This window comes from Callorhinchus milii, unplaced genomic scaffold (genome assembly GCF_018977255.1).
Source record: "Callorhinchus milii isolate IMCB2004 unplaced genomic scaffold, IMCB_Cmil_1.0 Scaffold1, whole genome shotgun sequence".
In the NCBI taxonomy this organism is placed as follows: domain Eukaryota; kingdom Metazoa; phylum Chordata; class Chondrichthyes; order Chimaeriformes; family Callorhinchidae; genus Callorhinchus; species Callorhinchus milii.
In genome coordinates this window covers 48,656,738-48,945,095 of record NW_024704742.1, presented here as the reverse complement: position 1 = coordinate 48,945,095, position 288,358 = coordinate 48,656,738, and the positions used below count along the sequence as shown (strand labels likewise).

The 288,358-nt window shown below is 40.6% G+C and overlaps 2 protein-coding genes across 2 annotated transcripts; one reads left to right on the top strand and one right to left on the bottom strand.

The window, feature by feature from the left end:
* The first annotated feature begins 70,377 nt into the window (after window positions 1–70,377).
* On the top strand, window positions 70,378–74,435 carry LOC103175896 (paired like homeobox 2B). Its single transcript, XM_042340277.1, has 3 exons — window positions 70,378–70,618; window positions 71,542–71,729; window positions 73,998–74,435. The coding sequence occupies exons 1-3, from the start codon at window positions 70,378–70,380 to the stop codon at window positions 74,433–74,435; spliced, it is 867 nt and encodes a 288-aa protein (XP_042196211.1).
* Window positions 74,436–84,626: 10,191 nt separating this feature from the next.
* LOC103175895 (LIM and calponin homology domains-containing protein 1) lies at window positions 84,627–283,701 on the bottom strand. The gene is given in 34 exon segments (XM_042341561.1): window positions 84,627–88,657; window positions 89,203–89,305; window positions 89,710–89,818; window positions 92,017–92,103; window positions 94,676–94,838; window positions 95,444–95,562; window positions 97,978–98,234; window positions 99,013–99,192; window positions 101,654–101,746; window positions 104,399–104,512; window positions 110,245–110,273; window positions 111,618–111,692; window positions 115,339–115,403; window positions 115,406–115,467; window positions 116,955–117,130; window positions 118,165–118,288; window positions 119,525–119,764; window positions 120,287–120,698; window positions 122,161–122,318; window positions 124,725–124,851; window positions 128,287–128,322; window positions 131,681–132,013; window positions 135,258–135,644; window positions 137,421–137,684; window positions 138,871–139,194; window positions 143,127–143,423; window positions 144,551–144,803; window positions 146,746–146,941; window positions 149,261–149,371; window positions 155,582–155,612; window positions 168,660–168,766; window positions 180,957–181,026; window positions 196,747–196,817; window positions 283,528–283,701. Coding segments are annotated over 34 exon segments (5,295 nt in total). The 5' UTR covers window positions 283,624–283,701; the 3' UTR covers window positions 84,627–88,631.
* Between the last annotated feature and the right edge of the window lie 4,657 nt (window positions 283,702–288,358).

Sequence of the window (288,358 nt, the reverse complement as noted above, 5' to 3'; positions counted from 1 at the left end):
AATATTACTCTGCTCTAGTTTCTGCTGGTATTGGACACGCTCCACGATTTATTCGTATTGCAATCTCAAATATTTGTGACTTTACAATATACGAAATCTATTTCTCATTCGAATGCATGCAACAAGATCATCCCCATAAATAATAATTGTTCTGGATAAAGGATTGGGAGACTTCAATCTGTGTGTGCACAAGACATTGCTCATCGATTGCCACGTATTTCATCGGGGGTTCGTTTGGTCAGTCCTTATAATCGGTCAGTCCTTATAAAAATCGATTCCCCCCCACCCCCATTTTTTTTTCACAACAATGTGGGAAATTAATTGCAAGAAATTAATTATTAATAGCATTTAAACAACTTAATCGTCGCCCTCTAATGAGGGATATTCATTCTGAGCACCCGCAATGAAGAGCAAATGTCAAGCTCGCCGTAATACTTATTGCTTTATCAAAAATAATCTGCAAATAAATTAATCAAAACTTAAATATACCATGCGTGTAGATCATTTGTCAGTAATAGATGTATATTAAGATTTGCCGATATTATTTTCTGTCATTCATTGTAACAAAGTGAACATTTATTGCATATATATTAAAAATTATCCCCTAATCTACTGTTGCCAGAATTGACGTTATTGGAGAGTTCCTTGAGGTGAAGTCCCGTTGGAATAATTTTGTGCCGGCGATTCCCTTTGGAAAATGCTTCAAGAAGTGCTTTAAACAAGCGCTAAATTGAGCTGTTTGGCTAACACTCCATCATCATACCATAAACAGTTTGAGTACAACTTTGCTGTAAAACTACATTTGTTGTAAATGAGCCACACATTACATAAGTGCATCTGACAAATTGTTGGAAGAGTGAACAGTTCATCTTTGTTTGGTTGTAGGTTACATCGCGTTCAAAAGGAGCACAAACTCCTATTAATACATCGGAAATATTGGTTTCATAAACATGATCAGTCAAACACATAAAGGTGGCATTGTGTACAGTTGTTGACCTAAAATTGGTCTTAAAATAGACTGGGAAGTGGGTTTGTCTGAAGAAAAGCCGTTCTTTGTTTTCGGCTTCTGGGTAGATGAATGGAGAATGTCACACAGATGATTAGTTTGCACTATTAAATTGTCAGAAAAGGAAGGATTTCCCTAATAATAACGTTTTTATGAAGAAATATGAAGCAGTGGAACGGAAGGGACAAAGGTGGCTGGGGGGGAAAAAGAGGGGGGTGGGGGTGGGGGGTGGTAAAGGATGGGAGGGTGTGAGGTGTGAATGTGTGGGGAGATTGAGGTATAAAAAGTTATGAAGAACAATTACATTTCCAAAGAAGCTTCGAAAGCAAGGGAAGGAAAATTGAAGAGGACAGGGGAAGTATAAGCGAATTGAAGAGGCTGAAAGCACGGGGAAAATGTTCAAAACTAAAATGAAAAGAAACACATAAGACAAAGCCAATTGGAGGCAAATAAAATTGACAGAAATAGATACAGAAAAGGGAAAGTAGAGCGCTGGGGATGGGTTGTTGCTCTGACCAGAATACAGAACTTTGAGACGAGTCGCTTTGTGCTTATGGTTAAATACTTGCACAATCATCGGTGATTTGGGCAAAATATAAGTAAAATGTTGAATTGATGACCCGGATTAGCAAACCGTACACAATAGGATAACTGGATGGAGATTGATGGTGTCTGCAGAAGTGCATGACATTGTGTCAGACCTGAGGCAATTACTGTCTCCTAATGGATGGACTGACTGCCTCTGACCTCAGCGCACTGTGTAACATGCCACCCAGATGATCTAATCTGTAATTTTCTGTATTACACTACACCCCAGAATTATATAGACAGGCGACAATATCCTGTGCTAAAGCCAAGGCATTAGGTCATCATGACCAGACCAGGAAACACCATATCCTATTCATCGAAGTTATAGGTGCACTCACTGGTCATTCATGAATGACCATTTAGCGTCAGCAGGTGTACACGAACACATGGTGTTTTTTTTTTAATTGACAGTGTTATGTGTTACAGAAGAAATAAGACATGCTCAAAATCTGATAAACAATTCCAAACTTTATCATTTAAATTCTCATAGCCTCCCCCCCCCAAAAAAAAACGTCGTAATTTGATTTTTAAAACTTGAAAGCGAGTTGCCGTGATGATTACATATAACAGGTACATAGATATATGTTTATATCCTGTTATTAACATGGGTTCTGAGTTAATCCGGTACTGTACGTGGCATGGTATAGCTACAATGAGTCTTTCCAAACAGGTCGATGTGCAATGCATTGAAACATTGAATACATGAACAGTGTTAACAATGATGAGGTGAACAGTGATTTGAACCTTTTGAAATCATTATCAGTTCTTTATTTCCTTCTGCATGCATCTAAATGTTTTCCATTTATGTCAGGAGTTGTATTGTAAAACGGGATTATTCCCGCACCTCTCGCTTTGTAATATGTGCAAAAACACAGAAGAGCAGTTCTGCGCCTGTCATCCTTAAGACTAACCACAGCTTTTATCTCTTGTTAAGTTTTTACATCGCATGTTAACAAGATGGAGCAATCCGTTTTCGTGCCATTATCAAATCAGTGTTGACTCGGACACTCATCCCTTTTTGTGTTCATTGTGTGGCTGCCCTCAGTTGAAGATTTATGTATTTTTGATATTAAATTCCTCCATTCACTAAGACTGCTCTCTTGTTGACTTTTCTTGACCTTTTGCCCCTGTCCCTAAACTTTCCCATATTTAATACTGAATCATTTTTTTCAATGTCATGTGCTTTGTTGCCTTCCAGTTGACTGCTGTTCCCTTTGGCATGTGCTGTTTGTTCTGTTCTTGAACTTCACAGGGTCACCTAGTCAGTGCTGTGATGTCCCCTGTCCTCCTGTATGCTGAACCCTGCCTTCCCTCAGCGGTGCCATGTCTAACAAGCCACTTTTCCCCGACTACCAGCTTCCTAATTAGTTAAACAAACACCTCCACTAATGATACCCCAGGCCTCCTTGTCCTTTTGCGTTTTGTTTCCTTCAACTCCTGATGCATTTGCAGTCCTGCTGGTAGCTTGGCCTCTCTGACCTGAGACATTTCAGTTTTGCTCCTTGGAGCGGGCTCCCTTGTCCAACCCTCCCGGGCCAAAGGGCAGGACCATGGGAGCGATGCATGCCACCAGCTGCTGGAGGTGACACTGGTCACAAAGGACACGGGAAGGGGATAACTTTTGCTCATATAGACGATAAAGAATGTCTTCATTCATCTTCTGCGGGGCTTGGTGCGTGCCACAGCCTTTTGCAGCCTTGGCAGACAGAGTGAGGACACGCACAGGAAAAAAAAAGGGCTTTGCAGTATGGACTCTGGAGGGAACGCACTCACAAATGGCCTCGGAGTAGTCATCTGCTCAGTATCATCTGAATTTCCGGCAGATTCTAGCCTTGGAGTTGCCTGTTGTTTTGTTTCTTACTGGGGCTGTGCATTTGTGCCCTCGAGGTCTCTGTAAAAATTGATACTAATTGTCGGGGCTGCACACTGCTGGCTGCTAAACGCCCCAGGGCTATGTGGACCTGCTTGTCAATGCCTTAATTGACAAGGGCTTGTCTGTATTTAGGAGCAGCTGTTCCTGAACATTGGCACACCAGCACACTCTTAACACAGCATCACTCGCCCGAAGGAGTATGAGGGCAAAAGTGGTTAAAACCGAAGGAAGATTTATCGAAATTCCCTTTGGGTAATGTGACAGGAGACAGCCACCCAAATCTTCCCCTAGTAGCATTACATTCATCAACTTTTCAGTCTATCAGCATGTCTGGGAGCCAGATCCCCCCGTTAGTTGTAAGAGGTGGCAATTTAGAACAATTAGGCAGGTGTCAATATTTTGCAGCAATATATCAAAGCAAACAAGACAGGACATGGACGGTAACGATTCAGTATATGAGATGCATTGTCCGTTTGCTCAAACGCGTTGACTACACGGTGCACTCTGTCAGACATTGTTTGAGTGTTGCATGTTTAGTTTGGGTTTCCAAGTTCAAATCATCTGATTTTCATCCAGATACTTTTTCCCCCTAAAAACCACCGGAGCATGATTTTACAGCACCGCGCAGCCAAACAGAAACAATGAGTTGTTTTCTGACCACCTTTTTCCAAACACGTTCACTACAATTAGTTCTTAACTCTTTCAAAAAAAAACAAAAGTTATCACCAAGTTACGTTGTTGCTTTTAACCAATGCGAAAATGAAGATGGTTTTCATTCTGATTCGTGGGCTATTGGCAAAGAATTTGAAGCAATCTTATTTTGTTGTTGGCAAATGAAATGTGCATTATGCATACTGGGTTAATTCAGCCACATTAAGTATTTAATTCATTATTACTTTTGCCCACACTCTACAGTGCCTCCGAGCGTCCTGCATCGATGTATAAATCAATTTTGGTAATACCTGATAAATGATGCAATAATGCACACCTCTCACCCAATCTCTGTTTATCAAACAGAATATGGTCAATATAGAACTAACACACATAATTGCTGCGTTTTTAGCGGCGACCTTACCGCTGTGACCCTGATGTGCACCCTTTGAGGACAGAGGCAATAACCAGTTACCGGATATATAAAATTGGCTCTAACAATTAATTTAATCAATACTCTCTCATTACATTAATAAGTAAAATGAATCTGCATGCCGAGAATAAACGCAGTCGTGTAAATTTGTAAATTTGTCCATCTGCACAGACGTGGTTTATTTCGAATTCAGACTCGATGAGGATTATATGGATAACATCTGTGTGCACGTGCGGGTAGAGATAATAGGGTTCGGTATCTTCTTTTGAAATTTGGGATTTTAAACAAAAAAATCACTAACTTTTTACCCGTTTTCCACTTTTTTTTTTGCAGGGACAATGCCAACATTGATACACTCAGTTGGAGTTCCACTGCTGGGGAGCTTTGGTGCCGTTTTAGGCGCCTTTAGATTTCATCAATCAAACTGACTGCAATTTTCCATAAAAATGCTGAATTTGGGTCAGAATCTGGGCAAAGCAGATAAAGATCATTGAAGCTGTCTTGTGAGATGATAAATGGAGGCCCTTTCAGGCAAATAAAACAAGAGTTTTAGTTTGGTTTCACTTTCATTGATTACGGATATACTTGAGTCATATATACACACTCTTTTGTAGGATGAGCTTTCTCCCCAGTTCAAGCTCGATGAAGACATTAAAATGATCAATGCTGAAGTATCTCTCTCGCTTTCCCGAGTCTAGCCTTAGTAGTGGTAAATATACTACCCTGGCGAATACAATTAAAACTGATTCATGGAGGCACATTCTTCAGAAGCAGCGATTGCAACTGTTTTAACTTTAAAGAGCTCACGTGGAAATCGCAATAATTCATTTAAACGCAGTAAATGTTAATAAATTTCACATAAATAGTTCAAGTCATTCTGAGGACATTCGTTTAGAGCAAATCAATTGTGTGCTGTATTTGCTTAAATCTCCAAGAAAAGGGAACAAAGGGATGTCCAAACGTGATGAATTACAATAAAAGGGTTATCTTTTCCCAAGTTAGTAAGGATTACCACGGTGCCATAGATAATGACCCACTATAGCAACATGGTATCAATGAATGTAATTCGGGGTTCAGGTTTGTATTATTGTGTACTATAAAAGCAGTTAAGAAGAAAAATGCCCATCGCCACCAAAGCCGGTATTCAATAAATCACTTTGTGCGTCCAAATCCACTCAAAGTGTTTCCAAGTCTTTTAGGTGGTGGCGGCGGGTATTTACTTTTTCGAGGGTGTGTTTAACGAGATGGCCTTTATGTTGAATTATTTCTTTTGAAAACTGCATGTTCTGGGCTGGGGAATGAAATAAAGGGTAGGGGTTAGGGCCAAATGTGCGAAAAGGGAGAAGGTGGGAACGTACCAAAATCAGATCAGAGAATTAATAAGAGACAAAGTGGGGAACAAGTGTGCAATTAACGCGTGAAGCATACGAAGGAAAATAAATCTGCTCGATTTATAATGTTATAGTTATAACTCATAAGGTGCAGCTCGCACAGCGCAAGAGATGAGGGCGCGTAAGAGATGGAAAGTCATTTTAACGTGAAATGAACGTGAAAGACGGGACGAAATCAGTCGGGGATCAGTTGCAGCGGCACCGCGACTGCAAACCACAGCAGCAGCATAAAAGTGACGGAAAACCATGCATGTGCGTGGCGAATATTTGAAGAAAACGTGCCTTTCCGTGGGACGAAAAGCTGAAGCAAAAAATAAATAAAACGGCTTTAATTGTACGCCGATGCAACAATTGAGTGAGTGAGTGAGTGAGTGAAAGCGGAGAGCGTCGAGAGCAGAGCAGAGACAGTGTCAACTGGAGAAACACGAGCAAATGCAGAATGCACGGGGGGGGGGGGGACACAGGGGACGAAGAAGGGAAGGAGCATTGAATTTATTCAAGGTGGGGGGGGGAGAGAGGATCGCCCAGGCGCTGGGGAGAAAGGGAGACAGACAGACAGTGGTGAAGGTGCTTGACGCGGCCACCCTTTACTGTGGCAAATGCGCACGTTAAAGGAGGAGGGAGGGAGGCGAGGTGCTGTGTGCTGCAGGCGTGGGGTGGGGGGGGGGGGGGGGGAGCAGCCCTGGCCCGGCCACACAGTGCCACTCACTCCGGCGGGGGGTTTCAGCTCTCGCTGCCCGCCTCTGCTCACTTCTCAAAGCCTCTTTGACCAGCTCTGCGGGCTCCTCACCGGAGGAGTCTGGCAGAACATAAAAGAGCATTATGAAAATTATAATATTAGCCACAGAGCATGTCCATCTGAGCTGCTTGGCAGCTTTTATGCATTGACCGGCGTCTTCAGCTGTTTTTTTTTATTTGTAAATACCCATTTCGATTCACTGCCTTGAATGGAGCAACAGTACTTTCTTTATACCGAAACTTTTCTGCTTCGCAAGTTCCTTGATTTTTTTTTGGGGGGTGGGGGGGGGGGAGTGGGGGAGGTTTATAAGGCAGATTCAGTCTTTGTCACTGTAAAGCAGAGACACAGTTGTCATACTGCCAAACTATCATTGATGATAAATGATCCCTCGTCTGTTGTTGGGATTTTTTGTGTGAAAAGTACTAGATTTGAGCTATATAGAGGAAGAAAAAGAGACATTCAGTCAATGCACTAGACAAAAGGTGAGTATCTTTAGTGCTGCATTTGCGTTGGGAGCGGGAAGGGAACGCTATTGTCAAATTCAAAGTGGGGGGAAAACCTTATAATTCGCTCTTTAAAGCTTTGAACCGCTTTCATCATCAGTGAAATGCAAGTGAGTTATCTCCTCGACTTTTTCTTTGAAGTTTTACCGAGACGTTTCAACCAATACCTTTATGATCTCTCGCACAAAGCCAAGAACTTAGGTGAGGTTGAGAGTAGACTGCTAGAAACTACAGATGAGAGGGTATGTATTTACTAATTTCATATCACAATTCTCTCTGGATCCATTTTACTTATTAAATACTATATCAGCTCTTTGGCTATTTGGAGTGTTTAAACTCTTGGAGACTCCTGACTATTATTATAATACAGTATATCTGACTCTTTGCAATTGCATTTGAGTAAACTATTTTTTTTAACGAAATGCCCATAAATAATAAAGATGATTGACACTGAGCGGTAGGGGAAGGTGGACATAACGCTACATTTTCGGGGTCCGCAGTTTGTCTCAAAAACGGGAACGATTAGAAAAATAATGAGAGTGTAGTTGTTAATGAAAGAGCGTGTGCAGGCTATGATTTTCCTTGGCACATTAAAGGCAGATCCTCTGTGCAGGTGCACAGGGAAACCTGCTCACTCACACTGGGTTGTGTTTTAGAAGGGTGGAATAAGCAGGTGGTGTGCTAAAACAAAAGGTTTGTTTGGGTGATATTTCGAGCCATGAAGAATTCTTTAATTTGACAAGGAAAGTGAAAGCACTGGATGTTCCTGTGAAGTGACATTTCCTGTGGCGAAGCCTGCATTGGCTGCTAATAGATATCTAATTGATGGGTGAAGTTCCATTTCCGCGCTGTTTGCTTTATTGCTCCATTCTGTCTGGTGGAAAATATAACGTTAATCAGATCTTTAATTCCTCCAGGATTTGGTGTGAGCTTGCTGCACAGAAAACAATCGTTATTAAAAACGTTTAAATGGAGTATGTAGCTAGTCTCTTTTCTTTCTCCCCCCCCCCCCCCCCCTGCACCCCCACCCACCCATTCTCTCTCCTTCTCTCTCTCTCTCTCTCTCTCTTTCCCCTTTCACTTCATACTTGACCAAAGTCTTCGGAATAAAAGCAGCTTCTTCCGAGAAATCAAATCGCTTTTATTCGTGCAAGTTTTGGTTTCGCTCATTTTCAAGAGTAAATTGCTCAAATACAAATGTGTTCAGATTCGGGAGTTCGCCTGGACATAATCCCAGCACATTCGATTAGAATGAAGTAAAACCGCGTTGCCGTAAAGTTAAGGGCACGTTAACATTTTTCGAAGAACCATTAATGGCGAAAAGTAGATTAAAGTTAACATTCAGCGCATTACCGAGACATACAATATAACAGCTAGCATAAAGCCATCCCAAGTTCGATCGGCTATCAGACACTTTCACTGAGCATTAAAGGATGCCTGTGAGCATTCAGAGCTGAGGAGGACAATTGTCTGGTACTTTTGGATCTGGACTAATTCTTATTAAAGTTCTTAATAACCCTGTGCTGTCGCTGGTCTGGAGAGTTTCTGTCTGTATTAGGTTTCCTGTAACACAATAAAAAGCCTTTTGAAAAAAATAAAAAAACTGCAATGTTCTTTTTTTCTGAGAAACGCGGCCTCCAGTGAGTGCACTTTAAGCCAGAGGTTTGAATTACCTGTAAGTACTTTAGCATTGATGAGGGTTGTTGCAGGTCTACTCTAACCTTTAAGAAAATTATCAAAATGAATATGCCGGAGGGAAGGGGGGAAATGAAGTAATAATGAAAAGTCTATTTTATTATTTGTAATTCCTTAAGATCAAAATTCTAAAACAGTTAAATCTTGACTTTTATGTTGCGTTTTAATTTATTCATCAGTATTTGTTTTGTTTTAAGGGCCTTTTTAGTTGCTAGAAACGTCAAGCACTGAAACATTAATGTGTACAGGCATCCCCAGTTTACCACTCCTTGATGCGATTAAATGAGGCATGATTGTATGAAGGGGATCTGATCAAATGATTGATGAAGCCCAGGGCAAACCAGAGCCCTCGCTGGATAAAGCCTAATACAGCTCCTGATAATGGCTGCATACTACTGGGGCTGGACTGACTCAAAGCCTCTTTACTCAACTACATTGAGCGTAAACAGAGAAGGAAGGTGCTCAGTTGTTAGTTAATGATCTTTATGCATCGAGCCACCAGCCGTCTGCTACAAGAAAAGTAGTGGAGAGGAAGTAACTGGGGTGAAAGGGGAGGCTGAGACTAATACTGTCCCCTCCCCCAACTACACAAGTGCATGAGCTGTCCTCCAGCTGCCTGAGAGCACAGCATGAGCCCAAGGCACTTGTTACATACATAGTGAGCCTGGAATAAAAGGGCAAAGGGGGGAGAGGCGATGGAGACTCACTACACAACCAATCCACTACTGATCCCCACAAGCGCTCACTTTCAATTGCTCCAGATCCCCTCCACAAGGCCTTCCATTGAAAGCACCTTTCACATTGGAAGGATATCCCAAGGCGCTGGACAGTTAGGGATTTGGACCCAAGCAGGGGTTTGGGATCAGTCCACATCTCTGTGCATACCCCTTCAGTTAGCAAAGGGATAAATGGCCACTATATGTACAAGGATGTTGTGTGTCAGTCTTTTGCACTCTTGCCTCCGAGTCAGAAGATTGTGGGTTCAAGCCCCATGTCAGGACTTGGAATCATATTGTCTAAGATGACACTCCAATGTAGTGTTGGTGAGGTGAGTTTTGTCATCCTTTGGATGAGACATTAAACTGAGGTCCCATCTGTCTGATCAGGTGGACGTTAAACATCCCTTGGCCCTATTCAAAAAGACATCTCAGTGATGTGATAAGGCCTATATGAAATGCCAGGATTATTATTTGCATCATGACAGTCGCTGTTTCACAGACGCCGGATCTGTGCCCAATCCAGCTTCTGCTCTGCAGTGTAATTGATGTGAGTCACGGGCTACATCAGCACTGGCCTAACCGCCACTGGCAATTTGCACTAGTACCAGAAAACTGTTTACCCACCAAACTAACCCGATTAGCAAGGCCAAACAACAGCAATTTATATTTATATACCCACCTTTCAGATCATGATGATGTCTCAAACAACTGATTGGAAACCAGAGCTGAAGGGTTTTGGAGAGGGAAGCTGAGGGGTTAGGCATGGGGGAGGTGTCCAAAAGCACTGTCAAACAGATAAGTCTTAAGTGGGGTTTGAAAGTAGGGAGGGAGGGGACTTGGTGTAGGGACTCCGAGGAGGTCCAGAGAGTGCGGCCGAATGGCTGAACACTTGCCCATGAATAGTGGGGTGGAGTGGGTAGGGAACATGCAGCAGACTGAATAGATGGAGTAGCGAGAACAGTAGGGTTGCAGGAGGAGCTTGTGTGGAGAGGAGCTGGGGTAATCGCTGAGGACAGGATTAAATTAGTTGAGCCTGGAGATAATAAAGGTCTGGAGGAGGGTCTCGGGAGCGAGGGGCAAGAGGTAGTGGTGGGTGGTGTTGCAGAGGTGACGGAAGGCAGAGGAGTGTGAGCCAGAAGTAGGGTGGAAGGATAGTTTTGCTGTGGACTTTCTGAACCTGAATTTGGGAAAATTACAGCCAGATAGAGTTTTAAGAAAAATGGAGGCTCAGCATGTTGGACATATGTGATTTTTGTCGGTGGGCATGCATGTACTTATCAGCTTTTTCCTGTGCACTGATGAGCAGGGACCAATATGATTGTGTGTGTGGGGGGGTATATCAGTCAGTGATATAAATGAACTCTGAAGGTTTACACCAAACACTTAAAAACAATACTGGGTGTATATCAATACAAAGTGCTCAGTGTAAATATTCCAAGGGAAACCGTTCAAATCCAGTTTAAAATCTCACTGCTCATGTCTCTGGCTCCATCGCTAGTTTAATACTGGTGTGCTCTCTGGTGTGAAATGATAAATGGATTTTTGTCCTGGTACAAATGATGAGTGAATTGCCATCAGCACATTTTAGAACATGACGTGTTATGGAGGGAAATAATGTTATAACTTTTTTTCCCACCAAATGTGCTGTGAGCAGGGAGTTGTTCAATATAATCAACAAGGCAGCTTGAAGTGAAGTTGGTTGGACCTGGAGGAATAATCCTTGTACTGTATCATATCATCAAAAACCTCTTAAAACGCTTCACAGGATTTTACTGTGAAGTGTAGTGACTGTGTCATTTTGTAGGCAAATGCAGCAGCTAATTTAAATTAAAACAGTGCCTCACAAATAGTAATAAGTGAATAAACAATTTCATTTGGGGGAGTGTTGACCAGAACACCAGGGAAAACTCCCTTCTCTTTTCACACAGTGCCATGAGAGCTTTAACGTCCGTCTGACCAAGCAAACGAGACCTGGGTTTAACATTTCATCTGAAGGATAGTACCTCTGATGGGGGTGGGGGGCTAAATTGAATTGATCATGTCCTTATCCAACAGCTGCATGCACATTTACTTTTCATCAGGAGTCACTAGTTAGCAATCTGGCTAGCAGAACCCTAACTGATGATTCCCCTCCCTCCCCTTGGGCACCAGGGCCAGTTACAGCACCTCTACTTCTCCCTTGGATGAGATCAATGAATTCAACACATACAGAGAATAATATTTAGAATCTTCTTGGACTGTGCGGCTCAGTTTCAGAGTAGGTGGTAATAATAATAATCCTTACATTTGGTATAGCACCTATCATATTGGGAGAACATCTCAAAGTCATTCACAGAATACATTGTAAAGTGGAGTGACTGTGTTTCTTGTGGGTGAATGGTTAATGGTTTAATGGTTCCACCAAGGCTCCATTTTAGTTAGCTTAACTGTTCTTATCTCAGATAAGGATTTGCTTCTGGCTATTTAAAAATTGATATGAAAATAGTGTAAGGCTATCCAAAAATTTAGATAAAAAGGAGTGATTTTTTTAAAAAAATTGTACGTGCAAAACAATCTGCATATGTATGAGATGGCTTTGTATGTAAAAGAAAACACACGTTTTTTTAAAAAAAAATCTCTTTCTTCACCTTTTTACTCTCCAGAAGGTCAATCTGCCCTGCACTTTAAATGCAATTGTGTCAATGATAAACGCATGGACAAAGACACTGTCCACTGTAGCAAGAGCAAGGCATTTAGTGCTGAAAGTTAAAGGTTTGATTCTCAGTGTGTGATGATTTAGTTAATCTGTACCAGGCAGCAGTTTAACACAACAATTAACATTAACATCCATTTCCTCTATCTCCTCAGCATCCAGCTGCCTACAAATACATCGGTCACTATACTTCATAACAATATCCTGGGAAGTGCTTTGAGATTATTATTATTTATAAATAGGAGAAACTCAGTTTCTGCTGTTGATCTCTATCTGGTGACCTCTACTGGAGAGTGCACCTGTTTCGATATCAGTTGAGAACTCCAGTAGTTCCAGTTCCTGTAGTGGTTTTCATCATAGTCAAATAGCCCGCCGACAGTCACTACCTTGTGAGCAGAATGAAGACTGATATCTAAGGAAAGCTACAGAAGATATGCCAGCTTCCATGGAACTATACCCCAGCAAGAGAAAGTGCCTTGAAAATGGGAGCAATTGCATTTAAAAATAAATTGAGATGTTTTGGCTAACAGAATCCCTCAATTTCGCTGCAACTCTGGATGTAAAATAACCAAAACAAGGAAATCAAAAACAGATAACAGGAAGAATAAAATCCGCATAAATTGTAACAGAAATATGAGGGCAGAATATTTGTGTTAAACAACTATAGAAATAAACAAAATGCAAAATACTGCAGATGCTGGAAATCTGAAACAAAAACAGAAGTCACTGGGGACACTCAGCAGGTCAAACAGAATCTATGGAGAAAGGAAAGTGAGTCAAAAAATTATGAATGAGAAGTTCAGCAAGGGAAGAGGTGTCAAAGACAAAACAAACTATTCCCACCAAAGTCAAAGCAAACTGCATTGTCATTTTAGGTCTAGTATGATACAATATGTTCGGGTTCAATCAATGGTTCTATCACTAATTAATGCACCCAAACTTAGGTCTCATTCAATAGTATATCATTAGCTGTTTCCACTTCAAAATCTTAGTTGAGATCTTAGGTTGGTTTGCTTTGAAATTAATTCAATGTAGTAGAGCAAAACATAAAATATTGTCTTTATTAATATTAATTTGTATCATGAGATTTGGAGGTGTTTTCAAATTTTTCTTCAGTTTCTAGAAACAACTGCTCATGATTAATTGCTATGTTGTTCTAGCATGTTGTGTTCCATCTCAGACTGAGTTTCTATTAAAACAAGATTCTTTGAATCTTATTAACTGGAAAAATAAAAGGGGGTGAGAAATATAACATTTTCACTCTATCCTAACGGTGAGGGGAAAATATAAATCAGATAGACTTCCTTCTAATTCTGTGTGTTGGCAACATTTTGGGATCCTATGGCACTTAAGAAAGTCCTGTATTCACTTGGATTGAGGCATGATCCTAACAATAGCGGATGGAATCCGGGGTCTATTGATTTTAAAACCCGGTTTCACACGTTGCTGTTGAGAACAAAGTCAGAGGTCAGCCTCTGTCACATTCGATGTGATAAATATCTAAGTACTGCTAAATTGACCCACTGACTCTTTGATCACCAAAGATAATCAAATGAAAACCCAGAATATCAAATATTATCTCAAAGCTATTACGTCTGTTAAAATTGAATTGCACTGTTGTGCTTAAACTTAAAAAAAATCTTTCCATAGAATTTGCATAGGGACTAACATAAAATATATTTCATCACTGACTGACTGAATACTTTAGATGTAATGTTATTCCCCATTTAAAATTGGAACATGGTACAAAGTGAGTTTTATTTGGCAGAGTTAAATTCACATTTGCATGTTACACAAACATACACATTTGAAGGTCTTGAAAAGAAAAAGGAAAACAACCCAAAATTTAAGAAATATTCCCCAGTGTCATTCTCTGTAGAGTTTAACATGTAAAATACTCCCAATGAAGTGTTATATGGAAATGAATTAGATTTCAGCAAGATTTAAATGGTATATTACATTTCTGAGGGTACAGTATTAAAGTGAGTATATGGAGGCATAAAACAGCTCTGTAAGCAGCTACTAGCTACAATATTTAATTAGTCGCTATCTATTAGTTTAATAGACTATAACAGGAACCTTGTAAGACGTTCACAGAATTAAACAAAATCAGATTTTAGCTTTCTTGAAGAAAATGCATATTGACTTGTGTTCTCTTCTGCCTAAATTGGTTATCTCTTCTCTATAACTAACACAATACTAGTGCTGAGTTCAAAGATTTACAGCAGGAATTATATGGCAGACTGTTACCTCATTAAATTAGGGACAAAACTAGACAAAAGTATAGGAGCGGATAAGCCTCTGGTACGCTTGAAAATGAGATGGAGCTTTTAAGTAGTGAAATATTGTCATCTTCAATGTCGAAAAATGCATATAATAAATACCGCTGGTAATACCTTATACTTTTTTTAAAACCTTCCATTTTATTTCTATTTTTCAAAAATGAAGCAAATTGATCATTTATTTGTTTTACTAGAATTCCCCAGATTTTTTCCCCATTTTCTGTTGAAAGGGATATTTGCCGGTATTCATTTTCCTCCAGGCAGGATAACAGGAATGGTACACAGTGTCTCCATTTGTCTCAACAGTGTCTTTTTGTGGTGAGCTCACAGCCAGAGGTTGGTTCTGTAGGTAGCCTGTCCAAGTGTGTCCTCCCAGCCTTACATAAGATGCTCCACCTAGTGGTTTGACAGTTAACACATTTATCACAAGGGTAGCAGGCAGATTTGGGTGACAAATAACAGTTGGAAACAAAGTTATGAAAATGGGATAGAAGCAAATACAATAGTCAAACTGTGAGCGAGCCTCACTGCGATTTTCCACATTGTTTCATCATCAGAGATATTGAATATATTTCTTCACTATGAAACAAAGTTGAGACGAATTTTGAAGATCATTTTATCCCAAATCCTACAACAACAGCAGTGATTTGTACTTTTATTGTGTCTTTCACTTAGTGAGAATGTCTCAATGTGCTTTACAACGACTGAGTGTGAGCCTGAGCTTGGAGGGAGACAGGAGCATATGGCGAGATGGCTGAAGGCACAGTTAAAAATGAAGGTTTTTAGATGCATTTGAAAACTGAGAGAGAGGAGAAAAGCTTTTGTAAGGGATTTCCAGAGAGTGGGACAAAGTGGTTAAACATTTGCCCATCAATGGTGGATGTAGTTGGGTGGGGGTAGGGCATGAAGCAGGTGTGAGCTAGCGGGGTGTAGGCAGTGGCCAGAGGATTAGGTTTGCAGGAGAGCACCGAGATAAGGTGGGCAAATCCTAAAGGCATTTGAACGGAAAGATGATTACCTTAACGTTGATCTGCTAATCTGAGAGGGTATATGAAACTAGTGGAAGGGTGAGGAGAAGTCATGGACATGTGAAATCTAGTGCAAGAGAGAATGTGGTCAGTGGGGTTGTCTGATCTGCAGTTTGTGACAGGTGGATTTGGGGGCCTGGCAAGCGGGGTATTATTATTATATTATTATTAGAAAGTAGAAGTTTGGAGGTGACAAATGTGTTGATGAGGGTTTCAACTGCGCTGGGGATGAGTGAGTGGCGGAAGCGGACAATGTTGCGGATATGGAAGAAAGCAGACTTAGAAACAGGACAAAATGTTTAAAGGGGAACTGAGGAGAAAGCAAAACATAAGTTTCTGCACAGGCTCTGTGAGTTGGAATGAGAAATTGCAGAGCAGGATAGCCTGAGGTTTAACAGTGTTAAGTTGGAGAAAATGAAGGATAATCCAAGAATTTATATAATAATATAATAAGAATCCCTGTATTTGATACAGCGCTTTTCATATCTTCTAAATGTCTCAAAGTGCTTCACAGAATATACTGTAACGTGAAGTGTCTTTATCTTTGTGGGCGAAACACGGCAGCCAATTGCGCACAACAGTGTCCCACAAATAGCATTGGATTGAAGAGACCAATTTATTATTGAGTTTTCTTCTTGAGAGATTATTATTTGTCGTGTGGAGTAAGGAATCTTGCCCAAGGTTTTGCCCTGCCAGGAATCAAACCTAGGTTTCTCACTTGCTAGGTGAGTGCTCTAAACACTGAGTTGCAGGACTCCACAAGATATCCGACAGCAGTGGACGTGGAATCAAGGGTAGAGACAGAAAGGTAAGTCAAGGAAAACAAGGGTGGAAGCAGTGTGGTTTGCATCCACATACATACGGAAGTGGACCCCAGGTCTGTGAACTCTCTTCCTCTATCCCTCTACCTTGCCCCCTCCCTTCCCACTTTCAATTCCCACCTAAAAACCTTCCTTTTTGATCGTGCTTACGGTCACCTACTCCCCCCGCTCCCTGGCTCGTTGTCAGATTCTGCCAATGTGAAGCGTTGCAGGACGCTACCCTGCATGAAGGGCGCTATATAAATGCAAGTTGTTGTTGTTGTTGTTGTGGATTATGTCACCAAGCATGTAGAACATGTAGATGAGGAAAAGGATTTGGTCCTCTACTTTTTCTCATCGTTTTGTTTTAAGAATTTTAGAAAGCATATCGAGCTCAGACAAACTGAACAAAAGAAATGTATATCATTACATTTGCCAGATGCTCAGGTTAAGCCTGAGTCCCTATCATGACCCTTTAAAATATTTCCTACACATTGATAAGGTTGTGCTACTCACTAGTTTGTGAAGCTACAATAAAGCGAATCTATCAACTGCTTTTCTGGCACCAGATCCCACAGTGTAGATGATGCCAAATGCAGTAATAAATGGCTTACTTATTTAGTGACTTTATTGCTATTACATTTTTTTCTCTTCGTTCCGGTTCTGCTTGCTGGCAAATAGAATATATTTTACTCCAACAGAAGCTTGATGTCAATCTTTAAAGCATGTTACAGCGATAATGTTTATGAAGATAAGAGCAAAAGAAAGCATGTAGTGAGAAAAGCTTATTTGGACCGTCAAGTTCATTCTTTGCAAAGACCAGACCACATTCTGCCCCAGTATGGATTCAATCTCAGTTATTATTAAGGGAGAATTCCACAAAATATCTCTCTTTGTCAAATAGAAGCTTTAAGAGTCAGTGTTTCTGATACTGGCTCTTATTGAATAGCTGCAACTCCTAATGACTGCATCAATTGAACCATGAGTAAGTACTACAACCACTATTGCAATATGGATTAACCCTTTGTGCACTCAATGCTTTATGTCGACCTGAAACATGTATGTATTGCATTAACATATTAATATCTGTGATAGATTTATATTGCATATATAAAGAGCACAATTTTGCGAGTATTAAGAAAAGTCATAAAACAAACATTTGTGTATGTATCTGCACATCACCACCCCAACAGCAAAATGATTCCTGCTTCCAATATTCGGTCTTTTATTTAATTCAGGTCTCCCAATGTCCATTTCATATTTATGAAATGACATACCTGTGTTAAACTTTTGTGAACACCATGTTTTATTGCTGTGGTTGTGTTATGTTTAATTGGAATCACTCTTTTTTCTTTTCTTTGCATGCAAAGAAAATATATGCTTTGGCTCAAAGTGTAAAATATAGGATCCTTTCATTTGTGCTGTATATCCACTTAAACCAACCAAACACAAAAACCTTTCAAAATACTGTTTTAGGCTGCACGCTAATCTTTTGTTTCTTTGTAAGAATGTAGACCATTTTAACATTTGGCAGTCTTTCCTCTTCTAAAATGAAGATTTTATTGGAACAGAATTTGCAACTCGTTTCCAGAATTCATTAATTATTACAAAGTGTTTAAAACATAACGTTTACACAAAACACCATTTCTAACATAAATTCCAGAGGGATTAGTATAGCTTATCCAGACACATCATTTCTATGAATCTTTTCTTCTGTCTTGATAGAGGCCACTTTTTCTCTGGTCAGTTATTGTAAAAGAAAGCCCAGCTTCATGGATGTTTGCAGAAAAGCTGCCTGTGGTTCCATTCAAACACTTTGTTACCCAACAGGCAGACAGGCGGACCAGCCAGCTACCAGCAGGCAAATCTTGGCAGCCACACTTCAAAACTGCAGGAGCAATCAATAGATCCATAACTTTCAACCCTCCAGATATGGGGTCATGTTTCAATACTACCCCACAGCCATACATTGCATTTGTCTTGTCCCACATTCATGTGGTTGTGTCAGACCATGGGGCAACTATGTCTTACATACATACAATAGCATAATAAAAGCAATAATCTCGTTCCCTGCCCCTCTATTTATTTAAGTGCTATTACACAGTTTCCTGCAGTAGTGGGCTGCTGAGAAGGTTCAAAACATCTGACGAGTATTTGAACCCCCACTTGGAAAGGCCATGTAGCCTAGTGCAGGATTCTTCTCATTACTGTGTTAAGTGTAAGAAACAGTCATTGTTGATTGTGTTAGCATTATAATAAATAAAGAATACAATGATTTCACAATGGTATTTTCTTATACAGACATGTTTGTCTACAGTACAGCATATTAACTCCTGTATTACCTTATTTATGTATATTGTATAAACATATTATCTATGTTTGGTGCTGTTTTATATAATAAGAATATAATAAAATATATGATTTGTACTTCAACTTTCTACAAGGTTTAAATGCTCCTTTGTGAGGAAAAAAATAATTGTGACAGGTCAAATACTTCAGTGTTGTCCAAACCACGACTCTTTGGAATGCTTATATAGTCGATACATTTAACACTAGTACAAATATTTAAAAAGAACAGTGCAATATTTTGCAATCGCATGGTGCCCACTTATTGAATGTACACAAACATCCGCTTCCCAGAAAATAATTGTGAGTAATTCAATTTCAGATTCGATAATGGATACTCAAATAAATAAAAGAATTCCAGACAAATTTGTGCAAATGAAAAAAGATTTCCTGTGACATAATGGCATGGTGCAAGGCTGTTTGTAATGAGCTGTAATTTGTCTGAAACAGCATTTTAGAAGGTTTGATCCATCTACAAGAAGACCAGGGCCTGCTTTAAAACTAGAAGCAATGAGCCAGTCTGCCTTGTCTCTGAGGAAATTACACCACCAGCAGTCCAAATTTCTGACAACTTCCATAAATTATTTCGGATTTTCATATTTCAAATTTCATCTGCATTCATCAAGCGACTTTGACTGGGAAAAATGTCTAGGAGGAGCTATCCTAGCATTCAGTGCAGCAGCCTCGGGAGCCTGCCCTGGGAATAGATAATTGAATTTAGTTTTGATTAGATTATTCTTGCTGCAGTCTGCTGCCAATCTGAAGTATTGTGCCTTCTTCTCTACTTAACCTTCCTGCCCCGTGCCTGCTCCAGCCTGCTTGCAGCTCTCTGGATTGTAGAATATATTTGAACAATCAGAGTTGGGAGATATTATTTTGCTTTGCATCGTCCATCTCCATAAAAGCACACATCGTTCACTGCAAGTCTCCGAAGCAGTAAAATCGGCTCAGAAATCTGATTATTTCTTTTTTTTTAGTATGTAATATTGTTTACCATTTTCTAGAGAGAGAGAGAGCTGCAATTTAGTTGGAAAGTCTAAAATCATTATTAAATATCTTGGTAGTGCAGGCTGCCAAAGCCAGGATCTCTGTAATGGAAGCAATCATTAGCAGAGAAACGTCTACAGACGTACAAGAGAAGGCAAAACAGAGGTAAATAACATAATAGCACCCATTAATTAAATAATGCACTGTCTCTTAAAATTACCTTACCAATATTAATATTATAGTTCTACGGATAGGTACATCCCCAATTATTACAGTAGAAATTCAAATATACCCAGGCAAGAAAAAGGCATCTTTAATTTTTTTTTAATTTAACAATAGAAAACAAACAAAAGTATTGTTGTCTCCCACTTCAAGCTGAATGCACGGTGTTCCCTCGTGTGTATAATATATCCTTTCATTTATATATTTTGTGGCAACACTACAGGCTTTTTATTGTCATACTGACAAATAAAGCAGACTGTTAGAGTATTGTATTGCTTTTGAAGTACAGAACTCCAGTACACCTACGGTACCCTTCTTCTGTTAAGGATCTCGTTGCTAAAAACATATGAAACAAAAGGAAAGTAAACTTATCAACTCATATAGTCTTAAAGGTAATATCTTACAATTTTCCTTTAATTGCCTGTTTCCTCACTTCACAATACATGGTGTTCTGTGATACATGTCTGAGTTGAAGTCTGTTGGGTCTTTATTGTTTTCACTGTGATGAAAACGATTGAACTAGTGCCTGCAATATTCAATTTTGTTCAATAAAATATACTGAAATCTGATTTTTTGTTAGAATCTATCAGCCAATCTTATATAAGAAAAGTAATAAGATACAAATATCAACAGGAGCTCTGCAAAGGAAATATTTGCAGACAGTTTCCTCTGAAAACATATCAGGCATTTTAAGGTAATACAAATTATTTTGGTATCCTTTTAGAAGAAAATGCATGATAAATGCAATGAATGTGAGGTATTTCTTGGCAAGTTTCTTGAAAAAAAATCAATTTACCAATAATTGAAAGTGAATTTAGATGTCAAACAATGTTAGAAATATTAGTAAGAACATACCTGGGTATTTACAATGGCAGTAATGGGATGGCTACTTAGTATTTTTTCCTTCAGGTTATATCTAAGGTCATGTAGTAAACTAAGACAATGAACAGAATCACTCCCTGCCCAATATGACTAAACCAGATTAAAGCTGCAGTATCATTTTTCAATGGGCTTTCTGGCCAATTTTACAAATTCTACTCCGATCAAACAAGTAATTTTCTGATAGCCCCACTAGCCCAAGTCTAAAAGATCTCTGTCTGGATGAGATTGTATTGGAGAAAGACTTGAATGCCTATTTGATGAGGTCATTGCAGATTCAATGACAAAGTAAAACCTGAAATATTCAGTTTAGTTAAGTATTTGCTTTCACTCAGTGGGATAGCTATAGCGGTTGAGCATTGCACTCCCATGCAGAGGTCATGGGATTCAATCCCAGCCTTGACTCATAGTTGAACTCGACTGCACTCAATGGAAGTATTTATCCAATTCTTAAGTAAGTAAAGAAAGAACTTGCATTTTTACAGTGCCGTATCGCATTGAAATGCCTCAAGCGCTTCAAGGACAATTACTGTCATGTGTAGTGCCTACTTTTGAAGGCAAATGAGCCAACCATTGCGCTGGCAAAATCCAATAAGAAGCCAACCGTAAGGTGAATGACTTATTCTGGAGAGTTGCGGCCAGGACACCAGTATCAATTCCCTTTGTTTTAACTAATGTGCAGTGATCTTTAAAGTCCTCCAGAAAGGGCAGGCATGATCTTGATATACTGTCTCTTGGTATTGCACTGGATTGTTGGCCCAGTTTGTGAGCTCAAGACCTGACAAGGCTTGAACCCACAGCCTTCTAAACTAACTCTAACTAAGCCAAACTATGACCTGGACAACTAGATGGAGCATCTCATGATAGTAGTGGGCTTCTAGTTCTATACGTTGGATGGCTAAAACCTTGATAACAATACTGCCAGCACAAACAATCTCTCCATCCTCTCAGTGGGATAGCTTAAATGCCAGCTCCAAGTTAGCTGTGTGAAAAGTCTCCCAGAAGTGAAAGCCACCATATAAAATGTAAATTGTTGTTGTTATTGTAAAATGGGATAGATGACAGGCAAAAGTGGTGGCGGGGGAGAGGCAATCACAAAACATTTATCCTAATTCTGAAGAAAATGATTTCTTCCCAATGAAAAGGAAATTTACTTCAACAGTAATCCAGTCATTCAAGGAGTTCTGTTCATTTCCAGCCAGCAGATGTTGAGGAAATTCTTGAAGAAACCAATTTCAAGAAAGGAGCATCTGCGAAAACAACACAAAGAAATGTATGATACATGGAAGGGGGGAAATGACAGTGCAGACAGACAAAAATTGTTACAATGTGGAAATTACTGTACGCAAGCTTACCAAAAAGCTAGATCAATGCTATATGACACTGATAAAGGTAAACAGTCAAATATTTCCACTGATGGGAAGGCAGTAACAATAGAGTACACGTTCAAAATAATGACAAAATAATTAAAGATGAGGTTGGAAAAAAAAATCTTTACATATAGGATGGTTGGGAATGTAAAATTCTCTACTACAAACTGTTAGTGAGGTAGAGTCCACAAATTCTGTTGATAGGGAATTGGATAGACACTTGGAATAATGAGGAGCGAGCAGGAGAATGGGATTAGATTAGGTGGCTCATGAGGAGAAAAATACCAGTGCAGACTTGATGCCAAACAACTTGTTACTGTGCTGCACAATTCTATGGTTTTAGACTCTATGATGCACCGAGTTACTTACCACAGGAGAAGTCGATCTGAACACTGTCTGAGGAGTGGAATCTATACAGAGAGAGAAGCGTACATCTATCTGCAAAAACATCTTTCATCGTCTATCTGAAAATAAAATAAAACTTTCCAGGAAGAAACTGTTTCGATACATTGATTGATAATCTAGAGAACAACCTTCTACATAGGATGGTCTACAATTGGTCAGCCTGTGCTGTGGTTTCTTTGAAAAGTAAATCTTTAGGGTTGCACTCTTAGAACCATAGGAAATTATAGGACAGAAGGTCATTCGGCCCATTGTATCTTTGTTGGTTGGTCTAAAGAACAATCTTTTCAGTCTCATTTACCTGCCTTCTCCCATACCTCTGTAACTGATTCATTTTTAGATATCTATCCAGTTCCCTTTCGAAAGCCAATATGGATTATGCCTCAACCACCGCCCTGGTAGGGCATTCCCTATCCCAACAACTCTGTGCATTAAAAAAATCCCTGAGCTCCCCATTTGTTTGTTTGCTAAGTATCTTAAATTCTGTTTACACAGTTTGCACAAGCTATAGTGGAGTCAAAAATAATAATAATCCTAATAGAAAATCTCTACGTTTGAAATAGGCCTTTCACGTCAGGAGGAAGTCTCAAAGAGCTTCACATGGTACACGGTAGAGTGGAGTGAATGTGTATTTTGTAGGTGAAAACATGGCTTCACAATTGGATTTACTCACAGTGAATGGGAGATGCTAACAGGGAATACTGTAGTAACTGGCAGTATGTCAGAGAGTGGGATTGTTGTCTAAAATGTGTAGCTCTTCCAGAGGGCTGGCACCAATGTCCCCTTTCCATGCTGCACAATTCTGGGACTCATGTTGCCACAGCCAACTCATAAGATTCATGCTCTGAAGTTCTGAAAGTAGATCCCGCAATGCCATGAATTCACCATAACGCAATGCCAATTACTGGCAGATTTCCCTCTTACTTACTTTGACTTGCTATCTGTAAATCCCGTTGCGATCCATTGCCTTTTTGACTTATGTGTGTCATCTATTTACTAAATATTGAATTGAAAGAGATCAATAACTGCCAAAATTTTATACACTTTTGATAATTGACTCACACTTGTTTCCTGCATCATGAGTGTATTAGTTGGAGGTAATTTAAAATAAAGCCTCTGTGGCACTGATAGTTATCACTGGAGAACATCTTATCATCATACCATTAGCAGAACAACAGGGAGCAACCAATAATGGTATCATAATTTTCACAGGGGCTGGCACTAGACCAGTTTGTGGATAAAGCATGGTATTATTTTCATTGCATTGGGATGACAATCTAATGGGTTCAGCAATGCCTTTGATGCTCCTCCTGCATTTGAAGAAATATGAAGGGACATTTCTTGGCTCGTATTTAGATAGACATTTTTGTAACTAAGGTCTTTCGAACATGTAGAAGCACTATCATACAGACATAACCACATAAAAGTTCAAGATCTGACATGGATAAAATATATTATTAGGAACAGCAGTAACCTATGACAAATATATTTATTGGAAAAAAAATCACAACTCACTAGCCACTTATTCCTTTGTATAATTAGCTGCTTACTCTCATGTTCCTGACACTGGAGTTTAGTTTGTTGAGAAAAGAAGCATTCTGCTTTTTAAAAAAAAAAATGAAACTTAGTATTATCTGAAGCATACATCATTATCAGAGGTTATATCTCAGAACAGGGCACTGTTTTTATTTTACAAGTTGCAAGAAGCTTTTAGATGAAAAGGAAATATTAAATATGCAAAATTAAAATAATCTAAATGTCGCAAGATGAATGTTGTAATTGTCTATCTTGTTTCATAATAAATGTTGAACAAGGTTGAACTCTCTGCTCCATAAGATTGTTTACTGACCTAATCCTTCGTTATTTGCAAAACTCCCATTAATAACAATTAAAAATGTTGTCTAAAATAATCACAAGGGTATTTTTTCTTAGGCAAAATATTCTCGCATAGAGCTTTTTTGCGTTGCATTAGGAAGATAAATTCAACATTCTTCTCTCAAATGAAGATTCAATTTGGATATAAATCACACCATTCATTTCACTGTTTTTCTCTTTTTTCCACAATTGCACTCTTAAAAACTTTGATGTGAGTAGCTCAATGGACAGCAATGGTCCTTACCTTCCTCGAACGAAATTGTCTTCATATTAAATTATATGATGTCATTCATAATATATGTGGAGTCCTGTAGTGTAGTGGCTAGAGCATTCACCTCACAAGCGAGAGACTTGGATTCGATTCCCAGGCAGGGTGAATGTTGGGCAATTTTCCTTATTCCTCACGCCTCTGTTTACCAAGCAGTAAGTAGGAACCCGGTTGTTAGTTGATTGGCGGATCACTTTTCTGGAGTAATAATCCCTTAAAAAAAATAGAAAAAATAATAATAATTTGGTTACTCAATCCATGTTTGTGGGACACTGCTGTGCACAATTGGCTGCTGCATTTCGCCCACAAAATATATAATCAATACACTTTACAGTATATTCTGTGAAGCGCCTTGAGACGTCTCGAAGATGTGATAAGGTGCTATATCAAATGCAAGGATTATAATATATATAGTATATATATATATAAAGAATCATAGAAAGTTTACAGCACAAAAGGCCATTTGAACCATCGTGTTTGTGCTGGTGCTAGTTCCCCCAAATGGAATTATCTGCACCAATTCCTGCTGTTTCCCCTTACTCTTCAATATTTATTATTTGGATGCTAATTAAATTATTTTATTGTTAATATTAATGCTAACTAATATAATGTTAATGTTACTTTATGTACATACATCTAAGTTCTTGGTCTTACAATTGTCTTAAAATTTAAGATCGTACAAAATTGGAAAACTTTTAATTCAGCCTTAATCTGGAAGCGGAACATTGCTGGTTATCAAATTTAGACGGAATTTCAGAATTTTCTAAAATCCTGTACAATCTTACATTTTAAGACAATGGTCTTTTGACTAAGACCATGGGAAATGTCAGGCCTCAGAACATTTTAAAAATATTTTAAAAATTTAAGCAAAGCACATTTATTAAAGTTAAAACCTCTTTAAAATACATATTTATAAATCATGCATTTATATCCATCTAAATGACTCTGCCACATCTCTATCCATCCTTAAGTCTGTTTTTGATCAGCCAGGAGTCTGACACATGAACAAACCCATTCCCATTCATAAAAATATCCAAAACAGGCTACAAATTCTAGATATGTATGTAAAAAATGTCCCTGTGTCTAGAATGGGATATGTACTCTCACCTAATTTCAGTTTGGTTATGAACCCCAGAGTGTGCATTGAGGTCATGCTGGATCACTGTCTGGCAAGCTTCCTTCTGCTTAACCAGCTCAGACAACCCTAGCTACTAGGGCTTTTGTTTGCAGGGTTAAAGAGAGCCAAATGGGAGAATCCTTATCCTCAGTTACTGGACTCTTCCTCCAAGTACTACTGATGAGCCAGGCTGGCTGGTCTGTCATCGGCACTGCTCTGGAAGCAGCAGTATTAGCAGCTTATAATAATAAAAATAATAATGCTTGCATTTGATATTGCCCTTTTCATGTCTTTGAGACATCTCAAAACTGATGACAGCAGTCTGGCTCAGGAGCCAACTTCGAAGACCGCCACAGAGCATTGACTCAATTCTGACATTCCCTCGGCAAGCACGTCACCTTGGAGATAGCTCAACTCAAAGGGGACCCTGTTTATGCCCTTCCAAGGAAGATAGTTAAATTTAAGTCTTTAAATGAAAAACTCCCTTTTTAGGCTGACCCTATAGCTATTGTTATAATAAATCCCACCAAATAAATATTTCTTTATGCAAAAATGGTACAAAAGACAATGTCCTTTTCCAAAGCTTTATAAAACCAAGTATTATATTTTATTGCTTCTTCACTCCGTGCTTTTTCCATGGTAGTTCAAAAGCACTTACCATTTCAAAATGAAATAAACATGTATTGAGGAGTATAAGCTGTGAGGGACTCTGTATCCTGTATGATCAGGAATATGGAGTGTTTTGATACATAACGTGGAATCCATTTTCTCTTCATTTCTTTAATACATGAATGCAGAAAGTGGCTTCCTTGTGTTAAGTAAATAACAAAGCAGCTCCACACAGTGAAGTTTCTATTCCTGTCATAGTCTGGAGCTTTAAATTAATACTATACTGTAATGCAATATAACCACCGCTGGTAGATGTTTTAAAAAATCATATGCAGTTTAAAAATCCTAAAATTCCTGTGAGAGCATCATAAAAATTCTTATGCTACTCACAACACTTATAACTCACAACAGACTCATATTTAGCTGTAATTATGTGAGATTTACGGTAAACTCATACTGCACTAGAAATATCATGCCCTTATTCAAATGTGACTAACAATACTCAGCATGCATAAAAGCACATGAAATAGTCTTGGCTTATTTGAGTCAGGTCAACCCAACAGTAGTTGGCTTAATTGTGAATTTTATTTGTTATGAAATATCTATTATAGCTCGACTTAATTTAATGAGGAAAATGTGACCTATGTAATTATTGTAAAGGGTTTATTACCATCAAATAAACACACCATTGTAAGCGTATATGGTAACAATACTGCATACTGAACATCACTGACTAAAGATTTTAAGCATTCATGAATTGGCAAGCTAACCAAGGTATTAACTGGACAACGGAATTGAGCAAGACCCATGTGGGTCAGTTTCCAAATTGTGTGGCATCATGTATGTATCAAACATTAACATTTCTTAACTATTGTCTGTGTTGTAACACCCTGCTGGGGGGCTGGGAAATCACCCGGCCACTCACACACACACACACACCTCGGTACAATGGCTGCCCCTTTGGAGTTCTCCATGCTAAAGATTATCCCCATTGCAACAATTGGCATTCGAATGCAGATAAAACGGGATACAGTTTCAATTCAGATGCAAATTTTTAAAGAACATGTGAAAAGCTGATCTGTCTTGTTTATAGCAGGGTTGGGTTACTGATACCTGCAAAAGTTAAGGATTGACATTGAATTTGCAACATTACATAATTCTGTATGTTTGATAATGATAATAATCACAACTGATCCAATTATTAAATGGCAGAACGCCACCACAGCTTCATAAAACACGTGGTCTTACTATGGTCACAAGCAAATGTGCACAATATAAGTATAATCCAAGATGTACTGTTATTGAATGACCTTATATAGAATAAAGATATGTGTTCAATAATGAACTCTTATTCATCACCTAGTGGTTTAATAGAGTATCTCTGATTTCTGGTAGCTCTGGCAGAGTGTGTGTCTGATCCAAATTGATGTTTTTTATATCTCTGGATCTTATAATCCCCGCTGAAGGCTAAGTATCTGTCAATTAGGTCCCTCTGTGAGTGTTAATATGCAAATTCCTTTGTTTTAACTATAAACAGAGAAAGCAAGGAGAGCACTGAACAAAATAAACAACAATATTTGGCACACCCTTTTCAGTGGATCATGTAGAATTTCAATGCCAGGAAGTATCCTCTCTTTATTTAATGTCCTGAGGGAAATAAATAACCGCAGGTGAAACTTTCAAGAAGAAAGAATTCTGTGAGATTTCTCCCTGACCGTCAAAGACAATTGAATAAACCCAATCATATCAACCTAACATTACAATTTGCATTATTCAGCTCTGAACACTTCCAACCCACTGATGATATTCCAAAGGTTCTAAAAGGACGAGAATCACACTATTCCATAGAGTATTTGTCCATGTCAATATCTATTGCTATAACCCCTATATCCTTTCATAACCAAATTGTACCCACCTCTTTTCAAATGAGTTAATCAATACTACATTGAATATTTATGGGGGATCTCCACTCAGTGAGAAGTGATATAATGCAGTGTACCTAGACTTTCAAATATTTTTGATAAAGTACCATGAAAGAAATTCCTTTTCAAGCTGATATCAGTGCACATTAAAGGTCAGGGTGCAGATGTGGATTAGTAACTGGCAAAACGGAAGAAAAACAAAAATAATTATAAAGGGTGTCAGATCAAAATGGGAGGAGATAATGAGGGGGTATTTCAAGAAGCTTTTGCTAGGATGCCTCCTGCTCCTAATATCCATGATTAACACAGATTTCCACACCCAGGTACAGAAGATACACTTGCAGATACCACCAAGTTACAATAAATGTGGAGTTAGAGGCAGCTAAGGTCTCACAAAGATTGCTTGAGATGGCATTCAACTGGAATGATCAATGGCAAATAAAGTTCAAAGCAGACAAATTCCAAGGTATTGCATTCCAAGATATGAAGCTGATCCCCAGGTTACAGGCATGCACTATGGGAAACGATTATATAAGTTAGAACTCTTCTGTATTCAAAAGCGATATCTCGGAGAGCACTTTACAGCAGTGTATACAATGCAAGATACAATAGATAAAGTAAACCCAGAACCATATTTTCAGATAGGCCAAAGCAGTGGGACAGAGGGCACAGGTTCAAAGTTGTGAAGGGCAATTATTAATCCAACCAGATTATTTGTAATTAATTTCTTTATCTCCTTTAAAATGCTTTCATGTTAAACCTTATCAGGTCACATTTGAATATTTCATTCACATACACACTAAAGTAACATAACAATGATATTAGGCAGGAGTACATCCATCAAGCCTACCCACCCAACTTTCCGATAAGACACTCATATCTCATCATCTTTAACCTTAAATTATTTTAATCCGTAGGAAGATATCTAGTTTGTTTCTGAAAACCTTTATTGTCCCTTATTCAACTTTCTCTGACAATTTGTTCCACTTGCCTGGTACCTTTTTTACTAAAAAAAATCTTGCACACTTCTTATTCCCTTTTCTTATATTTATTTTTAAGCTGTGAGATGTTAAGAGATTCAACAAATTTCTCTCATATAAAATAATTACTTCCTCAAAATATTCCCATATTATTTTGGGATCTATATCTTCTCCCTTATTCAGTGATCAACCATAGTAACCCTTATTGAAAGTCCAACGCATGGCTCTTTAACATGTGGTTTAAGGTTTAAGGATTACATGAGCCATTTATCAAGTACAGCCTTGTATTTATGCTGCTGCTAAAATTATTATAATAATAATCCTTGCATTTGATATAGCGCCTTATTACGTCTTTGAGATGTCTTGAAGCGCTGTTATTACTATTATTACTGAGTATCTCAGCTATTTCCTCTCTTATTTTCTTGAGGATTCTAAGATACTGTCTGGATGTTGACAGGATGGAAGCCATACTCTTTGGCTCTCGTCAACGTCTAAAATCACATGGTTCTCACCTCCTCCACCTACCCGACCTACTCCTTAAACTCTCCTAGGCGCCTAGACAACCTAGGCCTCAGGTTCGACCCCCAATTATCCTTCCTCTCCCACATCTGGTCCCTCATCAGCACCGCTTTCTTCCACCTCCGACGCATCGCCCATCTCTGCCAATACCTCACTCCAAAAGCCTCTGAAACCCTGGTCCATACCTTTGTCACCTCTCGACTGGACTATTCAAATGACCTCCTCACCGGTCTCCCCTCCACTACTATCCATAAAATCCAGGTCATCCAAAACTCTGCCGCCCGCATTCTTACCTGCACCAAACTCCGCTCCCCGATTACCCCAGTCCTTGCCAGACTGCACCGGCTGCCTTTCCCAGAGAGGATCAACTTCACCCTTGTCTTCAAATCCCTCCACTCCTCTGCATCACCCTACCTCTCTGACCTCCTCTCTCCTCACAATAGTGCCCGTTGCCTTTGCTCCACCGGGTCAGGCATCCTCCTTGTCCCCCGAATCCTCCGCTCCACCATCGGCGGCCGTGCCTTCAGCCATTACTCCCTGAGGCTCTGGAACTCCTTTCCTCACTCCCTTCGCCTCGCCCCCTCTCTTCCTATTTTCAGATCTCAGTTGAAGACCTTTCTTTTCGACCGTGCCTTTGGTCACCTTCCTCCCCCTCCCCCTGGCTTGGCCCCAGGATCCGTTACTGTGAAGAGCTCTGAGATGCCGTCCGGCATGGAGGGCACTATATAAATCCACGTTGCTGTTGTTGTTGTTGAGGATGTTATTTTGTCATATATTGTAAACTTATCAAAAAAATGGAGCACTCAAAAAAACACTCAGGCCTAGTGGTCAGGTAATGCCCTTTCAACACTCTCAGACCTCCTGTTTCTATGGCCAATGCACCTCCAAAACGCAGATTATGACTCTGTAGAGGGTGCCCCTAGTGATTGTCCTCCCAAAGATGAAAGGTCAGTTATTGTCTAGAATTTGAAACAGAACAAATGGACACAAATACTGTTACAATATGCTATTATATGTAAACAATTTCCTTCATTATTTTTGTGCATATTTGAAAAACCAGACTTCTGCTTAATTAAAACAATGAAAGAAATATGCAATTCGTTGATAAACTGAGATTGTATATATGGTCATTTGTTGAAATATTGTCCTTTTCTTGTTTCACTTTTCCATGCCCTCTTTTTTCTTCTATGTCAGTCATCCAAAATCATTTTATACACAGATTGGAAACTTTTGCCTGCATGCCTTGTTATTGCACCTTCCAGTATTTGAAATGTTCTGCTACACATGAATCTTCGTCTTTCCTCCTTTCAATAATACTGTATATTCATGAAGGAAGTACATTATAACATATTCCCTCTTTTTTCACCAGTCAGAATGTATAAATTATCTTCTTCACAAAAATGTTTTATTTGCAAACATTTCCTACAAATCCATTCAAAATATACTTGTTAATATAATGTAAACAGGCATGTTGCACATACGGGTTTAAGCGGAGACATTGTTGCTTTATGATTGCATGATAATGCCTCAGTATGGTTTCAACACTCATTTGTATTTAAAGTTCTCACAGCTATATGAAAAAATGGTATTTTTATACTCCAAATTTTTTCCTTTTCTATTGAAGACTCCGACACACGCTGGGGAATAATTGCACAGTTGCTAGAGATTTACAATATCTCATACAAGCGTCCATTCTTCCTGTTCTTCCTCATCAGCCTTCACTCCTGCTCTGGTGTGACAACGACATGTAAACATTTGCTACAAACGTCTGCAAGGCTTTTCAATGGGGAAGCAAACACTAAACCTTGTGGTAGGCTGCACCACAAGGACCAAATCAGATCCTTTTGTAAGTTGATGAGCAAATTCCACAATGTCAACAGTACCTTTTCAGTAGAATGTGAGAGTCAACCTGGCTCATTTGATAGCAGGATAGCAACTTTGAGCTCATAGGCTCTGGTGCTGAGAGTGTGCTGGATTGTTGGAGACACGGACTTTGCCTGAGATGTTAAACCGAAGTCCCATCTACCTGTTCAGGTGAACACTGAAGATCCCATTTCACTATTCGAAAGCAAAATAGAGTTTCTCCTCGTGTCCTATTCAACAATACCCAAGATTAAAAAAAAATCTTTCATTTCATGAATGTGGGGCATTGGTTTATTTGTTCACCTAAAAATACACAGTCACTACGCTTTACAGAAAAACTCTGTGAAGCATGCTTTGACGCTACATGAAATGTAATGATTGCAGTTATATCTTACCTGACATTACCTCCAGAATTTCACCATGCTCACCATACTCTAATGGCAGCCAACCCATTACAATTGATCCTCTTCAGTTAAGGAACATCCTCAAAAATTAATCTCTTTTCACTTGATACGTCCTTTACGACAATAGAGAATGCAGGATATCTGTGCTGCCACTGACTAATGACATCCTCTGTCTCCGTGACCAGGGACCCCTCTTCCTCCTTGTCCTCTTGAACCTCTCCACTGCGTTCGACACAGTCAATCATGCCATCCTCCTCCACTGCCTCTTTTTCTTCATCCACCTTAGTGGGACTGCACTCTTCTGGTTTAAGCTTTATTTGATTGTTGTTCCCATTAGCTTTTCCTTCAAACAAATGAGAATCCTGAACTGTATGTACCTAACCCCACAAATAAGGCTAATAAAATCACCTGATTCAAAGCAATGAACTCTACAGATATGCGGCCAAACCTGCTTCTCACACAATCATGTCCTCATTACCGTTTCTGGGAAAGGGCATAGTCATCAATATAATAATGATTGGCCTTACTCTTGCCCTGAACTCAATTCCATTGATACTTGGGTAACTGCCATAGATCCCATGCCACACACAAGCTCACAGATTTCTCCCTTTTGGCAGCAAGGTTCACCTTGCCAGATCTGACAAAACCCAATACCTCCCCTCCCCCCTCACACCAAACAACTAGACGAAGGACCCGAAGAACTTCTACTAATCAACACAGATTTACATGTCTCCAATGCATTGATAAAACAGACAAGCGGGTCAGTCATCATGTAGACCTATCTGGCTTGCTTCCTTGGAGCTTTTTGAGGCCAACGGAGATTCTACTTTACTCCTGCCGCAAGGACCTCCAAAACAAACCAATAATAAGTTGATCATTTTCAATCCACGACTGTTTGTGGGACACTGCTGTGCCAATTGGCTGCCGCGTTTCGCCCGCAAATGTACAGTCAATTCACTTTACTGCATATTCTGTGAAGCGCTTTGAGACGTCGAGAAGATGTGAAAAGCGCTATATCAAATGCAATAATTATTATTATTATTTTATCCATAGTACTCATTTTATTGTTGAAAGAGTAAAAGGCTAAGTAGACACACGTAGACTCAGGCTGAGAGCGCTTCTGACCTCAAGTCCAGTACACAACCAATTGTCCAAGAGTTATGGGGGTTTTATTGTTTCTTCTGCTGCAAAAGATGTGAAGGTAGATCTTAATAAAAAAAAGTGTGTAGAATATGAATTAGGCAGATGTAGTTGTACTATCCTGTAGAGTTTTACAGAATCTGCCAAGGAATTATGTCTTATTTATACTACAAAGATATATGGCACATTAGCAGGTAAGAGTACCAAAAACATTTATAATTTTACATAAAACATATAGCTGCATGCACACAGATATAGCAAGTGTTAGTATAATTGATTCGGTTGAAGTTACTGGAGGTTAAATTCAAAGCTTAATATCGATAAATCTCTAGTTCAGCGATATTGGCTGTTTCTAACTCAATGTATTCATTGGAGGAAAACATTTTAATCACTGCAAACGCATCCACCCACTCCTGGCTTTGGCATTTCAGCAATTGCACTTTCAAAAATTCTTATATAATAATATAATATTAATCCTTGGATTTGATATAGTGCCTTATCACATCTTGGAGACATCTCAAACATATATTGATATATATATTTATATATCAAATATATATTTGAAAGAAGACGTGCCCCTTACCCACAGACTTCAGAGCAGTCTTATCTCAGCTACATGACAACCTTAACCCCAAAAGAATGGAAATATTTAAAGTGACGGAAGAATATGAAGACATTCTCAACCAGTATGAGATTGATACCAGCAAAACAAGAAAAGGGGATCATGAGAGAACACCAATGTCCTGAAACCTTAACATTGACCTGTTCTGTTGTTCAGTAGGACATGTGGTACCAACAACTTGGAAGTGTTTATATATTGTCTGGGGAAGAGGTTCCCTTTATTCCTTGCCGCTGGTCATCCAAATTATACAGGATGGGTAATAATAATAATAATCCGTGCATTTAATATAGTGCCTTATCACGTCTTCAAGACATCTCAAAGAGCTTCACAGAATATACTTTTTCATGTTTTGTGGGCGACACTGTAACACCTCAATTTGCTTGATATGGACAACCACATCCAGGTGTAAGAGAAATCTTGGACAGTGGTGCTTTAACAGTCAGGCACAATTTCTTTGCCAAAAATCCAGTTGAGCTCAAAAGAGCAAACTCAAACAAACTATGAATGCTAATGCGGCATCTTGACTAACAGGGATTGCTGCATTTAGCGCTGGATGATTACCCGATCAATGTGCAGCACAATAGTTGGGCATCTTTTGTCTAAAGCAGGTATGAACAAAAAAAAGGAAGCTGGCCAACAAGGAAAGTGCTATCGAATATCATGAGATAACTCGGACTGGAAAAATTCATTAGCGGTATACAGACTGCAATGGATCCCTTTGCAGAGAATTCCCGTGATGATAATCCCGACTCCATATCAAAAGGTTGTGTTATGCCTAAGGATACAAGTGACAACCTGATTAACTGTGATGAGAAAGGTTAGAAATGGTCTGAGGAGATTTATTTGGATGACAGCTGTATCTTGCAACTGCTATGGAAGTGGATCTATTGAAAGTTTTCAGCTTTCCATTGGCACCAGTGCCACTATCTGTAGCTCAGATTGATGGCTCCATGAAGAAAACAGACAATTCTAAGCTCATGGCAAAAATGAAAAATTATGAGTGAGTCACCTATATCTACTGTTGTTTGCATTGTAGATGCCATGTTCCCGATACATTTCTTGACGGATTTGCCAGTAACATTTGGTGGAGTTGCCAAAATAATTTTGTCCATACTGTGTGGTTTGGCAGGACAGATACTTAGTATGTGATACATTCAACAATATCAATATAGAACGTTGAAAGAAACAAACGGGGCTCCATAATTAATGAGCTGAAGGTTAATGGACGTAAACAAACACAACCTAAAGATTTTCATAGCACCCTATGTTCAGGAACTTTCAAGACATCATTATTTTTGTTTCTAGCTGATAAATGGAAAACTGCCATATAAACATCAATTCTTGGTGATCGGAAAGTGTACATAGGTTTTGACAAAGTATGTTACCATTTCTACATACAAGATGGTACTGTGATTTGAGAAGACATACCAGACCTTCACTGTGTACAAGAAGAGGTTGATACCAGGATAGGGTTCCACTTGTTCTAAGTTTCCAGGATCCTTGAGATACAAAATGTAGTTGTGCACTGTTATGATACTGATGTTTTGGTTGCACTGCTGTTCTACATGAACAAGCTACGTTCAAAGGTTCGAATGGAGTGCGACACGATGGGATCACACAAGAGGACTGCATAGACTGGTAAAACATTGTGGTCAGAATGTTTTACTGCGCTGCCAGTTTTATGAACCTTCAGTTTCAACCAGCTCTCATGTATGAACCTTTCCCTTTCATTCCCTTTCATTTAGAAATCTTGGATCGTCAGAAAATGTTGATCAGCTTACAGAAATGTTAGAGGAGTTTGTTTGTGCTCTGTATGGCAAGCCAAATTTAGAAAACTTGAGGAAATACGATATGCTATTTTCAGAGAAAAGTATGCTCCAACAAATCAGAATGAATCTCTGAAGAAGATGAAAGGTGCTGACTCTAGACTTCTGCCTCCAGCACATTCAGTTTTATTCAGAAAACCAAATGGTTGAACTATGATGTCTGTATGTGGAAGAAACCAGACTTACATTCCTGTTCAGCTTAATCCATGCCAGTATGGATGGACACACTAGATGGCAAATACATGATCAATTGGTTTGAAAGTGGACAAATCCTGCAGGATATCTGTGGTGCAATTTATGACAAATTATTTCCTGATGATTCTGATGATGAAAGCAAAAGAGTTTCTTCTTCTGATGAATCCAATTATGACATTGAATGAAGGTCCATTACCTTTAGGTTTAGCTCTTATATCTAACAATCAAGTAATATTATTACTGTTGGTAAATCAAGTAATATTATTACTGTTGGTAAATACAGTTGACTGTTTATGTTATTGATAATGTTAGTATATAATAAAAGTATGACTTACTGAATTTTTATGTTTTCCATGACCTTTAACCTGTGATGATGTCACTGTCATATGAATTGTAGCTCAGTTGCTTAATTATTAAAGAGCAGAGTATATCTGACAAAATCATAGCAGATTTATGAAGTTTGACCCTAAGTTAACAAAGTTATTGACATTTTCCTGACCCTACCCCATCTTTGTTTTGGTCAAAAAACATAGGAACTGGCAAAATTCCAAATCTGATATTGCTAAACTGTTAGAGGCTGGTACAACTAAGACTGCCTAATTTATATTCTACACGCTTTTTTGTATTAAAATCTACCTTCAAACCTTTTGGATCAGACTGAATAATACAATCTCTCGTAGCTCTCAATCTACAAACAAGCTACCTTGAATCTGTTCATTATTAAATGCCATCTGTGAAAGTCATGGACTTTGAATACCACATCAAGGTTGTCACATTATGAAATACAAACTGTCCCCTTTAATGTAATTATAATGTCTCGTATTGTGGTCAAAGTCACTCATGTAACACTACAGTAACAAAGCAAAGGTGATGGTAAAGTTTCCTCCAGTCTGCCTCAGATATTTTAGGGGTATCATTCATGCAAGAAAAGTATATTCAGAATAAATGTATCTTCTGAATTGCTGCAAGTATGGTACGTCTCATTCACTGACAAATAGCTCTCTTTTGGACCGAATTAAAGGCATTGCATTCTCAATTTCAATGTAAATTGCTCAGTTTAACATATCACAGATTTCTTACTCCATGTAATGCAATTTTTAGTGATTTTAATCAAAATGGATGATTTTGCACCAAGTAACTATATCAGCAGATTACTAAAAGCAAAGGCAAAAGACCATTTAGAGATGAGATAGGAATACAGTGGGAATATATTGGGATCATGTTGTATTTAATAGTTTGCTGCAGATGATACAATGGTACATATCATACGCTAATTGCTAAAAATAGCATTGTTTTCAATACATCCTCATAATGGGAAATCCATCAAAGGAAAATCTCATTATAAAACATAGTGAAAAGATTGTTACTTTTAGTGATCAGTGTAAGATAGATCTCGTCAAATTCAATAGCTTGCTTATAACTAGTATGCACACTACAGGTCATAGTATATATACAAAATTATAATACAAATTTACATTTGTATAGCACCTTTCACATCCCAAGGGGCTATATATTCAACAACAAAAACTTGCATTTATATAGCGCCTTTCACGCAGGGTAGCGTCACTCACTGGGAAAAGAAAAAAAAATTGTCTTGATAAATATTTGCGTTTAGAACTTTCTTATGAATTTACATATTCTGGACAGAACTTTCCTTTTTATGTATGAAGACCTTCCTTATTGACCGTGCCTTTGGTCACCTTCTCGCTCTCCTTGGCTCAGCGTCAAGCTCCGACACCTGTTAAGTGCACCGAAATGCTACCTGTGTGAAGGGTGCTATGTAAATGAAAGTTGTTGTTGTTGAGTTGGAGACAATTAAATACTGTACGTACTTGACTTGCAGAAGATCTGATTGCACATCTGAAAAATATTGTTGAGTTTTCTATGCCATTCACATTAGAATGGAATGAACAGCAGATCTGATGATCTCACAAATATAATCTCTAAAATACTGCAAGCTAAAGATACAAGAAAATTGTTGTTCCCTATGCAACAAAGATCATCCCTCTTGTCAACTCTATGAATGGAGGGGGCGTGTAAGGGATAAGCAAATCAAATAGGTAGAGAGGTGTGAGGGCATGAAGGGATTTGAAAATGAGTGAAAGCATCTTAAAATCGATCTGTTCAGTAATTGGGAGTCAGTGGAGCCAGGCAAGGGCTGGTGGGATGGGATACGGAGTTTTGTGCAGGTGAGAATCTGGACGGCGGTGTTACTGAATTAGTTGTATTTTGGTATGGTGGAGCTGGGGAGACCAGCGAGGAGGGCATTGGAATAGTCCAGCTGGGAAGTGACGTAGGAGTGGACGAGGGTTTCAGCTGCATTGGTTGTGAGGTATGGATGCAGGTAGGCAATGTGGCAGAGGTGGAAGAAAGGAAAGCTGAGGATCAAACCTGACATCTAAGCTGAGCGTGGGTTCAGTGCGTCTGAAGAAGAGACTGGGAAGGTTGAGGAGTTCAGACTCACAGGAGAGAAGAAACTGATGGGAGCCAAAGAGTATGGCTTCCGTCTTGCCGATATTCAGCTGCAGGAAATTTCCGCTGATCCAGGCCTTGATGTCCTTCAAACAAGCCGACAGGACATCAGCAGAATGGGAGTTGCAGTTGGTTGAGGAGAAGTAGATTTGGGTGTCATCCGCAAACATGTGGAAGTTGACCCCATATTCTGCGGATGACATCATTGAGAGGGAGCATGTTTATAAAAGTAGGGGGCCAAGGATGGAGCCTTGGGGTACCCCGCAGGTGACCGGGCGGGGGCAGGAGGAGAAACCATTTGCCGAGATGTATTATTGGCAGTTAGTCAAGTAGGACTTGAACCATGCGAGTGCGGTCCCACTAAGGTGGATGAGGGAAGAGAGGCGGTGGAGTAATATGGAGTGATCGACTGTGTCAAAGAGGAAGATATTTAGGTGCTATCTGGAGATGGGCAAGGAAGGGGCAAATCAGAAGGATGTCCACTTCACTCTAGCTCTTATTAAACTTGGTCTAATTTAGTCTGTAAATTCTAAAAATAGTTTCAATTGCAGTTACCCTAAACTTACCAGGGTTTTCTAGTCGAGGAATCCTTTAACATAACATAACATAACATAACATAACATAACATAACATAACATAACATAACATAACATAACATAACATAACATAACATAACATGTAGGAGCAGGAGTAGGCCACTCGGCCCTTCGAGCCTGCCCCGCCATTCAATCATGGCTGATCTTCTAATCTAACTCCAGCTAATAACCTAACCCTGCCTTATCCCCATATCCCTTAATCCCTTTTGCAATAAGAAATCTATCTATCTCAGTCTTGAATATGTTCAAGGACTGAGCGTCAACAACCCTTTGGGGTAGCGAGTGCCATACATTCACCACTCTTTTAGTGAAGAAGTTCTTCCTCAACTCAGTGCGAAAGGGCTGGCCTCTGATTTTAAGGTTGTGAGCCCTGGTTTTAGTTTCTCCAACCAGAGGAAACAACCTCCCACTATCTACTCTATCATGCCCTTTGATGATCTTATAGGTTTCTATAAGATCCCCTCTGATTCTTCTATATTCCAGAGAATATAGGCCCAAATTGGTTGCCTATCCTCGTAACTCATCCCCTTCATCCCTGGCACTAACCTAGTAAATCTACGCTGCATCCCCTCCAAGGCAAGTACATCCTTCCTTAAATAAGGAGACCAAAACTGCACACAGTATTCCAGGTGTGGTCTCACCAGGGCCCTATACAGTTGCAGCAAGACTTCCCTACTCTTATACTCTAATCCTTTCATACTGAATGCTAACATACCGTTCGCCTTCCTAATTGCTGCTGCACCTGCAGACTAACTTTCTGTGATTGGTGTACAAGGACACCCAAGTCCCTCTGGACGCCAACACATTCCAGTCTCTCCCCTTCTAAAAAATAACCCGCTCTACTGTTTTTGCTACCGAGGTGGATGACTTCGCACTTCCCTACATTATACTTCATCTGCCACCTACCTGCCCAATCACGTAACCTATCTATGTCGCGCTGCATTTTTTTAATGTCATCCTCTGTGTTGACACTTCCTCCTAGTTTTGTGTCATCTGCGAATTTAGATATATTAACTTCGATGTCCTCATCTAGATCGTTGATATAGATGGTAAATAGCTGAGGCCCAAGAACTGATCCTTGTGGCACTCCACTACTCACATTCCGCCAATCTGAAAAGGACCCGTTTATCCCTACGCTTTGTTTCTTACCCGTTAACCATTCCCCAATCCACGTTAATATGCTCCCCCCAATTTCACTTCCCTTTTGTAAAGCCATGTTAACTTGGCCTAATTATATTGTGCTCCTCTAAATACCGCACTACCACATCCTTCATCAATGATTCTAAAATTTTTCCTATCACTGATGTTAGACTAACTAGACTTTCTTCAGCCTTTAGGCTCTTACCACAATCAAAACCTTACACAAAATCTTGAACAGTTTATACATAACTTCCTACATCTGAAAGAGATGGCAACACATGTGAACAAGAAATTTTAGGAAAAAGATGTTCACATCTTTATTAGTTGCTCTGACAAGGATTAAACACTTTACCTCCTTCAGTTTGTAATTTTAGTCTTTTATTTCCTTCTGTGTATGAAACTAGTTTCTAACCCCGATTCACCGTTTTTGACATTACTTTGAAACACTATTTGTACTCTCTTAGGTGTCATAGGGTCAGGCATGTAATACGTATATGCTTACAATTCAGTATCATATCGTATATGTGTTCTCATTGTTGTTATACAGTTAGAAACTATTTATTTTTCATAGAACATTATAGAGTCAATGCTTAAAACCACCTGCTTTTTTTTTGACTGTGATTTGCTTCATCAGTCTTTCAATTGCACTTGTCCGAACAGCATTTTGACTTCTTTGTAATGGGAGCACAGCAGGGTCAGAGACAGGCTCTGTGCTTGGTATCCAAATGCACCAGTGTTACTGTGGCAGTTTGTTTTCAGTTATGATCACTGGCTGTTAAGGGGTCACCCATTATAGTAAGATCAAGGGCAACTCATATCCAAGAAAAGTTGTCATCCCGCTGGTGATGGTGAGCGGGGAGAGTGTCGACTGACCTTGTATCACTCCAGGAAATTTGAAATGAAAGTAACCTCATCTGACCTTGAACTGTGCATGCTGCAGGACACTACATCAAAAAGGATTTGCAACAAAATAATATGGAGCACGCTATCCTTTGTTATCCAAGCGAAAGGGGATTTATTAGCATTTAAAAAGGCATCTCTTTTGTTGATAAGAAGAGAAAAATTTAAAAAACTAAGACAATTTCACATGACACCATTTTTTTTACCTATCTATCTCCCTAATGTCTCTGCAGTACATGTACTCGCATTTGATGACAACAGCATATGGTGTTATTATGTTGCACAACGGATCTGCAGGATTCAGACTTGTTTTTGATGAGACAAACTTGCAGATTGTCTTGAGCTTTTAACAGGGAAAATGGACGAAGATAGATTTTAAATACCGTATCTTGTAACTGAAGCGTAAGTAGGCCAAAAAATATATAATTGTAAACTGTAGAGCCTAGAGGTTATTATTGTTTGAGCATGGCTTAATCTGTGGACAAGACATTATTGGTACACTACTGATAAACGATATTAGCACAGCAACGTGTGACACTAACACTATTTAGTTGCACTCAATCAAAGCAACAGATTTTAAAGGATACTATTAGCAGTGACGCATCATTTCTGGTTCATGTTGAGACTGAGGAGGCAGAAAAGAGGGAAATCCACTTTAAAGTCAACACCAGCAACATATTAAAACTATCCATGCTGCACTGACTGAGTCGTGCATCAATGATAACCCATTGTCACAGTGTGCACAGCAGCAGCAGTACACTGCTTCAGGCAATTTGTAAAATAAAGTTGAAGCGAAAATCTGTGGGTTTAGTGAGGCAAAAGTTTTGGGGTTTTTTTAACAAATAAAATAAATGTCGGATGAGATGCTGAAGTCACTACAGTAATGGATTATCATGGGACTGTGGGATGGAGTTCGAAAGGGTGGAGGCAGAGAGGCTGAAGGCCTGACCACTGATGGTGGAGCGGTCAGGTGGGGGACATAGAGCAGGCCGGAGTCTTCTGAGCAGAGGGAGCAGACAGGTCGATAAGGCATTACAGAGGTAGGAAGGAGCAAGGCCAGGAGGGCTTTGAAGGCGAGGACGAGAATTTTGAACGCTACCCTCTGGGGATGGGGAGCCAGTGGTGCCGGGCGAGGGTGGGGGTGATAAGGTCACGGAGCCTGGTGCAGGATGTCACGAGCTGCCGAGTTCTGAATGATCTGCAGCTTGTCGAGGGAAGAGTTGGGAAGGCGGACGTTGGCGTAGTCGAGCCTAGAAGTAACAAATATATAGCATCCACCCTACGTGAAGATCACAGATTTGAATTCTGTCTGTTTTTTACTGAATTGTTGATCTCAACCTGGGTCACATGCATTGCACTACAATTATCTTTAGCCTTCACCATCTCTGGGTTAGGGAGGAGGAAATCAGCCAGGGTTGGTTTTCACCTCTGATTACTATCCAGGATATCTATTGGAGGTAATGTATTTTGATGTTAGGTGAGGATAGCATCGGGCTTAGTAGTGGCTGAATATCCTGCAAGAACTCGCTGCCTACCTTACACACAAAGAATAGATACTTGGATGAGGTATCAGAAATCATCTCATATTCTTGGAACTTTACCTGGCAAAAGAATCAATTGAGAGGAGCATGTGAGGAAAATGGAGACAATGAAAATAATATAATATAATCCGTCCATTTGAAACACTGCCTTATCACATCATCCAAACATCTCAAAGTGCTTCGCGAGATATATTGTAAAGTGTATTTTGTGGGTGAACATAGCCAATTGCACAGCAGTGTCCCACAAACAGCCGCGGAGTGAGTGACCAAGTGGAGTCCTGTAGCTCAGTGGTTAGAGCACTCGCTTTGCAAGTGAGAGACCTGAGTTCAATTCCAGGCAGGTCAGGGCGAAACCTTGGGCAAGTTTCCTTACTCCACATGCCTAATAATAATCCTTCCAAAAACAAAAAACAATAATAAATTGGTCATTTTCAATCTACGACTGTTTGTGGGACATTGCTGTGCGCAATTGGCTGCCGCGTTCGCCCACAAATATACAGTCAATTCACTTTGCAGTATGTTCTGTGAAGCGCTTTGGGACGTCCTCCCGACGTGAAAAGCGCTATATCAAATGCAAGGATTATTATTATTATTATTTGCGAAAATGTTGGCCAGAATACCGGGATAAATTCCTTCCTTTTCGAATAATGCCATGAGATCTTTAATGTCAACCTGGATAAGCAGACAGTTTAATGTCTCATCCAAAAAAAAAGCAGCAGAAAATGAATATCTGCTTGCTGGTAAATTTGCCAACCTTGGCATTGTGAGCCAGTTGAATGTTTTCATTAAGGTGGATCTTTCCAAAAATATATAGATTTTCTGTTTAATCTTGACTTACTGTAACAAATGGTTCTAATATAAATGCAATAGATTCCTTGCTAAACAAATAGACTCAAGGACAACAAAATGGGGTAAACTTTGCAAGATTCTAAATGTGTTCCTTAAACAAGAAACAACACATTTCAGAATTCCACAAACCTTACTCCATAATCAACAACAACTTGCATTTACATAGCACCTTTCATGCAGTGTCTCGGAGCACTTGGAATACTCCAATGAGGAGATGCTATCAGTTAGTCCAAATACGATCTTTCTGAATACCAATTCCTTTGTAGAAGCTATTCAATTAATGTGACTCTTGAATAATAATTTGTCTTCAGAAGCCAATCTATTAGTGAGCCATCAGAGTAATATCTCATTTGTACAGCCATTCATATGCAACCCTCTGCACTTGTTAATCCATCAGTGAACTGACAGAGTAACATTCTACATGTTACTCAGGGGACATGTTCTACATGTTCCCCTAATGGGTAGGGTGATCCTAGCTGGATAAGCAGCGGGAAGCTTGCTAGACAGTATTATTCATAGCAAGCTATGTGGTTTTAACTGGTTAAACTCTGGAAGGACCTCTATGCACACTCTGGGGTCCCCAAGCCTTGTGCCCAATACTTTTTGAATTAGGTAACCAGGGTGAGTTTCTCTAGGGAGAGAGTGTGTATTTCACTGCAGGCATGGCAATTTCAAAGTGTAGGTGACATGCTTGGAAATCTCAGTCTAGTTTGGATGGGGATGGGTTTCCACATGTGTTAGACATCTGGCTGACTAAAAGCAAAATGGTTCTATATGTAGAGAAGGGAGTTTCTCCCAGTGTCCTGGCCAACAATCCCCCAAATAGAATTGGCCACTCACACCATGGCTGTTTGTGGGACATTGCTGTGAGCAATTGGCTGCTGCATTTCACCCACAAAATATGCAGTCAAACCACTTTACAGTATATCCTATGAAGCGCTTTGAGACGTCTCAGTGATGTAATAAGGCACGATATCTAAAGGATTATCATTATTATGATAATAATTAAAATCCAGTCCATTTATAGGGCTCCAGTAACACAGCTATGGTACATGCTGCTCCACTAATGAGTAAAACGTAATCTATCTATAAACTACTTTGGTAACGTTTCCCTAAACTAGCCAATCCACTGATCATATTGAGCAGCATTCCCTCCATACAGGCCAATTCATTTGCTAGCATTCTAAACAATATTAACAGTGCCCACCACTTCAGACTTTACTGTTCAGACAGAGAACTGAGAAATAATATTACTAACTGATGCCAAATAGTCCCAGATGCAACCAACGTAAAATAATAATAATAATGTTTGATTTTGATATAGCGCTTTTCATGTCTTCTAGACATCTCAAAGCATTTCGCACAATATACTGTAAAGTGAATTGACTGTGATTTAAAATGATTTGCACTTCAAATTTCAAAATGAATTTGTGTATATTTGGGTTCTAGAAATTACAAATATAATGTGTTTTAGCAGCTTCATTGCAATTTCCCATCTATGCTTCAAGACCAGTATGAGCCTTACTGACTTTGGCACACTGGTTGGATCTGCAACTAGTTATAAGAACCTCAGCGCTGCCATCTGTAAAAAATACAACAACAACAAAATTACATTTATAGAGCGCCTTTCACGTCAGGAGAACATCCCAAAATGCTGAACAGTCAGGTGTCGAGGCCCGAGCATGGGGGAGCGATGGTGTAGGGTTGAGGGAAGGAAGAGAGGTGGGAGGGAGACCAAAGGCACGGTCGAAGAGAAGGGTCTTGAGACCGGCCTTGAAGGAGGCAAGGGAGTGAGCGAGGCAAAGGGACCGTGGGATGGAGTTCCAGAGTATGGGAGCAGAGAGGCTGAAAGCCCGGCCACCGATTGTGGGGCTGGTCGGGCGAGAAACATGGAGCAGGCCGGAGTCCGATGAACAGAGGGAGTGGGCAGGTTGGTAGGGAGTCAGCAGGTCAGAGAGGTAGGAGGGTCAAGGCCATGGATGGCCTTGAAAGTGAGGACGAGGATCTTGAATTCGATCCCCTGAAGGATAGGGAGCCAGTGGAGTCAGGCGAGGGTGGGAGTGATGGAGTCACGGAGCCTGGTGCGTGAGAATACACAACTCCAGAGTTTTCGATGATCTGCAACTTATGAAGGGAAGAGTTGGAAGGCCGATGAGGAGGGAGTTCCCGTAATCAAGCCTTGAGGTGACAAATGCATGGGTGAGGGTTTCGGCAGCCTGAGGGGTGAGGCAGTGGTGGAGTCTGGCAATGTTGCGGAGGTGATGGTAGCAGTGCCAGTCATGGCGTGGATGTGGTGGAGGAAGGACAGTTCAGAGTCAGACAAGATACCCAGGTTCCTGACTGACTTAGTGAGGTTGTGTGTGCAGCCATGGAGGCTGATGCTGCCAGCACCTGAGGAGGGCCTCGGTCTTGCTGGCGTTGCGTTGAAGAAAGTTGTCCCTCGTCCAGGATTTGATGTTGGACAGGCAGTCGGTCAGGACGCCAGTAGACCTGGAGTTCAGGGTGCAAGCAGAGAGATAGAGTTGGGTGTCATCCGCATACGTGTAGAAATTTACGCCATGTCTGCGGATGACGTCACCCGGGAGCATGTGGAGGGTATACATGCCACCAGCCTAAGTCAGGTTGTGAAGCATCATTCAAGTGCTGTGCTTTGAGGCTGGAAACAAAAATCGTGGCCAGCAGCAGGAAACTAAGAAGGTGGCAGTGAAAATCTTGGAAAGTGTTTTGGTGTCCAAACCAAAGTCTGCAGAGGGGACTTCACATTAGTGGCTACTCTTTAGGATTTGGTGGAAATTTGCGATGCATTCAACACATTCGCTAACATATCAAATGTGTTAAAAAACATTACATTTTTCAACCACTAGTAACAATAATAATAATCCTTGCATTTATTATAGCGTCTTTCATGTACGTCGGGAGGAAATCTCAAAGTGCTTCACAGGATTTAATCAAACAAATAAATTTCACTTTTGTATAGCCTTTCACGTTGGGAGGACAACAACAAAAAAGTACATTTATGTAGGATCTGTTACGTCAGGTGGTTGTCCCAAAGTAATAATAATAATAATAATAATAATCCATGCATTTGATGTGGCACCTTATCACATCTTTGAGACATCCCAAAGCACTTCACCAAATACACTATAAAGTGAATTGACTGTATATTTTGTGGATGAAATGTGGCAGCCAATTGCACACAGCAGTGTCCCACAAACAATCATGGATTGAAGTGACCAATTTGTTTTTAAGGAATTATTACCCCTGGAAAAGCGATCCGCCAATTGACTAACAACCGGGTTCCTACGTACTGCTAGTTAAACAGAGGCGTGTAGAGTAAGGAAACTTGCCCAACATTTTGCCCTGCCGGGAATCGAGCCCAGATCTCTCGCTTGTGAGTCGAGTACTCTAACTACTGAGCTACAGGACTCCAAAGGTGCCTGACAAGTGAAAGTTTGTACCCAAGCTGGGGGTTGGATACAAGAGGGGTAGCCAAGAAGTTGTGCTCGAATCTGCTAATTAGTTTTGATCAGGTCACATCCAAAGTATTGTGGAGTCCTGTAGCTTAGTGGTTGGAGCACTCACCGAGCAGGTGAGAAGACCTGGGTTCGACTCACAGGCAAATACAGTGGGATTTTGTTATAATGTGAGGTTTGAGATTCATAAAATTCCAACACACATTATAGCGAGGTGCGACACCTTGCTTCACTGCACATTAAGTTTACCAACTTTCCAGTTTCTCAAAACTGGCTCTCGGGGTCAATTCACAGACTGTCGCTGGCCTGCCTAGAAAAACAGTACCACCAACCTATTGCTTCACTGCTTGTGGTTGATTGCTAGAAAGACATTCCAAATGAAAAAAATATATTATTTCAGAACCCATCCGCCGCCCATCCACCCTGCACCATGAGCTGGCTAAAGTGGGACGCAATATTAAAAAAACCTTGCATGTGAGAGCAGGAAGTAGTTGGGCAGCGTGTGCATGCTCCAGCCTCACCAGAACTATTCAAACCATGGGACACTCTATAGAAGATTGAAAATTGCAATGTCGGATGTTTGGTGTCCAGTCAATGCTTTTGACCAGACACTGTACAGATTCCCTTAAAACTGAACTTTCTAGTTCAAACCTTGCTGCACCTCTGCGTAGTCAGCTGTGGTCCCGTGTTCCCGCGCTAAAAATTGATAGCTTCCAGGTCATCAGATCAATGCCAGCAACACTTCCTGTTTGCTGACCTGCAGGCTGGCCATTTTTTCTTTTGATGTGGGAAGCTGAACTGGGTAAAATTTGCTGCTGACATCACTTCCTGCTGTACTGTGCATGTGTATAGTCGGAAGTAATGTATGTTGGTAATATAATGCCGGTCATATCGCGGATGTGGGGGAGAAAGGACAGTTCAGGGTCAAACAAGACACCCAGGTTCCTGACTGGCTTAGTGAGGTTGAGTGTGCAGCCGTGGAGGTTGATGCTGCCAGCGCCTGAGGTGCGGAGGCGCTGGCACGAGCCAATCGGGAGGGCCTCAGTCTTACTGACATTGAGTTGGAGAAAGTTGGCCCTCGTCCAGGACTTGATGTCGGACAGGCAGTCGGCCAGGACGCCAGTAATCCTGGAGTTCAGGATGGAAGCAGAGAGATGGAGTTGGGTGTCATCCACATACATGTGGAAATTTACCCCATGTCTGCGGATGATGTCATCAAGGGGGAGCCTGTAGAGGTTGAAGAGGAGGGGACCAAGGACAGAGCCCTGAGGAACACTGCACGAGACAGTGGATGCAGAAGGTCTATGGATGCAGTAAATAAATCTTAATGGTTTCAGTGGGATAAAAGTAAATATATTGCCTACAAACCAATCAATATTGCCTTTTCTAGTACAGAATGTGATTGTTCTTCCATTACTATCATCTACTCATCTCACTACCACAGTTCCCACTAGGTGGTAGCACTGTATCTAAATATGAAGCAGAAAACTGTGAGTATATGAGGCCTTCATAACCCACCAATATCAATTATTCTCTCCATTACAGTGGATAATCAAGGCTCCACTGAATTAGTATTAGCCTTCTGTTGTGTCATGCATTGCTGCTTCCATCCTCAAACAGCAGCAGACAACTAACAGATCAGCAAGGTAAGGAAAGCAATTTATTTAGACAAAAACGATTTTACTTATCAACCATAGTAACTACTGCTTCCTAATCCACTAAAGCACTAATCCAATCTTGGGGTTCATGTTGTTGACAAACCATTCAGGTGTCACTCTCAGCGGTTCTTGACACCACGTAAAGCCCATCATTGGATTACTGACTGGAAATTTATGTGCGTGAAAATTATATAAAGGTAGAAGAGAGAACCAAACCCTGTTACATTTCAATAATTTCCATTCTGCCATCTACAATTTCAATCCTTGATAAGACCACTTTTCTTTTATCTTCCAAAGATTCAGAGCATTTAACCAGAAGTTTAATGCCTTTGATCATTTGTCTGACCTCATGTGTAAATGTTTCTGAATGTATGCATTCAGCGCTATGAGACACTAGCCCATGTGAAAGGCACTATATAACTGCAAGTTGTTGTTGATGTTGTTGTATTTCCCTGCCTTTATCTTCAAATGTATGTATCAGAAAGCGTCAAGAAAAAAAAACAAATCTTTGTGAATTGGGACCGTCATCTGTATAATAAGGGTTAAAAGTTGGAGAATGAAGATAAACTGCTCAGCAGTTGGACGACACATGGGCCACTCAGATGGATGACGTCTGTAAGGCCCCAGACCCCCTCCCCAACCCTTGGGGAAATGGAGGGCCAGGTGCATCTTTTCCTAAATCAAATTAACCACAAGATGCCACATCCAATCCTGGTAAATTGATGTGAGAGCTTGTGCTGCCTATAGTGCATCTTACAGCAAAGGTCAGTGCTGGTGTGTGCTCAGACACAACACAGCAGCCTGCTGCATGGCAACACGTATAATGGAAGAAAGATATCTGGAAAAATCCAGCAATCAGTAAAAACAACCCTTGATATTGTAGAACTGCTGTTGTGCATTCAATAATGCATTGTTATTAGATTGTTGTTTGCCTCCACAAATAGTAAATACTATACAATTATATTAACAGGCAGAGAAAACGATGGAACACACAAAAAAAAATTCAAAAGAGATATCTTACTACAATTTTACTGAACACGTTCTGTGTTCTTGCTTCAATGTCTGATTACACATTCTTTGCCAATTTAAATGTAATCCCTGTAAAAGTTCAGCATTTCTTTCTCTGTTTTACCTCTTGGCATCACACAAAAAAAATTTAACTTACCTTTTATTTTCTGCTGCAAATAAAAGTCTCTTAAACTGATTTCCCCCTTCCTCTGATTGAGACTTCTAACTGTGATGGCTGTGATTTTAGCAATCTGCATTAAAATGAGAAATATCATTGTAGATTCAGCCTTACTTCCTTTCTGTGTTGGTTGCTTGACTGAGAATGTGTGAACCGCTTAGTAGATTTGACATCTGTGCTGTAAGTCACATTGGAGTACTTTGAAAGAAATTAATTTAAATCTTCAATCCAATGGAACTGATGGTGCAATGAGTGCTGAGGCAGTTCAGATCTGGATTTCTATTGATTCAAGAAGGTTTAAAAGGGGCACTTTGGCAAAAGAAGTCAAATTAATAACATTCATCAAGATGTTAATAAGCAAATAGAATCTACCTTTAACTACTAGGCAAGATTGCAATAACATGTCCCATTAATATATATATTTTTAAACAAATCATATTTTAAATTACTGTGAATCAAATTATTCCTCAATATTTTACCAGACTTAGTAAGGGGCAATATACTTTATTGTTTATTGTTTTTTAATATTTGAGTTATCCAACATTTTGAAACCAATATAATTTTCCATTGATAATAGCAATTTGAGCTTTTCTTTTGTAATTGTGATCAGTTAAATAAATATATAGCTTTCAGGTCTCCTGATTTAAGACCATTTTTTTGAAGCAAATAACTGTAATATGTTTATAACAACACAGTTAACAAACTTGAGACTTACTTAAGCACATATATTTCTTAAATTAATTATTTTATTATTAATTATTATGGAGAAATCAGGGTTACCAGTTAAGCAAAAATCCTAAATTGTAGTTTTGACTGTGATGATAGGTATATGCATCAACTCATCAACCAGTTTTGTCACCTACTACTGGAGTCCAATTGAATTTAGAGGAATTAAGGAAAGCACAGTTGTGAATTATGCTTTTTCAAGGCTGCTGCAAAACAGCAACTGGATGCAGGAACTACAGAATAGCAACGGTTCAGGGGCTTTGAATCAATTTCAATGTGTGCAAGCTATTGCTTGTGCCAGAGGATGTCCGTGCGGATTTAGATGCTCCTGAATTTAAGTAATTTCAATATTACTATGTAGACAACCTCACTGGGGAATGTGCTTGAGAAATTAATGAAACTAACCTGTCCAAAAAATTACAAAACGCTTACAATAATTGAAACCAATAATCAATGCTGTTTCAGAGTATCAAGGATTCTTTGGCATTCATATAGAACTTGCTTGATCTCAGTCCTACCTTTTAATTTATTTTTCATTAGAGTAAACATATTATTAGGAGTAATCTCAAGACATAAGAATATAGATTTCTAATACCCCTATACTGGGGGATTATGTTCACCCACAAAATTCAGTACATACACACACTATCTATAGTCACAACACAGGAGTCCTGTAGCTCAGTGGTTAGAGCACTCGCTTTGCAAGCGAGAGACCTGAGTTCAATTCCAGGCAGAGGGCGAAACCTTGGGCAAGTTTCCTTACTCCACACGCCTAATAATAATCCCTCCAAAAAACAAAAACAATAATAAATTGGTCATTTTCAATCTACGACTGTTTGTGGGACATTGCTGTGCGCAATTGGCTGCCGCGTTCGCCCACAAAAAAAATATACAGTCAATTCACTTTACAGTGTGTTCTGTGAAGCGCTTTGGGACGTCCTCCCGACGTGAAAAGCGCTATATCAAATGCAAGGATTATTATTATTATTATAACACTTTATAATATGTGCTGTGAAGCTCTTTGAGACATCCTCCCACATTAAAGGTGCTGTATTAAATGCAAGGATTATTATTATCATTAACAATTCCTTGGGGCATCCTCCCAACGTCTTGGGACATCTTCCTAATGTGCAAGGCGTGATACAAATGTAATTCTGTAATTTTGTATTGTATTATTATGGGGTAACACTCCAGTTATTACAACATGGTACACAACGGATCAAACTTTTCTTTCTAAACACATATGAAACTTGGTTTCAATGAAAAAGTGGGTTCTATTGACTCTTTGAAATGCATATAATACTAACCAGTAATCATCAATATACTGTACAATGGATGTTTGGCAGTGAGTTACAGAGCTGTTATCTAATCAAGATATTCAGATGATCTAACCTACAAGAGCAAAGCTCCAGTGGTTTTTAACTCCAGGATATCGCCATTGAAATAATTTGTTTGAACAGGGTTTCCCTGCTAGTTATCTTGTTGCAAGCCTGGAGCACAATGTGTTGACCTCAAAAAGACATGTGAAGATTGACCTAATTGCTTCAATGGCATGATCTGACTGAGTTTATTCTTCTGAGCCTCAACTGGTTCAAAACAACCTGCAGAGCTTGTTTTCAGCATTTAGTAGCCAATCTGAAGCCAATATGGGAGACAGTTTCAAAACACATAGTGGAACCCAGAGACGCTAGGAAACAGGTAAAGCATTTTCACTCAAAATATTAGAAAAGAAGGAAGGTATGGAACATTGAACATATAGTATTTTATTTTTTAAAAGTTTAAATAATCACACTATATGAGAAATAATGCTGACAATGAAATACCTTACTTTTGACACAGCGCATATAATGTCAAAATGCCTCAGTGAATTTAGAAGATTAAAACAAAGGATGATATTGCAACTAATAATAATCCTTGCATTGATATAGCGCCTTATCAACCTCATTGAGACGTCTCAAAGCGCTTCACAGAATGTACTATAAAGTGGATTGACGGTGTATTTTGTGGGCAAAATGCGGCAGCCAATTATACACACCAGTGTCCACAAACAGTTGTAAATTGAGTGACAAACTTTATTTATTCATTTTTGGAGGGGTTATTACTCTCAGAAAAGCAATCTATCAATCGACTAACAACCAGGTTCCTACTTACTAACAGAGGCTAATAAACTAATAGTGATATAAACAAATGAACTAAAATTTAAATGCACTTATTTCATTATATAGGGTTTTTGTATAGCTTTTATACCTGTAATAAAATGGCCTTTTTCAGTTTCCCAGTATATATACTGTATTTGTTTTAAAATACACCAGTCCAGGAAGCGTGGCATTCTCTGAAGCTGTTGGACAATAGATTGAACATCATCTGACCTTTCCTTCTTCCATAAATCAAATTGCAGCCTTAAAGTTACTCCGTGAAACCAGATATTTTACATGATGTCTGCTCTTTTGAAATTTACATTACATCCACTGCTTCATACCTTTATTGGAGCATGTCAGTATCTATTCAGTGATGTGAGCTAAGACCTCAAATTACCATCTACACGGAGCGTATGTAGAATATCGAAATGGAAGTTTAGTCCTTCAGTCTCTACTGGGCATTGGGACAGATGTATATTTTTGGTTGCAATACATTGAGTGGAGGGAGGAGAGTTTCCGTATTTAAGCTATATTGTAGTGGTTAGTGCGGTTGCCTCGCAAGCGAGAGTACCCGGGTTCGATTACCAGCAAGACAGGACGAAACATTAGGCAAGTTTCCTTACTCCACAGATACGCCTCAGTTTACCTAGTAGTAAGTACCAACTTGCTTGTTAGTCAATTGGCAGATCGCTTTCTGGGGGTAATAATCCCTCCAAAAATATAATAATTTGGTCACTCAATCCATGACTGTTTGTGGGATGCTGGCTGGCGCAATTGGCTACCCCTGTTCACCCACAAAAGTCACTCTGTAATTATTTACCCTTGGTTTGTCTTAAAATTTAAGATTTCACAGAATTTTAGAGCAATTTTAAATTCAGTCTAAATTTGTAAGGCAGTTTTTTGAAGATAAGCATGAGTGTGTTTCAGCCTGGCTCAGTTGGTAGCATTCTCCCCTCTGTGTCAGAAGGTTATCAAACACAGATAAGATAGTTTTCTTTTAGGAAATAACATTATTGGATACAGTACATAGGTAGTTCAGGACATAGGTGCATGCGACCGCCAGGAAGGTGGAAGGTGAACTAGATGGACTTTGGTCTTTTTTTGTCTAGCATTCTTTATGTTCTTATGTTGTCAGTTCAAGCCGCAACATTGGGATTTGGAATCAAATAGTCTAGCTGATACTCCAATACAGTGCTAGGAGTGAGCCGCATTGTTGGAGATGCTGTCCTTTGACGTGGATGAGTGCTTCACAGGATATACTGTAAACTGGAGTGACTTTGTGTTTTTTGTGGGTGAACGTGGCAGCCCGGTTGCATACAACCCACAACCGTCTGCCTCAGAGGCGATAGTGCTACCAACTGAGCCAGGCTGACACAGGATCATCCTTACCTTCAAGTGCCTCCATGGCCTAACACCATCATAATTCTGTGACCTCCTCTGATCCTACTTTCCTCTATTCCGCCAACTCGGGTCTGCTTCATCCCCGTGCCTGCTCTATCCACTACCAACAGGCAAGCTTTCAGCCACTTTGCCTCTAAACTCTTCAGATACCCTTTTGCCTTACTCCTTCTCTCTCGTTTTCAAATTGTCAAATACCTATCTTTTGGCTGTGTCTTCAGATATTTGCTCACCACCTTTTTGTTCCTCCCAACTCTGGCTCCTGCTCCATCTCTGTGAAGTGCTTTGAGAGGTAACAGTAACCACAGCTCAATAACATTCAATTTGACTTGGAAAATGGCACAAGCACACAGCCAAACTACAGTATACAACTTTAAATGAGCAAACCTCAGGGATATGAAAACTGAACTAAGTGACATGGACTGGGAGACATTACTCAAAGACAAATCAGTTGAGGATAAATGGATATCCTTAAGAATCATTACGTAGAGCCTGCAGGACAAGCACAAACCCAAGTGCAACTGAGATAAATTAAACAAAAAATACTCTAAAATGGATCAATAGGAAAATAAAAAAGGAAAAAAAATTAAAAGAAAAAAAATAAGATTTACAAAACTTCTTTGAAAAAAAAATCACTTTACAGTATATTCTGCGAAGCACTTTGAGACTTCTTGAAGACTTGATAAGGTGCTATATCAAATTCAAGGATTATTATTATTAAAAAGAAGGTTAACATTTAGCCCACTGCAAAACTGTGCAGAAGGAGGTAAAAAGAGATTAGGGTAATTTTGAGAAAACTGGAAAGGGATACACAGCAAATGCAAAGCATAAATCCAAAAATTCCATTCATTATTATAAGAGTAAGAGTGTAGTCAGGAAAGGATGTTAGAATACTGAATGACTCAAAAAAGCGAAGGTTGTGTTTACGAGGGACAGTACTAAAAACATACCACCTCAACATACAGCAAACACTTTTTATACTCCAGGATGTTGACAAAAAGGAGGCTCATGTTCTAGATAGTCTCAAGGCTAAAAACCAACAAATCCCTCAGGATGGATGTACTGGACCCCAGGGTACTTAGAGAGATAAGCAGAATATTTATGTAGCACTGGTATTATGAGGGAGTCAATCACCACTGCTGAGGTTTCAAAAGATTGGAAGCAAGTAACCGTTCAACGAATATTCAACATTCAAAGGTGACAGGTCCTTACCTGCCAACTGTTGACCCATTCCTACCAACCTGCCCGCTTCCTCCATTCAGCGGGCTCCGGCCTGCTCCATGTCTCCCGCCCGATCCGCTCTACCATCAGTGGCCGGGCTTTCAGCCTCTATGACCCCACACTCTGGAACTCCATCCCATGGTCCTTTCGCCTCGCTTCCTCCCTTGCCTCCTTCAAGGCCAGTCTCAAGATCCTTCTCTTTGATCGTGCCTTCGGTCGCGCTCCCACCTCTCTACCTTCCCTCACCCCTACACCACCCCTCCCCCATACTCAGGCCCTGACACCTGACTGTTCAGCGCTTTGGGACGTCCTCCCAACGTGAAAGGCGCTCTATAAATGTAATTTTGTTGTTGTTGTATTTGCCCGATCTCAATAATTGCAAAACTGATGGAGTCAACCCTTAAAAAGAAATGTAAATAATCAAATAAATCACATTGAGCATGGATCCAGAGGAGAGGTAGATCTCATCCGACCAACCTCATAGACTATTTTGAGTGAGTGATAGCCGAAATCAACTGTGGAAAGTCATATCGTATCAAGTATTGCATAGTGTATCGAGACTTCAAAAAGATTTGACAAAGTACCACATGAGAGACTACTTCAGAAATTAATGTCAATTGGTATCAAGGGCAAGACATGGACATAGAATCAGAATTGGCTAAAGGGAAAAAAGCAAAGGATCGTTGTTAAGGGAGCTCGATCAAATTAGGAGGAAGTATGAAACAGAGTGCCTCAGGGATCTGTTCTCAGATGCCTCCTGTTCCTTGAATATATTGATCGGAATTCACAGCCCTAGAGTTAGGTAGTTATATTTACAGATAACGCCAAGTTGGACTGGGAAGGGGGTTACTGGGGAATCAGATGGGGAAGTAAAGGTCTTACAAAGAGAGCTTGATTGGCTATGATCTGGGATGATAACTGACAAACGAAGTTCAGTGGAGATAAATGCGAGGTATTACATATAGGAAGTAGAAATAAGAAGCATATGTGTTCCATGAATGGGACAGACCTTGCCAAAAGGCAGCTGAAAAAGATTTAGAGGTGTTAGTTGACTCATCGCTCACTGTGTCAAACCAATGTGAGGCAGCAATAAACAAAGCAAACAGAATGGTAGACTATATTGCCAAATCAATTGAGTTCAGAACTGCAGAAGTTATATTCAAGCTACATAGTGCTCTGGTCGGGTTGTGACCATGGTACTGTGTACAGTTCTCATTTCCATAACATACGTGGGCTTCCTAGACTCTAGCGTCAGTGCATAGGAGAGTAATAAGGATGATCCTCAGTGTTAGAAAATGAGTTACGAGCAATGATTAGATAAACTGGGGGTTTTCAGTTTTGAGAGAAGACGCCTCAGGAGTGTACACAATTTTAAATGGGTTTGAAAAATTAAACCCAGTTCAATACTTTAGGATGCAACAAGACAGTAGGCCAATAGGACATAGGTTTAGAGTTGTAAAGAGCATTTCAGGACAGGCAGCAGAAAGTTTGTGTTTACTCAGCAGGTGATCAACAGTTGCCAGGTTGTACAGGTTGCAGGGAAAGGTGAATGAGGCCAGGATACTCTAGTGCCTTTGGATGCTTTCCAGAAGCTTGGACCTATCTTATTCCCATACCAAGGCCAAGAGGAATGGAAGTCAAGGAAGATTGAGCACATTAAGTGCAAAAAAATTATTATTATTATTTAATGTTTGTCATTTAAAAAGTGCAATAGAATTGTGAAACATAGTCACTTATCAATAAATCTATTTTCTTTCTTTTCATTTTTCTACGAGGATATCATGAATATGGTCCCTTTAGTTTACTTTCTGGGACATTTAATACCATGGGTGTTAAGCTAACCAAACTATAATTTCATAAAAATAAATACAAGAAAGCACAGGATGGCAAAAGGCTTTCAATTTACTGAGAAGAGTTCTTCTCACAGTCCAGACATTCTGTGTTTTCATGAACTTGCAATGTATTTAATCTCCTCAGGCTATTAAATAAGCACAGAAGGACAGTCAAGCAGGGACAGCTGTGGCGATATCTCACTTTACAGAAAAATATGTTAAGGTTAAACAAATATCATTGGACACTTGCAGCTTTTAACCCAAAATAAAAAAAAATCTTATAAAAGCTGTCAAGCCAGAGCCATACCTAGTGTGGCAGTTCCAAGATCCCTAAACCACAAATATATCTTCTGTGAAGACTAACCTCTGATATTTCTCCTTGATCACCAAAGTTAATTGAACAAAAACTCTGCTGTGCGCAATTGGCTGCCACGTTTCACCCTCAAATATACGATCAATTCACTTTACAGTATATTCTGTGAAGCGTTTTGATATGTCTTGAAGACCTGAAAAGCACTGTATCAAATGCAAGGATTATTATTATTATTATATCAATTAAACATCACAGTGTATATTATTCGACCAGTTGCTTCCTTCAGATGGCAATCCTATTATTCCAACACATTTTGTATCATGTTCTAGAGTATTTAAAATGTGTGAAAATTATCATCCTCATAACCTTTGATCCTATTCTTAACTGGATATTCATCCTGTGTTTTAAAGGAGTAAATCAACAAAGCAGTAGTTGTTTCGGTGAACATCTGTTCCACATATTCATTATTTTGTGGGGAAATATAATATATTTGCCTATAACAACTTATATTTATTTTATACCTTACAAATTAGGAGAATCATGTTTTCTCACCAACTGCATTTCAATTCTCCAATGAAAAAAGGTCAATTTTGTAAGTTTCACTTCATATGTTACCAAATACCTGAATATTATTGACCACCTGGATGTGAATAGTGGTTACCAAACAATGGAGTCTAACTTCTAATATTCCAAAAATAAATTCAGTCTGTTAATTGTAACTTTTGGTTTGCAATACAAGGTTTGTAAATATTGCAAATTAGATCTATAGAACTGTGAAGTTAGTTTTATAAATATCATTAATTCCACTGCCCTCACTTCAAACACCAATGTGGCTCCTGTAAATTATCAGCTTTGGCACATAAGGTATTGAGGTGAATGAGGTTGGAGTAGTGAGTATGCTCAGTGCAGTGGCTCAATAGGGGGCAAGTATACTTCCACAAAGGAAATGCAGTACACAGTGAATCAATGCTTCAAGGGATTAACTGGAATTTAGTTGAGGGTAAAGTCAATGCACACAAAAATTCCTAGTGCCTAATGACCAACCCTATTGATGGAGTACTGTGATCAGAGGCAGCTCCTCCGAAATATTGTACAGCCTATCCTAGGAAAGAGGGGTTAACAAAAAGGCTGAAGTCAGGAGTGAAGCACTTAAAGTAGTATACTTGAAGCATGTTTAAAGGTTTAAATTGCATATTACATTCGAAACATGGCATTCCCAAGGATTTCTATAGTTTTAATTTTACTTATTTTATTTTACATATTTATTTTACTTCATAACTGTTCGTGGGACAATGCTGTGCAGAAATTGCCTGTTGCGTTTGCTTGCAAAAGTATACATTCACTACACTTTGCAATAAATCCTATGGTGCTGTGAGACATTCTCCTGATTGGAAGGTGCTATGCCAATTGCAAGGATTATTATCATCATTTTTATTATGAACTGAGAGGTCCCAAGTGTTCAGTCCTGTATTCTGAAACGGGTCCATGAGGGTGCTGTTCGGGCCTGGAGGGAATGTTATGCTAAATTGGCAACAGATTAACAGCATTACAAGAGATTGGAAACTGCATTGAGGTTGGAAAAATTGGCAGAAGGTGTTGTTCAAAGGCCTTAATGATCCAATCTGCTGGGATAAAGTGGACTCCACACTGCATTGCCTTGCTAATGGTAAGGTAACAGTGTAGATGATATTAATGCTAAATTCTTAAAAACAAGTCTGGAGAAGGGTTGGGAATAGCAAATGTCCTATGGATTAATGCCAGGGACTGTCAACTCACCTAAGAGCTGCCCTTCTAAGCCTACTCAATAAAGTGTAATTGTGGACCCTATCCTGTTATGTCTGGCTGTTATTATATTTTGATGCTACCTTTGTTAGAGATGGTTTTCAAATGCTTACATGCACACTGACAATACTGCAATACTTGAAGCAGTGTGACTGGCTAATTGTTTAAATCTTGCAATTATCCTTGTTCTTTACTTGAACCTTCTGCATTGCTCAATGAAAGTATATCATTGAAATTGCATCATTCTACGATTTTATATTGCATTATAATCAAGGCTTTCGCAAAGATTATATCAACTTGTTTTATTTTAGAATCATACCTTCTCCATTTGTTTCTATTGAAACTTTAATTCAATCTTGATTTGGAAGCTCGGTTTGTTTTACAATGTGTTTAGATCTCACACTCTTTGGGGATTGGACTTGGATTATCCGGATGAATTTAATGTAAAACTCTCATACAGTTTACAGTTTACAGGAGATTTTCTTCACATCAGACTATGGTAGATATGAACCTTTTAGTCATGGAGATGCAATGACAATATGTCAATATGTCATGTACGTAAGTGACATAAGCAAAATAAAATAAGCAAAATAAGTTCATGCATATAAATCATGGTAATTATTACTTGGGTTGACACTTGCATGCCCACTGTACTCACTGTACATTACCAGATGTATCCAGTGGTGTTGAGCCAGGGATGAATAGTGAGACAATGTTCAGATATAATTTGTATGATTGAAGACCTGATAATAGTAATGATCCTTGCATTTGTTTTAGTGCCTTATCACATCTTTGAGACACCTCCAAGTGCTACACAGAATATACTATAACTTGATTGACTGTATATTTTGATAGAGCTCTAAGCCAATAGAAAACATAAATGTGGGGTGAAATGCAATAAGCAGTGTGTTAATTATAATGATGTTGATAATCCATACTGCATTTTCAATCTTATACATTTTAAATTCATCCCAGACCATGCATTATATATGTAAGCTGTTTGGCCCATTTTGTGAAAAAAGACTAGAAGGAAAGGTGAGGAGGTTAAGGGTAATGAAGAACTTGAGCACCTGATGCCACAGGAAGAGAAAGACAATAGGTAAATGATGGTTTATGATTCTGGAGCAATACAAATTTGCACTTTACAAAGAATGTTTCATTTCGAAGAATGTATCAAAGTACATTGCAAAGACTGAGTATGAGCTCAAGCTGAAAGGGAGATAGAGGGCAGGCAGAAGTTGGCTGAAGCCACAGTCAAAGAGATAGGCTTTCGGACATGTTTTGAAAGGAGAAAGGAAGGGTATGAAGTAGAGGAATTAGAGTTTGAGAGGGTGAGAGCAAAGTGGCTGAAAACTCACCCGCCAATGGTTGCGTGGAACAGGTGAGGAGGCATGAAGCAGCCCAGAGATGCTCGGCATGAAGCAGAAGGTGATGGAGATAATAATCCTTGCATTTGATATTGCACCTTATCGCATTGTTGACATGTCTCAAAGCATTTCACAGAATATATTGTAAAGTGGATAGATGTGTATTTTGTGGGCGAAATGCGGCAGCTAATTGCGCACAGCAATATCCCACAAACATTCATGGATTGAGTGACCAAATTTTTTATATTTTAAGGGATTAATTACTCCCGGAAAGTAGTCCGCCAAATGACTAACAACTGGCTTCCTACTTACTGCTAGATAAACAGACGAGTATGGGGTAAGGAAACTTGCCTAAGGTTTCGCTGTGATCGGGAATCAAACCGGGTCCTCTCGCTTGCGAGGTGAGCGCTCTCGTCACTACATTACGGGACTCCACAATGATGATGGAGCGGAAGGAGTTAAGTTAACAGTAGGAGAAGTTAAAGTCACAGGAAATTGCAGAGGTAGGGTATGGCCAAGGCATAGCCTTTGGTCTTGGAATCTTGTGTGGGAGAGGAGGCTAGCTGCAAAGTTTTTAAATGGTCTGCAGTTTAGGAATGAAACTGTGAAGGCGGTGAACAAGATATTGGAAATGTGGTCTGGAAGTGACATTGGTGAGGATGAGGGTGTGGGCTGTGTGGGGGTCGAGGTAATGGTGAAGTCAGATGATGCAGAAATAGAGGAAAAGTGGACTTGGGCAATTAGCTGAAACAAAGCACTGATGCTGTTCTTAGCAGGTTTACATATAAATAGAAAACAAAGTTCTTTACAGTCCCATGTGCACAGAATAAAATGGCTCCATTCGGTTAAATTTAATATGTTAATGGTAGTTGCGGTTGTAGAAGTGTTGAGCTGAGGGTTAGAGAGGTGACTCGAACATGTCACAGGCCTGGGGACATCACTGTGCACTCAAAATCACTTCTGCAATCTAAAGGGCAAAAGTTCGCCAACTGGAGTCCGAGAGCTAAAGTCGGTGTTTGTTCTATTGTGGCTATGGACTAAATTAGCTTCTGTGAATGGGAATCGTCTTTGTGATATTGCTGCTGTACAGCCTCCAATCCCATTCTTAGTGTTGAAATCATTCAATTAAGATTATTGGGCATCTTGTCACTGGTGAGAAATTATTTTCACCCATGTGAAGTTTGTTCACCCAGTCGGGTTCATTCTTACAACCTAATGATTTAATTATTTGGACTGTGTGTATTTTAGAACAAGGCAACTTTGAGACTCAACTTCTTGCTTAAAACCCCATCCCCGGGCGTCTCATTGTTGGCAAAGACACCTGTTTTCAGTGCAGAATCATCTTTGCCTCAATAAACTCACACATACTAATTGAGATACTGAGGCCAACCCAGTTTCTCATAATGTCAGCGATCGTTCTATTAGTATTAACAATAATAATTATTATTATTATTGTATTGCAAAAACGTTGATATTATTTTAACACCAGCAGGTTAGTAACAGCGATAATACTCTTTAGATTTTGTTAGCGATGGTTCTCAATTGGTAGATCTACTGCTGTAGTTCTTAGCTGTTCCATTGGTATTGCCCCATCGCCTATAAAACATATTCCTGAATTATATCCTGCAATACTTCAATCCCAGTTTCCACCGTTAACTGTAGCATGTGAGGGGGAGTGCAGCAATATCGCAAACGCAGCTCAGTAGGTCGGGGTTAAACGCGTGTAGCAGGGAATGCAAACCTCCGCGGGCTCTCCTTCAGCTTTATTTAGATATCAAATTAATGAATAAATAACGTTACGAACAGCTGGCAAAAATGCCACTGTAGAAACTCCAGCTCACAAACAGAATGTTTCTGTATTACTGCTTCATCCGGATGCTGCGTCTGTAATGCGGGTATGAAAATACATATATATTGTGCGGGTATTTACGTTTGTGAGTATACATAAAATATCAATGCAATCTAAACCTAAAACATTGTTAACAAAAATTGCGGAAATTAAGGCTGTATCGCCCAAAAATAATTGATATCTGCAATTCGTGTGACTTAACTCCAAATTGTGCACATTCTGGGACCTACATATATATATATATGTATATATATAATGATATACGTTTAGAATTATGTTTAGGCGCTCATACAAAAGGAATACTGCATGGTCGTAATGTGTTTACACGCCCATTTAATCCGCGCCGAAGATGTACAGTAAGAACCCAGAGCCTGAATTAAAAGTGACTATCATTTGCTCCTCCATCGTAGGCGGAACTCATTGTGCAATGTTGACACTAATCAGTTAATTCCACTGAACCTCTGGATAAACAATAGCTGGTTGTTGAGCAGTAATGGATGTGGCCGGGCTCTGTGCATGTCCTTTCTGTGTGTGCCTCCGTACAGCTCTATAGCAGCCAGGTTGCCCGAGGGGTTGTGCATGCAAAACTCAGGACAGAAGCTGGTTAATGAGCCTGACCCAGACTCCCCCAACAGCACTCCAATTGATGCTTAATAACGATTTGACAGGTGATGTGTATAATACTGATAATAATGTCAATTACTAATACAAAGGCAATTTGACAGCTTTAGTGCCGTAAAGAGCCCCCACGATCATATCTATCATTTCGTCTAGCTGTCCTTGTCCCCCATGTCCCTGTTTGGTATTTATTCTGAAACTCCCGAATCTTAGTTTTAAATCTTATATTATACATAATACCCTGTGTGTACATGCATACGTATGTTCACTGCGTTGAAAGTACTGCACTTATAAAATCAACAAAAATATAAAGAACATGAAGGAAAGACCTTCGCATTGTATAGAATTGTATCAGATCTCAAAGTGTTTCACAGTAAGTACATCAAATGTAGTGACTGTTGGCAATCTACTTGTATCAGCACAAAAACGCCTTAACTGATGCATTCAACAACTCAGGTGGGTGCACCGACCCACGTCAATAACCTGTGAGTAAATTCTACGTTTCGACTGAATCGCCCACATGTACACAATATGTCATGTGAAGCGCTTTGGGACGTCCCTCCGTCGTGAAAGGCACTATCCCAAATGCAAACATTATTATTATTATTGTTTAGATAACATTCCAGGCCTTTGTTTCACCCAAACCCTTCAAAAGAAAGGTGCAAACCGAGTCCTCAAAATAATGCATTAATTCATGTTTAACATCTCTTGCAAATGCTGACCAACAGTTCATTTTCGAGATAAGGACTACATTTTGAAAGGAGCATGTTGGAGGCGGTATTTATATTCAGTCTATTTAAACTTGCCAATGAGGGCCCGCATTTTGAATTAAAGATAATAATAATAGTAATAAAGATAATAAAGTGCAAATATATAACGGGTATATATAGTATGTTGATGCATATATATATGTGTGTGTGTGTGTGTGTGTGTGTGTGAGCATCTCTCTTTGTACAGCAGCCAGTGGTACAATTATTGTATATTGAACGTCAAACCAGAATAATTGAAAGATTGTTTTCTAATGTGGCATGTTTTCTGCCTTTGACGAGTGTGTGCCAGTACTCTACTTTGTCACAGTATATGTGCTTTAAATTGAAAGGCATGGACATTTGAACCTTAATGTCTTTATCTTATTGATAAAGGGATGTAACATCCACCTCGGATTCAATTCTAAAGCACTGAAAATCATGTAAGAGCACGACAATGCTAAAACGCTGTAAGAATAGATGAAATGTTGACAACGGATTCCGTTGAAAATTAAATTCCATCATATTTGTGCAGTTTCTTATGAATCAGATTCGTGTTTAGTACTGGGAGATTTAATGATCGCGGATTTTTATCTCTCCGTCTAAGGTCGATAGCAATTTTTTTCTGTTAATGTCTTCTAAAAGCTCAGTGTAATTTAGTAATTGATTCTAAGCACAGCGACTCTCCAATGCCAGGCCTACATTTCGGGTAATAACTTTGCTAATTTTATCCATCAGAATGAAATTACCATGCTAATTCCTGGGCAGCACTTGTCTCCTGGTCACAGGGGACTCTGATGCAAATGGTCCGATTAAACACAATCCCTTTGGTGCGGACAATGGGGAAAGGGGGGTAGTGGTGGGGGTGGGGAGGTGGGGGGGGGGAGAGAAAACTAAACCACAGATGTGACAAACATCCAGCAAATTCCTTTACAAAATAGCTACAATATTGCACAATACACAAGCAATCTGCAGGTGATGCTTTGCAAAACTGTTGTTAGTCTTCACCCCCCCCCCCCCCCCCCCCCATCAAAAAAAAGTGACGAGGGTAATGGTAATCGATGTTTCTTTATTTTAAATCAATTATTTCAAAAGCCACGACTTGGGAGAACCAGGTGCTTTGTTTTAATGTAATTTCATCCCTGACCAAAAAAAAAAGACTTGTGTGTCTGTGTGTGTGTGTGTGTGTCATGGGCTCTGATGAGACTTTTTTTTTCTCGAATTGTTATCGTTGAGAGTATCATAACCATAATGGGTGTGAGTGATGTGCACTTTCAGACCTGTGTGTGCTACTTTGGGCTCAGTAGGTCCAAAGCCTTGCTGTTGACGGTGAAATAAATGAAACCGATTAAAGAAGGTAACAGACTGACCCGAAGAAAGAGAGAGAGAGAGAGGGAGGAATGGCATGGGGAGCAGGCAGCGGGTGTAGCTGCCAGTGTGCGCCTTCTTCTTACAGGTTTAGGCACTTTTTTTTTGATATGGCAGCCGGCAAAAGGCCTCTCACTAATTGAATTTCGTTCTTCCTCTTTTGTCATGGGCAGATGTCACTTTACATCTGTGCCTCTCTTCAAACGCTCTGTTTCTTTAAGCTCAGCAGATGTTCCTGCTCTTATAGTTGCTACGAAGCTGGCAGAGAGCTTATGGACATTTATATATAGATATAGATATATATATGTGTGTGTGTGTGTATAACATGCCTATCCTATCAGTGGATTTCTTTCATCTGTCCTAACTTATGTATATGCAAACATACATTTATATTAACATAGTATATATCATAACCTTTGTAAAGAAAACCTGCATTTTTTGAAAGTCAATTTGTCTCGCATTATGTCGTGGCCTCAATTCCCTGCCCTTTATTTTTGTAAACAGGACGTGTTTGTTGCAATCAAATGTAAATATTGACTCATTTGTAAGCCATCCTGTGTGTGTTTGTTGTGGTTAACACGAGAAGTGGTTGAGTCTTGTTAAACCCAACACACATTTTCGAGAAAGTTTCTCAGTTTGTAGTGTTGGGAATTAAAAAAGATTCTCATCAACAATAACATCACCGCAACTGGGTATAAAATTATTATAAAACGGCGTATGCAGTTGCATTGACCTCCTTTCGCATTTTGCGACTTAAATTTTTTTGTGTGAGCTGTTTTAACCGAAGGGGATGAAACGATTTTCCTAATCATTCACTTCGGGCTTTGCAACCTTATAGCTGGTCCCAAGTTTTGTTGTGTGCCTGGAGTGAAACATCTCCTTAAAGTGAGACGCCTGTGCAAAGCTTTGACAAGACGCGCTCAGTCCACACATAACACGGATACAATGGCATTTTGTGAGAATTGTTTTGTTTCGCTGTCTTTCAACATTCCAACCTTTTTCCCCCCCCCCCACCAAAAAAAAAAGAGAAATCCCCTCTCTTGTCCTACGAATCACTCCCGCGATGGGAAGAAGGCTTTTCCCTTGTCACTCCCCCCCCCCCCCCCCCCCTCTTAAAGTTTTGTCACATGAGCCCTGAACCGTTCTCATTACCACACTTCCTCATTCAAAAAGTTCAAATGCATTTCCCCTTAAATCGTGAGTGCTGATTTACCAATGCAACAACACCCTCACCTCACGCTGGGACAGCTTTTTTTGTGTGTGTGTGTGTGCACTCGACGAGAGAATGAACGTGAAACGACTCGATTTTTAACCCTTTTTTATATATATCTAAAAAAAATGATATTTATTTTTTTGTAACCCAAAAAAAAGGGAGAGAGAGAGAAAAGAACAACGGTCTCAAACGACTTAAGCAGCGGCAAAGCCAGGACGTTTGCCGATTCACATCTGGCGAGCAATAGAAGCGACGGGTGTGAGCTCTGGTTGTGAGAGTACAGACAGTGCTCAGAGTCTGGCTCCGGCTCCTGTTGTTGCGCCTGTAATTGTATTGGTCCCGGTTTAGAGTGGGAAGCGGGTCGCTCCCGTCTGCAGCTCTCTATTAGATTATATCGGATGGGTGGGTGGGTGGGGGGGGTCGGTCTTCCCCTCTCCTCCCCAGACGCGTGGTGGATGGCTGCTGGAGCAGTTGGTCTATAGTTGCAGTAATTGAATTAGCCATTTGGTACAACTTTCCAGCCGGAGTAGGGTCGCCAGAAGCTCGCGTGGGGAGCTCAAGCTGAACAAAACACCAGCGGCCGCTGATTGTCAGCCGCACTCATTTATCTCACAACCCAATAAAACGCCGCCACAAAAGATTTTTTCTCTCTCTCTCTTTTCTCCCTTTGCTGCAAAAACCAACTCACGAATGCAAGAAAGCGACAACGCCTCCGATTGCGCAACAGAGCGATTCCAGATAGCGTTTGCTTTTCTGCTCTCTCTCTCTCTCTATCTCTCTATCTATCTCTCTCTCTCTCTCTCTCTGCCTGTTGTCTGATGTGTGTCAGGTTCTGAAACGGGGAGGGAGGGAGAGAGGGAGGGAGGGAGGGAGGGAGGGAGGGAGGGAAGGATGTGGACTTCTCGACGGATCAAATGTACAGCCGCACGATAGGATGTTCCTTGTCTCATCGACTTCGTGTGCTGAGCCGTTACGCACCAATTAAAGTCGATGATCGCGGCTCAGAATTAGCAGTTGTTCAACTTTGCTTTTATCAAATAAATCATGTTGTTGTTTTTTTGTTGTTGTTGTTTGGTGTTGGTTATTTTGCAGTCAGGAACCGTGCAATTCGGAAGCGACCGAATTGATGCTACTGGTAGATCTGAGTGAGAGGAGAGCGCCCAGAGGTGCAGGTGGCTGTGCAGAAACGGTGTTGAACACACAGTGTGTGATAAAGCAAAGCCAAATCGCCCTCTGGTTTCCCATTGCCTGGCTGAAGGCTGATAACGGTTTTACCTTTTAACTTTGAACCGGGGACAGACACCAATGCAGAGGTGTTGCACGGGAGAGATGACAAGCGTCAAATAATCACTATCTTTTGTTTCTCAAACGAGAACGAAAGCCCAAACTGACCAGGACCTAACTGTACCGGACCAGTCCATTCAACACGCGCGCCCACGATTGCCAGAGGCTCCTTTAATAAATCCGCGAGCATCCAGTGCTGAGTAACATTTCGTAAGGCTGAGTGAAATATTGCTGTTTGTGGCAGTATCGCTGTCAGCTTCTTTGCCTAAATGTTTAAATTACAGCGAACAGCGAGCGAGAAAAAAAGGGAGAAAAGTAAAAGCTGATTGTGTGATCGGTTTATGACATTAAGATTGCAGCGACTGAAGAAGAGCTGGAGTAAAGGGATTTGTCTTCTTGAACAAAATCGTTTCCACATTTGTTGTAGATGTTTATTATTGCTCTGTCGAAAAGGTGGGGTGGTGGTGGGGTGGGGGGGGGGGGAGAGAACTGCATTCATATTCATGAGAGCGCAAATAAATAAAGATAAATTCTTGCAATAATGCTCGGATTCACATTCGTCTCTGCAGCTCTTTAAGTTGGAGACTGAACAGAGATGGAAGACTGATGCCCCCCTCGCCTCTGTAGTCTGGCTGGAGACGGATGATGAGAAAGCAATTTAGTGCAATGTGCAATTTGTTTCCCAGCGTCACTGTAACTTTGTTTTCATTTCCCCAGTAAACAAAAAAAACACAATGTGTACAAAGCACAAAAGAAAGTCCTTCTTTATCAAACCCACAACTCAACACAGATTACATCGCCCATCATCAATAAAACTACAGCCCTCGACAACCTCTCTCTTTCACGATTCCTAGTCTTGCTGTTAAACTGTTCGAAAATGAGGCGCAACATCATAAATCAGATCGGAAGCTGCTCGGGCGTTATTCGTTGTATGTTTGTTTGCTTGTTGTGCAAACGATATTAATAAACGGATTGTAAAACCGTTGGCTTGTTATTTTTTTTCGCTTGAATCCTGCTTCTTTTTTTTTGTAGTCTTCTGTTGATTAAGGCGAACCATCTTAGGGTTAGGCGCTGCATCTTACAATCATAGCGTTTGTTGTCAGTCCATCTGTGGCGATGGTTTATTCGCACCAAATGTTAGTTTGTTTTGCAGCTGATTATCACGTTTAAAGACCGACTGAGAAGCGATGCATCGCAGATATCAAACGAGGCCGAGTTTATATTCCGCTCCGCATTGAGAATAACACGGTTCCATTTCGCTTGGTATTTAACGCGGGGAAGGCTTTTGTGGATGCAATTACACTAATTTTATAATGATTTAAAATCGCATCAACTGTTGCCTCGCATTAGCGCATTTCCCACCCCCCACCCCCCAAAAAAAACCACAAGAGACGCACACTGCAGAGGAGAGGTGAGAGCTGAGACGCGCAAGTCTGGAAGCACAAATAGGGTTAAATAAAGTAAAACTGAATTTCGTAATTTTTTTTAAAAAAGTGCGCTTTCCAGGGGAATCGCCGCTGTTTTAATTCGCTGGTGTTCCTGTTCACTGATTGCCCGTCATTTCAAAAATAAAACATGTTTCTCTCATTTTGTATTGTGATTGTGTGTTTTTTTCTAAAAAATGACATTCACAATAGTTAATAATAAGCTTTCGTCCAAAATAGACGGGATCCGAGTATTTGTGAAATGCATTATTTCAACCCAGTCGTTATTTGTGTCGGTCGTGTTTATTGAAGTGAAAATATTTCCGCAAACAACATCCCCTTCGGGATCCCGCAAAGCCTCACAGTGAGCAACATAAATAGGGCATCACTGTTTTGCATGTATTATTTACGAGATCGCAACATCTTTTTTTGGGGGGGTGGGGGGGTGGGGGGATAAAAAAAAATCATTACGGTTCCGAAGTGAAATCTTTTTATCCGACAATGTGCAATCCTCACGATTGCAAAACGCGTGCAATGGCTTTCCTGCGCAATTCTCAGACAGGTGTGTGTTCAGGGGGAGAGAGAGAGAGAGAGAGAGAGAGAGATAAAAAAAAAATCCTTGTTTTTCTTTCTATACTAACTCACGCTCTCTATTTTGCATCGAGAGCCCGCGTCCAGCGAATGTCCACCCGCGATAACATTTCACGCACAGCGGGGGGGAGACTTGTTGTGAAATTGAGCGTGTAACATTATTTAAAAAAAATAGGCGGACCGTGACACCGAGGGCTTCCTTCCCCAAAACACCAAATATCTCAATTTGTGCCTGGGCTCTGATCGCTTAAAAAAGCTTTAAAAGCGCAGAGAAATTGGATCAGGGAAAATCGTCACCCAACTTTCATTATTTAAAAGTAGTCTGATTGAATTAAGGGCAGGGGATATGGTTAGAGGGATGATGGAGGGGACTGTGTGCGTAATGGTGTGGTATTAAATTCTAATTAGAGATGCAGGAATCAATGATAGGGAGGTTGGGCCGCTCAGTCCCCCTGTGCCAGCCCAATAGACTGATGAGTTATTGTCATGTAAAAACGAAGGCAATAAGACCACCGCTTTGCTATTGTCCAAGTGGAAACAGCCAAGTTTATTATGAGGACTATATGCTCTAGAGACCTGAGGCAAGGCAGCTCATAGGAGGCATTTTGATAAAACTAAGCTCTCCTCTTAGAAACAAGCCCAGTTGTAAAGCAGGCTCTGTGCTGTGCACATCTACCCACAAAGGCACCTTCTCCCTTTCTCTTTCTCTCTTTCCTTTTGGCTTTTAGATACCCAGAGCTTTTTCAATGTATAAAATGGAATATTCTTACCTCAATTCTTCTGCCTACGAGTCGTGTATGGCTGGTATGGACACATCAAGCCTGGCTTCAGCCTATGCTGACTTCAGTTCTTGCAGCCAGGCGAGTGGATTCCAATATAATCCTATAAGGACCACATTCGGGGCCACCTCGGGATGTCCATCTCTAACTCCAGGATCCTGCAGCCTTGGAACTCTTAGGGACCATCAGAGCAGTCCATACGCAGCAGGTAAGGACCTCCAGCAATCCTTTCCAAAGAGTACCCCCTTCTCCCCGCAACAAACATGTATATAGGAAGGTTGATTGCATTTGAAAATTGAAATGTGTTTAGTATTTACCAAACGAAATTTGCTTACACAAATGAAAGAATTTATCACGTTAGAAGCGATTGCAGGCAATGGGTAATTCAGTTATAGGGTTACACTATACTAGTCACACCCGAACCGCCAACAAAATTATCTTAAGCTGCCAAAATGATAGGCATAATTTATTTACTTTGCGATGATACGTAAAGCTTAGAAAATCTGTCCTGGTGTAATTAAATAACCAAAGACTAAAGCTCATTACCAGAGTGTCTTTAAAACACAGTGTCTTGGACTTAATGCTGTGATCATTTTAAAGCTTTCTATGAACTTTTAGAAGGACTCCAAAGTTTGAAAGCCAATTTAGGAACAATTTGGCACAAAAATACATTGCCTTTTAGTAAATATAAAAATAAAATGCATCAATCGATTCAAATGCAACTAATTTTATTTATCTCGTGCTACGCATTTTCCTGCATTTTGGGGGTAAGCATTTCTAGATAAGAATATGATGCTAATATTTGATATTGCTTTTTAACAGGTTGATAACTTTTTAATCATTTATTCTTAATTTATTCATTATCCTAATTATAAAGCGAATTAATCTCACTGCAAGGTGTGCAATCTTACTGCAAATGTTTTCTCTGTAGCTGATGTGAATTCAACAACGTTAAGCACTGCGGTGGGGTATTGCTTTGTGAGCACCTGTTTTAAAAAGTACATTTCTCGATTTCCTTTCCACACGCAGGTGTCTTCTCGTTGCTCTGCATCAGCGTTGTAAAATGCGTTTTGTTATTTTTTTTTTAAGTTTAAGGGCTTCTCTTAATTCCCCTTCGCTCTCTGGTTTCAGTACCCTACAAACTGTTCACCGATCACGGCGGGTTGAATGAGAAGAGGAAGCAGAGGCGGATACGAACCACATTCACCAGCGCTCAGCTGAAGGAGCTGGAACGAGTGTTTGCAGAAACCCATTACCCTGACATCTACACACGGGAAGAACTAGCGCTAAAGATAGACCTCACGGAGGCCAGAGTGCAGGTACGGCCAAAATATGTCTTTAGGATATCCATTACCTTTAGCATTTCCTTCCAACTGAGCACACACCTGCAATGCGGATATAAGTTGATGCTGGACGCGGGTTAGGTGGGACCAGGAGTGCAGGTACATCACACCAACTACTGCACAGTCAATAAGGCGCTTTAGATTTTTTTCACACACAGCCACTGACTCGAGATATAGGCCTTGTTGCAATCGGAACATCTTGTATGTCTATCTATCTCTATTCTGGCATCTGCATTTACATTTAATAGTCTTCTCTCCCTTTATATACACTCCTGTAGCGCTGTACAGAGGAGGAAGCGCAACACAGACCCAATCTCGTTGTGGCAAAATTTTGAGATTGATTTTGAGATTGAAAGCAACATCTACATATTACACAGCCGCACAATATTGATGCAAATTTTCTTTTTAAAAAAAAACAACACACACATATGTCGTGATATACAAATGGACAGAAATATACGTCCACGTACAAAAATCGTTATTGCTATAAAAATCGATGAAGACAAAGATCCATTGAGGCCAACATTTTCTGACAGCACATACAGCGCTTGGGTTATTTACACCAGCAGCTCCCCCTCCCTCTCCCTCCCTCTCTCTCCCTCTCCCTCTCTCTCCCTCTCTCTCTCTCCCTCTCTCTCTCTCTCCCTCTCTCTCTCTCTCTCTCCCCGCACAGCAGACATAGCGCGGAGTACAGGTTCCGCAGCTGTAAATGGTTCAGGAAGAAAGACATGTGAACAAAAGCAACATTTACGCTGCAAAAGCCACGTATTTTATTTTCCCCTTTTTTTTCATATCTTCCAACTTCTCAGACGTGTGTCCTGTGTTGTGCTGTGTTGTGTTGTACTGTGCTGTGTTGTCCTGTGTTTTCCTGTCCTTGTGCTGTGTTGTCCTGTGCTGTGTTGTCCTGTCCTGTGCTGTGTTGACCTGTCCTGTGTTGACCTGTCCTGTGTTGACCTGTCCTGTGTTGTGTTGTCCTGTGTTGTGTTGTCCTGTGTTGTGTTGTCCTGTGTTGTGTTGTCCTGTGTTGTGCTGTCCTGTCCTGTGCTGTGCTGTCCTGTGCTGTGCTGTCCTGTGTTGACCTGTCCTGTGTTGACCTGTCCTGTGTTGTGCTGTCCTGTGTTGTCCTGTCCTGTGTTGTCCTGTCCTGTCCTGTGTTGTGCTGTCCTGTGTTGTCCTGTCCTGTCCTGTGCTGTCCTGTCCTGTGCTGTGCTGTGCTGTGAGCGGGCGGGTCAGTTTGAGAGCCAGGGCTGTGATTCCCGGGCAGCTCAGCCCCTCTCTCTCCCCTTTTCCTGCCTCCTTAACCCTTTCTGATCTTGTTCTGCTTCGCCCGAAGTCAGCCACCACCCCCCCCCCCCCGCAGCATATTCCGTGAAGCGCTCTGAGACGTCCCGACGACGCGATAAGGCGCTCTATCAAATGCAAAGATTTTTATATATTATGATTACTAACAAACCTGATCCACCAACACACGCACAGCGGTGCACCCCCCCCCCACCCCAATCCCCCCTCTCCCTCTCTCCCTCTCTCCCCCTCTCCCTCTCTCCCTCTCTCCCCCTCTCCCTCTCTCCCCCTCTCCCCCTCTCCCTCTCTCCCTCTCTCCTTTCCTTCCCCTCGTCTTACCGCTTTAACCCTTTCCCGTCTGGCCTTTTTTTCCCCCCCCCGACGGAAAAACCCACTGTCCGCCCCCAATGCACTTAAACTCTCCGCGCACCGCATCCGCGAGACGCGGGGGACCGCGAACCCGCAATAACTAAACAATAACAATAACAATAAATCATAATAAGAATAAGAAGAAGAATAATGCATAAACAAATAAATAGCAACGGGACGACGACCAGAAACAACGGCAGCGGCAGTGATGTTGTGCCTGTCTCACCCCCTCACCCCCACCCCCTCACCCCACCCACCCCCTCACCCCCACCCACCACCCCCTCACCCCACCCCCTCACCCTCACCCCCTCACCCCCCACCCACCACCCCCTCACCCTCACCCACCCCCTCACCCCCACCCACCACCTCACCCTCACCCACCCCCTCACCCCCAACCACCCCCTCACCCCCTCACCCTCACCCCCTCCCCCTCACCCCCACCCCCTCACCCCCACCCACCCACTCACCCCCACCCCCCACCCCCGTCACCCCCTCACCCTCACCTCACCCCCTCACCCCCCCTCACCCCCACCCACCCCCTCACCGTCACCCCCTCACCCTCACCTCACCCCCTCACCCCCCCCCCGCCCGCAGGTTTGGTTCCAGAACCGCCGCGCCAAGTTCCGCAAACAGGAGCGGGCGGCGGCGGCGGCTGCGGCGGCGGCCAAGAACAGCGGCTCGTCCAAGAAATCCGACTCGCGGACCGAGGACGAGGGCAAAGACGCCAAACCGGCCGACCCCGACAGCACGGGCCCCGGCGGCTGCCTGTCCTCCCAGGGCAACCTGCTGGGGGTGCCGGGCGGGGGGCCGGTGGGGGAGTCCGGCAAAGCGGCCGCGGCGGCGGCGGCGGCGGCTGCGGCGGCGGCGGCGGCGGCTGCGGCGGCGGGAGCGGCGAGCACCGGCTGGGCGACCGCCCCGGGCGGCGTGAGCGCGGTGCCCGACTCGTTAGGCGGTCCCTTCGCCAGTGTCCTGTCCTCCCTCCAGAGACCCGGAGCCACCAAAGCCACTTTAGTAAAAAGCACCATGTTCTGATCTGTGTGTCCCCCCCACCACCCCCCACCCCACACCCACACCCACACCCACACCCACACCGACCCCCACACCGACCCCCACCCCCACACCGACACCCACACCGACCCCCACACACACCCACCACACCCCCACCATCCCCCCACACCGACCCCACCCACCCACCGACCACACCCCCCCCCCACACCGACCCCCACACCGACCCCACCACCCCCACCCCACACCCACACCGACCCCCACCACACCCCCACACCCACCCACCACACCCCCCCCCCCACACCCACACCGACCCCCACCACACCCCCACCCCACACCCACACCGACCCCCACCCCACACCCCCCCACACCGACCCCCACCCACACCGACCCCACAACGCCCCCACCCAACCACCACCCACACCGCCCACACCGGGGAAAGCCTCAGCCCCCCCGCACACACCCCCGCACACCCACCCGCACACACCGCACCCACACAGCCCCACCCATACAACCCTCACCCTCACAGCCCTCACCCACACAGCCCTCACCCTCACAGCCCTCACCCTCACAGCCCTCACCCTAACCCATACCCTCACAGCCCTCACACCCCTCACAGCCCTCACAGCCCTCACCCACACAGCCCTCACCCTCACAGCCCTCACCCTCACAGCCCTCACCCACACAGCCCTCACCCACACAGCCCTCACCCTCACAGCCCTCACAGCCCTCACCCACACAGCCCTCACCCTCACAGCCCTCACCCACACAGCCCTCACCCACACAGCCCACACCCACACCCTCACAGCCCTCATCCACACCCTCACAGCCCACACCCTCACAGCCCACACCCTCATAGCCCACACCCACACCCTCACAGCCCACACCCACACCCTCACAGCCCTCACCCACACAGCCCTCACCCACACAGCCCACACCCACACCCTCACAGCCCACACCCTCACAGCCCACACCCTCATAGCCCACACCCACACCCTCACGGCCCACACCCACACCCTCACGGCCCACACCCACACCCTCACGGCGCATACCCACACCACAACCCACACCCTCACAGCCCTCACCCACACCCAAACTCTCATAGCCCTCACCCTCACAGCCCTCACCCACACCCTAAGCCACACACTCATTGCCCTCACCCACACAGCCCACACCCACACATCCCGCACCCTCACCCATACCCTCAGACCCACAGCCCTCACCCACACAGCCCTTACCCTCACCCACACCCACCCCTCCCTAAAAATGGTTGCAAACGTATAATTTAAAAAAATCCAAAAACATTACAAAAAAGCAAACAAAAAAAAACTTTTAGTGTGTCTTTCTACAACCGTGTTCTGTGCTTAAAATGTAAAGTGTTATTCTGAGTATAAATTTGTCCTCTATAGTTGACCCTTAAAACGTCCCCTTACCTGTCCCCTTGTAGTCGATATGGCGTGTCTTTATGGAGAGAGAGAGTGAGAAAGAAACACACACAACAGATCATTACCAAGTTCAGTTTTTTTTTGTTTAGGTAAAACTGGTTCATATATAACGGTATATATTTTTGTTAAATGCATGTTGTCTGATTTTTTTTTTCCTGTCCCGTTGGAAATTATTGTGAGCATAATCTCCATACGTTTATGTTCAGGAGTTCAGAAATTATTTATATGTGGTATAATGGATGCTTATATTTAAATAAGGCAAAAATATTTCTACATGTGCATATAGTTTTCCAAAAGTGTACCATTAACTTGATTGTTGATAATAAAATGCGAAGCAAAGGTTGGAAGATGGTTTCTGCTTTTATTTTGTTTCCTTTTTGTTGAATAAAATTAATGTTGTGATAGTTATATCTCTGAGTTTTAGCAAAAGGCAAGTGATGCTAATTCCACAGGGTAGACTATTGGAGAACGTCGATGTGATTTTTTATTTAAAAGCTTATTGTTTTGCCACTGACAGTAAATATTATTATAATAATAATAATACGTTAATAGCTGTTTCGCCGTTGTGTGCACAGGCCGAAACACATTTTTAAATGAATCGTCGGAAATATAGTATTTATAAACATATTGTGATTGTACTAGATTTCTCTCTTTTTTTAAAAAAAAAGTCATGTTTGATGGAAAATATGAGAGACGACGAAAGAAAAACTGTGAAATAAAAAAAAGGGGCAAAACAGATCTGGTCATTAATGTTACACTTTCCCGTTGTCTTGTCTGCGTGTTTGAAATTTAGGCACCAAAGCCACTGTAATAAAATAGACTTCATCCAATGTGAATGCGTCTCAGTACGGTATCCACACCAGCCTTGTGACTTACCTTTCTATCAAGTGCCAACATCTCTGGATAGCATTACCTCAGAGTACTTTTATTCTCGTTTCCAGTTCCACAATAACGTTTCCACAGTGGATTTTTGATGGGATGGGATCTCGCAATCAGATCTTACAGCCAATATGTTTTTTTTACACACACAATTCCTTTAACATTTAACGAATAATTTTAAACGACTGAGATTTTACCCCCTTTTTTTGGCAATGTGCACGAATATACAGTCAAATCGCAATACAGCATATTCTGCGAAGTGCTTTAAAACGTCCAAAAGACGCGATAAGGCGCTCTATCAAATGCAAAGATTATTATTTTCTTCCACACCATTACGACTAATCTGAGACTCTTCCTGGACTAGTAGTACAGACGGGTAAGTAGCAGAAACACTCGCCACAATTTACTCATGTTAGGACTTTGGAAGTAGAGCGATCAGCAAGTGCACCGAGAACCGTAATCGTTGGTTTCTCGGGATTTTTCGGGTCTTATCTGTACTTATTTATGCTGCAAAACAAAACTCCACAATGAATATTTTCCAGAATGCCTCTGTCATCTAATCATTTCACATTCCACAAATAATAAGCTTTCCATTTAGTGCCATTTACATGGGTGTAAATTGAATGTCCATTTGCCAATTAACCCTCAGCGCATAATTGCAACAGGTTTGGGTGGTTTATCAGTTGAATCTTTTCAAGGACAAGTCTCGGGAAGACACAGCAGATTTCCTTTGTCAAACATTTGATCAATGCACAGTGCAACATCTTCTGCTGCGCCGGTTGGGTACATTGCTCAGAAACAACACAATAAAAGGGGGAGATGGTTTATAATTCAGGCTGAGCTGCTGGAGGTGGTTATGCAGCAATATGGGGCTCCCTGGCCCATGTCTCAACTACATTTGGTCCGTGTGCAATGTTAGCAGCGCCTGAACAGGTGGTTTGACAGAGTGTGGTCGGATGCCAGAAGCCTTCAGCAGGCAGCAGGCAGCAGGCAACAGGCACCGGCACCGCACTGCCAGTCAGAATGCGGTGCGTCAATTTATACTTCAACAGTTTGCATTTAATCAAGTTACAACCGGTGCAGATTCTCGCAATAAATGGCAGGGAGGCAAGGCTTTATTTCCAGAATCCTGGGAGGAAAACCGGAGTGTGGGGAAGGGGTGGGTGGGGGGAATACGTGCTTCAGGGGGGCAACAGAATAAAAGAAGAAACTTGGGGTCACAGGCGCACAGCGTGCAAGTCACCTTTGCAGTCACTGCACTTGCAAGACTGGGAATTGTGGAATTCGCAACCTGCATTTAAGAGCGACTTCTTTCCCCAGTGTCTGTGCACCAGGAGGAGGTGAAACCGTCCTGGAGAGATGTGCATTTCATTCAGGGGCTCCCGAGAAACAGATTGAACCCGGCATTCTGGCAAGAAATAGCTCCAACATGATCCGGACTTCATTGACTCTCCGACCCGTGGTTACTTATCCAAATGACGAATTTCTGCTGCATAAATTCTTATTGACATTCCTCTTATTCGAAAGAAAATGAATTGCATGTAGCGCCTGATCTCGGATTCTGGCTGTAACCACTCTGGCTGCTGCAGATCAAACAAACGCAAACCACAATACCTTTGCTCGAAATTATTGCTGCCTTTTTGCACCTGTCTTGAGATCCTCCTCTTCATTTTTTTTTAAAAAAGAAAGAAATATTTGTCACACCTTAAAACGAATTGTGCTCCTCCATTTGAAATCCGATGGGAAATCTCCCACATTCAGTGGCCAGTGACCAGCCTGATGCAATAAGCAGTTAATCCATAAAATAACACCGACCTATGAGTACCACAATATGAAAGGCACCAACATAAACAATCCCTTTATGTCAGTGACAAATACAAACAAATTGTCATCTTCGGAAAGGTACCATTCCTCATACAATGATTTTGCGATTTTTTTCCCCCCCACTATCGGTATGTGAAATAGGCTTTTTGTCCCAATATCCTTTGGAGGCAGTGAAGTAAAATTATCCATAACTCTGCAGGTCCAAATAATCAAGTCCAATTCTCTATGCAAGTGCAAATAGAGAACTCCACTGAAAAAAAATGCTGCCCATTTCATGATGTTCCAACAACAACATTCACCAACAGAGTGTAGATGCCAATCTCTGATGCCTCAACAGATTCCCACCAGACAGACAGTGCCAGTCTCTGACCCCCACATGGATTCCAATCAGAGAATATCTTTTTTGGGGTTAGCCGGGTGTCTGACACATGAGGAAACCCATTACCATGTTTAAGGGTATCCAGGCCAAGCCAAGATTTCCATGCATCCCAACTACACATGGAAATCCCAGAGATAGATGGTTGGAATGGAATGTGCACTCTCTCCCTGGAGGGACACATCCTACTTATTCTGGAAAGTATTAGTGCAGGTTGGCAAGAGCCAAGGCTTGGGAACCCCAGAGTGTACGTTAGGGTAACTGCTGGAGTCTACAACAACAACAAAATTACAGTTGTCTAACCAGCAAAACCCCATAGCTTGCCATCGATATTGCTGTCTGTCAAGCTTTCCCACGGTTTGTTCAGCTAGGACCATCCAACCCATTAAGCCTTTGATTTGTAGGGTTAACAGGAGATGAGCAGGATGATTCCCTCAGTGACTGGTCTGCCCTTCCAGGTCTGGCCAATGAGCCAGGCCGGCTGTGCTGCCATCAGCCTTGCCCTGGAATACTACGGATCCACCTGGCTCAGGAGCTGGACTACCGACACCAGGACAGAGGGTTGGCTCGATTCCGACACTCCGTTGCCAGGCATGTCACCTTGGAGCCAGTTCAGCTCCAAGGAGACCCCACTTACCTCCCCCAACCCACCCCAGGGGGATATCAGTCTCTGAACCCTCCCATTGATCGCTATCAGACATTGCCCGACTCTGATCCCACCATTGATTCCTATCAAACTGCCTAGGAGCTAATTTATGATGTCTGAATGGATTCTCATCAAACAAATCGTGACAATTCCTCATGTCCGAATAGATTTCTATCAAACAGACTGGATGTCAACCCTCAAATTAGCCCAACTCTCTAACTCCAGTGTTTGTCGCCCTCTAGTGTTTGTGGACAACGTCGATGTTAAAGACACAGAATGTTCCTTTCAATCGTACCTCCTCTCCCTATTGCAGGGTGATCTGCCATTGGCAACATTATTTTATCAATAAATTACTTTTCGTGGCAGTTTCAGAATGAGAAATTTAGATATTCAAATTTTCATGACATAGAATGTTTCCTGCTTAATGAGTTTTAAATATTGAGACGGTTAGGTGTTACATATTAGCTCATAAAAAACTGGACAATTAAGGTTGCACATAAAATTCAGGACCTTAATATGGCACATTTTCTAGATATGTGTTAATAATAGTTGTTCATTTGCAATGTACCTCCGCCTCATTCCTACAGGCATTCTCATACACTGAGATGCACTTTGCTGGTTTAAGTTTGGAATATTGTTTTGTTGATTGTTTTTCTGGAAACAAAAAAATCACAGATTGGTCATTTCTATTAACCTATAAATTGATTTTAGCATCATATACAGATATATAGCTACAAGTGCATTCTGTCTACAAGCTCAAAATACACTAACATGCATGTATATTAAAAGCTGCAATTGGGTTTGAAGAAGGGTGGTTGAGATTAGGACACTGGATTTGTTTGAGAAATAGCTTGATATTGTAATGGGAAGATGGTAGGGTGGGTATTCAAGTATTTATTTATAACATACAGTAACACCAACTTGCGAATGTCACATTTTGAACCTCATTGTCTGCAGCAAACAAACCTTTTATTAAACAATAAATTGGCTAAGGCATTGCAGACTAACATAGAATAATGTAGCACCAGGTGCTATAACAAGGGAAACTTTACATTAAAATGCCTTGCAAATGATTCATAATTGTGTCTGTTAGTTGAAAATGTTGCCTTATTATGTCGGGAAAGCATAATTAGCATTCGTAAATTATTTTTGCAGGAGAATGATACGGCCTCAGCATTTCCTTGTATAATGTGTGTTATTAGGTTTGTCTTCATCCTGGCATTTTACATGCACTCAGCACAATGTCAGAAGGAATAGGTCCTGCTCCATTGTGCTTGGCCCATAATTGAATAAAAAATACATTACACGCGATAAGGAGGAAACTGATACCACTTAAAGCTCTGGTTAGAACAAGCAGCACAAGGAGGAGAAGAATATGTTGGAACTTTCATACAAGGTGGTAAAGTGGAAATGGAAATAAATTATAATTTTACTCCCAAATTTCAATAAGGTAAAACACTTGATTAAAAAATAATCCCAGAATCTCCTGTGAATTATTTTTGTCGTAACCTCAGTTATTCATCATGCCATTTCTTGATCCCTAGTACTCTGATAGTGGTGATTGACTCATAGGTTTCTAAATTCATGGTTGGAGCCTGCCAGCTCACAGAAAATAAATTGTCTTTTGGCTGCACTCTCTCGGTCTGACCTATACAGCATACATATAACATGTGTATTCTGTGAGTCAAGTCTCTGTCTATAATAATTCTTTCATTTGATATAGCACCTTATCATGTCGCTGAGCGCTATGTCTTAAAGCGCTATGATTTGGATTAGCATTTTCTAAATGTACTGTCGTTTCTTCTCATTTGACGAGGTCAGACTGTTACACTTGTATGTTTAACGTTGTTTACTCCAAGTAAGCATTTGCAAACCAATTCTGTGTTGCCTGTACAAAGGCCTGCTTTCATGCCTTTTACAGTTCTTTGCATATGAACATTCAAAGGAATGATCACTTTTAAGTAACTGGATATTGCATTTGCTTGAAACCGATTTGTGCCCTCAAGCACAACCCTGAACTTCCAGTTTCTTGCCACTTCAACTCTCCCTTCCACTCAGACTCTGACCTCTCCATCCATGATCTCCTTCGTTGTTCCAATGAGCCACAGCGCAAGCTCGAGGAACAGCACCTCATCTATCTGCAAGGGACCTTACAGCCCTCTGGCCTCAATATTGATTTCAATAATTTCAGACCATAACACCTCACCTTCCCCCTCCCCCTCTTCTGTAACCATTACCACATCAACTGGGTCCCTGACACACCTTTTCTCTCTCTGGTCTGCCTATTTTGTTGCAATTCCCCCCCTCCCCCGCCGCCTCTTTGTTTTGCATTATTAACATTTCTTTAACCCATCATCCCCGATCCTCTACCCCATTTTCTCCTTTGTCTTCCTTGTCCTGCCTCCCCCCTCACGTAAAAGCCTCTCCCTCCCAACATGCCCCAGTTCTGACGAATGGTCATGGACCTGAAACGTTACTCACTTTCCTTTCTTCATAGATGCTGCCTGACCTGCTGAGTGTTCCCAGCGACTTGTTTCAGAGTTCCAGCATCTGCAGTATTTTGCATTTTGTTTATATATGTAAAGTGAATTGACTGTATATTTGGTGTGCAAAACGCGGCAGCCAATTGCGCACAGAACTTTTGTGAATTTTTTTAATCTAGAATGATTACCAAACAAAATACGAGTAGCTTCAATGACACTCCTGCTGTCATAGGTCACCTGCGATGAAAGAGTAGCAGTTTACTTTGAGGTGCCCTCAGCTGAACCCTTTCAGCTGCCTTTCCAAAGAGCTGATCGCTAAGCCACAGTAATTTTTTAATTAGCTTTTTTTTGCTGATCCTTGGAATCTAAATAACTGCAACTGAACCAGGGAAAACAGCAAGCACAATGGGTTTTGTGAATAAATAACCAGTCAAATGAATGTCACTGCAACAATTGTGGTAATCTGGTCAAGTTCATTAGGCAGTATTTGACATACGGCTTCAAAGAAAGACATTGAGATCAAATTGTTTGTATTTTCAAAGGGAGCGCTGACTGGAAAGTGATATACAGTTACTGATGAAGATAACTAACTCACTTTTAGATGTAGAATACCATAGTTTCCTCTTTGACCAGTTAGACTCTATACAAAGTAAGAGAAGACTGTGCTTAATATAATAATCCTTCCATTTGATATAGCACCTTATCACGCCTTTGAGACGTCTCAAAGTGCTTTACAGAATATACTGTAAAGTGAATTGACTCTATATTTTGCGGGCAAAATGAGGCAGCCAATTGTGCTCAACGGTGTCCCACAAACAGCGGTAGATTGAAGTCAACAATTATTATTTGTTTTGAAAGAATGATTACTCCTGGAAAAGTGATCCGACAATTGATTAACAACTGGGTTCCTACTTACTGCTAGGTAAACGGAGGCACGTGGAGTAAGGAAACTTGCCCCAAATTTTGCCCTGCCGGGAATCAAACCCAGGTCTCTCGCTTACGAGGCAAGTGTTCTAACCACTGAACTATGGGACACCGAAATTTAATGTCATGTTACAGTCAAAATTTCAGTGAAAGATCATGATTGAAATCTATTATGTGAATCATTTTTTGAAAAAGAAATCTTGCTTTTTGGAAAAATGACACTTTATGCAATCAGAAGGTGAAGAGTATTTTTCTCTCAGGCAATCAGAGAAACTCTAGCCACTCTTGCATATCAAGCCTATAATGTTGCTAGCTCATCAAGTGGATCTATATACAGTATACTAATTCAATTCCCTGCTTGTTCTGTGTACTATAAGTCCCCAAATTCTACCTTATCTTAGCATGAAAGACAATTTTGATTTAAAAGTCCCACAGAATTGCATAAAATTCTTAAACTTAGTCTTAATTTGTAAGTTAGTTCTTTTTAGGAAGTACAATAATCTGTTTTACAAATTAATATTGAAAATGGTCATATTGCAGCCAAAATCTTTAATTAAAAAAAGGTTTCCTGATTCTTATCTTGTGCATGCATAGAATCTTTGTGATATTTTAATGCAAAAAGACCACCAACAAAATAACAGTAGTTTCCAATTAGTAATGACGCTCCTGTTAAAATTTTCTGAGTTCCATAATTTTTACTATGATTTCCATGACTTTTGACATTTTTATCGTATTATTATAATTTTATAGTTTACACTATTATTCATGGTGTTAGAATCATGGTCTAAGTCATATCTCAGCAGTCTTGGGCTGGTTCTTGTGTGAGCTGAAAAATGTCTCACTGGTGTAGGTGGAGATGCCCTGTGAGAGATTGTGGTGCTGGAGCCTGCAAGCAAAACAGCAAAGTCGCTTTTGGAACTAAAATAAGCCTTTTGTTCACTGATAGATCAAAATAAACATCACCAAATGAAAACAGCAGTCCTCAGCCCATCGTGTACACACACATGCCCATAACACACACACATGCGTACACACACACACAGACACACAAACACCATACTATATACACAAACATCATATGCATACACACAAACACCAAACACAAACATGAAACTCATACATACAACCATCACACGCATACACACACCACACTCACAATCACAAACCACACCAGAACACATACCAGAGGTACATCGGTAAATACAAATACCATACACAAGATACACACACACAGACCAGACCACATGTGCACACAGACACCGGTCACATGCACTCTCAAATGCACATCACACACAGATACACATGCACAAACATACCAGATGCATGCATGCACACACATCACCAATCACACACCACATCAAACACCATGTATGCACAAACACTGTCCGCACAGCATTAAGGTCAGGTCTCTTAAAGAGGCTACTGCCTTCAAGTACCTTATTAGTACTGCCAGGTACTAGCAGGCCACACATACTTTTTGACTGGACCCGCTCTTTGAGGGCCAGGAGTTCTCTGCCCTCACATGTGCTTCTGAGGTTTGTCCTGTTTTGCAGCACAATCAAAATCACCTCATGTAGAATATTCATGTGTAATAAAGTCACAAAGTCAATCAGTGGAAAACAAAAATCATTAAGCAACAGGTTAATTTTTAAACATTTTATTTATAAACAACATACATGTACTATAAAAGCTGTTGCATTATTTGAACACATTGTACTTTTTATTATTTCTAGAGGCAAATCACAATAAATACAGCATAATAAGTTGAACTGTAGCATATATCAGACAGTTTCAATCATTTATGTTTGAACACTAGCCCCAGTTACAATTATTCACCAGCTTAAGTCCATGTTTGGTCAAGCATGCTTTGGACAAACCTTGTTAACCAAGTACAGTTATGAGCTCTTTATGCAGACATTCATGTTGGTCAATGGTGGCAGAGAATCACTGCATGCTGCTGTTAAAATACTGCATCCAATCATGCAAACATGAATTTCGGAGTCTGGTGGCAATCTGGTACAAATACGGCATGAGCCTTTGACAAAGCTTAATGTTGACATTTGAGCCAAACATGGACTTACTACACTTACCAAATTCAGTGCAAGTCAACCAAACCTATAAGTGGAACATTTTTAAAACAAAATGTAACCTCTAAATAATACCTTTGCCTTGGCTATTTTTTATTTGTACTGAAGCAATCCTAATGTTTTTGGTTCAGATGCTATCGGGGGGGGGGGCCCACACTATCGGTTGATGAAAGGGATCAACTCTGCTTAGGGTAATAACATTACTGCGCTCTCCCAAAATACTTCTGCCTCTGCTTTCAAAACTCACCTCAAATTCTCTCTCATCGACTATGCCATCACCTGACTCATGCCTACCTTTCCCTTCTCCCGACATGCCCGGACTTCTATTCCGTCTCTGTAAAATGCTTCAAGGTGGTGCCTTATAAAAAAGCCACTATTTTAAGTGCAAGTTGTTGTTATTGTGCTAAGGCTAGTTCAGGTTTTGTTCTGTCTTTGACATGCACTCACGCTGCAATTCACGTTGCTACAGACCCTTATTTCTTTCTCTGATTCACACTCAACCACAAAATACAAATGTGCTGCTCCTATCATTCCCGATTCAGGAATGTGTTTCACAATGTCTTTTCCAGGGAAGCCTGCAGTACTGTCGGGTGGGAGTTTTAAGTATTGATATTTAAGTAATCTGTGTTGACTGCAAGTCAATACAGGTCAGGAAGTTACTTGTAATGTTACCACTTGTGCTTAGTGACTCTGGTCCAAAGTGTCTCCATTTAAAATATATATATTTTTAAAACAAACAAAAAAAACAGGTTTGTAAATGGGGCTATTGGAACACGTACAAAATGTGCTACTACATTTACGTTCATGACTTCCTCCACATCCGTAAGTTCTCAGGAGGGCGCGAGTACAAGAAAATGTAAAAAGTCCACTTTAAAAATCCCTTGTGCTAAAACTTGTATTTTACACAACGGATGTTTCTCTCTCTGCAGGAGCAACATCAGCTATTGCTGAAACCATGCAGAAAGGTCAAAAACTTCAGTCTACTGTTGGCTGACCACGTGCAGTAAGCCCTTTGGACCTCAGGATCCAGTCTGCTTCCTAGCACCGCTTGCACCCAGCTCACTCCAGAGCACATCCTTAGCAGACATGGCACCAATTATGTCTGATTCACATACATGCTCAATATTTCTGACCGTCTATGTGCAACAGCCTGCATTTTCTAAGGCACGGTTTTAATGTGAAAGAACCTAACATATAACATTCCAACAAACCGATCAGGCAATGGTTACAAATAAAAAAAAATACAGCAAACAGTTATCTTATGATTCCTCTGTTCGAGGCCTCAATTAGCATGCAAAACGTGGCTTTATCTATTTCAATAAATAAATGCCAACCTTTTTTAATATTTAAAAAATATTTTTTGCTCAACCAAGGAAAAGAGAGGGCTGCTTATTTGCTTGCTCTTTAACACTGTCGTTCAATTTTGGTGGGCCACATTTTTAATATTTATCCCACATTAAAGTCTAGGATCTAAGTGAACCAAAGTGTTATTGTATTGCGGCTGACTGAGGCAGATAGATACAATGCAGCTGGCTTATCAGGTGCTCGCAGTTCTCCACAGAATCATTTCCAAGTATCGGGTTCAGACCCATCTATTTGCTAAGCAAGGAATTATGGTATGTCTCGGTCTAGTTACTGTATAATTGTTTGATTGCTTTGGCGACTTTAATCACAAATCAAAGAGAGTGACATTTTAAAAGTCTGCGGTGCATATAATGATATTTTAGAACTAAAAATACATAAACAATAAAAAGCACAATTTCCAGCTGGTCCATCCACTTCAAGTAATGAGTCTTCAGTTCCACAGTCATTTGCTAAAGTCCTCGCTAGTCATACCGATTACTCCAGCAGTGATGTGGCAGCTCCTGAAATAATTTATACTAGCTGAACGCAATCCAATTATTCCCTGCTTAGAAAGGCTGAGTTTTTTTTAATAATTAAAAAAAACATGATTCTGATACTCTGTTAGGCAGAACGTTTTATAATAATAAAGGTGCAACAATCGCCAAAATAATTTTATTTTTGTTTTGGGGTAATTGCCATATCTTTAGGAATTCCTGTGTATTGGAAATAAGGGCTTAGCAATATAAAGGGGAAATGCAAAAATGCTAAATCAATGTTCATTGTGTTCTGATCAGTTCCAAGGTAGACTTCTCATGTTTTCAAATCTGTTACATTTACCACTCAAATAACAAGAGCTAATGAAGCATTTGGGGACACTGTTCAACTCAATCTTGGGGTGAAAAATCCCAAACTCCATAACACTGAATCTGTTATGAACCATGGCATCTTCACCTCCTGATTTTTTTCCTGTTTAAAATGGTGTTGGAATTTCATTGTTCCAATACTTTTCTTGGTTGATCTCTACTTACAGGCATACAGAGAAAAATATAAGGAAACAACAAACAAATAGGAAAAAAACATGGGGAACTGGCTGGGTTACAACACAGTCAGGCTCCATAATTTCCAGGAAAACCTAATTATGGGCTGGGAGAAAGTCAATTCCTTCCTCTTTCTGTTGCCTGAATGTAAGTGGTACCCTAGTATAATTTTACTACAAACCCACCAATCTCTATCTTGAAGTATATATTCCACTAAATGTTTTCTTTTTGCAATGAAAATAAACAAGAATTCGGAGTAATTAGCTAAACAATAGGTGAAAGATATCCAATACTGAAAATCTGAGATCCGATGTCTCTAACAGCGACAAATAAATATTTGAGCACAGGCTTGGATTATTCACTATATTCCTTCTAACACAGCGAGCGGGGTGCAATAAACCTCAGACTGACATACAAGTTCTCCCTAGAAGACAAAAGATTTAAGCTTTCCTTTTCATTTTTATTTAATCGTGTGATTTATGATACATTTATAAATTCTGTAGTTGCATTTTGTTATTAGCTACTATGAAAGAACAGCATAGTTATTGCCTCATTATCCTTTTTGTTTTCTGCATGCCAGACCTTGAGATGATATTCTTACATTATGAAGAAATATACCTGTGGTACTAAGTACTCTACAATATTGGAACAATTGTAAATCTATCAAATTTGAATGATTGCTGCATTCTCTCAATGTCACACAGATGGCTCAGGTTAGATCCAGGTAAAGGAGGTTATTTCTAACTCTAAAGGACAAATGTATTTTATTCACTTATTCGCATAATCGTTGCACCTTTACGTCTTACTTTTCTCATAATTGGAGAACGGCAATAAAATAAATTACATATCACACAATATTAATTAAATACTTGTTGAATCCAGTTAAAAGCTTTTTCAACAGCAAATATATATCAAAGTATGCTATTTTTGTTTCTATGCGCACAAAAGAATGGGGGTTTCACTAAACATGAAAATGATCCAAGGTATAGGCTGTCAAAGTAACACAGGTTATAACAAGTGGTGAAAATGCTGAGTGTTTCTCTTAATGAAAAAGCCAGTGAGTGATAGTTCCTATTCACGATTGTCAGTTAAGCAGTCAACACGAAGGGCAGCACTGAGCATCCGGTCCACTTGTGTCCCTTCCGGTTTCCAGTGACTGTTGTTAATACGCATTAGGGTCATAAAGTAGTGGGTTGTCCAGCAACTAAAAAACAAAGGTCATTTTAGTCGCCAATGTTAAAGTATATTTAATTATTTCGCTCCTTTATTACAACTTACAATGATACGCAACGTTAAATAATTTCCATTCTATAACTTCAGTTATTTGACATCAATCAACATGATTAACCCAATTGCTTCCTCAGAATGCGAGGATTGCAGTTTTGAAATTGTGACTCCAACTTGTCCCAGCTTGTGGATATTAAATGGCAGTAACTACACTTTTATTATTTATTTATTTATTTATTTAATTACTCGCACCTTCTGCCTTATTTTTAAAAAATCCACGAAAGTAACAATTAGCGGATGAGGGCTAACCAGTCAATATAATTCATTTGAATTTTCAGAAAGCAATGATAAAGTTGGCATGTAAGCCTTGCAAGAATAACTGAAACTTGTTACATTACTGGCAAACAGGATTAAGTATAACTTCAGGTTAACCTAGTTTTAGCATTTTGATTATAAGCTTCAAATTTTAAAGAATTTTAAAGGTTTTTAAAATACTTTGGAAAATACTTCAGTATCACTCACTTCGGGACCTGATGTAACACTCATGACAGTTCAGAAGACCATTGCGGATCCGTACATCTGTCCCAGTGGTTGCGTCTCCAAGTTGTCCTTGACAGATTCCACACTGCAATATGATAAACACAACTCTTTAGTTATCTTAAGTACTTCACAAGCACTGCCATAATCAGATGGTTAACTAAAATATATAATATAATCCTAATAATGCAATCCTTGGATTTTATATAGCACTTTATCACATTGTTGAGATGTCTCAAAGCACTTCACAGAATGTACTGTAAAGAGAGTGGGCAGGTGGGAGTTTATACACGTGCAAGTCCCTGGCAATTTTTTTTAATGTTTCCGTTTCAGTCCCATTCTGGTTAGGTACAAATTCCGGACACCAAAAGCTGGAGTTTACTGTATTGCCCTCACCCCCATTTACACTTGTTTCCAATCATCATTGCATTACACATCAGTGGTAACATTAACACATTAACACCATGAACCAAGGCTTGTAGATAGACTCACCTTGAAACACTGAATGTGGAAATAAAGACTAAGTGTTTCGATGATCATGGCTGCTCCTTTCCCAAGGGGAAGTCTACAAGTTGAACATAGCTTTTTACCACTGACCGACCTGTAGAAGAGCAGGGTACAAGGATTTAAACCTGTTCATTGTGGAGTGGACAATTGTACCAGGTATAACACAAGGAGTGAAACCAGCAAAGCCTCTCCTGGAATGAATTCATCATTTACAGATGGTTATAATAATAAAACTTCCAACATGGAGATGTCAGAACAGGAATCTCAAACAAATTTAGGTATGAATTGTAGCTCTCTCATCCATTACAGAATAAAATACATTGAAACATTCAATATAGCTATAATAATTTGCTCTCAGGGCACACATTATTTAATGATATGAAAGACTTCAGATTATCTCTCACTTTGACGCACTAACTTGGTTTGCCAAGTTATACTGTTTGCTGCTTAACTTTAATACTGTAATAACTTGTTAAATTAACCTCAAATTACTGTATATTATTCAAGATTTAATTCACTGCATATTTTTTATTGTACTTCTATAATACGTTTGTGAATGAAAGCAACTGCAAAATCATTTTGTAAAAAAGTTACAACTCCCACTGCAATAAGCATCAGTATTATGAGATTCTGTTATAAACTGTGAGAATTATTCCTGTTCTTTCATATCATATTATGCAAACCAGTAATTTTCCTGGTACTCAGGGGATAACATACCAAAGCCACCGCGTGACATGAACTGGCTTTATCTCCTACGTTCCAAGAGTTAGAAGTATTACTGTAGTATGACAAGTTTTCTTATTAAAGAATGATATTCAGTTTGAGTTTCAAAATACAATATTAAATATTCCACTGTATTTGTATACCCTTCAGATACATTCAGCTCATATAATCACACCTCCCACAGTGTACCTTCACATGTCTTTGTATGTGGCCATGTTTTTAATCTAGTCAATTTCATCTGATTTGCAAATTGTAAAAATAAAGGATTTTTAAATCAGAAGCTTGAAATGCATAAATCTACTGTGGCAGCTTAGTTTTGAAGAGGCTTTCTAATGTTTAGGCTTGACACAAACCTCATGAGAAAAAGACTCGGTTTTATATTGCATATTTCTTATGAGAAGGAAATCGCTGGGTCAGCTAAGTATCAAACCTATTCTCACTTCCTCAGTTCATATCCAGAGGTACAGCTCTGCATCAAACTGAACAGAGGTTATTACCTACTACATCTGTGAAAACTGTACAAAACACCAATATCTTGAATGAACTGAACCTCCTTGTTCAATTACTTGGAAATGCAGTAGAATCACAGATCTTCGTGCAGTGAGCCCAACTCCCAGTTTGTGCCACGTTATTTCAGTGTAACACTCTTGTGATTGTGTTTTTACCATTCTCTTTATTAAAGATGAGTTGGAATTTTACAAAATTGAGCAAAATATCAAAATTAAATGGGTCACAAAAATATTGTTATGTACCCTGTCTTTTAAGTTTATTTAGTAATAGCATTGTGCTGATCTTATATCTTTATTTTCAGACAGTCAGACGTCTCACACACTTGGAAACTCATCACCATTCTTAAACGTATCCAAAACAAAACTACAGCAAGTTCTCCATGCAGTCAGTCAAATGTCTCACACACTCAGAAACTCATCAGCAGTGACTCAGAAGTGACTTCAGCAAAACTGCCTGTGCACAGCATGTGAGCGTGTAACATGCAGCAAGTGAATCTCAAGAACCTAATGACCATATTTGGGCACTTAAGTTTGTGGTCCCAAAATATTGATTATTACAGAGTCACCCTGTACTTAATGTTCAAAGGTCTCACAGACCTTTAGTTTGTGGATATTGCACTCCATAAGCATTTCAGTGTCTGCTGTATATTGGTTGTGCTATTTTGTAGTTATGATATCCCTGTAGGTAAATCTATGCCTATTATAGCTCTTAATCCAATTCAGAATATTGAGATGTTGGTGTACATCTCATTTAAGAATCTAGCATTTCCGATATTGCTTTAACAGGTTGCCACTTTTTGTTTACGAACATACGAACAGGTGGCGACCATTTAGCCTGTTCACCACTTTATTAGGTCAGGGTAGATCTTTAATCCCATTTTCCTACCTTTTCTCCAGATGCCTTAATACACTTACGTCTCAAGTGTCTAATGTGATCTAATATATTTTATCAATATTTCTGTGCTGGGGAAACATTTTGACTGAAGAACCAGGGTGTGGAGAGACTGCAACATTGCAAAGACTGTTTAGATGCTTCAGTGATCCATTCTATGATGCCCACCTGCTAGGTGACTGGAGCTGCAGAGAAGAGGTTGAGTGTGGAAGTGGCACAGATTGACCTGACTGTAAATTTTCATGAGATCCAGACCTAGTAAAAAAACAAGATTCAGCAAATATTGATGGTGATACTTTCCCAGTGCACTTCAATTTAATTTTATTCAGAAACCAAGGTGAAGCACTATGGATACCATCATGTTTAAAAAGGGTAGGAAAGAAGATGAGATGGATCAAGAAGAAGTGGTTAGGTGCCATCAAGGTTCTTTTTAAAAGCCTGTAGACTGTAGAGGGAGGAAAACCCGAGGGAGCAGAGCTTCATGGTTTTGAGATCCTGGGAACAAATGAGTTAAGAGTAGGAGAAAATGCGTTGAGGCTTGATCCCAACAAGAAAAATAAACAGGATGCAATATTTGAAACATAGGCTGATGAGACAAAGGTTCAGTTATTCACAAGATTGTTTGGGATGAAGAAGGCCCTTCAGCCCATCTGATCTCATCCCCCCAGAATACCATCACAGCATCAGGCTGTTTTTAAATAAATTAAGGTGAAATTCAGTTGATTGAAAATTTGAAGGAATTTGCGAACCTATTAAGTTTCTAGAGATGTTCTTCAATGTTATCAAATTCTCTGTCCAGCACATTTAATGAGTAGACAAATGCCCAGACCTCCTTTTAACAACAATAACTTTATACATTGCCCTTCATACAGAGTAATATCTTAGATCTACAAAGACGCTGAGCAAGGGAGAGGGGGGAGGGCAGGTAGCCATAGGCTTGGTTGAAAGGGTAGGTTTTAAGACTTGACTTAAAGACAGATAGAGAGTGGGTGAGACTGAAGGGTAGAGTGGGGGTGGGTGGGTGGGGGGAGTTACAGTTGTTAAGTGCATAGAAGGGTCGCCCGTACAGCAAGCCTGAGGTTCCCATGGTTGGGGGGTGGGGGGTTATGGGGATGGGAGGATGACAAGCAGAAGAATGGGTACGAAAAGATCAGAGAGAGGTGAAAGGGCTTGAAGCCTTTGGGGATTGTATAAGATTGAAAGGAGAATGCCATGATGAATGTGAATTGTATCAGTACAATTTATATAGTGTGTTTCAAGTTGGGTGAAAGTTTGAAAGTGCTTCACACTGCTGTTGGGTGCTCAAGCTGGGGGTGGGGGGGGGAGCTGAAGACTGTGGGGAGTAAAAAGTCGATTGAAAGAGGTAAGTCTTGAAGGAATCAAAACTTGCAGTACATCAAACAGCCTAATAAAGGAGGAGGTATGTTTGTTTTAAAATACATCCCCACAACTCCTGGTAAAGTATAGCACTTACATATACATATAAATACAAATTAATATTTATATAGTGCCTTGCATATCGGGGGGAATGTCCCAAGGTACTGGGAAGTCTAAGGTTTCCAACCAAAAACTGGGAGTGGGGCAAAGGAGGGACAGATGTCTGAAAGTGCAGTCAAACAACAACAAGATTACATTTGTATAGCGCCTTTCACGTCAAAGAGAAAGATCTTGAGGCTGACCTTGAAGGAGGCAAGGGAAAGGATGAGTCAAAGAAACTCCGGGGTGGAGTTCAAGAGTGTGCGCCAGATAAACTGAGAGCCTGACTGCCAATGGTGGGGTGGGTGAGGCGGGCGGATGGACATGAAGCAGGCCAGTAGCTGGTGAATGGAAGGAGCGACTGGGTGTGTAGGTTTCGAGGAGGTCACAAAGGTAAGGTTGTGCAAGATCATGGACGGCTTCAAAAATTAAGGTGAGGAACTTGAACTCAATCCACTGGGAGATGGGGAGCCAATGGAGCCAGGCAAGGATAGGGATGATAGGCTCATGGAGCCTAGTGCAAAAGCTGAGCAGGTCAGAGCACAAATGTGGGATTTAAAGGGTAGGTGAGAGTCCAATAAGGCACAGAGGTTTCACACAGGGAGCTGGATGTGGTTCCAATTAGTTTGATGCTGTCAGTGCCTATAGTGGGAAGGTGCTGACAGGAGCCAAGCAGAAGAGCCTCCGTCTTGCCAACATTCAACTAGAGAAAGTTGGAGCTCATCCAGGACTTGATGTCTGACAGGCAATCAGTCAGGACAGCAGTGATGCAGCAGACAATCAAAAACATTATTCAAACATTATTCACAGATAATGGATCAAATGTTGGCTCATTAGGATACTAGCCTATCATCCCAACTGATTGCTGATGAAATGAAGCATTTCTAATTATCTTGGGTTGTGTAGGTCTAGATGGTTTTCATGTGATTTACTAGGCACTTTGAACTCCTTATGCACCAGTGGTGAAGATATATGATGAGCATGGTATTCACTAACTCTACGGTTGATGTGAATACCTTAGAAACAGTTAATCTCGTATTTAATGTTACACATCTATTTGTTTAAAGTATCGCTGCTGCAGATTCTAGTATTTAACATCATTACATTGATCATTACGATGATCTGGGACATGTAACGTTAAAGGACATGTGTTAAATCTATTTAAAAAAAAACATGGAAATCCAAGACGTGAGATACAAGCCCCAAATTTGGCATGATCTGATTCTCTGACAGACTAATATGTGACTTGTGTAGTTCCAAGTATAAGCTGCATTTTAGGAATAATCACTCCGAACAGTTTTTCATTCAAGATTTTGAACTAGTCTGGCTCAATTACAGTATAACTACTGACCGCTTTGTGTTGCCTGTATTAGACTGATGAGTCCAGCTTCTGTCCAGAGACATGGTCTTCTGTTCATCCTGGACTCCGTGTGATTTCATTCTCTGAAGCTCAAGCGATGGTGGAAGCTCTTGTGTGTTCCAAATTCTGTCTGAATTTACCGGGGAGCCTGCGGCTGAAATGGTTACAGAGTGTATTTCAAGTAATGGTAACGCAAGTGCACTTACCAAACTACTACAGAGCCACACATAAAGGTTTCCAGAATGGTGCAGTTTACATCAGTGTTGATCAATAGAAATCGCTGACTAGCCATGAGGGCACACGGCAATACTATTTTAGCCACATGCACTACTTTTAATAGAAAATACCTTACATACACTCACACAATATAGGTAAGTATACTTCACATGTATGTTTACTTGTATGTTTACTTAACAAGCATCTACTTAACAAACATCTACCACCATTCAGTGTGAAACTTATCAGGTACAGCACATCTTAGTACAGCTTCTTTATTTTTCTTTTGTGAGACATGCCAGACATGCCCCTGCCCTCTAGCCAGTTGGATGCTGCTTGCCCTTATCCATGTCATTTTATGTATTGGTTGGTTTTCCTACTCAATGCCACTTTCTTTTCTTGTAAAAAAGAGGATAGAAAACTGGACATCAATGTAATAATACTTTCTTCCACAATTTATACCCAAATGCAATGGTGTCTACCTTTAGTAGCAATTGAATATTTCTTTCTTTCACGTTTTGCCTTGCGCACAGATAGGCTTACCCTGAGCTGTGGGTTGCTGGTGGACTGTGGTGGATGTTTGCCAGTCTGCGTGTTTCAGTCTTTCACTAACAACTTCTGTCTCCATTTGATTGGTGTGGGCCACAGTCTGCAAATTTAACCTGATGGGAGAGAATTCAAAACAATCATTGAAAATAGCTTTGCATTTCCAACACTGGTCAATCCTTCACAATGCCTTTTACTTGACTGGTGTCCCGACAATGCTTCAGTGCAACACACCAGGTTGTGGAGTGCCAGCTCAAATCTTTATCACTGACATATCTCATACAGAGAGATCGGAATCTCAGCTGACTTGAGAGTGGCAGGTTAAGGGAAACATTGCTAAAGGCACAGGACTGAGTATCACTAGAGAAGTTCGGATGGAGGAGGCTCTTCAGCCTGTTTAGGTGGATGTGGAAGACCCGATGACACTATTTGAAAAGTGAAGGGAGTTTCTCCCGGTATCAGGGCCAGCAATCATCCAGACAAAATCACTCATTTACTTCATGGCTGTTTGTGAGACATTGCTGTGTGCAAAATAGCTGCTGTGTTCACCTACAAATACAGTCTACAAATACACTATTTACAATAAATCTCATGAACCACTTTGAGACATGCTTCTGATGTGAAAGGCTCTATATCAAATGCAAAGTTTATTATTGTAATTATCTCTGCCATTTGCATATACTGTTTCTGAGGGTACATTAACCTACAAATATACAGTCTCTACACCGTACAGTATAATCACATGAAGACATTCCAACAATGTGATAAGGTGCTGTATAAAATGCAAGGACCATTATTCAGATATGTACTGTGCTAGCACTGCTGAGGCTTCAATAGGTAGTTGTGTTGTTCTAAGCATGTTTGCCCAGGAGAGGGCTCACTCTACTGTTCCTTGCGTAGAAGCCTTTCAATATGCTTTAGTATTCCCAAGCTGTTTATAGCTTCTACTAAAACCCTGGCAAATTTTAAGACAAGGAAAGACCACTGAAATGTGCCCATTTCTTTTAATATTTTTATTGACTACATGCAGGAATGGCATTTTAGTCAATATGTTGTGAGGAAGATATGTTATCAATGTATTCGGGCCTCAATCTTCAGCACTGAACAATTCTATATCCAGACGCTCTTGGATTATAAAACACTTTCAAATTTTAAATGTAAAACAGTAAAATAATTTTGAAATAAGGTGGTAATATTGATAATATGGTAATTGGTAATAAATATGGTCATATTTGATTCAAGATATACTATGTGGAACTTAGCTAACGTTCAACATACTGTATGCATGTTGGCAATCCGAATACAAAGAAATGTTTTGTCTGTTAATGGAAGAAATTTTTTTTAAGAGCAAATAAGTTGTTTAAGCCTTAAACTGTAAGGGAAAAATGATGGGTGATATTTCAAAAATGTTGTATCTGTTTCCCAAGTCAACCCTAGTTAATTTACAGATCTGCTCATTGAGGCTTTGACTAATGTTTTTAGGATCTCTAAACATTGGAACTGCATCTAATTTGGGGAATCCAAATGTTAACAGAGTTAGGCATGAGCTTGGAAATTATAGGCTGAAGGTTAAGATCTCTAGTGTGGAAAATGCTGGAGAACACAATATAGAATGCTACAGTTGCTCTGTTCTTCAGTTGAGATGTTACACGGAGGCCTTGTCTACTTCTTCAGGTGGATATTAAAGATCCCATGGCATTATTCAAAAAGAGACTAGAGTTTCCTGGCTAACAATCCCTAAATAAAATTGTTCATGGCTGTTTGTGAGACATTGCTGTGTGCAAATTGGTTGCCGCATGCTCCCACAAAACAGTCACTACACTTTATAGTATATCGTATGAAGGGCTTTAGGACATCCTCCCGATGTGAAAGGCACCATACCAAATGTAAGGATTATTATTTTTATCACTCCATCTAAACAAATCAAATTTACAACAATCTTTACAAGATTGGTTTGGATTAAGAATGCCCTTCGTCCAGTCTGATTTTATCATTCCTGAATACACAACCTCCTGTCTCCCATCACAGCATCAAGCTATTTTTTAATGAGTCCAGTGTCTTGGCTTCAACCACCCTTCCTGGAAATTTGTTCCAGATGTTAATTACCCTTTGGGTAATGAACATTCCTGGCTCCTGTCTGTCCTGAATTGCCCTTTGGAACTCTAGATTCGTGTCCTCTCCTTCTACTGTCTTGTTGCAAAATAAAGTATTGTTAGTTTTAATATCAGTAAACAAATCTTTTTTGGAAGCGGTGGTCTGGATGGGTCTAAATACTCCTTGAGTCTGGCAATAACTTTAATAATCTACAGGAATAACATTAACCTGATAAGGCGTTAATAAGGAATAATAAATTAAATAAGGAATAACATGATAATAAGGAATAATGTGATAAAGCGCTGTTTCAAATGCAAGGATTATTATTATTAATTTATTAAAAACTGATATCAATGGTAACAGAAGCAAGGATCAACGATCATATTAGATTTACAGGCTGGAAAGTAATTGTAATGGTTACTTTACTAATTTCCTACCTTTGCTCTTCATTTGTCAGCTGATTGACCTCCTGCCAGTTTGAATTCTCTGACTTGTTCTTTGCGGTGTCATCCCAATGATCCTTTTGTACATTTTCATCTTTCTTAGAGCTCAGTTTTTCCACTTGCTCTGATGTCAACCTTTGCTGTTCTCCTGCCTGGCCCCCTTTCTCTTGCGCTGCTTGTCTGTTCCTCTCTTCCTCTGCCAGTCTTTGGCACTCTTCCTTTGGCTGCCAATTCTCTGCTTCCACCATCTGCTAATAGTTAACAGTTGAAAGATTAAAACAACATTGTTCTTTTTCTGGCTAAAATGTTAGCACAGTGGCACACCAGGCTGCTAACTGAACTTTGTACTTTGTCTTGTTTATGAATCATCATACATTTAAGAGAGTTTTTTTGTAAATATGCAGTTTTTTGTTGATATATGAACAAATAGTCTTTTCAAGTCTAAATTATAGTCAAGTGGGGATGTTTTTTCAAGTTATAAGGATGCATTTTTTTAACAATTACTTCCACTGATTGTTTTTATGCACAGCTTACACAAAGCAGGAAGCATAAAATCATTATAACATAGAAGATGTAATTCAGTAAGAATAGATAGTGACAGATTAGTTAATCACCCGATTGAAACTCTCCTGGCCAGAGTCGCAAAAAACGAAAATCAATAAAAATAAGGGAAAAAAAAGAAAATGGAAGATAAGGAAAGAAGTGCAGATCAACAAAAATGGGAGATACCAGATGGTATCCTCAGCAGGTCAATGCTGGAAAATAAATATTCAACAAAAATATCCTAGCCAATTTACAAAAAAAAACACTCAGCTCAACAAATTGAAAGGAGACACTGTAATTTGTAATTACAATTACAAATTTGTAATTTGTAATTATCACTTACCTGGAGCGTTGTGCTGCCACATGATGAGAGCTTATTTATTCCAGCAATAATTAAGAAACAATGCAAACATTATCCTTATTGCACGGTCTAAATGATCAGAATAAAGGTAAGTGCTACAAGTCACCAAACTCCCAGCCTCTCACCTTCTGATTCTGCAAAGCCAGCTGTTTGTGCTTCCTGTCTGCTGCAGTCTCCTCAATGGGCGCAGGATTTCTGTTTTCCTCAGTTATTGGTGGTGAGATCCACTCTGTGGGGATCTGGTTTGAGAATCCAGTTGATCGTGAAGTTATTGGTGCCACAGTTTCCTGAATGATTTTAAGTTCCTGGAAGAAGTGGATTTCCAGATAATTTACAGCCATTTCTAGATAACTGCTCATTTCATGTCTTGCCAATGACCTGAGCGTTTATGGAATGATTTTGCGAATTGTTTGTATAGATCAGGTCAGCTCACATTGATGGATTATAAACTGACTTTTATATCCATCATTGTGGAAGGAGGCATTCAGCAAAAGTCATTTGCTACAGAAACTGCTTCAAGGCCATTTGCATTTTTATTATTATATAATCTACTAATTAATGTCACAAAATATTATAATTCGTGATTAAAACTTAATTGTTTTAGTTTTTCTTTGGGTTCGTTGGGTTTGGGGACAGAGTCATTATTTCAACATCAAGAATGCCCAGGGCTGGCATTGCCTTGGTCACTGTCTACTTCAGTCTCAATCTCAGAGAAGCCATCTTCTTCACCATATCAATGACAAGTTTTCACATTCGTATGACCCATGAGCAGAGATTAGAGACAGTAGGCCGATTTTCATCAGAACAGAGAAGTTTGAGGGAAGACCTGTTAGAAGTGTACAAAGATTTACAAAGATTGTACAGCATAGAAACAGGCCATTCGGCCAAACCAGTCCGAGATGGTGTTCTTACGCCCATTGCTTAATGTCCTTCAAATTCTCCCTCATCTGAATACCTAGCTTCCTCTTAAATGCATCTGCATCAACCACCACTTCGTGCAGTGAGTTTCACATTCTCACTACCCTCTGCATGAAAAGTTATTCTTTAAAATATGAGGGGTTCTAATAGAATTGATGGGAAAACATTAGTTCTACTCGTCAGCAAGTCAATAACGATAGTGCATCAATTCAAGATAAATAACAAAGGAATAAAAGGAGAGATTAAGAGGATTGTTTTTTACACACACAAAGTTGTTAGGATGTGGAATCGTCGATCAGGTGTCAAGGCCAGAACCCAGAAGGGAAGTACATAGATATATATAAATATATATATAATAGATATATATAAGAAGTCTTTTGCAGGGTTTTAGGGAAAAGGCAAGTAAAATGGACTGAATTGATATCTCTGTCAAAGAGCCAGCACAGACATGATGGGCTGTCTTCTCTGCTATAAATTTCCATGGTTCTATTCCTAACATTTGTAACTACAGACCAAATGCAATTAATTATAGTTCTTGTGAATTCACACTTACTCAGAGCAATGTTAAACATGCCCCAAACCATTTTACACATTACAACGGATTGAAAGAGTATATTTTCATCTCAGTCAAAGCCAGGTCTCAGAGGATAACAAACAGCAATGCTAACCCATTGCACCACCCACTCTCCAGTAACATTTATAATAATATTGTAATCTGTATTCTTGTGAGTATTTGTTTACTGTAATCGTGTGATTTATAGAGTATAAATTCAAGAGAGTAGGTTTATTTACAAGGTTCACATACTCTATCCAGGATTAGAGGTAACTAGCTCCAGCGTTAATAATAATTTACGGCTGTGTAATGTTGTATGTAGAACACTGCAGTAAAGGTATTAAGACTGAGGTTTCCCCATCGGAAATTCAATCCTAGATTAAAAGTAGCCCAACACCTCCAGGAGACGAGATAGAATTAGTTAAATCTGCCGAGTGTCTGCTCTGAATCATGAGATTTTTCTGGAGTGCTTTACAAGGTGGTGATAGACTCAAGTAGTCTTTCTGGTGTTAGCGGACAGAGAAACGTGAATCCATGAGTTCCTCAAACTCGCCCCTGGCACTTTGTACTCTTTATAATACACACAGCTTTCCATGTGTTTGACTTGCTGTGCTGCAGTGGTCTCACTGGAGTCTGAGTTTATCATTGGTTCCATTAATTAGTTAATGTATTATACCAGGATGTTTCACTGGAGGACAATGTTCTTGATCTTCTCATATAGCTGATGGGGTTATTTTTAGGAGCACGTGTAACTTTCCTCAACAGACACTATAAAGAGTTCAACTTTGTAAATTGGATAGAAGGTTCATTTGCAAAGCAGTACTCATGTTCTACCACTAGGTGTCAGTGTCACATTCAATTACTGCACAACATATCACAAGATCACAGAGTTGGTCTGGATGGAGAAGCCTCTTCAGCTCATCTGATCTTATCCCTTCATAACACCCACCCTGCCATACACGTGCAAATGACTTATTTTTTAAAGATATCTAACTTATTCTCTCCTGAAAGTTAATATAGATTGTATCTTGACCACCACAACAGTCTGCGTAAAAACAAATTTCCTAATGCTGCCCAGATTGCTCCTTTGCCATCTTAAATTGCCGCCCTCTATTTATTGACTCACTGACCACTGGAAATAATTTCTCCCTATCTACTCTATCAAAACCCCTAATCCAACCCTGAAAGCGTTTAACTGCCTTATTTTCACTAACTCACTTAGTCTCAGAAGAAAATGATTTTAAAATTGACCACGGAACATCATGCCACAGTTTAACATCTGACCTCTTGCTTACCTCTTCGTGGTACCTACGTTCTTCCTCCTCCACTTCCTTCTGTGCCTTCTCCCACTCTTGGCGGAGCTTCTCCTGCTCCCTCCTGTACCTTTCCTGCAGCAGAGTAAGACACTGCATTTCATTACCAGTCACTCAATCGAGCTGAGAGGCACAAATACAGATGTAGTACCTGCCATCCAAACCTTAGTCCTTTTTGTTGCAAATTGCCCTTAAGGGGCCATTATTTAAGGTGAACCTTGACAGGGGGAAGAGAAACATTATGGTGACACCTGATTTTGGACTCACCCGATATCCTCACTTACACTCATCATCAGAGGTCTGTAGATAATGACTGGACAGAGAGAGGAACCCTGATTGATTTTCCTACCCCCAACAAGGGCACAGAGGCCAAATTATACCCCAACTCTTGCCCCGCCTGAGATAACAATATTAATCCTTGCATTTCATATAGCGCCTTATCACGTCTTTGTGATGTCTCAAATTGCTTCACAGGATACACGATAAAGTGTAGTGACTGTGTGTTTAGATCCACTAACTTAGCAGACGAAGCTTGCAATCGACAATCATCTGGTTTGTATGGCATAATTCTGCACCAGGCTAATATATTTACTAACTCGACCGTCAGGGCTGCAAGTATTAATGGATATTCCTCACCTGCATTGTGTAATGTAATCATTCTTTAGGCTACATGCTCTGAGTGTTAACAGTTAACAAAAGGCATGTGTTTATATAAGTTAAAAAACAGTGAATGGGAATATATTGATTTCATGATACTTCAGTTTAAACACAGCTTTGTAATTAGCAAATGTGCAAGTGGCTGCTAAATGTTGATATTGTGCATCTTTTTGGCCTTCCAGGGAAATATTTTTTCCCTTCTTGTTTTTGCTTCTAGGCAAATTATAAGTAAATGAAAGGTAAAATGTTAGTTTGAGATACAATAATAATAATCCTTGTATTTGATATGTATCATGTTTTTGAGATTGATATCAATTGAGCCGTAGGTGGAACACTAGCAGACATACAATTTTCTTACTTTTTCCTCTCCTATTTTCTCTGCTCCCCTCCTCCTCTCCAGGTAAGCAGTCAGAGAAATGTGCCACTCTGTCTAATCAATTCAATTCTCACTGGTGATCATCCAAGTGACTGCCATTCCAGCAATGTGTGGGACTTACACAGATCAATCCCTTATAAAATATGTTTTATGGGTTATGTTGTTTGACTGCTTCCCAAACATGACACACGACATGTTAAAGATTATTTAACTTATATCAAATTGGCACAGAACTATTTCCTTTGTACGGCTGAATAAAATACCACCTCCCTCTACTGCTTCCTCAGCTCAGCTCCCTCCTCCCAGCTCAGGCTCCCAGTCATCTCTGTAAAAGGCACTATATAAATGTAAATTGTTGTTATCTCACTTGCAGAGCATTTGGTAGCATCTCCCCCTGTCCTATAGTACTAAATTACTGGGAAAGACCTCAGGCAATCATTTAAATGGAATGGTCACAAGCACAGAATGGAATGCATGCTCTTTCGTGCTAGGCTGTCTGACGGATACTATTAAGCAATTATATTGATAAACAGAAGACTTTTGTATAAAAACAATGAAACAAAGATAAGCAAATATCACTGCCAAACAATCACATGGATGAGCAAAGTTGTGTTAAATAAAAATATGTTGCAATCATGCACAGACACAGTTGAGTCATTTTAATTTCCATCACCTTACACAGCAAGTGACAAGCATCATTTATGTATGTTTTTATGCTGAAACAGCATTAGCAGCCTTGTCGCTTTTCAAGCGACTTGAAATTCAATACAAGCACCCTCCTCTCTATTGACAAATGCAGTTGATCAATGCAGTACTCAGCAAATTCCTGTTGTCTTGATGCTTTATATTTGGTAGCGATAGCAGCAGAAAGATGAAGCTATTAATAAACTGGTCTTACTAGAGGAGTCAAACATTTAAATAAAATTCACTGAAGTTCTAATATGAAATTACTTCTTTACTTTTGAATTGTCTTCCTCTTTCTATCCGTCTCCTCACACTGCTTGGTCAGGAGGACAGTTCAGTACAAGCCCATAATAAGTCTGTGAGTGTTGTCATTGTAACCACTTCACCAACCAGTAAGAACACTTGCTCAAATGCCGTCCATCTGTGTTTCTCTTGCTTTCACTTCTCTGGCCTGGCCAAAAGAAGTGAAAGCTGCCGAGTAGGAGCTCCAATGTGGATAACAATCACTAGCAGCATTCAGCCTGAGCTCTCCTAGTCAGACACGCTAGCAATAAAGGTCTCCCTCAGGAGTTTGTTCTTGAATATATTTGATCTTAAGTCAGTGAAGAAAGTTAAAGCTCATTCATTGATAAGGACTAGGCTGACATGATTAATAAATGTGAGCAGCATGAATTTCAACTTAAGCAAATGCATGAAACTTTGTATACAAATTCCAAGAATACATGTTATGGGTTACAGTAATTTTCCCTCCAATTTAGCAATCCTATTAGCCTTTTTAATTTCATTTATTCACAGGTCTTATCTGCCTGTCAGAATACTGACTCGCTGCCTCAGTTTGATGCTTGTTTGAGGGTTGGTTGATGGGAAACAAATCTGGGGAGAAAGTTTCCTATTGGATTAGTGTGAAGAGCTGAATTGTGGGTGTAGTTTCTCCTATGCAAGCTTACATGCCAAGCAGCAGCAGATGAAGCACTTTACAGCGAGGGTCAATGCAAGCAACGTTAATGTACCTGGAGCAAGCGTTCCTGCTCTTTCTGCCATCGTTCCTGGCGTTTGCGTTCTTCTTCTGGATCCCAAGACCAGCGTTCAAAGCACTTGGGGATATTTAAGGGAGCGACTGGGATCTAACAGTCCACATCAGGAAAAAGGTTATTGTCATCATTTATGAATTCTCTTAAATGTATGCTTCTACTAAGCATGAGCAACACTGACAGCTTCTCAAGTAAGCAGGGAAAGAGAGCTAAACAAAAGGAATTCTCCTCTGATAACCAACAGGTTCTTCAGCAAGCATTAACAATTATTTTTCAATGGAACTAATGACTTTAAGGGTAATCACTCAGTCATTCAATTGCTAGCTCTAATTTAAATTCTCACTCAATAACATTTATTAGATAATAATAATCCTTGCATTTGATATATGAATTTGGAAACGTCAAGAATGGCATCCATAACGGTGATTTTTTTGTACTGTTTGAGCACTTTTTCTCTATTCTGGGATATACACACTGGCCCAGGCATTTGGAGTGTTGCCTACTCTCCATTTTAGCCGACAAGAACAGCCCACCGTTGTAAGAAAAGCCTTGATGCTACAATGGGCAGATAGTAGAATTGGTATTCTGAAAAGGTGACATCGAATGGCAAGGAACTCTTCTCTTCTTCTCTGAACCTCTCTTGCGAGGATTTTCACTGTCGGCCAGTGAGTGAGCCTTCATCTCTTCCCGCCACCTCTCGCTGAACAGCATACCAGCGATTGGTTTCCTGGCTTTTGATGAGTAATGAGCAGATTGCCACTTCCTTCTACTCCATGAAGTGTGCTGGAACATTGTGCAACCACTGAAACCCCAATTAAAGTTGCACACTTCCACTGATCTGGTGTTGCAAAAGTGCTTTTAGGAAAATTGGAAAACAGGAATAGGAGGAGGCCATTCAGCCCATCAAGCCTCTTCCGTAAGTTGTTTTTAAAAAGAAACTTACATTATAGATACTGCAAATACCACAATTGCTAAATTGAAAACTTGTGAGATCTGTTTGAGAAATAGTATGCTTTACTTGCTGGCTTTTTTCAGTCTTTGCTAATTTGTGATTCTCAATTTGTTGGTTTCCGAATCTTGCAATCCAATATTTGGACTGCAACAGCACAGCCCCTGTAAAGTACTCTGAAATGTTATTCTGCATGATATGAACTATATAAATGAAAGTTGCTGTTGTTGTTGTATTTAACCAGAAGGTACAATTAATGCAATAAAACTACTTTGTGAATACCGCTCCTTAGATTCCCATTATGCCATTCAACTGAATACAGAAGCCACACATTGGGATTTGGGTGCACAGGATATATTTAGACTTTCTGTCTTTCTCTTCCCCCCACCATCTGAACATGCCAGTCAATGCACAAATATCAGTTCCAGGAAATAGTTTGAAAACAAGTCACAGCATTTCTGAGAAATATATTAAACAAATGATGGGTGAAGCCAAAATAAGCATTTAAGATTTTGTTGATTTCAATAATCAGTCCCTGATACCCACATGGACTAGTATAACAGGCCACTCCATCAATTTAAGACACTATGGCTACATAATTGTTAAGTTCAATTTCATTTGTAAACAATTAGAATTTATACCAAATGGCAGCAAAATAATTGTATTTCAGAAACAATTCCCATTGAGTTTATGTGTATATATACTTAGATGTAACGTATATAGGAGCTTGTGTAGATACTGTATGTATATGTCATGATAGTACATAGGCTGACGTTTATGTATCATATGTATAGGTGTATCCTGGCTGTGTCTTTTTGCTCCCATTTCATGGCAGACTGATGTACTAACCAGTCAAACTGCAGGATGTGTCTTTGTTCTTCAGGCTATTAACTGAGGGACTGACACATTTCATGAAGGTACAACCTAAATAATTCAGATGGTGTCACTGGAATGCAGCATTGGAAGCATCTGCTCGACAGTCCAATGTAAACCTATCGTCTCCATAATCAATAAAATACGTGATCACCCAAATAAATCAATGGCATGTATTTTGTAGCTGAATTGAATGCACACTTAAACTAACAAAGACCAATTACCTTGAATACAATGCGTCTCTTATCAAAAATATATTTAGCCCAAGAAAATAACAAATACATTCGGGTATTGCAATTTTTCACAAGAGAATAGAATAAATTAAAAAGCTTTTTGTTTTAGCTTTTTGAATATGAAATACAGCACCACTGGGACTGAACATCTGTAATCAAGAGTTGTATATTAAATGCAATTTTTAATTAATTTCTACTAATCCTTATTCAATTAGATTTTATTAATTGGGGAATACTTTCGTGGAGATAATTTTATTTGGATGGAGGGCGGAGGTGGTGGTTCAGTTTCTATTTAACAGAAACGTGAGATGAAACCATACAAATGGGAATCTCTCACATGCCGCTTGCCTTGACCACAGATTTCTATTTATCAGTTTCTCCAACTCTTGAAGTTTGTCAATGCATCATTACTTCTCCAAAGAGATTTTACTAAAGGATATGTTTCAGTTCAATATTTTAAGATACACCTTGATGTGCAGTCAACCTAGAATTATCTGGGGTCAGAGGCCGTGTCAGGATCAGTTACAAACAACATAAACTATTTTATGTGGCTTTCGTCTTGCTGAGCCAAGTAGGTTTTGTCCAGGAGAGTACTGTTTAATCAACTGCTGCAAATTCAAATTAAATCAACAGAAGATATAAGGTTTTTTAAAGGGTAACTCACATTTTTTATATTAAAATTCAGGTATATCATATACAAATTGAATTTTCTTGGCACCCTCTCAAGTCTTGTGACAGAGTGGTTATGAGCCTTTTGTAATTAATCGCCGAACTATGTGTTTGATAAAAATGATACCCAAAAGAAAGTTTGATATCTACACTAGAACTGATAAACCTCCCTTCTGGCTTTGAAAACAATGCATTTATGCACTAATCAAATTTTAAAACAAGGTTTAACAAACATTGACGTTTCAGCTTGGCTCAGCCAGTAGCATTTTTGTCTCTGAATCAAGATGGTTGTGGCTTTGAACTGCACACCAGGCCTTGATTTTATAACCCAGTACTGAACGAATTGCTGCATTGTTAGAAATAGGACTATTTTAGAGAGCAACGAGTTCTCCCAGTATCACTAGCAAATGTTCATTTCTCTATTATCCAATTCAAAAAAAGTGTGTAAAGGTAGTCATTCATTGTTTGTGGGAATTTACTAGTGCAGATTAGCTAGCACGTTTGCCTACATTTACCAGCTATTGAAATGCATCATTCAAAGTGTTTCAGACATTGCAGTGATAAAGTGCAATATCAAATGAACATTCTAATCACTATTGTAATGACGGTCTGATTATCTCAGTCTTGCAGGAGAGGAGGGATCCTATCAGCTGCCCAAGAAGGTGATTGAAAGATCAGCAGTAGGAGTGTAGTGGAGACAGGAGAGACCTTGGTTTGGTGACACTTTTGTTCAGCTCCCAACTTCCACAATCTTTGTGCTTGCTCCCGTTCCCATTATTCTAATGTCCCTCTGAAGGCTTTCATTGTTGGAGAGGTTCTGAGTTCACTGGAGGTAGTCATGAGCTTGATAATGTACAAGTGTTGCCTTGCCTCTTACTGATCACTTAATCACGTGGAAGGTGTGAGAAGTGCAGACATGACAGTTCCAGTACGGCATGTGCTGAACTGGACGTACAGTAATTGAGAGTGTAGATAGATAGCATATACTGCAAGTGAATATGTGCCTCTAGAGGCAGATGGCGCTACATCATCAATGCACTGAGCCATCCAGCACACAGTGCCTCTCAGGACAAGATCCTGATCTGAGCCTACTTTGTCAAAGACACTTAAAAGAACAAACAACAACAACAAACAACAAAAAAATTGCATTTGTAAAGCGCCTTTCACGTCGGGAGGATGTCCTAAGGCACTGGACAGACAGAGTTACGGACCCGAGCTGAGGGTCAGGGTGGGGGAGGGTGGAGGGCAGGGGGGTAAGCAGGGAGATCGAAAGTACGGGCGAAGAGGAGGGTCTTGAGGTGGGTCTTGAAGGTGGCGAGGGAGGGGGTGAGACGGATGGACTGCGGAATGAGTTCCAGAGAGTGGGTGCAGAGTGGTGGAAGGCCCGCCTGCCGATAGTGGGGCGAACAAGGCGGGGTACGTGAAGCAGGCCGGAGACCGCTGAGTGGAGGGAGCCAACAGGATGGTAGGGGGTTAAGAGGTCGGAGAGATAGGGGGGAGCAAGGCCATGGAGGGCTTTGAAGGTGAGGACCAAGATCTCGAACTGTATCCTCTGTGTGATGGGAAGTCAGTGGAGTTGGGCGAGGATGGGCGTGATAGGGTCTCGGAGCCTGGTGCAGGAGAGGGCACGGGCTGCAGAGTTTTGGATGATCTGCAGCCTGTGGAGGGAGGAGTTGGGGAGGCCGACAAGCAGTGAGTCGGCACAGTTGAGCCTCGATGTAATGAGGGTGTGTATGAGGGTATCGGCGCCCTGCGGTGTGAGACTGTCAGAGCCGGGCGACGTTGTGGAGGTGGGGGAAGGCAGACTGGGACATGGTGCAGATGTGGGGGAGAAAGGATGTTGAGGGTCAAACAAGACCCCAAGGTTCCGGACTGGCTCAGTGAGGTGGAGTGTGCAACCATGGATGGTGATACTCTCAGCGTCTGAGGTGTGGAGGCGCTGACCGGAGCCAATCAGGAGAGCCTCGGTCTTGTTGACATTCCACTGAAGAAAGATAATTCTCATCCAGGACTTGATGTCTAACAGACATTCTGTCAGCACAGCAGTGGTCCTGGAGTCATTGGAGTCAGTGTTTTTTAAAGGGGTGGGAACAGTACCAGAGGACAGGGAGAGGTTAACGATGTCAGTGAGTAGAGCGGCAAGGAGGTGAAGCTGGGAGGTAAGGAGAGGGGTAGGGATGGGGTCCAGGGAGCAGGTGGTGGGTTTCATATGGGTTATGGTGGTGATGAGAGAGGAGGGGGAGACATGTTCAAAGATGTGGAGGAAGGGGTGGGTAGGGGCTGGGATGGGAGGAGAAGATGGGGAGGGTGTAGTAGATGGAAGGGCAGAGAAGGCTTGAGCAGATTCCCTCAACTTTGGATTTGAGGAAGTCCAGCATCGCCTCGCAGTTGGCATTTGAGGTGAGGATGAGTGAGACGTGAGAGGGTGGGCGGAGGAGCTGGTTCATGATGGAGAAGAGGAGCCCAGGGTTGTCCTTAGCCTCCAAGATTGTCTTGGAGTAGAACAAAGATTAAGCGGAGATGATGGCAGAGCGGTAGGATTTGACAAGGTCCAGCTAAATCTGCCGATGGACAGTCGGGTTTGATTTAAGCCAGGTGCGCTCAGCGGAATACGCCTGGGCTTTAAGGGAGCGGAGGTGGCTGGTGTACCAAGGTAATTTGCGTGAGTAGGAGACGGTTCGGGAAGAGAGGGGAGCGAGAGAATCGAGAGTGGAGGAGAGGGAGCTGTGAAGAAGGGTGACCGAGGAGGATAGGTCATTGCGGGAGGACGCCCAGAGGCTCTGTGGTTCCACAGAGGCAGAAGAAAGGTAAGTCTCAGTGGGCATCAATTTGAACCTCTCATGCAGCACTAGCTTGCTTTAACCACAAATTCTTTATCATCACTCAATTCACAATCTTCAAAACCCTTCTCGTCAAAGTTGTTTTTAAACGTGGAACAAATTGGTAAAAAGATTTGTTAATCGGTGACCACAGAAGTGCCAGTCACACGACAACATTGGATCAAGTATACCCTTGAACACATTGCTGGTATTAGATTCACAAATTGTGCCTCATTAAAGACAATTTCATATCTAACATACAACAAAATGTTCTTTACTTACATTTAAATTTTCTTTGGCCTCCATTTCAGCTGAAAGTTAAAGAAAAGATTTATCACAACAGATTAACATTCAGGGGAACGAGTTTGTACCTGCCCATAAAAGACACCCATGCAATTGGTCTTGGCACGTTGAGGAGATTTTAGACAACGTAATTGTTTTGTGAATGTTACCATTCTGCTATGTCCCATGTCCAGCTACTCTGGCCAAACACATGCAATGACTACAAAGAGCCAGCAGATGTCACTCTGATGCCAGGTCACATATGACAGACTTACACCGTGTCCCTTCCTTGACATATCGTGTAACTTGCATCATGTGAATCGCTTGCCGCTGACAGACAGCGTCATGCTAAGTGCATTATGGAACACAAATGAGGTTGGTGAGAGACGAATGAGATCTGATTATTCAGTCGCACTTACTGCCATCAGCCATGGACCAAATGAAAACGTTGGCGTCATTGATGGGCAGGCAGAAATCTAGGCTTCCTTCATACATTAGCAACAAAAGGACACAAAGGACTAATTAATTATACACCACCCGCCACCAACAGAATGATTTCCAGGGATGGCCGCTGAGGAGCAAGTGATGGAAAAGAAAGCGAGGCGCAGAGCTGAAGTCTACTATCGGCTGTTTGTGATAACCAGCAGGTTCTATATTAAGCCACTTTAAAAACACAGCTCTGGATCTTAGAACATTTGTGGGATGACAACATCCTGTTCTAATTCTTATTTAGCCGCCTGCTAATTATTTTTGCCACCTGAAATAGGAAAACAAGCAAGTTAGTAGGGTGAACATATCTGCGTCCCAAGTTTGGAGAGTTTGCATTGTGCATAGTTGCCAACCTCACCAAGTTACATACTGTGCTTTGTGGGCTGCCAAATGGCATTGGAAACAAAAGCAAATTACATGATGTGAGACAGAAGTGAGACATCTGATAATCACAAAACATGATGTACACATTATCCTTTAAACTAACCAACAAACACAAGAACTGGAAAGCTTAGCAATGGGTAGACAGTATTGACACCTATCCTGTACCTCATGGGAGAAGGTCTGATTTCTGCCGTTATCTGGAGCCCAGAAGATTTTAACGTACGAAAATGGGAAAAGCCTATTGAATGCAATGAAGCATATCCCTTAATATAGTTAGTAATAATGCTAGGAACCATATGGTGCTTAATAGAATGGAGGTAACAATTGTTATGATCCTATTGGCTTGGTGTACATTGGCAACTATGCAGTAGATGATGATTCAGGCAAGTCCAGGAAAGCAGGGAATGAAGGTGACTCGTGTGATCATTAGTGTATCCCAAAGCATTCCCAGGAACAAGGAAGCAAACCAAAAGGAGGAAACTGCAGAGCATTTATTTTACCTGACTGTGAGAAAAACTCTGAGCGTCGCCAGGAGTTCCGAACTGTAAGCGGAACACTGGCAGGGTTAGGTGGCTCTATGGTAGGTAACAGAGCAAAATAAAAGAGGAACAAAAATCATAAAAGAATGTCTTTCAACAAAATGCTACTATTTGTTTCTGGGAACTTAAGATATGAGAACATATCTGAACTTTGCACGCCCATTTCAAAGGTTCGTATTTGTATTGCATATGTGACAATCTAAGATTTGGAGTAAAAACAGTTATTATGGATCTAGGATTGTAGCATACACAATTTGGGTCCACAATTTCAGCTACAGTTTGAAGTTTCATAGAGATAACGGGTTCTAATTTGCGGCTTAGGTTAATCATGCGTAAACTCAGTGAGGGAACTCCACATCTCTTTAATTAATAATAATAATCCTTGCATTTGATATAGCGCCTTATCACATCTTCAAGACATCTCAAAGCGCTTCACGGAATATACTGTAAAGTGAATTGACTGTATAATTTATGGTTGAAACTATGGAGCCAATTGGACACAGCAGTGTTCCACCAACAGTCATAGATTGAGTGACCAAATAATATTTTTTTTAAAAATTATTTATTTGTAGGGATTATTACCCCTGGAAAAGCGATCCGCCAATCAACTAACAACCGAATTTCTGCTTACTGCTAGGTAAGCAGAAGTGTGTGGAGTTAGGAAACTTGCCCAACCTTTCGCCCTGCCCGGGCATCTCTCTCGTTGGCGAGGCGAGGGCTCTAACCACTGAGCTACAGGTCTCCATATTAACAGTTAATGCAAAGAATTCAGGTGATTCTATAATTCTTTTCATTAGTTGTTAGTCACATAATTAGGGAGACCTGTATGTGTTTGCACATGGGTAATTGAATCGACAAATGTTCCCCCATGGGTTGTTAGCCCAGACTACAAATTAGACTCCATTATTAAATACCTAAATCCAGTGCAAAACTTTACCCAATTCAGCCTCTTATTTGGTGTTCAATATTTAATAAATACATTGTAAATCACACCACTGACTAAGGATTCTTATATTGGGATGTAAAATAATGCCCGAAGCACGGTTTACACATCACATTTCACTTAATATAATGCACAGTTACCTTGAAATTGGAGATGAACCAAGGAGGGTGCAAAGCTAGGCTAGTCATGCAGGAGGTGTGGAGGGAGCAGCCTTAATGGGCAGAACGGCCTTTTATTGTTCCAGGTTTTCAGAAGTAATTTCTTATGCATCCACCTTGTTCAATCTTCTAGTAGGTTGGATTTGTAACTATCCTGCTCTTACTATAATAATTGCAGGAAGATCCGTTACTGCTCGTCTGCAGTGAGTTGGCTGTTCTAAACCACGCCACTGAGAAGACTGCTACAATTTGTTAGAGTTTAGAATAGAAATAAACTAGAATCCCCACTCTGCTTCACAATCCATTATTCCTCATGGAAACTATATTGAATGTGGACAGATTTGTGCTTAACACCACAGTTAAGCACAAATCTCCCATGGTCTGATAACCTGATGAAACTCACTTTCTTGGGTCACACTTAGAGACTGGACAATTGGGGAGATATAAGAGCCTTACAGTATTCATGGAACCTTAGCTTGTATCAATCATAATAATAATAATCCTTGCATTTTGATATAACGCTTTTCACGTCTTCTCGACGTCTCAAAGCGCTTCACAGAATATGCTGTAAAGTGAATTGACGGTATATTTGTGGGCAAAACGCGGCAGCCAATTGCGCACAGCAGTGTCCCACAAACAGTCATGGATTGAAAATGACCAATTTACTATTGTTTTTGCTTTGGAGGGATTATTATTAGGCGTGCGGAGTAAGGAAATTTGCCCAAGGTTTCGCCCTGCCTAGAATTGAACCCAGGTGTCTCGCTTGCAAGGCGAGTACTCTAACCACTGAGCTATAGGACAAATGAAGATGGGGGGGAAAAGGTAAAAAATAATCAGCATCATATCTATTCACTCTGGTGAACTGAAATTCTAAGTACCATTCAGTCGGTTACAATACAATTAACGTGTCATGAAAAATAGCACAAGTAACATAAATCTCATTATTTGAAATATTTTTAAATTGCTATTAATAGAATAAACCAGGCATTTGATGTATTAAAATGCCTCAAAGCACTTCAGAGTTTTCTATAAAGTGTAATGACTGTGCTTTTGCAGACAGTTGCGGCAGCCAACTTGCACACAGTAATGTCACACAAACAGATAATGGATCTTTAAGCGTAATCAGTGAAGCTTAGAAAATCCATGCACTTAAAGCAATTCAAAGTTTGTTACATTCATTTAATTAAGTGCTCTGAGACGCTAATCTGTGTGGTGGAGTGTGCTATATAAGTGCAAGTTGTTATTGTCACACAAATGCCCTGAAGTGAATTACATTTTTAATCTGGAAGACTGTTGGCTAAAATATCATTGATAACTACAATTTTCCCACTGTTATCTCTCTGGAACCATAATTATAGTTATCATTGATAACTATAAAGAAACGTGATCTATAACATGAGATTTCAGAAGAAAAATACTCGTCTCTTGTCTCTCTATGGAGAGACAGTTCAAGGACTGATGGTTATCAGCTATATAGTTTGTAATGTGTAGACTATCTAAAGAAAATCTCCAATTCCTAGCTAAAGCTGTGAACAGGTCATTATCTGAAAAAGGGTATTTTTAAATCTTCCTTAAATATACTGTAGTTGAGACAATTAGATGTTGTAAAAATTGTCCTTCATTCTACAATTGTGATACTTGTCACGTAAGTAACACAGGATTGATCTTCTGCATATTTAAAATAACACTTTCCTGTGATTTAATTTAAGTGCACTGAATTAAGGATGTAATTGTCCTTATCCCTGAATTATAATGTGAATGCTAACAGCTTTCAATTCACGCATGAAGCACATAAAAATGGTGTTTGTCACTGAAATAAGGACTGTTTAATGGTGTAAATCCCTGTGAATTGTGAAAACAAATGTTGCAGCAAAATTGCTTACCTTTTTATGAAATTACTTTCAGCAAAAAATATATAAAATCCACATTGATAAAATATACCTATCATCCAGTGGGAACAGAGGGATAATGAGAAGGGGTGGAAACCCCTCGCCCAACCTTGTATAACCACACCATACAAACTAATTAGGCCAAACAGCCTATTTCTGTGCTGTAACTTTCTAGATAATCATTTCCCAATCATTCCTGTATAATTCATGAGCACTTCAAGTGTGGGGCACCTGTGACAATTTCATTTCCCAAACTGAATTCTATGACTGTTCAAATACCACAAACCTCAGCAAACGCTATCGACCAAGGATCCAGGGATCATATATTGCTTAGATTTTTATGTTTGCAACTGTTATTTTTAAGTGAGTAATACATATAATAAGTGGCAGAGAACTTTCATTCAACCGGGTTGGCCAATGATTCAAAGGTCAGGCCTTTCTATTGAATGTGCCAGCCTCCCAGATGAAGGAGTATTGTCACCTTTCAGTCAGGTTACTGGACACATTGGAGTAAGGATGCCTGCAACAGTGCATGGATGAGCGTAGAATGTTTTTAAAATCAAAGCAATATTTTTGAACAAAGTACACTGCATCCATAGGAACACACCGTTAATTTTTTATCCCTTGGATGGAATGAAGACTGTAGTAATTATCTCAACAACTTCTCTTCTCTGTGCTTCATTGTGCCTCACCTTGAAGTTCAGCAACATCTGCAGGCTGATGGTTCTTGTCGTCCAGTTCACTGTCAGGATTTTTTATTCTCTGAGCTGAGTCCAGCGCATCACCTGCTTTATCTTGTTGAAGTATCCCTGGTTCAACATCTGTTTTGTTTAAAACACAATGAATAACCTCGAGCTGTCTTATAAGCTTCATCAGATAAGGTTGGCTTTCTGCTCATAAAAAATGCATTGCTCTGCAACGAGTTAGTCTGGAGAAACAAAACTGGAATTTGGAAAACCCCAACAAAAATCTGCAAGTTTTCCCTTATTTAAGAAAATATCTTATTGCAACACAACCAGAAATTTTAATAAACAGCTTTTGAAATCAGGGACTTCATCTGAATAATCTAAGTCTGGCTGGATAATCTAAGCCTCTTCAGCCTTAAAAAAACGTGACCGAGGAAACCTTTTAGGGGTAATAATAATCCTTGCATTTGATATAGCTCCTTATCATGTCTTCGAGATGTCTCAAAGCTCATCACAGAATATACTATAAAGTGAATTGACTGTATATTTTGTGGGCGAAACGTGGCGAGTCATGCAGTGAAGTGACCAATTATTATTATTTTTTTTGAAGGAATTATTACCCTCAGAAAAGCGATCCGCCAATCAACTAAAAATCCGGTTCCTACTTACTGCTAGGTCATGTGGAGTCAGGAAACTTGTCCAACATATCGCCCTGCTGGGAATCGAACCCCAGTCTCTCGCTTGCAAGGCGAGTGCTCCAACCACTAAGCTAAGACACCATCTTAATAATAATAATCCTTGCATTTGATATAGCGCTTTTCACGTCGGGAGGACGTCCCAAAGCGCTTCACAGAACACACTGTAAAGTGAATTGACTGTATATTTGTGGGCGAACGCGGCAGCCAATTGCGCACAGCAATGTCCCACAAACAGTCATGGATTGAAAATGACCAATTTATTATTGTTTTTGGTTTTGGAGGGATTATTATTAGGCGTGTGGAGTAAGAAAATTTGCCCAAGGTTTCGCTCTGCCTAGAATTGAACTCAGGTCTCTCGCTTGCAAAGCGAGTGCTCTAACCACTGAGCTACAGGACTCCACGAGGGTTCATCTTATGTATCCTGTACATCTTGTGTACAGGGTACATAAGATGATAAATGGGATAATGAAAGTACACCCAAAAGAATATTTTTAGCTTTCCCAGGGCAGCAGCATAATGGGGTACATGTTAAATATCACGAGGCAATCGCAATACAGACACTAGAAAGTGTTTCAGAGGGTGATTAACTGCTGGAGGTGGGTTTTCAGGAAGGATGGTAAAGACCAAATCACTTAGGAAACAGCTTGAATCTGTAATGGGAAAAAGATAAAAATGGGTAATAATAATACTTGCATTTGATTTAACTCCTTATCACGTCTTCAAGACGTCTTAAAGCGCATCACAGAATATACTGTAAAGTGATATGACTGTATATTTTGTGAGCGAAATGTGACAGCCAATTGTGCACAGCAGTGTCCCACAAACAGTCATTATTATAACAGGGTATTCTGGAAGGATGAAATAAAATGGGGCAAAGGGACTTCCTCGTCCAATCCTCTATTGTGATTGTGAATCTGTATTTACCTCTTGTACATGCCACTTCTGTGCACTCTCCCTGGGCTCTTCCCCTTCATGATTTAAGGAGACACTTTTATCAGTGACCCCTTCAGTCACAATTGCATTCTTTGGATCCAAATTGCTTGAAAACACATCATGTGGAGTTGATGTTTCTGAATAACATCGATGGTCTTCCTTACAATCTGCCATGAAGTAAAATTGTTTAAACCTAAATGAGTTTGTCTTTCAGAACAACCAAGTCTTTCCAATGCCTTTATCTTTCATTTGTCAGTTTCATAGATCCAGGCTCCATTTAGGTCCTTGCCTTAACTGACAGTTCCTTCCTTGGGAAGACATTTCAATCCATGAAATCTCAGTAAAACATCCTTGTATTTGATAAGAGTCTTTCATATCTGTAGGAGTCTTAAAGCGCTTTGTAGTGACTGTGTATTTTGTAGGTCAACACAGCAGCATAACAATGTGCCACAAACAGCGATGAAGTAAAATGACCAATTTTATCTGCAGGATTGTTGGGCAGAAAATTCCCTTTAAATAATCAGTAGTTTGGTTCGGATACTCTTAAGTATAATGATAGGTTTCCTCGTGTGTCAGACACTGGGCTGATCAAAAAGAAAAATCGAGATCATTGGCAAATAGGAATGGATTTTTTTGGTCAGACGGCTGTCTGACATCTGCGGGAACCAATCACCATGCTTAAGAGTATCCAACTCAGACTGACAGCTTCACATATGTATGCAACTTAAGCATGAAAATGTCTCTGTGTCTGGGATGGAATGCACACTCTTTTCCTGCAGGGATGATCCACCCCCATCCCCCACTCATAGTGTAAAATACTAGATGCAGGTTGGCGAGTTAGACAACCAAGACCACCACAGAAGAGTGACAGCTCATCTCCAAGGAAACCCTACTTACGTCCCTTCCAAGGCGAATAATCACTAGTTTGTCATGATGACCAACATTACGCAAGCACATATGCATGTCGGTAACACAATCAGATGCACATTTATAGAAACCCCAAACAAAATTGTTTCTCTAGTACTTTCAAACAAATTCCAAGATCTAATTTAAAATACAAACATGTGAAAAATGTCTTATAGAAGCAAAGCAATTTGTTCTGAAAACAGTTAATTGAAGAAAGTCCAAACTTGTACAATATCACATCAGGGCACGCTGACTTAGAAGCTTCTTTACGATTGTTTGAAAATAAGCCTCATACCTTCTTGTGCTGCGTCCACTGCAATCTGTCTTTCAATCTCATTACAGGACAAGTTCGAGTCAGATTTCTCCTCTGTGCTTATCTTTTGCGTGATGGCAATACTGACTGACGTCTCAGTGCCCTCCTAGAGGAAAGCAGCCACAGATTAGTGGTGAGAAATTCCAACATAACTCAAAACATCTCCACCACAATGAAAGTACATAATGTGCACACACAAGGAGTGATCAGTTACAGAATAAAGTTACCGTGAAGATCAAATGTGTTTTCATTAGAAAAAACACACAGGGAGTGTGAGGGGGTGACCTGATAAAGATCTTTAAAATGCTGTGATGCGAGTAGGATATTTGGCTTACACAGTGAGAGTAGAATGAAATGCTATGTTTGAAATTAAAAAGTTATATTGTAGCTAGGACTAGAGATAAGGAAATAAATTCCCCACAGAGTAGCAGATACAAGAGAATTCGCTATTGCATCAAATAACTCTCAAAAAATTTGGATGAAGAATTAAGAACATCATGTGCTATATAAAAAAGTTTCAGCCTGAACATAATGGGGTGAAAGTTACAGCCTGTGGTGTTCATTTATCCACATACTCCATCACGTTGTCCAAGCCCAAACCATCACTTAGTGATCCGCAGCATTGAAGTGCCAGTTAATGGAAATGAAGTTTAACTCAACAAAAAACAATCCTAGTTAAAATGGTAAGCTTTGCATTTCGCACTTTGTATTAGATATAGCACCTAGACAGGGCATCTCAAAACACTTCACAAAGTTTCTGTGAAATGCAGTGAATGTGTATTTCTAGGCCTAATAATTCTAATAGCTGTGCTCTCTCTCTCTCTTCCTCAGCAGGATTAATTAATCCCAATTTTTCGCACCGAGAAGCTATCGTGCATGAAGGGTGCTATATAAAGCCAAGTTGTTGTAATAATCTTTGCAACTGAAACAGTGCCTTTCACATCAGGAGGATGTCTCGAAGCATTACTGTACGTTACTTTACTGTAAAGTAATGCTCCTTAAACAACATGCACAAACACATTGTGAGACTGACATCATTTGGCAGCTACCCGCTGTCAACGGATGTTGTTTACAGTAAATAAATGATGACAGCTTTCCAATTGAGTTTGAAGGGTTTGAAGCTTTGGACCAGAAATGTGCCATTGGTTCATGAATGTAGTCATGACCCCAAACTGTTACAAACAGCTGAATTCACATCACAGTATTTATCCTTTTCTTAAACCTGGCAACATAAAGGATCCTTGATTAGAAGATCAGCAAGGCCAGATCTTAAGAGTGGTGCCAAAGGGACTAAGGCAAAGCATTCTGACAGGAGCCGCTTGTTATTAAATTCCAGCATTACCTTCTCTGTAGCTTTATTCTCCTTGTTGTTGACTGAAAGACAATTCACAAGTTCAGGTCTGGCCGCAAGCTTGCCATCATCAGTCTGTGATATTAATGGGTGGCAGTCCACTTGTGTTACACCTTCAAACATCTGTGATTTGGTAAGGGATAGAGCAGAAACCACAGATGTGCATTCTTTCCCTTCAACTCTGGTAAATGTCGGGCTGGTTTCTCCATTCATCTTAATTTTTCCGTCTACCTACAAAGAAAAAGAATTAAGATTAGATCGTCAGTTCCCCTCACCCCAGATCTGTGAAACAACACTCTGAAGTTTTTGCAAGGTCATCAAATCAGAAACGAGTATCCTACAAATTGCAAATTTGAAATCTGTACCTTATTGAATGTAACCTCAAGAAAATATACAATTCTCGTAAAAATGTGAATTACAAAACATGATATGTTAAAACCAAATGTAAATAAAATAACACTTATTCAGGGCCAAATATGAATGACTCTTAAGTAGCTTTTTCAGCAAAAGAGGCAATCATTTCATTCACTTAGTTATCTGATAGGTTCATTGCTTCCGCAAGTGCCTTTTGCTACATGGTCCTCTGAGGTGGAGACAGCCAAGCTATTATACAATATTTAAGTTTTTATTTCCTCTTCGTAAATTTAAAATAGTTGGGGCTTTGGGTACACAGTCGGGCCTGGGTGCTAATCCAGCCCAGACCATGAGATAAAGCCTGATGACTGTAAAGTTACATGGGTATTTTTTTCCTACCTTAAATGATTTCAACACCGTCTGTGAATCTTTTGGTTGTGAATAAGGCTTGGGAGTTAACATAGGCACTGCCTTTGAGGCAACAGTTCTGGTCGGAGATGTTAACCCTGTGGAAAAATTCAGCTGCGATTGGCTGGGGGGAATGATCATTGCTTCGACTGTGGCAGTATATTTTTGGGCCGGCAGAGACTGTTGCCGTAAGTACTTGAGTACATTAGTATCTTTTGTTGGTGAGGATGAAGAGTCCGAATCTACAGACTGGCTTCTCTCCAGGCATTTTGGCAACTGCAAGCTTTCCAGAACAGCTTCGCTGATGATAAATCTCTGAGAGTATCGTTTCAGAATGGCTTGAGCTTCTTCAGGGTTTCTTGCTTTCTTGTACTCCTCTTGAAGCTCATTCTCTCTGCGTTCTCTATACAGTCAAAACAAAGTGATAGAGTTGACTGGTCATTCACTTCATGGCTGTTTGTAGGACAATACTCATCACAAATTGACCAGTGTTCGCCTACAACATACAGCAAAACTTGCATAAGTCTGATCTGTATAAATCATATAATTGGCTAAATCGTACATCTGCCCAAGTCCTATTCAAGAGTTTATATTCTATGCAGGTTTGACATAACTCATGCTTTGCAGAAGTCATATTAAATGTATGGTCACAACTGATATGACTTATGTGAGGTTTACTGTACACAGTTACTACGCTCAACTAGTAAATACCTGGAAGCACTTTGAGATGTTTTCCCCATGTGAAAGACACTTTAGAAAATGTAAGGATTATTATTATAAATGACAGCACAAAAGAGAAACATTTTAAATCTCCTCTCCTCCACACAGTTTTAAAATTGCACGAGATGCATCTAATAAAAAAGCAGGTCGTATTTGGCAAACAACTTCATGAAGAAGTCTCTCACTGCCTTCCCCTTGGTGGACAGTTCTACCAAGAGAACAGTGATCTTGCAGTGCAATGCAAAGTACAGTGTGCATCTTACCGTTTGCATTGGGGTTGTTAAATTGAGTGGAGTGGCACATCACCTTTATAAAACACTACGTACAATATAATGCAAAATATATTTCTAAAGCCTTTCAAGTCAGGAGGACGTCTCAAAGCACTTTACACAGCTGGATAATTAGGTTTGCAGATCACATAATAATTTAGATCAGCTTCATACCTAGAAACTTCTCATACAATGTTTTGGATTCATGGAAATTACAGCACAGAAGAAGCAATTCGGCCCATCAAGTTATGCTAGTGCCAGCTTCTCCTCCAGACTTATATACTCTAATCCCAACTCCCCCATCTTTCCCCGTTACCTTTTTATCTTGTCTAAAAATCAACTATTTTAAAACAATCACACAAATTGCTTAACTACTAAATATAACTATATTCCCTCGGTTTTCCTTTTACACATTACATATTGTAGGTGAAAAAACTTGGTATGTGATGTGCCAATTATCACAATGACTCCTTTCCCAGTTCAGCTCCTATCCCAGTGCTAACAACCACGGGCAGCACACCTCCCCTTGACCTCATTAAAATGGCCATTCTCGGCAGCTGTTAAGCCGCAGCGCCTTTGAATCTTTGTCACAGTGCATTTAGCACTTGTCATTTCAGACTGCACCATCTTAAATCAACTTTAAAGGTGAATCAAGACCATCTCAGAGCAAGGTTTTTGAAGACCGGTGACCACGGTTACATATATGGACACATAATATGTCCAGAGGTGCTGAGTCTGTAATCCTCACAAGATTTATATTGTGGTTTGCCCATTCAAGCTCTTTCCAACCCCAATACAACTGACTGCTGATCACCACCACCTAGCGAGGCCCACTGATAAAACATGTTTAGAATATGAAAATGACAAAGAACATACTTTTCCTCTACAATTTCCTTGTATGTTTTGATGCTCTTCCGTCTGTCAGATAAATTTTGCTCTCCACTCATTATTTTTTCCACAAATTCCCGCTCTTCCTTTCGTTTGATAAGATCCTGGGAGGCACTCCTTCTCCGACTCTTCCAGCGAGCTAGGTCCTAGGTAAAATAAACATTTTTGGATTTTAGAATAATCCTTACATTCTATCCAGTACCTTTCACATTGGGAGACATCTCAAAGCGCTTCATGGGACAAATGGTAAAGTGCATTGACTGTATTTTGTTGGCAAAATAAATAAAAGCAGAGAATACTTTCTTCACACAATGGCTGGCACCATGAAACCTAGCTTTCTTCTCCTCTGGTGCACATCTTAAATATTTTCAGTTACACTGAAATTGGAAAGTTCACTGTTCAGTAATGCAGACAAGGCTTACATTTGTACCTTGTTTTAGCACATGCTATTGCCTCACAGCTTATCCTGTTGTCAGTAATCTTAGAAGGGGATAATTTATTCTATGCAGAGGCTGGATGGGGAGGGAGGCAGTCAAGAGAAGCTGACAAAGCTCCTTTAGTTTGTCTTTTATTTTTACCACAAATCCACCTTACTGCTTGCTCCAGAATCTCATAAATGGGCTCCCAGAGCTCTGCAAAAACGCTTGCTTCTGCACAAAAATTTCAATGACATATAACAATAATAATTTTTGCATTTGAATGTAGTGCCTTTAATGCTGTTGAGACATCTCAAAGCACTTCACAGGATGTACTGTAAAGTGCACTGACTATTTTGTGAGCAAAACATGGCAGCCAGTTGTGCACAGCAATTTCCCGTAAGCAGCCATGGAGTGAGTGACAAATTTTATTGGGGGTGGGTGGGGGAATTATTAGCCAGGACACCAGGAGAGACTCCCTTCTCTTTTCGAATAGTGTCATGGGTTCTTTAACATCAACCTGAACAGGCAGACGAGACCTCAGTTTAACATCTCATTCGAAGTGCTAACAAGTACTGGGGATGGAAGGGAGCATAAAGGGGTTTATGTGTTCCAGAGAAACATTATCACTAAGCATAGCAGTTGTGCCAATTTAGTTGAAAATCTGGCCTGCAGTGGATAAGTGAAGCAATTCATACCCATGTTTTTACTCAATAACGGGCATATATATCTCAGGTTTCTGAATATGAAGTAAATGGCAAATTGACCCATCAGGCTGACATTTTAACAAGAATAAGGAACTGTATTATTCTACATTAAACCACCAATTGATTTATGTAAGAATGGGGACATAATATCTCAAAAGGAGCTGGTAAAGAAGAATGGAGGTTTATGGAGAAGAGCGAATGTCAGAGAATGGGGGAAAGTTGTGAGAAAGTACAGCGAGAGGCTAGCTGAATAATAATAGTAATCCTTGCATTTGATATAGCGCTTTTCACGTCTTCTGGATGTTTCAAAGCGCTTCACAGAATATATTGTACAGTGAATTGACTGTGTACTTGTGGGCGAAACACGGCAAATTGAAGTCCCACAAACAGTTGTGGATTGAAGTGACCAAATTATTTTTTTTGTTTTTTTTAGGGATTACTATTCACAGAAAAGCGATTCGCCAATCGACTATCAACTGGGTTCCTACTTACTGCTAAGTAAACGGAGGCGTGTAGAATAAGGAAACTTGCCAAACATTTCGCCCTGCCGGGAAAAGAACCCAGATCTCTTGCTTGCGAGGCGAGTGCTCTAACCACTGAGCTACAGAACTCCAGTAAGTAAGAAACCAAGAACATGAATAAATAGATCGATCTTACAGAAGGAAAATTTACTGATAAAATCAAAACCCGATTTGTTGTCTTTTCTGCACACAAATTAGAATTTTGCTGTAACAAATAAAAATATTGATTTTTTTCAACAAACATGGAATAAATGAGAACATCTCATTTCCATCCAGTTTTTTTGCGTGCAAGAATAACAACAAATTGCATTTTTGTGGCGCCTTTCATGTAGGGAGGACTTCCCAAGAAGCTGGACATTTGAGGGTTTGCACCCGAGCTCGGGTTCACTTTCAGCCACCACATCCCAAAGCTTTGGAACTCTCTTCCCCAATTCCTCCGTCTTGCCCCTTCCTTCCAATCTTTTAGATCCTAACTGAAGACCTTCTTCTTCAACCGTGTTTACGGTCATCTCATTCCCCATGGCTTGGCGTCAGCCTCCACTACTGTTAAGCGCTCCAAGTCGCTGCCCTGCTCTATAAATGCAAGTTGTTGTTGTAGGATTCAAGAGGAGTGGAGGGCAAGGTTTTTGGTGGGGGTGAAGATGACTGAAGTCACGGTCAAAGAGGAAGGTCTTGATACGGACCTTGAAGGAGGCAAGGAAAAGGGTGAGGGGGAGGCACTCCAGGAAGGAGTTCTAGAAGATCGTGGCAGAAAGGCTGAAGATCTGATCTCCGATGGTGGAGAAAACAGTTGGGGGACGTGAAGCATGCTGTGCGGAAAGAGCAGCTAGGTGGGTTGGTAAGGTTTTAGCAGTAGTGTAGTGAAGTACTGAATTGTCAGGGGGGATTCTCTTTGTTTCAGGCCTTACATCTTGCCATTTGTCCTGTTCCTCACGCAACCGATTGTGAATGTTGCGTATTTCCTCATGTCGGGCTTTGCTGTGCGGCTCCACCAGAGTGTCATCTTCAGGCCTCATGTCGTTCATGCTGACACTTCTGCAAGGTAGGAGAAAAACATACTGAATCTCTCAAAATCTTTCTCTTTCACCCAGAGATGGTGTAATTTCAGGAATACGTGTCCCCACTATGGGAGTGCAAGTGCAGTGAAAGACTCCTCAGCTCTTCCTATGAAGACAATTTGTATCTCACCAGGAGGACACATTCTGAGCATCATACTGACAAACAACTACAACTTTCGGTCGTAAGATAGATGTGATTCATTTGGAATTGACCAAGCTTCTGGCAAGTTTTACAACAATGTGATAGATACAACTTGTTTCAATGTAAATTTGTGACACTAAACTGCTTTCTTAAGAATAAAAAGTCAGTCTTTCAGGAAGTTCCTATGTCAATGAACGTGTATAGTTAAGATCTGAAGTCTTGAAAAATAGAAAATGTACTTTCACAAACCACTGTGGAAAAGAAACATAACTCTCCATTATCCTGCTTAGGTTATATCAGACACTAGTTTGATTATGTGAGTTTTTTTTTAAGATTTAGTCAAATCTCCTCAACCAGCGCTGAGTGCATTCATTACAATTGCAGTAATCAAAAGGAAAAATCAAATATCCTAGTTCAAGGATTGAATGCCATATTATTGAATCAATCTGATTTTATTTTCACAAACTTTCTTACAACAGTGGTGTGGAGTAACAATGTCCCAAACGTCAAGGAGAAAGATTATTGAGGGGGAAATGTTCCAGATTGCGAGATAATGGCCAATGGGATCCCATTCAGAACTAGAATATCTTGAAGACGGGATATTTCTGTGAGGGAGTTACATCTGAAACAAACGGAGAGCCAGCAACAAAAGTGGTACAAATTTATGCCTGATTTGCTTTCACTGATGTTTTCAGTTAAAAACAGATGGGTTAGTGCTCAAAGCATTCCTGCTTATTATTTGTTCTGATTTACGATCTGAAAGGGACATGAAAAGTTAAAACTTCAAAAAGTGCAAGCTAGTATGGTCTCCATATTTTCTGAAGGGTTTAAAAAAATACAGTGAGAATGAAACACGCACATCATTTCAAACGCGTGTCATCTGAATAAAGTGCCACAAGCCATGCAGTTTAATTAACAAAATTATGGTTAAAGACAAATGTAAATCAATCAGCCCTGTATGACTTGAGCTTCTCATCACAACACCCTACAGGCTAATATAATGTTTAATGGATCATCAAATCAGCCAAGTCCATCTCCACTCCCAAGCTAAAATATGACCACTGTCACACAACATATGGGGTGAATAAAAAACTTATATGCAGGAAGATGTTATGGAAGTATCTGCCTTTGTCTGTGCTCACAGGAACATGATGCACATAAACCAAGTGATAAGGGATTATGAATGAATGGACAATTTGTCTCCTCATTCTTGTGTGAAAACAACAGAAAATCTAACAGTGCTCATGCTGTTCCATTTCCATTGAGAGTTGGTGCAGCCTTGATTCATGACATTTGTTCTCTTTGAGCAGCAGGCACCTTACGAAACAAATTAGAATAAGAGCCAGTGTAATTTACAGTGACATGCATTCAGCCCATAGAAATTGCACCTGTAGGAGGCAATTCAGTCCACTGACTTTATAGGAGCTATCAAGTCTAACCCCCAATTCCCTCCCCATGGTACTTCATGTTTCCTCTGTCCAAGACTCCAATCTACTTTAAAAACCATGTGCATTAATTTTCTCAACTGGTTTTATTTGAGACACTTTGTCAAATGCCTTTGAAAATGTACATTCTTTTATTCACACATCATTGCATTCCCCAATTCAGATACAATGTGAGTCCTCAAAACTAGGTCAATAAAATACATGCTGTACTTTACGAGGCCATGTGAGGAAGGATGAAATATTCAGAACCAATTTCTGAGTATAATGAGAATTCCATCAACATTGAGGTGCTAGAAGCTGAGTGATTTTATATCAACCTACAGGTCCTATTTACTCACATATTTATAATTGCTCCAGGATGTCAAATGATGCTTCATGGAAAATGTTTTTATTACGAATCTAGCTGCAGCTGCAGATTGAGATTTAAATAATTGATTAAATTAAATAATTCCTTCAGCCCCACTTAAACCTCCCTTACAACTTCACAATCAAAGTGCATTGTTTGCTCTTCTGCATTTGACTGTTATAATTGGAGTAAAGTTTCTAAATGGTAAAATGGTGAAATATATGAGAATTAGTAGTACGAGAGTTTGCATACATTTCACACTCTCCATCTCTTGAAACTTCACAGCTGCTCCCAGGAGAAGTTCCAGAATGCTACATATGGTGAGTATTACCCTTATAATAATCCTTGCATTTGATATAGTGCCTTATCGTGTCTTCAAGACTTCGCAACGCGCTTCACAAAATATACTGTAAAGTGAAAAGGAGGGAAGGTGACCAAAGGCATAGTCGAAGAGAAAAGTCTTCAGGTGTGATTTGAAGACAGGCAAAGAGTGGACAAGATTGAGGGACTAAGGCAAGGAGTTCAAGAGATGTGGGAAACATCAATTTAATATGAACTCAGATGTCAATTTTAACACAGTAAAAGTGTAAACTTATCATTGAGTTTTGAGTGCTTGATTGTAGTAAGTTAAAACAGGCAATTTTCTGCATCATTTCAGAACTCTGCAGAATAAAATTCTAAAGCACTGTTTTAAGGGGGTTCTTTGTGAGTTATCATCCAGGATATTGCCAGAAGCAAAAGGTGATAATTACAACATGACATTTTTCATTGTTCACCCCATAGCATGCAAAATAAAACCTGAACCTCCCCCACCAAACCACCATACACCAGAGAGAGTGGCAGAGAAATCAGCTGAGTCACTTATCCTCACAGTTGTGGCCGATACCGCCCTTTGCTTTGTGAAAAGAAGCTTAGGAAAGCTTAGGAAAAAGCTTTTTTCTTCAGTGCAGGTATTGGTGCGTATGCAAACATACAACAAGAAGCTCAATTCGTTGGCATAGAAAGGGTTAAAGAGCACAAATCTGCACCAAGAAAATATGATTAGTTTCAAGTTCAGGTAGTTCTTAGCTTGTTTTTCTTATGGAGTAATTTGTGATATCAAACCAAAAGCCAGATGCGTCAATTTAATTTACTAGTGTAAAAACGTGTAAACCACAGAAGCATTTATGTGTGTAACAGCTATTTCTTTCAAATTATTAACTAAGTATCCTGCTTATTAATGCAAACAGCACAGTGTCGTACTGCATTCAACTTTCTGATATACAGTGTGTTGTTTAATCAGGATCATTTGCTCATTTGCTTCCTATAAAATGTGTTGTTGTTGCAGGTAGCTGTACATAGGTGCACTAGTAAAGCACGCAGGCCCAGACAAACACGCTTATTGCTGATGTTTAGTAAACAGTTATGAAAATGGATTAAGCGCATGCAATAATCCCATTAGTTTTCAACAGCAGCCCTTAAACTCAAGATGCCACTTACCCTGCATCATCAGAAAGGGCAGCTGTAGGACTGTATCTATGGGACCAAATATAAAGAACATACAAAAAAATGTCAAAACACATGAAAGATCAAAAATGCATAACATTGAGACTAAACATAAAACACCTCGACAGTAATACCAAAATTGTATGCCTGTGTAACAGGTGTTTTAGCAGAATCTTGACTCAGTGACCAGTGAAAAAGAATTTCAACAGGGCTGAGAATCGCACCACAGGATGAAAAGTTTGACATTCAATGTGCCAATTAATACCAATACTTAACACATTGGCAGAACTTCGGTTCCTCTCAATAGTCCAGTCAATGGATGGAGAACATTCCCCTTCCCCCAATAGCATGAAGATGGTTGGGCCTGAAGCCTCTTGACATGGTCATTGAGCTTTCCTCTGGCGCCATTCAATCTGCCACTCTGCCAGTGACACTTCAATGTCAGGATGCACAAACCGATTTAATTGAACTTTTATGACTGGGACATCGACAGGAAATTCTGCTGATATGATAATTATCACTTGTGATAATGTTGCACTTTGCACCCCACCTTCCCCCCCACCATATATTTTTCATCAGGTGACTTCTAAGCTGTGCATGGAGAATTCTGAGCCTCATCTCCAGAGCCTGATTTCAAAGACACATTGGCAACGGTCAAGGAACAGAGTGCAAAGGTTCATGGCATGAGAAAACACAGTAATCTGAAAGTGGAGCAAATACATTAAACAGACCTCAACTCACATCAATCTTTCCACTCTATTGATGTAGTTTACTATTTACTACAGTTCAGCCTCCCAGCATCTTCCAGTTTTGCATAACAACACTTGGATATTTCGAGTACCAGAGGAGTTTATTCTGTATTTAGTCCAATATGCATTTGCACATTATATCTGATTGCTATTATGTATTGATATTTTATTCTTACAACATAACAATTCTACTGTGATATCGTTAAAGACATAAAAAAGTTACAAAGTCATTTTATTGACCGGTGCAGATTGGAACTATGTATTAACATATTGGGATGCAATGAAGGAAATCAGAAGTATATCACAGTGGCTTGCGGGAATTCAGCTCCAAAATGGCTTTGGCCCATGGTTCCCACAGATTGGCATGTTGTGCATAACATCTGGTTATTGGAACAAAAATCCTAATTGCTTCATTAAGGAATCCAGTTTGAAAATCACCACATTTTAGATCCTCCATCCTTTACACTCTAACACACATGCTTTATTAAAAAATCGGATACAAAGTTAGAAGTTGTGAGTTATTAGGTAAAAGGTTTTTGCTGAGTTGAACAAATGTGTCAATTCAATTTCAATCTAAATAGAGCAGTAAAACAATTGATTTTCTTACAAGTTAAGCACCTTAAAACGGCCTCCTAAGGTGGAAGGCGCTATGTAAATGTATATAAATATAAGTTGGAGTTATATTCAGCATCGTTATGAAGACTGAAACTGTGGTTTGGGAGTTTATTCGAGATACAATACAAAATATTTTTCCAAGTTACTTCAACCCTATTGTCCTGTTGTTCTGTTACACAGACAAAATGAGGAATGGTTTAAACTCCAATGATGAAAGCTCTCATCACCAGATGCTGCAAATGTCAAAATCCACTTCAATGATTCGACAATAAACAAAGACAACAGCCAAATGTTAATGAAAAACATTGAGCCCTGAATCTGATGCATGCAATAACATTTCACTTCTTAGTATTAAAATTATTTTGGTAGGAAAAGTTTGGAATGACAACAAAATAATAACCAGTAAACTAGGTGAAGTGAAATGTATTCATAGTTGACGCTTGAAATTGTTTCTTTCAAAATTCAGTCAGCATTCGGCTCGGTCTTTTGTTGACAAATGGCAAGTTTTGGCCATCAGATCTGCTTACTTCCTGTGAACACTCGCAGCAAGTTTTCAGATCCAATTTCTACCAGATAACATCAGGGAGATTAGTAGGTCTCAATTTATTCCTATCAATCATCAGACGGACAATGTGATTTGGAACGCATGAAAAAAAACATTTCCATGCATCATTTTATTTAACTCTTTAGTAATCAAGTGTAAATTGGTAAGATCCTTGAGCACCTGAGTATTTATTATCACTCACACTGTAGTAGAAACTTTAATCTTTCCAATGGTGATTTCCAATTGAGTGAAATATTGATTTGAACGTCTTCAAAACATCGGGTGAAAATTTGAAGAATTGCCAAATGGTATGCTATTCTAAAAATGTGCCACCACTGCTCAAAGCCGCTAGGATTTTCCAATTATAAAGTCACACCATCAAGGTCATTATAGTTATAAACTCACAAGAAATAGGACAACAACAATAACTTGCATTTATATTGCACCCTTCACTAGGATACCTCAGAGTGCTTCACAACGATAGGTTCAATCACCTATCAAGGAAGACGGAGAAGTGTTTGTCGAAGAAGTAGGCCTTCAGAAGGAAGTAAAGACAGACAGAGAGGGAGAGATATGAAGAGGAGGAGAGAGGGAGCTACAGAGCACCAATGTTGGTAAACTTACCAGCAAACAAAGTGCCCTTGGTGTACTAAATTGGCTCTGATAATCGTTCAGAATTAATCATGTTTTAGGAAACACCTGAGTGTCACTGTAAACAAATCTGTGCCAAAGAAGATACATTGACTAAGGTCCAACTGGTAAAAAGCACTTATTTTACTTCACAATTTTACTTGTTCACACACTCCTAGGTTCTACAAAGCACTTTGAGATGTTCGTCCTAAATAAAAGATGCATTTAAGTGCAAGTTATTTTAGATGGGAAACAATACACAAACTGAACAAATGTCAATAAATCATCGTATGCAAAATATAACATCTTGTGATGTCAGGTGAGTATCTCCCTCTCTTAGTTCCTTCTGTTTTTTTTGTTTCAGTTGCAATTTATCACTGTGATTTAAGTTAGAGGCAGGCTAGAAGAGACATGTAGCATCATGAGCAGGACAATGGACTGTGAGCAGTACTCGCTCAGTATGTGAGGATTGCACTATTGTTAGGCCCTGGAATAACCCACGCAAGGAATTATTCCATGACAAACATTTTATCTGCACTGGGTCAAGGAGATTTCCAAGGTGAAAATAAAACTCACACTATAGGACATTATAAATCGCTAAATTAAAAAGCATTTCACTGTTAAAAGCAGAAGCCTAGAAGCAGGCAAAACAGAGTTCATGTATCAGTCTAGTATTTCTGTGGGAGTTTCTATATCGGCATTGTGGTTGTTAACATGGCACACAGATAAGACAAAGATCGAACACATGCTGAAGAGCTTATTTATTTCAGAACAAGCATTTCCACACTTTTGATTAGTAAGTTTATAAACACTGCCGACACCATGACAAATATAGAAACAAAGAGCTCACGTCCACGGTGCTTCATCCTTGGAGCTCCTCACATTCTTTGTGTCCTTTTCGTATTCTTTAAGAGGCTCATTCTTTGACTCCCCTTTTTGTGAGCTGGGAACTGGGAGGAACTGCTGAAAGGCAGGACCTTTTGCCTTGCAGGTGGCTCCTATCCGGCGTGTCATCATGTCATCCTTCTCCAAATCTGGGATCTTCCCTTCGTCTTCCTCTCCCTCACTAGAACTATAAATGCTTTCGTTCAGATTGACAGTCTGGACGGTCAGGACTGGTGAGGGAGGGTTTCGAAAATACTCAGCTGTGCACATTTCTGTAAAGGTTTCCTCGGGTTTACTGCTATTGGAAGGAGAGGTGCATTGATGAAGAATTGAGCAGAAAACCAGAGACAAACACATTGCAATGCTTAAATACCAAACTCACTTCACTCTGCCCTCGCGTAATGCAATCTATTGAACAAAAGTGAGTTTTATGCAAGCACAGCCTCAACATTCAGCAAATTGTGACTTTTGGAGGTGAAATGTAACTTGGATCTTAGATTAATTCACTGGTTAAAAAGGTTAATGGAGACCTGTGTTCAGATTGCAGGATAAAATTGGAGTTAGATCTCACACTGTTGATTGAACATTGCAACTTTTAAGAATGCATTTTCTGTGACAATTATCACAAGGAACAGGTTATGAAAAATTACAAATTTCACCCCATATCCTTTTGAATCTTATAAATGGAGAAGTCCTCTACCATCCCCCCACCCACACACATTTACAGTAACAATCTTTCCCATGGGCCATTACTAATATTTTCTTATCTTCCAAGAGGATGATGACTATAGGAGTAAGATGCACATGTCTGCAGAGTTTGGGTTACATAGTCTCTGTTGGGTTAAGCAACATACAGTAGTAACAATGTGCTACTTGATCAGAACGGTCAAAAGCCTTCACATTTACTACTGGATATTAGTTATCCCAAATTCATTCCTAACAAAAAAATGTTGAAAGCTCAACCTTGAATTCCTCCACCTCCCATAACGTGATATTCACTGACAGAACACACAACTACTCCATTTTACAATACATCCTGTGAAACGCTTGGGACGTCCTCCTGATGTAAAAGGCGCTATACAAAATCTGAGGATTATTATTATTAATCAATCTCAATTCCTGGGCAGTTTGAAGAAGCCTGGCTGACAGCAGAACAAGACGACACAGATTTAGGGTTGGAAACGGCAATTTCACGACAGATACCAGAAAGTATTTATTTAGCCAGAGGATAACACCTAGAATCTAATGGGTTCCACCTTTATTTCTAGTAACTCGGAAGATGTTGCTCCTTCCAACCTATGTTCCCTGCTAAGGCCATGTCCGTTCCCTCTGCTCAGCAGGCTCCGGCCTACTCCATGTTCCTCATCCGGCCCACCCCACCATCAGCAATCGGGCTTTCAGCCTTCCTGCTTCTACCCTTTGGACTTCCATCCCACAGTTCCTGCACCTCTCTCCCTCCCTTCCCTCCTTCAAGGCACGTCTCAAGACCCTCCTCTTCGCCCGTGCCTTCAGCCACCCTCCTACCCCTGCTCTCCCTGCCCTCCACCCCTCCTGACCCCAACCCCCAGCTCGGATCCAAATCCCTGACCGTCCAGAACCCTGGGACATCCCCCCGACGAGAAAGACGCTATATAAATGTAAGTTGTTGTTGTTGTTAGTGAAGGACTATTGGCTTAACTGGAGGAGGTATTGGTCTGAAAGGCGTATCGGTGTAACTCAGTCTGAGCTAGAGTAGTATTGTGTGAATAAGCCTCCTTTCCTAGCTCCCAGTTTTTCAGCTCCTTAGACTTGTGTAGAATGGACTCTCAACATTTGCCTGATTTACGCTGTGCACGCTTGAGCTCCTCAAGGTCCCAGTGAATCACGCTGCAGCCCATTACCAAGACCACCTTCAGAAGGTGTGTTTGACAGCACATTTCTTTGCACAGCTACAGCTCAACAACAACTTGCATTTATAAAGCACCCTTGACGCTGGGTAGCATCCCAGTGGGGGCTTAACAGTGGCGGAGTCTGACCCTGAGCCAGAGGAAGAGGGAGGCGATCATAAGCACGATCATAAAGGAAGGTCTTCAGGCGGAATCAAATGCATCCGGTTCAAATCAATGAAAATCATTGTGTAATAACCTCTTTAATAAAGTAACGAATCTTAACTCCTATTTATCATCACTTTGCACTTGCACAAAACTTTCCTCAGCCCCTGGCAACGTGAGCAGGAGTGAGGAAATATAAATCAGGCTTTCCTGCCCTTTATCGTTTTATTGCTGAAGGCAGCGTTACTCCACTTCAGCTGTAGTACTTTCGGATGCACAAAGACAGCAGAACAAGAGGACCCAGATTTAGGGTTGGAAACGGCAATTTCAGGACGGATACCAGAAAGTATTTATTTAGCCAGAGGATAAATAACACCTAGAATGTATTACCGTAAGCAGTGATTGAGGCCAGGACACTGGACTCATTAAAATAAAACAGCTTGATGCTGTGGTAGAAGGACAGGAGGTTGCGTTTTCAAGAAGTATGAAATAAGATGGATCGAATAGCCTTCTTTATCTGACCTCTCTTGCAATTTTGGAATCACAGTTATCAGCCTAGCTCAGTTGGTAGCACTTTAGTCAGAGATTGTGCGTTCAAGCCCCAGATCAGATCTTTGAGCTCACAGTGCTGCGCTGGGCTGCATTGTTGAATTTCCCACAACAACACATTTTCTGAAACCAGAGATCATATACCAGGAAAACATTTAATAATAATAATCCTTGCATGTAATATAGCACCTTATCATATTGTTGAGACATCTAAAAAAGCACTTCACCGAATATACTGTAAAGTGGATTGACTCTGTATTTTGTGGGTGAAACGCAGCAGCCAATTGCGCACAGCAATGTCCCACAAACAACTGTGGAGTGAGTGACCAAATTATTTTGGGGGAGGAAATTATTACCCCCGGAAAGCGATCCACCAATTGACTAACAACTGGGTTCCTACTTACTGCTAGGTAAACAGGCGTGTGGAGTAAGGAAACTCAGGTTTCGCCCTATCTGGGAATTGAACCCAGGTCCTCTCGTTTGCAAAGTGAGCATGCTAACCACTACGCTACAGGATTCCACAAGTCTTTCCGGGAATCTACCTTTAAAGTAGAAATGCATTCCCTGTCATAAATTTGGAAAAACTGGGGCATAAATAAATTGTTAGCAAAAGCAGTCTTACTTGCATAAATTCAGCAGTGAATGGGGTTAATATCTTATAACTGGAGTCTCCGGCAGCCTATTCTGGTGCAACGGACATCTAAAGCTAAATCAGCAGAGCATTGTCTAGACTGTTGCACAGCATATTTTCATGTCTGCATTATTATTAAAAACACACACTCCTGAATATCTGTACATCATATGAGGCTGAGGTCAGTTTAGAAAAGAGAATTCAGTGAGCTAGGATTAATTTGATTGCTATCATCATGCTTTAACAGGAATCTGCCAATGTAAGCAAACACCATGCAATTGTATAAATTGAATCCCACCCTTAATCCAGATTAGCACAGTGGTATTCTGTACCTGAGATCATTGTACGAAGCCAAACAGATCTCCCTCTCAGCAATGTCTTGAGATTGATCTCCCCTCTCACTATCGTGTGAGGTCTGGACTACTGCCGAGACTACTGAAGGTAAGAGATGACAGGTGTAGGCCTTGATAGCACAGCTACCTGCCTTGTCCTCTGGCTCATTGTCTGAGCCAGCCTTGGCGATGCTCAGCTTCTCCCACCGTTTCTGATCTATCTCAGTCACTGGGCCGAAATGCACAAAGCGCTGGCAGCTGCCCGAAGCACGTTTATTGGCTCTCGCCTTACGACCGGCAAGATCATCTTGAGTCGCTTTCTCTACTTCAATTTTGGGCAATGGCTCCACTTCACAATTATGTCTAAGTGACTTGGGAGCTTCCTCACTAGAAAAAGCAGTGGGAGAATGAAGGAAAATGGAGCAGTTAGAGAATGATAAACAGTGAGGTCTCTATTCCACCAGGCAGATAAAGAGGAAAGTGAATCTCATTTTAATAAGGCAGTAGTCTGCATCTGAACTAAATCCTTTCTAAGCAAACAACATGCAGGTTTGTTGGGAAGAAATATAGCTTTCCACGCTGTATCTATTCTTTCAAGCACATGGGCAAATACAATTCACCTTCTGGCTGCCTGTTGACCTCACAGAGCATGTTTTATTGAAAGAAAAATCGAACGATGGGCGTATTGCAATAACTCTGCGGTAACTAAATTTGTTGAGTTCTTTCACTTGGCAGAATTGTTTTGTGCAGAGAATCCTGTCTACGGTGAAGTCAGGAGCTAGAATTGAGGCGAAATCTCAAAATCTCTATACTAGCCTAGAAACAGTTTTAAGGAACAGAGCAGATTAAACCCCATTATTTTATGAAGAAAATGTACCAACATTACAAGGTGGGTTTCCCTTGTGTTGCTCAGATCACTATTTAGAGGATTTTAAATCCCACTGACCTAATGGTGCTGAAAAAGGTTTTGTCCGAACTGTGAAAATGCCAGAAAAAGATGTCTCGTGACGTAATCATTATTTCCAGCAGGGAAACCCCTGAAGATCACGTCCACCTTACTCTGAGGAGATCTTGGGCTGGAGCCAAGGTTTTGTCAGCACGACGAAGAGGGAACACCCAGAGGAAAACAGAGTTTACGTCGCAAAGCAAATTTCCTTGCTGTTATACGCTTCGAGTGCTTTTCAACTGCTACTACTAACATTGGAGACTTGCTATCAATGGCACACGGTTCTAACCTTTTTCACATCTTTTTGGCTTCCTGTTCTTTTCTGTAAGGATCTGAACCGGTAGGTTACCCCCAATAGAAAATCACACATGTGGGTTCAGTCTGAGGCTGGACTGGGCAGGAGTACAAACCTTACTGCAGACCAACTGAGTGCGTTTCACAGATGTACATGGTGGGTAACATATCTTGCAACCCCTGACTGTTATTGATGGACGTCTGAGCCAAAATGGCTGCTCTCAACCCGAAAGAGAGGTAGGGAAGGATCAACATGCAGCATATCATATGGCTTTTTTTATGGAGATCCCAGGCTTCAACCCTAGCCCTAACCCACAACTGTAAACAGATTTGATCGAATGTCACATTTTTTCATCAGATCCTAAAGCCTGACTGTGGAACCAAGCATACCCTCCTGATTTTAGCACATAAATGTGTCAGTCCAAAGCCATTTTTCCAAACAAACATTTTTGAGGCCAATTTGCCTGCCTGACATTTTTTTTATATGAATCCTGGATCGAGCATGTGATCAGTGCCTTACCCATCGAGTTAACCCAGCTGCGTTCAAACACTGAACTCCGTGATCAGAAGCATACATGATGCAGAGAAATCTGCACAAACGCCGCACGAACATTCCCCAGGGAGGAGGGTGAGGAAAGTAGGACAGACCTAGGACAGTTAGCCCAAGCTCTTCACAGCAAGTACTGTGTATTAAGGACTTAACTCATAGAAGTTACATCCTGCCAGAAACACCTGCAGCAAAAGGAACTTATATTTCTTTAACTTTGATCTTATCATAAAATAGTTTTTATGATTTAAGGAAATCTGTATTCTGTACATATCTATTGCTTAATAGACAAAATAGTTAAAAACTGGCAAATATTAAAACAACTGTTCTTCCTGCAGCTCGCCTAGAAACAATGGAAGTGGAGGGAGGTAGTAACCTTGTGTCAGTGGAAACCTTAAGCCTCTCCCATATTTCCATATCAGCCTGTGTGACAGTAGTAGGAATGAAGGTCTGAGGTTCATGGCGACTTGTAAGTCCACCCAGGGTTTTCCTCCTGGCCAAGTCATCTCGCTGCACATCTGGGACTTTTGCTTTCGTTGGCTCTTCTTCTTCAGACTCGCTCCGTCGCTGGGACTTGAGGAACGTCTTCCCTTTCTGTGGCGCAACTGCCTTGCTCTCTGTGGCCTGAATGTGATTTGGGCTGAACGATTGCACGCAGATGAAAGGAGGAAGAAAAAAAGCACAGAATATCAGGTGAAAAGAAAAATGTAAGAGGTGACAACTTGCAGCCAGCGCAGGTTTGCAATGGATTAGTAGTGTAGAGCAGGAAAGAAAAGAGAGGTATGAGAAAAGAAACTACAAGTCTGCAAGTGCATTTTTTTAGAAACAGAGACAGACAAGACCAGAAATAAAGAAACAAATATGTTGAAGTAAAGCAAAGTATAGCAGTAATAAATTTCAAGTCATTAACATAATTTTTTTTTTCTCCGATCAGGGGCATTAGCCTGAAATCTAAATGCTTATTAAACCAAAATCCTGGACAGTAGACAGACCACAAATCTCATTTGTTTACTTATTCGGTCACCTATTCACACAAAGCAAAAGGAATGATTTTTAAATGCAAACAGCAAATAAAAGCAAAACCTGTGCAAAAAAGTTATACCCTTAAGGGGATTGATATTTCAATGCGCTTGACTTTCCTTTCCTGCCTGTGATGGGCTTTACCTAATATCAAATATGGAACTATTCCCTTTGTGTCACAGTACCAATAAAGGACAATCTGATTGAATCTTTAGATCTATTATTTTGTGTATTTTGGAAGTGAATTTTTTCAACTAAAGCCCTCAATGGTCTTTCACCTACAAAGCCCTTAATGGCCTCGCCCACCCTATCTCCTAACCCTCATTCCGCCTCGCCCCCTCCTTAGCCTCCTTCAAGTCTCGCCTCAAAACCCTCCTCTTTTATCATGCCATTGGCCACCCCCCTTCCCCTCCCCTCCCTTCTCCCCCCTGACCCCAGCTCAGGTCTGAAATGCTTTACACTGTCCAGCGCCTTGGGAAGTCCTCCCGACATGAAAGGCTCTTTACAAATGTAATCTTGTTGTTGAATGAAGTAGAAAGAACATTCCTTTGTTCATGTATTAATTACATTTTTACACTGAACAGCTGAAATTTATTTGAGAAAAAGGGAAAACGCAAAAATGCAAAAAAAGGCTACTTATCAAGTCTTTCATTATCAGGATGAAGAGATCGGATAAGCTTGACGGAAGCAGATAACACTAAAAATGTAATAAGTAGGAGGGATGCTTAGAAAGTGGCAGCTATAGAAATGAGAAAGGCAATTACAGCAAAGGAATGAAATTGATTGGGATGTAATGTGATGCACACCTTGGCCTTTTCCGATGTCTAGCTTGAGAGTTGCTGGCAGCTTTTTGTGAGGACTTTTTAATGTTCTCCCATCGCTCCTTATCCTTCTTCGTGCAAGGTCCTGGTAGGAACTGATTGGTGACCACTTTGGGTTTGAACTGACTCAGTTGTGTCCTCCGCAAGGCAAGGTCATCTTTCTCCAGATCTGGCATTTTTTGCTCCTCTTCCTCTCCCTCTTCCTCCGACTCCAGATCGACGCTTTGAGTGTTTGTCAAAAAAGCGTTCTCCCTGCGGAGAATGATATCTGGCGTGGTTTGGCCACTGTTTTCCTCGAATGGATTTGGGCTGCCATACAGAGGCCATCATTATCCCAGAGAAGCAGAAAACCATTCTCAACAATGTAATAGCGAGGTACGTGCTGTTAGTTGAAAGCCTCCACAGCAGTGTCTTACATTCACACACACTGTGTCTGCGTCTTTCAGTACCACAAATCCATCCACACTGGGCACTTCCTGATCGTTCGGATTTCCTACCCTATTCTTCCGCTCGCTCCCTCCATTTAGCTAACTCAGGCTTGCTGCACATCCCCCACCCGCTGTGTGGCCCCCTCCCTCTTCGTGCCACCATTCATGGCCAAACCTTCAGCTTCTATGCCCCTAACCCCTGGGCCTCCCTCCCTCCCTCTACCATTCTGTCTTGCCCCTTCACATTCTGTCTTAACGCCCTACCTCTTTGAACATGCGTCCCTCTCTCTTTTGCTGGGTGTCCAACACTATCTCTTTAAGGTGCTCTACTGTATGTGAAGGGCACTACATAAATGCAAGTTGTTGTTGCACAGTCGGACTCCGTGCTACCGTATATGGTTCGTGTATAGCAAACTGTACTGTGAACCTGCAGTATAGCGGATTCCTGTGGCTGCTGCCGACTGCAGTGCGGGTCAGTGACATCAGCAGTGACCTCAACAGTGACCTACCAACACCGAAGTGCTGACTGCGGCCAATTTTATAACATGGGTTCTGACTTTATGGACCCAAACCTCTGTTTATAGTGTCTTCAGTACAGTGGATGGATTTCTCCTCATCCCAGTTTCCACATAGCGTCTTTGGCAATTTCATCTCTACTTTCATGCATACAGCTCTTTATTGACACTCAGTTCCCAGACGTCTGTTCCATCACTTCTTATGCAGCTCAGTGACTGCAAATGATCGTGCTTTGTACAATAGCAGCATGCAAATCATCAGCAATGAGTCAACAAGAAGGTTGGTTATTTCCCTCTAACAGTGAAATTGCCTACAAAATACACGATTGATACACTTCACAGTATAACTATTAAAGTTTCTATCGCAATATCTTTATTCAAGTTGATGATAGAATTGTGAAACCTTGTACCCAGGAATGTATCCTAACTCCACTGAAATGGCAATCTATCTCAGGTTCGGGTTGAAACCATAGAGTGGTAGAAATTTGTGGCACAGAGGAAGGCTATTTGTCCCATCGTGTCTGTCCCAGCTCCCACAAAATCAAACAATTCAGCACTTTGTTTAAGGTATTTTTCTAGTTGCCTCTTGAAAGCCAAGAATTTTGCCTCAGCTACTGCTCCCACCAGGGCAATTCATATCCCTAATTACTCAGCATAAAAAAAATTCTAGTAACCTCTCCTTGGGTGAATAAACTCTTTAATAATGGGGACAAATTCACCTGAGTATAGATTTATTCTATTTATGTAGCATTTGAGAGCGTTCAGAATTTGACAAATTTTTGAATTCAGTCGAAACTTTGAAGTCGTTTTTCCGCAGTTCTTAAAAGAACTTGCAGAAAACCCCATTCAAAAAATAATAATCCTTGTATTTGATAATAATCCTTGCATTTGATACTAATAATCCTTGCATTTGATAGAGTGCCTTATCAGGTCATTGAGATGTTGCAAAGCACTTCACAGAATATACTGTAAAGTGAATCGATTATATGTTTTGGGGCAAAATGTGGCAGCCAATTATGCACAGCAGTGTCCCACAAACAGTCATGGATTGAATGACCAATTTATTATTAGTATTATTGTTTTTAAGGAATTGCTACCCCAAGACAGCAATCCGCCAATTGACTAACAACCAGGTTCTTACCTACTGCTGGGTAAACAGAGGAGTGCGGAGTAAGAAAACTTGCCTAAGGTTTCGCCCTGCCCAGGAATCTAACTCTCACTTGCTCGGCAAGTGCTCTAACCCATGCCTTACAGAACTCCAATTAATGTTGTATTTAAGAATTTGCCAAATTCTAAACAGTCTGAAATGCTACAAGTAGAGTAACTGGTGATCTACTTGGAATTTCTTCCTAGAGCTTTGCTGTTGTGGTCTATGATTTTATCTGAACTCCACACTATGATATTTGCTGATAATCTCTGCAGGGTTACTTGCAGTGAAATATAGCCCAATATCACTGCACAATAAATTACAGAATCCAGATGTTGCTGACTCTTGTATATTGCCACACAGTGGCTTTCTCCTGTTCCTATTTTCCTACGTTCCAGCTCATCACATCCTGAGCTTCAGTCCCACAGTTTATTATTTCAAGATCACCTCAAGGGAGATTCGGATGAAGAAGACCCTTCCATCCACCTGATCTGATTCTGCCAGAACTCCCAACCTACCGTCCCCCCATCACAGCATCAAACTATTTTTAAATGATTCTAAGTGTCCTGGCCACAACACCCTTCCTGGCAACCTGTTCCAGTTGTTAATTACCTCCTGGGTAAAGAAAACAATTCCTCATGTCTAGCCTTGAAATTGCCCTTTGCAACTCTAAACTTGTGGAGTCCTGTAGCTCAGTGGTTAGAGCACTCGCTTTGCAAGTGAGAGACCTGAGTTCAATTCCAGGCAGAGCGAAACCTTGGGCAAGTTTCCTTACTCCACACACCTAATAATAATCCCTCCAAAACAAAAAACAATAATAAATTGGTCATATTCAATTTACGACTGTTTGTGGGACATTGCTGTGCGCAATTGGCTGCCGCGTTCGCCCACAAATATACAGTCAATTCACTTTACAGTGTGTTCTGTGAAGCGCTTTGGGACGTCCTCCCAACGTGAAAAGCGCTATATCAAATGCAAGGATTATTATTATTATTATTATTGTATCCTCTTGTTCTATTGTCTCTGTATATCCTAAAGTATTGTTCTGAGTTTACTTTTTTAATCCCAATTAAAATTGTATACCCCTCTGTAAGGTCGAATCTGAGACATCTTCTCTCAAGACTGAAGAGCCTTTGCTTATCTGATCGTTGCTCATAGCTCAATCATCCAAAATTCTCCATATGTTACTTGAATGTATACATGTTACTCAACGTATGGTATTATCTAACATAAGATACACTCCAACTTCTATATTGTCTAATACAAATGTGTTATCCAATGTAGCACATTGCAATCTATATGTTTATCCATCGATGTGATACACTTTGCCTGTGTTATCCAACATGTTAACACACATACCAACAAGTGAGGCTACATTTAACCTGTATTCTTCTCAGTTATTATCCTATAAATGATGTGTAAAAGTGTGTCATGCAGAAATATTTATTGTCTGATGACAAGGATATAATACGACATCGAGAATAAGAAGAACTCTCAGCACCTCCATCAACCTATCAAACAGTACTGTGCAGCCAACTGAGGTGTACAACTTAGCTCTGATACTCAGATAGGTTCACTGTTGTGCATTTGCAACACGATATTTGAGTGGTTATCTGACAGTCACAAATAAAATTCATGCAAAAATCGTTGCTTGATGTACATATAGTAGCATGGGTAAAAGATACAAAGCTGTTGATTCAAAATGAGCACCAGCCAGCACACACTGTTATCCTGCAGCACCCAGCGGATTACACAATTTATTCCTATTATACCAGGTCTATATAACTCAAATGTAAATATTACTCAATAGCCTGCTGTTCATTTTTATTTGAAGCTGTGAAGTACTTTGAAACGTCCTCCTGACGTGGAAATTATATATTGTATATATTGTACTGAAAAATAAATTAACTTTATTCCAATTTAAATCACAACAAGGCTCGTTTGTGTAACGCTGGGATGCAGTGAAGGTTAGGTGAAGGTTTTACCTAATGACAAGCTACTGGAGTTGAGATTAATATCTGGTTTTTTGCAATCAATTTCTGGCGACCATGGTATAATAAAAGAAAAGCACCACCACACAACTTGTGCACTACCACAGGAGCCCATGCCTCTCCTTTCACTTCTATGAGAAGCACACACCGTGCTGCTGACCTGGTGTAACGCTTAGAAGCGGGCATGACTGTGATGCCAGCTTTCTGCATTCTTTTCAGTTTTGCCTCTTCATCATCTTTCTCCTCCCCTTTTGTGTCTCCTTTGGGGGCCTCGTGCTCTGAACACTCAGCCACACAAACGAGCAGTTGTTTGCCACAAGCACCGGAGTTCTCACCGCCTGACACTTTGAGCTTCTCAGTTGCCTCGGTGTCTTCAACCCCTCGAACGCTGGACAACGCAGGAAGTGTCTCTGCAAATTCCTCATCACTGCACTCTTCTTCTATAGGCTCAGGATGACTACGGCCAATGAGTTTTACAATGTTGCATTAAGGTCAGGAAATGTTAGACATCTTACGCAAACACCCAGTTTACATAATATCCAGTGGTATCTAAACCGCAAACGTTCACAAAAGGATTCGTAAATAGTGAATCCCGCACATACACAAACGTGTGTCACGCCTGCCTCCTGGAACCCAGCTCAGATGCCAATCTCTTGCCAGACACTAGGGACCTTCAGTCTGCTTTCACTGAAGTCGGAACTGAGAGCATAGTCTGAGCTGACTTCAAGAGAGTTGGGCTGAGACAGGTCTGTGAACCCACAGGATACTACAAATCCATTTGCAAATCTCGCAAGTTAGACACATGTTGTAAACCACTTGTATCCTCGTTTTGGATCGTTTTGGATGGGGAAAGGAGCAATCTGGCCAGTACATTGGAAGGTTACAGCTTGTTACTAATAGCAGCAGGCCGTACGTTGCAGTGGCTTCCAGCTGGCTTCAAGGTGTTGCACACAACTGAAGGTCAACTCACTGTGGCAACTGTAAAAAATGAGTACTGTTGAGAAGACCATAGCTAGCTCGTGTCTTGCCTGCCTTGTTACCCAGCACACAGCAGACATTAAGGAATTCCACGCTTAAGAGCTGGGGGTTCCTGAACATAAGCAAACTGCCCGAATCAACACACTTCACTCAATAGGATGTACATTTCACCCTATGGAAAGACACCTTGTTTTTGCAACAGCTATTTCATGAAGTTGCCTTGGTTTCTTTTTGCTAACCAATACTATCGATGTGAAGAGTGCATCCCCTTCAGCAGAATTCACCAAACCACCCCCCCACCTGGGATAAATCACTTTCAGTGACTAAAGAGGAAGCTTTTCATTCTTTAATTAATAAAAAAAGCTGGCTTGTTCAGTGGGCACCAGAGGGTTCTGCTGGGATCGGTTGATGATCCACAACTTAACCAAAGCACCTGCTGACCACAGGTCCTACTTCATAACCATGTCAAATTATTGGCACGTATAACGGATTTATGTTGTAACAAAAGCGCTCAGCAAGGCTATGGAGTAGCTCCTGTGAAATGGGCACGCTGCCTGAATCACAGAGCGTTTCAATCTGTAACACGACACTGGGAAGTCCCGTTACCTGAAGGGCCGCTCTCCTCCCACAGGTGAGGTTGCATTGCTCCAGCTCTTCCGATAATGATCTCCTCGCTCCGCCCGCTTTTTCCGAAGAGGCGCTGGCATGTAAGCGGTCTGGTTACTCTTGTTGGGCAGGTACTGGTTGAAAGGCAGGTTGGCCTTGGGCTCATGGTAGGATGCCCGTCTCAACGACATGTCGTCACGTTTCACATCCGGCGCTTTCTGTGGCACATCGGACTCCGAGTCACTGCCGCGACCTTCCGGAGGAAGAGCAGGAGAAAAATAATCTGCTGTGGAGTCGTGACACAATTCAGTGATGACTATAAGGAAATGGACACCAACAAGGTCAAAACTGCATTATTTCTGAACACGTTCCGTTCTTTGTTTTAGGAACAAGGTTGAAATATGTTTTAAACCGCCTCACCACTAACTACTAATAATGATAATATCTAAGTAAAGTTACAAAGCCCTGACGTCACCATCCTGGATTCCTGCTCAGCAGGGATCATTTTCGAGTTTTGAAAGCAGCCTTTCTGAGGTTATTCAGGGGCTACACGTCTAACTCAATCTGAGATAGCACCTCTGGATAGCCATGAATTGAATGACTAATTGTTATCTGGGGAACTGGTGGTTAGAACACTGGCAGAAACTTCTCTTTGCGAATAAGTGCCATAAGATCTTTATCGTTCACCTGAATAGGCAGACAGGACCTCGGTTTAAGGGTTCAAAGTAACGTACCTCTAATATCACAAGACATCCCCTGTACTGCATTAGAGATCAGCCAAGACTATGAGTCCCAACTTGGGACCTGAACCCACAACCTTTTGACTCACAGGCAAAAGTGCTACAATCTGAGGCTAAATCACATTGGAGACCTTGCTGACATCTTTAGCCGTAAATATAACAGAACAGAATGTGATTGGGAATGCTGCAACTTTGACCCCACAGATGCATTCGGTGCATAGCATAATATAATTTGGTGCATAGCATAATAACTACAGACACAGCATTATATAAATTGTTTGGCGTCGTATATCTCGAGTCCCAGTACACTGTACAAGAATGAATAATCTCCCTATAGCTTGGTAATGCCTCTCCGTCCATGAGAAAGGAGCATTGTTCAACATGTAAGCAGTGTTATATAAGTAGGTTTTGTTATTCTTCAAATTGCTTGCTCTTACGACTTCTCACATTCTTTCAATCCTTTCACACCGGGCACTGGAACTTGTTTTCTTTGTTAATTTTCTTCAGCAGCTGAAAACAAACCCTCCCACGGCCAGACCTGCTCTCTCGCTCTCTCTTTCAATCACTCACCACTCGCTCAAGAATTACTATCTGAGAGCGACGGCTGCAATATGCTTCATTTCCCAAATTCAATCATGTCAAGTGCTTACTTTCTTCCTTTACACTGGGCAAAATTTGTAATTGTATCTCTGTTTGAACCTTCATCTTTCACAACTCATTGACCTTTCCAGTGGCGACTGCTGTCTGCTTTTTAGCTTCATCACTTTTAATTCACTTACACTATGTTGCAAAGCACAATTCACATGATAGCAGAGTATGATCATTGTAAAGTGCTGAAACTTTTATTCTAATCTTAGTTTTATGTTTCAAAACACACACACATCAATTTTCCAGTATCACGCTTAATAATATTTGCCTACAAAATACACAGCTCCTGTACTTTACAGTACATCCTGCAAAGTGCTTTGAGAAGTCATTCCGGCGTGAAATATATGAAATGATTGATAATTTGATGATTATCATCAAAGTGAATTGACTGTATATTTGTGGACGAAACATGGCAGCCAATTGCTCACAGCAGTGTGCCTCAAACAATCGTGGATTGAAATGACCAATTTATTATTGTGTTTTTTCTTGAAGGATTATTATCAGGCGTGTGGAGTAAGGAAATTTGCCCAAGGTTTCAGCCTGCCGGGAATCAAACCCAGGTCTCTTGTTTGCAAGGCAAGTGCTCTAACCACTGAGTTACAGGACTCCACGACGTGAATAGATTACACCTGCACGTTTATCGTACAAGGTAGAAAAACTGTCTACATTGAGCTATAATTACACATAGTTCAACGCATTTCTACCAGCTATCAAAGGAGAAGTGGAGCTGGTAAATTATTACAGATTAATTTTTCTGTGGCGAACGTCGGTGCATCAACATTAACTTTAATCCTTGTCACCACCTACCGTCACTACTTCCCTTCAGTATCACCTCTGGGGATGGTGTCTGTTGTGACCGCGAGCCAAAGGAATCCAGACTATCAAAGGAATCGTCCCTGGCGTGACGGGGTGGTGACAGAGAGTCGCTGCGCTCAGAGTCCCAACAGTCGATGTAACCGCTGTCACGAATGCTTCGCTTTGGGCTGTCTGTGTCCTCGGTCTCCTGGCGACATGTGAATTAACAGAGAGCAAAGTTAAAGGCGATTCCTCACGGCAACCAGCAAGAGAAAAAAACAGAAATCGGCAATTCTGGCACTGGTTTTCATTTGCATAGTGTAATCCAGAGATGTGAATGAAAGGTCCACAGTAACTGTGTGGTTTGAGAAGCTGAATATTTTCAGTCTTCCGTGGGCTGCTGACAAAATAACCTCTTGTTCTCAAACCAGGCGTTTTCAAGAAAAAAAGTAACTGTCAACTTTTGTGTGATGTTCATTTGCACCTAGCAAGGCTCTGACCATTGTCAGAATGAATGACAACTTGTGAATGATAGGAACAAGTCTGCCCTCCGCTTCCAGCCACCTTCGAATGAAATTGCTGGATTAAAGAGAAACAGCATTCAGAGGCAATCAGCAACAAAAATATGCAAAAGCTTTTCCTGATCCCTAAAAAAAATCATTCCAGTGCATTGCAGCTTGCCAGCTATTGGCTTTGAAGGATATGAACGCACTTGTATCTGACCCACATGGCTGGCGCACAGAGAACAATGGCTGCCTTTGACAGCCCATGATTATAAATTCTTTCCAGTGCAAGGAGCACACACTAAACATTGAAACTCTAGCCCAGGAAAGGTCAGTGGGAGCCATCCTGTGTTATTTTCACCCCAATGGTATAATAAATCTTTTGTCTCAATTTAAGGCTACTTTAACATTAACTACAAAGGTAAAGTCCAATTCACGCCATATATTTTCAAAAGGAAATGCCAGCTTTACCTTACAAAAATGCCCTACGGCATCAGTTTAATGTGACATGTGTCAATCTAATTTGGGGCAACTGACGGGAATAGTTATGTGATACATCTCACCACCTAACTGTGTAAATGGTATCAAGCAGATATCTCCAAAACACTGTGCTCGTAAATAAACTGAGGGGTGGTTGAAATCTGTGGTCAAACCATGTGATTTGAAGGTGTACTTTGTTTTTACATTTCATGCCCTATAATCGTTCGACTTTAAGAAGTGTCTTTTTTTAAAATCACATTTGTTGTGAAACTGCACAACACCTGAAAGATTTTCGACACGCTCAGTCAGTACCCCCTTCCTGAGAACATGAACAGAGAGGATGCCATTCAGTCAATGGGGTCCAACAAGAGCTCAAATGGGAAAACAACAGCGTAACTAATAATAATAATGATCTTTGCATTTGATAGAGCACCTTATCACATCTTCAGGATGTCTCAAAGCATTTCACAGGATATACTGTAAAGTGAGGTGACTGGTTGTATTGTGTGGGTGAATGCAGCAGCCAATTTGTACGCAGCAACGTCCCACAAACAGCCATGGAACGAGTGACCATTTTTATGTGGGCGATTGATGTCCAGAACACCAGATAAACATGCTCTCTTTTCCAAAAGTGCCCTGCGATTTCTACTACCGTCAACTGAAGAAGGCAGTCAGGACTTTGGTTTAACGTCTCATCCCAAAGACGTCACCTCTAATAATGCAGCACACCCACTGCACTGGAGCGTCATCATAGACCATATAGGTTCCAATTCCCAAGACATGGGGTTTGACCTCACAACCTTCTGACTCAGAGGCGAGAGTGCTAGCAACTGAGCTAGGCTGAAAGACAAATAGCACAATCGCTGAATACAGCACTTGAGGATAAAAAGGGCCTCCTACACATCTCTCCCATCTGACCGATTTGAGAGAACTCTGCTCTGAGCCATTTTTGGTTCGGATGACTTGACGTGACATCCATAAAGCTCCCTGCACAAGATGGATTTTACTTCCCAGGATACTTTTTCCATTGCTCATGTGATTTACACAGTAGTTTTTCTATTCAAGTGTTTTTTCAACCTCACTATGTCCTAATGATGCCCACCAGCTTTCAGTGGTTGTTTTCGATGCGTCCATATGGAAACAGAGTAGTCTCACTCTTCCACTAAGCTGCAGCCAACTTACTGTCAGTAAAATAGTCTAAGAGCTGAAGTATCAAAAATGTGTCAGCAGCAAAATGTTTATCATCCTTTTTTTAAAAAAAGTGTTACATTATACTGGACATCTTTCATTTTCCTTTGCTGTTTATTTGATTAGTGTGACAAAAGTGTCCAATGTTTTATCTCGACCGTATCCACTTCACATCAAACATATTGCTGGAAAGTTGAAGTTAAATACAGTGTCGCATATTATTTTTGAAATGGAACGTAAAGCATCATGTACCAAAGATGGCAATGCTTGCAATGACCATGCTTGAGTCAATTTCTATATGCAGTTTGTCACAATAAAGGATTGTGTATGCAATAAATTAAATAGAACTTCATTACCTTGTGGATCAGAGACAGCAATCCCTCAAATTCCTTCAGGTTGAGTGTTGGCCCGCTGTAAGATGGGCAGCTGTTTGCTGCTTTTCCCAACCAGTAAATAGTGATCAAAACCTTAGGGAAAGAAACCAGTTTAGAGATTTAAAAAGCAGCTGGCAGCAAAGGAGATGCCATGGTTCCCTTAATCTCAATTGTCGGTGTATCAGCAAAATCAGATTACCTGGTGCACTAATGGCTCAGTTTGAATGAAGAAGTCCACTGCCTAGAGCAAAGCTAAATGATTTGGACTCCAAAGGTCACAGGGCTGATATCTTGTGTGAATTTAGTTAACAGATCTCAGTGAGGCAGAAGTGCTGCAATTGACTTCAGTGTCCCTGAATAGGAAAGGAAGAAGCCGTATGTCTGGTGAGAGTAGGAATGGGATTGACGGTCTTTGTTTTCCGCACTGACAGTCTGCCTGGAATGGCCACTTAGGTGAGTTACTGGAGGAAGGTCAGTGGATGTGGAGCCGTACGCTAGCATCAGTCTTTCGAGAAGAGGAAAGAATATTGGAGGTGAAATTTAAAAAATAATATTCATGGTCAAAGAATGTGAGTTAATGCAATGAGTTACAACATAAGTGATGTTAATGGTCCCACTTAATGTTATGCTTATCACCATCAACTATAAAGTGCGCAGTAACTCAGTGATTAGGATGAAGGCTGGATATGTTCACTGTCGTATCATGTTGCCAAAATTTTCTTCCTCCAAAGGTTATAACTGCACTGGATTTTCAAGAAGGAAAAAAGCAAGAGAGAATTTATTAATTTATCTTCTGCAGGAGGTTACTGTTAGAGGGATTTGCAGCATTTATTATTATTTACATTTTCTAATCATTGCCAACAATCATTTTAATTGGCATGTTGTTGTCTGTCATTATTGTTGTTGATTGGAAAGATAGTTTTCTGATGACAATTTGAGAATATTAAATTTGAGGAGATTGCGCTATTTCTAAAAGGGCAGAGAGCAAGGTAGGACAACGACGGGGAAATCTTTTTTCACAATTCGACAGCTTTTAGCCATTTTAGAAACTATGCAAATTAAACAGAAGTCACCGTTAGTGCTTCACGTGTCTTTTGAAAATATCATAAACTGGACCCCGAATATCTGTGAAGTCATTCTGCACTTTTCTAAACTTATCACTAGTTCACATTCAACTCAACTTTTTCTGATACCTGCCAGTAATCATGTCTAGATACAATCCACAAAATAAAGAACTGGAACCTTCACAATAAGGATAGTATTTTACACTTGCAATAAATTAAGCTACTTGATAATGAAATCAATTATTGTTGGTTCTTCTTCTATCTATCCTGGCTTTCATTTCATCATCCTCGAAACTACATCCACTCAGTGCCCGATAGAACAAAGCTTCCTTCAATACACTCCCACATTTAATACTAGGCACAGATTTCTGCAATATTACTGTTTGAGGGCTGGAATATGATGGATAATAAGATAATCCACAGCTCTTTATCCACAGGATATACTCAAAAGTGCACTGAGTGTGTGTTTTATGGGTCAATGCAGAAACCAATTTGCACAGTGCAATGTCCCACAAACAGCTATGGAACAAATTACCAATTTTATTTTGGAGATTGTTGGCTAGGATACTGGGAGAAATTCTCTTCTGTTTTTAAATAGTTCCATCAGCTAACATCCACCTGAAAGGGCACATGGGTCTTTGGTTTAATGTCTCAACCAAAAAATGACACCTTCAACAACGCAAGAGGCCCCCAGCACTGCACTGAAATGTCAGCTTATGAGTTTCAAGTCCCGATGTGGCTGACACACAAAAGAGTAGAAACTTTTTTTTTTAAATGAGAAGAAGGTTTTTTTAAAAAAAGCATATAATAGTAATGCTTGCATTTGATATAATGCCTTTCACATCAGGAGGACATCTCAAAGTGCTTCATAGTATTTATTGAAGTGTAATGATTGTGTAATTTGTAGGCAAATCCAGGGGTGAATTCTGCACACAGCAATGTCCTAAAATATTAAATTGAGAATCAAAAATTGTTCAGCTAATGGCTGCTCCATGTTTATAAAAATTCTTAACCTCTTAAAAATTAAAAAGGCTTGAATTTGATACAACATTTTTGAACAGTCTCAAAGCATTTCACATGATGAATTACTCTGAAAGTCTGTTCTGTGCCCATTATGTCCAGCAACATATCTACATCAGCAACATCCTACAAAGAGCAATGAGATGGATGGCCAACTAATCTAATTATTGAACAATTTCACTAAGCGAAAAATATTGGCCAGGCACTTGGAACATTTCCTGTACTTCTGCCAAATTGTGAAAGCACAGCTCATGTTTACTGGCATCTGAATCCAAAGATAAAATATTTTCTTTTTATTTATTTCTATCCATTATTTTCAGTCTGTGTAACATGCAAGATATGACATGTAACCTATGACAGGCAGGACAACATTTGAGCACAAGTTCACTTTATAAAATGCTAAATTGTAATAATAAATAATCCGTACATTTCATATGATATCTTATCATGTCATCGAGATGTCTCAAAACACTTCACAGGATTTTAGTAACTATTTGAAGGCAAATGTGCCAGCCAATTTTATCCCCAGCAGTGTCCCACGAACAGCCATGGAGTGAGTGACCAATTTTATGCACCTAATCCAACAGCTAAAACTAAGCGACCCTTAATGTCAACTGGAAGGTATGTGAGCCAGCAAACAATAACAACAAGATTATATTTGTATAGCACCTTTCACGTCGGGAGGACATCCCAAGGCACTGGACAGTGTAGAGCATTTCAGACCCGAGCTGGGGGGGTAAGGGAAGGGAGGGGAAGGGTGGTGGCCAATGGCATGATCGAAGAGGAGGGTCTGGAGGCAGGGCGTGAAGGAGGCTAAGGAGGGGGCGAGGCAGAGTGATTGGGGGATGGAATTCCAGAGGTTGGGGGCGGAGTGGCTGAAGGCTCTCCCGCCAACGGTGGGGCGGGTGGGTCGGGGGACTTGGAGCAGGCCGGAGCTGGCTGAGCGAAGGGAGCGGGCCAATTGGTAGAGGGTTAGGAGGTCACAGAGGTAAGGTGGGGTGAGGCTATGGAGGGCTTTGTAGGTGAGGACCAGGATCTTGAACTGGATCCTTTGAAGGATAGGGAGCGACGGGCAAGAATGGGTGACTGAATATAACTAACAGCCAGTGGTATTATTCAATGAACAAAATTGGTTGTTCACTTCACAGTAGTTTGTGGAACATCGTTATTTGCAAATTGGTCATTGCTTTCGCCTGCAATACAGTCAATGCATGTCACAGTGAATCTTGTGAAAAGTTTTGAGATGTCCTCTTGATGGGAAAGGTGCTTTTTTCAAACTCAAGGTCATTTTCACTTGCAATAATAAGTTCAGTGGAAGCCGCTTAAGATGGACACATCGGGGCCGGTCGTTTTCTCCATTTTACCTGGGTTAACCTGCATCCGGCTAAAGTGGCTTCCATTGTACATGGACAGAAAATGCTGCTAAAACGTGTCCTTAAAATCCATCGACAGCAACGACTGGGAATGAATCACCATTCCCCTCCTTGCCCGATGTCAAGAAAATAATTTGGCCACAGCTGCTGAAGTTTCATTACTGGAACTTTCTTTTAGTTAACAAAGAAATATCCCTTGGAATGAACATCAAGACACAACCTATGAAATTACATATCCTACCATGCAATTTAGAAGATTTTAGCAATTATCTGCTAGGAATGGCAACTGTCCTTTCAGAGTGTGCTTCACAGAGCTGCACAAGCAGCTGTTACATGAATGCAACCACTTTTACCAATGAGACTAATGCTGCGCAATCAACTGGGCTCAGCGCTTCATTTCAAACCCTAGGATCCATACTGGGTTTTAGGTCGAGGATATGAATATGAACTCAGAATTATTAAAAACAATCCAAGTTTTGTGATTTCATGGGTTGGTTGGTAATTATATAAGAAGGGCTCTTGTAATTCATTTTGTCCAATTTTTTTTACACATATGGTTAGGCCAACTCTCAAATACACTGTGCTTGTGTGCAACCGATTGGCTTGATCCCTGTGTTGGTTCCTGTGCTAAAAGAAAAATGGATGATGTCCAGGTCAGCTCTGAAGTCACTTCCCATTTCCTGCACGGACACAAAGCAGGAAATGGCATCAGCAACGACCTGGAATTTGACCATTTTAATGTGAAAGCTAAGCAGTGCCCGGGAAGCGAGGGGTCGGCTGATATACAGTGAATGGAGTCGACGGTGGAACTGCACTATAACTGAAATTTAAATTTTCAAGACTGAGGTGGATAGATTTTTGTTAGGGACATGGCGTAAAGGCGGGTATTTGGAGTTGAGGTACAGATCAGCCATGATCTAATAGAATGGCAGAACAGGCTCGAGGGGCTGAATAGCCTACTCCTGCTCCTATGTTGCTCACTGGCAATGCCATTTTCGTGCCAGGAACCAGATCTGCGTAAAAAGCACAAGCTGCAAAGACAGCAAAAAATGAACGTTGAGCATTGGGGTAAAGTGAGTGAGAGGATTGCGCTCAAAACCCCCCAAATAATCCCATATATCCCCCCATGTGAAAAAAAACACAATTCAACAAAAAAATCTGAAATTCCAAGTATCTCAAATCCAATGGGACCAGGAGAGAGAAAAATATGAACTGAAACATGCAAACGGTATGTCTATTTGAATTATGACTGAGGAATGTGTTTTGAGGACAAAGTCTAAATTACTCTACTATAAAAAAGACAAAAAATAACTTGGCAAAATACAGCAGTGTCAGACACACCTGAGCACAGCTTTCTGCTTTCATAAGATCCCGCAGAGAACGCAAGGGAAATAAATGAGCTATTGGACAGCTGATAACACTTTTAAAGTAATGTATCTAAACAATAATTGTAGGAGGCAGCTAAGAACACGTTTCCCTAGAATTATTTCTTGGAATGGACTACAAGGAACAATTTATGAAAGTACATTTCCTGCCATGCGGTTCAGAGGGCTTCAGAAATTATCTGCTAGCAATGGCAAATGTCCATTTTGGGTTTGCTTCACAGAGCTGCACAAGAAGCTGTTACATGAATGCAACCAATGAGCCAACGCTATGCAAACAACTGGGATCAGCACTTCATTTCAAACCCCAAGATCCATACTAGGACCAGAGGCTCTCGCTGCTGGGTTTTAGATTACAGATATGAATATGAACTCAGAATTATGAATTCGATTTCAAGATCCTTATATTTGTTTTCAAATCCATTCATGCTCTGGCACCTCCCTACCCTGCATGAGAGGCGCTATATAAATGCAAGTTGTTGAGGCAGACTGGAAAAAGTTCTGGGATAATGCTAATGTCCCAAACAAACACCTGATTGCCAATCCCACGAAAGAACTTCCAGGCTTCAACCCAACCTGGAAACAATGATCCACATAGAACCATTTCAGAACATTGCGTGGCATGTGCTGTCATTTCTTACACCTCTGGAAGGTGAGAGACAATGCACAATGTTATGTGGACACCAGTCACAAACTATGGATCACACTGTAAATCAGAGCTCTCTTCGATCATTTGCCGGCAACATTTCAGGTTTACATCAAGCAACTTCCAAAGCTACCCACTGGCTCACCAATCTCGACTTGGCTGTTTGAATGTTGCTGATCACCTTTCTTGCCACATGAAAGTTCTATGAATGGCACAAAATAACCTTTCTTCCTGCTGTTTTTCCATTAGGTTACCATAATTTTGTGAGCAATGGAAGGCCTCCCTAAGCACTTTTTGTGAGAATTCCACAATTCACTTTTGCTGCTCATTTTAATTATTTATGCCACTTTCTTCTTCAAGTGTGTGTGTTAGACCTCCTTTGTGCTGTAATGAGACTGCCGTTGCTGTCGTCCAATAACGCTGCTTGATATTGCCTGTGTTTTCTGATGATCTATTATGGTTTCAGCCGATACATAATGATTGTTAATCATTCATCATAAACATTAACAAACAACTATAACTTTCACTGCCATTTGTGTCAAAATACTTGCCAATAAGAAATCAAAATGAAATAAAACCAGTCACAAACTCTACAATGCATATTATATAATAAACCTCGGAATGACATAAAAGCTGCAATCATATCCAGGCTCTGATTGTTTTCTATATCTTTTCATGACATAGATTTGTGGCGCAAAACCATAAGCACTTGTTATTATCACGTTGATAATGAAACATTTTATCTCATGAATATCCCTAGAACTATAATAACTGTGAACAACACACAAAAGCAATGAAAAATTATTAAATACACTTACATTTTTCAGCTTCCTGTTGTATTCAGTTACCCTGAGAGAATTAAAAAGAAGCAAAATCATTATTTAACACATGAAAAGGTCTTAACATTGCAAGTGTTAGAGACAATCTTGTAAGAGACAATCAGTCACACAAATGGCTTATTCAAGAATGAAAGTATTTCAGACAGATTCTATACACATTGTAATTTTAGAGAGAAGCAGAGACCTTAAGATATTAAAAGTTAGGAATCAAGGCTTTTATTTTACAATAAACATGAATAACTAGAGAATTTTGACAATTATTACAAGTTCAGTTGGACTAGGGCAGAACAATGAAATTTGAGTCTGCTGTGAGCAACTAGTAGAGACTTTAGGACAGAAGACAACACGCACATTTAATGACTTTGAGAAGCCAGGAACAAGAGGGAACAGAGTAAATTTAGCAAAGTGCGAATTTTGGTGTGAGAATTTGGATTTTCATTCTGGTTAGTATGGAAGAACAGCTGATGCCTGAGCTTTGCTATGCCTCCACGTTTACAATCCAGGAAAGAATGACAGGAAACAACTTCATGAAGACAAGACAGACAAGAGTGAGCAGAACAATGGCAGTTAAAATTTAATTCAGTAAAGTGTGAGGGTATATATTTTGGGAAAAAGAATAAGGAGAGCAAGTACATGTTAAATATGTTTTCAAAAGGAGCAGAAGAATAGAAACATAGGGTTGAACATACAACAACAACTTGCACTTATATAGTGCCCTCCATGGAGGGTAGTGTTTCAGAGCCCGAGTCTCAGAGCGCTTAACAGTGGTGGAGTCTGACTTCGAGCCGGGGGGGGTGGGAGGTGACCGTAAGCATGGTCGAAAAGTAAGATCTTTATATTATTCCTGACTTACTGGAATTTTCTTACAGTGAATAAAAGTTGTAGTAAAAGTGTATTGAGAAATTAATTGATTTCAGCATTTCTACTTTAACAGGGCAGTTAAACTTATGGATATTAAGAAGCATCTTTGATAACCATCTTTTAATCAGCTTTTGTAAATGCAATTATTGTTTTACGATGTTAGAACTTCAGAAACGTGAAATATTTGAAATAACTATGAACCACAGATAGATTGTGCACATTTAACAATTGTGGGAATGAGAATTCAAGAAGACAGGTCAATACATTTCAGGCTCCAGTAATCTTTTTTATTGATTGTAGAGATGGGCTGAAAGACCGCTTATTATTATGAGCTGGTAGTAAATATACCGACGGATCAATGTTATGTTGAAACTAAAGGCTAAACTAAAGACTGAATTATTAGTTCTAATAGTACAACCTGCAGAAAATGTTAAAACCTCTGTGTCTGGGGAGGCAAAAGACCCATTCTTCCTTTTCATTGTTTTCATGCAATAAGCATCATCACATTCAGAAAATCATAGTATTTCTATAACACAGAAGGAGGAATTCAGTTCATCATGTCCATACTGATTCTACCTCCCTCCAAGTGCTCTCCATTCCTAATCCCATTCCCCTTGTTTACCTCCATTCTGTGATTGCCTAATAATAATCCCTCCAAAACCCAAAACAATAATAAATTGGTCATTTTCAATCTACGACTGTTTGTGGGACATTGCTGTGCGCAATTGGCTGCCGCGTTCGCCCACAAATATACAGTCAATTCACTTTACAGTGTGTTCTGTGAAGCGCTTTGGGACGTCCTCCCGATGTGAAAAGCGCTATATCAAATGCAAGGATTATTATTATTATTATTATTATTGCAAGCAGATCAAGGCCCGCTCTGCTAGACAATGGCAAATGCTCCAAGACAATGGGTAAACATTATTATTTCTACTGTGTAATTGGAGAATGAGACTTTTTGCATATCCTGTAATAGGTTTTTGATTGTAGCGTGGTTCATAAAACAAGCTTGGTTTGTGCTTCATTGACAATACTATTGATGAAGGTGACCCGGACATAACACTGTGCCTCATATATGAGGTTTGTTAAGTATCGTCACATACCTTGTGGCAGGACCAATGAATCACTTAAAGTGTCTCTATGCAGTATACCAAAAGGGTTATTACAGGATGTTTTTTTTATAATTGTCTTCTTCTCCTCTATATCCTTTCATAATGGAACACTTCAATGCCACACTGAATCGATCTGTGCTTCAAGAATGGCAAAACAAGGTAACATTGCACATATAGTTAGTGGGAATGGTTATTAAAATTAGATATTCTACAACATGGACAATGCAATTCCCATTGAGTGAACATATACAATGTAATTTATCAGTAGTGTCTAACACTGCACGCAGTGCTGCGTGAAGTAACAAACATCAAGAATTTGCTGATATAGACCATTGAAGAACATCTCACAGCTTTTTTGTTAACAAGGACAAGGTGGGCACTTAAGCTAAAACGGGGGTAAATTAGGGAGGTCACTGAAAGTACAGTCAAAGAGGTAAGTCTGCAGGCAAGGTTTGAAAGCAGAGTGGGAAGGGGAAAGGGGGGATTTCAGAAAAATGTTGAAGAGGGAGGGGTCAAAATGACTGAAGTCTCGCCTGCAGATGGTGGGTCAAGGGCATGAAGCCAGAGTCAGCAAGGCAACGAGACTGGCCAAGGTGGGTGGGGAGGGAGGGGGGTGGTCTCATGAGAAATAGGTCTTAGAAGAGGAGGCTGAACATCTTAATGGTGACCTGCTAAGGGATGGGGCCAGATGAAGGTGGGAGTCATGGACTCGTGGAGCTTGATGGGGGAGATGATATGTGCTGCGGAGTTCTGTATGGTCTGGAGTTTGTGAAGAATAGAGCTCAAAAGGCTAGTGAGTAGGACTTCGGAAAAGATACATTTGGAGATGGCAAAGGCGTGGATGAAGGTTTCAGAAGTGTGAGGGGTGAGTTAATAACAGCAGTGGCCGAATTTGCAGAGAGAGAAGAAAGCAGACTTTGTCATAGCGTGGATGAAAAATTTAAAGGAAATATGAGGGTCAAAGAAAACGGCAGGTTCTGCATAGTCTCCATGACTTGGATTGAGCAAATAGGGCGATCAATGAAGTCAGCGCCTGAGATGAAGAAATGCTGACAGAAGACAGTTTTGAGGTGGAGAAAATGACAGCTCATGCAGGACGTGATCTCTGACAAGAGGACTGTAAGAACAGCAGGGGTCCTGCAGTCGAGAGTAGACAAGGTAAGGTTAAAGAGCAATGAGGTTGCCTTGGGTGGTTTGCATACATGTGGCATGGGCCTGAGGATGATGGTACCAAGGATAATGTAAATGATGAAAAGAGAGAATTGAAGATAAAGCCTTGGGGTTTACCATGTGTGACCGTGCATGGAAGGAGAAACCATTAGATGAGACAAAGTGAAGATGCTGGGACAGTTAGGAGTAAAACCAAGAAAGTACAGAGCCTCAGAGATGAATCAGGGAGGAGGAACAATAGAGAAGGATGGAGTGGTCAATGGTGTCAAAGGCAGCAGAGAAGAATTGAGGAGGCCAAGGAGGCCCAGGGTTGCAAACAGAGAGAATGTGGTTGCTGACTTTAACCAGGGCTATGTCAGTACTGCAAATGGGTCAGATACAGAAATACAGAGACATTCTGATACATCTCGCCCCCATCCATTGGAATGCCACTTGGATGTCAATCTAAACTGATCTCTTACCAGGTGCAAGAAGCCTTTCTCAAGATCGATATCAGAACAAAATCCCAATGGGTTGGGATGATACGGACCCTGCAGTACATCCCATATTTGAAAATCCTTTACAGAAATCATTGCACACTAGACCCCTAATGTGTGAAATCAGATATCACATTCAATACAGTGTCAACATCAAATTCTACAGAGCAAACCGAAGAGCAACATGAACCATCGCATATGATGCTGTGCACCATGTGAAGAACACACAGTAATGTGACTACAGTATTAAAAAATAGATGTCAGTATGTGGGAACATTGTCATTCACTTCTCACACGGCAATTCTGAAGGGACTGTGCTGCTGCCAGATTATAATTTGTAAATAGGAAGCACTCTATGGGCCCAGATGAAGGAGAATGAAGAGGAGAAGAACGAGTTCTCAGTGGGTCTTAAACTCAATTGTGAAAGAAGCCAAACCAGCCACAAAGTCAGGGTGTTGCTACTGAGTGAAGTGCTGTTATGACAGCTGCCATTATGTAAATACCTTACAGCAAATATTTTTGTTAGAGTCAAAGGGTCACCTCGCAGAACTGAACAACAGCTTCTGTTCTGGTGCTCTGAGATTGTTCAGGCCATAGTCACACCAAGAATAGGAAGCTTTCTACTGTTTCTACATTTTTTTTTATTCTTTTCAGTCATTATTACATCCGTTATTTGGGGAATGACATGTTTATTGATTTTATCCAGAGACTTGTGCGGAACGAGATTCATTTGTTTCTAGTTTCCACAAACTAGAAGCAGGGTGTGCTTCCTAGAATGTTTCAAAACAAAGTCTTCTAACATCCACAAAATGTGCCCTTCTCACTGCAAGAACCTCTGTGTCCTTGTGAGATCATAAATTATGATGAATAATAATAAATAATGATGATAATAATTGCATTTCTCATAGTGCTTTTCACTCTATGTATGACTGAAAATGCTATACAAGATTAACTGGAAAGTATACTGACTGTGTTTGTAGATGAATGTGGCAGGCAATTTGTACACAGCAATGTCCTGCAAACAGCCACAAACTGAATGACCAACTTTATTTGGGGGATTGGTCGCCAGGAGAAACTCCCTTCTCCTTTTGAACAGTGCCATGGGATCCTTACCATCCATGCAAGTTGGCAGATGGCACCTCGATTTTAATATCTCATCTGAAGGACAGCACCTCCAAAAATAAAGGGTCCTCCAACACTACATTGAAATGTCAGCTTAGATTGTGAGTTCAAAGTCCCAAATGGAGGCTTGAACATGTAATCTTCTGACTCTGAAGCAAGAGTGCTACCAATTGAGGTAGGATGACACCATTGCAATTTTACAAATCAAACTGCTCTTGAAAACATCTCCTCAAGACAGTATAAAGAGCAGGCTTCCAGTGCAATTCACATTGGCACAACACAGATTCATACTGCACTGTTCGTAGAGAATGACAACAACAAATATAGGGCATTTCACGTTGGGAGGACACCCCTAGAGTTGAACAATCAAGGGTTGTCACCCGAGCTGGGGATTGGAAACAAGAAGTGTGAATACCAAGAGGGGAGGGGAAGGGGTGGGAAGATGACCAAGAGATGGTCCTTGAAGGAGAGGGCAAGGCGAATGGATTCAGAGATTCTCCAGAGTGGGAGCAAAGAGACTAAAAGCACGACCACTGATTATGGAATGGGCAGGGGACATAAAGCAAGCCGGTTGCGGAGGTGGGGAAAAGCTGAATGGGTCAAGGCATGGATATGTGGTTTAAAACACAACTGAGAATCAAACAAGACCCTGAGGTTCCAGATGGGCTTAGTAAGGTGGAGTGTACATCCATGTGTCATGCTGCTGTCAATGCCAGAGTTAAAAAGGCACAGACAGGATCCAAGGAGACCCTCTGTTTTATCAACATTCAATTGGAGAAAATTAGCTCTCATCCACCAAAATAGCAGCGTTTCACTGCAAACCTTGCAGTATAAATTCAGTACAACATTTTAAAATCAAATTGAGCATTGATTGATTCACTGTAAACTCCCTTTGCTGGCTCCTCTTGATTCAATCTGAATCCACTCTGTGCTGTTGGCATGAAGTGCTTATCTCTCACTAGACTATGGGACGTCCTCCCGACGTGAAAGGCGCTATACAAATGTAATCTTCTTGTTGTTGTTGTAGACTGACCAAAAGAAGAGACTAATGAGATGCTGACATTCTGTGTGGTTACATTCCAGATCATTTATGTAACTGTTCCACTACTTATGCTCTTGTTTTGATCTCTAACAAAACTACAGTGCCTTAAAACACTGAGTGATTTCTAGTATCTCAGACTCAGCTTTCCTAAAGCAATTTGTAGGAAGTTTTAAAGTTCCTGTCAGACGTTTCTCTGCCCTGGGTAGCTTGCCATAGCAGCTGAGTTGAGTAATTGAACACGGAATGGATTGCAGACTCAGACCCCTGCCCACTACTTCACTGCTCATTATGTTACCCCTCCATCACAGTGCCCCATTCTGCTGACTCTGTCAGCAACTCTTTTCACACAAGTTATTTCCTGGACATCAACTCCAACTTCGATTGCAATCCCTCCATCTTTTCAATCATTGTTTCAGTGATTAGCACTGAAGACATTATTGGGTCGAAGTCTAGTTTGCGGAAGGTTTTGTGTGTGACAGGATGAAGGAGATTAACTAACATGACTTGTAATGACAAAGTGTGCTGTTGCTTTACTGATGCTCGTAAAGCTCCATTTCACTTTCCATCTCCCAGCTATTCGCCCAACAGACTTACCAGCACTCACTTATTTAAACAAGTATACTAGAAAGACAGAAAGCAAATATTAAAATCAATGATAATTCTTTGAAATGGTTCAATACTTATCCAGGGGGCTGAGGGTGACCATTTTATAGTCTCCAATCCAGCACTTCAAAATCCCAGTTCAGTCTGCACTTGGGAGCAATTTGAAACCATTCCAGCAATTGTAAGCAATTTATTTTAATAGCCTTGATCTTTTGAAGGATATGGTTCCAAAACCATTCAAATAGAAACTCGATCAAGCTGTGCCTCTCACAGAGTAAAATGGTGGTAAAGGTACAAGCTCAAGGCCTGACTGAAATCTCTGCCTCTGACCACGACTGTGCTTCACACCACCTCCAATGTCAACAAAGAGCGAGCAGCAACAGAAGCAAAGAAAGACACGAGGACATTGAGGTCAAGACCATGATATTAACAACCTGGATTCACTAAGTGTAAATCCTGCTGGTAAACGGGGAGTGCTGTCTCAACCCCCAGGAATTCCGTGTCTACTTCCGGGCAGAGTTCCAAAGGGACAGCCTGATGAACTTTCGTTTAGGTTCAGGACTCACTACTTGCGGTGGCTCAGAGTAGCTATTAGTGAATCCAATTAGTGAATAACATGGGCCCCAAATTTAACCTAATCTTAGTATTGTAAGATCCTTTTGTCTTAAAATTTCAGGTGTCGACTGACAAGCAAATTTTTAAATCCAGTCTTAATTTGAATGACGATTTTTCCATTGTTCTTAAGAAGAACCAGCTTCCAAATTAAGACACAATTCTCCACTACTTTAAATTTTAAGACAGTATGGTCTTGCAAACTAAAACTCGGTGGAAGTTCGGGCCTTACATTATGAAACCTCATGGTTCTGATTCTTCACTCATGCTCCAGTGAACACAATTCAGCTCTGCCTCTGAACATGAACCAGTTAAAGGTGCGATGCCAATAATTGAAAGAAAAGAAAACTGAAAAGGAATGTACTTCTACACGCTTTGCAATTCAATCACCAGATGTGTGCCTGAAGTCAATTTGAATGTGTCTCTGCACGTTCACACCAATAGGCCAGAAACATTGGGGAGAAAATGGCCGTTCAAAGACTGATGTATAACTACTGCAGCCATTTCCTCATTGCGAACACATTGTAAAGGATGTGCGATGTTAATTTAAATGTAATGCATCCCACTTTGAACATCGGGAATCAAAGTTCTATCAGTTATAGTCATGCATCTAAACTGTGTATATATGGGCTATGAATAGCAAAGTTAACAGGGGAAATTAATCTTCATTTAGATTTGAGGAAGCGTTCCATTGGATTCAAAGCCAATTGACTGAATCCAACAAAAGCAACAATAAAAACTTGGCAAGAACATTATCAGAGAGGAAACAAAATGTAGTTTTACTGGTGACTGAGCAGACTCACAAAGTGTGAAGGGCAAGGTTATAGGGGTTGAGCACTATTTCAAGAAACCTGAGAGCGGATCTATCGGAGATCTTGAATCTTTAAAATTTAGAAAGATTTGGGGAAGATAAATAGTTACATAGAATTACATAGAATATACAGCACAGAAACAAGCCTTTCGGCCCAACTGGTGTATGCCAGTGTTTATGTTCCACATGAACCTCCTCCTCCCCTTCCTCAACTAACCTATCAGCATAACCTTCTATTCCTTTCTCCCTCGTGTTTTTATTTAGCTTCCCCTTAAATGCATGTATGCTATTCGCTTCAACTACTCCTTATAGTAGTTGTTCCACATTCCCACCACTCTCTGTGTAAAGAAGTTTCTTCTGACTTCCCTGTTTGATTTATTGGTGACTATTTTATATTGATGGCCACTGGTTTTGGTCTCCCCCACAAGTGTAAACATCTTCTCTATGTCTACCCTATCAAAACCTTTCATAATTTTAAAGACTTCTACTAGGTCACCCCTCACCTTTCTCTTTTCAAGAGAAAAGAGTCCAAGCATGTCAGCTTTTCCTGATAGGTATAACCTCGCAGTTCCGGTGAAAATGATTCCTACTGGTTAGAGGATTGATAAGAAGCATAAACTTGGGACTATCACGAAAGTGTTAAAAGTGGAACTATTACGTTTCTTTCACACATAAGGTTACAAGTTTAGCTACAATTACACAGGCACTGCACTTGACCAAAAATTCTGAAATGCTTTGACATGTTTCGATGGGATAAGGCATTATATCAAGTGCAATTTTTTTTATAGTAAGTTATTATTGAAGCTATGTCTATAACAGTATTACAAAGAATATGTATTGGAACAGAAACAATGTAAAAAAGAAGTACTGGGAAAGAGCAGAGAATTGGGATTGGGTGCGTAGCTTCAGTGGAGTAGCTAATCCCTCAAATAAAATTGGTCATGCACTTCATGCCTGTTTGTGGGACATTGAGGTGCACAAATTAGCTGCCGTGTTCACCTACAAAATACAGTCATTGCACTACGGTATATCCTCTGAAATGCTTTGAGACATTCTCCTGAGGTGAAAGGCGCTATATCAAATGTAAAGATTATTATCAGAATGGCCTCCTTCTGTGCTGTAATTCATAGAATTCTGTGACTTCATTGTAAATAGTGGAGCTGCAGCGTAGTTTGATTTAAATTAAAAGAGAAGGACGTGGCAAATGTGAAACATATACATGTAGATACATATGGCCTCAACTTCATGAGAATGTGGAATCTGATGGGCTGATTGCTGCAGAAGGGGACAGGAAAACAAGGAGGTCATTCAGCCATTTTGCTTGGCCACTGCTTTGGTCCGTGCACAGGACCTACTCAGATCACTTTCGTCTCCTTGTCTTGGCGTTGAGCCCCTGTTGAATCATGAATCTGTTCATTTATCTTTTGAACTCTTTAACCAAGTCCGCATTCATTAGATTTGACAGCGGCTTATTTCATAAGTGAACAACACTAAATGTCAAGCAATTGCTTCTTAGATTACGCCTGGCGCAGGCCGCCCTCGGCTTGAGGCAATGTCTTCCCTAGCTAATGCAAAACAAACGTCTCCACATCCACCCTACGGACTCACTTCACATTAAAAGCATAGATCATGTTTCTGCTCACTTCTCTTTCCCAATGATAACAGGCTCTCAGCCTCTCTTCACAGCTCATTCATTTAAGACCTGACACTATTCTTTTTACCTTTCCTTGAACCCGCGAGAAATGGGCCCAAAGCCCTCTCACACATATGGCTCTTGAAACTGAGTGAAGTCCAAGTGCAGAGTCACCAACAGAGTGTTGATGGCACCCTAATGTAGATTTGCCTTCGCAACTGTTGCCCTATAATTTCACTGCTTGGTCAATCAAAACACCCCAGCTTTTCCTAATGCACTTATACTTCTTTTTTCTGTCAGGTGCAATATTGCATTGTTAAAAAAAAGGGAGATCATTATAAATATATTCCAAATGAAAGTACGGTAGAATGCTATTATCTGCACGTCCGTTTATTCACACAGTCGGATGCGGGCTTGTGCGATACGGGAAAAAAAAGTGCAAAGTTGTGTGGCAGGTTGCCCTGGCTATGTGATCTTAGCAACTTTGTACATATGCTCCAACAGGACCTTTTTGGCCAACAACAAAGATAAATCTTTATATTGTATATTGTTTAGGGTTACAGATAAAGATAATGTAAAGATTGAGAAAGAGAGATAGAAAGAAGGGAGAGGAAGAGAAACGTACTCACAGAGAGAGAGACAGAGTCAAAGAGAAAAGATGTGACTTAAAGGAAAAACAGAGGGCAGGAGTCAGATGAAGAGAGGCAAGTGGAGAGAGAGAGAAGACATTGCAGAGTGATACTATAATTAAAATATAATTCCCCTAATTAGAAAATACGATAATTAGAAGAATTTTTTACGTAGCACTATAGGCGATTTGCATTTTGTGTGATGTCCAATTATCCACACTGACCTCTTATCTGCACTGGGGCTGGTTCTAATCAATGCAGATGCTCATCTCTCTACTGTATGCACTCATCATTCAGTAATTGGTAGCCGCCTCAGAGCAGAGGCTGAATGGAAACTGCTTCACTCACTGGCAGTATAGCTCGGTGGGGCAAATATCTCAAGTTATACTTAGTATTTTATTTGAAGGATTATTGGCTAGGACACCAAGAAGAAATTGCCATCTGCATTTAAAATCTAATCCAGAGTTCAGCACCTTCGACAGCGCAGTGCTCCTACCATGTTCCACTGGAGTGTCAACTTTTTACGTTGTTCATGCTATATTTTGTATTGTTCAGACTATTTATGCTGCATGCTTGGACATAGGATACACATTTGAAGTCTATTCCATTTTGGTAGCCCTTTAGGCCACCAAAGTTAGTGTTTGAAAAATAATTTGAGTGAGTTCCTTCTCGTCTTTCCCTCTGCAAGTGGAGTATCGAGGCGAGGAATGCTTTTGCATGGTTCAGGAGCAATGCCACAGCCATTTCCCCCATGGACGCGTTTTGAAAGTGGGTTAAAATAAAAAAAAGAATTTGGATACTCGAGACAGGCCAATTAGCTGATACTTAAAGAAATCAATCACTATTCAGTCAATACTGCACAGCAGAGAAATATTAGCCAGCATGGTGGTCCTGGCAGATGTATGACTAACATAACTAACTCGGATTTGGCAGTGCTTCAGGATGGACTTAGTTTGGTCTCTGGCCTCTCCTTCATGATTCAGCACAACAATGTTCTGCACCAATTAGAATTAGAGGGAAGAAAATACTGTAATTCAAATTGGTTGTTCTACAAGTAAACAGTGGTGAACATGTCCAATGATTTATAATAATAATCCTTGCACTTGAGCTCGTAGCTTAGCACATCTCAAAGCACTTCAATTGTGAAGTGTGGTTACTTGGTATGTTTTACTGGGAAGTGTAATAATTGTCTATTTGTAGACCAACTCAGCAGGCTATTTGCGCATAGCAATGGCTCACAGACAGCCATGAAGTGAATGACCAATTTCATCTGCGAAGTTGGCCAAGACACCGTGAGAAACTCATTTTTTCAAATAGGGCTATGGCATCTCTAACATCCAACTGAACAGACAGATGGGACCTTGGTTTAACATCTCATCCAAAGGACTGTTTGCATCTCTGACAATGCAGAATTTCCCACCCAGCACTGTACTGGAGTGCCAGCCTAGACTGTGAGCTCAAAGTCCCTAATTGGGGTTTGCTCTCAAGCAAAGCTGGGGAATGATTCAAATTATTTTCACCAAGATGATTGTCTGACAAACTGCAGAGTGACCATATTCTTATCAGAATTCATGTTTTGCAGAGGGTTTAGTCATATTATGGCAAGATGAGAACAAGACTGCATTAGTTCACCAGTGAAACTTTAATCATACATTCAAGTCAAGCCACTTCATCTGTATAGGTTGTGCTGCATTCCTGATTTAGTCACGCCTGTTTGGAAGTGCATGATAAGATTGCCATGAAATTGGCAGATAATTCTGTCTTGTTATTTACACACAGTCACTTTGATATGTATGCTCAAATATGAAGGATAAAATATGTTTATTCTAAAAATTTGATGAAAGATACTCTGTATATGTTAAACTTGCCAAAACAATTTTGCATTCCTGCCTCAGCTGATACAGTGAGAACAACTGAAACAACTGGATGTCTTTCAGATGTTCTCGCCAGCAAATCTGAAAGACATCCAGTTGTTTCAGCTGGAGACATGATATACTTTGTAATCAAAATGGCCCAGTAGGCTGGGTGTACAGTCAGTTCCCATTGATAAAGATAATGAGTCAGAAGGTTGTCAGTTCAAGTCCCACATCTGGACTAGGAATCATATAGTCCAAGCTGACACTTCAATCCAGTGTTGGGATGTCTTGCATTGTCAGAGATGTGTCCTTCAAATGACACATTAAACCAAGGTTCGTTCTGCCTGTTCAGGTGGATGTTAAAGATCCCCTAGCACTAATCAGAAAGTGAAGAGAGTTTGTCACAGTGTCCTGACCAACAATCCTCCAGATGGAATTGGTCATTCACTTCACGACTGCTTGTGGGACATTGCTGTCGCAATCGCCCTACCATCGGTGGTCGGACCTTCAGCCTCTCAGCCCCCAGGCTCTGGAACTCTATCCCCCAGTGCCTTCGCCGCCTCCTCCCTCTCCTCCTTCAAGGCCGGTCTCAAAACCTTTCTCTTTGACCGTGCCTTCAGCTCCCCTCTCAACTCTCTTCCCCCTCCTCGCTCCCTCCCTTCCCTCCCCTCACCCTGACCATTTCCCCCCTCCTCGCTCCCTCCCTTCCCTCCCCTCACCCTGACCATTTCCCCCTGCTCGGGTCCTGACCCAACTGTGCAGCGCCTTGGGACGTCCTCCTGACGTGAAAGGCGCTTTATAAATGGAATCTTGTTGTTGTTGTTGTTGTTGCTGTGCGCAATTGGGTTGACTGTAAAGTGTAGTGACTGTGTATTTTGTAGGTGAAGGAAGGCTCACTGGCTAGACTTTAACTACAAATTAGGACATGGAATAATCAATAAAATGTTCCACTATAAGTGGATCGTGCTGTATTTAATTACTAAAAGATACAAATTTCAAATATGAAATCATTTATTGAGCATTTATCCAAGGGAATTCGATAATTGCTGCAGTGCAACCAAGGCTTTCACAATTCAGTAGAAGCAATCATTCACTTCATTCATTAATTAACTTGTTTCTTTCTTACTTACTTGATTGAAGACTTGTTGGTTGTATCTTGAAGGTCACCCGGGTCAAACAGCTGTGATCCCTTTAGTCCAAGTTCTTCGCAACCCCTCAAAAACAAGGCAATGTTGTCCTGTCAGAGGCAAAAGCAAAAGTCTGTGTTACCATAGATTGTACCCAAACCGGTAACTTTGCTCAACTAGGCTGTGCCGATATTGTTATCCATATGAGTTCCCACACATCCTAATACTTTGCTTTACCCCTCTATTTTCTTCTTCCTCATGTACACTGTGATCCCTTCATGTGAATGTCCTGTCACATCCATACAGTGTGACAAACCACAAAAGTGCTTTCAAAATAATTGAGTTGCAATTCAGACTCGGAATAAAGATGGAACTTTTACTGTCTCACAAAAACAGCCCTTTTTCCCCATGGCCGTGCAGTGTAAATACCTCAGCAGCTTTAGGAAATAAAACCCTGCACAGGTTCACATCCTGCACAAGTCAAAGGACAAGAGACAAGCAACATTCCTTTATACTGCAAGGCACCATGATCTTATCAAGGTTAGAAATGAGTACAATAAAAACAATACTGTATTGCAAATGGACCAATTGATATAAATTCTGCTTTCCAAACTGCTTATTCCAAAATTTTGCTTCCTAACCACAAGCAAAATAGTTGAAAAGGTTGGTCGTGGAATTTATTAGATTAGCTTTGAATTGAGGGGAAAATACAAGTCCAGCTGGCACGTGAGCCATTTACACCTATTGAAACTACAAAGAATTGGCATAATGTACTTTCTGCGGAACACTGAAATATTTGTGGGTAAAGTGTATGGGGCAGTGAAATGTGCCACATCAACATGTTTGTGTAAAGCAGACAGCCCCACAAGAAGCTTGGTGTAAAAGTGATGGCTCATGTATAAACAGCTGCCCAAATCCTAAAAGGAGGTTTGTACGTATTTACTCCTACCTCCCTACCTCTGACCTGCTTCCACCTCACTCCACTACTATCCTCTTTGCTCAGCTGCCTCTAGTCTTCTACAAGTCCATTATCCCTCCACTCCACCACGAGCAGTTGTGTTTTCAACCACTGCACCCCAAGACAAGACTTCGGAACTCTGTCTCAATTCTTCTGCCCCTTGTCTATCTTCTAATCGCCCACGGTCACCTCCCTCTCTCCCTGGCTCAGCATCAAACTCTGTCACTGTTTGATCTGTTTGATCTCCTGTCAAACGCTAGGAGATGCTTCCTGCGCAAAAGGCGCTATATAAATGTAAATTGTTGTTGTTGTGCTCCTCAATAGTTCAGCAGCATTTTACAGTAGGATATTTTTGTGGGAACTATATATTTCATCAGTGAAAACAGATTATGTTATGCATATATTGTAAATATATTATTATTATATAAATATGTCCAGAGAGAAAGATTTATACGTTACTCAGTAATTGCACTACTGGCACCAAACAAATGACATATTGGTATGATTCACAACTGAACCTTTTTATATAAGAACTGTAGGACACACAGTGGCACCCAGTGCAATATGTCTAAACATGCATAGTAAGGAATGAGTTGCTGAACAAATGCAGTAAGATGCGTGGCATGGCCTTGGCTCCTAACGTTCTGCACCTTTCTCGTTGTAGTGCAAAATCTAGGTATCTTTAATGAACAGATCTATTAGTTCAGACTTTAAATAAGAACAGTGAAAGTATCTTGACTTCGATCGCCAGCTTTAATGCTGGGGTGGGAGGATAGGTCCCATATGCAACTGACTGAAGAGCACATGAGAAGTCAATGGCAGCTAACCAATAGCGATACTTAGCAAAGCACATGGTCTTTTAGTTATATAATTTACAACATTTTCAGCATGCTTAGTTCTGTATAGTCCAATAAAACAAAGTTGTCAGTGCTTTGTTGTGTAAATGATGTCCTGATACGAAAGGCACAATACAAAATGTAAGGATTATTTTTTCTTTAAAAATTATTTTCCCCCACTCTCTGCAACTTCTTCCCAAAGTCTCTCCGACTCCCTCCCTCCCTCACCTCTTTCAAAGTTCGTCCCAAGACTGATCTCTCTGACAGCGCTTTTAGTCATCTTTGCCCTCCCCACCCCCTGTGAACACCAAGCCAGGATTGTTAAGTGCCATGGGACATCCTCCTGATGTTTGATGTGAAAGACACTATATAAATGTAAATTTGTATTGTATTGCATTGTGTAATTGTGATAACACATCGGTGAGACTGTGATTTAATATTCAGAAATCATACGTATTGAATCCTGCATATTCCTCGACACCAACTCAAGTGTGAGCCTGTTCAGTTAGTAGCACTCATGCCTCTGAGTCAGAGGCTTGTGGATTCATATCATGTACAAATCCTCACTATATCACTTGCATTCCAAGGTTACATGTGAAGTTTTGTAAAATCCAGTTTTAACATTTAATCCCATTTAAACCTTTCTTGCAGCACCTGCTTCCTTATTAATTTTGCTAGACTTGGCCTTATGGACCAGTTACATCTATAGTAGTGTCACAAACATAATTCAGGTTAAGAGGAGCAGTGGGAGCCCACATTGAACGGATGAGATAGGCCCTTACTGCTTGTTTTTCCACAACTAGCCACTGAATCCTCAAATCCTTCAGTGAGTCAGTCAGTCATTCACCTACAAAATACACAGTCGCTACATTTCATGATAAATCTTGTGAAGCTCTTTGGGACATCCTCCAGAAATGTAAAATATATGAAATGTAAAATAAAATATATATTTATATCTGACCAAAACATTATTATTATTACACATGGACGGTGAGTGATCAATCTTCTAAATTTCCGTTCATTGTCACTAACTAGATCTCAAAGGAACAATATGCAAAAGCATATTAATTTTAATCTAGAGCAGACTTGTGTTGACCTCGCCATAACCTCCAGCTTGAAAATTCCATCAGGTTTTGGCACCCAAGGATTTACAATGGCCCCATTCATGCATCGCTGCACAGGACTTGGTGTGAAACAGAATAACACAACTGTACTAACTCCAAGTACTGCTGCCCTCAGTAAAAATTGGTTGATTCACCCTTTACACCAATTAGTCAGATGTCTGTACTCAATCTTTGTCTCGATCACAGCAAAGATCGATGGACAAAAATCCAATCTATCTCTGAATCTCAATTACCCAATATATTATTTATTTGTCAAAATGTTGTTCTCTCAAATTAAAATAAAAAAAAATCTCTCCTGCCTAAAATAGAAACACCCTATTTCTGATAATTCTGATATCAAACAATTATATATTTAAAATAGAGTAAAACTTGCATAAGTCTTATCTTGCTAAATTGTGTAATCGCCAAGTCGCACACTCGCCCGAGTCCCGTTCAGTTTCCTGTCAAAAGCACTTAGTTTTCTTTAAAATGGATTTTATACTACTTATACAGTTTGCCTGCACTTGGACTTCACGTAATCATATTAAATGTTATGGTCCCGACTGATAAAAAGTTTGTGAGTTTTACTGTATATAATCTTTTCAAATATATTTTCACAAAAAAAAGTGAGATTGCAAGAAAGCATGTGCTTGAATTTTGCTTTTGTTTTACACATTGATATATTGTATCTCAAAGTGTTTTGCAGGAGTTTCATCCAAAACTAATAACTGCTTTTCGTAGGCAAACGTAGCATTGATTTTGTGCAGAGCCATGAAATTAATCACCAATTAGTATAACGGCTTGTAATATACAGATTATACAGAAATATAAAGCTGTTTCTGAGGATTTTACAATGACTTTGCCAGTGGTTCAGTGTATCATGGACCTTTCAGGTAAGTTCATTCTTGAACAACCAAAAACTCCAGCCATCTCTGATATGGAGCTGCCACATTGTCTGCTAAACCAACTAAGATCTAATGCAAAGTGAACACATGCACCATATTATATTCTAAAAATGGTATTGCATTTTGCAAATCAGTGACACAATGATACATGAAGCACCAGTGAAAAAAGCTTTGCCCAAAATGTTTCTGTGATAATCCTTATAATAAGAAACAAAAGCGGCATGAGATAAAATTGAGAAGAATTGCTACAAATCTTTGTGTTGTTGATTATTACAAAGTCAAATTATAGTATATGCATGTACAAAACTGCAGAGAGCTTCATTCCTACATTTTTTGAATACATTTCAACACAACTGGTAATTCTCCAATATTCGTAATTTGGTGCTGTTATCAAAGGGTTAATCCCTATTCGTGTTTAAATCCGTGCCCGGATGTGACTATGGCCAACAGAACAATGTTAACTGCACATTCTTTCAAACTTTCTGTGGTCTGAGGTAAACCACATTCATTGTATATTGATCCCCATCACATAAACACACTACAGCAGAGGGAATCTAATAAGGGATGAAGTGAAAACAAATAAAAAGCAGTTTACTCCATACAAAGCGTACAGAGAAAGTTCTCAACTGAATCATTCCTGCCGGTTGTAATTTTTGTTCCAACTAGGACATTTATTATCAGTGTTTTTGAAAAGCTACTCAGTTTTACAGGCCTTCATATCATCTTTTTGTGTTATATTCATATTTGTACATTGCTGGGAATGCATCAACTAGTGAAATCGGTTTGCTTGAGAACTCTGTTATGTGACTGCTCTAGCCAAGGCAGTTGAAGAGAGATGGATGAGGGGCTAATTTCCTCATCTCTGCTTCACTGGAGGCTCTGATGACCCGCTAACCTCCAGCACTGCAAAGGAGTGTAAACCTAGACTATATGAATTCAAAGTCCAATCTTGATTTCACAACCTTCCACAATCTTCTGATTTAGATACGAGAGTGCTACCAACTAAAATTGTATGGCATTTTTAATCCCAGATTGGCAATTTAGAAAGAAACAATGGAGGGACAGATTTGGCCAAGATTATAGAGTAAGAGCCTTGAGGCAGGCTCCTCGATGACAGCACTGCTTTTTTTCCCCAAGTATTTTTAATGGCTTTAGTGAACAGATTAATTAACCACAAGCGGATTGACCAGTGAGTGGGTAAATAATCCATGTTAAAGCCCCTCATTCTTAGAATTTGAAAAGCAGCTACAAGTGAGTTTTGCTTACAAATGGATGTGACGAACGATTCTGGGATCCTAGATTGTACTGTGAGGCACTAAAGCACTTTCACTAGTTATTTGGCATTAACCTCATACATTAAATAGTCCAGTTCAAGTGGGCTAAAGTGCAGCAACAAGTGCAGTTTGCAAATTATACCCAAAGCATCGACTCCAAAAGGGCTATTTATTCAGAGTTACAAGGAGAGTGGAGTGGCATCATGTCATATTATGGAGAGTGTACCATACAAACCTCCTTCCATTATGCAGTCGATATAAACAGATGTAAAGATAGCATGAAAGTAAAGTGCTGAAATAAGGAACAACACTATGTTTTGTTTCCCTTTAACCTCTTTACATCCTTTTGTGTGGTTATTCAGGTGCAAATTCTTCCTCTTGGACTACATGGTTTCTCATCAGCCAACAAAAATGTCTCTGGCCGGTCGTTTGGTCAATCGCTCTGTTTGCAGATTCCATTTACTGTGGAATGTCTGTAACAGCGCCAGAGGCTAGTACCTTCCCCGCCCAGCTCTGATTTCCTTAAACATTACCCATTGATAAATAAAAAAAAGTTCAACACTCGGTACTCTCTTTGTTTTCTGCTTACACCCTGTTGTAACTGAATTGTTCTGGCGCAATCTTTCATCCTCTGCTTAAACAAAAACAAATGACCTCACCCAACACAAACAACTCGCTTTTGTTGCAAGCAACACAAAGGACAGCAGATGAAGGGAATCAGACGCAATGTTTTCTTACAGGGCTAAGGGGTTAGATTTTTACTATACAGCAATTATTGAATCCGACACATGAAGCCTGTGCGTCCAGTAACCAGCAGTCAATGGCTATATTGTGTGCATTGCAGTTAGGTGGAGCACAATGATTTCAGGCAAAGCCGTGCAAGCTTCCAATGTCTGGCCGAGGCTGCAGCTAAAGGGTGGCTCCCAGACATAGGGAGGAAAATAGCTTTGCTGCCAAGAAATGTCATCTGTGTGAATGGTTTGACCCTTGTTCCCTCCTGCCCCCACCCCCCACCCCCGAGAAAACCCCCCACAACGTTTCTTTTTGTTTGTTATCAGGTATTGATCCTCTTTACATCATAACCAAACACCGTTTTTTGAACATCAAAACTTTTCAGATTTCAGTTCTCAGTGAAATGATATCTCAAAAACAAAAACTTGCGGAATAAAAATACTTGAAGACTATTGGTCTCTGAAAGCATTCAGCAATTTACTTAAAGTAAATTTACTTAAAGTTGTAATTAAATATGGGTTGGAATATAATGTGGGTTTTCTAGCAGGGTTCCTCATTAAGCGATCCGAGTAGCTCAGTGATTAGAGCACTCGCTTTGCAAGTGAGAGACCGGAGTTCAATTCCAGGCAGGGCGAAACCTTGGGCAAGTTTCCTTACTCCACACGCCTAATAATAATCCCTCCAAAACAAAAAACAATAATAAATTGGTCATTTTCAATCTACGACTGTTTGTGGGACATTGCTGTGCACAATTGGCTGTCGCCTTCGCGCACAAATATACAGTCAATTCACTTTACAGTGTGTTCTGTGAAGCGCTTTGGGACGTCCTCCCGACGTGAAAAGCGCTTTATCAAATGCAAGGATTATTATTATTATTATTATACAAATGGTATTTCCTTTGTTAACTGTCAGTAGATCATGGTAACCCCACAAACTCTGCTCCAGAAATAAATAGTGGAATAAATGTCATTCCTCTAAAAGTCAACTAGATTTTCAACAGTATTTCTTACTTAAATAATCCCATTAGAAAGCCAGTATTTTCAGAACTCTACAATATTAATATGTCATCTGCTTGATGTCCTATAAATCACAGCAAGGTTTAACAGCAAATCTAAACTGTGCAGCCAGTTTTGCACAACAAAGCAGTGTATAACAACAACAATTTATAAGGTCCTCTTCGAGCGGGTAGCATCTTGGAGCGCTCAGTGTTTAAATCACAAAGACCATACAGTATAATAAACACGACGGGGAGGGAAAACCCATGGTATTTCAGCACAGGTGAAGGGCATGACATTGATCACACTGTGATGATCAGAGACTGTGATCAGAACTTAACAGCCTTCCATGTCAGAATGTTGTAACTGCACACTGCAGCCACCTGGGTATAGGAGCTTGGCAATGGCAGCAAACACTGGTGGTAACTAATTTATTACTCCAAGATGTTAACATCAGATAAACAATAAACACAAAAAAACTGTTGGGAGGATCTTGTCCCACAAAAGAAATATTTTTTTAAAAATAAAGTGATCCCTAGGGCTGAGTCACAGAGTCTGATCTATCACACGAGCCTCCCTTGTGATCCTGCACTCTTGTAGCGATCTCCCCAAGTTTCACGTTTTCTCCACCTTTTGGCTGTGTTTAAATTTCTAATTCGCATCACAGCTGGGAGTAATGCTGATTTGGAAACTAAGGATTTGCGGAAAAATGAACCAGGACAGACCGCAAAACTATTGAAAAGAACAGCAGGATTTAATATAAAAATTAAATCAAAATAACCCTGAAGAACTGTAAAACCAAATCCTTGCATTTGATATACAACCTTCCATGTCCGGTCTCAAAGTGACTGTAAATTTGTACAGGTAAACATGATATCAATTTGCACACAGCTACGGAATGTTGGTTAAGACACCGGAAGAAACTTCCTTCTAGTTTTGAATAGTACCATGGGATCTTTAATGTCCACCTGAACAGGCAGACAGAATCTTGGTTTAACGTTTCATCTGAAGGTCGAGATAATGTTCTCGGTTAACATAACGATATTATTGACTATTATGAAGGAAACATTTGTTTTTTTGGGGGGGTGGGGGGTGGAGGGGGGGTGGAGATGAAAAGAGAGCACAAGTGTGATTTTCAGATAACTTCCCCCATCAGAGATGAAGTGTGTAACACAATCCAACCCATTTAAGAAGCAGTACAAATTGTGCAGGAAGTTTGCACGTGTGGACGTCAGGTGAGACCAGGCTAGGGTTGGCTGTTATGTTGGCACTCACTGTGAAAGCTCACACATAAAGATGAGTGAAGCTTGACTCTGTATCCCTGCAAGAAGGTTTTAAAATAAAATATAGAAGTCATTTGGTTCAGCTTCTGCCAAAACATATCATATCGAGGAAGAGATTCAAATAGTTGTAACTTGCCACAAGGTGTAAAAGAAACATAAAAAAATCCAATGGATTTGTAACCTAAGGTTACCCTTGCATTTCAAATAAATTTTACTGAATGGCTTTATTCATCATTAATCCAATAGTGATTTCACGCTTTAAAATATAAAATGCTTCCTGAATAATTCCCATAATTACAATCAGAATACATCAGGAGGCTCTCAAAGCAATTCACACAATATACTGTAAAGCAGTGGTGGCCTGCAGGCCGGATGTGGCCCCCGGAGCCATCAAAGTGGCTCTCCCAAATCTTCGCACTTGTATAGGTAAGTCCATGTTCAATGAATTGTGTTTCCAGTTTTTTCTTCAATGAGCACTTCTTAATGAATGGCATGAATCAAGAAATATTCAATCCTGTAAAATGTAGTGACTGTTGTCGAATGCAGCAGCTAATTTGTGCACCGCAATGTCCTACAAATAGCGTGAAATGGCAACATGAAGTGAATGACCAATTTTATCTGGAAGATTATTGGCCAGGACACTGGGGAAAAATACCCTTCTCTTTTTGAATAGGGCCAAAGGATCTTTAACATCCAGTTGAATAGACAGATGGGATCTTGATTTAACATCTTGGTTTAACACACTGCACTAGTGCCTCAGTCTACACTGGAAGCTCAAACTACTGATGTTTGGCTTGAATCCATAGCTTTATAGTACTACTACTACTACTAATAATAATACTTGCATTTGATACAGCAACTTATCACATTGTTTAGATGTTTCAAAGCACTTCACAGGATATACTTAAGTGAATTGACTGTGTATTTTGTGGACGAAACACACAAAATACCCAGAGGCTGACTCAAAGGCAAAAATGCTACCCACTGAGCCAAGCTGAAGACTATTCCATAATTCTGCATGATCTTAAAAGTTAAGACAATGGTTTAGAGGCTAAAACCATGCACAATTTTGGATCTCGGGAGAGTTGTGAAGACAAAGAAACAAAGCAAGGAAGAAGATGGAGAAATAAATGGCATTTAGTCAAACAGTGCAGTCATGTTTAAAGTCCTAAGGTTGGCCACCGACTTCCTAGTATTATAGTCTGCTCAGGTTTATTGCCACACAATTTCTGAATAATCAAGATTGGTTCCTACTGCTTCAGTGAAAGATACTGATACAACATTGTTAAGTGAACTTCCTCAGATAATAAAACAAGTTACTGAAAGGGTGTGCTGAGCAGGAAATATTAGTCTGAAAGCCTCCATTCAAAGGAGCAAAATTGTTATGCAAGGCGGAAGTGACAGCCCTGTTAACACTGGTTTTAGCAAGTACTGAATGAGTTGTGGCCGAAACATGAACCTATTGTTCTCTTTTAGTTGCTGAATGAACTGCTATGAATTTCCAATATTTATTCTAGTGTTACTTTACAAGGCAGTTCATCATATCTATAGACTGACAAATGTGCAATGGAGCAGAAGGATCGGGCAACGAACAGAAGGATGCACAAAGGGGGTGAGTAGAGAGTGGGTGTTGAGACATAGGGAGCTGCTACAGTGATTTGTAGGTGAGAGTGAGGATCTTGAAATCAATCTGTTTTGCAATGGAGCCTGGCAAGGACTGGGGTGATGAGGTTTCAAAGTTTGGTACAGGTGTGGATATAACAACAACTTGAATTTATATACCGGCTTTCACGTCAGAAGGAAGTCCCAAGGCTGGCTAGTGAAAGGTTTGCCTCTGTGCTGTAGGCTGGAGTCAGGAGGGGTAGAGGGCATGGGTGGTGGGGGGTGGGGAATGACCGAAGATATGGTCCAAGGGGAAGATCTTGATATAGATCTTGAAGGAGTCAAGGGAGGGGGCAAGGTTGATGGAGTTCCAGATGGTGAGTGCAGAAAGGTTTTTGCAAAACCTTTTAACTCACAGTCTTTCCTTGTATGTAGCCAACTTCCGAACATCAATTCATTGTGCACAAATCTCGCCGAAAATCACAGAATCCAATATTTGCAAAACAGAAATAATCCATTGTGCAAATATTGCATTTTTGACTGAATTGCAATATTATTCCACAAATACAGCCTTTCTGCAAAACTTCATAACGAAGTAATATTGTCTTGTCTCTCACAGAGGCATGCATCAGCAACAATAAACAAGATGCAAGTGGAATCAATCAATCCCATTGAGAGAACAGGTTGAATTTATGTCTTTGCAAAACTATAAGTACTGATTTATTTTCAGGTGTTGTTTGGGATTCCCAGGTGATGGAAAACAGGGACAGCCTGTATAAATGAAGGCATCACTCATGTATTTTATGGCTGGAGAAATTGCAAGGATTTTATTTTCTCTCGCTCTTCACAACATACGATCTCCGAGAATTCAATCATCATTTATACTGCCAAAGAATGAAACACTGAATTATTTATCATTTGACTTTGAGTAGAAGACATAACCTAAGACAATGTTGCCCCCTCAAATAGCATAAAGCAACATGTGTGTTTAGATTGCACAGACTCTGAGCACAAACCCAGAGACAAGACCTTGAGTTGCACCCTCCCACTTTCCTCTTCCTCTTCCCTTTCCAGTTTAATGAACACAGGACAACTTTATGACCTCTGGCTAGTGGTTGGCTGCCAGTATTGGAGTGAAGCTGTGAGAACTATGAATCAAGCCTTCAGCTTCTCAAGTTCTTGTCACACTGGCCATGTTGATCGGGGCAATTTGAAAAACAAAGGCCCGTGTCTGAACACAATAACCAGTCAAAAGAAGCTGCTGTTTCTCACAGTTCTGGTACAAAACATGCAGCTCAAGACGAACCAAGAATAAGGATAATATCCTGTTTTTACAATACCACAGCCGTAAAAGGAGGGAAACAAAGTGCCAGTGTTAAAGAACAAACCTATAATTTTTAAAGCACCTTATCACATCAAAACGTTTCAAAGCACTACACAAGTGTTTACCATTAAGTATGGTGGCTGTTTTCCTTATAGTAGTCCTTGCATTTAATATAGGGCTTTTCACAATGGGAGAATGTCTCAAAGAGCTTCACAGCATATACTGTATTATAAAATGTAGTTATTGTGTATTTTGTAGACAAATGTGACAGACAATTTGCATACAGCAATGTCTGACAAACAGCCATCAGGTGGATGACTAATATTATTTGTGGGATTGCTGGCCAGGGCTTCAGAAAAAGTCATGTTTTTAATGGATTATTCTTTTTAAAAAAAACTTAGAGACTTCACCCCCTGATTTCTTTGTTGCACTGAAATCCAAAAATGTTGGTGAAATCCATTTCCCTTGTATTATGAGCTGTCTTGCTGTAAAACTCGAGCTGTCTCTCTCATACGCACACATAAATAAAGCATGACCACATTTCACTGCTCCAATAAAAGCTTCAACTGTTTTGATGGGAAATGCAGGGATAGTTTGCCCTTGGAAGAGGATTCTGGAGAAACATCTCACTGCTACTAGCAAATTGCTTGGAGTGAGTTATGAGAGGCTTGAGAAAAATATGTATTAATCTTTTAAAAACAGCATAAAAAATGATCTTAATAGTTTTTTAAACTGCTCAACGTGGGTAAAGGCTGCACAGATCAATCCTTTTGGGTGAATGTCCTCTGAACCCATGGTTGGCTTCCAGCATGGATCAGCTGACTTCTTGTGCAGTAAAAAAATGGTCAACATCTGTATCATTAGGTCACCACCGACATCAATTCTTTCCCACCTGTGACAGTGATCTATTGACCTGGAAGTAGGCTATTTTAGCACAAAAAGTCGGCCAAATGGGACCATGGTGCAACAGTTATAATCAAATCTGCTCCATAATTAAGTATGTTATAAACAGGCCTGCCTGCACTGTATATAGCTGGGATATGAATCACAAACAACAGATTGAAAGCGTAACCTGGAAGCAGGATTTGGGTTACCTTGAATAGCCTCGCAGTCAAATATTTCACCAAAGCTCTCCAGACTAACACAAAAAGGATCATTTTGGTAAAGTACCATAGACCACAGACGTCCATAAAGCCATATCCTAGCCTTGAGGAGAGAAAAGGCTAAGGAAATGAAAAAGAAATGAGAAATGGTGCCATTAACTTAAATCTAAAGAACTAAAACTTACTAGTCCTGCAATGGGAGTTGGTAGTCGATTGATCTTTTTCACAGCTCCAGGTTTGATGGCATTCAACAATCTGCAAGAAAAAGGCAAGGCACATTTGTAAATAATAATCAAGAGTACAAATTAATCTCAGCTCAGGGTCAATGCAAAGCCACAGGGTTAAATAATCTGGTCATCAAATTCTGCTTGTTTTGATGTCCTGGACAATTTATGGTCAACCTTTATTGAAGGTTTGAAACAGCAACCAATTCCCAAAAGTTTCACCTTCTTTAAGAAGAAAAACTACAGGGTTAACATTTCATTAATATAGACATCGATATACTAGTTGAAAACAGACCAACCGCTATTGCATGCATTTTTGGGGTCAGCTGGGTATTTGGCACATTCGGAAACCCAAGAGTTCCACATATGTATGCCACCTGCACATGGAAATAACTCTGCGTTTAGAATGGAATGCACATTCACTCCCCAGAAGAACACATCCTTCTTTCCAGAGATTATCAGACACATGTTGTTAAGAGCCAAGGCTCAGGGAACCCAAAGTGTACGTTGGGGAACTGCTGTAGTTTGACTGCCCAAAACCAGATAGGTTGCCATTGAAAGCACCGTTCTATAAGCTTCCAGCTGCTCATACAGCTAGGATCACTCTGTTAAGGCTTTGGCTTGCAGTGTTAACAGGAACTAAGTGAGAAACATCACTGCCCTCAGTCACTTACAGGCAGACAGGACCTCAGTTTAATATCCATCTGAAGGCTTGCACCTCCGACAATGCAGTATGCCCCCAGCACTGCACTGGAGTGCCGGGTTAGACTATACAAGTTCCATGTCCCAACATGGTGCTTGAACTCCAAACCCTCTAACTAACTCAAAAACCTACCAACAACAACAACAACATCAAAATTACATTTATAGAGTGCCTTTCACGTTGGGAGGATGTCTCAAAGTGCTGAACAGTCAGGTATCGGGGCCCGAGCATGGGGGAGGGGTGGGGTAGGAGTGAGGGAAGGCAGAGAGGTGGGAGGGAGACCAAAAGCATGGTCAAAGAGAAGGTCTTGAGACCGGCCTTGAAGGAGGCGAGGGAGGAAGCAAGGCGAAGGGACCGTGGGATGGAGTTCCAGAGTGTGGGGGCAGAGAGGCTGAAAGCTAGGCCACCGATGGTAGGGCGGGTCGGACGGGAGACATGGAGCAAGCAAGAGCCCAATGAACGGAGGGAGCGGGCAGGTTGGTAGGCAGTCAGCATGTCAGAGAGGTAGGAGGGGGCAAGGCCATGGATGGCCTTAAAGGTGAGGACGAGGATACCAACTAAGCCAGGCTGTTATACATTACAAATGGTGGCTAGCACTAATTAATGGACCTAAAAGAATATGGAAGTGGGAACGTTATTTAGCCCACTCCTTCGACAAGCCATGCAAAACCTAGGCTATCATCCATTCTATTCCCCCGGTAGATTTCTGCATAAATGAAAGAGGAGAATAATTCATGGTAACAATTCATGCATTTGATTTAATGCCTTATCATATCAAAACATCTCAAAGTGCTTTGCAGGATATACTGTAAAAGTGGATTGACCGTGTATCTTGTGGGCAAAACGCGGCAGCCAGTTTGCACGCAGCAATATTCCATAAACAGGAAAGGAGTGAGTGATTTAATTTATTATTTGGGTGATTGTTGGCCAGGAAATGAGGAGAAACTACCATCTCTTTTCAGATAGTGCCATGGGATCTTTAAACAGAGTCACCGTCTACCTATTCAAGTGGGCGGTAAACATCTCATCCAAAGGATGGCATCTCTGACAATGCAGTACACCCCAGCATTGCATTGAAGTGTCATCTGAGACCATGTGATTCCAAGTCCAAACAAAGGGCTTCAACCCACAACCTTCTGACTCAGCAGCATCAGTGAGATTATTTCCCAGTCTTCACTTTTTCACCATTCAACCCTGGCCTTAACCCTCCATAAACATTCCCAATCCCCAGAAGTATTTTGGTTCAGTTGGCAGCACTCTCAGTCAGAAAGTTGTAGGATCAAAGGCTCAGTCGGGTCTTTGAACTCACAGTCTGCTCCAATGCAATGCGGGAGAGGGGGTGCGCTGCATTGTTGGATGTGCCGTTCTTCAGATGAGATGATATATATATATATAAACAAAAGAATCTCCCAGATTGTGTTGATCATTCACTCTATGGCTGTTTATGGGATGTTGTGGGTTGTGTGTCATGCTCACCTACAAAATACACTTTAAATTGAATATTTATTATTATATAAACCTAGAACCTCCAACACTATTTTCAGGAAGCTACTTATTCCATTTTTTTCCGAAGGAGTTAATCAATGAAGCATCAACTACAATGGTTCGAAATCTGGTCCACATTACTCTGAGGACAAAAACATCTATTAATCTCAAAGCCCACTTGAGACTTTAAATTGAATAACCTTCTGTCCAGTTTGGCTCAAACAATCTAAGTCAAATAGCCTGCTTTATATCCACATCATTTATTCCTCTGATCCACTTAACAATCCCCCTTCACAATCTTTCCAATGAAAACAAGTTCAAATGTGTGTTTCTCCCCCTAAGTCTATGTTCTTGGAAATCTAGTTGCTATTGTCTGCAACTTTCTTTACCATCCATTTGTGAAGTCACTGTGCATATATAATAATAATAATAATAATCCTTGCATTTGATACAGCGCCTTATTACATCTTTGAGACATCTCAAAGTGCTTCATAGAATATACTGTAAAGTGAATTGGCTATATTTTTGGGGGTGCGAAACGTGGCTGCCAATTGCACAGCAGTGTCTCACAAAGAGTCATGGATTGAGTGACCAAATATTTTGTTTATATATATATATATGTAATATATATGCAGAAAGCTGGCCAGCTACTATTGTGACATTTGGATGGTTTGTCAGCAAAATGCCCAGACCACTACAGTATTACTCTATTGCTACTCCCTTACTCGGCATCTGACTCCTTCATTGCAAAATGCAGCAAAACGTTATGCTATGCAAAGGGCTTTCTATAAATATAAATTATTGTCATATTATTATGATGGGATTTCAAGGGCGATGACAAGTATAACAATGGAATTTGAATTTTCATGTAACAAAACATCAGGGTCCAAGAACCCAACAGCATTATAAGAAAACCTGAGTGATAACAGGGTGGTCCTGTAAGTGCAATTTATGGTTATTGCTTCTATTGAGGCACATTGTAGCCCCTTCTAGGTGGATGAACACCTCCTCTAGGTGGTCTCAGTACTGGTGCAAAGTCGATTGTTGAGCAACCTGACCTTGAGTTGTGAGCTGGGTCAGTGAAATCATTGGCTAATACTGTACACTTCATCAGACTGCAGCTTTCAAGCTGATTTATCCCCATTTAAAGCAATCACTTTCTTGTCGTGCCATGTTCTGATTTAGAGAGCACTCCACAGCCTTGTGACACAAGGGCCCCACTTTAAAAATAAACTTCAAGACTAACTTAGAGTTATATAAACCTGCATTAAGTTGAAGCAGCCTTCATATTGCCCTTGCAGACTAAAAGCTCCACTTTAAACCTCTAATTTAAAGCATACTTTTTCCACCTCTGTCTACTTTTGCTCCATTGCTGACAGTAGTACTTCAATGCATTTAATCGGGTTTTATGGTTCCCAGATTAAGAGCTTTTTTAGATTTATTCACTCTTGGTGACATAATGATGATAAAGGCATTCAAATTTACCCTCTTAATTTAGTGCCCCATTATATGAATTTTACAGCAGGTCAAATTTTACAATTTTACAACAGGTCAAACTCACTGTAACTGAATATATGTTATAGAATTAGCAACCAATTGTTAGCTTACTTGAAAATTTAATATTCACAATACTAGTCAATACACAAAGTAACTTCTTGTTTGTAAATCAAATTGTGGCTTTTGATTTGAAATTTACTGAAAAGCAACGTCTAAAAAAATTAGGACTGAATCTAATCCTGAATGACTACAAAGAGAATTTTGTACCCACTGTTTTCATTTCCAATCTTTTGTTGAAGCATTTGAGTTTATTCTTAGTTGACAAATGCCACACGTGCAACAACGCAGCAAGGTCTATTCTGCAGTGTTTCAGAACTGTGTCATGCGATGTGTGGTCCAGCAGATAGAGGCCCAGGCCCCTTAGTACAGCTTGAAGCCTCATAGAAAGTGGTGGATTTAAATCCTAATCTGCGCTGGTCACAGCCAGACTGTGGTTTGGGGCTACAATTGGCCTCAGTGCTCCTCAGTTGGGGAGCAAGGAAAAATCAGATGATATATATCTGAGAGACCCTACTAGAAGGCACGTGTGTGGACATTGGATTAGAATGGGCTCAGCTTTGTTAAACAGTTTCACAGTTAAACAGTCTTCCAATGCACACTGCCAAACTCACACATAAATAATGGTCACTTGGGAGAGATATTGGACAAACCCACACCTCAGCAGAAAAAAGGTCAAACGTATTCAGGGCAGAAAGAGGAGGATTGAAAATTGAAAGAGAAACATGGGTGGAAAATGAACAGGATGTTGCGTTGGTTTAACTGCCACGGACATCTGTTATGCTAAATATTCACCATTAAAGATATTTATTGAACATCATACTTTTCAAATACATTCTTGGCTCAGAAGCTGTTGCTTTAACAAAAGCTGCCAAATGACACATGCCCTTTGTTTAAAGCTTGAAAGTCAAGGCTGTCAATCTCTCATGCTCCTTTTAGCAACATAGGTTCATTTGTTCCTCCATCTCACAACTAAGAAATTGTGTTAAGCCACCCTTCTGACAAGGTTAGCATTTGGTTTGAAAACAAAAGGTGCTAAAGACATTTTCAGAATTCCACTTTGCGGTAATTCCATGTAATGGGGAGTTTTGGAATCGTAAACAATTCAACGCAGTCCCTGTTTCTTGTGTAAAGATAAAACACAGTAACCTATTGAAGGAGTAGAGCTATCTATCACTGGTAGATTACAGAATACCAATAACCTTGCCCCTTTTCCAAGAATTGTGATTTTGTCCGTGCAAATTAAAAAGTTGTTACTGGTGTTTTTCATCTGGTTCTAATAAAGTGCCACAATTCTCTGGGTGTGCACTGATTATATTTCTACAAAATTCAGGATATAAAAAGAATTTACATACATGCAAAATACTTCAGTTAAATTCAGTAAAATTCCCAAAGAACAGTGACAGCTATCATAGAACAATTGCAGCCCCTATTATAGCATCGTCCTTCAAAATTCCAAATTATGATATCTTAAATGCAACACTTCTATTCCTTGCATTTGATACAGCACCTTATCATGTCGTCGAGACGTCTCAAAACACTTCACAGGGTATACTGTAAAGTGCAGTTACTGTGTATTTTGTGAGTGAAACGCGGCAGCCAATTGTGCACAGCAACGTCCCACAAACAGTTGTGGAGTGTGCGACCAATTTTATTTGGGGGATTTGTTGGCCAGGACAAAGAATACCATTATCCCTGCCCTTTCTAGAGGAATTGTGATTTTCTCTTTGCAAATTAAAAAGGGTTTCACTCTGGTATTTTATTATGACAACATTTAGTTATCATAATAAAATATATTCTTACTTAGTTTTAAATACTGATCAGTAACTTGAAACACACTATGTTTATTTATACCATTGTGTCATTTTGGAGTCCTGTAGCTCAGTGGTTAGAGCACTCGCTTTGCAAGTGAGAGACCTGAGTTCAATTCCAGACAGGGCGAAACCTTGGGCAAGTATACCCTGTGAAGCGCTTTCAGACATGTAGAAGACATAAAAAGTGCTATATCAAATGCAAGGATTATTTATCTGTATTCTTAGTTCAGCTCTACTGCTTTTTTTAAAATTTCAGAATAAATTAGAAATGAATCATAAATCATATGAATCATAAAATGTCAGTAATATATATTATATACTTTGAATATCTGGAAAGCATAATGGGTGAGGACAGGTTTAAAGTAATCTCTGTGATCTTGATCCTGATTAAGAATCAATTCAGGACATCAATCAGTGAAACATAAATTAAAATATTGTAACTGCCTGTCCTCTGCACTGAATCCTATATCTAAACAATATTGAGTAGATGGGATTTCCAGAAACCACTATATTTGTTTTAATTTAATCTTGCATTGAAATACTTGAAAACATGTGGGTCACTGAAATCTGTACTAATAATTGCCCATTCATATTCATTGTTCACTTCCTTCAAAATATCACATCTAGCCGAATAAAGTAGTCTGGAGTACAATGGCATAAACTTCCCAACATTTTGCAATCTGTTCCTGTGTTAACATTAACGTAATCCCACAGACTCAAGGAAAATTTACAGGCCATTTGGTATCAGTCCACAGCACTCTCACTTCTGAGTCAGAAAGTTTGGGTTCAAGCTTCACATTGGGACTTTCCACTCATATAGTCTAGTGTAGGCTGACATTCCAATTGCAATGCCGGCGGGTCTGTACTGTATTTTCAGAAGTGACATTTTTGAGATAAGATATTAATCTGAGTTCCGGTCTGCATGTTCATGTGGACGTTAAAAATCCCATGGCACTACCCAAAAAAGAGAAGGGAGTTTCTCCCAATATCCAAGCCGACAAGCCCCGAGATAAAATTCATCATTCACTTTTGTGAGTAGCTGTTTGTAAGACACTGCAGTGTGTAAAAAGGTTGTTGCATTCACCTACAAATATATAGTCACTTCACAGTAAATTGTGTGAAACACTTTAAAGCATATAAAAACAAAACAACGGAGCTGAGACAATGACCATTTTCCGGGAATAATAATTTTTGAAAAAAATAAATAAATTGGTCACTCATTCCACGACTATTATGTGACACTGCTGTGCGCAATTGGCTGCCGCTTTTTGCCCACAAAATATATATAAATAATCCTTGCATTTAATTCACACTTTGCAGTATATTCTGGAAAGTGCTTTGGGACGTCTTGAATTTAATCAAAGAGTTACATTTTTAAGAGAGTTTTGAACAACAACAACAAGATTTCATTTATAGAGCGCCTTTCACGTCGGGAGGACTTCCCAAGGCGCTGGACAGTTGAAGAGGGAGAATGGCACAAAAGGTATACATCCTCTAAAAAGAGGGTATAAATTGTGTCAGGTTTTATAGAACTCTAATAATATAACACCACAGATCACGATGAATATTTCTAATAACGTGAGTAGCCTAGAATCCATCATCTGACAAGGTGCTGTCAAACCATAACTAGTAGCACTCCATCTTCTCCAATCCCAGATCCATTACTACCATTTCTGTTTGTTTCGATTTAACACGTAAGCAGCTAAAGTTAAGCTTCACTAATCTAATTGCTCTTTACTGTTTAGTCTCACTTGCTAAATACATCTTGCAGCTTGAGATATCTATTGAAATTATTTAAATGCTTATTAGACATCCTGTTGGCTCAAAAATGTGAGTTAGATAAGGAGAGTGAAGGACAGTGGTTACTCAGACCAGCCAAAATGTATCTATTAATTATGTCTCCATTCCACAATTCCCATAAAGAATGGCTTGAACCTCAAAGCCAAATATTTGGCATTCATGCCTTGGGAGCATTGAACGTTAGCTCTGTGTTATTTAACAATCAGTAAAAGAACAAACAAAATCAAACAAAATGCAAAATACTGCAAACGCTGGAAATCTGAAACAAAAACAGAAGTCGCTGGGAACACTCAGCAGGTCAGGCAGCAGCTATGGAGAAAGGAAAGTGAATCAACGTTTGGGGTCCACGACCCTTCGTCAGAACTGGGGCATGTTGGGAGGGAGAGGCTTTTAAGGGCTAACAGAGCGGGGGGGAGGCAGGACAAGGAAGACAAAGGAGAAAATGGGGTAGAGGATGGCGGATGATGGGTTAAAGAGGTGTTAATGATGCAAAACAAAAGGGGAGAAAATTGCAACAAAATAAGCAGACCAGAGAGAGAAGAGACCAGGGACCAGATGATGTGGTAATGGTCATAGAAGAGGGGGGGTGGGGGGGAAGGTGAGCTGTTATGGTCTGAAATTACTGAAATCAATATTGAGGCCAGAGGGCTGTAAGATCCCTACAACAACACCAACATGGATTTATATAGCGCCCTCCACGCCGGACGGCATCTCAGAGAGCTTTACAGTAACGGATCCCGGGGCTGACTGAGCCAGGGGGAGGGGTGGGAAGGTGACCAAAGGCGCGGTCGAAGAGAAAGGTCTTCAGCAGGGACCTGAAAATAGGAAGAGAGGGAGCGAGGCGAAGGGAGTGAGGAAAGGAATTACAGAGCCTCGGGGCATAGTGGCTGAAGGCACGGCTGCCGAGAGTGGAGCGGAGGACTCGGGGGACAAGGAGGAGGCCAGATCCGGAGGAACGAAGGCAACGGGTACTGTTTTGAGGAGAGAGGTCAGAGAGGTAGGGGGATGCAGAGGAGTGGAGGGATTTGAATACAAGGGTGAAGATCTTGAAGTTGATCCTCTCTGGGATAGGCAGCCAGTGCAGTCTGGCAAGGACTGGGGTGATCAGGGAGCGGAGTTTGGTTCTGGTGAGAATGCGGGCGGCAGAGTTTTGAATGATCTGGATTTTATGAATGGTAGTGGAAGGGAGACCAGCGAGGAGGACATTAGAATAGTCCAACTGAGAGGTGACAAAGGCGTGGACTAGGATCCATTCGAATGACAGTTTATAGTTAAGGGAGTGATAAGCTGTTATCTTAATCACGAACATATTCTACAATTTCCAAGGTGCATTTCTAAAGCCCTTCAAAAATCAGATACAAGTAACAAAGGCATAGATGTACAATATGGCTCATGTTAACATAACATGTAGGAGCAGGAATAGGCCATTCGGCCCTTCGAACCTGCCCCACCATTCAATCATGGATGATCTTCTAATCTAACTCCAGCTAATAACCTGAACCTGCCTTATCCCCATATGCCTTAATCCCTTTTGCAATAAGAAATCTATCTATCTCAGTCTTGAATATGTTCAAGGACTGAGCATCAACAGCCCTTTGGTGTAGTGAGTTCCATACATTCACCACCCTTTGAGTGAAGAAGTTCTACCTCAATTCAGTGCGAAAGGGCTGGCCTCTGATTTTAAGGTTGTGAGCCCTGGTTTTAGTTTCTCCAACCAGGGGAAACAACCTCCCACTATCTACTCTATCATGCCCTTTGATGATCTTATAGGTTTCTATAAGATCCCCTCTAATTCTTCTATATTCTAGAGAATATAGGCCCAAATTGGTCAGCCTATCCTCGTAACTCAACCCCTTCATCCCTGGTACTAACCAATAAATCTACGCTGCACCCCCTCCAAGGCAACTACATCCTTCCTTAAATAAGGAGACCAAAACTGCACACAGTATTCCAGGTGTGGTCTCACCAGGGCCCTATACAGTTGCAGCAAGACTTCCCTACTCTTATACTCTAATCCTTTCATAATGAATGCTAACATACCGTTCGCCTTCCTAATTGCTGCTGCACCTGCAGACTAACTTTCTGTGATTGGTGTACAAGGACACCCAAGTCCCTCTGGACGCTAACACATTCCAATCTCTCCCCTTCTAAAAAATAACCCGCTCTACTGTTTTTGCTACCGAGGTGGATGACTTTGCACTTCCCTACATTATACTTCATCTGCCACTTACCTGCCCAATCACCTAACCTATCTATGTCTCGTTGCATTTTTTTAATGTCATCCTCTGTGTTGACACTTCCTCCTAGTTTTGTGTCATCCGCGAATTTAGATATATTAACTTCGATGTCCTCATCTAGATCGTTGATATAGATGGTAAATAGCTGAGGCCCAAGGACTGATCCTTGTGGCACTCCACTAGTCACATCCCGCCAATCTGAAAAGGACCCGTTTATCCCTACTCTTTGTTTCCTACCCGTTAACCATTCCCCAATCCACGTTAATATGCTCCCCCCAATTCCATGGGCCCTATCTTTTGGACTAACCTTTTATGCGGCACCTTATCGAATGCCTTCTGGAAGTCCAAATAGACCACATCCACTGATTCACCCTTATCTAGTTTACTGGAAATATCCTCAAAAAACTCTATGAGATTTGTCAAACATGACTTCCCTTTTGTAAAGCCATGTTGACTTGGCCTAATTATATTGTGCTCCTCTAAATACCGCACTACCACATCCTTAATCAATGATTCTAAAATTTTTCCTATCACTGATGTGAGACTAACTGGCCTATAGTTCCCCATCTTTTCCTTTCCACCTTTTTTAAATAGTGGTGTGATATTTGCGATCTTCCAATCCATGGGGACTGTTCCAGAATCCAAGGAATTTTGGAAGATCAGACACAAGGCCTCCACTATCTCATAAGCTCCCTCTTTTAAAACCCTGGGATGCAAGCCATACGGACCAGGGGATTTGTCACTTTTTAGTGCTAACAGGTTCCCTAGCACCAATTCTCTACCAATAAAAATGTCCCTAAGTTGCTCCCTGTCCTTATCCCTTGGTGCATCTCTATTGTTGGCAGACTTGTTATGTCTTCTAGGGTGAAGACAGATGCAAAGCACCCATTTAGGCACTCTGCATTGTCCTTATCCCCCATTACAACTTCTCCCGTCTCTGACTGAAGTGGACCTACATTTACCCTCACTGGCCTATTCCCCTTAATATATCTGTAAAAACTTTTACAATCAGACTTAATGTTCCTAGCTAGCTTACCCTCATAATCCTTTTTCTCACTCTTAATGAGTCTTTTAGTTTTTTTTGCTGGTTTCTAAAACTTACCCAATCTTCAGATTTGCTGCTTTTCTTGGCAGTTTTATAAGTTTTTTAATTTGATGCTTTCCCTAACTGCTCTAGTTAGCCACGGATGAATTGCTTTCCCTGTGGTACTCTTATTCCGCAAGGGAATATGCGACCGCTGAGAATTTTGCACTACATCCTTAAATATTTGCCACTGTTGGTCTACATTTTTATCTTTTAAACGTATTCTCCAGTCTATTTTACCTAAATCTTTCCTCATACCTACAAAATTAGCCCTATTTAAATTCAGAATACTTGCCTCGTATTTAACTATATCCCTCTCTAACTTAATGCAGAATTCAATCATATTGTGATCACTCTGCCCCAGAGGAGTCTTACTACCTACACTGCCAACTACCCCTGTTTCGTTACACAAAACAAGGTCTAGGATGGCCTGTACCCTTGTTGGTTCCTCGGCATGCTGCTCTAGAAAGTTCTCTCTCATACACTCAATCGACTCTTCTTCTAACTTACTTTTGCCGATTTGGTTTTCCCAATCTATGTGGAGATTGAAATCACCCACTATTATCGCTTTTTATCGCTTTCCTACATGCTCCACTGATTTCTTGATTTTTTTGATGTTTCCATGTTGACGTTTGCTCCTCCTGGAAACCATCTATCCTAATTCCAATTTCTGCTCTGTCCCCTTCCTCTGCACGTGCCTGCCTAATTCTCTTTTAACTCTCCGAGACTACTCCACGTGAAGGGCGCTGTATAAATGCAAACTGCTGTTGTTTTAAATACCCTCCAAACATTTCTGCTCTAAGAGCCACTCCTAGCAAATCTTCACACCTTGACAAATCTGTGAAGAAGCTCTCATAAATACACAATCTCTTGTCACAATCTTGAATTCATACCGTGTTGTCCTTGGATCCCCTATCAGCAGAAAGAACGAGTGATTAATTATTTCAAATGCTTTCATTATCATAAACACCTCCATCATATCACCCTTTTAAATTCTGCTCCAACAAAGAAATTCTAACCTGTCTATGAGGAAAGGCTGAGAGATTAGCACTCTGTCCTTTGGAGCAAATAATGTTAAGGGGTGATATGATGGAGGTTTTTAAAATGATGAAATTGAATCTAACCTTGTAACCTTTCCAGGTCATTGTTATGATGGATATGATAAATATCAGTTCTGTAAAAACACACTTTTCAACATCATACAATACACAAAGAAAACAACAACCTGCATTTATAGAGCGCCCCTCAAGCAATGTAGCGTCGCAGAGCGCTTGACAGTGGTGGAACACGACGCTGAGCCTGGGGGAGGTGGAGATGACCATACGTACGGTCGAATAGGAAGGTCTTCAGGTACAACCTGAAGGTGGGGAAGGAGTGGCAAGGCAGAGGGATAGAGGAAGAGTGTTCCAGAGTTTCGGGGTGTAGTGCCTGAAAGACAATGCATATTGGGGTTGAAGTTTATTGTAGGGTTCTCTTAGAGCAACTTAAGACTGATTTACAGGGATCTGATAGTTACTGTCATAGCCAAATCGTGTGTCTGTGCTCTGACCCGGCAGGAGTAGGTTATGGGATTTCTGTGGGTTGGTTGTGATTCAATGACTGATCACCAGCTGGATTCCCGATTAGAAACTTGTTCTTGCTGAATAACAACAACTTGCATTTATATATTGGTCCTTCATTTTTTATTGGTCAGTTGGGTGTCTGACACATGCGGATACTCATCACCATGCTTAAGAGTATCCGAACTAAACTGAGATATCCATGCATCTCACCTACACATGGAAATCCCAGAGATAGATTGTTGGAATGGAATGCGCACTCTCTCCCTGGAGGGATGCATCCTAGTCACCTAAGTATTAGGCGCAGGTTGGCAAGAGCCAAGGTTTGGGGATCCCAGAGTGTGTGTTGGGGTAACTGCTGGAGTTTAACCAGCTAAAACCAGCACCTTTCACGTCAGAAGGAAGTATCAGCCGGCATCTGCCTTCCGTGTGGTGGGAAGACCTTTACGGGACAGCTTGTGACGTGCTAGCCACCTTGATGCTCTTGAAGTCCCAGTCCAATGCCGTGTACCAGGCTTACTCAGCACCAGCTGCTTAATCCAGGTCCTCAAATGAGGGGCCTTAGCAAATAGACTGTGAAGCCAATTCCACCTCCAGGGTGCTTAACAACAGGTCAGTGTAGGCCGGAGCCCTCCCTCCCTGTAGCCACTTCACGTGTTTGCCACAAATCCACCTCACCGCCTGATCCTGGACTTTGCAGATGGGTCAGAGGAAGCCTCTCCACTGCATCCCCAGAAGCTCAGATCCATAATGGAGGACTGTTTTCACAGAGGGAGCAGGGATGTACAGTGAGCCTGTGTTAGTGAAGTGGGCGTGCAGTGGAGTACAAGCAGATCACAGCAATAGGACAGTATTCAGTCTTATTGCAGAAATGCACAATTCAGTGGTCCACATGCTTTCCCGGACCAAACTCCATATCCCCATCTCATCAGTTCTGGTCAGGCTCCACTGGCTCCCCATCACCGATTAGATCAACTTCAAGATCCTCACACTCATGTTCAAATCCCTTCATTCTCAGGTATCTCCCTACTTCTCCGACCTCCTCACTCCCCAATCCACCACCTAACACCGCCGTTCGACTGGTACCGGCCTCCTGCTCGTTCCTCGCACCCTCCGACCCATCATCGGAGGTTGGGCTTTTCAGCCACTACACCCCAAAATTCTGGAACACTCTCCCTCAATCCCTCCGCCTTGTCCCCTCTCTCCCCTTTTTCAAGTCCTGCTTTAAAATCTTCCTTTTTGACCATGCTTACAGCCACCTCCCCACTCCCCACCCTGGCTCACAGTCAGGCTCCGCCACGGTTAAGTGCTCTGAGATGCTACCCTGCGTGGAGGGTGCTATATAAGTGCAAGTTGTTGTTGCATTGGAATGTAAACTAGATGGAATAATACGTGAAGGTGAGGACGCTGAAGCTTATCCTCCCCAGGCCTCCCATCAAAGACAAGTATTGTGCAACAGTTGGGGGTTGGGGGGGTGGTCAGGCTTTTTTTGTTGACATTATTTGACAATATAATATCTGGTACAACAAAAAAACAACAAAACACAAAACAAAACATAAATCTGCTGTTACATTCTTTTTTCCTGTATCGCGATACAAACATTTAATTCTTACACCTTACATTCCTCGCGGGACGCTCTTCTACACGGCGAGCACCCCTGATGTCAGCCTCCATGGGGTTGGGACACTGGCGCGTTGGGTTTAGCACTGCTGCCAGCGTAGGAGCAGCCGCGGTTTTGTTCAGGCCCCATCTGTAGCGATCTTCAGCATGTCCCTAAACACATAGTCCCTGATGGTGGAGTGTGCGAGCCTGCAGCAGGCCCTCTCTGACATGGTGCTGTACTGGTACAACAACCGGTTTCGGGGGACGACAAGGGCCACCTTCACCGAACTGATCATCCTCCAGGCGCACTCGATGCCAGTCTCGCCGTGTGTCCCCGGGAAGAGGCCGTACGCCACTGAGTGCCGTGAACAGCAGTCCACAGGAACAAACCGCGAGGGCAGCCATTCCATCTGTTTTCAGACAGCTTTTGCATGCTTACACTCCAGGTGATCCTTCATCTCCTCACCTCCACAGCCGTCCCGAGGGCAGAGGGGTGGAGGTCAGGTGGTCACACCTGTAGCAGGTGAAGAACTAGTGACTAGCCTTGACAGTGATTTTCAATGATGGCATTGAATCTCTCAGGCTTCACTCCACATTTACAGCCATTAGCCAATAATGTTTCTGCTAATGATTTGCTAGTAGCCGATTGCGACGCCTGTTGTCGAGAGCTCACTGGGTCTACCCTGCAGCAGCTAGGACAAGTGCCAGATCTAAAGAACAAGAACCAACTGTTCTGTACCGGGCTTTTCTGACTGAATCAAATACATAGGAATCACTGGCTTTAAATAAATAGCTCTCGATAGCCGGACATGCCTGGGCATGTACTGGTGCTGGCTCCCACACTGGTGCTATTTACTTTAATCCTATTGCCCTGCTTTTTTGCTGTAACCTTTAACACCATTTTCATGAAGTATTTATCCAATTCTCTTTTAATTGCTGTTATGGACAGGGCTTGAACAGCCAATTGTTCTATAACATTCCCTGCTCTTAACAATCTTCTAAGTAAAAAATGTAGATTCATATCTCTCAATTTTTCTGTTGATAAACCTAAATTTATAGCATTTGCTACTGGCTGGATCAGTTGAAATAGTGGAAATCAGTCTCTTTATTCAACCTGTCAAAATCATTCATGATTTTGAAAACTTCCATTAGTTTCCCCTCTTAACCTTCTGCGCTCCAGCAAAACAAGACCCTTTATAACATATCGTCCTTTATAACAATCCCTATAATGAGCCTTGCATTTAATAATCATCTTTCACATGAGGAGGATGTTTCAAAGCACTTCACAGGATTTACCATAAAGTGCAGTGACTGTATTTTGTAGGTGAATACGACAGCCAATTTATGCACAGCCTTGTCCAACAAACAGCCATGAAGTGAATGACCATTTTTATCTAAGGGATTGTTGGCCAGGGTGCTGGGAGATACAACCTTCTCTTTTCTATTAGTGCCGTAAGCTTTACCATCCAGCTGAGTAGGCAGATAAGACTTCTGTTTAATGTTTCATCCAAAGGACCGCACCCTCCAATAATGTGCAACATTTCCAGTTACTGCATTAGAGTGTCAGCCTAGACTATGAGTTCATGGTCCTGGCCCAGGATCAATGTTACTACCCATCTACTGTCACCTTTCCATGGCTCTGAGAACCTTTCTCTAATGGATTTTCCAAAAGAGGACTTGCAGCCTAACTAACAGAATGATTATTCCAGGAGGTGCATGAGCACCTTTCCTGTTCAACAGATGTGAATGCAATTGTTAAAGTGAAGGTCCCATCCCAAGAGACGACAGTTTGCAAACAGTCTCGATATTGAGGAATAATCTTTATGTGATTTTATGATTCAGTCTATTTTTTAAAATTATTTAAGGTAAAACACAGTTCTCTTCCTTGAAGGTGAAAAAAATGCAGGACTTACTCGCAAAGTACGATTCCACTCTCCAAACCTGCTCGGAAATCCTTATCTCCAAAGCTCCTGCCTGTGACTTGCTGCAAATGTATTGGGGAGGAGAGGGGCGGGGGGAGGGGGAGGGGAGTGAGAAAAAAAAAGAGAAAATATTTTAGAAATGTATTTTGAAATATAAAATATTCAGAAATGTAAAAGGGTATGGAGCAAGTAACAAAAAATAATAATAATCCTTACATTTGGAATTGCGTCTCAAAGTGCTTCACCAAACTTATTGTTAAGTGTAATAACTGGGTGTTTTTTGTAAGGAAACGTGGTGGTTAATTTGTGTACCCCAATGTTCCACAAACTGCCATGAAGTGAGTGACCAATTTTATTTGAGGGATTGTTGGCCAACACACTGGGAGGAACTCCCTTCTCTTTTTGAAGAATGCCATAGTATCTTTAACATCCACCTGAATAAGCAGGTAGGACCTCAGTTTAATATTGCACCTGATTGCACCTCCAACAGTGCATTGCACTCTCAGCACTGCAGTGGAGTATCAGCCTAGCCTTTGGGTTCAAAGCGCTGTGAGGAGTCCCCCCTAAAGCTCTATATCAAATGCAAAGATTATTATGATTTTTTTTAAAAATTGGATTATTCTAATGCCTTGTAAAACACAAAGGCTCCACCAAGATTCATTTAAAAAATATTTTGTATTATCAGTATTTACTTTTTCTTGGTTCCTGATGCACCCTCCTTCCCCCAAAAAGTAGCACACAATTCCTTGAACGATATCCCTTCCAATGAACAATTAGTGTCAGCCTGGTGCAGCGGTAGCACTCTCGCTTCTGCGTCAGAAGTTTGTGGGTTCAAGCCCCACATCGGAACTTGGAATCACATAATCTAAGGTGACACTCCAATACACTGCCGGGGGGTGTTGCATTGTTGGAGATGTCGTGCTTCAGACGAGACAGTAAACCAAGGTCGCACCTGCCTGTTCAGGTGGATGTTAAAGATCTAATGGCACTATTCGAAAAGAGAAGGGAGTTTCTCCCCATGTCCTGACCAACAAACCCCAAATAAAATTGGGCACCCACTTCGTAGCTGTTTGTGGGACATTGCTATGTGCAACATGTTATGCCCACAAAGTACACAGTGCACTTTAAAATATATCCTGTGAAGCGCTTTGAGACGTCTTCATGATGTGATAAGGCACTATATCAAATGCAAGGATTATTATTATTGATGGCAGTCGTAGACGAGTGACTGACAGGTGTGGGCGATATGAGAATTTCTATGTGATTATTCCTGGACACATGTGTAACCACAGATGGGAGTCATGGAGAAGACCTCCATCAGCGTGTTCATAACACATTGTGTCAGAGCCTCCATCAGAGCACGCAACATTCTGTATGTTAATCCAACAGCCCAATATCAAAGAAATCCATCTGTATTTCAAAGATTAATAATACAACAATCCTTGCATTTGATACAGTTTCTATCACGTCAAAGCATCTTAAAAGTAATTGCGAAAAGTCTGCATTTTATAGCTTAAACAATACACTTTAACAGAATATCACACAGTACCTTAATGCATGTTAATCATTTGCAGCTCGCACAGAAATTTGAAAATATAACGAGTCACAATTATGCCATTGCAGCTCTTTATGTGAGGCTTTTCGGTGCAGTTCAGAAAAGACACGACAATGAATGGGTCAGAGCACCTCTCTAAGTGACAATACACAAACACAAAAAAAATAGTAGAACAAGGCAAGCTTGTACAAACAGTATATTAGACCAGTAGGCAAACCTGTCTGTGTTATGAATGGAAGGAGAGAAGAAGCTGAGACTCAGAGATGCGGGATGCGGAATAACTGGGTCACCATCCGCTTATTCAGAATATCATAGTTTCTCATTGGACCTGCCATCTGGTCAATAGACGGAGGTTATTCCATTCACGGTCTATTGTCAATCTCTGCTGGAATGAGGACTGCATGAAAAAGAAATTCCCACTCTTCAAATGGTCCAATATCATTGGTTTAAAGTTTAATTGATACTGCAGCACTGAGGGAGTTCATGATTCAAGGTATTTTCCATACAAGACCAAGCACTAAAGGGGGAGAACATTGTTTTTAATAAAGTATATAAAACCCTTGCTTTTCCTTATTCTTATGAATGATATTTGCTGATATTTTTTAAATGCTAAAAGGAGTCTGCAATTGTTAAGACAAAGGAACTTTAACCCAGTTAGTCCTGTCCACCTCTCAATCTGCCTTCATGCCAGGTGCTGCCTGAGACATTGATTGCAAGCACACAGGAATGGCCTTAGCTCTTGTCCTCTCACCCAAGGCACATAAAAACATGAATTGTTAACAGGAATACTCCTGCGCTTTGTCCACAAAATACACTGTCCCTATACTATGCAGTGTATTCTGTGAAGCGTTTTGAGACGTCCTTCTGACCATAAAGGCACTATACCAAATACAATGACTATTATAATAACAGACTTCAAAGAAAATAGCAATTTGTGTTTAGAAAATATCTGCAATGCATAAACATGTCACATTGCAAGGAGTAAAATCACAACGAGTGATGTTACTGCCAACAATCTTACAAAAGTGTTTGAAGCATTGCCTGTGGTGAAGCGATAGAAGCCTATAGTCCTTTGCTTCTCCATTGCTCTCGCCCTGGATTCTACATGATACAGCAAAGCCTTGTCACAAGTCTACCTACGGGAATCTGCAGAGATCCTCTAAGCCTGTTCTGTTTCAACCTTAAACAGTGAGTATTACTGCCGGCTCTTTAATATCATTAAAAAAAACAAAGGTGGCCAGGAATGTTTTAAGTTAATATTTTTAAATGGAAAAGTTTGCTTTGCACTGGCAGCAGATGTTTCATACAGCTGGCGCAAATTCAAATCAGTGCGATGTGGTCACTCAACACTTCTTAGCAGCCCCTACAGAGCTCCAGAAGAATATTGCAGTTTGTGTTGTTTTACTCAAAAAATCCACTAAATAGGAACAAACGGTGCAGGGCTATATATTCAGCCTATGAGACTTCAACCCTCTCTTGCCTGATGATTTTCTGAAGTTTCTGCAACTCACAAGATCACAGGATTGATTTGGATCAAGAAGGCCATTTGGACCATCCGATCTCATCCTTCCAGAAGACCCACTCTGCTGTCCCGCGTCACAGAATTAAGCTGTTTTTAAAAGAATCCAGTGTCCTGGCCTCAGTTACCCTTCCTGACAAACTATTCCAGTCGTTAATTACCTATAATCATACAATATAGTGAACTTAATTGTAGTGTCAAGTAAATGAATGTTAATGAACTGTTTCCACTTGATGGTGAATCCAAAACAAGGGATCATAAATATAAGATAGCCACAAGCATGTCTTAAAGGGAGTTTAGGAGGAACTTCATTAAGCAGAGGGTGGTGAGAATGTGGAACTCACTGTAGGAAGCTGTGGTTGAAGTAGAGAGCATCAGTGCATTTAAAAGGAAATTCAATGCATGCATGAGAGAGATGGGAAATGGGAGAAAAGATTAGGAGGATTAGAGGCTCATATGGAGTATAAACACCAGCGTAGAATGGTGGGCCAAATGACTCACAGTATATCCTTTGAAGTGTTTTGAGATGCCTTTCTGACATTAAAGGTACTATACCAAATACAATGATCATTATAATAACTGACCAAAGAAAGTAGCAATTCATGTTTAGAAAATATCTGTAATGTATAAACATGTTACATTGCAAGGAGTAAAATCGCAATGAGTGATTTTACTGCTAACAATCTTACAGAGGTGTAACTTTCTATGTTATTTTATGAACCCAATGATTTACAGTATTAATAGTCAACGCAAAGCTTGCCTTTTACACTTTTACAAGTGAAGCTGAACTGGTTCCATAGTTACAGAAACTGCATGTGAAAAATCAAAGGCTGTTGCAAATCGGTTCCAGAAGTTGAGAGGAACAAGGTGGCTGCTGCTAACAACTGCCTGTAAAGGGAATTAAACAGTCTCCCGGTCCCGAACAATAAAGTGCTCCAGACTGGAGCTGTGGAGTGCAGATTATCCTGAACCACACAGCAAATACAAGTCCAAGATGAGAGCCATGAGAAGGTACCAATCTAATTCCACACCATCAGTGTTTATTTCCACTTATTCTCAATCCAGCCTAACCTTCTGCAAAATTCACAATTTCCCGTCTAAACCCCTGCGTGAAGTCACTTCCACCTGCCAAGTTTGAATCCCTGGAACCAGGTGTGGTACATCTATTAGTATCTCCTTCTCCTCCTCTGTTTTTTCCCTGCAGGCTGCGCGGTGTTATCTTCCAGATTGGGCAACCTGGATAAAACAATGAGTGCCCTACCCCCTCTCCCCCCTCTGCGCCACCTCCAGCTCCCCCAGTCTTCATGATTGTGAGCTGACTATGCCCCACTAACCACCTGTCTCAAGTCTTGGAGTGCGCATCTTGGCTGCCGCCCCAGACCTGAGCTGCTTTTTCCCCAAAATGCTCCCTACCCTGCAACTCTTCCGCTCTGTCCTCCTCTCTCTCCATCCTCCTCGCCTCCTAACCCCATTTGACTGTCCCACAGCCTCCCTCTACTCCAGTCTGGGAATCCTCGGTCAGGCTCACCGTGGCACTCGGCATTGGCTGCCCAGCAGCAGCCACACTGACTGCCCCATTCCCCATTATCACCGCAAACCTCACCAGACCCAGACCCCAGGGGCCAACCTCTCCTCTCACATTCCCACTCTCCCTGCCAATCCTCCCACCACTCTCTCCCATCTCACACATTCCTCTGCCAACTGTCGCCTCCACATCAGCTTACAAAATGTCAGCTCCCTTTCAAACAAGGCTCTCGCCATTAACGACATCATCATTGATGAAAACCTCGATATTCTGGCCCTCATTGACATCTAGATCACCCCAGGCAACACTTTCCACTTGATTGAGGCCAAACCACCTGGCTATACCTGCCACCACACCCCACCTCCTAACCATCATGGCGGTGGTGTAGCCCTCATCTCCAGGTCCTCACTTGCTCTATCCCCTTACTCCTATGGCTCATTCCCCTCCTTTGAGCACCTTACCTCCAATCTTTCCCTCAAAATTCTTCTGATTTATTGTCCCTCCAAACCCTCCCCCACCTTCATTCTCTGACATCTCCACACTCCTAGCTTCCCTCTGCCTCTGTTCTGAACAACTCCTTATCCCAGGCATCTTCAACCTGCACTTCACCCCCTCTTGCTCTATCTCCACCGACTTCTCTCTCTCCACACTCCCTCTCCACTGCCCTGGAGTTGTCTGAACTCCTCCCCCTCTTGCCTACCTCCCGCATCGACATATCCTCCTCGGTCACTCTCCTCCACAACTCCCTCTCCACTATTCTCAATGCCCTTGCCCCCTTCACCTCTCGAACCACCTCTTACTCACGCAACTCACCCTGGTACACCAGCCACCTCCGCTCACTCAAGGGTCAGGTGCGTGCCACTGAATGCACTTGACTCAAACCTGATTTAACAGTCCACCGGCAGATCTGCCTGGACCACATAAAAGCTTACTGCTCCGCCCTCGCCTCTGCTAAATCATCCTTCTATTCCAAGGTAATCTTTGAGGCCAAGGACAACCCCAAGCTCTTATTCTCTACTAGCAACCGGCTCCTCCATCCACCCTCTCAAGCCTCGCCCATCCCTTCCTCCAACTCCAAGGAGATGCTGTATTTCCTCAAGACCAAAATCAAGGGGATCCGTTCAGCCTCCTCCACTCTCCCAATCGCCACTCCCTCCCCATCTCTCCCTCACACTTTGGCCCCTACCCATCTCTACCTATACACCCTCAAACCTGTCTCTTCCTCATCTCTCACCACTACTATAACCTGCATGAAGACTACCACCTGCTCCCTCGACCCCATCCCTACCCCTCTCCTTACCTCCCAGCTCCACCTTCTCGCCCCTTTACTGTCAGAACTCATCAACCTCTCCCTGTCAACTGGCACCGTTCCCACCCCCCTAAAAACAGCTGTCATCACCCCTATCCTAAAAAAAACCTTCCCTGGACCCATCCCTGCTCACTAAATACTGCCCAATTTCCAACCTCCCTTTCCTTTCCAAGGTCCTTGAAAGTGTTGTTGCTTCCCAGCATCACTCCTTCCGCTCCTGCCACTCCCTTTATGAACCCCTCCAATCCACAGCATGGAAACAGCCCTAGTCAAGGTGACAAATTACATTCTGTCCACCTGTGACCAGGGCTTCCTCTGTCTCCTTGTCCTCCTAAACCCCTCTGCTGCCTTCAACATTGTGGACCACTCTATCTGCCTCCACCACCTCTCCCCTCACCTCTTCAAGGTTCTGTCCTTGAATGGTTCAGATCCTATCTTACATACCAGCTCCACTTTATCTCCACAAATGGCTTCTCCTCCAGCCACTGCACCATCTTGTGTGGTGTTCCTCAGGGCTCTGTCCTTGGTCCTCTCCTCTTCAACCTCTACATGCTCCCTCTTGGTGACATCATTGGCAGACATGGCGTCAACTTCCGCATGTATGCAGATGACACACAACTCTATCTGTCTGCCTCCACCCTCGACTCCAGGACCACTGCTGTCCTGACAGAATGTCTGTCAGACATCAAGTCCTGGATGAAAGCCAACTTTCTACAGGTGAACATCAGTAAGACCGAGGCTCTCCTGATTGGTTCATGCCAGCGTGTCCGCACCTCAGGCACTGACAGCATCATAATCCACGGATACACTCTCCACCTCACCCAGCCAGTCAGGAACCTAGATGTCTTGTTCAACCAACAAATATACAGTCAATTCACTTTACAATCTATTCTGTGAAGAGCTTTGAGACGCCTAGAAGAAGTGAAAAGCGCTATATCAAATGCAAGGATTACTATTACTCAACTGTCCTTTCTCTCACACATCCATGCCATGACCCGCTCTGCCTTCCCCCACCTCCACAACATTGCCCGACTCCGTCACTGCCTCACCCATCAAACCACCGAAACCCTCATACATGCCTTCATTGCATCTAGGCTCGACTATGCCAATGCCCTGCTTGTCAGCCTTCCCAACTCTTTCCTCCACAAGCTTCAGATCATCCAGAACCCTGCAGCTCATGTCCTCTGCCACACCAGCCTCCATGACCCCATCACCCCCATCCGGCTCCACTGGCTCCCCAGCCCTCAGAGGATCAAGTTCAAAATTCTCATCCTCACCTTCAAGGCCCCCCATGGCCTTGTACCCTCCTACCTCTCCAACCTGCTAGCTTCTTATCAACCTTTTCGCTCCCCCGTTCAGCAGGCTCTGGCCTGCTCCACGTCCCCCACTTAACCCAGCCCACATCGGCAGCCGGGCCTTCAGCCTCTCTGCCCCCATCCTCTGGAACTCCATCCCACATTCCCTTCACCTCGCTCCCTCCCTTGCCTCCTTCAAGGCAAGCCTCAAGACCCTCCTCTTCAACCATGCCTTCGGCCACCCTTCTGACCTCCACCCTTCCTGATCCCATCCCACACCCCCCTCCGGGGGTCCTAATCCCTGACTGTTCAGCACCTTGGGACATCCTCCCAACATGAAAGGCGCTTTACAAATGTAATTTTGTGTTGTATTATTCAAACTTGTTCTCTTTCCTTCCACAGATAATAAAATAAGAAATAATAATCCTTGCATCTGATATAGCGCCTTATCACATCATCGAGACGTCTCAAAGTGCTTCATAGAATATACTGCAAAGTGAATTGTCTGCATATTTTGTGGGCAAAACGCGGCAGCCAATTGCACACAGCAGTGTCTCACAAACAGCCGTGGATTGAAGTAACCAATTTTTTATTATTAATTTTTTTTGAAGGAATTATTCCCCCGGAAAAGCGATCCACCAATCGACTAACAACCAGGTTCCTTCTTCTGCTAAGTAAACAGGCGTGTAGAGTAAGGCAACTTGCACATTTCGCCCTGCCGTGAATCAAACCCAGGTCTCTCACATGTGAGGCGAGTGCTCTATCCACTGAGCTACAGGACTCCTTTGAGATGTCTCAAAGGGCTTCACAGGATATATTGTAAAGTGAATGGACTGTGCATTTTGTGGACAAAACTTGGCAACAGCAAAGTCTCACAAACAGCCGTGAAGTAAGTGACCAATTTTATTTGGGGTTGTACTGGCCAGGATACCGGGAGAAACTCCCTTCTCTTTGCGAATAGTGCCATGGGATCTTTAACGTCGCTTGAACAGGCAAACAGTACCTCAATTTAACATCTCATTCGAAGGTCCTACTCAGTTCTAGTTGCACAACCTACTTAGAAGGTTATCAAAATATGTTTCTCCCTATGAATATTACATTCACAGGAAGAAAATGTTCTGCTTTTATTGCAGCTATATAGATCTTGCAACAATAGTTTCGTACTCCAGAGGGCAGAAACTGAATAGCAAGGACTGTACGTTGAATTTAAAATAGATGAAGATTTAACAAAACCTGCACTTATGCAGCGTCTTTCACAGCAGATAACATCTCAAAAATGCTAGCGAAAGGCTGATTGGCTCAGCTATTATTTAATACATTCTACATGACCTCCATGCAGTCTGAAATGCTTTTGTCTCAAATGCTGTATATTTTGTTAACATAAATCAAGAGATCAGAAGAATCTCAATTCTGTCCACAAGTTTAAATTTTAAAATGTTGTATCACACATTTTCAAGGTCAGTCAATTGATGCTTAATAAATATAGAGCAGTTGGCAGCGATGTTAACTCTTGTATTTCACCACAAAATATACAGTCAAATCACTTTACAGTATATTCTGTGAAGTGCTTTGAGACGTCTCAAAGACGTGATAAGGCACTATATCAAATGCAAGGGTTATTATTATTATCAATAAGTGCAGATGGCCCCTTATTCAGTAGCTGTATAGTACATTTAGGTTGAAGCCTAGAGATCCACTTCAAAATCCTCACAGCATATATGTACAAATCTGGCTGCTGCCCCAGTATAACATGTACTGTGTTCTGTTTTACTTTCTATTTGCCTAAGTTCAACAAAAAGGCCAAGCGTTTAAATATATTTCTAAGTTGCTCATCTGGGAGGATCATCTGAAAACGCAGAAGGAACGTGGCACTCGTATTGTCAACCACTGACAGAGGAGCATTTGTTTTGGGTCGGCTGATGCGTCAAGGCACAAAACAATAACAGCGAGCAGATTCCCTTCCTTTGTCGAAACACCTGCTAACCGCATCAATCTTCCTCATCCATTATGCAGCAGAGAAGCCTGTGGTGGCACAGCAGCACCAAGTCCCACTCGCCTCCCGCCTCAAGCTGACTGAAACCCAGCAAAACCAGATCTCCACAATGGCATCTGATGTCGCTGACAATATCCAGGCCCAAACAGGGTCAAGGCCCAAGTTCGAAAGACGGCTTTTAGGGGATATTTTTAACTGCTCTTCATTTGCAATTTTGTTGATCTGATCACACCAGATCATAGACACCCTCAGGATGAATCATACAGCATCAGCAGCAGCAATAAAATCTCATTTTAAAAACAGGAGCAAGTGAGCGCATACGTTTGAAGGCCATTAAACTGTTATAATTTCACTGGCGATGAGGAAAACGCACCACTATTCAGTGCCAGCAATAAAAAGGAGATGAATTGCAGCACTGGTTTTACACTCCCTTGCATCCAGAAGCGAAATTGTAAATTTCTGCACAGTAATCGACACAAATGTTGAGGTGTATTTCTCTGGGCATTAACCCCCGGCTTTCCATACTGGTCTATAATGCTAATGGTCAGGTATCAGTGCTTTGCTATGTGGCCCATTGCACACTATTTCTTTATATGAAAGCAGCAAACAGCAGGAAAGGGCTCTTGCAATGCCACAAGACTCTATCAAGAGCATAGGGATCAAGCTTATGATCCATTTGATATTTATCACAGTGAATGGGCTGGAGATGGATTTCCCGATGTTATTCTCAATGTTGAAGTCAGAACAATTTGATCCACAATGTTGGGATGCCTGGCCCACAGCACGGCGTTTGATGGTCAGTTGGCAGGATACCAGCGTTTTATAATAATAATAATCCTTGCATTTGATATAGCGCCTTATCACATCTTTGAAACGTCTCAAAGCGCTTTACAAAATATACTGTAAAGTAATTGTCTGAATGCCTTGTGGGCAAAACGCAGCAGCCAACCGTGCACAGCAGCATCCCACAAGCAGTCATGGACTGATTGACCAAATTGTTATCATTATTGTTTTTTGAAGGGATTATTACCCCCGGAAAAGCAACCCGCCAATTGAATATTATTTACTCCCACTCATCACCAGGCAAACACAGGTGTGTGGAGCAAGGAAACATGCCCAAGGTTTCCCCCTGACCAGGAATCAAACCCAGGTCCTCTTATTCTTTGTGTCCATAAAGGTCTTAAAATCCTTTTATAGTTTATTCCACACACTCTCCTCATATCCTTTTGTTTTCTCCACTGTTTCACATTTTGTATCCATTTTTTAGATTTTCAGAGTTAGATAAAAGTGATACGGCACAAAAACAGGCCATTTGGCCCCAACTAGCCCATGTCGGTGTTTATACTGCATATAAGCCCCCTCCCTCCTATACTTCTCTATTCCTTTCTCCCTAATTTTGCACCATTGGATAAGGGCCTATATCAAATGCAAGAATTATTATAAGTGGCAGTAGTATTTACTAGAAAGCAGGCAATCCACTAATCGACAGTCAAAAGCAGCAATAAGCAAGCCATAATTTCAGCTTTTCAGTGCAGTAGGAGGCCATTCAGCCCATCGAATCTGCATGAGTTCTCAGAGCAAGCTGTTCATTCAATCCTGCATCCCCATCCTTTCCCAAAAACCCTTCACACCTCTATCTTTCATATACATTGCTACTTCCCTCTTCATGAGGCAGAGCTGAGCTCCAACCAGGATTCGAACAGAGAACTTCTGGTTCCTGTTTAGAGCTGGTGAAGTGAGCTACCTGAGATGTTGAAATTATCATAGATTCTTAGCACCTCATAAAATTGGGACGTCCCTGGGCACTTGGGACATCCTCCCCATGTGAAAGGCGCTCTATAAATGTAATTTTGGTGGTGTTGTACTAAATGCTCTGAAAAGTGGGTATGGGGTTTATTAATATCTATTTATTATTGATATTATTAATAACAACAACAACTTGCATTTATATAAGGATCTTTCAGGCAGGATAGCGTTTCGGAGCTCTGATCATGGTTACTTTTGAAATAATCTACATTGCTGATCATCACGTCACTATCCCGAACGTGACAATCTGCCAAGTCCCTTCAGCTGCTGCAATACAGTTCACCTTCCCTGGCCTCAGTAAGAATCCCTGGAACTATCCTAATGACATGTTAACAGCTGAAAACCCAATGTTAACTGTACACTTGGTGAAGGTCACTCACCCTCCTTGAGCATATGAGACAAAGGACAAAGGCTGGGACGATCCGACAAGGACCAGCACTTCATAATATAAACCACTTTAACAGACGGGGCCTCATTTTCAGCTCCCAGTTTGCATTGGCAGCTCACTGAAGCTGTGTGAATGTGGTTACCTATTTAGCAGAGACCTGAAATACCTCATGGTCTGAGCTGTAAGACCAGTATCTTAAAACCAGAGATCATGCAGAATTTTGGAAATGTATTAAATTCAGTCATACTTTGGAAGCCTTTTTTTTCTGTAGTTCTTAAGGCCACCATAACAAGAAAGTTCAGGACATAAATGTTTATTTTATTTGTATTGACTGAAAGCACTCAGAAACATTTTCTCATAAACACAAGAGCATGTGACCAAACCATTCTCACATAGCAGACAGACAGCCCTTTCTGCAATGAAAAATAGCTTCAAGCGACAATTCACATTTAGTAGCTGTCAGGATTCCTTTGAAAAAGGAAAATGCCTCCAAACTATCTTTAAATTGTTCACAAAAATGACAATTTATTCTACTTGTGGGTGCAAAGGGTTTAAATGGAATCTGATGCAATACAAGGCACACCCTCTGCATTGTGTGTGTGGAAATGTTGAGGGAAAACAGGTCAAAACAACAACAAGTTGCATTCATATAGCGCCTTTCACTTTGGAAAGATGTACCGAGGCGCTAGGAATCAGGCTTTTGCTATGATGCCCGTTCCCCACCCCCAACCACAGTCGAACATCCTGCTAACATTTACTGTCAAGAGTCAAACATGAAAAACAGTCACTTGGGCGAGGTCCTGTTATGCTAACAAGCAGTCAAAGAGAGGAGAATGTGGACAGAACAGAGAACTGAGATCACCTTCTTTGCTCTAATTCATATTAATCTTACTCTTCAAGGCAATAAATCTCAAGAATCAGACAGTGTATAAAACTCTCTTCCCTTGTTTTATGGTATCATTTAAATTCCTTTGAGTATATTGCAATTGCAGCTATAGTTTATCCTCAATGCATTAATCTACACTCTTTGTAACACCAGTGCAAGAAAATTCCATTGCCTCTGACCCAGAAGAAATGAGAAACCAAAGCATTCCCCAGACTCCAAGCCTCACACTTAAACACATTCATTCAGCTTCCATAGCTTCAAATGTTTCTACTTTTATATTTCCACTTTTGCATAATTACTATGCTCTGCATCATAAGCACTGAGCAATATCCTCCCTTATCTGCTTCCTCTTTAATTAAAAATACTGCTCAGTACATGGGTTGAGGCCGACACATCAAACACATGGTTGTGTGGCCTAGAATCAGTGAAGTCAAGATTTGCGTCAATGCCACCAGGAACAATCCCTTGAATGCAACAATAAACGTCTTGCAATACCTTGCAAAACTCCAGCAGCTTTTCTGGGGGTTGAACCCGTGTGAACCTTTAGAGTACATTTTTCTCCTATTTTACCTGTGTACATAATTTAGGGTAGTGTCATGCCACAGCTTCCTAGCATATTATGCAATGGGGTGATAGGATTTGAGACTCTCCCTGTGATTCCCCACACTGTCAGCTCTCAGCCTTAAACAACAACAAAATTACATTTGTAAAGCGCCTTTCACGTCGGGAGGAAATCACAAGTGACTGAATAATCAGGGATCAGGACCCGAGCGTGGGAGGGCAGGGTGGGATGAGGGAGAGCAGAGGGGATAGGAGGACGGTTGAAGGCACGGTCAAAAAGGAGGGTCTTGAGTCATGCCTTGAAGGAAGCAAGAGAGGCAGCAAGACAAAGGAGTTGTGGGATAGAGTTCCAAAGGGTGGGAGCAGAGAGGCTGAAAGCTCGGCCGCCGATGGTAGGGTGGGTCGGGCGGCAGACATGGAACAGGCCGGAGCCTGCCGAGCGGAGGGTGCAGGCAGGTTCAGTAGATGTGGTGTATTTGGGTTTCCAGAAGGCATTCGACAAGGTGCCACATAAAAGCTGTTGCATAAGATTAGAGCCCATAAAATTAAAGGTAATATATCAGCATGGATTGGAGAGTGACTAACAGGAAGAAAACAGAGAGTAGGGATAAACGGGTCCTTCTCAGATTGGCAGGATGTGACAAGTGGAGTGCCACAAGAAGCAGTGCTTGCACCTCAATTATTTACAGTCTATATCAACGATTTAGATGAGAAAATAGAACTCAACATATCTAAATTAGTGGACGATACGAAGATAGGTGGGAGAGTAAGATGTGAGGATGACACACAAAGAATGCAAAGGGAAATAGACAGGCTAGGTGAGTGGATAAGAAGGTGGCAGATGGAGTATAATGTGGGCAAGTGTGAAGTTATTCACCTAGGCAGTAAAAATGGAAAAGCAGATTATTTTCTAGAGGGGGGGAGACTAGATAGTGGTAGTGTTCAAAGGGATTTGGGTGTCCTTGTACACCAGTCACAAAACGTTAGTATGCAGGTACAGCAAGCAACTAGGAAGGCTAATGCCATGTTGGCGTTTATTGCAAAAGGGTTAGAGTACAAGAATAGAGAAGTCTTGCTGCAGTTGTATAAGGCCTTGGTGAGACCACACCTAGAATATTGTGTGCAGTTTTGGTCTCCTTATTTAAGAAAGGACATACTTGCCTTAGGACATACTGCAGACATAATCTGCAGCGTAGATTCACTAGGTTGGTTTCTGGGATGAGGAGGGTTGACCTATGAGGATAGGTTGAGTAAATTAGGCCTATATTCTCTAGAATATCGAAGAATTAGAGGTGAACTTATAGAAACCTATAAGATTCTTAAGGGTCTTGACAGGGTAGATGCTATGAGACTGTTTCCCCTGGTTGGAGAATCTAAAACTAAGGGTCATAGTCTCAAGATTAAGGGTCAGCCTTTTCAAACTGAGTTGAGGAAACATTTCTTCACTCAGTGGATAGTGAATTTGTAGAATTCTCTACCCCAGAAGGCTGTGGATGTTCAGTCCTTGAACATATTCAAGGCTGAGGTTGATAGATTTCTAAAGGATAGAAGGATTAAGGGATATTGGGATAGGGCGGGTAAATGGAATTAGGTCAGAAGATCAGCCATGAACATATTAAATGGCGGGGTCTGAATGGCCTACTCCTGCTCCTACATCTTATTGTCAAGGTTCATAGGGAGTCAGCAGGTCATAGATGTAGGAGGGAGCAAGGCCACGGAGGGCCTTGAAGGTGAGGACAACGATTTTCAATTCTATCTTCTGAGGGATGGGGAGCCAGTGGAGCTGGTGGGGGTGATGCGGTCACTGAGCCTGGTGTGGGAGAGGACACGAGCTACAGAATTCTAGATGATCTGCAGCTTGTGGAGGAAAGAGTTGGGGAGACCGACAAGGAGGGTGTTTCCGTAGTCGAGCCATGAGTTGATGAATGCGTGTATGACAGTTTCAGTGGCCTGAGGGGTGATGCAGTGGTGGAGTCGGGCAATGTTGCAGAGGTGGGGGAAGGCAGAACGGGTCATGGCATGGATATGGGGGAAGAAAGGAGTATTGAGGGTCAAACAAAGACGCCCAGAGACACAGAGTACCATATCCTGCCCTGCAGTGACAGAAGGAAAGGTTGTCGATAAAGGCCGCCTGAGATTCCACAATCGACAGTACTTAGTGATTGGTGACATTGCAGAGACTGGCATCAGAACTTGTGTTTGCTCTTTTGACCAGGGAAGTTGTGTGAGGGACATAAACATAAAAGCTATTAGTGCTGCTGCAATCAGATGAGAATACAATGATGTGATAAGTGACGTGACCATAACTGCATTATAAATATGGTTTCTTGGGTTTCCCAAATGCCTCAATTGGTAAAGCTGTCACCTAATGGGAAATTAAGTAAGATCCTAAAGGTCCCAGGTACAATCCTCGTCAATGCTGAAGAGCCTGTTAGCACTCACTGTTTATGTCCACTTGTGAAGAATTACTATGTCACAGTGATAAAATGTTAAATATTTGGTAAAAATTGGAAAACTAGGGAGATTTAATCCCAGGAAGGGTTGCGAAGGAAGTTGGAAGAAACATTTATTGGAACATGGATTTGGAACATGCTTCGCTAAAGTAACTGTTGAAGTTGAGACCACATCAGCATTTCAAGGGAAATTGGATCAATGTTTTAAAAGGAACAATGTAAAAGGTAATTGGGAGAGGAGGGAATTGGGATTAGAATAGTTAGCTCCAGTGGAGGAGTCAGCAACAGAGACTTGATTTGCTGAATGGACCTCCATCTGTGTAGTACTTTGTAAGACTATATAGAGTTAATGAACAAATGCAGGAAAGATTCATACATGGTGGTTCCAATCACTCAAGACAACTCACCAGCATTCAGCAAGTATTGCAATTCAAAATAAGCCATTATGACTGTGACACATTACAGAAATGACAACTTCTGCCTTAAAAAATCATTACAGTTTGAGAGAAAAAAGAAAAATAACAAACTGGAATCTGGCAAGAGCATAATGAATAATTCAAATTGTATTTTAGTATCTTAATAAATAATCCTTGCTTTTGATATAGCACCTCTAACGTCAAACCATCTCAAAGCACTTCACAAATATTTGCTGTCAAGTGTAATCATTGCAGTTGCAGGCAAATGCAACAATCAATTTCCACACATTAGGGTCCCATAAACAACCATAGTAATAGATGTTTACCAATAGTAATCCTTGCATTTGATACAGTGCCTTTCCATTCGCAACTTGCATCATAGGATCTACTGTAAAGTGTAGTAACTGTAGATTGTTGGCCAGAACACCAGGAGAAACTCCCTTCTCTTTTCGAATAGTGGCACGGGATCTTCAACATCCACCTGAACAGGCAGACGGAAACCTTGGTTTTATGTCTCATCCGAATAGCCATGAAGTGAATAACTAATTTATCTAGGGAACTGTTGATCATAAAACCAGGAGAAACATTTTTCACTTCAAATAGCATCATGGGATCTTTAATATCCACTTGAGGACAGAGCTTTTAATGTCTCATCCAGAGAATTGAAGCTCCAACAATTCAGAGATTCCTTGATTACAATGTTGAAATGTGAGCTCAATGTCCTAACATGGATTTGAATCCACAATGATATGGGTTAGAAGCCAAAGTGCTACCAAATGAGCCAAACTGACACCTTATTGGTTTGGATTAATCTTACATAACACAATATTGTGCATTGAAAGACATAACAATAAACATGATTATTAAACTTGGTTATCATCGCAGAACTGATGGATTCATACATAATTAACAAGCTTGAAATAAAATTAAAGAAAATGTCTCCTCTCCCATTAGTGGATTAGGCTCTTATAAATACTACATTCATCAACTCCTTTTAGAAAGATGAGCTGGATAAATATTAATGTAAGAACAAAACTGAGGACAATAACGATCAAATATAGAAACAGATAGTGTTTTCTGTACAATACATCCTGTCGAGTGCTTTGGGATATCCTCCTGACAGAAAAGGCACAAAATCAAAGGATTATTGTTATTATTATAGGACACAAGGCGCTACTGGAACCATAGAAGTTCAGGGACATTTGTGATCACAGCTCACAAGATTGTAGGAGAGGTTTGGATAAAGAAGGACCTTCAGCCCATTTGATCTACCCTTCCAGAACGCCCACAGGCACATCTAACCATTACAAAATCAACTGATCAGAGTTCAAGAGATGAGTTCTTTGTGGGTGGGCTGATATGCTGAAGTTTCACTTGGGAATATTACAGATCTTTTTGTGCTTATGAGAGGGTACCTATGGTTTGTTATATGTTTGCTGCTTCTCTCAGAGATTTTGGGTTAGTTGAGTATCATCCATGATACAGTAAATTATACATAGTCTGTGGAAGCAATGGCTTGATAGGTCAAATGTTTTTCACCCTTCCACATTCTGCTGTGCTCTTGTTGATCACTGGTACCGGGAACTCTATAATTAATGTTAATTTCTAATTTTGAAACTCGCTCTGTCAGAGTCTCATTCCAGTCTCAGTGTTTAATTTGTTCTCCATAAAGAACAGTCTTGCCTGAGGGGCAGGGAGTCCAGAAACATAATTCATGAGTAGCTGAGCTTTGTAATTATTTGAACATTTACTGTATATTTAGAACAAAGTTAAAAGCGGTCATGTTCCATTACCAGGTATTTTAATAAAACTATTAAAGATACAAGTTGCTGTTGGGTGTGTAAAAGATTCTCAACAGTAACCAGAAGTACATCAAGCCAACCTGCAGGATCTTGGTTGTGAAGGGATCTACTTTTAAACAGTTTCCATAGGTGACCATGAACTCTACCAGCATTCTTTATTGAGTAATCTTCTTGAAGAAATATTACAAATTAGACCCTTATTTATTTCCATTTCTACATGCAACGGTGCACTCTCCCTCAGCAAACAGAACGTGTTTTTAAAAAAATGCAATATGACTGACTGTGTGATTTTATCTTTTTCTTATTATTCTTAAATCTCTAGATCTAATTTTTTGCTGTTTTTCGATGCACCCCAATTTAAGTTCATTCAAATGCTAAGAAACACAAGTTGACCTATTTTCTTTCAGTCTGCAGAACGCTTTTAAGACTGGATTTACTTCACTGTTCAAAGCACTGGAGCTTTGTAACATCTTACATAGATCTTCCATCTGGTAGAGCACCTTTCATTTTGGGAGAGTGTCTCAATGTGCTTTATTGGATATACTGAAAAATGTAGTGACTTTTTTGTAAGCAATCAAAAGGGGAAGCAAGGGGAGAAAGGAAAAGTCATCAACTCTCTGAATTAATTTGCTAAAAGCTGAAATTGGTGATCAAGTTAAGCTCTCGACAAAACTATTACAAAGTATAAAAATTATTTTTTTCCCCCCTTTCAGTATTTCCTTCATCTTCAGTGAAGCCCTCCCAGAATTCTTTACAAAAGACTAAAATGCTCAAAGCAAATCCCAATGCCTCAAAAATATTCAAACGGCAGTACTGCAGTATCCTGACTGTGAAGTGGGCCAAGTTACATACGTCATATCAAAAACAAAAGTTTCACTTCTGCAGCAATTCTGCATTCTCCTTGGGGGTGGGAGAGAAATAGCTCCTGTGGAGCAGTTCAACTATAAATCATGTCCAGGAGGGAAGTACTGTGAATTTATAACAAGCATTTTGGTACTATTACAGCACAGTCTGCATGACAGAATAACACAAAACGACAACACATTCACATTCTTAATGTCAGGAAAAGCTAGGGAGGTTGTTATACAGAACTTCCCCTCTTGTACCATAACCTTTTTTAAAAAATTACGTATTTTGATATAAAAGTCTAGTTCACAGAGAATACAGTCCAGCACTAGTATTTAGATTGCTCTCTGTGGACCTCACTGCTCAAACAAACGGTATTTAATGTGTTTGCTTTAATCAACTGACCCTGTATCAGCAAATAAAACACAGGCGGTCCTTCCTTCCTTATATAGCACGCCTCAAGTCAGAAAGCAACGAAGGTTGACCAAAAAAGCACATTCAAATTCTGAAGTTGCCAGGGTTGTAAAACAAATTCAGAGCTTTAAATTCCAATTACAACATTGAATTTATACAACCATTCCATATTATTTCAAAGAGTTGCACATTATTCTGATTTATTTTTCACTGGATATTGCAGGAAGTTGGCTAAATACTTTGGGGTGTTTTGAGGATATACATGTATTGTATCCACTTGTAGAAAGTTGTTAGAAGCAGGTTTATTACAGTTTAGCAAGGATACGTAATGATGACAATTGTAACCAGGTGAAAGTAAGTTGCAATATGTAATCTGCAAAATGTTCATGTTTATCACGTTGTTCATAAATGCAGGGCAGTGGCAATCTTCCTCCCTCCTCTATCCTCATGAACAAAACGCGGCAGTGTTCACTGACAGAAAAACAGTCACTACACTTGGCATCAATTATTTGTGAAGAATTTCGAGATGTCTTGACATGCTAAGGCGCTATAAAATACAAGGATTATTCTGACACTGTGGCATGCCCTTCACCTCCCAGGAGCTGACCGAATTCAAACAAGAGAGAATACAAGCATTCATCCTTATTAGCGCATGTGGGGAGATGGAATGTTTCAATCATATTTTCAAAGACTGTTTACAAATGGCTGACCTTGAAAGATCACCATGGCAATCTTTTGTTCCTAAACTCTTGATTGACTACAGAGCGAGTCTTTATGCAACATTGAGTGACTTCATTGCAGCTTCACCACTGAAGACAAATACACACCATCCTGAACATCATTAAGGCCCTCTGAGTCCAGCAGAATTGGTTGGAAGTGCATGACAGACTGGAAGAGGAACAGGACTAAAGTAAGCCATGTACTGATTAAAACCACAGTGTTGGAACGGCAGAGATAGTTTGTGTACCAGCTTACTGTGGAAAGCCAAAACGGGTGGATATATGTATGTACTCACAGGTTAGTTGATGGAAGAATGTGCAGTGCTGCATATTATTTGCTTTAACAGAGAATGTAGTGACGACATTGTGCGGACTGTGCGCACTTTAACAATATATGCACTGTTAATAGGATAGTACAAGAGTGTGCTGCCCTTCCTTACTGCATAGGGTGTATCACCTTTTTCAATTTAGATTTTGTACATTTCGCCTATAAAAATACAGTTACTACACTTTACAGCAAATCCTGTGAAGCGCTTTGAGACTCATCGCAACATGATAAGGCACTATGTCAAAGGCAAGGATTAATATTATTTATTTGACCCAGGTAGAGTAGATATCTATCTCCTTTTATGCCAGGATCAATAATATAATCCCAAGAAACCCTATGTACGATTTGGAGACAAATATAGTGTACCTTTGATGATTTCGCACATGGATTGTCTTCACGGTTGTTTTTGAAACTATATATGTTTCTGAGAAGCAGGGAATGTGCAGAAAGATGGAAATATCAATGAAATAACTGTAATACCATTTTATTCACCAGGTGGCATGCTAGCCAGAACTTGTCAGCTCTTGTGTGTTTCACACTGTTGGAAAAAGAGCTGGAGTCGGTTGCTATGCCACTGGCTTTATTTTTCAGTACTGTAGGCCGGGAGTGCTATCCCATCCTTTCCAGGTACTACAGACACTGTGGCTCTCTCCAGCGTATATGTCAAAGCACTACAGGACATCTGCTGTGCTATGGCAGCTACTTTTATGTGAACTGTGCAAACCATGTGTAAACCATGTGCAGGGAGGGATTTACAGTTGCCCTCGGGTGTATAATTAACAACAACTTGCACTTATATAGGGCCCTTCACTTGGGGTAGCGTCCTGGAGCGCTTTCATTAGAACCAGTGGAAGGGATAGCTGAATCCCATGTAATCGGTTTTATTGAGTTTAAAGGGCAACGGCATCTTGTACAACATTGTAAAAATAGTACAATACAGATTAACATTTATATATGGCTTTTCACATCAAGAAGGCGTCCCATAGAGCGTACATAAGGGGCACGGGTTCTGATGAGAGAAGGGGAACAGTCGGTTCAGATTGAATTATTTTACACAGTGGGTCACCAAATTATCCAGGGAAACAAATTACGCTATCAGATTCAATAGGAAATTAAATAATTATATCAAAATAAGTCAATAGAGATATACGTAGATGAGAACGATAGAGGTATGATTTTTTTCCCTCTGAGGTCGATTAGATGGACTTGCTTTTCTAGTGGAAATCTATGTTCCCATGTTGAGCCAAATTCTTTCATTGAATCCATTGTCAAAGGTGAAAAATACCATTTGTGCCTAAAAGAGCCAACTGCGGCATAACCAGCCGTGATTTCAGCCTATGTAACAACATCTTAACTACATCACAAAGACACAGATGGTTTGAACTGGCCACTGACACAGAGGAACTTGAGAAGCAACATTGCCTCATGAATAATTCATATCAGCCAGAAAATTCAAAAGTGCGTCTCTGAACACAACCATTCAGCGGATGCTTTTGTAATGGGAACTGCAGAAAAATCCATGGGCTCCTACAGTCTTAACTGAAAGCTTGAAGAACAAAAGTAAAAATACTATTCAAGTCACACAGCAAAAATGTCACTGTAGGTTGTTAAGAATTTTTTATACGACCAGATTAGCTGGGGCCGACAGAGCTAACATTAATTTTTTTTCTGTTCTCACAGAATGTAGCTTTATTTCAGAAGACAAAGTGGAATTGTTTTGTCGCACAGGAGGGAAACTAACTACAATGCAGAGGGAAAAGCCTTTTTTTTGTGTGTGCTGGACTCTACTGGGATGCTTGCAACCATACTGCATTTGCTTCCATATAAAATATAGGTCTCAAACATTTCACTTTAAGGTTTCTGCAGTTATTTGGCTGATGGGACCCATACTCTTCTCCTGCCTGAAGCTGCTATTATAATGTCTTTGTGGGACTTTAAAGGGTGTCTGCACATGAAGAGCTCACATTATGGATCTTTTTGCAACTCATCTCAAGATAAGGAGAGCCGATGCCAGCCTCCACTGTATTTATTGCCTATACCTGGTTGTCATGAAAAGATGGCCTTCTCTTTAAACTCCTGGTGCCTCTCACAATGCTCTTGGATCGGGAGTTAAATAAATAATCCTTGCATTTGATATAGCGCCTAATGACACTGTCGAGACATCTCAAGGCGCTTCACCAGATTTACTTTAAAGTGTAGTTCTGGAATATTTTTGTAGGTGAACGCAGCAGCCAATTTGCAGAGAAACTGACCAATTATATCTGAAGGAATATTTGCCAGGAACATTGGGAGAAATTACCTTTTCTTTTCAAACAGTACCTTGGGATCATTAACCATGTTTCTTAATTGTTGTGGGACAAACTCCAAGATTAAGAAATGGCAATATATGTCCAAGACAGGAACCCCATATTCCAACAGCAAACCAAACAATATCCATAGGCAGATTTATCATCAATTATTATAAATAATAATCCTTGCATTTGATACAGAGCTGTCACTACGTCTCAAAGCACTTCACAAAATATACTGTGAAGTGAATTGACTGTATATTTTTTGAGCAAATAAAACAATAAAAAATCCTCACTTCTGTATTCCTTGGCTCTGTAAATAAATCCCAGAATTCCGTTTGCCCTTTTAACAGCTTTCTCTTATTGCAATCCAATTTTTAACAAACTATGTATTTATATCCCCATAGCCCTCTGTTCCTCCACTCCATTGAGAATTCTACCACCCACGATATAATTCCACTCCCTATTCTTGCTCATAAAATGTACCATTTCACATTTTTCTACAATGAGGAACATAAGTACACTTAAATGTACTTGTTTTAAAACTTTAAATATATTTTTGTTCTTGTAAATTGTTTTAACATTTTCACTGCAGCACAAATATTCAGTTCTTTTCAACAAATATAGAACGGATCAAATGTAACAATTACAAAGAATAAAGGAAAAAAAGTAAGATCTGGATCCACAGAAGCAGCAATTGAAACTGGTAAATGTTTGTATATTCTGACATGCAAGGCACTAAAATAACGCTAAAATGGTTCGGAAGACATAAGAAATAGTCTGTGAACATGTCTTCAATCCACTGTGTTTGAGGATTCTTGGAACTTGAGTTCACATTAGGTTGAATTTAATGGTTTGACCTTTGCTGTGGAGTTCTCTGCAGTCCAGTTGTTTTGGACACATCCCAAACATTTTGGCAAAGAGGGGCAAGTGCCATCTGGAACTGATCAGTTACTCGGTGACTGGCAAACCAGGCTATTGTTCTTGCAGCTCTGCCCTGGATGTCCTACACCAATCCTAATTCTGGCTTCCCGAAGACAATAACAAAATAATACTTGCATTTGATATGGCACCTGATATATGTAATAAAAAAAGTAACTTCTTCTGAAAGGCTTGTATACACCTAGAACTCATGCACACCCAAGGCATATCTTTATGCACTTTGTGTTGACCTCCTCACATGACTCCCACTCAGCTTCTATATCCATTCCAAATGCTCCAAGTTTATATTCCTCAGCTCACTTTTCAGGATCTGGATTGCAAAATCCGTCAGTGTATTTGACATGGCAGGTGTTAGTGTATTAAATTCTAACTTCTACAGAAACCCTTTCGACCAAGGCAAGGCCAGACTGGGCTGCTAAACTCCATCATACACAATAACAACAACAGGATGCAATGATATAGTGCATTTCACTAGGATATTGTCTCAAAGTAGTTTATAGGGATGGTATGAATCACTTGAGGGAAGTCGTAAGTGTTGAAGTGTTTGGAGTCCTGTAGCTCAGTGGTTAGAGCACTCGCTTTGCAAGCAAGAGACCCGAGTTCAATTCCAGGCAGGGCGAAACCTTGGGCAAGTTTCCTTACTCCACACGCCTAATAATAATCCCTCCAAAACAAAACAATAATAAATTGGTCATTTTCAATCCACGACTGTTTGTGGGACACTGCTGTGCGCAATTGGCTGCCGCATTCGCCCACAAATATACAGTCAATTCACTTTACAGTCTATTCTGTGAAGCGCTTTGGGACTTCCTCCCGACGTGAAAAGCGCTATATCAAATGCAAGGATTATTATTATTATTATTATAAGTAGGAGCAATACAAATAATGCAGAATAATAATCCTTGCATTCAGCTAATAGCGACTTTATCACATCGTTGAGACGTATCAAAGGCTTCACAGGATATACTGTAAAATGGAATCACTGTACTTCTGGGTAAAACACATGGTAGACTGTTAGGTTTTTAAAGTTCCAGAGAATGGCGGTATCGTGGCTGAAAGATTAGCAATGAACACATGGAGTCTAATGCAGGAAAGAATATGGGCTACGGAGTCATTAGATTTGGGATTGTTAACTTTTTGAGATTTAGAACCATGAATCATGATATAGCAGAGCCCGATGGGTAATATTTACATTTGAACATCCCAATTGATTCTGAATCTAGTAAATTCTGGGGCAGTGCACCTCCCATTCTCACAACTCTTTTTGGGACGATGCTGTGAAAAGATTTATGGATTTCAACTATTTGTGGCTGCAAACATGGTTTTGTAAAACAAACATTCAATTGCAGCAGACAGGACTATGCATCTTGTTGAGCTCAGAAGGAGATCGGTGACAGATCTCTGAGATCCTCCTATGTGTACTTCAGTCACTTGCGGACTATAAGTCCCTTTGCACTGATAGAATAAATCCACAGTCAGTTTTCTCCATTAAACTATGACTGCAGCAAAATATTAATCTACAACAACAATAACAACAAAATTACATTTGTATAGTGCCTTTCCCATCGGGAGGATATCTCAAGGCACTGGACAATCAGTGTTTCAGACCCTAGCTGAGGGTCGGGATCGGGGAGGTTGGAGGGCAGGGGGGGGAAGGAGGGTGACTAAAGACATGGTTGAAGGTCTTGAGATGGGTCTTGAAGGAGGCAAGGGAGGGGGCGAGCTGGAAGCACTGCAGATGGAGTTCCAGAGGGTGGGGGCAGAGTGGCTGAAAGCCTGCCCACCAATCATGGGGTGGGCGAGGCAGGGGACATGAAGCAGGCTGGAGCCCGCTAAGCGGAGGGAGCGGGAAGGTTGGTAGGGGGTTAGGAGGTCGCAGAGGTGGGGGGGAGCAACGCCATGGAAGGCTTTGAAAGTGAGGACCAGGAATTTGAACTCTGTGTAATGGGAAGTCAGTGGAGTCTTGCGAGGATGGATGGGGCTGATAAGGTCGCAGAGCAATCTAGGCAGCAATACTGATGAAAAAGTTATACACGTTCCCCCAATGGCTGTAATTAAAGTTATTAGACAACCTTACAGACAATCTGGGACCAAAAATGTTTCATGCTCTCATGTAGATTTAAGAACATTGTCTTAAAATTTATGCAGAATCTGGAATGCAGTTTTACATTGAGTCTTAATTTGGAAGATGATTTTCCACATTCCTTTTTGCACACTGCAGAAAATTGGCTTCCAAATGAAGACAGAATTGAAGACTGTTTTGCAAATATCCACATGATCTTAAATTTTAGGACATTGGCCTTAACTTTAAATATATTTCAGGCCCCGGGTATGCAACCGCAATTTTGCGCTGAATTTCCCAGCCAGACCATAAGGGGCATCATAATTGCTTACAGAATTTGTGGGTTATCGGGGGGAAAATATATTCATCCAGAGTTACCACTGCTAATACTTTGACACCTCTCTCCCATGTGGGTCGTGTGTAAGAACAAGATTGGACTCAATTGTGATACATTCCATGGTTAAATGACCTGACAACATTGACCATCTAGTTTCACATATGAAGAATGGAAACTTAATCAAAATATCACAGGACTACTGGTACACATGGATAGGTATCCAGCATAAGTCAGAGTCTTAAAGAAAAAAGGGAGAATTTGGATGGATGGTAAAAAAAAAAATTAATTCTATTAGCTGTAGAAACCAGAAGTAATAGTATATTTTAAGGTGGAGAACTGGAGAACATTCTCAAAGCTAACAGCACTGACTTTGATTCATTCAAAAAATAAAATCCATGTTTGTCAAAAAAAGGAAAACATTTAGGTAAAATAAATAACCTTGTGTAATACATTGGTTGATACATTACTGCAGGAGGTTTTTTAAGATGGTTATTAGCTCTGTGCTTCTGACTGCAAACGCATAAAGTAAGTGTTCCGGAGACTGCAAAAGGGTAGATCATGTTTTAAATTGATGACTGATATGGGAAGCCATGGCCTAGTTTCTACTTTTAAACTGGCAAGGTGCAGGGACTGATACTGTGCCAAGACAGCCCATCAGTTAGAAATAGACTCAAGAAGACATGCCTGCACTGGAGTGCCCTAAATATAGAATGATAAAGAATAAAACTCATTGAACTTTTATTTATTAAAACTTTTAGCAAGACTTCTTGGAATGAGCAGCTCAGCACAAAAGAATCTAAAATTTGATACATTAATCACAGACCAAGATGATGTAGATGTGTGTGGCACAGCCACCTCTCACTCTGTGTACTAAGATAAATTAGTTCTCTTTGCTAATGATCCTCGTAGCTTCAAAAGTTTTAAGCAGGGTTTGGGAGGAGAACCATGCACTATTTGTGAAGGACAAAGCCACAGTCAGGTTGATAAGATCTTGCACTGAATAAAGCAAGTTGGCAAAATTGAGCAGACTCCATTTACATGGCAAACATTTTTGTCTGCTGATTACAAATATAATAATAATAATCCTTACATTTCATAGGGTGTCCTATCACTTCATCAAAACACCTCAAAGTGCTCCACAAGATTTACTGTAACATTCAGTGACTGTACTTGTAAGCAAGATGAAAGGCTGACATCAATCTCTGCCCCTCCAAATCTTGTGAACCAGCCAGGTTGGCTGTTTTGTCAGCAGCAGTGACCAGCATTACTGCAGACCCATCTGGTTCAAGAACTGGACTACCATGACCATCAGAATGGATTGACTCAATTCATACATTCCATTGCCAAAGTTGTCACATTAGTGCCAGTTCAGCTACAAGGGATACAAGGGAACCCTGCTATTTCCTGTCCAAGGGGATACTTATTATCAGGATTGGACCTGAGAGAGGGGCACTATTGGAGTCCTGTAGCTCAGTGCTTAGTGCACTCACCTCTTAAGTGAAAGACCTGAGTTCAATTCCCAGCAGGGCGAAATATTGGGCAAGTGTCCTTACTCCACACGTCTTTATTTACCTAGCAGTAAGTAGGAACCTGGTTGTTAGTCGATTGGCAGATTGCTTCCTTCAAAAAAAATAACAAATTGGTCACTTCAATCCAATTGCTGTGCGCAATTGTCTGCCGAGTTTCGCCTACAAAATTACTTTACAGTATTATAAAGAGAAAATGTATCAGTAGCAGTATGACATTTTCAAGATGTTTCGAAGCACTTCACAGAATATACTGCAAAGTGTATATTTTTGTATATTTTTGGGGCGAAATACGGCAGCTAATTTTTACCCCCGGAAAAGCAATCTGCCAATCGACGAACAACCGGGTTCCTACTTACTGCTAAGTGAACTGAGGCATGCAGAGTAAAGAAACTTGCTTTACGTTTCGCCCTGCCCAGGAATCGAACCCAGGTCCTCTTGCTTGCGAGGCGAGTGTTCTAATCAATATGCTACAGGACTCCTTTATATCTGCCTTCTCAGGCTAGGAGTTTATCCATGCAGACGTTGGGAGAAATGTACACATTCCCAAGTTTATTACCAGACTTTTCGTGGAGACAAGTTAGAGCAATGCCGAAAACCTGGAGATGTTGAGAATTGGGCACCACAACATTTAGTTCAGACTTACACAGGTGACAGGGGTTGGGAACAAAGAAATACAGGAATCTCGGTAATCTGGATACATTGAAGGTTTGGTGATATATGGATATATTGAGGTAATATTGTGTGCATGTTGAGGATGGGCATCAAATCAAGCCAAGTTGGGGAGTGGAAATGGATCAAATTGCATGAGATGTTGCCATGTCTAGAGAAGTACAAAATGACAGAAAGATCAAAGATTGTATGTGTGTTGGCAACTCAGTGTATTGATTTAAATAAACAATCCACCCTCGAGCACTTCAGAATCTGATGCTTCAAATGTGCTTTTACCACATGTCATCTAAGGAACTGAACCCAAAACTCCCAAGTGTCTGTCACCACCCCTCAACAGCTTACAACTTCTACGTCAAACCCTTCACCTGGTATTGCTTTAAATGTTAGACTGAATTCATCAACCAGATGAAAATTATACTCTGTCCCTAAATCCCGAATCAAAGAGTGAGTGAATGCTACTCTGGGTCATAAGATGTGCAATGCAAAAGTAGGATGACTTCTCTTTGGAGATTTCATGTCTTACTTCTTCAGATTTTCGTTTTGGACTTATTGCCGTTTGGGCTCAGCTGTTTCGAGTGATTAACAGCTGAGTCAAAATTCAAATGAACAGACAAGATCCAACAATGGATAAAGCAGATGTACATCTAAATGTGCTTAAACAGACAGACTTAAAACTATGTCATACATGATCCATCTGCCAATTTTCAGATACATTTAAAAAAAACGCAGTAGGAACTTTCACAATTGGCTTCTTCTGACAAATAGTTTTAAAGGGACGGTAGTGTCAGTGTACAGGATCTTGTAATGGATCTTCCAGCCTTTTTCAGCCTTTGCTGACTCTTGGGCTTCACAACTATGTTTTATGAATTTTGCAATTTGATAGTCACAAAGAAGAAGTCAAAATTAGTGCAAGCATTAGGCCCACACCCTCCCACCACAACATCCTTGCATCTTAAATCCCTTTCCTCAGCACATTTGGAGAGATAAAGAGAAAATGTGAATGGTGACTTGACAAGCAGAGACTTGAGATTATTAGCTTAATGATGCAGGGCAATATTAGGGATATTGCTCACTGTACACGTTGGGTTTGGTTTTATTTTTTAATTTCGATGAACATTGACTACAAATGTGAAACTTGCTTCCAAAGCCCTCTGGAAGATATTGTCATTTGCAGAACTGTAACAACATAGAAACAGCCCAAAACAAAATCAGAAGTGATGAAAACAATCACTAAAGGTAAGACATGGCTGGGGAGAGGATTTTAGGAGCACAACTAACTATAGGATAAGCCGTGACAACAGCATCAAAAGATTTTGCTCCACAAAACTCTCTCTAAATTGCCAGTGGTTTAAAATTCAGATTTGTTATGATTGTTAGGATAATTTTAGTTCATCACAATGTTGCTCTAAAATTATAAAACGTGTTTTGACTGCTCTATAAAACTGTATTACACTTTTTAAACTTTTATTTCCCCACAAGTATAACCATGATAATAGTCTTATAATTGAGGTTGCCTTATACAGACAGATAACCTCTGTTATAGCACGGTGTGCCAAGCTTCAGGTTAGCATGTATCCACAGTATACGTGTGTTATACCCAAAGCAGAACTGTATCAATTGGCATTATAATGGGGTTTCCCTTGTATCCTGAACATTACCATAACTTGCCAAGAACTGAGTCTTTGAGTTTTCAAAACGAGATGTTCCTAGGATTGGATATGTAAAAACTCCCGAATGTGATTTGCAAAAATCAAAAACAACGTTTTTCAGGAATCGCTGCAAGCATTGAAACTAAAACGACTTATTTTCCAGTCAGAACGCCTTTAGCTGAAAAGAATTGAGGCTCATTTTAGCATATGTAATTGACACTGTTTGTTACATGGTGAGGACAGTATTGGGGAATGTTTCTGGACGTTTATGGAATGGATTAAGTATTGCTGCCTATTTGGAAGCTGTGAGTAAGTGAGGTAACAGTATCGCAGCACACATAGGAATCAGTCATTGGAAAATTTAGGATTAATTTTGCTACATTTTAATCTTAGAACACGTATAGAATGAATTCAAGCAACGGATCCGTCATATGATGGAAGCCAAACAGAAAAACGTTGATTATAGACAGCATTGGACCTTAAATCCCTTCAACCCTGAATCAAAAGCATTTCTGTTTCTAAGCAATAATTGATCCTCTGCATAATTAAACAAGCAATGTTAATCTAACGAGGAACGCATTAAGGTGCCCGACTAATTCAATAGTTTGCCTGTTTATTGCAGTCTAAACTTGTAAATAATTTGCAGTATTTCAGAATGGTTCCGTGTGATAATGATCACAAGAAGCATTGTAAGAAAAGCTGCAAAATTAACTCCCCACTCCCTCCCCAATGGCTCTAGAAGGTGGCCACAAGGTTTACACCTTTAAAACCGATATTTTGGACCAAGTGTCAATCTTTGAAAAGTTTCAAAGACTTCAGGAACTCTGCTTTAACAAAAGCTTGTGGCAGTATAGATCGTAATGTCACAAGACAAAAACTGGCCATTCAACAACAACATTCAGCCCATCATAATGTGCTGTGTTTTTAGTCATAGAAAAACCTTGTCTAATCCCACAATCCTGCTCACTCACCATACCCTTTAACATATATAAACAATTATACATTAAATAAATATCATAATAATAAATAATACAAAATATTTCTCTTTTTCAAGCGTCTATCCAGTTTTAAAAGAATAAATTCTCTTTTAAAGTAATCTTAACGTGATATACTGCAACAAGCTACTGCGATTGTTCAGAAGTCTTATTAATCGGCTCTGTTCCAACACAAGGAAGCTATGCTTTCCCAGCCTAGGGCTGCAATTTAACAAATGGAAGGAGAGGGCTTCAGTATATCTGTGTCTGTTGAGAGAACCTTGATTGAAATCTTCCCTCAAATTTCACTGGCACTGTCAGAAATGCTATTTAATATTCTTTATCAACATGTGCCAGACCACCACCTGCATTGTACACAAACAATCTTATAAATTGGTTTCTGGGTTAAAAAGATACCTGAGGCTACCTTTTCAATTTCATGCCATGAACACTCCTGGCACAATTACAATTATGACCTTTCAAATAGCATATTATCCAACATTGACGCCACTCTACACCTGGGGCAAGGACAACCCTCAGTGATCACAAAATTTACCATGGATTTACTATGTTGTTGGTTCACTCAATGTATAATTGTTATATGTGAGACTGGGATAATAAAAATCCTTGTTATAGCGCCTAATCATGTCAAGACGTCTCAAAGCGCTTCACAGAATATACTGTGAAGTGAATTGACTGTATATTTTGCACATGGTACTTACATGAGTACTTTCAATCATTGTAATACTTTAGGTCATCCCCCCNTCCAGCCTTGGATCGAATCCCTAGCTGTATAAAGTGTTTAAGATATTCTCCCAATTTGAAACATGCTACATAAATAAATACAAATTATATTGTTTATATTGTATATGCTAATGATCTCTACAGGATTGGGGAATGTGGGTGGTTGAAGTAATGCAGTGCAACGACTGTGAATGTTATAGAAGAGTACAGAATACCTTGTGGGGAAAATATCAATAGAAAGCCTGTCCATTTTATAGCACTTTATGTTGAAACATCGCAAAGAACTTTATTATAATCACTGTCAAGTGGAGTGACCATTTTTGTAAGCAATAATAATAATCAACACCCTTGCAATTTACATAATGTCTTATGAGGCGGTCAAAATGTCTCAGGGTGTGCCTTATACAATATCGTGGCCATATTTATACAATACTGCAAAATGCTGTGCTGTACTGGAATAAATCAATGAAAATATTATACAAGATGACAGAATGAGGCAGGTGTAGGCATTTATGACACTGTGTTGAATATTGTGGAGCAGAGGTTCTCAAACTACGGGGTAAACCTGCACAGGGAGACGTGGGCATGCACCAGTTGCACTAACCAGTTGTGTTAAAATTGTGAGAGGCCAGAGCATGTTCAAAAACAGCCCCGCCACTTTCCATGGTCACAGGTAAGGATTTTCAGTTCTTTGTATAAGAGGGGTGGGCAAGATTGACTGGAGCAAAAGCAAACTGATGTTGAACAGTGGATATGCAGGAATGGATAGATATTCTGCAGTTTTTGGACAAATACCTTCACAGGTTTGGGAGTTTTCAGACAGAGTTTTATTGCTGAAGAGATCAGATGAAGGTGAAATTTAGGGTGGAACATAGCTTGTGGAAGGACTGAGCAATACGGGCAGAGTGACATTTTTTCTTCCACGCATTCTTCTATATGGGAAGGCGCAATTGCTTTTCTTAGCTTAGGGAGGTTCACTATGACAAAGTTTGAGTACCCTGCTGCAGAGGAATCACACATTGAAGACTGCAGCAGGTATCAGGGTTACAGGAACAGGACTGGTGACCTAGATTAGAGACTATGGGAAATATGATTGAACCTCTTTCAGACATTCTACCCCTTGTTTCCCCATCTGCAGCTCGGGCTCCCAGTCTGTTGCGTAAAGCACCTGGAGACATCCTCTTAACATGAAAGGCTCTGTCTATGTCAATATAAATTGTTATCAAATATAAGGTTCTTTTGCAGCATGACCATGATACAAACTGTTGATTTCTGTGTGCAAATTCAAAACTAAATATAAATCAGAAATTTAGGTTGAAAATGCAGCATTTGCAACCTGAATTCACAATCACAGCCGTTGTTTTGCTTTTTGGGGAGTTTCTGAGCTGAGAAAAAGGCCCACAAAGTCCACTAAATGCTCAGAACACAAATGCTAGCCACAACTCTGACCTTCAGGATCATCATTTCTTTCCCAATTTTTGGGGAACCCCACAATTGTGTTCATAAACCAAGACACAATTTCGAGTATGCAAATACAGTTTAGACAATCCCAATGTGCATCAAAACAAATAATAATCCTTGTATTGGTATCTCTAACAATATAGCACTACTTCAGCACTACACTGGAGTGCTAGTCTAGGCTATGATCTCAAATTATGCCAATGGGGCTTAAATCCAGTCTTCTGACTCAGAGGCAAACGTGCTACCAATTTAGTCAGGCTGACGCCTGATTTTTATGCAATTGAACAAATTGTTATCTTTTTTTAAATACAGTGATAACAATATAGCTAAATATACGATCACAGAAATGTAGTTGGTGCTCCAACTTTCCATTGTGAACGACTTGAGTGGCACTCATGGGCCCAGTGTTTTTTTCAAAAAACTAATTTGGGAGTCTAATCGCATTCATAAATGATTCAAAGCTTTCCTGGCGCTTGAGTTCATACTTTCCATTGAAATCCACAATAGACCGCTTGCTTGTGTCAGCAATTCCTCACATGCCGAGTTCCTCATCTCCACGTTGCCATGTAGTGGCAAGTTGCCCTGTTCAAACCCCTCCCTTCTCCACAGGGAGGAAAAAAAGACTCAGAACAAATCCACCCCAGGTCATTCTTCTTCACTTCCCTGTACCCAGCTCAAGAGAGACATACTTTCTTTTTATTTGCAGAAACTTCCCCACAGCGTCAACACTCCACTTTGGTAACACCAAAGCTAACATGGTAACATGCTTGCTTTGAAATCTGTAATACACAAGAGATCCTGTCACGAGCATTGGATAATCTTAGTAATAAAACTATTATAAAGTTATAATACCTCGAGTCGAGTGCAGAAGATGTAATTCAGTAGAAGCATCAGGGCACCAGTATTTACAACAACATCGTGCATTTATTTAGTGCCCTTCACGCTGGAGCTCTGTAAAATGCCACAGCGCTTCACAGAGCTCCTCCTCCATAGTATTGAGGCACGCCATTTGTTATTGAGGCTGGACTGACAAAATCATTCAATAGCAAACTAGTAAGACCTGAGAAATAAAAAAAATCAAAGATATATGGGGGGTGGGGGGGTGAAGGAGAACCTGGCAAAGTGGGAATATCCTTGCATTTGATGTAGGGCAGGAGGATGTCTAAAAGTATTTCACAGGATTTTACTATAAAATACTAACCCCCTACCAACCTGCATATTTATGACGTGAAAGGCGCTATACAAATGTAATCTTGTTGTTGTTGACTGTGTATTTTGTATAAAAGGGGCCTTGGAAACAAAGAGACAGCAGTGGCAGACATGATGGAGTGAATTGGTGTGCCTGCTTCTGTGGAGAAAAGGTTTGGTTTGGAGAGGGATGGAGGAAGTTAGCTAATTTTACAAAGGAGAAGAGTTCTGCTGGCAGACATTTAGTTGTGTTTGGCACCATACAGCAAGCACAAAATGCACCTCCTCCCATATGGAAGCTGATCTACACCCCCAACATAACTGGTTACAAAATGAGCAGCTGCAAAATCTGACACGGCTGTTTAAGTGAAAAGGTAAAATAATAATAATAATAATAATCCTTGTTTTTGATATAGCGCTTTTCACATCGGGAGGACATCCCAAAGCGCTTCACAGAATATACTGTAAAGTGAATTGACTGTATATTTGTGGGCGAACGCGGCAGCCAATTGCGCACAGCAATGTCCCACAAACAGTCGTAGATTGAAAATGACCAATTTTTTTTATTATTGTTTTTTGTTTTTTGGAGGGATTATTACTAGGCGTGTGGAGTAAGGAAACTTGCCCAAGGTTTCGCTCTGCCTGGAATTGAACTCAGGTGTCTCGCTTGCAAAGCGAGTGCTCTAACCACTGAGCTACAGGACTCCAGCATCATCAGCATCATCGAAATGTATTGGCAATTAAAGGTAATCCACTGCAGTGGAAGGGTGGAACTAGGAATATCTCATGAAATACTCGTGAATTGTGCACTTGACAAAACAACAACAACAACAACAACATGCATTTATATAGAGTCCTCCACGCCAGGCAGCGTCTCAGAGTGCTTAACAATGGTGGAGCCCTAGGCCGAGCCAGGGGGAGAGGGAAAGTAACTGTAAGCGCGGTCGAAAAGGAAGGTCTTCAAGCGCGACCCGAAGATGGGAAAGGAGGGACGAGGCGAAGGGGTTGAGGGAGGGAGTTCCAAAGTTTCTGGGCATAGTGGCTGAAGGCACAGCCGCCGATGGTGGAGCAGAGAATTCGAGGGATGCGGAGGAGGCCGGACCCAGTAGAGCAGAGGCAGCAACTACTGCTGTTGGGAGAGAGGAGATTAAAGAGATAGGGTGGTGCCAAGGAATGGAGGGATTTGAACACAAGAGTGAGGATCTTGAAGTCGATCCACTCTGTGACAGGGAGCCAGTGGAGTTTGGCAAGGACTGGAGTAATCAGGTTACGAAGTTTGGTGCGGGTGAGAATGTGGGTGATGGAGTTTTGAATGAGCTGAATTTTGTGAATAGTGCAGGTGGGGAGACCGACGAGGAGGGCATTAGAGTAGTCCAGCCGAGAGGTGGACAAAGGTTTCGGCAGCTTTTGGGGGAGGTACTGTCGGAGATGGGCAATGTGACAATGGTGGAGGAAAGCAGTGCTGGTCAGAGACCGGATGTGGTGGAGAAAGAATAGTTTGCACTCATACAGCTCCTGATGTCCGATAGACAAGCTGACAGAACATCAGGGGACTGGAGGTCGCAGCTGGAGGTGGAAAAGTAGAGTTGAGTGTCATCCACATACATGTGGAAGTTAACCCCTTGTCTGTGGATGACATCACCAAGAGGGAGCATCTAGATGAGGAAGAGAAGGGAGCCAAGGATGGATCCTTGGGGTTTACTGTAGGTGACTGGGTGGAAGCGCAAAGAAAATCCACTTGCAGAAACGTAGTGCTGGCGGTTTGTAAGGTAGGACTCAAACCAAGCGAGTGCAATCCCCTGAGGTGGATGATGGAGGACAGGCGGTGGAGATGGATAGCGTGATCGACTGTGTCGAATGCGGCGGAGTGATCCAGGAGGCCGAGGAGACAGAGGGAGCCTGGTCACAGATAGAGAGGATAACGTTTGCGACCTTCACGAGCGCTTTCTCTGTACTGTGAGCAGGGTGGAAACCGGACTGGAGGGTTTCGAGTAGGGTGTGGAAGGAGAGGTACAAAACCCATTGGGAAAGTCTGTTTGCTTATTTAAAAATTCCACTAAAGATGTGATTTATGTAATGCACATCTCACTGCACATATAACAAGCAGGATGTGTACAATCACCAGATGACACGGGCTACCAGCTCAGTCTACACCACATTCTGATAAGTGAGGGGACTCCTGTGGAACGTGGACAATTTAATGTGTCTGCCATTTGAATTGTGAGGATATCAAATGCAAGGATTATAAAAATGCAAGGATTGTTATTACGACAAGTTGACAACAGATTGGCACAAACACAAGTTCAGGAGAAGGAAGGTAAACAGTTTTGATTTATTTTCATTAGAATGAGAGCAGTGAATATTTGGAATGGATTACTTTAGGAGGCGATGGAGGCAGATAGTAGCAACCGTTTCTGAAGGGGATTAGATAGCTATTTGATGAATAAATCAATTGAAGATTAGAGTAGTATATAAATTGTATTCACTCACATAACTGCTTTTCCGAGGAACACATTTCCCCCCAACACCATGACTCTGTAAGATTTTTTCATCAAGTAGCAATTTTGAATTAACCTTTGAAACTCTCTGTCACTATCCTTCTGTCTCACTCCCCCTTTATCTTTAAATCCCACTTGAAAAATTACCTCTTCGAAATTGTGGAGAATCAAACTACCACTTTCCCAAATGGGTTTTGTACCTCTCCCTCCACACCCTACTCAAACCCCTGCGTACGGAATTAAAACCTGGTTTTGAGGTTTAACATGTTTCAGCATAATAATATAACAATGTTTTAGGATTGAATGGGAGATATAATGATGAACCTCAGGAGTAAATTGACTCTCATGGTCCTAAAGTGTGAAATATTGTTGGGAAATGAAGCAATCTCAAATTGTATTGTCTGAGCTTGAAGAACAGAGATCAAAAGATTCTGCAATTCTTGACTCTAAAAGATATAGAAGCTTGCAGTTGTACAAGTCTTTCTGATTAGCTTTGCAATGACAAGTGGCCAGCACCAACCAACCAACGAACCAACACAGAGAAATTGTGGAGAATCAAACTACCAGTTAGAGTTTGGTATTGGAGAGAAAGAACTGTAAATCATTGAAACCAATGCTCCAGTGTTAAATTGTAACATGCATGTCACATGTTCATTGTATTGCAGGGTCACCAAGCAGAGCAATGATGCTCCATAATTTTATGTAAGGAATATGGGTAATAGCTGTACTGTGTGTACAGACAATCACAAAACTGTATATTATTGTCCCACTCTACTACTAGAAATCGGTGAGATGCAAATTTGCTGAAAGACCACATATCACCATCAGCACTAGGCTACTAACCATCAGATGGACAGAACACATCACCTAAAAATACTGTACAACCAGTTTGGCACTAATCGGACAAAGGGAGTATCCTTATCACAAAGCGGTTTCCTCTTCATTCTAAGTGTTCCTTGTAGTGCGTTACACTATTAACACAATGCCAAGCAACTTCCTCAATAGAATCGGTGGGTACATCATATTACTTTTGAGGCTGCATAATTCTCTACCCTCCCTTTCCCCAAACAAAAATTGGCTACCCATCTCCACTAGAATGCCAGCTATCAGGTTTTAAAGGGACAGCATACAATTTCATCTGTAACATGGTCCAACCAGTTAATTCTGAGAGATCTTCAGATGAACAAAATGTGACCTCCAGCTATATCTCATGTTTTATGATACTCCAAATTTGCAATCCATATAGTGCAAATGAATGGCCACATCTGCCTTGATGGCTAAAATGATATTATTTGGGTTCAGATTAAGTGACAATTTCTTGAGAAAAGAGGCTGCAGACAGGTGTCAGACTTCCATTGGCTGTGATGTTAATGCCAAGATATCTGAAGTTTTTAACTAATTCCAAAAAAACTCAGTCTACTGGTTGTGTCTCTTGTTTTGGCATCGCAACTTGGTTGTTCACAGCTTTATCATGTATTAGATTTGCATCAATTTGTCTTGTTGCCTCAAGGAAGAAAATGCACCAATCTTTCTCGTCAAATTTTCCTATTGGTGAAGTACAGTTTTGATATTTTTGTTTCTATTATATCCTTACTTTATCTTTCAAAACTTGAGTCAATTCTGTCTGAAGATATTCTAAGCACCCGATCTAGCAATATGTCAAGAAAGGAAGGAGATTGCTGAATAAGAAGAACCAAAATGGTTAGATCTGAGGTCAGGAAACATTTCTTTACACAGAGGGTGAGTGGATGTGAAATGCTCTACTCCAGAAAGCTGTAGAGATGGAATTAATAGGGATGTTTAAAAGAGAGATAGATAGATACTTGAGTAATAGGTGTAATAAAGATTACGTCAGCCTGGCTCAGTTGGTATCACTCTTGTCACTGCTTCAGAAGTTTGTGGGTTCAAGCCCCACATCAGGGCTTTGAACTCCCAAAGTCTAGGTTGACACCAATGCAGTGTTATTATGGGATAAACTCCCATCCTTCAGTTGAGAAGATAAACCATGGCCCGGTCTGTCTGTTCATTCCATGGCAGCATTTTAAAAAAGGGTATTTGTCCCGGTGTTTTCATCAATATCCTCCATATATCCGGTTGCTCTAAATAATTCCCATTTGGCCTTTACAAAGTTCTTGAGGCATTTAGGACAATGTTTTCAAACAGTCTTCCAGCAGAATTTGTTGAGCTTCCACTCCTCAGTATTGAAGGGGAGGTAACCAGGATTTCCCTTTGAGTTGGACTCTCTTCAAGGTCCACAATAATGCATTGTCGATTGTTGATCAATCAGTCCAACTCATCAATGAGCTTTGGTGGTGCTCCATCCTTCATTCAAGGCCTGTCTCAAAACATACCTCTTTGCGCTCTCAATCATCTTTCCCACCCCCTCCCTCAGATCCCACCTCAGTTTAGGTGCCCATCTAGTTTGAAATGGCCTCCCGATGTGAAAGATCCAATATAAATGTAAATTGTTTTGCATTGTAAACATGTCTTGAAAATTTTAAGACCAAATCTTAATGAGTACAGTGGTCCTAACACTGTTTTCAACTGATAAAGCTGAGAGGTCATAATTACTTAAATTACTTTGCAAGAACATGGATTTAAAATGTTACTTTTATACAATATTTAGTTGTTCAATATGTTGTTTATTGCTGAATGTTTCGATGAACAAGGTCCATCTGACCTGATCCTTCCATCAGATATTTCTTAAATGAGATCACTAATTCCAGTTGTTGGTTACTCTCTATGTCAGGAAATGCTTCCTGGAGTCTGTCCTAAATTTCTCCTTCACAACTATGATTATGTGCCTGGTGTGTTGCAAAGTACTTGGCTTTGAAATACATACTAGGTTTTACTACATACTAGGCTAGATATAAATGAACAAACAAATCTCAAAATAGCATACTGGATTTGCACAAAACCCAGATTTTGCATTAATCCTCAATCTCTCCAAGCAGAAAGGAAGCAACAAAGCCAGTAATTCACAGTCAGAGGCACCAATTCTGAAAATGAAGGGCAATACAGTCCTAGCTGTCATAAGTGAAAGGAATGAAAGATGAGTCATTAGATCTCAATCTGTTCCGATCTGTTTCAATCTCAAACAAACATTAATAGTTTCCCTGACAATCTGGGGTTTTGACTGGATACAGTAATAAACTACAGTTGCCATCACACTTTGGGCTACGAGAGAGCTCAATGTCAAAAGAAATTAAAGACAGATCAGGCTGAGTGCAGTATTTGGCGTGATGATGCTTTGCTGAGATTGGCATTTTACAGAATATGGATGCAATGGGTTGATAAAAGGAGGGAATATGTTTCTTCCAGCAGAGTTAGAGCTGATGGTGAGACTCTGAAAGCCAACTGCAGGAATCAGCACAGTAATGCCTTTAGTGTGCCCAAGCCCACCACATGGTGAAAGGTTTCAAGTGGAGGAGATCGAGCAGTTACAAAGCGAAGCCTGAAAACTCCCTGCAGTGTGAAAAGGAAGATTATAGGACTCTGGACCAAAACGTACAAAGGGATTCAATGAAGTGGGGAAAATAAGGCACATTGTGAATAAATAGGAAAAGAAGAGATCTGCTGCACATGACATCTTTCCACAATACAGCTGAGAACTCAAAATACAATATCAGTTAATACCTGGAAAAATCCACCTGGCTTCTTTATAGAAATAAGAAGCACTTTTTTCCAGAGCAGCTGCTACTTTCCAGTGACACACTATCAAAAATTCCCAATGACTGGCTCTTCCCATCACATGATCCACTGGAGCTTCGACCTTACCCTAACACTGCTAAAACTTCCATCGTAACCTGTGACTTCACCAGTGAGGTCTGCAGAAGTTTCTCAATGGCAGGTAATTTGGTCAACAAAGGACTCAGCTGCTCGTGTTGACTTACCAGCAGCTAAACTTCTCATACATAGAAAAGCAACCCAGTTGCAGTCTTTCCTAATAAAACTTACTACTGCCTTTGACTTACCAATTGCAACACAACATTGGTGTGAAGAAGAGATTCAATATTTTGCTCAACCTTCAACCACACATTGCTGTACACATTCTGAGGCTTAAAGTTCTCATGGACACAGATACAACATTTTTCAAAGTCCTGATTGAGATGAAATTTAAAAATTTGATCAAATTTTGCACAAATGCAATAATTCTGACAATACCGTGCCTTGTCACGCTGTCGAAATGTCTCAAAGTGTTTCACAGGACTTACTGAAAATACTGTACTGTATTTGTAGGCAAACGAGGCAGTCAATTTGCACATAAACAGCCATGAAGTGAATAACCCAATTTTATCGCACCAAGTTAAATTCTAGGCCAAGAAGAAACTTTAGCCCACGCCTCTGTTGACCGAGCAGTAAATAGGAAGCCGGTTGTTAGTTGATTGGCGGATCACTTTATGGGGATAATAATCCCTCTTCCCCCGCCCTCCCCCCCAAAATGTGGTCATTCAATCCATGACCGGTTGTGGGACACAATTGTGTCCAATTGGCTGCCGTGTTTCGCTCAGCAATACACAGTCAATCCATTTTACAATATATTCTGTGAAGAGCTTTGCAACTTCTCAATGACGTGATAATAATAATAATAATCCTTGCATTTGATATAGCGCTTTTCATGTCAGGAGGACATCCCAAAGCGCTTCACAGAACACATTGTAAAGTGAATTGACTGTATATTTGTGGGCGAACGCAGCAGCCAATTGCGCACAGCAATGTCCCACAAACAGTCGTAGATTGAAAATGACCAATTTATTATTGTTTTTGGTTTTGGAGGGATTATTATTAGGCTCTGTGTGGAGTAAGGAAACTTGCCCAAGGTTTCGCCCTGCCTGGAATTGAACTCGGGTCTCTCACTTGCTATATTAGATGCAAGGATCATAATAATTATTGTTATTTATCCTCACTCTCGTGTTCAAATCCCTTCACTCCCTGGCACCTCCCTATCGCTCCGACCTCCTCACTCCCCAATCCACCACCCGGCTCCTCTGCTCGACTGACACCAGCCTCATGCTCGTCCCTCGCACCCTCCGCCCTACCATGGGAGGTCGCGCTTTCAGCCACTATGCCTCAAAACTCTGAAACACTCTCCCTCAATCCCTCCACCTTGCCCTCTCTCTTCCCTCTTTCAACAACAACAACAAGATTGCATTTATAGAGCGCCTTTCACGTCGGGAGGACGTCCCAAGGCGCTGGACAGTTGGATCGGGACCCGAGCAGGGGGAAATGGTCAGGTGAGGGGAGGGAAGGGAGGGAGCGAGGAGGGGGTAGAGATTCGAGAGGGGAGGTGAAGGCACGGTTGAAGAGAAAGTTTTCAAGTCCTGCCTGAAGACTTTTCTGTTCGACTGTGCTACAGCCACCTCCCCCTGGCTCAGAGTCACTGTTAAGCGCTCTGAGACGCTACCCTGCATGGATGGCACTATATAAGTGCAAGTTGTTGTATTTGCAGCGTCGCAATACTTTCTAATCCAAATGTTGCGTGACATAACTTAAGTTTTCAGCAAGGACACTGCACAGCAATACATTGTATCTTTTTTGATACAGTTCCAGGGTGTTTGGCTGGCTCTTTAGGATACCACCACATTTAATCACCGGAAACAGGAATGATAAAAAAATGAATCTTTCATGGGGCTCAAAAAGGGAAACGAACTTTCAAATAAAAATCATACTCTAAATGTGCGGATGTTTCCTGTGTTTTATGCACACATGTTCTTTGTATTAATGTAATCACACTCCTGGGAGTCTGTTAACAGGTTAATTCGGGTCACATTTTCCTGGCTGATATCCTACTAACACTGTGCCATCACCACCAGCTGTTTGTTATTGTCAGAAGGTTAAAACGTCACTGTTGCAAGAACTTTGGTTTTGAACAAGCTGAATACTGCAATAGGGTTGTTAATATGCATACCAATAACAGTGCAATTAATGTATACTTCTATCCAGCTACAAGGTAAGAACATTACACGCCATTTGTGCTACTGTCCAGTTAACCTCAGGCTGATTATATTACAGGACACTAATCATATAGGCCATTTCTAAGACAGGCCAGTTTGTCCTTTTCAAATAGACTTTGAAGAACCCATGATACGATTCAAAAAGAGAAGTGAATGTCTTCTAACAATCTTCCAGCTAAATTGATCATTTGCCACATGGGTGTTTGTTGGACAAAAATTGCTGCAACATTTGCCTAAAATTGAAAGGCGCTATACAAATGTTTTTTTTATTGTATTGTATAATTGACAAAGCTCAAACCTCCTTTGAAGCGCTTTGAGACATTTCAATGTGATAAGGTGCTTATTGATCACAGCCAAACCCTAACTCAGCACCACCAAACTTACAAAATCTGAAATATAGCCCTAAAAGGATCTCTATGCATCTTGCTTTTTCAGAAAACAATTCCATAAATAGGAGTGAATGCCATTCGTTTTCCACAAGTCAGGTTTAATTGAGCAGTGAAGTCATTTTTAAGGACATTTTTGTTTTCAGGCAAAAAGCCAATCATTTGTTAAAGTTGTCAGTTTATAAGTGAAATTGTTGCATGATTTGAATACATTAGAATTAATTTCAGTTCCCTTCATTCCACCCCTCACCCCAATGTAAAACCAGGTGCAGACAGATGCCATTATTGGATAATATGCTATTTGAAAGGTTATAATTGTAATTGTGCCATCGGTGTTCATGGTAGGAAATTGAAAAGGATGCCTCAGGTATCTGTTTAGCCCAGAAACCAATTTATAAGATTGTTTGTGTACAATGCAAGTGGTGGTCTGGCACACAAGTGATAAAGAATATTAAGTAGCATGTTTGACAGTGAAGTGAAATTTGAGGGAAGATTTCAATCAAGATTCTCTTGACAGATACAAATATACTGAAGCTCTCTCCTTCCATTTGTTAAGTTGCAGCCCTAGGCTATGGAGTCCTGTAGCTTAGTGGTTATAGCACTCGCTTCGCAAGCGAGAGGACCTGTGTTTGGTTCCCGGGCAGGGGAAAACCCTAGGCAAGTTTCCTTACTCCACCTGCCTCTGTTTATCTAGTTGGAACCCAGTTGTTAGTCGATTGACGGATGGCTTTTCCAGGGATAATAATGCCTTAAAAAAATGATAATTTGGTCACTCAATCCATGACTGTTTGTGTGCAATTGGCTGCTGCATTTCATCCATAAAATATAAATTAATTAACTTTACAGTATATTCTGTGAAATGCTTTGAGACGTCTCAATGACATGATAAGACACTATATCAAATGCAAGGATTAAGGATTATTATTACTGTTTACTTGTGCCACCATGCTATTAAATCATAAAATGCATTTTATCAACAAGATGTTTTAGAGTAATAAAGAGAGAACACTGAAGAATTATCACAATGCTTTTGCATCCCATGCTCCTCGTCAATGGTTAAAATGACAACTTTACCAATAATTTCAGGCAAGAGCAGAACCATCTACCCACCCATTCAATTTCCCATTGCTTTGGAACAAAAGTTCATTAGAAGGTGCTTTATAGACTCAGTTGCATTTTGCAAGGGTGTTATTTGGGAGTGGATTGTTTCACTGGATTTGAACTTAATATCTTGTCTCTTTGGCTTCACCACAAAATACTGTCAATGTGGAGTTTCTGCTTTTCACTTTTGCCCTGCAGCCTGTTCCCATTTTCCTTTGCATTCAATTACTTATGTGGGTGTAAACATATTGTGTATATCTTTGTATATACAGGACAATATCCTTTGTAGCAATAACAAAGGTCAGTTGACAATGAAGTCCAATAAAAGTCAGGTCACTGCTGAAGTCACTTCCTGAGCATGAATGATGTGTACATGAACCACCTATGTCATCACTTCCTTCACAAAGGAAGAGTGCAGGAAATGACTTCACATACTTTCTACGCATTGCGCAGGAAGGGTGTGGCGACCTGACAGAATGGAAGTCAGCTTTTTTTTAAACATAGTGGCTGTCATGTTAACACCAGAACCCAGGTGTACACACCTTCCTGTACTGCACAGCTCTAAAGTAGATCTGCAGTCTGAGCAACTGTGCACATTGTCTTTTGTGGAGTCCTGTAGCTCAGTGGTTAGAGCACTTGCTTTGCAAGTGAGAGACCTGAGTTCAATTCCAGGCAGAGGGCGAAACCTTGGGCAAGTTTCCTTACTCCACACAGAGCCTCATAATAATCCCTCCAACAAACAAAACAATAATTGTTCATTTTCAATCCATGACTGTTTGTGGGACACTGCTGTGTGCAATTGGCTGCCGCGTTCGCCCACAAATATACAGTCAATTCACTTTACAGTGTGTTCTGTGAAGCGCTTTGGGACGTCCTCCCGACGTGAAAAGTGCTAGATCAAATGCAAGGATTATTATTATTATTATTATTTTTGGGCCTGTCTATAATTAGTGGCTATTGTCTGCTGATTTTATCAGGAGCTCTCCCCATTTTCATGTTACTGTACATTTTATTTAGGAGATGAATATTAAATACTCCAGCAGAGACAGATGCAAAGTCAATCCATTCTTGGCAATGTTGCTGATCAGACAAATTGCTTGCACTTTTTCACACTGGGTTATAGAAATAAGCAATGCGTTGGCGCAAGTACTGTTGAAACTGACTAATAACAACATTTAAAATGTAACTGAATAAACTTTTGGAAAGAAATATATAAGGGTGAGGGATACAGCAGAGAATTGGGAATAGAATAGAAAGCTCCAGTTGATAAGCTAGCACCAGTTTAGGCTTGAAAGGCTGAATAGTTACCTTCTTTCCTGCCTTTTTTATGATTTCAGGTAGGGGGGCTCGTAACTGGACAAGCAGCAGGAAAGCTTGCTAGATAGTGCTATCAATGGCAAGCTACGCGGTTTTAGCTGGTTAGACTCCAGCAGTTACCCCAACGCAAACTCTGAGGTCCCCAAGCCTTGAAAAAATATTTGGTGGCCCATCCACAAGTGTTTGTGGGACACTGCTATGCGCAAGTCACGTTTCGCCCACAAAATACACAGTCACTCCACTTTACAATATATTCTGTGAAGTGCTTTGAGACATCTCAATGACGTTATAAGGTACTATATCAAATGCAAGAATTATTATTATTATTGTTTCCCACGAGCTCTGTCACATCTCGTCCATCATCCAATCTGTCGCAGTATTTTCCTGTAGCACTGAATCATTCCTGGACTTTGCTCAAGGTCACAGACATCACAAGAGAGGTCATGTGCTGCAGGCTGGAGTATCTGAGATGCCATTCACTCCAACCGAAGACTACAGCACACAGGGCAACAACATACTAACAGGATTCCAGAAGAGCAAAGCTCATGTACAAACATGAAGTGGGGTTAGAGACAACAGTTTATCCACTGACACAGGAATTCCCTACGGATTCAGTCATCCTTCCTGGAGCTTTGCATAGCAACAATGGGACAATTCTGCACTGGAATCTCAGGAATCCCAGAAACGTTTGTATTAAATGCCATGCTGCCCTTTGTGAGTGTCTGCTCCGAGATACAGTGCAATCTATTCAATATCCCCAGCACACTGGAACAGCTTCAGTATGAAACTGCTACGGCAGACATTTACAAACACTGTCCAAATGTAGGCTTGTAGCAAGGCTCAAACCAGTTCAATGAAGTACAGGATATTTTTCAACTAAAATTTTCCTTTTTGAAACTTTTATAAAATGGCACACATACTGTCTCCCTGCCCCCATCATAAATATTATCCTTTGCTCCACAAATAGCCTTCCCCATTCACACTGCTGAGGCACATTGCCTCATAAGCTGGAAGCATTTTAGAGTGATGTGATGGGTGGGTGGCGGGGAGGTGTTGGTGGGGGAGGAAGTCCTCACTTTGTTTGACAGACATCAGAGTGGGAAACACAAGATCAGGACACGATCACAAGATAGATTGGAATGAAGAATGCTCTTTATTCCATTCCGACTTCAGCTTTCAGATCAACTGCCCTACTGTCCTCCCATCACACAGTGAAAAAGTCTGTACTGCATTATACCTCACGTTTTGGGGTGAACTGTTGCAAATTTGTCATTCAAAGCCATGCTGACCAGTTGGATAGGAGGAAAATGGCCCTGCTGCTGAAATTATTCAGAGGAGTTGGTTTCAGGAGCAAGGAGACTGGTACAGAGTAAGCAAATCAAACTGGGTTGTATTCCAACAAGGTTCATGAAATGGCTCAAAAGCTTTAGAGGGACTGATTTTTAAATGTTATTAAAAAAGTTGATTGCATGATTTGCTAAGCTGAGCAGAATTACAAACTCAGGTATTAGTCAAGTGTGTTACAGTGAGAAAAGTGTTATGAATTGGTGCTCAAGCAGTTGAAATTGAGGAGGCCATAAAGAACATGCGTTAATCAGCAGCCACACTGTATCGGAGATTATGGAGTTTAAAATACCCGTCAGGGGAGAAACAGGCACAGCAACAGTTTACTTATTGGTAGCATTTAACCAGAACACCCGAATAGCCATCCTGACTGAACTGACAGCCTGACTCAGCTAGTAGCACTTTAGTCTCCATGGCAGATGGTTATGTGTTCAAGCCTGGCATCATGAATTTTTACTCACATAATCTAGGCTGACAGACACCCCAAAGCATTGTATTGTTGGAAATGCCGAATTTCAGTTGAGATGTTAAACCAAGGTCCCATCTGCCTGTTCAGGTTATTAAATATCCCCAGTTTCTTTCAGTGTCCTGGCCAACAATTTCCCCAGATAAAATTGATTAATCCCTTCATGGTTGTTTGTGGGGCATTGCGGTGCTCAAATTGTCCGTGGTGTTTACTTACGAAATGCACAGTCACTTCACTTTACATTAAATCCTGTGAGTGTTTATCTCTGGAATGCTCCTTCTCAATCCCTCCTCTGCCTTGCCACCTCTCTCTCCTTCTTCAAGTCTCGCCTAGAAACCTTCCATTTTGACCGTGCTTAAGGGCACCTCCCCGCCCCCCTCCCACCCCACTCAGAGTCAGGCTCTGCCTCTGTTAAGGGCTCTGAGACGCTACCTGTTGCTGTTGTTGAAGCACTTTTAGACATTTTCCTGATGTAAAATGTGCTATATCAAATGTAAGAATTATTATTATTATTGACTTATTATTGAGTTCAAAGCAATGCTGACCAGTGGGTTGGAAGAGAATGACCAGGAGTGGTCTTCTATATCAGAAACGGTATGCAAACACATTGCACATTTACTTTTTGACCCTATGTAAAATACAGTATATATATTTTATTCCTGAAATTGTTAGCCTTAAGAATTGTAACATCAATTTAAATTTGACAAGACAATTGGTTCCAGTGCCAGTGCTCCTTTGAAAGTGCAATTAACTAGGGCAACATGTTCTATTACTCTAACTAGGGCAGCCACATTATATTATTCTAACGAGAGCAGCACATTATATCACTCCAAGTAGGGCAGCCATGTTATATCACTCTAACTGGATTAGCCATGTTATATTACTCTAACTAGAGCAACCACATTATATTACTCTATCTAGAGCAGCCACATTATACTTTTCTAAATAGAGCAGCATGTTATAAGGCATTGTTCAAGCTGAAGTAGTTTGCATACAGCAGCCGCGAGACCTGAGCTGACCGGCAGCAGTGACACATGCCATCGCAGAATGCTGCAAATAACTTGATCTGTCAAAGTCAGTGTCCTATCACATCGATGCAAATCACATATTACATGTGCAGAGGACTGTGCGGTATAAACCAGTTCAGAGAACCAATGTCACTGTAAATTTAATCTCCTCAATCCAATAACAGATCTACCCCCCAAGAGTCTTTAATACTCATGCCACATATTGGTTTAAAGGGAAGATCTTCAAAGGTTTAAAAATATAATAGATTTCAAAGCCTCTCATGCTCCTAGTACACATAAATAACTTAAATTCGGAGACTCAAAGCAAGGTACTTAAATTTGAAACCAAATTTGGGGTGTCTGCAGAATCGGATGAAACAGCCAAGATGTTACAAAGAGCTTAAATGGATTAATATAGATGAATACAAGGTACAGCATATAAAAAGTACAACTAAATACATGTAATTCATGGATTGGATAGGATTTGCCTAGGAAAAGTTGAAAACGACCCAGTGAGTATTTGTTGAATTGGATCTCGCCACATTCAACATATAACAAACTAATGAATGCTGTGATGGGAAGATGTTAGGTTTGGTATTCTTGAAAGAGGAGATTAAATAGGCTGAAGAGCCTCCTTTGTCAGCACTTCCCACATGACCTTGTGAACTGAAGGAAGGAAGCCAGGTGTGATGTGGAGGATGAAAGATTAGGGAGATTTTTCTTGATTAACTTTCACATTCAAGCAGTCGTTCTTCTAAGACACAGATAGGATAAAGTCCATGATAAGGTTTTGAATGGGTTAAAGATGAAGCTTGATGGCCTGAATGGCCTTTTATCATTCTTAATTTTATAACATTTTTACAGATTGTAAAGATTATTACAGATTATGAAGCAAATATCCATGAGAAGAGCTTTGACAGTAAATCAGATTGCCTGGTAGTGTCACCACCAGACATAGACTATCATTGTTGACTGGTTGGAAACTGTACGACCCATCACTTCATTGAAAACTAGGTCAGAACAAGCTGCGTAGGTGGAACGAAAGTCACTGACTAAGAGTAGGCAGATGTGGATTTAAAGGAATGTTCATAAATTGAATTTGCATAAACGCCCTTTTGAATTAGACACAGTTAAAATAAAATGTGTTGAGATATTTAATCATATTTATTAACAGCTATTTTGAGATTGCAAAGCAGTTAAACCTGTACGTACAGTTTCACTACAGAAAATGATGCTTGACTTGGTTTATTTGCTAAAGCACCATTAATATTTGCATGTGATTAATGGGAGATGTTGCTTATTTGAGTCAAATAAGAAAGTACACAATTCTCTTTCTGGGGTTTGCAGAGTTTTTCTTTCAGATTTATGGTACCCATTGTATTTGTGTACAGAACACTCAGCAAATGTAATTCAGATGATATTAATTATACATAAATCATGCCATATAACTAGTGATGGGTGAAAATTGAAAAATCAATCTCACAATTATCATTTCAAGAGATAAACAGGATTCCACGACTCGGAGATGCTGAGCTCCTCGCTCGTATTTTTGTTAATTCGAGAGCTCAGATATACTGCAAACAAGTCTACCATTCTCAAAGAATAAACATCATGAATGTTAGTTCACAACCAGTGCGTTTCTCAATGATTGCCATTACTACAAACCTCCATCTCTTCATAACAGAAATTGTTGGAAAATTCAACTATTTAAGAAGATCAACTATTAAATTCAATGATTTAAGTGGTGTTTAGAAATGATTATCGGCAGCACTATGTTCAACTAGATGTGTGGTCAGATCATCAAGTACAGTACAAATTTGTGTAAAATAAAGTTCTATTGGATTACCACACTGTCAATTCTCACTCTGATGTGTATAGTGAACATTGCTATTACAGCTGGGTTGGTGACCTCTCCACAGATGGATATTTGTTTCTCATTTCACATCTGGAGTATAGGTTTCTTTCACAGAAGTGCAGCAGAATGAAACAAATATATCACTCTCAACAGATAGTATTTCTGGTCCACTTCACAGAATTTGGTTTTGAGAGATATATGTAGATATGTAGGATAAAGATCTCTCTCTAAAAACAAAATGCTACACTCCACACTTCCAGTCCACTTGTTTTCAATGTTGCTGAAATTTTTCAGGATCCATCCAGGTCTCCTATCCTGAAGTTGGTTAGAGCACTCGCCTTGCAAGCGAAAGGACCTGGGTTCAATTTCCAGGCAGGGCGAACCCTCAGGCAAGTTTCCTTGCTCCACACTCCTCTGTTTACCCAGCAGTAAGTAGGAACCCAGTTGTTAGCCGTTGGCAGATCACTTTCCAGAGGTAATAACCCCTTCAAAATAAATAAATAAAATAATTTGGTCACTCAATCCACGACTGTTTGTGGGACACTGCTGTGTGCAATTGTCTGCCGGGTTTCGCCCACAAAATATACAGTCAATTCACTTTACAGTTTATTCTGTGAAGTGTTTGAGACATCTCAATGACATGATAAGGTGCTATATCAAATGCAAGGATTATTATTATTCAGTTTTAACATCAGTATCAATGCTCTAAAATAATCCTTGCATTTGATACAGAGCATTTCACATTAAGGAGACGTCACAAGGTGCTTCACAGGATTTACTGTAAAGTGTAGTGACTATATTTTATAGGCAAAACCAACAACCAATTTGAACACAGCAATGACTCACAAACAGTCATGAGACAAATAACCAATTTTGGTTGGAGGATTGTTAGCCATAAATGTGCCATAAATTTATATGATTCATATACCAGGAGAAACTCCCTTCTTATTTTTCGAACAGAGCCATGCGATGTTGAACAGGAAGATGGGATCTCAGTTTAATATCTCATTTGAAGGACGGAAATTAAATGTTAACTGAAGAGGAAGATTTTTGATTCCCTGTTGCATAATTGTATTTTTTGACAGTTGATAAATAATCCCTTTGCTAATCTGCCCTGTCAATTAAGGCATTACTGACAAGCAGTCAAGAATACAGTTAAATAAGTAGAAAGCTGAGGTTGGAGAAGGCTGGAGAGTGAGGCCCGAAGAATGAGATTGTGGGGACATGATATAGAGAGGTAAGCACCTCTATTTTATTTCATGGTGACCTAAAACATACAGATGTGTTTGCTATCTGGTTGCCAAGTCTGGCAATAACAAAAGATTCCAGCATTTCCAGCATCCATTCAGAAACATCCTACAGCAGTACAGTCAAGAACAGGAGTTCAACAACAACAACTTGCATTTACATAGCGCCCTCCACGTAGGGCGGCGTCTCAGAGTGCTTAACGATGGCAAAGTTGTACCCTTGTTAAGCGACAAGAGTACAAACTTCATCCCAGAGTTCTTCCACTTTGCTTCCTCCCTCGCCTTAAAACCCATCGACAGATCATCTTCCTCTTCTCTTCAGTTCAGGATACCAGTCAGCTATGCAATAAGTTTTAAGGGGTCCTCCCGACACAGAAGGAATTGTGTAAAAATCTAAAAAGGTGGCTAGCACATTATATGCTGGCCTGTAGAGCTCCAGCCACCACGCTGAAGGCAGATGTATGTTGAATAGCTGAGGACAAAACTACGAGGATTGGGATGATAGCTGCTGGAGGGCATTACCTGAAGTCCAGGTAGTGAACCCACATTCATTATTTCCACTGGTCGGAGTCAGGATCAAGGGGGCATCAATTTAAAATAGTTGGTAAACAAGCAAATTCGGAAGTTAGGAGAATGTTTTTCACACAGAGTAGTTAGGATATGGAATACCCAGCCAGGAGCGATGGTTGAGGCAGAAGATATATTAACCTTCAAGAGGGAACTAGACAAATACATTAAAAAGAGTCAGCTGCAGGGGTAGGGGAAAGTGTAGGTAAATGTTACTGGAAGGATTGCTTGAGGGAGTCAGCACAGACACGTTGGACCTTCTTCTGTGTCGTAAATTTCTATAGTTCATACTTGCAGAATCCCCTTGAGTGGTTTGCAGAGAGGTAAGCAGCTGTTGCTCAAACTCTGCACCTCCAACTTGTGGAACCATCATTCAACTAGTAGGATGGGTATCCTATCTGTGGACAGGAAGATGGTAGCAATGTTTTCAGACATTTTATGCTAATATGTGCTGCTGAACAAGCAACTTGCCAGGAGTTCCTGGTACCTGCATCTCGTACTTTCTAGGATTGGGTTAAACAGGGTGCGTCCCGCCGGGGAGAGAGAGTGCACTGCAGACAAAGGGAAATTGCCATACAAAGGTCACATGGATATGTGAAACTCTGGTATTGATATTCTTAAGAATGCACATTGGTCACCCTGCTGAGCACATCAAAATGGCTATGTCCCTGATTACAAGGGCAAACAGGTGCATGTTCATACTGAAACTGTCAACGCTCAAAATCTAAACTTCCTTATATAGTCCATTCCAAAGCACATATCAGCAAGAAGCGTTTACTGCAGCATAAGTCTGACAGAGATTCATTCCCTCAACCGTCCAATTAAAAAACAGGCTCATGCAAAAGTACCAGAATTGAAGTCTGTGCATTTCACATCAAGGGGACGTCACAAAGTGCTTCTTTGTTGGAAACCTGCCTCTTTGTGATGAATGTTACAATGTGACAATTGTGGAGGAGATGTGTCCAAGGATGCCTGAAGTCAAAACAGTATGGAGAAAAATATCGCTTGTTCATTACTTAATTCTCTGATGGATGGCCTTTTACAAATAAAAATGTATGTCCATGGTTTGTGAACAAAGAAGAGAAGTCTTATTTATTCAGCAAAATAAATCAAATAGATCTTTATTTTGTCACTGCTTCTGTATGTGAATATTCCTCTCAAAAAATAATTGCTCCTTTTCATAAACAAAATGTAAAGATGTGCAGAATGACAAGCCAAGCTCGGGGAGGGGGTGCTACTGCGATACCAATGTGCCACATAACGATAGAAAGATAATATAATGCTTCCATTTGATATTGTAACTTGCACATCAGGAGGAAGTCTCAAAGCGATTCACAGGATATACTGTCCAGTTAAGTGATTGTGTAGTATGTAGTCAAACACGAATTTGCGCACACCAATATCGCACAGAGCCATGAAGTGAATGGCAAATTTTATTCAGGGCAGTGTTGGCCAGGGCACTGGGAGAAACTCGATTCTTTTTGAATAGTACCATGGGATCTTTAATGTCCACCTGAGCAGGCAGACGAGACCTCGATTTGACGGCTAATCTGTGTTGGTGGAGCACTGCATTGTCAGAGGTGCCATTCTTCAAAAAGCATTAAACCAAGGACCCTTCCTCCTGTTCAGGAAGTTAAAGATCCCATGCACGTGATCCCATCCTATTGTGTTGGCGCGGAGTTCCCATGGGTCGGCATCAGGTACATCTAGTTACTAAGTAGATACAATATTCGGGAATGCTGTGTGAACCACAACCAGTTACAAGCATTGTATTTGTGACTACAATAAAATCCAAGGGGCAGGTACCCTCAAGGGTAAGGACCAGATATGTGATATTGCCTGGACTGGACTCTTGATCATTCCTAAGCTTTTGGAACTAAGAAAATATTTTGCTAAGGAAGGCAACCTCTCAAGAATGTAGGACAGATAAGAAATTTCACTTGATTCAATTTGGTGGGAATCAGGAAACATTTGTGCACAAATTCTTCCCAGGGGACTTATTGGGTGGGGAGAAGTCAAGCAGAAGTGGATTGTACACAGCCTGTGGACAGGAGATTGATGGGCAGAATAGGCTTTTTTCGGAACAGTCTTCCCTATGCATTCTTTCACAAGGATGTGGACAAATGTGTGGAGGACAGATTTCTCCAACACCCTCTGAATGATCCCACCTACAGGCCAGCCCTCACTTCAGACTTGTGGATTGCTACATTAGATTGCTGGTTACTGGGATGCATACAGGCTTCACTCCAATTTCCTTTGTTTAGTAAGGTAGTATCCTTCTCACCAATATTGTAACAGAAGAGTTGTACGTCCAGTGTTTGATCAGTTTGTGAGACTTGACCATTGAGAGGGTGTGGAGGTAGGGGTGGGGCCGTCTGTCTCGAAACATACCAGGGGACTAGATGATGTGTTAATTATAATCAGGTCACTATTTTCAGTGATGTGTTATTCAGAACATCATGATATAGCAAATCTCACCCCCAAAGTTTCAGACAATTAATCGATTAATAATAATAATAATCCTTTTATTTGATATACTGCTTTTCACATCTTCTAGACATCTCAAAGCGCTTCACAGAATAGACTGTAAAGTGAATTGACTGCATATTTTGTGGGCGAAACGCGGCAGCCAATTGCATATAGCAGTGTCCCACAAACAGTTGTGGATTGAAGTGACCAATTTACTATTGTTTTTTTTGAGGGATTATTATCAGGTGTGTGGAGTAAGGAAACTTACTCAAGGTTTCACCCTGCTTGCTAGGAATCGAACCCAAGTCTCTCGCTTACAAAATGAGTGCTCTAACCACTTAGCTACAGGACTCCAATTCGGGAAGGAAGGTTCAACTACATACGTCTTGTAAACCATAGGTGCAGCACAGGAGTCCTGTAGCTCAGTGGTTAGAGCACTCGCTTTGCAAGCAAGAGACCTGAGTTCAATTCCAGGAAGGGTGAAACCTTGGGCAAGTTTCCTTACTCCACACGCCTAATAATAATCCCTCCAAAACCAAAAACAATAATAAATTGGTCATTTTTAATCTACGACTGTTTGTGGGACATTGCTGTCCACAATTGGCTGCCGCGTTCGCCCACAAATATACAGTCAATTCACTTTACAGTGTGTTCTGTGAAGCGCTTTGGGACGTCCTCCCGACATGAAAAGCGCTATATCAAATGCAAGGATTATTATTATTATATTATCTTAATGACGTGATAAGGAACTATTTCAAATGCAAGAATTATTATTATTATTAGATAACTTCTCATTGCATCAACTAGAATACAATCTCTTTCACAAGGCTGGTGTGCTGACTCGATGATTTAAAAAAAATTATAGTTGGAAGTGCAAAACGCTTCGATGACATGAAAAGATTTAGAAGTTTTACTTTCAAGTCAGTCTTTGCATCTCCTTTAAATTATCCAAAACGCAAACTGTTAAACCAGCTGTTATCCCTCAATCCATTCATTTCTGACTAAATTTTAATTGTGAATAAAGGATGTATGAAAACCACTTTTCCCTGCACCATTTGTTGGGAGGAGATTTGCATGGTTAGAACCACGTGTTAATTTCAGGAAAGTGTAGTTTGATATGCAAGCTGTTGACCTCTGCTCTTTACCTCTAGGTTCCTGACAATCATGGCGTTGGAGCTTGGGAGCAAAGGGTAGATGTCAGCAACATTGAATACCCAAAGCGTGTCTTATTGAAACTGACCTCCACTGTGATGACATGAATAGATCTAGAAGTTATTCTTTCAAGTCAGTTTTTACCTCCTACTCACACAATGGGTCGTTGGGTGCGTGGGGTTGAAAAAAAAGGAAAGAGTGCGATGGTGGGATTCTAACTAGTCCCACAACTTCTTTTCACTGTGGGACTGAGCGTTTCGAGTTTAGAATTTGAAGCACAAAGACCACAGTAATCTATGTTTTAATTAAATACAAGACACTCGTAAAATAAGCATAATTGTACATCATCGTTTCTGGGGACTTTAACATACAGAGTGCAGGCATACTATGGTGCTGACCTCCCACCCTCTGAAGATTGCCCAATCCGTTAGTTATGTGTGGGGCTTCGTCCTGCAAACACATACTTTTATCTAAACAAAATACTTTCAATTTCCTTCATGCCAATTTAAACAAAACAGTCAATGGGAACCAGCATCAGAATCCTAACTACTACACACAGCCACCAAAGACAAATATCAATGAAGCCTCTGTTCCCTTCGGAGACTGGGATGCTGACCAAATCGGGCTGAATGTTACACTCAGTGCATCTCAGTGAATCTTTTATCAGTCAGAACTAACCTTATTCCACTCAGATGGGGTCTTCAGTACAAGCCCAGGCTTTTCAGAAAAGAGAAAACGAGGCTGGCATTCTGAAGCCGAGTATAAGAGAACACTTCAACCATCATTCTTTTTAGATCATCAAGTCAGCACACCAGCCTCGTACCACTCAGTAATACTCTGCCCTTTGTTGGATCACCAAACAGTATGTGGAGCTGGCATTAGTCAACAACAAGTTACATTTATACAACCCCCTTTCACGTAAAAGAAACATCTGAAAGCGCTTTACAGACTGAGATTAAGTAGAATGAAGTGAATGTTGTTGTGTAAACTAACACAGCAGCTAATTTGCACCAGCAATGTTCTACAAACAACAATGAGACAAACAGTCAATTACATTGAATTTTTTGGAGTGAATTTCGATGAGGACAGAATATAAACCAGGATTCAGCTCTGGTAAACTATTTCTTATTGATATTATTAAAACATGTTCTTAATATAATGTTCCTTCACACTCCTTGACCAACCATCTCAATAAAAATCTGTGCTGGCAAATATTTGTAATAAATGTCTGAGAATGTGATGCCAAGTGCCTTATTATTTTCACTTCTTGCACACACAATATATAAACTAAGATGTAGTTTGGAATGATGGAAGAACGAATCAAAAAGAAACAAGAATGTGATCTTCTGAAATCATTTAGAACTTCCACCCCATAATAGGAAACAAATTTGAACATCAGCAACAGCGAAATCATAGGTTTCTAAAATCCTACTTACAATTTCAACTGATGCCAGGTCAAAACATTTTAGCATGTCAACTTAGATAAACTGGTCTTTTGAGAATGAAGGGGAGTTCGATGTCAACCTATTCCATGAAAGAACTGCACTGAAAACTACAGACTAGGTCACCCTGGAAAGTGATCTCAGATGGACAATTATCTGAGGCAGAGGGAGATAAGTAGGTTTAGTTGAATGAACTCCCAACTCAAATCCTGGGAAAAAGAATTGTTCAGAATTTATTTCCCCAAGAGGAGATATTCTTCCTTTTGTCTATAAGAAACCATTGTGGTCATTGTGTCTGGTTTCCAGGCCAAAAAAATTCCAGATAAAGCAAATGCAGTATTTGACAGGTCCATATTGAGTTCCTGGGGTGAGCGGAACGAGAAGCGCACCAATCCCTGGGCTGAAGCACAGTGGACCGGTTGTAAATGTTGCCTCTTGATATTCTAGAGGGTGGGTGGGATAGTTTAGATTAAACATATTTTCCCCAAATGCAACACAGTCACCTTGATGGGATACAAGCTCAATCACCAGTGAGTTTCTGGTCTGAACCATGACACTCCAGAGAGGCTCTGAACAAGACCAACATTGCCCACTTGTAGAGGAAAAATAGGGACACTTTGTACTGGCCAGGTCATCATGGGATCAATGGAAACCTAGGAACAGCCTATTCGGCCATCCTTTCAGTCTGAGCACAGCCTAAGGAGGCCAGGGAATTGGCGAAAAATAGAATGATTTCATAGTATCAACATAAAGTGCCTAGTTCTTTTTTTAAATAAAATGATGATTAATCTCTGACCTGTGATATATTACTAATAATCTGACCATAAATGAAGGTACACTGAATTCTGTGGTTTATTCTTGTAGCTGGAGAGAGGCTCTTCCATTGTATCACATAAGACATTAGTTTCATTGTGGAACCTCAACAACGCAGCTCTTTCTTTGATTTTCTCTCTACCCAAGGTTGAACTGGAAAAGTATCTTGACTGTGTCATCCAACATGCTAATAGTGTGACAGAGCTATCCAATACTGTATTTACAAGCTTAACAAACATCAGACTCGCTGGACTAAATGCTGCAATTTCTACAATTCTATTGACAATTGTGGAATCAATTCTGGGAAACTTGTTGCAGCAACAATTAAAAATGTTGAAAGATTCAGTCAAGACATAATTTACATATCTCTCAACATTTTATTAATCTTTCGAAACACCAAAAATTGAGGGCAATTTTTTTTCTCTAAAACTAATTTTGTGAGGTAGGTAGTGAAGGCTTCCCAACCAGCCTGCTAGTAAATGCCTGATAGACGCTTGCTATCATTCCAGAGCCTAATTCCATGTGAAAGCTTACTTTGATCCAAAACATTGTTCCATAATACACTGAGGTCATTTATATGAGAGAAGAGCATCACCATGTTCTTCACTATTTCAATTCAACAGAAGTTGCCCGGCTTACCAAGCTCAACAGTCTGTGGCTAAACAGTCCTTGATATTGTCCTTGTAACCCCAACACAGCAAGTTCAGATAAACAACCCATTTTGTTACTTTACAAAAGGGTGGCTTTCCTTTGCTTCATCCAATAAGAATATGGATGTAGAATCCTAATGGTGGCACAGAATCAGTCCACACTGAAACACGCCAATTTCCCACCTAACAGCAGTTTTCAGTTGATTATGTCCACATGCAGCAAGCACTGAAAAGAGTGTGTTCTTTTGCTGTCCTTTGGTTTCACACACGCTGACCCTGTTTCCTAAGTGAATCGACCATGGATTTTTATTTGGTAAACTTGCAGTGAATGTGTAACAACTGTGAATTAATTCCACAGTACTGACAACAATTGGACAAAATGCTGATCAGAGTTTGCCACGACATTCCATGCCATCAAAATCAAATCGGGTTGAAAATGGACCCGCCTGGAAAACAACCACATAAATGTTGTCTCGTTCCTGGGAAAGGTTCCTCTGGATTTGAAGTACATATTCTAGCAGAAACCCCATGTACGCCATAAGAATGTCTCAATGGGTGGCATTCGTGTCCTTGATGTGTTGATGTGTAATTATTCTTATCACCATAATAATTAATAATCATAACTGCATTTGATATAGAGCATTTCACATCAGGACGCCTCAAAGCGCTTCACATTATAAAAGATATGTTTTATAAAATTCATTATACACAGTGACTTAAGGCAGTTTAGGACATCACCTGAACCCCACTGCCTTAGAATCATTGCCAGTCACACACAGTTCCTCACACACTATATTCAGTAACATTTTCCTGTTTGACTTCTCTGTGATCTTACATGAATGACGTGACAAAGCTCTCTGTGAAAGTCCTGTTGCACTGTTCTCAGCTGCAGTTTACCTTAGGAAACAGGAAGGGATTTTCTTTTAAAAAAGTCCCTGAAGTAACATCACAGAAAGATTGACACGTTATGTTGTGCACTATATAAAGCAGAGTTTGGTAAGAGACTACAACACAGTCGTTGTGATAAGAAAAAATAATGACCTCAGAATCTGTCATCCTATTTTTAACAATATTACTGGAGAGGAGAAATGCGTTTTTTTTAAATCAGGCAAACTAACAATGATAATACACCAACAGAAAAAAAACATCTGTTTCCAACTGTGAACGCACAGTTTTGTCACTGGTTTCCATCAGAGGCACCAAAAAAAAGGACGTGTACAGTCAAGGCAGAATAACAATGTCTAGTACGTACAGGGATGACATTAGTAGTGCTTAACAACTCAATCTCATATCAAACACATTATGAAACATCATTAATTTACTCCCCCAATAAACAAGACAGGAGGGAGTGACTTCCAAATTAACCACCACAACAATAATAATAAATTTTTTTGCAATTGATATAGACCTTTCACATCAGGAGGTCATCTTAAAGGGCTTCACAAGATATAATGTAATGTGTAGTCGCTGTTTATTTTATACACGAATACAGCAACCAATTTGCGCATAACACTGACCCACACATAGCCAAGAAGTGAGTAATCAATTTTATTTGGGGGAATTGTTGGCCAGGACACTGGAAAAAAACTCCCTTCTCTTTCAAATACTGCCATGGGATCTTTATCGTCCATCTGAACAGTCAGATGGGACATCAGTTTAACATCACCTCATCAGCTCATTTAGCACCTCCAAAAATGCAACACATGCCCAGCAATTCACTGGTGTCAGCCTAGACTATGTGAGTTCAAAGTCCGGACATGGGGTTTGAACCCACAACCTTCTGACTCAGCGACAAGAGTTACCAACTAAGCCAAGTGATACCTACTAAACTCGTCAAGATGACCCCATGCTAAATAAGGCAGGAGAGAATGTCAGCAGGCCTGGAATGTAATCTCCTCATTTAGATGACACGACAAAGGACATCTTGGTTAAACTACAATCTGCCAGCTATCGTATGTGTCATATTAACCAACAGTCAGTTCCCTTTTAATATGACTGCAAGCAAATTAAACGCTTTGGAATGACCCCGTTCAGGACAGTCAAGGTGGTCTTTATATACAGATTATATTATCCTGTTATAAGCTTCTGTCAGAATCATTGATATATTGTCAGTCACTATCTGTGGAAGCAACTTTACTGAAATGATCTGAGATTTTCTGACCTCAAATGCCTTGGTAGATCCTCTTTTGGGACATCTATTAAAGTCAGATAGCTTTAACTTAAACAGAATTCTAATGCTAACCGTGGGCAGTCAACACTGGCACTGCCCTAGAAATAAAACCTTCCAACACCCTTGTATTTGTCATATTTTCCATTGGTCAATGAGTCAGTAACTAGAGGGCATGCATTTCAGATCATTATATATAAAAAAGGAAGAGTTTAGGAGATTCTTTTTTTTACACACAAACTTTAGAACGACATGAAATGCCCTTCTAAAAATGGGTGGTTGAAGCAGAGTCCATAATAACTTTGAATAGGGAATAGAAAACATATTATAAAAGGTTTGGTGAAAGGTAAGAGGAGTGAGACTCAATGGGTTACTAGATTAGAGAGATGCTGTAGGCATGATGGGCCAAATGGCCTCCTGCACTGTGAAATTCTATAGAAAACTAGCTCATCTATTTGTTTTGGTCAACACCGACCTATGAACACTGCTATCGAATGGAATAAATACCACGTTTTTTCCTCAGCCACAGGGCAGTAACAGGCTGAAGTGCACCATATTCAGCACAGTGAAAACACCACCACAAGACCATATGTGTAGATTAGCAAAAGCAGCAGCAGAATTGTTGAGAGACTCATAACATGATCTAAGGGTTTGGATGACAGTTGCACTTTCTCCTGTGGGATGATAGCTGTGCCACAACATAACCTTTTGAACATCAGCAGCCTGAAATTGCTCACAGTTTTATAATTAAGACCATTGTCCTAAAATTTACAATTTACAGCTTTGGAGAAAAATTATTAAATTCAGTGTTAATTTGGAAGCTGTCTTCAATTGAACCGGGCTTCTGCGGTTTAAGACAACGCCCTTAAGTATAAAGACTGAGAAATTTCCGGACCCTGATATTTAAGCATATGAACAATGGAGAGCTGGAGTGTTTATAGGGTTTGATCCCATTGAACGGTTCAGAACACGTGACAAACCTCCCAATGAGCAAGCCTGGAGGTGCCTGAACTGCGAGGTGAAATTGAGATTTTAAGTCACTCTTATGTAGACTTTAAATGTCATGTTGTATTTTCACTCGGTATTAGTTCCTTAGTGTTCTTTCTGACAACAGCCAGGACATTCCATGCCACTAGTGTGCGAGATGTCCAGAGCGACGGATTAATAAATGCAGTTTAATCACTGAAACCCAATGAGAAATAATCTACAGAAACTCATCCAACCACTGGTGCTGCATCACACACACCACAGACTGAGGATTCTTCATCCCAGTGAGCTTATCTAGTGAACAAAAATCGCTCGACCTTCACCAAGACAGTTACCTGGCTACCTGTTACAGACATCCAATCAGAGTCATTATGCAACAGTCCCGTGGGAATTATCATATGTTCATTTAATGTGCAAAAAANCTACTGCAGCACGAAGTTCAAATGTCTCACTATTGAAATACCCTCTAAATGATATTGTGAATGTTCTGTAATCATTCAGTATAATAAAGTGGATTTGTACAGTAAATATGAGCTTCCACTATTAGCAGCAGTAACAGGCCTCACTAGCAGTGCTATTGTATATTATAGGTCTTCAAAACAATACGCACAATGCTTTGCTAAACCACTGATTCAGCTTGGATTTCCCCACAGACCCAGGCAGAGGCATTCACCACTGACATTTTCCCAGGGTTTAAGCCAAACCTACATTTACCTGCCAGCTTCTCATTTGTAATGCAGTTCTCTGGTATCAGCCTCTGCCACAGAAGAGCCATTGTTTACCACTGTTCCCTTGTCTTAAAGCAAAGAAAATCTGGGATTGTCCATCAACTGATCTTTCAATAACACTGTATAATATTATGCACAGCAGCATTATAACCCAGTAACAGTCTACTTTGGTTTTCTTCCAGTCACACGAGAATGTGACCACTTTCTTTCCGATCTACCATCACAATCTTGTTTTAAAGAAAATCTCTTCCTGTGATGTGCAAAACTGCAAAGCCCTGTATTGACAGAGGAGTCAAGTAACAAAGGGAAAACTCAAGAGAAACAAAAATCATTGAAACAATTACAGATTATATTAAAAAAAATTTGGAATCATATTCAAGGTATCATAGGCTTCAGGTCACCATATGAACTGTTCACTCAATGTCATCAGAACCCTGCAAGTTTTGTAACAGGCTATTATCTTCTCCACAGCTCTGTTAAAACTAATGAACTACACGGTTTTATTTAAATTGCAAAGTGCCTTATTTTTGCAGAACCTCAGGCTCAGCCTCATTTAACACTGTTTTTACTCTTGCTTCATCCTCCTGAATTCAGGACGCACACTCGTACTTTTTCAACAGTTGAGATAAACTTACAAACGTTTTTTTTAAAGATGGAAACATTAGCGATCATCCAGGCAATATTCCTGTCACAATTCTCCTGACGTCTACCCTCATTCCTTTCAATATTCTCAGATTGCTATATGATCTCTCAAGGACCCCATTTCTTCACTTCTGAGCAATATTTCCTCCACAATCCTGGATACATTGGCTACCAGTTTAATTACTAATCAGGGAATTCTACCAACTTTTTCCACAGTGCATACTTATTTAAAAAAAACAATATTTAAACCTTGTCCTCGTTTTCCTCCGCTCCCCTCCCTGTTGCTCACCTCCTTTTTTTAGGATCCCCACTAGTTGGTTGGGCGTCCAATGTTTGGCTGAACAAAAATAAATGATTTGCACTTTCAATGAGGTGACTCCAGAATCTAAACATTAGTTTCATACAACCTTAATATTGGGCACAAAATGGTGGTATTCCAAATGCCTTCTGTTCCTTCATTATCACCATCTGACAATTAAGCAACACAATGTATTTAGGAATACTGCAATTTTGACCTGTGGAGATATTATATTGAACTAAAATACTACAAATGCAAAGTAGTAGATTTGCTAATTTAACACCACATACACATTTACCAAGTGAATAAATCTGAAATGATATGCGGATTTGTTGTCATTTTCCATCTGTGCTTTATACTCAGTCCACAAAGTACCATGGGTTGCATATAGTCACACAGAACAGTCAGTGTATTTTAAAATATGCCAACAAAGAGCACGTCTATCTTTGAATGCAAATGAAAAACATGCAAAGTTCAGTGCATCTCACAGTTAATAGTCACAAACCGCCCAAGTTTGAGGAGAGAAACTCAGAGCTCGGACTTTCCATCTGAAAATTTCCCTCAAACAAAAAACAACAGCTCCTGGGTTGATCAACCAGAGATAATAGCCTTTAACATTTGGGCAGACCAGTCAAGTCTCCCTTGTTCAGGGCTGTTGACATTGAAGAAGCGCTGCAATTGAGATTTATGATCAAAAGAATGAGAGCGATTGCAGTTCTATTTAAAACACTGGATGGAACTCTGCTTACATTTACAAGTAACATACAACACAACAAATGGCATTGTTAAGCCAGAATACATCTCCCAATGACTGAAACTTGACAGGTTTGTTCATCGTTCACCATGGTTTGAAAAGTTGTGTTTATTTTGATGCATCTCGCTTTAAAAAGTAAACACAGTAAACATGAGTTTAAATAGATCTGCAGTTGTTCTCATTCTTCATCATCATAAATCTCACATGCAAGAAATTCCGCGATCTTGATCCCTCTGGTTGAATCGTTCAAGTCAAACTCCTCAGCACCAGTCAATCCTTGGGGGACTTTGCCTGGACGGCTGGATTGCCAGGGCTGTAAGCTTTGATTAATTCCACATTGTCCTCTAGATTGCATTACTGCTGTTTATCAAATGCAACTGCATCTGTTTTACTTTCAGCTAAAGCCCAAAACATGAGTTTCAACAGCAGGAATCAAGAGTGAGTGACATGACCTCCAGTTGTTGCAGATCAGTGAACAGACGATCTTGAACCGACTGAGGCCTGATTTGAATTTCTGTGAGAGTACTACTTGATATGGGGCAGAATACCAGTGCAGTATCCACACAAAGCCTAAACCCACTGCAGAAGCAGAGGGGATAAGCAAATGTGTTAGAAGTTCACTTAAATGTTAAATAGATCAGTCAGACATTTGATGTTACAACATTTCATTGGGTGTATTGAGGGGGGTGGTGTTGCTAACCTTTTAGAATGTATTTTTCCTTTAATTCTCCATAATTTTCTCTTTCCTCTTGAAGGTGGTAACACATATTGAGCAGTATTCCTCCAGTAAATCCCTCATGTTTGTGATCTAGGCTGACACTCCATTGCTGTGGGAAGGATGTCCCAAAGGTTCCATTTTCTTATTCAAAAAGGGAAAGGAGCTTCTTCTGTTGTTCTGATGAACAAGCTCAGAGATAAAATTGGTCATTCACTTCATGGCCATTGTGGGACAGTGTTGTATGCAAACTGGCTGTTGTGTTCACCTACAAATACAGTCACTACACTTCACAGAAACTTTGTGAATTAATCTGAAATGTTTTAGGCACTGTACCAAATGTAAAGAGTACTATTTTAGAAAAATGAAAGAACTAAGCCCCATAAGTATGGTACATCTCCAAGATTGAAAAGATTACAGACAAACAAGATATGATACGAGGCACCGAGAACACATGGGTTAAATTTTTCTGGCAGTCGGTAAATTTATCTAGGAAATATGTGTCAGCCTGGCTCAGTGGTTAGAGCACTCGCCTTGCAAGCGAGACACCTGGGTTCAATTCCAGGCAGGGGGAAACCTTGGGCAAGTTTCCTTTCTCCACACACCTAATAATAATCCCTCCAAAATAAAAGACTAATAAATTGGTCATTTTCAATCCACGACTGTTTGTGGGACACTGCTGTGCGCAATTGGCTGCCGCGTTTCACCCACAAATATACAGTCAATTCACTTTACAGCATATTCTGTGAAGCGCTTTGAGACGTTGAGAAGACGTGAAAAGCGCTATATCAAGTGCAAGGATTATTATTATTATTAAGTCTGAAGGTAGTGGGTTCAAGCTCCACCTCAGGACTTTGACTAGTCTGAACTGACATTCCAATGCAGTGTTGATGTGTTGCATCATCCGAGGTGCTGTCCTTTAGATGAGATGTTAAACCGAGGTCCCGTATGCCTGTTCAAATGTACACTAAAAATCTTGAAAATTGAAGAGTTTCTCCAGTCTCCTGGCCAACAATCCCCTAAATAAAATTGGGCATGAGTTTCATGGCTATGGAACATTGCTGTGAGCAAACTGGCTGCTGCAATCGCTTACAGTCACTCCACTTCACAGTAAATCCTTCGAAGCACTTTGGGACGTCCAGAGACCAAAGCAACTGGCCATTTGGATATTCAACAGAATTATCTCTGTTGAATATCCAAATGACAAGTTGCTTTGGTCTCTGTTTATTAATTGTGATGTCCACAGGAATTCAAAGGATTTGTTTTCTCTACACAATGAGTTTAGTTGGTCATGTGTTTGGAAGGGTAAGGCGCTATATCAAATGCAAGGATAATTATTATTATTATTATTATTATCATTATACTAAACTAGTAACACAATTCTACAAACCCAAACGACTAATCTTACAAGTGTTACTTTGAAGACCCAATTTCCTCTGCATCACTGTTAGTACAAACTGCTATTCTGGTTTGTCCTATGTTCCCACCTCCTCCAACTAACCTTCCACCTGTCTTCTGCAACTCCACCTTGTATATCTCCTTCTTACTTTCAAATCCCTTCTAAAAAAAATTACTCTTTGACTGTACCTCCTCACCACCCCCCCCACACACACATACAGACTTTCAATTTACAGTCTAGCGCAGTGCTAGGGATGTCCTCATTTTTGGAGATGCCAATCCTTCAGATGACATGTTAAACTCACAGTCACTACCCAGTAAATTCTGTAGAGTGCTTTGAGACATTTAGATGATGTGATAAGATGCTATCAAATGCAAGGATCATGAAGGTTGATAATTATTAACTCCTGTTCTATTCAGACTCCCACTTCATTTGTGAAAAGTACTTTGAGATGTTTAACTACATGAAAGGCACTATGAAAATGCAAATTGTTGTTGTTGCTATGATGCACTTATCTGCAGAATATTCATGTATTCTTTACAGTGTGTATTATAAGGCACACCTGCTGTGTTATTGTCCTATTCAGCTGCATTAGATGAACCATTGTTATTCATAACATGTAGGTGAGCAAATGGGAAAGGAATTAGATTTCTAAAGAAATGAATGATACAGAGAGATGAACATTACCATTTAACTCTAGTTTGTTCCAATATTTAAATGAAAAATATTCAAACATATATTTATTAATATTTAGCACATTATAGATCAGTATTTATTGGCAACACAATTAGCAGGATTCCAAATAATATGTTTTTAACAAAAGACAACCATTTACAACTTGACCATTTTTGAAACCACCATGATAGTGTATTCTGGCATCTGTGTTTAGGTTTACATTTCAGCTGTGTAGTCATTATGATGGAAGCTATATGTTGAGAAATGCAGGGATAGTGGAAATGTCAATTTATGGGTACCTTTATGTGTGTTTGTGTGTGGGGGGGTGGGAGAGGAAAGAGATTGCAATGCGTTGAAGTGCTTTTTGTATGCTGAATGGAGTTTTTCCCCTTACTGTCATCTTCAATCTGCATGTAATACCTGCAGGATATTTTCACTCACTGCTTGAAGTTTTTTGACTGAAGTATAGTAATAATTTAACGAATAATTAATAATTATAATAACAAAATAATAAGAGTAGAGCAGATCAGAATTGCGGTTTATGCTAATAGTGGTGAATGGGAAATTGGGACTTCAAAGCATTGATATAGCCCCTTATCACATTGAGACGTCTCAAACACTTCACAGGATTTTGTTGTAAAGTGTGACTGTACTTGTAGCAAAATTTGCGCACACAATGTCCCACAAACAGCCATGAAGTGAATGACCAATTCCATCTTTGGATAGTTGGCCAGGGTACTGGGAGAAGCTTCCTTCACCTGAACGCAACTCTTGTTTAACATCTCATCCCACAAAAGGCACCTTTGACAATGCAGCACTCCTCCCAACATTGCACTGAAGAGTCAGCCAAGATGATAAGATTAAAATGTTGACCTGGAGCTTCAACCCAGAATCCTACCAACTGAGCCAGTGAGTTTATGTGTACAAAACCCATGTGTAAAAAAGACAAGGAGTATTTGTTTCAGATGTGTGATACCATCTCCACTGTCCCTTCCCATCGTTCACAAATAGTTAGTATAAGGTATTGGTGGGTAGCAGAGCATTAAAAAACTACATAGAGTTGAAAACACTTGACTCCAAGGTGGCCATTTAAAATAATCTCTTTCATCAATGAACTATTCTTGTTCTGTAGACTCTTATATTTTAGCAAACATCAACCACTCACAGCTCCAGAGGTATCACAAAACAACCTTCAGATAATACATCATCGCCCTGGCCTACATGTCTTCAGAGTTACACATGTTCCAATTATGCTATTAACTGCCTTCACCTTTCTGCAATTGACACGTCAACCAATGTGAAACAACACCAGCTTGGTGGCTGGATAGGTGATCCTCGTCTCACCTCAAAACTTCACGACTTTGCAATCTTTCTCTTTTTTTTTAATTTGGGTTTTCAACTCCTCTCTTGTAATTCAAAATATACTATTTTATATATTCTTTCTCTGTATCCTCAATGAACTGGATTCAAATTCATTCTGCCAACCAACTCATTCTGTCATAATATCTCATAGCTCTCCATTTCTTTACTTCTTTCACTTGCCTCAATCATCGACAGGTTTTTATAACTGAAGCTTTGTACTGCATTATCTAACCACCGTTTCTCCATTTATCTAGCCTGGTCTCCAACACATGTAATGTTTAATGATGATTGTGTCCTGGAGTTGTGATCCTTTACCAAGATTTCTCATTATAAAATCCACTATGATGCACACTTGTGGACCTTACAACAGTAATTAGGAAGGAATAGGAACAAAATTCAAGGCCTCAGAGACAAGAGCTACTCAGAGATACAAACCTTCACAACAGGTCAAAGTGAGTTGCACGAAGGAACAAAAGCTCACCAAAGTTGAGGGAACGTGATTATTTTGTTAATCTATCAATGAAAGAGCACATGGCACAAACTGGGTTTGTGTTAGAAAGCATTGATCAATTAAAGGACAGGCAAAAGTGTGGAATCAATCAGACTGGGAAAAACGTAAGGCATGAAATCAATCAAAGGGTTCTGCAGAGCTAAATTTATTAGCTGTTACAATCAGCTGGTTTCAATCATTGATTTTCTCCTAACATAATTCAACCAAATCAAATTACAAAATTTGACGATTAGACTCTGCAAATTTAGTTTTAAAAAACCATAAGGTTAAAAAGATTTAGGGTAAGTAAGTACAAAAGGTACTCCAAAGATGTATAAATTCACAGTGTATTTCTCTACACTGAATTCCTTTTGGCAATTATCTACCATCTCTGTTAACCATCCATGTCTTCCTCTGGGCTTCTTGACCTTCCTCACAGTTTTCAATGTCCCTCAATTTGGTATGATAGGCAATCTTTGATACAGTGACCTTTATGCCTAAACCCAGATCACTTATAATACTGTCTAGAAAGAAGTATATGCCACTAAGGAATGTCAATGACTGCATTCTGCCAAGCTGAAAAACATCTATCTAACTCTACTCTGTTCCCTTAACTACCTTTCTTTTCTGGTTTCCATATTCCCCTTAATTTATACAATATGCTTCTTATGTTTTTTGCAGAAATCCTTTCTGGGAATCCATGTGGAATTGCGAATCGTAACCTTGTTTAATGCTTTCAAAGAGCCTCTATTCTATCAGGGAAACACTGAAGCCATGCTGAAGTTTAAATCTAAAGATAGTTACTTTAAATATGTATAATGGAAAAATTATTAATCAACATAATGGAAAGGATTATCAATTTTCCACTGTATCTCCATTAATAAAACAGTAGGGCCAACTCAAATGGAAATGTAGAAAATTCATGAGATGAAGTAAAAGTCCCCAACAAATGGGGAAGAAAAGTGAACATCTTGTTTTATGTTTAAAACACAAACATGGGATTTCCCCACTGTATTGATGCAAAATCTTGATTTATCTTCACTCATTTTTTCATTATAATATTTTGTATCTTTTCCAAAAGCAAATTCAAAGACGCGCACGTGAATTCAGTCTACCAGACCATAAAGCAGCGGTGGCCGAACTGTGGCCCATGGGCCATCAAGAAGCCCCCTCTGAACATTCGCATTAGTCTGGGCAAGTCTGTGTTCGATCGGTAACGTGTTTTCATTTTTTCTTGATTGAATGTTCTTGATTTATGGCATGAATTAAGAAATATTTAATCGAGGAAACTTATTTGGTTGGCCAAGCATAAAGATTGGCCAACACTGCCCTAGAGGAATGCAATCTATTCTCCATTAGTATTCGCACAGATCCCTTGGTCGTAAATTGGGAAAGCAAGCAGTACATGGGCGAAGATGAGAGGCGGCGGGGTGAATAATTGAACAGCACAGATATAATTAAACTTCCTGTGGACTTTAATATTCGAACATATACCAACACAACAGAAAAATATTACACCGTAATGATGTTAAATGTTTTAGTTTTGTGGCTTTACGTGTTTATACGTATCCCAAATGTTCTCATTCACTATATAAACAAGTCCAGTCTATACCTGCAGCCTTTCTCCTGCAGGGAGAGGAGGCCAAGTCGGGGCACGAATACAAACCACAGTTCTGACAAGAGACAAGTTTGTAGCATGGAATGGTGGGAGCAACAATCGTTTATCCCAATGCTTCCCCACTCCACACCGATATACAGATTAGTAAGAGTGTGACTTGCAGATGAGGAGTTTTTTTCTGATGCCATGCTAGGCGAATTTACACGCTGCATTTGGCATAAAGAATGCAGCACTGGCAAGATTTCAGGTCATGTCAAACCACTGCTTGCTTTCCCACGCAAAGTTGCTAAAATCTTGAACCATTCCCTGTGAGGTCCAAACACTGTGGCGCGACAGCTTATCCCACTGGGACCAACGAGCTTTCCAGAAATGTGTTTTCTTCACACCATTTCTTCTACATTTACAGAAGCGGGGCGGGGGTGCGGGTGGGGGGGGGGAGAAACCCCAGCGATCAGATAATGATGCAAGTGTTTTATTTTTAACCCCCTGCTGCCTGTTTGCTGCCATGCTTATCTTCAGCTGCTTGAATGCCAGAAATCCCAGAGGAACAGCTGCTAGCTCCCATTTTAGAAAGCCCATGCTCCACGTGCTTTGCTAGTGTTTGAGTGCCAACCTTGGAACATACCATTATCCACTGATGCACTCAGTGAACAGTAATGAGACAAGGAGAGACGCCGAGCTCTGCACTCCGCGTGATTCAGGCACAAAGATACTATAATAGTAAACCTTATCAATCAAATCAAGATTTCATCTAGTGCCTTATCATGCCAAAACATCTCAAAGCACTTCACAGTCACTCTTGTAGCATGTAGCTACATTGAAGAGCTGAAGCCAGCCTTTTCCAATGTACTTCTACCTCCAAATGTAGCTCTTGTAGCATGCAGCTACATTGAAGAGCTGAAGCCAGCCTTTTCCAATGTACTTCTACCTCCAAATGTCACACGTAAAGAATCATCAATTAGTCTGCAACTGCAAATAGGAGACATAATAATTCATATCTGGAGATTACTGGTACAGAGCCAGTGTCAGGAAAAAAATGTGTTATGTCATTTCATGGCTGTATGCAAATTGGTTACCTTGTTTGCCTACAAATGCACAGTCTTTACACTTTACAGTAAAATCCTATGAAGTGCTTTAAGACATCTCAACAACACAGGTGTCATATCAAATGTAAGGATCATGCATTATTTTACACAGGAACTGGTAAACTGCAGCAGTTTATTCACTATTACACTCCTACGCTGGAATGCCTGCTAAAATATACACTGTTGTGTTATTTTGGACCCCTCACTGATAGAGAAACCATATCTAACCTTTAAAGCAAAGTCCTCAATATAAAATGCATTTTGCATAGCCTCAGAAGATCATATTCTACAGATTCTAGGCATGACACTGAAAGCAAAGGTTTATGACAAGTATATTCAAAATGTAAATTGGGATCAGCATTAACAAGTGGAGCATTGTTGGTCCTTCAATCAACAGCAGTCCTGCTGTCATGCCCCCTGAGGCAACACAGAGTGTCTATCAAACAATCTGAAGCCCAAGAACACCTTCAGTAGACTAAGTGCAGAAACTACGCTTTACTGTAGTTTTTTTTATGCTGATCAGACAGAATTTCCTTTCTGCATCCCTGACGTGTCCTGAATCACAGCCTCACACTTGCTGCACTGCTTCGCTTCCTCATCCAAAACTGTCTATTGCTACTCTGTCTGTGGCAAAGACCAGGGCCACAACTGGCCTTTGAGTGTGTCGGGTGCCAGTCAGCACTGCACTAGGCTGAGCTGTGATAGAATAAGTATCAAACTCCTGAAACACGAGAGGTTTGAATCTTAGTTATTTCCTGCCTTGTGGAAGTGGTTTTATTTTCTCTTCTCCAGCCTGTCATCGACTCCCACTGAAGAGAGTAGATAAGTACCTTGCTCCCAGGCTTCTACCAGTGTTCATGTGAACCTGGTCACCAACAGATGTGCAATAGACTCTGTGCTGACAACCCTCTAATTCTCCCACGATCAACCAAGCAACTGGCCTTCGCTTAGCACTTTCCTTCCATTAATGGAGGAGATCTGGACCAGATTAAAGAAACCTCTTTCAGAGCCAGCACAGGCATTGCTGGAAGTTAATGGATGTATGATTTTACTCTTATCTTGTGGAATTCTTGCACGGTATGACCTTACCACTCCTGGGTGCATTATATAAGTCCAGGTCGCAACACTCGAGAGAAGGGTCAAACAGCAAATCATTCACTTATTTTGGAGCATTGGGATGCAAAAGACTAAACTACAAAACTTCCGTAAATAGAGTGAATGGCCAAGTGATCTCTTTATGCAGGATTGACTAATTTCTCTTTATGATTTGCCACATTAGGTGATCTTAGCACCAAAATCCACTTAGGCTAATTCCACTTAGTAAAAGTGTCAGTATGAGGAGCCAGGGAAACATAAATGTAACACTCCAACGATCATCAGCTTGGTGGTATTCATTTGCCTATGACTTGGTCTACTGTACTATTCAATGGGCATCACCAACCTTTACTTGTATAACAACAACAACTTGCATTTCTATTGCACCTTTCACACAGGACAGCTTCCCAGAGTGGTATTTAATGATTGATAAAGAGGGGCGAAGTGGAGGGATTGAGGCAGGGAGTTCCAAAGGTTAGGGGCATAGTGGCTGAGCAGAGGGGACGGATAGAGGAGTGGGGCATGAGCAGTTCAGAGGGGTATGGAGATGCTGGAGCATGAAGTGACTTGTAGGTGAGCGTGAGGAACTTGAAATTGATCTATTCTGCAACAGGAGCCTTGCAAGGCACTGGGGTGACAGGGTGTAGAGTTTGGTATGGGTGAGGATGTGGACGCCAGAGTTTTTATTCAGTTGCATTTTGTGAATGGTGGAGCTAAGGAAACCAGTGAGGAAAGCATACTATAAAGTTAATGAGTGCCCATTGTCTTTAAAAGAGGTTTCATTTCTTGTACAGCACAGCCACATCTTTGTCTCAGCACTTCACTGAGTATGATTTGGACTACGGTATAAGTCTATCAATTAAAGGATGTTGATTGGTTTCCAAATCAAAACTCTGATGGTTTTACTACATCTAAGGTCCTTTAAAAGCAATTCAGCACAATTAACAGATAGTTAACTAAGTCAAATATTAATATAATTATTATAATATACAAGGCTCCAAGGTGACATGCTTTGCAATGGAATGCCACAACTGAGTCAATTTTCTGTGGCAGTCTCGGTAGCTGGTTCCTGAGACAGATAGGCCTGCAGGATTCCAGGGCACGGCTTATTACGGCACAGCCAGCCGAGCTGATTGGCAGGACTTAGAAGGGAAGACCAGTCACAAGGCGTTGGGATTCTTCCCACTAGCTCCTGATAAACATGCAAACCAAAGCCCAAGGGGCAGGGTGGGATGTTCTGCAGCAGGATGCTTGCCAGTCATGTTACCAATGGCAAGATACACATTATTAGTTGGTTAAACTCTAGCAGTACTTCAACACACACTCTTGGGGACCCAAGCCTTGGCTCTTATTTCATACAGACAGAGTAGCAATAGAAAGCCTTGCCTGAAATTTCCATGTGTAGATTGCATACATGGAATTCTCAGTCTGGTTGGGATACACTTAAGCATGGCGCTGGGTTTCTGCACGTGTCAGACACCCGGCTGACCAAACAGATATATACTGTGTGTGTGTATATATATATACACACACACATATACACACGCACTTGCATATGAATTTCAATCATATCAGCACAGACCCAGTGTAGCCTTCCACTTCATCAGTGTAATCCTTCATCTTAAGCACCATTGTGCACACCCTCATGCAACATTCAGCAAAGTCATGAGAGTCCCATTCACTCTCAAATATTACAGAGAAGTGGCCAGCATTGCTGTAAACCCCTTAGGAATATCACCTGGGTCTACACATGTCCTAAAGTACAGTCTAAGACATATTCTGAATTACTTACAAAATAAACAATCAGTGGGGATTTCTTGAATTTATAAGGTTTGTCATTTTCAGTGGCCCTGAAGTTGCATCTTCAATTTGTCTCTATTACCATTTAACAGATTGTGTCACTGGATCAAGGAGATGTTCTGGGAAAGATCTAAAATTACTGAGTCGAGAGAGCAGAAGCCCCCCAAAAAACAGGTTGTCTTAAAATTTAGTATTGTGTGGAATTTTGCAAAAAGTTTTTAATTCAATTATGATTTAATTTATTTTTAATAACTGCAGAAAAACAGTTTCCCAATTAAGACTGAATTTAATTAAGGCAGTTTCCAAATTTCCACACCCACTTAAAATCTTTAAGGCTAAACCTGCGTCATTTTTGGCATCTTATGTGTTAATAAGACAAAAGGAGGTTAAAATCTCACAAGAATGTTTTTTGAAAGTAAGGTAATGAAATGATTAGTCACATCCCTACTGTAGCTTGAAATCTCCAAGGCTTTCATACTGCAATCTTGTGTAAAATGTAATTACATATCGGCAAGTGATATTTCAGTTAATTACTTTAATTATTCATTCTCAAGGATCAAAATCACTGAATCCCAGAACAACACATTATTGAACATCCATTACACGTCCATACCCAATATATGATCTGCAAACATATTTAAATTTAATTTGGAGCAGGGTTTTATTAATATATTCATAATTAAATGTAAATGATATAATAACACCAGTGTAGCCCAGTATTTGTGAATTTGCGTATTTCACTGAAGCGTGACATAAAAACTCTTAAGGTTCTCATTATATTCTCCTACAAAGCAGAAAGGTTTGCTACGGTACATTTTCCTAGTGGTCATATTATGGGCTTGCTTCTCTGACTGTTTCTCACTATTTCTGACTCACTCAGTCAGTCAGTATATCTGTTGAAAATCTATATTGGTTGTGAACCATATCTCTCCACTTTTACCTGAGAACATGTTTATTTCCTCTCGACATTTTCCAGTTTGTCAAGACATGCTGGCCTTTAGATAACTTTCATAAGTGAAGGGACCACCCTCTGGTACGTTACCCCACGAGGTATATTGTCATGTGCGAGTCTAGACACTGTCAGTGGGATACTGTATTTGGCTGCGTGGAGCTTCACAACAGTGCCTGATCCTGTCCTCACCCAACATTTATATACATACACTCAGGAGCAGGGAATACAATAATAATAATAATCCTTGCATTTGATATAGCGCTTTTCATGTCTTCTAGACGTCCCAAAGCGCTTCACAGAACACACTGTAAAGTGAATTGACTGTATATTTGTGGGCGAACGCGGCAGCAAATTGCGCACAGCAATGTCCCACAAACAGTCGTAGATTGAAAATGACCAATTTATTATTGTTTTTGGTTTTGGAGGGATTATTATTAGGCTCTGTGTGTAGTAAGGAAACTTGCCAAAGGTTTCGCCCTGCCTGGAATTGAACTCAGGTCTCTCACTTGCAAAACGAGTGCTCTAACCACTGAGCTACAGGACTCCAATATGGTTGATCTTTGCCTCTCTAATCCAGGAGACTGTAGATTGCAACTGCCAGCACCCAGGCTTTTATTCACTCAACTAATTGGGATTATTTTATGACCTTCAAATTGGAGAATTGCATAGTACAGCAAGTTGGCACATTGTCGTTTCACCTCTGGGACCTTGGTTTGACCCCAGACGAATGGAATTAAATTTTCTTCTCTTTGCTGCCTGTAAGGGTCCTAAGTAAAATGCATCTGGGGAATCTCTATCCAATTCCTCACGAGTAAAAATCTACAGCACCAAGAATACTAAATAGATAATCTGACTCATTGATCTTGTGAGAACTGATATGGGATTAAAATTGCTGCAGATATACTCATAAATCTGCCTACACCATCTCTGAGTGGTATCAGCATTATCCATCATGCACCAGATATTACTCTATATATATTATATATATATATACACTCCATCGGCAGGCAAACTTTCAGCATTCTGTAACTGTTTGTAACGAAAGGCAAAGAGTAAGTGTAAATTGTTGTTTTATGTAATGCTTAGTAAATCTCCAGTCTAGCCTTTTCGTATCTATTAAAGCAATTGTCCTTCATATTTGCAAGGTATAAATCTATATATAAATCTATAATCACAATAATAATCCTTGCATTTGTTGTGGGGCAGCACATCACAACAACTCAAAGGACTTCACTGGATTTTATTGTGAAATATAGTGACTATGTAATTGTAGGCAAACCAGCAGCCAATTTACACCTAGCAACATCCCACAAATAGCTATGAAGTGAAGGTCCAATTGCATTTGGAGGATTCTTGGCCAGGAGAAACTTCCTTCTCGTTTCAAATTGCCGTGTGTTCTTTAACATCCACACACACTGCTTTTTAACAGGATTACTCATAAACTTTTATTTTTTTGTCTTTCTGTTAACTTTGATACATCAAGAGTAAAAATGTAAACAGAATTGACAAAATAGATAACCAACCATCAAGTGCCATTCCTTATGTAATGGTATATTACTCGGATTAGACCAAGAAACGAGCATTGATAATGAATAGATGCAGTTTTTAAAATCATGCTAGTGCCAACATCATAGTAATTAGAGGCACACATGAACAGACACCTTTTGGTCAGCTGGGTCCCTGACACTTGCAGAAAACCATCACTATGGTTAAGAGTATCTAAATTAGATGGCTCTCCACATAGTATAACTATCTACACGTAGAAGTTACCCTAAGTCTGGAATGGAATTCTGTCCCGGGAGGAACGCTCCTTGCTTACTTAATTCTGGAGAGTATTAGGGCCAAGGTTGACAAGAGCCAACAGAACAATTTTGTTATTCCATTCGTTTCTTCATAAACTCATAGCTCGGCATTGAAACCTACTGAAACAAAATAAATGGTCAGCGATGTTAAGAGTCAGGAACATAACAACCTGAAGACATGCATGTCACCTTTGACCAAAGGGTTTGCCAACAGCAGCACTTTTGCCCCTGGGTCAGAAGTTTGTGGCTTCCAGTCCTACAATGGAAATTGAGTTCATAGCTTAGACTGACATTCCAGTGCAGCAGTGGGGAAGCGTGTGGTGGAGGTGTTATCCTTTGGGCAAAATGTTAAATTGAGGTGCAATCTGGATGGCATTAAACATTAAATATTTAACAACACTTACTCCATTAGTTTGTTAATAAACTCGTAGGTCGATATTGAAACCTACTGTATTTTAAAAGAAAGAGTTTGTTCCCATTATCCAGGCCAATAAATCTTGCAATAAATTGGTCGTTCACCTCATGATTGTGGGGTTTTCTGTGTGTATAATGTCTGCTGTATTTGCCTACAAAAATAGTTACTATGCTTGTCGGTATAATTACTATAAAGCAATTTGAGACACTTTGAAATTGTATGATAAAATGCAAGTTCTTTCTTCGCTTTCAAACACCTTTTTCTTGAAGATGTTGTCCTGTTAACACACTTCAACGCGATCAGTGACAAGTTTCATTTCAGCTGATTCGATAACTGTCCTCATAGCACAACAGTTGCAAAAATACAGTGACAGTACAAGTGCTCAATCGTGCATACAACTGCTCTGAACGTCACAGCAAGAGGCACACTGGTACTATAAAACCTGGTACTTGGGTTACATGTTTGGTTTACACTAATAATATATGAACCCTAGTGCTTTATGAACTCCTTTAAAACTGATTTACTAATGCTGGCAAGAGAGAGAAATTTAAATCATGTTCTAGTCCTAAGTTACACATGCATCTTGCCTAAAATGTTCTTCACACAGCGCAGCTATCAAAAGAGAATTTCTGTACAAGATACAAAAATGCCAGGAAATTTTCATTTTAAATATTTAAGAAGATACTGAAAAACAGTTCATCCAACATTTTTCATTTCAGTGCAAAACTGCTATCATCGTCTGCCAATGTGTAACCGCATTTATGTAGTCCAGATGTCCTGGCCGATTTATATTTCAGGAAACCACCTCTCTCAGGTTGGTTTATCCTGTGAATACCCTTGCGCTGCTCTTTTCAGTGGAATAGACAAGCTGTTCCAGCAGTGATTCAGAGCAATAAACTGCAGGAACTGAGCAATGCCCAGAAGGAGCACTTCATAGAATCATAGAATTATACAACACAGAAGGAGGCCATTCGGCCCATCGTGTCTGTGCTGGATCTTTGAAAAGAGCTATCCAAATCAATCCCATTCCCCCGCTCTCTCCCCATAGCCCTGCAAACTTGTCCACCCCAAATAATTATCGATTTCTCTCTCAAAAGTTGTTATCAAATTGGCTTCCACCACCCTTTCAGGCAATGCATTCCACTTGTGTGGTATGAAATCCTCTGCTGTCTGTTATTCTCATCTGTATCAGTTAACAATAAGAAAATCTCTTGAATTGCAAGCAGTCTTATTTTTCTAACCAGCACGTTAATGGGGAATGCAGGAGAGGCAATTTATAACGATATTTCTTTTTACCCCAAGAGGTAAAAGATGCTGTGACAATTGGGTATTTTGCGATTTTACCAGATTTATTTTGAAGAGTGATTTTCCTTACGTTGGGCCAGCAGCAAGGTCCCAAGTGAAATCTCACAAATGTTCCTGGAAGGCTGACCTGTGGCAGAAATGAACTTGTGACTCCTGAATTTTAACTGGGTTAAATTCCATTGGCTTAACAGTAGTGGTTAAAATTCCAATGCTGCATTCAGTACCCAAAATTAAACATTCCCCCAATAAGGCACTCAACCCCAATAAGAATTTGCTATAATTGTTGACCAATCGTTTAGGGAATTTGGATGCTTATCTAAATTTCATCGTAATTTTGCTTTGCACACACATTTGTATATTTATATATCAAATTATCAATCCAGAAAGTTTCCTAAGGTTCCTAACATAAACATGTGCTAAAGTAAATAATTTTACTTGAACAATGATGACCTAGATTTACATGCTGGTGACAGTAAGGATTTACTACCAAGAGCAGCTAAGAGTCATATTTAAATATCTTAATATTCTCTCACTGGTAATCTGCCAATATGGATGCCAGAATAACATGGAGAAACATGTGGCCCTGAAGTGAAGGGCAGGTCAGACAGAAGAATGTTTATATTTATTGAAATCTTTGCTGCCGAGGGCCATGAAGACTACTCTACCGAGGAGCAAAACTGTTGTCAATTGCACGGCATGGAAGAAAGGTATGGCATTCTACCAGAAAACAGGACTCTGCAGTGTAGCGATGGAGGAACATCAGTATAGTGGGAGGCAAAGAGAGCAAAGGGCAGGAAGAGAAGGAGAGAGATAGAATATGGTCAGCACTCCAAGATACTACCCCATGTGAAGAACGCTATATAAGTGCGAATTGTTGTTGTGGAGTTTCTGCAGGAATCTAGCAGGTTTGGTGAGTTAGAATCATACAGCACAGAAGGAGGCCATTCGGCCCATCGTGTCTGCACAGGCTCTTTGAAAGAGCTATCCAAATCAATGCCACTACCCCGCTCTCTTTTCTATTGGCCCAGCTCATCAACTCCAAGGAGAAATGGCTCAGCAGCAAGTTAACTGTCGTGGCAAATTAGTCAGAGGTCCTCCTGGGCCACAAGGAGGTGTTGTGGCTGGTGTGATTGCTCAGCCGAGGTTTGGCGTACATGCTCAGATGCATCACAGAGGACTCTATTGGTCTATTGGAGGGCCGTGATGTGGCCTCTGTCCTGTCCTGTCACAAGTTAGGGCAGGAGGCGGGAGGGGAGGCCACAAACCCTCAATTATGAAGCCTTATGTTTGAGTAAATAGTGATAGATTATGTCCATTAGTTGGCAAGTCAGTGTTGGAAGAGCAAAAATGTATTTTATCACAGTACACAAAATTTATTAAAAGTGAATTAAATAGATGCTTGAAACAATGCAATATTAGAGGTAAAGCACGTCTTCGAGAGAAAGGGAAAAAAGTGGCAAGAGGGCAAGAGAAAAATTGGAGAAGCACTACATATCTGAGCTGGGGGCTAATTTTATTTTATTATTATACTGCAAATGTACTGTATTTATAATTAGGGATGAAAATGATATTATCAAAATCCTGTACTATAAAAGTGAAGTTAAAGGACTGAGAAATTACTAAAGTGGCCTCAAACCACTCTGCTTTTACACTGGATGTACAACAACAACAACTTGCATTATTTAGCGCTCTTCACGCAGGGTAGGGTCCCTGCAACCTGCAGCTGGTCTGAAGCCAATTTTAAAATTTAAAGCTCAAATGTGCTCTACTGGAATCATTAAAATGTTTTAAAGTGAGTAAAACGCTAGCAACTCTTGTTATTCCTTTTCCAATGAAACAATATGCAAATGCTGGTTCACCAAAGGCTTGATGTGCACTTAAATTCCACTTAGCAGATCGCCTCATCACCGGCCCTGACCAACAACCATCAGGACATGGCCTGGCTGGTGATAAAAGAGGCCCTCCCCCTCAGGGCTTTCATGCACGGTTGAGATCTGGGCCAGCCAGCACTTTGCCCTCGGGCTGGCTGCAGAGGCCAGGAGACCGGGGACCACCTCCTCCTGGAGTGTCGGTATGCGAAGTTGGTTTGGAAACAGATGGAATGGCTGCTCTCGCAGTTTGTTCCTGGGGAACTGCTGTCACGGCTCACGGTGCTGTACGGCCACTTGCTGGCCACTCTCAGTGAGACCCACACCAAGTGTGTCTGGAGGATCATCAACTCAGTAAAGGAGGCCCTTTGGCATTCCCTAAACCAGGTGTTCCACTGGCAGAACAAGGGGACGGAGAGGGCCTGCCTCAGGCTGGCGCACGCTAGGATCAAGGACTATATACTGAGGGACAAGCTGAAGTTTGGCTCAACCGTGGCAAAGGCCAGATGGGGTCTGACCCTGGCAGGAGCTACTCTGACACATCCCGCTCGGGGCACACCCAACGGGTAGCCCACAAGCGCACCCAAAATTGACTGAAATAAACGTAAGGGTACAGCAGGACGCTCGAGATGTAACCAAACAGTGTCCTGAAAATGTATGTATGGTAAACATGTGCTAGTGCAGGGCACATCGGGCGCCTTCCGAAAGTGACAAGTGCACATTATCAGGGTGTGTGCGGGTGCCACGTGGATGTGGTGCACACAGGGACAACTCCTGACAGTTTTAAAGGGAACGTCCCAAAAACCGTGTGCACAACCTACGTACGGTGAAGGAAGGTACTGTAAACAATGGAATGTTTTTTTGTATTGGGAGAAAGGGAGAAACATTGTAACAGAAGATGTTGTGTTGACTGTATATTTTGTGGGCGAAACGGGGCAGCCAATTGTGCAAAATTTATGAATTTTGATTTCAATGAGAAATGAAATATATTCTATGCTTATACACCTGTGTCAATAGAACATTTTAAAAAATGGAATCACAATCGCTATATTTTACTAGGAGGAGGTTCCCCCAGCGATACACCAGGTTTTATATAGAATAATACAGCATGGAAACTGGCCATTAGGCCCAATTACTCCACGTTTCTACCCCACACAAGCCTTCACCCCCCCTAATTCCCTCTCCCTCATGTATGCATTGACAGTAGACACATCGTTATACATTTAAATTTTGTACGCACTTTTATTATATTAATAATATCTAATGATTTTTGACACCTAACCATTGTCCTTTTCCTTGTGGACCTTGTTGATAATTTGCTACATAGATACATATATTTATCTAAAGTTCTTTGAAGATCAAAAGCAATGCAGTAGTCTACACTATAACAAAGAGCTGTGTATACAGAAGGCTGTAGTGTCCCAAGAAAAATAACACAATTTGCAGTTCAGAAGAAAACTGTCAAAATCACATGGATATTTCGAGACTCTGTTGGGCTGCATGTGGTATATGCTGCATGCATATCCAAAATAAACTCAGGCACAAAAACTTCACAGGAATTTTCTATGTAACATTAACATTTTTCCCAGTAGCCCTCCATATTTCAACAGGCATCTTAATTTACATTACTAATGTTTTGTGCAGCATTTCGACCCTGAAATGTGACCTCTCACTGAAAGTTCCATCGTCTGCAGCTAAACAGCATCATTTTATTGCACTCTCTTCACTGTCAAATGTAACTGGGAAGGAAAGTAGTTTAGGATTAATGAGTATATTTCCAGGGACCATGCTTAGTTTTCAAAAGGAGCTAACAGATTATTGTTAAATTAATCCCTTGGGCAATTACTGCCATATCAAAACAGAATTGTCATTAAAGTTTTCAAGCATTTGGTATGAGAAAGACAAGACCTAAATCTGAATATAAATAAGTAGACCATGTATAAATAAGTCCCACTGTAACAAATCACGGAACTGGCCATTAGATTTGTTTCTGGCAGACATTAGGTCATTAGATCTTTTGGCTTCTCTCTTACACCAGATGTCAGGAAATTCCAGAATTAGCCAAGAGTCTGAGATGTGCTGATAAAATGTTCAGCAACACAAAGTGGTCAGCAAAAAGCTTGAGTAACTAACTTTTATTTCATTTTAACAGTTGGACGCAAACTATTATGACAAACACAGAACGATTAACTCTGTCACCAACCTCACACTGAGCCTGTATTGATACTCAAATAATTCCACCTGAATTCTCAATTTTAAGAAGTGATTTAGGTATCACTCATGTGTTTTGATGTTTATGACTGAAACAATCACTCATCTTTAAAGATAATACTTGCTACTAATGTATTATTTTCAAAACAATTTTAGATGGACTTATGTTCAGATGTTCACTGCTTGGGACAGTCAGTGGCAGGATCAAGCAGCCTCAGGAAACGATACAATACAGATCAGGTGCAACACAACATTCCCTTTATTTGCCCAATTGTCCAAACACTGTGACAAACCAAACTCTGAAGAGAGCCGCCTATCACACCAGTCAGATATTTTTATTGACAAATGAATTTCATGCTTAAAGCTTGTAGAGAGAGAAGAATGCAGTCTCATCAAACTAGAATGTATGTGAAGCCAGATCCCAGGGATATGATAAAGCAGCATTGTGTCACTCAGTCCCAGTTACAATGTATTTGTAATTGTAAAATATTAATGTTTGTTTGTTTGTTTCTATTTCATACTCAGCATAACCTGGCTTAGTTGGTAGACCATGTCTTCTAGTGGGCTTGTGTTCAAACCCCACATCAAGACATGAGCTCATATTCTACGCTGATACAGTGTGCAGCGTGGGAGAGTGCTGCATAGTTGCAGGTATCATCTTCTAGATGAGACATTATAGGTTGATGTTGAAGTCCCCTAGTGTCCTGACCAACAATGCTCCAGATTAATAGATCATTTATAGCATCTTATGTGACCTTTTTGGCAGCCACGTTTGCCTGCAAAAACAGTCGCTACACTCCAGGGTTTCCTTGGAGCTCCTATTAAGCTAGCTCTAAAATGATATGCTTGGCCATGGAATATTTGAACTGAGTCAATGCTCTCTGGGCAGAGAGGATGGATTCGGGCATGTCCAAAGTACTCCAGAGCACTGCTGATGACAGCACAGCCAACCTGGCTCATCAGCAGAACTTGAATGGGGGGGAAATTTACTCACTAAGGCAGGGAATCTTCCCACTTAGCTCTTGTTAACCCTGCAAGCCAAAGCCCTAACCCATAGGGCAGTCCTAGCTGGATAAGCAGCAGATAGCTGAAGTCTATTGAATCTGCCTTTACTGTCTCCATAGTTCCATCAGCTATCTTCCTGACAGTGTGGCTGAACCACTCACTTAATAAACTTGCTGAGCAATCAGCGGAGTGTTAATGCAGTCTTTCACAGATGATGTGATTTCCTTTTTTCTGCAAATAAAGTACTTCTAGAGTTACAATTAGACCTCTATCGCTTCTCTTAATTCTATGCAAGAAATCAAAGGATTATAGGGAAAATCTGTGCAAATTGTTGCCAACAGGCTTCAAGTTACAGGCCTCTCTGGGTTGTGTTGCATTGAAATGGAATTGTAAAACAGAAGCCGCCAAAACTTTGTATTCCCTGCAATCTCCTTTCACTTATCTACCCCCTCGGTTTCGCCCTTACAATCACCCTCCTCAACTTCATCTGTCTTCCCTATTTTTCCCACCACCCTCATAATTTCATCCAACTTTTGAAATCAAAATTCATTATGTCATGTCCTATTCTAACTCACGCTTGATGTCAGGTTTAGAAATTGGGTAACTACTGAGTTCTATGCTTCGAGTGGTGTAAATCACATTTAGACACATATGCATCACTGCATATGTGTGTGTAAACCATATGTAAATGTATGTACACAGATGAAATAACAGATGTCCCTTAATTATATCAGCAACAACTAATGCAATTCATATGCTGTAATCATTTTCATCGGTTATTGGTTACAGAATTAATTATGTACAGAATTCATTCTGTAACCATGCGTTTCTACATTTTATTTGGTCAGCTAAGTGGCTGACACATGTGGAAACCCATCATCACAGTTAAGAGTATCCAAATTAGACAGAGTTCCACATATGTATGACACCTACACATGGAAATTTCTCATTTGGCTGTAAAAGAGTGTGCACTCTCACCCCAGAGGGTCACACCCTGCTTACCTAATTCAAGTTTAGGCTGCATGAGCTTACTTTTGGTGACCCCAGAGTGTGCATTGGCGTAATGCTGGAACCTGCTAAAACCAAATAGCATGTCATTGCAAGCACTGCCTGTCCTACTCATTAGGGCTTTGGCCTGCAGGTTTCACTAGAGCCAAATGAAAAGCAGTTCTTCTCTCAGTGACCCTCCAAGAATTCCCCTCCAAACCTTGACAACGAGCAAGTCTGGCTGATCTATCATCAGTGGAGACTTGAAGTCCTTTGGATTGATTTGGCTCAAGAACCTATCGAGAAAGCCCCAGCGGATTGACTCAATTTCGATATTCCATTGCCTGTACGTCACCTTGGAACCAGCTCAGTCCCTCCTTCTCCGCCACCACCCCACCCCCACCAAAAGGAGGTGAATAGTCATTCACACATGGCCTAAGGTAATGGAATTACAGACCCTCTAAATCTTCTAAAAGTCTTCTTGCATGGTATTTTACTTAAAAGTTTTATTTTATTTTTAAAAAGTTAATGTGTTTGCATAACAGGAGAAGTTGATGGAATGGTTAACTTTCTGCTATTATTCTGCTCTAAACTCAGTTCAGAAAAACTCTGGAAATTCACAGCATTTCATTCAGAGGCTGAAGAAAAACTCTACAGTTCCTGGTAAACCTTTTCACTAGAACCTACTGTGAATCTCCATCATTGCTGCATTTTATTTCAGATTTCCAGCCATCAGTTACAATGCTTTTATTTTAAATTCTCAAGAGTCTGGTATATTTTACAGATTGATTAAAAGAGGCACTTTTATTTAAGTATTAAAAAGTGGCAAGCTCCTTGTTGCTGCTGTTGATTGAAGAACCAAAAGAACAGGCGTTATATTTGTCATAACACCCCTGGTTTGTGCAAGGAATACACATAATGGTGCAGTTCAATGTGATGTGCATCAAGGCTTGAATAAAACTTTTTCATGAAGACGGGTGCCCCTTTAAATTTATACTGCAGTGGATGCGTTAGCAACTGCAGCACAAACTCTGGAACTGTACTGTATTGCATTTTTTTTTACACTTTTGCATTAAAATTTTAAATTATGTTGGGAAGAGAAGATTGCTATAAAGATGTACACCTGTTTACAATTTCCGGCAGGCCAATTCATTATAACTTGCTGTAAATTTTCAGCATTTGTTGCAATGATTTTTGGAAAAAAAATCACCTTTAAATAACTGCACTGCTTCTCCCCATACATACAGAACCACGTTTTTGCCAGAGTGAAGCTGAAGGCCGCAGTTTTGACCAATCTCACTGCAACATTGATTGACTGGAGAGCTCTGCTCCCCTGCATGAGTTATCAATGGAGCTTCAACACCATGCACTAGGCGTGTCATGGAAAGTTCTCCAGGCTTTTCAATAGAAACCTGGACAACAAGCTGTACGGTTCATTGAGCTTGCCCATCAATCATCACAGCAGAGCAAAGCTGAAACAAGCTCGGTTGTTAGTCAATTGGCGGATCTCTTTCCGGGGGTAATAAACCCTCCAAAAATTGGTCACTCAATCCACGACTGGGACACTGCTGTGTGCAATTGGCTGCCGCGTTACGCCCACAAAATATACAGTCAATTCACTTTACAGTATATTCTGTGAAGCGCTTTGAGACTTTTCAACGACGCGATAAGGCGCTATATGAAATGCAAGAATTATTATTATTATTATCATAAAGCTAACTCGTCCTTAATTTCCTAATGTGCTCTGTGCACTAAACATCCATTGATCCTGCAGGTACCTCCAGCTCCCTCAGCAGTCCTGACTGGCTGCAGCACTGGCTTTGCCATCATTAGCAATGTATTTCTCACCTCAGTTGGCAGCAACGTTATTTCAGGAGGCGTTTCAAGTTCACTACATATCAGGGAAGTGCTAATATTCTTGCATGGATGGAGGGTGTTTAAACTCCAGCGCCTGTAACATTGGCCTGGTCGACTTTAACAAAAAAAAAGTGACTAGTTTATTCCCTGGCAACTGAAAACAGCCCAATTTAGTTTATCCTCTGCTGACAGATTGGTGGAAACAGTGCGTAACACCCAGAAATATCATTTAAATCCCACCATATACATGTTCAGAAATAGCTGCAATAAATTGCAGTAACTAAGCAGTTTGCTATCCACAGTGCAGGTAACTTTTAGCAAAGGCTTCCGTTACACAATGAATGTGCTGATTATTCGAGATTGTCAGTTTTCTTTTCACAAAAAAAATGCTAATTGCACCACAAACTACCGAATCCCTTCCCCAGGACACCAGCAGCCAGTGCAGCACAGCTCATTCTGTACACACACACACACACACAGTTCACAGCAAACAACACACTCCTGGACTTTATTTCGCTTATGTGTGAGAGAGAGAGGAGAGAGGGATGGAGGGAGGGATGGAGGGAGGGAGGGAGGGAGGGAGGGTGGAGGAGAGGAGAGAGGGGAAAAAAAAAACATGATCAACTTACTTCTATCCATGTGTGAGCCTCTGTGAATGCTGGAGCAGGGCTGGAGTCTTGGTGTTGATGTCCCCACGACATGTCTTTAACGCTGGGACTGGCCATTTCCTCCCCTGCGCTGCTCAGCCACTGACCGAATTACAGAGAGACAGACAGAGACAGAGACCAAGGAAGGTGCAGTGTTTGCTCTCTCTCTCTCTCTCTCTCTCCCCACCCACCCACTCACTGTGTCTGCAAAAAAGGGGGGTGAGGGTCGGTTGCTAGGATTGTTGTGTAAGTCACCCCCCCCCCCCCCACCCCACCCCACCCCACTATCAGCACCTTTGGTTCAGTGCAGTGGCTGAGCAGCGCTGGGGATGTATGTGACTGGAGGCGCGGCTCAGCTCAGCTCGCCTGCCTCCCTGCACTGCAATGAACCAGCGCTAAAAATAAACCACGCGAATGTAGAGCGGATTAGTCAATGCAAATTGCGGATCCAGCCACCACCACCACCACCTCCTCCTCCTCCTCCTCCAGCCAGCGCCGCCGATGCCAGTGTGTTGCTCTGGATTCAGCACCATCAAGCCATCCAGTGAGGGGTTAAAAACCATTGCAAAACAAACCCAATAACTGCACAACCACATTTTGTGTAGCGTATTTATAATAATGATAACCTTTGCGCTTGATACAGCGCCTTGTCGCGTCTTCGAGGCGTCTCAAAGCGCTTCACAGAATATGCGGTGAAGTGGAGTTTTATGGGCGAAAATTAGACGAGTCTATAGCACAAATTGCGTGTGTATAGTACCTTTCACGTCGGTTCAGATCTGCCATCAAATCGGGTCAAACCGACCTAACAAGATTCTGTAAATTAAAACTAATGTTCACAGCCTCACCCTACATTTTTACAATCAGATGCCATATGCATCTTTCTGCTTCTGGCAATATTATTTTTGGCCAGCAATGAGTCAGGGTATTTTTTGCTGATGAACACATAAAATACAGAATGGTTACTTCCTGAATGAGATGAACTGAGTTAAACTCTTGAGATGTTGTTGTTTACCCCAGAAGATTGTGTGTCTGTTGGGGGGTGGGGGGGAGGTTGCAAGAAAAATAATACAAATGTAAGAAGCTTAAGTCAGTTTTAAGGTGGGACCTTGTAGTTGAGAACCCCAGCTGTCTATTTATTGCCCCTCGGAAAGGACTTGTGTGATATTTCCACGTTCTTCAAATGTTGCCACATAAGACACGGCGATAGTTAAATAGATTTGAAGGAAAGTTTATATGTACAATACAATAATAAAGTGCAAAGCTTTGTTTGATAATCTGTTCAATATCACTTGCAATTATTTAAAGACTTGCTGGATTGCTGAAATCCATAGCTACATGCATCTGCTTGTCAATGTGGCTAGTATGTCTACAGCAACCTTATCAAACTGATAGCGATTATATAATGCAGCACATCCCTTTTCACAACATTAATCTTTAATATGATTTTCACAGCGTTTGTTTTCACATAATGTTTTCACAGTGGTATTAGTTAAAGCAAAACCAAAGTGGTGGCTCCTGATATCACTGAGAGATTTGTATCAATGTGCATTACATTGTAATATTAAAGGGGGTTTGCAGATAAACTTGGTGATTGTGTGTCCATTGTTTTTTCCTCTGTGATAATATGGGAATTTTCCAAAGATGCAGATTGTAGTTAACATTTAGTAAATAAAAATAACATATTATTTAAACACTCAATGATTTGTTGCTCAACTGCTCCACATCCCAAAACCAAAAACGCTAAACAAATGATGACCCTAATTCTGCCACAAATGGACATTACTAGCTTCATTTTACAGTAAATGTTCATAACGTTAAACCGGTGTCAGTCAGATGAATGCAGATATCTCACGGCTTCCTTGTTTCCCTGGAAACAACCCTTCTCAGTGTCTGAGGAAACACTACCCCCTGCAGGTAAATGAATGATACACAAAACACACGGTCTCTTCCTATGTGAATGAAACACCGCACCAGATCATCTGTCATGTAAAGTAAAGAATGATAAATACTGTCCTGAATCCAGCAAAACACTGCTGTTGGACATGTAGATATTTACTATTTTGAACACGTGTGGAAGTTCCTCTGGCAGGAGAATTTGTATAGATGCCGTTAGATGTGTCATGTTTATAATAATAGTAATAATCCTTGTATTTGGCATAGTTCCCTCTGGGTAAATAAAATCTTCCTGGTGTCTGTCCTGATCCAAACAGGTATCCTGTCATACCATGAGGTAGTCTTTACCTAGCATTTAAAATGTTTAACTGTTTTGAAGGATCTGTCTCTCACCCCAGGTACTTACAGCTTCTATCAGACGATAGGGCTGTGTCTGGTTATCAAATGTGCTCGGCCATCCCTTTAAGGTAATTCTACACAACAACATATCTGTTCTCAACCAGTCTAGCGCCTACATTCTAGTCATGCAATGTTAAGGTAGCACAATGTTAAGATCCTCTCACCACAGGCCATTTTGAAGGAATTCCAGTAAGATGAGCCTCCAAGAGGAAACATCTTTGCTTCCCTCAGTGTTCCACATTCTTATATTACATTGCAATGGGTAATTTTACATCATCCATCAAAATATTTGCTTTTACATTCATTTTTTAAAGATGAAAAGTACTTGTCGGTATTCCTCCAAGGGAAGATTAAGATAATTCAAGCTTATTTCACACAGGACCCTTGTTTTTATCCATTTATCCTATCAGTCTGCAGTAGAGCTGAACAGAATGCAAGGTCATCATGCTAACATACTGCAACATCTAGTTGACCAAAAATGTATCTCATCCCTGATATCAAGACAGTTTTATTTGTGATTTATTCAAATGCTCTTCACAAAGGAATGCTGTTTGTTATCGCTTAATTGTCTCTTTGCAACTATATCTTTGGCCATCCAATTGGCAAGTTGTGTAGACCATATGCAAAGACATGAGTACAAGAGGTGTCATGATACCTTTAGATTAATACAGAAAAACATAAACTTGATTGCAAGAATACAAGTCCCAGAATGCACTGATATTTATGATCCCTCTGCTCCATCTGCTGGCCAGTTCAGAATGCAACTGTCAAAGGTTATTGCTGAATAGCATTCCTTACATTTGATATAGCACCTTTGCACATCAAGACCACATCTCAAAGCACTACAGAATTTTTGGTAAAGTCTAATTCAACAGTTTACAGCAACCAACTTGCACACGGCAATGTCACACAAACAGCCTTGAAATGACCATTTTTTTCTGCAGGATTCTTGGCCAGGACACCAGCAAAAATTCCCTTCTGTTTCGAAGAGTATCATGGGATTTTTAATATCCACCTGAACAGGCAGATGGGACCTTAGTTTAATGTCTTATCCGAAGGACGACACCTCTGACATTGCATGGTATTGAAGTTTCAATCTAGACTATGAGCCCACTCTCGATGTGGGGCTTGATCCCATGACCTTCAACTCAGAGGTAAAAGTGGTACCAGCAGATCCAGGCAGGTACCCGATTATTATGTAAGTATTGCCATAACAACTTGGGATTATTATTATCCATTAGTTACAATTTTCTTAATACTACTTTAATATTTTATATGGTCAATGTTGCTGTTACTATACTACTGCTGGTAAAAGGGTAAATTAAAACAAATTTCTTAATAGTTCCAGTCAACTCATTTGTGAAAAAGATGGTGCAAAAGAGACCTTATAGAGAATAGAAACTGTTAAATGAGATATTTCAAGGCAACAGGATAAGAGGGCAAAGATTCAAGGTTGTAAAGGGCAATTTTAAGATAGAGAGCATCTATTTCTTTATGCAGAACTAAATTAAAATCTTTAACATGTTTCCAGGAAAGAAGATTGAGATACAGGAGCCTGGTCTTACTTTTAAGATGTAGTTTGATGCTGTAATGGTAAACTGGTTGGATGGATATTCTGGAAGAATGAGTACAAAAATGGACTGAATGGTTTTCATCCAAACTTCTCTTAAGACTCTTGTAAAGTGCCACATCAGCATGGCATATCCTGGTATGGTATATTACGAGTCAGGTGTCAAATGATGCTCCCTTCAATCTGTTACAATTGATCAGAACAAATTTACCATCATTTTTAAGGTGCAACTTTTAGTCTGTGGTGTTGGTCTGATCTCAGCCATTATATCTTAAAGAAGCACCCACAAAGACCAGAGAGAATGTGTGTGTGTGTTGGGGGGTGGGCTTACTTTCAATATCCTCAAACAAATCCTAGCAGCAGAATATAAGACAGCACTGGCAGAGACTTCATTTAATATCTTCATTGCTTACATACACTCTTTGTATAGTGTGTCCAGAAAGTCCTCTTCATCCATTACAAAATAGCGATACGAGACTACGGAGGAACTGAAACAAACTGTCAGAGATGCATTTCGGCTCATCGCTCCATCATGTTATGGAAGATGTCGGACTAATCATGGAAATGGATCATTATCTTCCATGAAAATTATGGTACTCACACTGATCCCCTGGATGTCTAAATATAGTTAAACACTTGTATTAAATACAATCAAATACTTCTAAATATAAATATTATCATTCTTCCACACGTTTCAGTTGTTGGTCAGTGCATTGTAGAAAAAATACATACTGTGGGGTAACAGGACTTTGTGGATTCCCCTGTACAATGAAGCAAACACAAAGTAAGCAGATGTGTACTGTTGGAACTTTAGCAATAGTTAATGGTTTGTTGTCATGGTTGGCTTTCAGAGTGGATAGATAAACAGTATAATAGTGGTTAGTTATCACAGCAGAAATGGAGCCAAATTTGGGAGTCATATGAATGCATTTGTCTATGGGGAATTATTCC

Coding starts and splice junctions, on each gene's coding strand:
- LOC103175896 (XM_042340277.1), top strand. CDS start 70,378: ATGTATAAAATGGAATATTCTTACCTCAATTCTTCTGCCTACGAGTCG. Junction 70,619..71,541: donor GAGCAGTCCATACGCAGCAG/GTAAGGACCTCC, acceptor CTCTGGTTTCAG/TACCCTACAAACTGTTCACC. Junction 71,730..73,997: donor TCACGGAGGCCAGAGTGCAG/GTACGGCCAAAA, acceptor CCCCGCCCGCAG/GTTTGGTTCCAGAACCGCCG.